General features: G+C 36.2%; 1 protein-coding gene and 1 pseudogene across 3 annotated transcripts; one reads left to right on the plus strand and one right to left on the minus strand.

Annotated features, from left to right (window-relative positions):
- Positions 1-8,370: 8,370 nt before the first annotated feature.
- On the minus strand, positions 8,371-238,651 carry COMMD10 (COMM domain containing 10). 3 transcript variants are annotated; one of them, XM_008014199.3, is made up of 7 exons: positions 238,479-238,629; positions 236,001-236,091; positions 232,097-232,207; positions 230,545-230,700; positions 162,980-163,090; positions 10,079-10,138; positions 8,371-9,210 (listed from the first exon to the last, which is right to left on the minus strand). In XM_008014199.3, the coding sequence occupies exons 1-7, from the start codon at positions 238,517-238,519 to the stop codon at positions 9,172-9,174; spliced, it is 609 nt and encodes a 202-aa protein (XP_008012390.1). In that variant the 5' UTR covers positions 238,520-238,629; the 3' UTR covers positions 8,371-9,171. The 3 variants fall into 3 exon arrangements, with proteins under 3 accessions (XP_008012390.1, XP_037864678.1, XP_072866848.1); XM_038008750.2 differs by lacking the exon at positions 238,479-238,629 and adding an exon at positions 238,013-238,031; XM_073010747.1 differs by lacking the exon at positions 162,980-163,090 and having other exon boundaries at positions 238,479-238,651.
- Positions 110,134-110,231, plus strand: LOC119618477 (U6 spliceosomal RNA; annotated as a pseudogene).
- Positions 238,652-249,524: the final 10,873 nt, after the last annotated feature.

Here is a 249,524-nt window from a genome sequence, read left to right on the forward strand (position 1 = left end):
TTGGGAGTCAAAGTCACTGATTTCAAAGCCTTCTTCTCTTACTGGAGGGTCACTTGAGAGTTGAAAGGTACGAATGATACCTTTGATATTTTTGCCTATAGCTCTCTGCACGTTTATCACTGAAAAAAAAAAAAGACAGATCTGCTAAGAAGACCTATAAAGGACAGAGGCTGAAATTGTGATTGTATTAATGGAACCTGACTAGAAAATTTTCAAATGCCCAAATCTTAACCTGCCATTCACTCCTGATGCTGACATTTCCAAAAGAGCTACACGTAGAAAGACTGATAGCAACTGGGAACCAAAATGACAATTATCTTTCAGAGCTTGGTAAGGTTGTGTTAAGAGCATATGTTCATTTTTAAGGCCTAAGAAAGACACTCCCTCCCTACCTGCCCCTCTTCCCCACACACCTCAGCTTCTCCTCAAAATCTGGACTATCTCTATTCCAACCCATGGAGTGGAAGCAAGAGATGCAAGAGGAGCACCATCCAAGGGCATGGTCTTTTTACAGTCGATCTGGTCATCAATAAACACGGCCAACCAATACTTTAAGTGACCAAACAGAATGGCAAGTCATTCTTCCCTAAAGGATGTGGGAGAACCAGAGAGGGCCAATAGGGAAGTAGGCAGAGAGGCAGAAGCATTTCTTCCTCTATAACATATTCACCTTCTTGCCATAAAAATGTTCTATTTGAAATCCTATACAGAGAAGTTTATGAAATTGATTTGGCTTCCTTTAGTAAACTCTAAAGTTAAAACCCTTACAAAAATGATGAAATAAGGTTTAAATATTTAATTATAGGAGAATTTTTAACATTTCAAAAAACACAATCTTATGGAAAGAAAATTTGACCTGTTGTGGCTCTATTTGTTCAAGTAGACTCTTGTAACCCTGGATCTCCTTACATAGACTCTAGAGCTAAATATAAACATGAATTAAAAGAATTGTCAAAGATTATCTTGGTTACAGGTTTAACTGAAAGAGTAAACTAAAGAAAAGGTATCAAAGAGTAGAAATGCATTTACAGGAATGGCATTAACTTAAGGAAAATGATCCTGGAAAATTAGAGACGGGATGGGAACCAGTACAGACCCACAGCACTGTAAAATCAGGGCATTTGGGTAAATGCTTATTGAGGGCCTAAAGAAATAATCTCACAGGTGGTGGCCACACTCTACTGGTCCATCAGTTTAGGGCACCTATCAACACGTATGAGCCTGCCAAGCAGAACTTTACAAGATCACTGACCCAACCATATAAAGGAAGTTAACGCAAAGATGGCCACCCCCAGAGTCCTCCAAGCCTGCTGTGTGAGAAATGCCTGTGCTGGATAATTTGCAAGTCCAGAAAGCCGATGCATCCAAACTCAGTTTCTTTTTTACTACTCTAGTTACTTTGTCTGGATGACATAAGGAAAGAACACACTTTGTAGTAAGAACTGAAACTCTGACAAAGAGGGCCTTGAGTTTCAAGGATTCACAGGGCATTCTGCCATAAGGTAGAAAAGTTAGATGGTATAAATCATTACTCTATCACAAGAAACTGATCCCTCACATTGGGCCCTACATCTAAGGGCACAGTCTTAGTTGCATAGGGAAATTTTAAACTAAAATTAAACTATTACTGACCAGCTTTCTGTGTGGCTCTGTTTATCTTGCCTGCATTCTGTACTATCTATGTCAACTTCTGATTTTTGTCCAGCTGGTACATTTGTCATAAGCTGGAACAATCTGTGCCATGTAAAGGGAGACTTAAAAAAACTTTGTCACAATTGTCCCACATCAGTGAGGAAAGCCTGTTTGTAGGCAGTGTGTATAGGAGTGTGTGTGTGTCTTTAATCAAGATACTCTTTTCAGCAGGAAATTAAAATCTTCTGGGTAATGAGCTCAGAAAATCTATACACACTGTACCTATATTTCAATATAAGAATGTTGTTGATGTCTCTCTGGAGCACTTCATTTTGACCCTGTCACATAAATCAACTCTGCAATTGCTAGGAATGTAACTGTTTTCAGTCTTTGCAGCATCAGTACCCAGAAGCATGTGTAGGTCAACTTCATGAATACCATAAATCTTTTCACAGCAATGGGAGAACTTGCTCTAGCCTTTTGGAGGGCAGAAATCTGGGTCTCTGGTTGGTTATAAGGCTTTTATTCTCACTTTTATCTCCTGGATGATGAATAAAAGGTTCAGTGACCTCAGGAGATACTCCCTAGAAGGGATGTGGCTATTCTCTAATGGAATTACCAAATACCAGCATATCTGGCTAAACCAGTTTGAAATCTACTTTTGCACAACTTTAAGTTTACAATTATTTTAAGAATTTAGATGCTACTGTGCAAATAAATGGACAGAGCCAAAGGTAGAGAAAAACTATTTACGTACTCTATTAATTGATTCAGTATTTCTAAAGCACCTCAATGTTGATAGAACTAGTTGCATCAGCATGGAAGAGAGTGAGAAGCTGAACTGCAAAGTGGAGCACATGTTCTAGAATACACAAGTCACCTTTTCTCTAATCAGCTGGAAATTACTGTGCTCCTCTGCCAAACCATAACCACATTCTTGGGATGGAGAGGAATGCTGGCGCTTCTAAGGCTGACGTTAAAGCAGCCTTTTCCAGGGGACAGCAGCTTTTTCCTTTGTCCCCTTATGTAGTCTGGTTGAAACTGCAGAAGAATTTGAAATGTGCACTAGAAGCAGTGCACAAAGGAAACTTAGAAATCTCAGAAGGAAGGAGAGATGAGGAAAGGCCTTGAGAAATCACTGCACTCCTTGCCTTACAGCAAGTCTATATTTATTATAGATAAAAAAAAACTTTATTATTGACTTTTCCTTTAAAGTTTTGGGTAGAATGTACAGTGTTTTTAATTTTTATTTGCCAATTAAAACATACAAACACAAGTCAGAAAAAAATAAATGCAGCTATTAAATTTACTATTAACTGCTTTCCTTTACCTAGATTTTTTAAAGGAAAAAAATCTTTAAAACTCATTAAAAAATCAGATTCTCATTAAAAGATGCTAAAAATGACTGAACTCTGGTTTCACTAAAGGAACATTATTATATATTCATTATTTTTTCTGCCTTGGAGATTAAAACAGTCTCTCTAAGCCTGAGCACCTTCTTCCTTACAGATTTATAGACTGGACTTGCTTCACCTTTCTTGTCTTTGCAAACTATTTCTTCTGAAAGAAAAATCAGTAATTTTCCATTTCAAATAAAACAGAGTAGGCTATGACAACTGCCATCACTTAGATTTGGACTGTAGGTCTCCATAACAGCTAGTACAACCTTATACTTCAGAGAAAAGCAAAAGAGCTTCAAAAAGACTTCAAGAGTGTGCATGTGGGGAGATGGAAGCAATGGTTAAAAATCCTTAAAATTCTCCAAAATTAAAAATGCCATTAAGCTTTACTATAAAATACCTCAAATTAAAGTGTTCCTAATTTTAGCATTAAATGAGGCTGGTCTATTGAGTAGGACTATTTGCATAATGATGGCAAAAAAAAAAAAATCAAAGTTTTAGGGAAGCAAAATTGATCTGAAATTTAAATTCTAGTTCCTGAGTAGCTTCTGACTAATGCATCTGAATAAATCAGAACCATCCCAGTCCTCTTACTCAACAGTAGAAAAAGAATTATGGAAAGACTTTGGGGGAAATTTACAATATACTCTTATGGTTTCTCAAAACTTTTGTCTCAAAATAACCACACTGAGGGAGGGAGGTGAATATAGGTTCCTAGTAGCACTGAGAATTTAGCCTGAAGTTGCAGGCTGCAAGCACAAAGGTTTTGTTTTGTTTTTAAAAGTTTCCCATTTCTTCTTGAACATTTATATGTATTTTGCCATAAAATGTTAGTCTCCATTTTAAAATATGTTTTACATTACTGCAATTACAATAAAATTATGTTGCCACCATATTAGTTAGGCTACAGGCAAAACTGCTGTGTATAGCCTAAACTGATTCCAAATTTAATTACTCAAACAAGATATTTTATTTCCGTCAAGGGCATGGAGACAGTTGTGTTCTATTTATAAGGATATTCAGGGACCCAGGTTCCTTCTATCTTGTTGCTCCCTACCTCTTAAAGCATTAGCATTCTTGTCTGCTCAAAGTTGACTCAGCTCCAAATTTGGGTTTCAGTCACAGAAAGGGGAAGACAACTGGAGATGAATGATCACTTCCATTCACAATTCATTAGCGACACTTAGTTCCATGGCTGCAGTAGCTGCAAAAGAGGATGGAAAATGTAATTTCTTCTACCTCTGACAAAAAGTAGAAGTGATGCTATTGAAATATATACAATGTCCATCTTATGACTTTTTGTGTTCCCTACCAACTACTTTATTCCTCTGGGGATGCTCCAGTTTAGAAAGCACAGTACAAAGCAGTGTGCTGCATCCTTTCTTTCTATAAAGGGCCAGGTTTTAGGCTTTGTGGGCCATATGATCTCTGCTGTAACTACTCAACTCTGTTGTTGTTCAAAAGTAGCTACAGACTACATGTAAACAAATGAACATGGCTGTTGTTTCAGTTATCTATTGCAGCATAACAAATTACTACAAAGTTAGAGGTTTAAAACAACAATGTTTTCATCTCACAATTACCACGGGCAGAGTTCAAGCATAGTTTATTTGGGTCCTTTGTTTAGAATCTCACAAGGCTGCAAGAAGAGTCAGTTGGACTGTGTTCTCATCTAGAAGCTTAACAGGGAAAAAACCAAAAACAAAACAACAACAACAAAAACTATTTCCAGGCTAATTCAAGGTTGTTTGCAGAATTTACTTCCTTGAGGTTATAAGGCTAAGGGCCTCAATTTCTTGGTGGCTGTTGTTCTCCCTCAGCCCCTAGAGGTCACCCTCAGTTTCTCGCCATGTAGCCCTATCCACAGTCTCTCTTATAACATGGTATTATTTCTTCAACGCAAAGAAGAGAGAAAGTCTCAAGAGTGAGTTTGGTAGCAAGACAGCTGTGTTCCAATAAAACTTTATTTACAAAGACAAGCAGTAGGTCATGTCCATCATTTGCTGAGCCTTGGTAAAATGAATGAAGTGTAGAAGACATTATTTAAGGTAAGAAGAAATCAAAGTTCATTGAGTAGAGAAAAAGTTAGATTTCTCAGAGCCAGAAGGGCCATGTGGAAAGGTACTCAGAAAAAAAATATTTTTTTCATTCTGGTCCCATAATACATGTATTACCTCATTTTTAAAATAAAAAATAAAAGCAGAATTGGCATTGTATTAGAATCTATGATTATAAAATGGAGTTGTTATTAGAATGCCAAATAAATTTAAAGTGAAGGGGCTTCATAGCAAGCTTTCTACAATTTTGACTCTAATTCAAACTTCACCTGGAAAAATTTCAACAGAAAGTCTGCTTATTTTCTTAGTGATTATAAAAATGTCAGCTAATGCTTATTATATGATTGAGATTCAAGGATTATGCTAAATGTTTAACATGAATTTCACTTAATCTTCAAAATATCTTTAAAATAATAACTCATGTAATGAGTTACAATAATAATAGGAATAGTAATCTAAATAACATGAGTTATTTATTTTGAAGATTATTATATATTATTATATAAGCCCTTACACTTAAATACTGAGTTATTGGCTCTCATATTTGCTGATTTTTTAAGAGATTTCCTTTTCAATCCTTCTATAGTTATCAACATGACATATCTCAGTATGTCCCATCACTCTTCCTAAACCAACATTGATCTCAGGTTATAAAGAATGTCGAGGGTGAAATGTATAGAAGGAAGAAGGGGCTGCTGAAGGTGGCTTGAAGCAAGTGAGTTCTCATTCATTGCTTGTGGGAGTACAAATTAATATAATCCTTTGGAGAAACAATTTAGCAATATATATCAAAGGCCTTGAAATAAACGTAAATGTATTTTTGAAAATACACAAGAGGTGTGTATATTTGTATTATAAGATGTCTGTTTTTTTGTTTGTTGAGATGGGGTTTTGCTCTGTTGCCCATGCTAAAGGGCAGTGGCATGATCATGGCTCACTACAGCCTCAACTGCCTGGGCTCAAGCAGTTCTCCCACTTCAGCCTCCCAAGTAGTTGGGACCACGTGTGTGTGCCACACCTGGCTAATTTATTACTATTATTTTTTGTAGAGACAGGACTCGCTATGTTGCCCATGCTGGTCTCAATCTCCTGGGCTCAAGCAATCTGCCCACTTCAGCCTCCCAAAGTGCTAGGATTACAGAGGTGGGCCACAGCACCCACCAAATGTTTGCAGTATTAGGTAGGTACTTCCAGGAAGTGAGATGGCAAAATGGAGTAACTTTGTTTTAATGAGCAACTATACATATATGTATGAGAAAAGGTATCATTCTGTCACCTAGGCTGAAGTACAGTGGCGTGATAGAATGACTCTGCAGCCTCAACCTTCCACGCTCAGGTGATCCTCCCGCCTCAGCCTCCTGAGTAGCTGAGACTACAGGCATGCACAACCAAGCCTGGATAATTTTTGTATTTTTTAATAGAAATAAGGCTTTGCCATGTCGCCTAGACTGTTCTTAAACTCCTGGGTTCAGGCGATCCTCCTGCCTCAGCCTCCCAAAGTGTTGGGATTACAGGCATGAACCACCAAACCTGGCCTCATTTTTTATAATGAAAATTCTATTAAAGATAAAAATAGAAAATAAATCTTCATACTTTTGACACAGCAACTCTACTTCTAGGAATCTATACTAAATATCACGAGAGATGTGGTCTAGGGTTTATGTATATTTATCAGTGAGTTCCTTATGTTAAAAAATTAGAATAACCTAAATGTGCCAAAATTTGGATAATGTAATTATTTCAAGACATATAAAGTATATAAAGTATAGATCATTAAATGATGAAATATTTAATATACATTAAAATTATGTTTGTGCAATAAGGATATGAAAAATGCTCATGCTGTAAGGGTACATAAAGCAAAGTATGAAACAGAATTTATGGCATTACTTCAATTTGTTAGGAAAGAAGAAAAAATGAACAAGAAAGATAAATGGATACGAAAAAACTGCAATAAATCTATCAAATTATCATTAATGGCCATTTTTGGATGATAGGATTCGATAAGTTTAAATTAGTTATTTATGATTTTTTGGTATTTCCTAAATAAAAATAATCGTAATAATTTATAATTAGGGAAGAATTACAAATATAATTTGTAATAGATACAAAAATTAGTTCCTCTTTCTAACAAGCAATTCTATGTCTATTCAATCCTCATGTCACACACTCGTGGAAGACATGCAGTAAATTTACTTGCCAAGATTGCAGTTCCAGGCCCCATTAATCTCCTCATTCATCTTACTTTTATAAAAAAGTAACATGCACTTAATACTCTTTAGAAATGCCACATGTTCTTTGACTTGTGCATCATAACAACAGTAATGTTTTAAGAAAGAAAGAAAGTTATCTTCAACTAAATATTTCAGAAATAATTATCTTCTTAGTTGACATTAGACCTTCTACTTGCCCTTTATTTAGTGTCTCTGAGTCAGACTTTGTTGAACCAGACTAATGGAAAGAATACTATTTCCCATATTTTTGCATAGGTTTAAAGATATTTCTTTTAGGGAGCATGTAACGAACTACTTTCAGAAAACTTCATTTCTAGCCATCATATTTAACTTGGATACCTACATCGAGAATTCAGTTTGGTCACTAAACCAATGAAAACTTCTGTTTATCTATATGGCTACTGTCAGGAAGGCCTATCAAATTTAACTTGGGATGATGTATATTTATATGTACATGAGAAAAAGTCTGAAAGAATGTTTACCAAAATGTTTATAGTACCTCTAGGACTTCAGGTGTTTACCTCTGAGAACTGGCAAAACAGAACATAAAAAAGTAGGAGAGATCCTACAAGCCACATTATGTTAAAAACATGCCTTCCAGATATTCTACCAATGAAAGTTTGAGTTTAAAAACTTTTAAAATCAATCAACTATGGAAAACTGTAATAGTTGTATTGTGAAATAATCCAAACTCTCAATTCTTCTAAGCAACAGCTTACAAATAGATACACAAACAAATGTGGGTATAAATTCCATACACTGAATATTTGAGAGATATTTAACAGTTGTATTTCCCAGATATTTCAAATAAGAAATGTGCTTCAATTTCAATGACTTTGGTTATTTAAATATAGGACATTTCTGAAATCAAATTTCTTCATGTGAAGAAAGTCATGTTTGATTCTCTCTCTTTTTGGGAACAATACAGATATTTCATTCATAAAAAATGCAAGTTTTTTTAAACAAATGTATGTAAATGTACTCATTTACAAACATTCATGGCATAAAATATACTATAAATGTATAAAATAAGTACACTTCAACCAATCCTAAGACACTAAAATTTTATTAACAGAAATCAACATATTTATAGAAAGAGAATATAAAAGGTATCTGATTTGAATAATGGTGCCCATTTAGCACTCATTACGATTATTTTATTCAAGACCTGATTCTGTCTCCCAAACTATAAAGTGAATCATTATTAACTTGCAGCATAAAGAAAAACACACAAAAACCTGGACTATTATTAAATCATTAAACTCAGAGAGAAACTGAAGTTGACAGAGAAGCTCAGACTGGAATTAACTGATACCATACTACTCACTATTTTACATTTCTTTCCTCTATTATTTCTGAAGCAAAATATACTCATCATATTCAAATAAAAATGCCATAGTGTATTTGATTGTATGTGGCTACTTTCTTAATTTTATTTATGTAATTACCAAAGCTCTGTATTCTACTAAGGTACACATCTTATCTTGTATCCATGGACCCTCCTCGATACATTATGGTATCATCAAGCAAGTTTTAAAAATTAAGCAGGACAGGCAAGAAAGCAACACTATGACAGTAAAAACAATATGGTATTCACTTTTGTTTCCTTTAAAGCGAAAGTGTTCTTAATAATTACTGTTGGCTGACAGAACTAAAGAAAGTATATTAGAACCTCAGTACTCTTAACAATGATCTCTCTTGGTTGTTATTTGTCTAAGAAGTGATAAGCCAAATAATTTACAGAAAGCAAGCCACTGAATCCTTCAGAAAACACAACCTGGCAATGTATCTTCAATGCAAAATAATGAGGTGGCAGGAGCGTGATGAAAAAAACAGTCTTCGAAAACATCATGTAAGGGAGTCCAGTTGTGCTTGTATAGTCTCTAGCTATTTACAAAGAGAGAAAAAAAAAAAAGACATTAGTGAAGGGAACGAAACTCATATCAATTGTTATTTAGACACATGCAAATAGAAAGGAAAAAATGGCATTGGTAACTATGAATATTAAATCCATTCACATAGCAATAAAATTACCAGTTAGAATATTTTTATTTTTATGTGAAGATATTAGAATTTGTGCTTGAAAATTTAAGTTTTCAAATTTTCAAAGAAAGAAGATTTCTTAATACTGTTAAGTGTCTTCAGCTGTTTCATTTTAAATTATCACTACATAATTTTGTTTTTAATGAGACATGGGGTTTTATTGGAGACTTATGTATGAGGGAGTGAGTACAGTGGTGGTGGGCTGAACAGGATAACCACATGCATGGTCCAGTGGCAGTAGGCTGGGCAGAAGAACTGCCTACTTTATAAGATTTTTAAAGTTGGGGGTGGAGGGAGTATATTTTCCTGGATTACAAAATCAGTCTTCAGAAAGAAACATGAAATATGCTCACAGATAAATCTCTAAAGGCGTGTTTCCCTTTACCTTTGGGCCCAGAAATTAAAGTATTTGACATATATATTTAAAGTGTCAGTGTGGCTAGGAATCACAAAGTTCATTACGTAATGTCTTATATTAAAGCAACAATCCTATTGCTTTAATTAAAACTATTTTCCTTTTCTTCCTGATTTAGTTTTTCAGATTCTCTTCATTTCTCCTCTACTTCCCCCTGTGAAATATAAGGTGTTTATAAGGGAAGTTTAAAGAACTTAGTTCCATAATAGGACATTTAAAAATAATAATTCATAAAATGAAAACAAAATATTATGAAAAAAACCCCACATATTAGAAAATTATTTTAAAAATATAGACCTTGTTATAGAAATCAAACAACTCCTCGTGACTGAATTCCACAAGAACTTTCTCCAGGCTCTGTAAGGAAGAAAAACAACAAAAAGAATGTAGCTGCACACAATTTACATCACATTTTTTTTCTCTCCAGATAATCTTAGAATATGACATAAGATTGTCCTGAGTGGTTTTTAAAAATGCTTACCTGCTCTACTCAACCCCATGATTCTTAGAACTCAAAAATGCACTTAATAACACTCTACTTTAGCAAAAGGTTTCAACTCTACAGAGACATCTGTCCTTCAAGTTGACTCTACGAAGGTTAATAAAACATATGCCAGTAAGAGAACAACTTCATTATCTAATTTTTTTCAAGACAGAGATAATACATGAGATTATATTTCATCTTTCTCAGCAGTCTGTTTGAAATCTAGTAAATACCATTACACAAAGACACTGGAGGCAGGATATCTGATTGAACTCATCCAGCCATTAATGCCTCACATCAGCACAGCTACTGCCTCCAAGCACTAATATAGCAGTTGTGATCTCAACATGCTGAGGGTTACCTTCTTTAATGTACAGACTCAGCAAAAGTTCACAATTAACGCAACAGTTTCAAAGCCAGGACTTAAACATTCTCTTTCCTTTTACTGCACATGCATTAGAGAATCCTTTATGGGTGCTACAGATGCTAAGTAATATTGTGTATGTATGTATGATGCTGTAGTAAAGTATGACATTAAACTAAACCCAACTCAACTCAATCCAACCTACTTTTGGTTGACTCCATACACTGAAGAAACAATTCAAACAAGTTGCTTAAGACTGCTCAAATGTATTTATTTTATTCAAGGTCCCTCGGAAGAAGTGAAAATTAATGAGGAGACAATGCCAAGAATATGCTAACTGCTCTGATCACACTGCTGCAATCACATGATATAAAATGGGCATCATGAACTAAAGAAGCAGAAATTGATGCAAAATTGAGCCACATAATTAATTGTTTATAGTCATTTCCAGCATACTATTTATTCTAGTTCCCAGTTTCTATGTTCACTTTTGTTTATCTGTTTTAATGATTTCCACTTCTATTTACAAAGCCGACATTTCAAACCAAATTATCTCTAACTAATTCCAGAAGAGTCAATGCAGCTATGTTCAGAAAATGTATCTCACTTTTCATGAAGCTAAGCGTACAGGATCAAATTTCCATACTTCTAAGTACTTAAGCTTTAAAATGAATAAAGAAGTACATCTGCTTTAAAACCTCTTCCCTTAAGAATGATATAAAATCATGAAGTTTTTATACTATATTAGAAAAATTCGTTGGCTGTCACACATCATTAAAGCTCCAAAGATTTAATCAACATCATCTAAACATACTACATGTCCTCCTAGCAGTTAAGGAAGGATTATACCCTAAATTTCTGAGAAAAGCAAGACAAGTTCATTACTCTCACCTCCACCCAAAAAGATAGGAGAGGATAAAGGCTGAATCAGTGTGTAAACAACTGATTTGATGTACCCCTAAAGGTAGCAGTCAAGCCACGTTCTTGTTTTCTGTATTTTGCTTTGCTTTGTTTTAAGGTGGTGTTTCCTAAAATGTTACATTGTTGAAACAGAATACATTTAAATTCGAAAACACACTTCTTAAAAGAACAATTGTTATAGTGGTAGACTAGGAAGCTAGAGGCCCTCTTTCCACCACTAAGATACCAAGTTAACAATATATGGATCAGAATACCCTTGTGAGAACTTTAGAGACCAGTTGAGAAGCTACAGCACCCATGCCATTATAAAACCAAGAAGAAATTCCAATGAAAGTGGTAGGAAATTAATTTCACAGTGTTCAGTGTATCCATGCGGATATCCTCTCCCATGTGGAACAGTTGGAGCAACCAAGAAGAACCCCCAAACCCCTATGCCAGAGCTCTTCCCTCAGGACAGAAACAAAAGAATGAACTATACATCCAACATTCTGGCTTTCTGGGGATTCCCAAGGAACTGGTTTCTGTATCACTTAAAGAAGGGCACTCACAGGCCCAGCACCAGCGTTTGGAAGGCACTGAAAACAGAGGTGAGAGGCATATTAGAGCCGCAGTTCCACAGGCAAGTGCCAGAGGGAGCAAGATATCAGAAAACATTTGAGAGGCGCTAGAACTCCCAGCTGGGCTGATTAGTGAAAGTCTTTCCCTGCGCAAGGTCAGTATGCAAAGACTGGAGGAAGTAGTTGCCTTTCAAAATGCCCAGCAAAAATCACAAAGCATACAAAGCAATAGGGAAATATACCCTAATCAAAGGAACAAAATAAAACTCCGGAAACTTACCCTGAAGAAACAAAGGTCTATGAGCTACCTGACAGGGAATTTAAAATAACTATTATAGGGATGTTTAATGAGCTAAAAGAGGGCTGGGAGCAGTAGCTCACATCTGTAACCCCAGTACTTTGGGATGCCAAGGTAGGTGGATCAACTGAGGTCAGCAGTTCGAGACCAGTCTGGCCAACATGGTGAAACTTCTCTACTAAAATTACAAAAATTAGCCAGGTATGGTGGCATGCACCTTTAATCCCAGCTACTCAGGAGGCTGAGGCAGGAGAATCACTTGAACCCAGGAGGCAGAGGTTGCAGTGAGCCAAGATCACGCCACTGCACTCCAACTTGGGTGGTAAAGTGAGACTGTCTCAAAACGACAGAGAGAGAACACAGACTATTGAAAACAATCAGGAAAATGATACATGAACAAAAACACAGAAACTATAAAAAGAACCAAACAGAAATCCTGGAGCTGAAAAATACAATAACTAAACGGAAAAAGTTATTAGAAGTATTCAACGACAGTCTTAGGCAGAATCAGTGAACTTGTAGACAAGTTATCTGAAATCACTGAGCAGAGAAAAAAGAAAGAAGAAATGTGAAGCGATGCTAAGGGTAATCAAGCAGGTCCATATATGCACGATGGGTATTCCAGAATGGAAAGTAAGAGAGAAAAACATAAGAGAGCTTATCTGAAGAAAAAAATGGCTGAAAACTTTCCCAATCAGTGGACAGAAATGTATATACAGATCAAGAAATTCAAAGAACTCCAACTAGGAAAATCCAAAGATAACCATACTAATACACATTATAGTCAAACTGTGTAAAGTCAAAGACAGAAACTTAAGAGCAGCAAGAGAAAAGTGATTTATCACATATGAGGGAGCTTCCATAATATTATCAGCAAATATCTCAGCAGAAACTTTGAAGGCCAGAAAGGAGTAGGATGATATACTCAAAGTGCTGAAAGGAAACAAAAACAAAAACAAAAAAACTATTAATCAGGAATACTGTATCTGGCAAAACAGTTCTTCAAAAGTAAAGAAAAAATTAATATTTTCCCAGATAAGGAAAAGCCATGGGAGTTCATTACCTGGAGCTACTCTATATAAAATGCTAAAGGAAGTCCTTTAAGTTGAAATGAAAGGACAGCAGACAAAAACACAAAGATGTATAAGAATATAAGTTTCTCTAATAAAGGTAAATACATGGAAAAATATAGTAATAGGTACTACTATAAATTTAGTATGTGAAATTTAAATGAATAAAACCCCAAAACAAAAACCCATAAATCTATGTTAAGGTATATATAATATATAGAAATGTAATTTGTAACATCAGTAACAAATGGAGAAATGGAGCAGTAAAGGAGAAAGTTTTTGTATGTGATTAAAGTTAGGTTGTTATCAGTTTGAAATAGAATGCTATAACTTTGAGATGTTTTATGGATCACAATGGTAACCACAAAGAAAATATCTATAGAATACACACAAAAGGAAGTGAGAAGGGAATGAAAGCATACCACTAGAAAAAAAATCAATGAAACGCAAAGGAAGGCAATGAGAGAGGAAGGGAACAAGACATAGACAGTAACTAACAAAATGGCAGTAAGTCCTTGCATATCAGTAATTATTTTAAATGTAAACAGATTAAACTCCCCAATCAAAAGACATAGGCTGGTTGACTGGATAAAATAACAGAATCCAACTATACACTGTCTATAAGAGACACACTTTAGATCTAACAATACGCATAGGCTGAAAGTGAAAGGATGGAAAAAGATATACCATGTAAATGGTAACAAAAGAGCAGAAGTGGCTACACTAAAATCAGACAAAATATACTTTAAATAAAAAACCATTACAAGAGACAAAGAAAGACATTATATAATGATAAAAGGGTCAATTTACCAGGAAAATATAACAATTATAAGTATTTATGTACCAAACCTCATAGCTTTGGTGCATAAATACAGTAACTTCTCACTTAATGTTGTCATAGGTTTTTGAAAACCGTAACTTTAAGTAAAATGACAAACAACAAAGTCATTTTTCCCCCACCATTACTATAAAAGGACATTGAACAAAATGACATTATTTAAAAACCTGCTGTACATTGTTTTGCTTAAAGATGCAGTTTCCATGAACCTATCACAATGTTATATGAGGACTTACTGTATTTCTATGAATCTAAATATATGGAACAAACTTCGGCAGGATTGAAAAAATTGGCAACAACACAATAAATAGCAGGAGACTTCAATATTCCACTTTCAACAATGAACAGAATTATATAGAAAATCAATAAGGAAACAAGATTTAAAAAACCCTATAGACCAATGAGACCTAACAGACATATACAGAACACTCCAATCAAAAATAGCAGAATATATATTGTTGAATACCCATGGAACATTCTCTGGGGTAAGACCATGCATTGGGCCACAAAACAAATCTTAAATTCCAGAAGTCTGAAGTCATACAAAGTATCTTTTCTGATTACAATGGAATAAAACTAGAAACTAGTAGCCCAAGGAAAACTGGGAAATCTAAAATATGTGGAAATTAAACACATTCTCATACAATCAATGAGTCAAATAAGTCATAAGGGGAACTGGAACTGGGAAATACCTTAAGACAAATGAAAGTGAAAACACAACATGCCAAAATTTTGGGATGGAATGAAACTAGTGTTAAAGGGTTAAGTTTATAGCTGTTAAATGTATAATGTAAAATATATATATATCTCTCTCAAGTTAACAACCTAACTTTACACCCAAAAGACTAGGGGAAAAAAAAAAAAAAACCAACCTAAGGTCAAAGTGAGCAGGAAGAAGAAAATAATATAGACTATAACAGATAAATGACATAGAAAATCAAAAAACAATATAAAAATTCAAAGAAATTAAGAGTTAGTTTTTTAAAAAGATCAACAAAATTTACAAACCTTTAACTAGACTAATTAAGAAAAAAAAGAAAGAAGACCCAAATAACTAACATTAAAAATAAAAGACAGGACATTGTAACAGATGCCATAGAAATAAAAAAGTGTTATAAAAGAACACTATGAACAACTGTTTGCTAACAAGTTGAATAACCTAGACAAGATGGATAAATTCCTACAACCAACCTACTAAGACTAAATCATGAATAAATAGAAAATATGAACAGATCAATAAAGAATAAGGAGACTGAATCAGTAGTTAAAAACCCCTCAACAAAGAAATGCCCAGGACCAGATGGTTTCACTGGAGAATTCTACGAAACATTTAAAGAATTAACATCCATTGTCCTGCAACTCTTCCAAAACCTTGAAAAAGAGGAGATACTCCCAACCTTACTCTAATGAGGCCAGTATTATCCTGGTTCCAAAGCCAAACAAAGACACTACAAGAAAACTACAGATCAATATCCATGATAAGTATTGATGCAAAAATCCTCAACAAAACACTAGCAAACTAAAGTCAAGAGCACATTAAAAGGCTTATACACCATGGTATAATAAATATCATTATACAAGTAGTAGTTATTTCTACATTGCAAGCATGGTTCAGTATATGAAAATGGATTGGTGTATTACACTGCATTAACAGAATAAAGGTGGAAAGACACATAATCACCTGAATTGATACAGAAAACCATCTGACTTATGTCTGTCATAATCATTGCCATTTGTCTTTCAATCCATAATGACTTACAGAAGACCATGGGGAATACAGCAGTGGTAAGTGTTTTGTCTATATTTAGACAGCATACACTCCACAGTCTTCCAAGGGGTGGCCCAGGGCAGTTGTTTTGTGGGGAAATAAGAATGGAGCTTAGATGTGCAAGATAAAAAGGAAAGGGTGGCAGGCCAAGGGCCAATTCCTCACATCATCATGTTCTGACATGGAATCCCCCAAGGAGTCCAAAATTTTTAAATTTGAATCTGTCTTTCTAAGATATCATGAAGATATCTTATCAAGTAAGGAGTGTAGAGCACATTTAAGAGTTCGGTAGCTTTTTAAATGACTTTTACATTTTTATGTATGATAAGGATCTCCATTTTTACTCTTGCTTCAGGTCTTACAAATATTAAGAGTGGGTCTGATCAAAAGCTACCCTGGAGCCACTGCATTTTTAGGAGGAAAACATATTCAGCTTTCCTTAGGACTATAACTAGGAAGTCACAAGTTTGCTTATAAAACCAGAATCAACTAACTTCATTTTTTACTTGTCATAAAATGTATGGAAGGTTTTATCCATTAATTAAGTATATTTTCAAATAATTTATCTTCAGTTTGAACACAAATCAGTGGCAGCCCCCACAGATATATGAAAAGCATTGAGTTCAATGAAAGTTCAATTACTAGTATTAAAGGGTGCTTCTCTTTGGATTGTCTAGGTTCTACATATTTCTTCCTTAATTTTATATACTTCTGGCCTTTGAGTCAACCCACAGTTCATTAGTATCTTTCTTAAGGGAAGAAGAAGAGAAAATAAAATGAAATTCAGACCTGTCATCTTAGTTATCAGTAGCAACTCTAACAGACTTCATGGAGAAAAATGTAGAAACTCCTGGTTAAAGTAGTTTTATAGGCTGAATCTGACAATGTATATAATTATCCATGTGCTTCCTGCCTATCGCTGTCATTAGATAATGGAACTTGACTATTTGGCCCTATTTTTTTCCTCAGAGTCAGAAAGACTGGATAATAAAATGTAGGAAATTATGTCATACTGAATAAGAAGAGAAATACCCTAATGGCAGAAACTACACCTGTGAGTTATGAAAATGCATCTGCATCTTGTCATCCATAAACCAAAACTATCTTGAATTAAACCAAAGAAAGTATGTCTATCTAAATACATATATACATATATATATGTACACACACACACACACACACACATACACTCCTTTAGATGATACTGTGCCTAGTTTTTAAAAATAGCTGTCTTTAGCATAAAAGTTAATGACATTACATCTCCATTCTTCCAGAAACCAGATACAAGGATATTTTCATATAATGCAAAATTGGATTCAGGTTAAAAGATTTTAAAGAAATTAAATTTGCTGATCATTCTTTTTTTTTTTTTTTTTTTCTGAGATGGAGTCTTGCTCTGTTGCCCAGGCTGGAGTGCAATGGTATAATCACAGCTCACTGTAGCCTCGTACTGACTCCTGGGTGTAAACGATCCTCCTGCCTCAGCCTGTGAGTAGCTGGGACTAGAAGTACACTACCACATCCAGTAAGTTATTTTTATTGTTTGTAGAGACAGGGTCTCACTATATTGCCCAAGCTGGTTTCAAATCCCTGAGCTCAAGTGATCCTCCCACCTTAGCCTCCCAAAGTGTTGGGATTACAGGTATGAGTCACTGCACCTGGCCTTTGCTGATAATTGCAACAGGAAGTCTTTCGAAGGAATACAGTAACTGGATATGTAATACAAATTATTTCTGGAAGGACTTTTTGTTGGTTGTTTAACAGCAGTATCAATGGATACTGCCATTACGCAGTAAGACTAATAGGAAACATTTATCAGATTTGGTTAAAAAGTTATTTTGAGGCCGGGCACAGTGGCTTACACCTGTAATACCAGCACTTTGGGAGGCCAACGTGGGCAGATCACCTGTGGTCAGCAGTTCGAGACCAGCCTGGACAACATGGTGAAACCCTGTCTCTACTAAAAATACAAAAATTAGCCAGGTGTGGTGGTGGGTGCCTGTAATCAGAGCTACTCGGGAGGATGAGGCAGGAGAATCGCTTGAACCCGGGAGGTGGAGGTTGCAGTGAGCCAAGATTGTGCCTCTGCGCTCCAGACTGGGTGACAGAGCAAGACACTGTCTTTAAAAAAAAAAAAAAAAAGGTTGTAAATTTGTGATAGCTAGATAGCCCAAGATACTGATACACATACACAGCCTTCCACACAAATGAGTAAGTTTTAAAACATAAAGATGAAGTCAGTAAATAAGGTAGGGTTTTTGTTTTATTGCTGTCATTGTTTTTGTTGTAGGTAGAATGGTTGTTTTTGTAGGAGAGGTGATGGATTTGTACTGAGTCATCTGCAGTACTGCATGATTCCTCTTGAGATAAAAGTATTTATATGTGAGATGTTTTGGAGGCTACTGCAAAATGATACCTGCTCAAGGGAGAATAAAGCAGGATAACATTTTTCTTAGTCTTCCATTCTTGGTTCTACAGAATCTTGTCTAATCTAACTTTCTTAGTTCCCACAAAACCCACCAGAAGTCTCTACTCCTGTGTGCATATGTTTATTCCTCATCTATCAACTATAAGTTTTGGCTCTATTATGGTCTGAATTGTGTGTCCTCAAAATTTGTAAGTTGAAGTCCTAACCCCTAGTACCTCAGGAGGTGACTTTATTTGGAGATAGAGCTTGGAGGTAATTAAGGTAAAATGTAGTCATGAGGATGGCCCCTAATCCAAATGAATGGTATCCTTATTAAGAGACAAGGATACAAAGGGAAGACTATGCAAAGGCACCAGAGAAAGACAACCATTTACAAGCCAAGGAGAAAGACTTTAGAAGAAACCAAATGGATTTTAGATTTCTAGCCTCCAGAATTGTGAAAAAATAATTTTCTGTTGTTTAAGCTACCTCATTTGTGTTACTTTGTTATGGCTGCCCTAGCAAGCTAATGTAAGACCAATCATCTCTTCTGGGATAGATAAAAGAGATCCTTATCATAAGAGCAATGTAAAAGCATTATAGAGTTTTAGATATACGAGTGATATAATTATGTTTACATATTTAAGAACTCACTTTGGTTTTTATTTGGAAATGAATTAGAACTGTCTGAACCATATGTGGAAAAACCAGTTTGGAGGCTACTACATTAGTCCAGGCAAGACAAATGTGATGGCAGCAACGATAGAGAAAAGTGAAAAATTTTGAGGTAGTGTTTAGAGGGAGATGAGACAGCACTTGATGACAGATTTGAATTGGGATGAAGGGTAGTGAAAAAATAAAAGGAGTCAAAAATGACTCTCAGGTTTCTGGCAGAAGCTGGAGGGATGGAACTGAGATTACAAACTCTTAGAGCTGCAGATCCGAAGAAGGGCAGGATCCAAAATACAGTTTCAGACACAATTAGCTTGATATGTCTGCAAGATTTCCTTGAAAATACATGTCTGGAGAGCCAAAAAGGAGATTTAGGTAAGGGATATACATTTGGAAGTCACTGATATATTGATGATATTTAAAACCACAAAAGTGCATGAAATTGCCCAGGAAAAGAATGTATTTTTCCAGATCATATGGGACCAAAAAAAAAAAAAAAAAAAAAAAAGTAGTATGAAAAGAGAAGTAGCCTGAGGCTGAGCCACAAGGAAATTCCAATATCCAGGGTATGCAGGTGTTCAATAAATGTTGAGTATCATCAGCTTCATTAATGTTTTCTGCACAGTATTTTGAAATGTACAGTGGACATGCATTACATGAATCAAAACAAATCAGTAAATGAGTATACAGGCAATACAACTGGATGGCTTATTTTTAAGTCTTCCATTTTCCTGTAAAACCCATTGAAGTCACTAATATTGTTAACTAAATATACAGAGACTGAAGACTTTCTCTCTTCTGCTTGTACATGTAAGATTACAACTAAGAACTTACTTAATAAATCCATTACTTATAATGTGTATGCTGATCTCATGCATTAGTACTAAACTCGGACTTTCTGCATCTAATCTAAAAACAATGCAAAGTGAAAATGAAAGTGCAAAGATTAATATTCTGTCAATTTCTTAAAAGAGAAGAAAGATGTGTTTGTTCACCCATTCCTTTTCATTTCTAATTTGTAATCCTATCTATGAGTACCTAGATAATGTTGCACATACCCATTAGCACAATTCCCATGGAAACAGAATTCAGTAAGGTCTTCAGAAAAGTCTGACTTGATGAAAGCTGACACTAAAAATACCCTCTGTTTTCCCATTAGTTAGGAATTAGGAATACATATACATTTTTCAAGAGAGAAATGCATTAACCTCTTCACAAATTACCCAAGCAAAAATATCCTCTAAATAATACAGATATAAACTAGATAAGAATTAAACCAAATTTACATTGCTTAGCTTTAAACCTTAAATTGGATATCAGAATCAGAAATGATACAATTATCTTTTCACCTAGAAAATCAGGAGATAGAATATTTCAGTAAAAGAAATAGTACTAAACTCTTGTCCAAGTTGAATGTAACAATACTTGGCTAGGTACTTAGAGATGAAGTTTTCTTTTTAGTTATAGAAATAAAAGGCAGAGATAAAATGTAAATAACATTTCAAGTCGTACTAAATGAGTTTATAAAACAAAACTCATTAGGCACCATTTATTAAATATGTCTACAGATATACTCCTATAACTATATAGAGACTGCAAACATATTCCAGTATCTCTATTATTATTTGTTGACAATATTTACTAAGTATTATTGTTTAAAAACCTAGAGATATAATTTCAGCTCCACCTTAGGCTAAATAAACCATGAAACTCTACTCATGATTACAACTGTTAGTCATTTCTGTCACACACTATATTCAGTCATTCAGTAAACAAATAGAGTAACAAGTGCTGTCCAAGAAACGTGCTCATGATACAAAGATGAATGTGCCATGGCAAGGAATAGACTCTTGACCAAAGAAAGATCCTCCTCTATGTTTGCAAGTTGCCTTTTATAACTAAGCTCCCAAATATGGGAAGAACAGTACATGAGGCAGTGAGGGAGAAAAGGATTCTCTTCCCACCTCTCCAATCCATGAAATCAATCTTGGCAACCAAAGGGGCAATCAATAATTGATGTCACAACCAGCTGTGGCTCAAAGGGCACCAGCATGAGAAGGTACAAGCAAAGCATCCTATGCAGAGTGAATGAACGAATTTCTACTTTTCTGTGAGGCAGCCTGACTACATGATCTCCCAATTCTTTCCAATTCTATGGTTCAAGAATGTTGAAAAGTACATCTACGTATGCAAGTTAAACTAGTGAATGGAAGTAGGTAGAACCACGAAATGTCATTAAGAAAACACTTAAGCAATATTCTTGCCCAATCCTCTTATTTAATAGATGAGAAAAATGGTGCCTGTAAAGGTGAAATAACTCATAAAATATATAAAATATACAAAAGTGAAACATGTCATTGTTCTTTCCATTGCATTACTATGGTAACTTGAGATTGTTACAGCACTTTCACCTGTATATCAAGATAATACTTAGAACTTAGGTCCTAATCAGTTTGCGCAATTACTTCCATTTAATAACTCATTCTACACAGAAATATTTAAAAGCTTTGCTGAGGGTAAATATTTTGATAAATATAGCTGATGGGGTGTCACACTGTCTTAAGTAATAAGAGGTAATGCTAGGTTGAAGTCTTTAATTTCTCAAAAATGGTCTGAAAAAATATAATCAAATCTCTTTGTATGTTACACCAATTAGACTAACAACATTTTCACAGCCACTGTGAATATTTTACAAATATTAATACAATACCATTGCTAAATTTAAAAAGTCAGGTTTTGTTAAAGTTAAAATTCTAATACCAAACAAATAAAAAAAGTTAGTCCAGTAAATATACTACATACTGATCATTTTCACCTGAATTTCAGCTGATCTCTGTTGCTACCTCAAGCCCTGTGATTCCAAAGACTTCATTAAAATATTATGCAGTCCAGCAGTTTCCAAAACCTCACAAGAATGTCCCCACTCTTTAAGAGGGGCACTGGGCAAACACAAACTCCCGAGCTTACATCAACGTTTGATAAAAGTTACAAAAGGACAACTGCAACAAATACATGGAATACACCACAAAAGGCATTTTCCCAGTGTTAAATCAATCAAATTATAACTTTTAATTTTTGAAAAGTACAGTTTAACAAAATGATTACCTATTTAAGAATGTAAGCAGCAAAAATTCTAAACTTGTTAGCATAGCGTTCAAGACTTCCAAACTCTGGCTCATGACTCTTACAGATGCATCCCTCAATATCCTCTTAATGCACTGCATGTGCAGGCAGTATGGAAGTGCCAGTAGGGTTTTACATACTGCTCTCTGGGTCCTTTTTCATGTTGTCTCTTGTGTTCTCCCAACAGTGCTTCCAATTGCATGCATGCACATCCTGGTGCACACATGCACACACCAGTGATTTCATTTAGCTAGATCTTTTAGTATAGTTCAGTTGACATCATGTCATTTTTCCCAAAGGAAAAAGATATCAGATATGGAAAACACCAGAATAAGTGCATTTTGTCTAAATGATTTCAATATTTTCTAATTATATTGTAGTATTTGACCCCAATGATAGTAGTCTTACAGGTCTTATGAGTCTTGTTTACTGTAATTTATTATGTGTGTGCTGATATTGCCATTACGATTTTCAGCTTTGGTACTGAAATATTTAGCTTTGGTTGCTGAATATAATCAGCAAGATAAGAGGTTTTGAATATGATTATTTGAAGCTTTTTAAACAGTGAGAAACTAGGTTGAAAAGAGCATTGGCAGCTAAAAACAATGGACCTTTTTCTGTACTAAATACTATAGGTAATGCTATATTTTTCTATTTATAAGTATTTGTAATTTATTCTAAGGATAAGTACTTATCTGATTTCTGAAACATTATCATTTGTAATAGGTACATTATTTAACTTCTCAAGACATGTGTTACTATCTTGGCTGAGGGATTCTGGGTAAATTATAAATAACAAATTGAAATTCTGTTGTTTCTAGTGTGTAGTTTTAAAGATTATGATCTCAACATTCAAGTTTAGGTTTCTCTTTTCTTTATAAAATGACCTCAATAGATTCATAAACAGAAACTTAAATGATGCATGTGTACTTTCAAAAGCTACTATGTATTTGGCATCCTAAATTAAATAACCTAATGTAATTCACAGAGTGAGAAAAAGGTAATTAAAAACATGTGCAGGCTTAATTTTTTTCTATCTTGTGTTGTCACATAAGTCTTCAAGGAAAACAGGACCAATGTGCACACCTAAATGAGTGTTGATTTGACAATTTAGTTAAATTTACACTTCTTATCGGTGAATAGAAGCTCTGTTTCAGCAAAATAAAAAGGGCGAGTTCAGCATTTACTTCAAGTTATGAAGGGCATTGAGTTTATCATACAACAGGCAACTGAAAATCCATTGTAAACTGTAGTATAATAATAGGAAACATCCTATTTTACCTCCAACACTTGTGGAATCAAATTCCTAAAGACAGGCAGGTACAATAACTAATTTTATAGGATATGTGGTTAATTTAAGGCAGTAACTATCCAGAAGAAAATTTTAACCTCTAATGATGCTCTTCCAAATATATATGACTGACAAAAACTGGGATTCATTTTTCCATGCACATTAGCTCTCTGCTAACCTAATTACCAGATTATGATTCACAAAATCTTCTTGGAATCAAGTGAACAAATGATGCATATTCTAAAAAGTACATGGTTTAAATGAGTTGATATATTTCTATAATCCTTAGTATAGCTGAAGCTCACAAATAAGGATTTCATTTTGTGTCTGAAATATAACGTCTGTTGTGTACCACTGTGAATTCAATGCAGCAACAGCTGATAGTTCAGTTTGTACAATGATATCTGAATAACGGATGGAACATGGGTTTTATTCGTAACTTCATGAAAATAACAACACTGGAGAATTTAACTTATATTTTTTGGTAACAGCTTTCTGGAAATATTCACGTCCCACACAATTCACCCACTTAAAGTGTATAATTCAATGGTTTTTAAAATGTTCATACAGTTGTGCAACTATCACCACAATTAATTTTAGAACATTTTCATCATCCCCAAAAGATACCCATGCCCTTTAGTTATTTTCCACCAACTCTCCTGTCTTACCCCCTGCTCTCTCCTCTCCAGGTCCTAGGCAACCAATAATCTACTTTATTCTAACAGATTGCTTACTCTGGAAACCCTATCAATTTTAAATGGAATCATATATGTGGTTTTTTATGACCAGTTTCATTCATGTAGTATAATATTTTCGAGATGTATCCATGTTGTATCACGTATCAGTATAAATTCTGTTTAGCAAGGTTTGTATCTCAATTGAAGCAACTGAATTGTTAAGGTTAGATTCTAAAATTTAGAATTAAAAAAGTCATGTATGACACAAACACATGCTTACACATAATATATGAAAATGCTACTAATACACTTTGATTTTCCTTTGACAATTAAGAAGATACGGCTGGGCGTGGTGGCTCACGCCTGTAATCTCAGCACTTTGGGAGGCTGAGGTGGGTGGATCACCTGAGGTCAGGAGTTTGAGACCAACCTGGTAAAATGGTAAAACCCTGTCTCTACCAAAAATACAAAAATTAGCCAGGTGTGGTGGCAGGCACCTGTAATCCCAACCACTTGGGAGGCTGGGGCAGGAAAATCGCTTGAACCTGGGAGGCGGAGGTTGCAGTAAGTTGAAATAATGCCATTGCACTACAGCCTGGGTGACAAAAGCAAAAGTCCATCTCAAAAAAGAAAAAAAAAAAGTGTATTTCTGAATCATGCTTCACATGCTTATATATATTGTATTTGAAATTAATTTTTATTTTTCTTTCTGGCAATGTCTTATTCGTATTTTAAGACTCTTCTGCAAAACCTCGCCTGATTTCCTTTCCCCCTTCTATCCACCTGTTGCTTGCTTTGATGCTGTACAGCACAGTAAGAATACCTGTGTTAGTACTTATGATCACTTTACAATGAAGGCTTCCAAAACATAGTGTGTTCCTTGAGGTCAAAGGTAGTTTATTTCTTTACTTTCCCTCTAAAAGGAGCCAGGATTAAATAACAATAGGGGATACTTATATTACTTCTAAGCACAGTGATTACTTGTATGCTCATTAACATATGGCGAAACAAATCTGGCCATTAGCAGCTTATGCCTTATGATTTAGGATCTGATGTTCTACATAAAACAAAACACCTTTGGGAAGTATGACATCTTTACTTCATTAATTTATTCAACTTTCTAATTATATACTTACTTTGATTGCAAATTAAGCCATCAGATATGTTCTGGTGCTTTGATTTGTACAGAACATGGTGTATTTTATGGATATTGAGACTAATTTCACTTGTTTTCAACACAGATTTACGAGCAACATGCTAGAGTGTTGGGGTTACAGCAATGATGAAGACAATGCATACAATCTTTGCTTTCCTTGAGCTTACGAGACTAATAGAGACAAATAAACTGAGGTTACATAATAATGTAAGTGCCATAACAGGCAAAGTATAGGGCACAGAGAACAAACACTACACCTACATTCTGGAGTCAATAAAGGATTCCTAGTAGAACTGATATCTAATCTGATACCTGAAAGATAAATTATTGGGAATAAAGTAGGGTGGAGGATATTCCTACCAGCAAAAGAGAACATGAAAGGGAAAAGCAGACCAGTCTACTAGTAATTTAAATTTGTGATGATGGTGGCTTGAACTAGCATAGAAGCAACAGAATATAACAGAAATATATAGATTTAAGAGCTATTTTGGAGGCACATCCACAAAACTCTGATTCTTTCGATGAAAGAAATGGGTGAGATGAAGAGTTAGGAATCAAAGATGAAGCACAAGTATCTGCCTTGGGCAACTGAAAGAAGGGTAGGGCCATTCACTGAGATAGAATGTGGGTTGAGGGAAGTAATCTTGGGGATGAAAAAGAGGTTGGGAATTACCAGTTCAGTTTAAGACATGTATTTCGAAGTATCTTTGGATAAGCATGCAGAAAATACCAGCAGGCCATTAGATATGCAAACTCAGTATTTAAATTAGGAATCTGATACAGATTAATACTTAAGTGTGCTCAGGAGGGAGAAAAACAGTCAGAAATTAGAGCTATAGTAACATAAAGTACTGCCTAAGGCAAATGTGTCAAGAAGATCAATAATAAATCCTTAAGGCACACCAATAATTAAGAGACTGCCTTGAGAGGTAGGTTAAAAACTAGAGGTAGTTCACGGACACTAAAGAAAGAAAAACTTCTAAGGAGAGAGTGATTAGAATGTCAGCTACTCCCAAGAATCCAAATGAGACAAGGATTAGTAAGTTTTCATTTTAATTCAACGATGAGAATGTTACTGATATTGGCAAAAGTATTTTGGTGTAGTGATGGGGAAAAGCCAAGCCCAGCTGAATAGAGGAATGAGTATATGGTAAGGAAATCAAGCAAATGTAGATCAGAGATAGATAGTCTGCAGGCCAAGTGTGACCTGCTTTCAGTTTTTGGGCAAAATCTGACCTGCTTTCAGTTTTTGTAAATAAAGGTTTATTGGAACACAGCCACACTCATTCTTTTATATACTGTCTAAGCCTACTTTTATGTTGTAACAGCAGAGCCGTATAGTCCGCAAGTTTAAAATATTTACTATTTGGCCCTTTACAGAAGAAAGTTTGCCAACCTCTATTGTAGACAAATGTCTCAAGTTATTAGTTCTATTTACCAAAAGTGACCTAATAAGCATCCATATTTCTCATGTTTACTATGAGACTTGCCAGTTAGAAAGACCTGTTGTTGATATATAAGTGGAACTAAGTAAAAATCTGCTGTACTGAATACAGTCTAATTGCTCATCTCAAGGCTGAAATTTCAGATCCTCTTCACGCTCATTTAATATATTGCTGTTTTATGGGAAAGGTTGGTGACAGTTGCAGAGGTTGTTAGAACGTATCTTTGGGTAAATAAAATACATCACTTAGCTCATATTTACATACATTTTATGACATTAGTAATGACTGATATAATCTAAAATTCTCTAAGAGAAAACAAATGCAATTTTCAGATTGATACTTTAAAAAAAGTGAATTGTACCCTCAAGTTTTCTCTGTTTTCTATAGTTTATTAATAATAAACACTTTTTTTTGAACAATGACTTTAGTTAAAGTATTTTATTTTAATGAGTCATTTATTCACATGAAGTCAATAAAAAATTTGAGTGTCAGTTTTAAAACTCCAGTTCATCTACAAAAAGAAGTCAAAGGCTTAGATCAGAAGCATTTCAATCGGGCTGTTCAGCTTTTGCTTGTTATACTGGTCTTTGCCTGGAATGACTCATAGCATAATGAAGCTTCACAATTTGGTTTAATGTTTTGTATCTGTTAATGATTAGACAGGCTACATGCCTCTGTAGTCTAGTCATTAATATTAATGAGTTTTGTGACCTAGGCCAAGTTAATAAAACAAACTTTTAAATATCCTGTTTAAAAGTTCTCAATAATAATTCTGAACTTGAAATTGTTTTATAGAATTCTTTTATAGGGCTGGAAAATATACAAAGGTTTCAAAGACATCTTCTATCTTGGATGAGGAAAAATGACAGAATGGTGAGAGCATCTATAAAACATTGCTTTTTGATTACAGGTCACATATGGCTGGTTCAAAATCATATATTTAATGGAATAGGGAATTAAGACAGATTACGAGGAGGGTTCTTCAAAAAGCTCATGGAAAATGCATATTAAGAAAAAACTATGCATGGATTTCAAAATTCTTTTGCACCAAAATACACTAACTTTTTTACAGTATGTCTGAGCAGAATCTACTTTGAGGCACCAAGAAGGATAAGACATCCATTTAAAAATAGCCCCTATCAGAGCAAAATGAATTCTTCTAAAAGTGAAGCAAGAACAAACATCACATTTATGATGAATTGTGGGTGAAATGTGGTGAAATCATTGGTGTTTATATTATAAAGACTTGATGGAGACAATGCCCAAAAGACATTAGCAGTTTCCAAATGGATAACTTGTTTTAAGAAGGGATGAGACAACGTTGAAGATGAAGCCCACAGTGACAGACCATCCACATCCATTTGGGAGGAAAAAAATAATCTTGTTCATGCCCTAAGAGAATTGAAAATTAACAGCAGAAACCAGAGCCAACACCACAGACATATCAATTGGTTCAGCTTACACAATTCTGATTGAAAAATAAGTTCAACAAACTGTCCACTAGATGGATGCCAAAACTCTTACAACACCCAGATCAACTGCAGATAAGAACAGAGCTTTCCATGAAAATTTAAATGAGTGGGGTAAAGATTCTAAAGCATTTTGTCCAAGAATGGTAACAGGATATGTAATATGGCATTACCGGTATGATCCTGAAGACAAAGCACAATCAGAACAATGGCTACCAAGAGATGAAAGTGGTCCAGTCACGAGAAAGGTTATGGCAACAGTGTTCTGGGATGTTCAAGTCATTTTGCCTACTGACTTTCTGGGAGGCCAAAGAACGATAACATATGCTTATTAGGAAAGTGTTTTGAGAGCATTAGCAAAAACTTTGGCAGAAAAACACCTAAGAAAGCTTCACTAGAGTCCTCCTCTGCCACGACAATGCTCCTGCTCATTCCTCTCATCACACAGAACAATTTTACAAGAATTTCAATAGGAAGTCATTAAGCATCCACCTTACAGACCTGATTAGGCTCCTCTGACTTTTTATTTCCTGATCTTAAAAAATTCTATAAAGAACATCCATTTTTCTTCAGTTAGTAATGTACAAAAAGACTACACTGATATGGCTAAATTCCTCAATTCCAAAAGAACTAAGGGATGGACTAAATGGCTGGTATTATTGCTTACAAAAGTGTCTTGACCTTCATGGAGGCTATGTTGAGAAATAAAATTTGTATCTTTTATTTTTATATTTTAATTCAATTTTTCCTTGACCTTTTTGAAGTACCCTCATATTCCACAGATGACTGAATACAACATGGAAACAGATTAAATTTGTAGTAGTTGAAAGTAGTTGAAAGTAAGTTTTACTTTCATGTCAGATCTGAGCTAACAAATATAAAACTGAGAGGTTGGTGGTTACGAAAAAATAACTCATTTGTATCATGGAGTTGGGAAAAAGTAAATGATTTTGTAAAAGTGGAATGTTTGTATGGAGTAATATGACTTAAAGTAGGGTGAAATAATGGCCTAAGAGTTTCCTTTTAGACATTTAAGCAGGGGCTGACTTAAATAAAAGTTTGCCAAATCTTGTAGAAGCAGCCAAGAACTATGCTGCAAATCAGAACTCTTCCAAGTAGACATAGGCTCCTTCTAATTGGTCTAGACTAATGTGAAACCATTATTTTTAGTAACAGAGATGACTAATGCCCTTCTTAAATGTTGATCTTCCATACTGGTAGCTTAAGAGTAAACTCCACATTAAAAAACATCATGCTCTCAGTCTGGTCATGGTTTAGAATGTTAATCCAATTCATGGAGAGTACTTATGTAGTAGAAACTAGATTTGAGATAGGAAATAAAAGTACACAAAGGGTACTAAGCAGAATTAGTATATATAAAGATATAGAATCTATATATCATCATAAATATACATGTGTACATATATAATTTATATATAATCTTTATTATTTTTATTTGAGACTGGGTTTCGCTCATTGCCCAGACTAGAGTGTAATGGCATGATCTCGGCTCACTGCAACCTCCGCCTCCCAGACACAAGTTATTCTCCTGTCTCAGCCTCCCAAGAAGCTCGGATTACAGGCATGCACCATCAAGCCCAGCTAATTCTTTTGTAAATTCAGTAGAGGTGGGGTTTCACCAAGTTCATCAGGCTGGTTGCAAACTCCTGACCTCAGGTGATCCATCCACCTCGGCCTCCCAAAGTGCTGGGATTACAGGTGTGAGTCACCGTGCCCAGCCTAATTTATATATAACCCTTATATAATGGGAATGATTACATAAGGCAGCAGCATCCCTTTTCTTTCTAGTCCCCATGCCACTACCTAATCTAAGCACTCATTTTTCAGAAAACAGAATGCTGAATTTGCTAAAATTCCTTTTCTTCAGTATCTCCATTCTCTAGACCATTCTAAATGCAGATGCCAAATTCAGTTTTTCGAAATGCCACTCTCTACAAAAGATAGTCAATATCTTTTCCATAACCAACTGTAAAGTTCTACCTTTTTTGCCTAGAATTTAAAGCTTTCTATAAACTGGTCCCAGTCTAATTTTTCCTTTTTCAATTATGAAATATTTAAAATGTTAAAATAACAGGAACTAATAAATGAATATAACAGATACCCTGTAACCCAACACCGAGATATAACAATGTATTAACTTTTTTGCTTTTGAAAAGCCTAAATAAAGCATCCAGTTAAAGTGTGCCATTTATCCCATCTCCTTCCATTTAGTAAAAGGATAAAACCTTGCTGTAAATAAAAATGTAAAGTAGGAAATAAGAAACAAGGAACAAAATACTTAAAAATATAAAAACATAATTCTTCATTATGTCATGATAAGAATAATTTCTAAAAATGCTATCCATTTACTAACCTTAGATTAGAAGGCTTGAAAGTCAGAAAATAACAATAAAAATGGCAATTAATACATCTTTTCCCTTCCTTTTAAGTTTGTGACAGAGGTGAAATTAACCTAGTTTCTGGAGATGGGATTAAAATACGCAGAAATGGGGTAAAAAGTATATATTAATTCTCTCATCCTCATCCCTTATTCCTCTAACAAAAAGTCGAGAAGATTGGCAAGTCAGACTAGGAAGAGTGCTTTAATAACCTATATGTATGCGAACCAAGATGGCTTACAACCTCAGCAACCAAAATAATTGGCAAAAATCATGCTTTCTTTTGTGCACTTATGGAAAAGCTGGGGGGAAAGGCAAACTTAAGAAGAGGTTAGGCCGGGCGCAGTGGCTCAAGCCTGTAATCCCAGCACTTTGGGAGGCTGAGACGGGCAGATCACGAGGTCAGGAGATCGAGACCATCCTGGCTAACATGGTGAAACTCCGTCTCTACTAAAAAATACAAAAAACTAGCCGGGCGCGGTGGCGGGCGCCTGTAGTCCCAGCTACTTGGGAGGCTGAGGCGGGAGAATGGCCTGAACCCGGGAGGCGGAGCTTGCAGTGAGCTGAGATCCCGCCACTGCACTCCAGCCTGGGCGACAGAGCGAGACTCCGTCCCAAAATAAAAAAAAAAAGAAAAAAAAAAAAAAAAGAAGAGGTTAAAATACTTGAGATGAATCAGTACACAAGATAAGGGAAAACCATACAATTTAAAACATATAATTATACAAATACCATAAAAAGTAACATTAAAATGCCTGAAAAAAATACCAGGTAAAAATATGGCTTGGACTAATCCAATTTTTCCAACTTGAACTACATAAGATTTTTTATTTTACTGCCTGAAATCTAAAAGTCAATATAACCTATAAAGTAAAATGTGAAAGTCATCAGGAGAAATCATACCGTTTAACAATCTCAGTATAACTTGGTTCATAAATTGGGGCAGGAAATCATAGGTTTGGTGGGTGGCCCAAAATTTCTCCAAGTGGATTAGCTTTCCCCTTAAAGGCTTAGGAGAAAATCTTTCCTCTAGAACTACTATGATCAGAAAACACTATTTCAGTACTTTGAAATAAAGTACATAATTAAGTGTATTTTTTTATACAAGTTTTGTTTATGTCAGTTTTTAACAAACATAAATGTGGGAAAAATTCACGACAGTAAAAACAAATTTTTATTCTGAGTGCAACTATCTTTTGTTGTACTTTAAATATTGACAGATTATGGAAAGAAATTTAAATTAAAGAGCATAATAGAAGTAGTTCCTATAGAAAGTAGGTTTACTACTGCTGCATCAACTCAGATCTATTAGATCAGCTTATAGATGTTAAGATTAGATGTAAAACATAATACCCATAAAATATTTCATAATATTTTCATATAAAATAAATGTTAATCCTTAGCATCTTTGCCAGATTTCAGTTTGGTTAACTCCTTTCCATTGAAATATATCTCTTTAGTCAAAAAGAAAAATAAAACAGCTTAACCTTTAAAAAATCTGTAATTTGAATCCGTAATACCTCAAAAATTATATAAATTTCCAATTTTAAATGAAAACATGCATTACATTCAAAGGTCTGCATAGGCATAAATATTTTTCTTTTTCATATAGTCAAATTAACTTTGGGCATTGCATTTTCTTCAAAACAATCCTTTGTTCTCATTGCTCCCTTACGGAGAAGGTCTTCCTCTATTTAATTTCACTTGACAAAATCCTGCCCATTCTTTAAGGGTCAGTTAAAACATTTCTTCCATGAGGCCTTCCCCACCTCCCAAAAGGAATGCATCTCTTTCTGAGCACCAGTGTCTTCCATATTTGAGCCAGTTAGCAGCACCTAACACATACTGCCTTACTGCTTTTTTTTTTTTTTTTTCCCCCTGAATATGTATTACCACTTTTCTAGTAGGATGAAAGCTTCTTAAGGGTAGGATCTTGTCTTCATTTTAGTATAGCACAGTGGTTAAGAGTATGATCTCTGGTGTCAAACTGCATGTGTTTAAGCCAGTCTTCCCAAATCGCTGGCTGTGTGACCTTGAGCAAATTGTGAAATATTCTATGGCTCATCTGTTTCATTTGTAATATGGGATAATAACAGCACCTACTTGACAGGGATATGAGGACTTATTGCAAGTGTTTGCAATCACAGTATCATCATTTTTTATGTTCCACATGTACGTAGCCCAGGGCCTTGAATACAACAGATGTTTAATAAATGCTTGTTAACTTGAATTTTTTTAAGTTTTCAAACTAAGTGGAAAATAAAGCCATGTGGAAAATGCTGAGTAAGGAAAACAAAAACTCTCATATGTAATGTTTTAAATAAGCAATAAGTAGATAAACTTAAGTACATAGATAGTTATGTAAATGTCCCAAAAAATTACTTTTTGGAGAGTATGTAACATCACTGCTTAAATATAACCTAAATATGATTACTATTCTGAAAGCTATTCTCATACCTATAGGTTGTCTGAGAGGCCCTTTACATAAATAATCAAGGTCAATTTCAACAGTACTACCAGAACTTAATGAAAAATCTTGACTTTTGGGGATAGTGAAAAAAAAAGCCAATATGCAGAATATTATGCTCTAGCAGAAAGAGCATGTGGAGAGCTGGCCTCCTTTCCCACATCACATTACTTATTAAGCTGCAATTTCTAGCTCTCTTTAGATGTAATGTCTCTTGAACACAGACCACCAATAATGCAAAATTGTGTTATTTTGTGAAGCAGACAAAATGCCTGTAATAGAATGAGGCTATGAAACTCATTTCACTGGTGACCACATCCAGAGATTAAGCCATAATAATATCAAAAACATTTTCCCTACCTTTTTTAAAGAACACATGAAAACAAAATGAAATGTTAGCTACTCTGAATATAGGCAGTATCTGAGATTTTTAGGACATGAACGTATTCATGATAAGCTATATGACTGCATGTCATTTACATGGAATGGACTTGCTATAAAAATCAAATAATGTCTTAGGCTAAAAGAACTGACCATACTTTGCATTTACATGACACCTATTTTTCAAGGAGCTCAAGACATTTTGCAAAATCTGACAGAAATGGTATCTCTCTCCATCAAGCGCCTAAAGAAAAAAATGTTAAGAAAAGCATGTGAGAAATTAGCAATATGGGGCAGTGCTCAGACCTATCAGTCATACAGGAGATTACAATGCTATGTCTGTTATGTAAACAGGTGGGCCTCAGGCTTCTGTTTTCAAATCAAGCCTTGACTTGACCTTTACATGACTTTGTAGTTAACGCTCTTGCATCATCTGATAACAGAAGAGAAAGAGAGTTGTAGAAAATATAATCTTTGCGTGGGTTCTATAAACTAGACACTTATTTTTTCTTTACAAAATTAAATAAATCTAAAGGTTCAATTCTATGTTATGTCCATAGTCCCACACAATCATATAGCAAGAAAAATAAGACTTAGAAGAGACCATTGTTTCCAGAAGTAGAAGGATTTCACTATGCATCAAATTATCAAATTATGTTATTTCATTTTGGTTTGTAAAATGTGCTTATTTTTATCATCCTCGATTTTTAAGGTGTATAATAATATATAATAATTTAACAATAAATCAGAGATTGTAACCAATACCAAAAAAAAAAAAAAAAAAGAAAATATAATCTTTGGATGTTAAGTGCTACAGTGAATGTAACAGTACTATCAGGTGCTGTGAAATAAATTGTCAAATTACAGACCTAGATTTTAGTGAAGCGACATCCTGATGCTGAGCTTTCACTAAGCAGTAATTTTTGTAACTACTAAAGGGAATAAATTAAAATATTAAACAATTCTATGGCTTCATACGTATATTCAAAATTTGACCTGAATTACAGCTCAACAAACCTGCAGAAGAAAACCCTCTTTCTTCCCCCAGCTCCAAGTTCTGTACTTTAATCACTAAAATTCCTCTAAGAAGAATGTACACCTGAGAAAGCAGGACCAGATGGATTCTATACAGCAAGAGGTAGTTGGGAAATAGAAGAGTTTGACTTGATTTAGGGGCCACTCCTTTAGTTAAAGCTCCCGCATTTTACATAATAGGTATATAGGTTCACATTCTGAATAAAGTCTGGCTCTCTAAAAATCTTTTCAGGAAGTACAGTTTGCTCTGTCGACAAAAAGAGTCAAACTCTGTAAAATATTTTAAGAGATTTATTCTGAGCCAAATATGAGTGACTATGGCTTGTGACATAGCCCTCAGGAGGTCCTGAGAACATGTGCCCAAGGTGGTCGGGGTACATTTTGGTTTTATATATTTTTAGGGAGGCATGAGATATCAATCAAATACCTTTAAGAAATACATTAGTTTGGTTCAGAAAGGCAGGACAAAGCCAAGTGGGCGGGGCGGGGAGGGCTTTCAGGCTATAGGTAAATTTAAACATTTTCTAGTTGACAATTGGTGGAGTTTATCTCAAGACCTGGGATCAATGGAAAGGAATGTTCAGGTTAAGATAAATGATTGTGGAGACCAAGTTTTATTGTGCAGAGGAATCTCTCAGAGAGATTCTTATCGTACCTAAAAGGGTGTCTGGCTCTTAGTTGATTATCTCCCAGATCTGGAAAGAAAGGAAGGAAAACAAACAGGAAAGGGGATTCTCTATAAGATGTGGATTTTTCCCACAAGAGACTTTGCAGGGCAATTTCAAGGTATGGCAAGGAAATATATTTTGGGGTTAAATATTTTTTCCTTGTCTCACAATGTCATGCCAGAGTCAGATTGAAAAGTAAGTCACGATACATAGAGTCAAATAAAACCCATCTGATGAGAATTTATTGTTTTAGGGCATGACTCTCTAGATCCCCTAGGTAGGAATTTGGGTAAGATTAAAAAATCAGAGCTTAGTCCTCAGCTCCAATTCAAATGTATCTTAGTGTTTCATAGATGTTTTTAAAAAGTCCTCCAACAGCAAAAATATAAACTATTCATTTTCTAAAATATATGTATGTATAAGTAAAAACTGCTTATATATTCGTGAAGAATTTCTACACAACCAAAGACATTTTAAATGATGGCAACCAATATCAAACCAAATAAGCAAACAATTAAAAAATATGTTTGGCATGAGAACCAGTACAAACCAATTTCAAACAATTTCATGTTTTCCCTTTGTAAAGTTAACTATTTATATTACAGCCACTAAAGATACAATTTCCAAAGCACTGTTTTCAAATTTTATACTTTTTTTCAAAAGGAAACAATAGTGTCTGATAATACTTACATTGGCCATTTTAAATGCCAGATTGTAACATATTTGACATAGAAATATTGCCAGATATTGTGCAAATGGGCCTAACTGGTACCTCAAATCATTTTGAGAATCAGCAATAATGAGGCTATAAAAAATGATCTTCATTTTGCTGGTACAAAATATAAAGGACAAAATGCTTAGGTATTTTATCTTCAGCTCACTTCAGAGTGAAAAGACTTGGGAATACATGACTTAATAACCAACACTTACAAAATAATTCACTTTTATAATGAGTAGAGTTATACATTTAAACATAATTAACATACTTGAAAAAACTGGCCCTAAATTCAATCTTCAACTCTAAGAAAATCATATTTTAATTGCTAATGATGAAATGCAGGCATTTGTTTTGGTATAGTATTGGTAATTAAGAAACTGAAGAATTATGGATAAAACAAAAACACGTATGCACATCACCTGTAAATCCTCTTAGGTCTAACTTTGAGCCGTTAATGACTGTTCTCTTTAAAGTTAATTTCAAAAGGCAACACGAAGAAATTGGTTCATAACATGTATTAAACTTCTATTCTGTTGAAAACTATATTATTAATTGATACTTCAGCAGTTTTGAGGGTGTAGAAATTTTAATCTAACAGGTAAGTGTAGGGCAAATGAAAATATACAAAACTAGATCCAAACAGAACAAGATGAGAGGAGACACTGATCAGAATAGCATAGCATCTGAAGAGGAAAAGTACCAGCTCTTTAGTCAGTCTGCCTGTGTCTGAATCCTGATTCTACCACTTATTAGTGTGGCCTCAAACAAAGTAATTAACCTCTCTGTGCCTTATTTTCCTTACCTGTAACTGGAAAAAATAATACAAACTTACCTCAAAGGATTGTGTTAAAGATCATATGACATGTAAAGTGCTTAGAATAGTCAAAGATACAAAGTAAGTGCTCAATAAAAATTAGCTAATTATTATTATAAGACTAAAGGGAAAAAATATTTCTGAAACCAAAACAGTTAAGAATGGCTGGCCAGTGGAACCAAAGGTTGAAGAGAGATCCAGAAGACAGAGAACAGATACAGGAGCACTGAACCTACTGGTAAGATTTCAAAAAGAACAGTTTAAGTTGATAAGTGAAGATACAAGTTAGACCACTAAAAGTCTGGTTGTTGATAGGAATGAAGAAGCCAGAAATCTGTACATATACAAAAATATGGAAAATAAAGACAACGAAATGGATAAAAAGAAAGAAGAGGCAGGAGTCGGGTGTTTTGGTCAATAATAACCAGAAAGATGTCAAATAAGTGCACTGAAATAAACATTTCTAGTCATGGTAACATGTTTTTAGAGATACCCAGCTGCAGGCTGCACTGACCAATTTGATAAAAGAGTTTTACTAAGTTATGATAAGAATATACATCTACATTACTCATAGTCTTACCAAAAAATAAATATAAAATAAGGAGGATCACCACCACCTGCAACAAGAAAATCCTCCAAATACCCACAGAACTCAGTGGTACCCTAGGCAAGATTAGTAAACCTTAAAAGGAAATAGCAATGGTCACATCTACAATTTTCATCTCCATGAGTATACCTATGATTTCTGATTGCATCCAGCTTTTCTGTTCAATAAACAGTTGTGAACATTATAATCGACTTCTTTTTAAACAAAACTAGTCATGTTGGCAAATTAGGTAGTACTGAGAAATTTAATTAGTTATAGCAGTTTTCTTTGTGAAACATGTTTTTACTCAGTTTTGGATGCAGGTGCACTTCTAAAAGTAAAGCAACAAATTTCCATAGGCTACTGATGACTCTCAAGTAGGACTTGGCTTTACTAGAAAAAAGTAAAAGAGAAAAATAAAGTCAGATTTGGCAAGTCTTCACAAGGCATACAAAACCAATTGCAAAGGTTAGTAATTTTCAACATTCACAAAGAGAACATGTTTCTTCACAACTTTTTTCTATTTTTGAATAATGACAAACATACAATACTTATTCCACAAATAAACCCTAACTATATAAATGAAACTCTTTTCTTATTCTCTTTTAAATGCCTATTAGCAAACTTTGTTTCAAAATACCATTATAAAAAATATGACAAATTCAAGCCTGGGGTCTAATATTAAATTCATTTTCCAAAAATGTAATTAATTAAAATGAAGTTATAAACAAATCTCTGTCCATTTTAGAAGACCGTTAATTTTCTTGTACAGATGAGCTACTGCTCTGCAGGACTATTAATATAACACCTAATTTTCTCTTTTTACTAAATCTTGCCTAGAGCAAGACAGTGAAGTTCTTTTATCATCTCCATTAAAGTACATGAGGGTTTACTTCTTTAATATTGGTAAGTTAAAAATTTCAAGATACTGACATGCCATGGCACTTTTGAAAATAACATGCCTACTAAATGGTTCAATATTGAATACGTCAAAACAATTCATTTGCTACCAAGAAATAAAAATATCACCTTACACAAGGTGTTCTTAAACAGGATGACTAACAATAAACATTACCCAAGAAATTTCTCCAAAGTCAGTGGTTTCCACAGGGAAAAATAATAAATTGGTGATAGAGGCTAATGCTAAATAAACGTCCTCTCTAAATTCATTAAACACCAGCAATATTCAGCACATTTTTCTCCCTTTAAAATATGTTGATAAGCCTCCATTGAAATGGTTTCATCATCTCTTAGTTCTCTTAATTTCAAAATCTGTATTTTTACGTTTTACTTTAAAAAAGAATGGATGGCAAATGAGGACACATATACTTCTTTTCTTTCCCCTCAAATTCCATATAAAATATATTTCTAAAAAGAAGACACAATGATAGTGCAGGAAAATAATACCACTGCAGACCAAAAATTCTGAGGAAGTTCTATAAACAACAACAACAACAACAACAACAAAATCAGAGGAGATGTGATTAGTTTAAAGGCAAAATTAGATTTGAGAAAATGCAGTTAAAACAAGAAAGTGTGAGTCTGATATAGAGGCTCAGAGAAACTCAAAGCTCACAGTCAATAAATAACAAAAGCAGGAGTATATTTTCCCAAATGTGATTTCTGACTGTGGAGAGTCCCAGATTAGAGAAACAGAACAAGGTGGCAGCCAATTTATACAAAGGTAGTCCCAAACCCACGTGAAAAACTTCTGCAACCAGGAATACCTTGCCCAGCCATACCCACTTCTTTTGCCCTACAGTTACTGGATGAAGGTTTCTGTAATGAGAATCTACATACCCCAAGAAGTATAAAGGGATTCTCATTTGGACTGATGAAATATATACTCTCCAGCCACCAAGACTGTTCAGTCTAGGCTCTCAACTATTCAGCAAACAACAACCAACCAAAAATCACCAAACACTTGAGGAAAAATTAGCAAGAAAGTCACCAAACTTAACATATTGAAGAAATAACACTCAGCAGAGTAAAAGAACAGAGGAAAATGTTAAATATAATTGCCATTCTCAGTGAGATTTGAAAAGATAGTACACTGACAAAAAGAACAATTAGGAAAAAGAGTGCTACAAAATTAAAAACATGACTAACAAAATAATGACAATACAAAGCCTTAAAAAAGAAACTGAAAAATTAAAGGACCTTTGAGACCAGACTGGCCAACATGGTGAGACCCCGTCTGTACTAAAAATACAAAAATTGGCCACACATGGTGGCGTGCACCTGTAATCCCAGCTACTCTGGAGGCTGAGGTGGGAGAATCACTTGAACCCAGGAAGCAGAGGTTGCTGTGAGCCAAGATTGTATCAATGCATTCCAGCCTGGGTGACACAGTGAGACTCTCAGAAAAACTAACTAACTAACTAACTAACTAACTAACTAACTAACTAACTAACTAAAGGACCTAGAGGAGCTATAAGACAAAGACAAAAGATCATTTAGAATCCACTGCAAAATGAGCAAATATAAAGTAAGAGAAAAGGAGGATAGATCTAGTTCTAGTAGCTACTCTATGAAAGAATAAAACAGAGAGAACTGAATAGAAAAAGTAATCACAGAAATAAAAGAAGAAAACTTCCCTTAGCTAAAGGTAGATTCAGGTTTCAGAAAAAAGCAGAGGTACAGGGAGAGGCAGCTAAGGAAAAACATTAATAATATGGCATCCTAGTATAATATCAAACCCCAAGGATAAAAATTCCAAAATCTTCCAAAGAGAAAGAAAGAAGACGAAGGGATGAAAAAGGATCATCTACAGTGGTACAAAAATTATATTGATATCAGAATTCTTTTTAGCAATATTAGAAAAGTCAATAGAATAGTATTTTCAAAGATCTAAGATCAAATTACTTAAACACAGAACTCTATGTCAAGTCTAATTAGCAATGAAATGAGAATAAATATACATTTTCAGTCATGCAAAGACAGGCTAGTTTAATACCTTCAGATACAATCTAAGAATTATTAAATGATCAATTCTAGTAAAACAAAAAAAATCAATCTAGAGAAAAAAAGATGTGGTGGTGTCCAAAAAGTAGTAAACTAAATTTAAATAATTATTTATGCATAATTTAAAAAGGAAATAATCTAAATTAAAATACAAAAGTATTCTAGAATAGTAACAGGGAGGAAGAGAATAAATGTGCTATAGATCTTGTCTAGGGGAGGAATAGATATGCTACAAAATTTAAGACATCGTTAGAAATGAGTATTGACATTCAGTAAAAGTGAAGGTTTCAGATGTGTTCAAAATACAATTTTTATTCTTTAAACAAGCAGATGTCCATGAATGGAAAAGAAATCCAATTTACATGCCTTTAAATTCAATATGAATTTGCTTTTCTTCAAATATACTCATATTTGTAGATCTGTATTGATATGTAAACATTATTTACCATTATACCATTCCTGGGGCTGCTGAACCCTCTTTAAAACAAACTGGACAAAAATGATTACAGATAGCCTTGAACATTCTACATCGCACAGAACCAAATAATGAAATTGAGTATATAAAACTGTGATTCAAAAAACTTCAGGATTAATTCTTGGAAAATTACTTCTCCCCAAATTCAGATGACCACAAAATCTTTATCTTCTAGGCACATTATACAAAGTGGTCCACATATTAAGAATCTTAGAATCTTCTGTTGCTGATATTTCAATTAAAATTGATCTGAACCCACCATAATATTCCTTTTGATATATTATTTCTTTCTGAAAAATTAACCTAATTTTGAAAAGAGCTGATCGCCTTAAATGTGTTTACAAAAAAGAGCATGAAGTCTTAAACTAATACCATGATTTCAGGTAAAGGGCCCCTGCTAAGAAAAATGCTGAGGGTCTAAATGAGCCTTCCATTCACTGTGTACTCCTGTGTACTCATTAAGAGCAAACCACCTGTCAAAAGCTGTTTTGTCTTATTGTTTTGCTTAAATGCCCTCCTATGCATTTTACTTTCATAAATTTCATATGAAAATAAATAAATATTTCTATACCATGGAGTATCTGGAACTGGTTAGTATAGAAGTTGAAAATATTATTAGGAGAAAAACAGAAGCAGTCCATCTTTCTACTCAGTAGACAACAAGCTATATATTTGAAAATCTCTATAAAGGCCCTTTGTCAAGGTTGAGCATCCCTAATCTGAAAATCTGAAATTCTCCAAAATCTGAAAGTTTTTGAGCACTGACATGACACTACAAGTAGAAAATTCTATAAGTGACCTCATGTGATGGGTTGCAGTCAAATGAAGGAACACAGCACATAGTTTATTCAGAATGTCTCCTCATCTCTAGAGGACCCATTTCTTGCTCCCTCAAGTGTTTCCAGTATTTCTTCTTATCTAAAAAATAAAATAAAATACAGTGTAGAGTAACCTTTTAATAAAAACAGCATTGTAGGTAAAGTCTGAAAGCCTGCCATTGTTTGTTGTTGTTATTGTTTTAACAGCTGATACAGGTATTCTGGTGATGCTATTATGCTGCTTAGTTACTCTGAACTCATTTTTTTCACTGTTAAGTACATATGTGTAAGTCTAAGAAAATGGCTGTTTATCAGTAACATACAAATTCAGAGTCAGGAATGACAATGATGCCAAACACTACAGAGTGTCCACATGGCTGGCTGAGACAGGGATACCTTTGCTTTCTGATGATTCAATGTATGCAAACTTTGTTTAACGTGCAAAATTATTTAAAAGATTACATTAAATTACCTTCAAGCTACATGTTTATGGTATACATAAAAAATAAATGAATTCACGTTGAGACTTGGGTCCCATTCCAACATATCTCATTATGTGTATAAAAACATTACAAAATACAAAAAAATCCAAAATCTGAAACATTTCTGGTTCCAAGCATTTTGGATAAGGAATACTCAACCTGTATATTGTTTCAAATGCCAAAGATGGAGATGAGAAAAATGCCCATCCTTTGATTTCTTTAAATAAAAATCCAAGAACCTTTAATCAAGATTCTTCAGATCTTAACTGTCATACACATGCAAAGGAAATTTCTATAGCACCCAAAATACAAGGTGTTACAGTCTATTATAGACTAAAACCAACACCTAAATTATACTTCACTATAATCATGTCAAAGCTACTGACTGTCAGACACAAAAAAATAATATTCTTCATATACTCAATAACCTCAAAATGAACAGAAGTTGTATACTACCATTTGAAGTTTCCACTCGTCTCCAAGATCAGTCCCATTTGGTGATTCAAAATCATTTTGGATGAAACATGGTTAACTCTCATTATATTGTAGATTCTTTTCTTCTTCTTAGATATCCATTCAGAAGACAGGTACAGCATTTTAATAAAATAAAATATTACAGACATCACTCTTGGGATATTTTTCAAATGCTTTTGGAAATTTTTTATAGAAGTTAATTTCAGTCATGCATATTTGGGCTAATTTATTTAGCTGAGATTGAATACGAAAATAGCTCAATATGCATATCCATGAAATTTAAGGAAATGAGAAAAATTAAGAGTGGATCTAACTGCAATGTTTCTGAACACTACATTCAATTCCCACTACTAAATGGTTTAAAGATAAGAATTATGTTCTTCTTTTCTACTTAATGAGACTAACATTTCTTAATGTTTTAATAAAATATTCTTTATGTCTTACAGGCAAAAAAGATACAACCCGAAAAAGTAAGCATTCATGGGTTGTATCTTTTTTGCCTGTAAGATATGAAGAATAAGTAACTGAATACATATATTCAGTTAGCATATATGCACACTATTAAATAACAGCGTTAGCTTATGCTATTATTAAATTCAAACTAAGATTATAAAATGTAAAGACTATCTAACTGTTCCTAAATTATATCTCATCAATATATCAGCAAATGTCTTCAGAGGAAACAGTAGTTTCCGTAGATGCCTAAGATTCGACTATTTCTCTTGAAAATAGAGTCTGCTTTAATTTGTGAAATATCTGTATAATGGGGAACAAATACTTAATGAATAAACTGAAGGTAAGAACATAATGGAAAAATCAAGAATTTAAAAAGTCAGCTTCAGAAAACAACAAGCATAATAATAAAAACAGGTTGCACCTATCTTCTTGCCTACTTGGTAGCATCAATTAGGAGCTCTGCGCACATGGGTAGCTTTGGACACGGGCAAGCTTCGCTTTAGGCAGGAACTTAAATGAACTGGTAGGAAAACTGCACCTCCCCCACCCACAACCCAAGCCAGAATAACGCAGGCTTAGTTGTGGCGTGCCAAGAGGTATGACAGAAACGTCACTCTTTCCCATATGGTTCGTTGCTCAGAAGAACTAAGATCAGACTGGTTTCTAATCGGGGTTGCAAAAGTGAAGTAGGGGAGCCAATTGCCCCAGTTTCAGATATGGTCCTTTAATTGAGTCTCCTGTTTTGAGCTCTATATCTTCATCCTTGCAGATTCTCAGACCAGAGACTCTCCAGGGTTCAGGCAGGCGATCATTTCCCTCCCATCTCCTCCTCTGCACTGCTTGTTCCATCAGTTAGCTCATTCCCATTTTTCCTTCCAGTAATTTCTTGAAAACATACAAGTGCTAGTAAGTCTCTCTGATTTTCTTCGCTCCATGGATGTATTCTTTTATGTATATGCCTCTATGCCTTTGTTTTAGTGAGGTGTCAGGAAGGATAAGAAGTCATCATGTATGCTCAATCCTCCATCTTCAATCAAATAGAATTTCTTTTCCTTTTTAGCCAAACTACTTCCATGTAGTATCTCCAATTGTGTATACAAATCTTGTCTGCTAACCCATAGAACAGCTACCCTTTCTAAGAACAAATAAAAATGCCACAGCATTTCAATTTAATATAAATTATGTATGAATTGAAAATTATACCTGAAAGATAACACATTATTATTACTATACCCAATGCATAATTAAGAAAACCAATTCATCTAGTGAATCTCAAAAAGATTCAGTTTCTGTTTCAGGTTCAAAAGTTTCCTTACAAACTAAAAGATAAAAATGTAATTTTTTCCAGTTATCACAGCGATTGAATTAGCTCCAAGATAATGAAAACTAGATGTTTGAAAGTAAAAAGTCAGATTTCTTTCAAAACAGGGAACGAATAAAAAAGATCAACTATGGTAATACATGGAAGTTTGAGGGAATATAAATTATCATTATTCATAAAATGAAATTTGAAAAATATAACAATATAAAACTTGAACATTCTGGAACCATATTAACTTTATGATAAACATACCACTAAACAAATATAATTGTTAAGTGACTTATGTGAATCATAGATAATTAAATCATTATGTTGACTTTATTACTTTACTGTCATTGTCAGTTCATTTCATAAAATCAGATGTGGACCTAACCTCTTGCCAAGAATTCCCCCAAAAAACACAAATATAACAAGAAGCATAAGCCATATAAAGGCAACTAAAAATCTGTACTACATTACACACTCTATTTTTAAGATTTTAATTGGCTATAGTAAGAGAAAATTATTTTATAAACTATAATACAGTTTATTTGATATAAATCCATTGACCATCACAGTCATGCCAGCATTATCTTTCAAAATTCAAATGTTTGTAACCCATAAGGTATAGATGTGAACATGGGGGAATTCACCCTGACTAGTCTCTTCTCATTTCTAAATTCTCTAGTCAATTTCAAATTCTCAATATTTTATTAATACTTTAGTACTTTACTACCATTACAAACAATAATTCCTTTTTATTTAATATCAAAGTAACTTCCAAATCATTGTGATGCAACAAATACGATTAATTAAAATCTTCCATTGAAACAAATGAGCACTACAAAACTGAATTTTGTGGTTTGCCATGGCCAGGCCATTTGATTTATCCAGATACCCAACAGATGAAAGATACAAACACAAATCCACAATAATCACTGAAATAATGTTTGAGGACATACCTCAATATTTTCATAAAACAAAAATAAAGAATATTTCAATAAAAAGTAAATACTTCTTTGTAATTATCTGTTATCTGAAACAGCCTCAATCATAGCAGTCCCAAATATACCAAGGTAATGAGAATGTATGATGAAAAATATGACTTTAAAGGAAGAATATGGATGGTAACCATGCTCTGATGTGAATATATTTTTCTTTCACTAAAAACAATAAAAATTGCTAAAGACAATATCATTAACATTTAACACAGCTTAAAACTATAATAATGGGCACAATACCATTTACTGTTACTTATTATTACTTGGTTTTAGAAATCTCCAGGATGTTCAAACAAGATGTCAGTAACTTAAATTCCTTTTGTTTCAAATAATATGCATGGTGAGAAATTGCTTTTATGTTTTTTTCTGTCTCTGGTATTCCATTTCAATTTTGTCAGTATATTTCTGGATCCAAGAGATAGCAACATACATGAGTTGCTTCACATGACAGATTTTGTTTTTATTTTAGTGTTGTTTTTAAAGTTGGTAGAAAAGGAAAACAAGAATATTTGCACAGCCAGGCCATAGTAACTCAACTTTGTCTCTAACAGAACCAATAGAGACCTGTATGAATAACTGCTACACGGAAGGCCACTCCCAGAAACTGTGCAAGTCTTTAGACCAGGACAAATGTATTAAAACAAAACAAAACAAAACAAAATTACAACAAAAACGGAACTTCACAGGCTATTTTGATGCCTTACTAGGGTCTGGCACACCTGGCATAGATCAGCATTAAGGGCTTTACTTTCTCGTATTTTCCTTTACCTTTCCCAAGTCTTCGTTGTAAATGACTTTAATTCTTTCTCTGTCAAACAGGCTACCTGCTTTACAAATGCCTCTTAACATTATACTTTTTCTAATTACCCCTCACAGGGCTGCCTTGTAGTTCCATCTGTATCTGAACTGAAACTTTCAGTGCTGTCCAAAAGCTACACTTAAGTCAATTTATGCACTCCTAAATTGTAATTAAGAGAAATTCAAGGTCATAGAAGGATGACTATTTAATAAATATTCTGATGTGAGCACATGCTGGCTTGTATAGAGCTTAAAGAAAAATGCTCAGTTACTTATTTTTTGGCTTAGCACAGTATTTTCTACTCACAGCAGTAAAAGTGGTATTTTGGTCAGTGAATATGATTCTTTTGTTTGCTTAGGTCTTGAAATTTCCATCAATAATTCTATGTACAACTTTTATTAAATTTATAGCTATTGCATAATTTTGATATTGTAAGTGTTATCTTTTTAACTTTTGAGTTCAGGGGTACATGTACATATTTGTTACACAGGTAAACTTGTGTCATGGGGGTCTGTTGTACAGATTATTTCATCACCCCGATATTAAGCCTACTACGTATTAGTTATTTTTCCTGATCCTCTCCTTCCTCCCACCCTCCACCCTCCAACAGACCCCAGTGTGTGTTGTTCCCCTCTATGTGTCCATGTGTTCTCATAATTTAGCTCCCACTTATAAGGGAGAACATAAGGTTTTTGTTTTCTGTTCCTGCGGTTAGTTTGCTAAAGATAATGGCCTCCAGCTCCATCCCTGTCCCTGCAAAGGACATGATCTTGTTCTTTTTTATGGCTGCATAGTATTCCATGGTGTATCTGTACCACATTTTCTTTATCCAGTGACAGGTGTTTAGCTTGATTCCCTGTCTTTGCTATTGTGAATAGTGCTGCAATGAACATACACATGTGTCTTTATAATAGAATGGCTTATTAATATATTCCTTTGGGTATATACACAGTAATGAGATTGCTGGCTTGAATGGTATTTCTGCTGTAGGTCTTCAAGGAATCACCACACTGTCTTCCACAATGGTTCAACCAATTTACACTTCAACAACAGTGTATAAGTGTTCTCTTTTCTCCACAACCTCACCAACAAATGTTATTTTTTTGACTTTTTAATAATAATCTTTCTGACTGAGATGGGTATCTCATTGTAGCTTTGATTTGCATTTCCCTAATGATCAGTGATGTTGAGCTTTTTTTCATATGACTGTTGACCATATGTATGTCTTCTTTTGAAAAGTATCTGTTTATATCCTTTGCCCAGTTTTTAACGAGATTGTTTTTTCTTTGGAAATTTAAGTTCCATATAGATACTGGATATTAGACTTTTATTGGATGCATAGTTTGCAAAGATTTTCTCCCATTCTTTAGGTTCTTTGTTCACTCTGTTGATAGCTTCTTTTGCTGTATTGAAGCTCTTTAAGCAGATCCCATTTATCAATTTTTGCTTTTGTTGTAATTGCTTTTGGTGTCTTCATCATGAAATCTTTGCCTGTGCCATTGTCCTGCATGGTATTGCCTAGGTTGTCTTCCAGGGGTTTTATACTTTTGTGTTTTACATTTCAGTCTTTAATCCACCTTAATTTTTGTTTATGGTGTAAGGAAAGGGTCCAGTTTCAACCTTCTGCATATGGCTAGCCAATTATCCCAAGCAATATTTATTTAATAGAAATCCTTACCCCATTGCTTGCTTTTGTCAGGTTTGTTGAAGATCAGATAGTTGTAGGTATGTGGCCTTATTTCTGGGTTCTCTATTCTGTTCCATTAGGCTATGTGTCTGTTTTTGTACTAGTACCGTGCTGTTTTGATTATTGTAGCCCTGTCATATAGTTTGAAGTCAAGTAGCGGGATACCTCCAGCTTTGTTCTTTTTGCTTAAAATTGCCATGGGTATTCAGTCTCTTTTTTGGCTGCATATGAACTGTAAGATAGTTTTTTTCTAGTTCTATGAAGAATCTCAATGGGGGTTTAATAGGAATAGCACTGAATCTATAAATTGCTTTGTGAAGTATGCCATTTTAAATATTGATTCTTCTTGTTCATGAGCATGAAATGTTTTTCCATTTGTTTGTGTCACTTCTGATTTCTTTGAGCAGTGTTTTGTAGTTTTCCTTGTAGAGATATTTTGCTTCTCTAGTTAGCTGTATTCTTAGGTATTTTAATCTTTTTGTGGCCATTGTGAGTGGTAGTGTGTTCTTGATTTGGCTCTTGGATTGACTGCTGTTGATGTGTAGAAATGCAAGTGATTTTTGCACACTGATGTTGTATCCTGAGACTCTGCTGAAGTTGTTTATCAGCTTAAGAAGCTTTTGGCTGAGACTATGTGGTTTTCTAGAAATTGGATCGTTTCATCTGCAAACAGAGATAGTCTGACTTCCTCTCTTCCTATTTGGATGCCCTTTATTTCTTTCTCTTGCCTGTTTGCCCTGGCCAGGACTTCCAATACTATGTTGAATAGGAGTGGTGAGAGAGGGCATCCTTGTTTTATGCCAATTTTTAAGGGGAATGCTTCCAGCTTTTGCTCATTCAGTATGATGTTGGCTGTGGGTTTGTCATAGAAGACTCTCATTATTTTGAAGTATGTTCCTTCCATACCTAGTTTACTGAGAGTTTTAAACACGAAGGGATGAATTTTATCAAATGCCTTTTCTGCATCTATTGAGATAATCATGTGGTTTTTGTCTTTAGTTCTGCTTATGTGATGAATCACATTTATTGATTTGCGTATATTGAACCAACCTTGCAACCCAGGGATAAAGTCTACTTGATGGTTGTGGAAAAGCTTTTTGATGTGCTGCTGGATTTCTTTTGCCAGTATTTTGTTGAGGACTTTTGTATCAATGTTCATCAAGCATAGTGACCTGAGGTTTTCTTTTTTTTTGTTTCATTTCGGCCAGGTTTTGGTATTAGGGTGATGCTGGCCTCATAGGATGAGTTAGGGAGGAGTTGCTCCTCAACTTTTGAAATGGTTTCAGTAGAAATGGTACCAGCTCTTCATACATCTGGTAGAATTCAGCTGTGAATCTGTCTGGTCCTGGACATTATTGGTTGGTAAGCTATTTATAACTATCTCGATTTCCAAGCTTGATATTGTCTGTTCAGAGATCCAGTTTCTTCCTGGTTCAGTCTTGGGAGGGAAGATGTGTTGAGGAATTTATCCATTGCTTCTAGATGTTCTAGTTTATGTGCGCAGAGGTGTCCATAACATCCTCTGATGGTTATTTGTATTTCTATGGGGTCAGTGGTAATCTCCCCTTGTCATTTCTGATTGTGTTTATTTGAATATTCTGTGTTTCTTTGAATATTCTCTCTTTTCTTCTTTATTAGTCTAGCTAGTGACCTATGTATTTTATTAATTTTTTTTTCAAAAAACCAGTTCCCAGATTTGTTGATGCTTTGAGTGATTTTTTGTATCTCAATCTCCTTCAGTTCAGCTCTGATTTTGGTTATTTCTTGTCTTCTGCTAGCTTTGGGATTTGTTTGCTCTTGGTTCGCTAGTTCTTTTAGTTGTGATGTTAAGTTGTAAGTTAACTTGAGATCTTTCTAACTTTTGATATGGGCATTTAGTGCTATACATTTCCCTCCTAATACTGCCTTAGTTGGGTTCCAGAGATTATAGTATTTTGTATCTCTGTTCTCAGTAGTTTAAAATAACTTCTTGATTTCCTGCCTTAATTTCATTATCTACCCACAAATCATTCAGGAGAAGGTATTCTATTTCCATGTAATCGTATGGCTTGTGTGTGTGTGTGTGTTTTTTTTCCATTACTTGTTAGGTGGTAATGGTGCAGTAGCATCTTAAAATACCTTACTTTTAAGATTCAGCTGGGGAACCTTCTCCTATTCTTTACCCCTCCTCAGATACTTCTCTATTGTACCCCCATAGTTCTTGTACATCTCATGACATATATCATTGTATTTTAATTTAATAAATTCATTTGTCTATTCACTAGACTGGCTTCTTTGCATTATGAACAGGACTTCACATAGATGCTGGGACCTCAAAGATTTCTAATAAATACCTACCGAATTAAGGAAACATGAATTTATGTTCTATATCACGATGCTAGTGAAAATTTGTTATTGTGTTTTATTTCTCACAATGAATAAACATAGGGTGTATCCTGTGTCCAGTGGGAATCAATTATTGATACCCAGCGATGTCGACAATTTGTTTTAAAAAAGAAAGAAATGAAGGAAAGCAGCCTCTTCTTTTACCAGTCCCCACCTCAACCATATAATTTTATTTAAGAAAAAAGCTGTGATATCAATTTCTCTGTACCATCAACAGTTCTTGAAGTTGCCTTGACAAGCACAGATTTCTTGAATCAGTCCAAATACATGACATATAGATAATAATATATGTGTATGTATAGACATCTTTAGTAGAAACAGCTTTTCAGATACTGACTTAACATTGTCTTCCTCTCAGCTTTCCATTGACTTAATGATTTCAGATACCGTTTCAAATTGCATCTTAATTGTGGGGAGTGGGGATGGTATTTAGTCTCTGGCTCCTGTTTTTTAAGGTTATTTCTGAGACTGCCTTGGAGTGGTTAAACCCAAAATAAATGCAGTTTACTGCCTATCACTCCATATTCTTAAGATGGTTTTGCCAGCTTTTAGAGCCTCTCAGATGTTCTAAAATAAGGTCAAGCTGATTCTACATCCTATTAGTGGTAGGTATTAGTGCTGTCACTTCGGCAAAATGTTTTTGACTTGAGATAGAATCATTAATCTGGGGATATCTTGTTAATAAATTTACTGAATACTCACTTGGACTTTTTGATGTAGCAGCTTTTAATACTACAGCTTTTTCAATGTAAGCTAGTTTATTTCTGGCTGAACTATATTTGTATTTAATTGTTTAAACATCAAGATACTTGGAGAATCATATTCTCCAACGTCTCCATAGTCTGACAAATAGGAATTTGTATGTTTTATAATTTCTAACTACTTTCCTCAAAGTCATTATTTCAGAAATTAAAATATCTAAGTGTTCACTTCTGGGGTGATATTTTCTGGTAGTGGATATAAGACATTCTTCAATTCAGTTTAAAAGAGTAAAATTTGAAGTTTGTTTTCCTTAACTAGGCTATCCCTGAACACGTTTGTAATGCAAATTGAGTCAGTCAGATCTTGGCTTTCCTGTAACTATAGTCTGGTGGTCTTAAAAAGAACTGAAATCATATAGAAGATGTTACATGGTACAGAATGTAGTGGTTACCACTGTACTTTTCTATATTCATAGTGCAGTCAGCATTTAATTTTGAAATATGACAAGTTGTCTATCTGTTCCATTAGTAGTACTTCTTGGACATCACAATCACTTCAGGCTGTGCTCTTAATCCTGTCCAGGGCATTATTTAATGAAGAAAAATAGGATCAAAAGAAACATTTTAAAAATAAACATTTTAATTAGCACTTGAAAACTTAAGCACTTTCATTAATGTTTCCCCAGATGGAGTCCCTCAACTAAATCAAGATTTTATCTGCTTGTCAAGGTCCATCTCAAATGCGTTTCTTTTTTGAAGCCTATCCAATGAGAATTATTATTTACTGTTCTTATATTATCTTAACACCATTTTTACGCCTTTATTCTAGTGAAGCATAATATTGTGAGATCAGGTATTTTATGCTACAGAACCCTTTCACCTCTAAAATCTTATCTGAAAAGCTCAATATATTAAAACAATGAACAGGCAACTTCTCTGGCTGAAGCAGAAGTAGGAGGGCTGGAATCCTATATACCTCTTTCTGCTCTCCCCTTTCATTCCCACTGGGTCAAAAGTACCTGTTAAGGACATAGTCCCAGAAACTGGCTGTTGTTCAAAATAATATAAGCTTTGGAAGCAGGCCACTAGCTATTCAACCTTGAGAATTCAATCTAAACTCCAGTTCCGTTACCTGTAAAATGATAATAATAATAGTGTCAAATCCTTAGGGTTGCTGAGAGGATTTCCTAAGATAACTGTTAAAATGACTCGCACAGTGCCTGGTATGTAACCCTCAATAAACATTTGTTAAAGTGATTGAAATTCTCAAAAACCACATAGCTAATTAATGGCAGAGCCAAAACTAAAACCTGACAAAGGCAATCTGTCTACTATATTATCATACTAATAGGCAACAGATATGCATACATATACCTTAACAAAACTTTTAAAACTGAAATGACTTTCCCCCTAAATCTTACTGTACAATTATCTGTTGTCTGTTATTAGATATGGTCAGAATCTTCATAATCATTGAGTCTCTCTGTGAAACCTACAGCAGCTATCGGCATTCACCTTCATAGCTGTTATCTTCAGAGTTAAGGAATGTATATTAGAGTCACCTTAGGAGATAACTCAGGGTCCTATGACTGCAGGTGACATAGGTCTGCCTTTTAGTCTAATGTAAGACAGAAACTATTAAGGATTTTTTCACAAGTTGAGGGATCTTCTGAGAGGTTAAATTTACCCAGGCTCACTAAAAGCCAAATTGGCCAGGCACAGTGGCTCATGCCTGTAATCCCAGCACTTTGGGAGCCCGAGGCGGATCACAAGGTCAGGAGATCGAGACCATCCTGGCTAACACAGTGAAACCCTGTCTCTACTAAAAAGAAAATACAAAAAATTAGCCGGGCATGGTGGCAGGTGCCTGTAGTCCCAGCTACTCGGGAGGCTGAGGCAAGAGAATGGCGAGAACCCGGGAGGGGGAGTTTGCAGTAAGCCAAGATCGCACCACTGCACTCCAGCCTGGGCGATGGAGTGAGACTCCGTTTCAAAAAAAAAAAATAAATAAACGAATAAATAAATAACAAATTAAAGCAGAGTGTGAGAAGATAGTTTTACCACATTAAGAACTAGACTGCTAATATTTTATTTCACATACAGTCTGTGGTACTTTTTAGTAAAGGTTGTGTCAGTAAGTGAAGTTTTTTACTTTGGTACAGAGTATGCAGATTTTATGGTGGCTCACAAAATTACAGATATGTAGGTATTTGCGGTTCAGTTAATTTCGCCTTAGTTCTCAGGCAAAATAAGCTGTTTTGATTTTGCTCCAGAGTCTAACCTAATCCTCTGTCTTCAGTTTTATTTTTAATGGTAGAAACCATTTCAAAGAAATGTCCACATACAGTTAAAACTACTTTTCAATATTATAAGGAAGCAACAACTAGATCCTTTTTACTAAAGATGATACTCAACTTCATGTTGTAATTTCTTTGGCTTACGTCTTTTTTCTGATGAACCTCAATTAGTAGTCCTGAAGTGACCTAGGAATGGAAACCTCTGCTTTATTCCTGTTCTACCCAAGGACCATAAACTAGTCACTTAATCTTACTGGGCTTCAGATTCCTCCTTCTTAATATGAGGAATTTGACTAAATAAATATAAAAAGTCTGTTTTAACAAAAAATGGATCTACCTCAGGTTAAAGATGTAGAGGAAAATTAATCTTGTAGCCTGGAATAATTTTTCTTTATTTACATTTTAAGGAGCCAGCAGTTTATAAACAGTACACTATGCAGAAAGTGATTACCCATCATATTAGAACAATAGCTACAAGTTTGAAATCACCACTTGGCTTTTAAAATCTTAACCACTATTTAACTTTTAAGTTGAATTACGCTAGTTGACCTAAGTAATACCCAGATTTACTGGAGTTTGATGTGTCTGTTGACACTAGTGATTCTTCTTTCTCATTCCTTTCTCCTGATTTCTTGCCTAGGACACCGAAGTGGGAGAAACTCTTAAAGTGGAACTTCTCAGGTTCTCTGTGCAAAGTTCTTATGCAACATGGCTAAAGAACAGCTGTGAAGAACTCCTATCAGCTGCATAAGGTTAGCTAGTTTTGGAGAATGATGGACCACCCACCCCTCCCCCTCCCCGCCAAATGTTTGACTAGAAAATATTTTAAATATTTGAGATATCACAATTTATAAGAATTATGTGTTTATGAAGTTTTCTCAGGGAAAGCTAATTTATAATTAAAATATTACAATTAATCTTTATGCTTGGGATAAGCAGATTTCAGGAGGAGATTGCTGTATTCTCCCCTTTCCTTTGCCTCCATTCTTTTCTCTCGTCTCCATTCTGTTTATTTTGCCCTCCTCATGTCACTTTACCTCTCTCTTCCCATATTTTTCTTCATCTTTTTTCTTTTTTGTTACTTCTTCCATTTCTCTCATTTTTCATCATCTGCCTGCCTACACTTTATGTTCTTATGTTTATGTAACCTTGCCTTCTATCTTTCCTTTGTTGAACCTGAAAGAGGACTCACTCTGGCCTCACATAGCGATCTACTATTTTCTGCCTGTCTGTCCTTGTGCTCACTTTTATGAAGCAAAGTATAGGAGAAATAAATTCAAGGGTATTGTTATGTTATGACACCTCAACTCTTCTACTCTGATACTACTACCAGCCATTCTGGACTCTATTCTCTTCGGGGGGAGTGAAAAATAAGCTAAGTTATAAGTTATAAGTAGATAGTGCCAATCAGTTGAAGAAAAGAGAAAGTTTCTGCCTTGTCAATCATTTAAACACAGCAAACCTGGAGCAGTCCTCATGTCATGTATAGCTGTAAACTCTGTGAGAACAGGAGCACCCAATGTAGCACCCTGCTCTTATTGGTAGAATTCATTAATTTATGAAAGGTAATCGTAAATCACCTTATATGCTTAAAAAGTTATGACAGGGCTTTTAATTGGTTTGCACATGGATTCTGATCAAATGACAGCTGCTATTGTTTCCATTGTTTTGACCAGCATTTTATGAATCTTCTAAATGTCGTGGAAGTTGGCATTACCTGAAAAGGCCACTCCAATACAAAGCTAAATGTTACAATAGTCAGATTTTATTTTCTTCCTGACTTTTAAAATGTATTGCTCAAAGAGAGGTAAAGCTCATATAAGGCCCATGTGAGCTGCTTTTAGCTCCAGAGTCATGAGTTTTTTAAAAATTAAAAAAAAAAAAAAAAAACCCTCCAATTTTCTCCCTTTTTCTTCAGTATCCATTGATTATGGCAATTCTAATAACTCTCACAAATGTGTGACTAAGTCTATGATGAGGCTTCTTTGAAGGGAAATCAAAGTTTTGATGGGAGAAATAGAAGCTCATTTAAAAAGTATTTGTTACTAATGCCAACAAATTTTGTGAGTTTTGCTGGTTAACCAAGAACGTATAAAAAATCCACTATGATTCTTATGTGAAAAGAGTTATTTTGGTATAGGAATTTTGGTTGAAAGCCATGGTTTAAATTGAGTATAAATTTGTGATTGGCAAAAACACAAGCTTTGTTGTTCTGTTTAATTAAAGAGACAACAGTTAAGAACTTCATTGAGCTCTTCAATAGAAGACATATACTTTAAAAAAAAATCAACTTGTTGATGCAGTATGCTGCTACTATGCTAGAATTGCTTTAATCTTGGAGAAAAACAAATTTTTGGAAACCTAAATGTAAAAGTTTCAAAGAAATTTAGGAACATCCGAATCGTTAGTCTAGACAACTGAAGACATTAAACAGATCCATATTTGTAAGTGACAGAAACAATTACTGGTTTATGTACTATCCAGTGGTACTATGTCAAAGCCCAGTCCCTCCTTCACAAACCTGTTTCTGTGCTTTGCTGGAATCATTCCCTGGGTGTTTACCCCATATAAGGAGTATGAACTGGGGGTTTCCATCTTGTTGCCAGTAGAAATAGATTTTTATGTCTTAAGTAGAATTGATATTGTTAAATTGAATATGAACTCCAGGGGAGCCTACATATTTTTTAATTTTCAAAACCAACTGTAAAATGTTGAAGTATAATATTAGTCCTTCTATGGCATATAGGGTACTTACTTATGAGGTTCTCAGAACAGAAGCCTGAGGTTTGTTGAATAAAACTTCATGGGAATTTAAGCTGGTTTCTAATTATTAACATGTAACATTTAGGGAAACATTTCAAAATTACATTAAACCAGTTAAAAGTGGTCAGGATGACATATAATAAAATCATCAAAGATTTGAGAATTACCTAATTTAAGTTCATTCAAAACTCTTGCCTTTTAACCCATTAATCATGAAAAATTCTGTTCTTAATTGTCATGCAGTCCAGTAAATATGAGCAGTTTTTCTGTCACCAATGCCATGAACAATCTGACAATTTCCTGATAATGTTTTATTATAGTGGCTACAAATAATTCTGGAAATGGTATTTTAAGACATATCTTGCTGAGAAGCATTGTTTCTTCCAGGAAGTAACCTTTCATATTGGTCTAAACAGTTCAAGGAGATGGCCTCCTATTGGAACTCTAGGGCATTACTATTTTCAGACCTTGTTTGTGTGCAACATGAGCCATACTGATTTACAGATAATATAAATTTATTCAAAACAAAATACAGTAACATTCTGGGAGCAGATTGCTTTTACTTTTATTAAATTTATCTTTATTACAACTAAGAAAATTGCTTTGAAACAATGACATTCTGACCCCTTAGCTTTGTTGTCATTTAAAATCTTTCCCAAAGTTTCTACTGTTATTCTAACTCTTCTCAGTAGGAGTTGATGATATTAGTACAGATCAGAGGATGTAAGATTTAACACCACTGCTAACTTGCAGGAAATACAAAATGTATTTATTGCATTTTATGAGCTTTGCTCATAATTTAACCATAATAAAAAGCAGATTAAAGATAATACCTGCTCATGTGATTGAAATACTTCTTAAGAGAACTTCAGGTTACAAATCTTGCCTCTTTTTTTTTTTTTTTTTTTCTAGAAGCAGGGTAGCACTATGTTGCCCAGGCTAGTCTCAAACTTTTGGGCTCTGGCAATCCTCCCAGCTCAGCCTCCCATGTAGCTGGACTACAGCATGTGCCACTGCGCCTGGCAATTTTTTTTTTCTGTAACATTTATCTACATTTTAAAATAAAAGCTTGGTGTAGTATTTTTTTTCAAGTTTATGAACTTATGATAGAACTAAATTGAAAATTATGAGATTTGTAAAACTGTAATGTTACATCTGTTTTAATAAAATGCTCAAATTTTCAGAGAAAAATGCTCAAATTTAACCATTACTATTCTACTTTGTAAACACTTCCCATCTCTCTCACACTAAGAAATCTCTACACTAGCCTACAAAGTCTAGACTAGTGATAAAGCCCATTTCAATTTACCTCTCTGATCTTATTTCCCACCATTCTCTCTCCCTCACTCAATTTACTTGAGCCACATTAACCTGCTTGCTGTTCATCAAACATACCAGAGACATGCTACTTTAGGGTCCTTGTACTAGTTATATCCTCTGCCTGTAACATTCTTCATTCAGATAGCCACAATCTTTGCTCAGTGCTCACGTCAGCTTCTCAATGAGGCCTACCTTGATCATTCTATTCAATAATCGCAATTTGCATACCCCCACCCCAATACATTAACTCCTTTGCTCTACTTCTTAAAAATAACTATCACAAGAACAGAAAACCAAACACCGCATGTTCTCACTCATAGGTGGGAACTGAACTATGAGATCACTTGGACTTGGGAAGGGGAACGTCACACACCGGGGCCTATCATGGGGAGGGGGGAAGGGGGAGGGATTGCACTGGGAGTTATACCTGATGTAAATGACGAGTTGATGGGTGCTGACGAGTTGATAGGTGCAGCACACCAACATGGCACAAGTATACATATGTAACAAACCTGCACGTTATGCACATGTACCCTAGAACTTAAAGTATAAAAAAAAAAAAATCTCTTTTAGATTGGTTTTAGTTTCACAGCAAAATTGAGAGGAAGATATAGAAATTTCCCATATAACCCCTACTATCAGTATCCCCCACCACAGTAGTACATTTATTATAGTCAATGAACCTATACTGACATCTCATAATCACCCAACGTCCATAGTTTACATTAGGGTTCACTCTTGGTGTTGTAAATTCTGTGAGTTTGGATAAACTCTAAGTATCATACATGGTATTTACTGGAGCCCTAAAAATCATCTGTGTTCCATCTACTCATCTCCCACCCCCAACCCCTGATCTTTTTTACTCTCTTCACAGTTGTGCCTCTTCCAGAATGTCATATAATTGGAATCGTGCAGCATAGAGTGTTTTCATATTGGCTTCTTTGAGTTAGTAATGTGTATTTAAGGGGTCTCCATGTCTTTCATGGCCCGATGGATCATTTCTTTTATTTTTCTTTTTTGAGATGGAGTCTTGCTCTTGCCACCCAGGCTGGAGTACAGTGGCATGATCTCGGCTCACTGCAACGTCCGCCTCCCAGGTCCAAGCTATTCTGCCTCAGCCTCCCTAGTAGCTGGGATTACAGGTGCCCGCCACCACACCCACCTAATTTTTGTATTTTTAGTAGAGACGGGGTTTCACCATGTTGGCCAGGCTGGTCTGGAACTCCTGAGCTCAGGTGATTCACCCACCTCAGCCTCCCAAAGTGCTGGGATTACAGGTGTGAGCCACCGCACCCAGCCGAATCATTTTTTAGCACCGAATAATATTCCATTGTCCTGATGTACCAAGTTTACTTATCCTCTGGAAGACATCTTGGATGCTTCCATACCCGAGGTTATCTAGGTTTTCTCCTCTGCTCTACTTCTTCTGTTACAATAACATGTATCATTTTCTAACAAACTATATAATGTTCTTATTTCTAAGGAAATATATGTGGCAAATGAAACATAGAGTGTTCAAAGATAACCAAAGATAACAGGTGGGCACAAATAATGTATGAATGCTATAGAAGAAAATCAGGGAAATAATTTTTAAAAACCACCAGACTTGAAGAAAACTATTAATCTTAAGATGCAAAGGCTCAGCAAGTTATCAAGCAGACTGAATGAATAAAATACTCGAATCCAAATATACTCTCTTGAAGTTTTATCCACCGAAGATAAAGAAGAAAATCCTAAGAAATTCCAAGGAGGGAAAAAGATGTTACCAACAAAAGAATGTGAATCAAATTGGGATTCTATTTTTCATCAGCAACCCTAAAATCCAGGACACAATGGAGGAAATATCAAGGTTCTATAGGAGAATGATTTTGAAAACAGAAGTCTACATACCCGAACTATCTATTAAATATGAAAGCAAACAGAGATAATTCAGACCTTCAAGAACTCTGAAATTGTATCTCCAGTATGCCTTTTCTGTGGAAGATCTTTGAGGATATACTCCAATTAAATGAGGGAGAAAGTTGTAATAGATGAAGAGGTGAGAGCTAAGAAACAACAAATCTAACCCAGGACTGTAATAGGAAAGTGAAATACCTGAAATGCTTAAATGACAGCTTTCCAACTGTTCAAGACAGCAACTGATTCAACCTGGAATTCAAAATGGAACAAGCAAGCAACATTCCTACAATTTGCAGCCAAATGGAATTACAGCTTTTATCATTCTGAATCCTGTAGGACCAAAAACACTCCTAAAAAGAATTAAGTATTCGTTATCAACCTGTTCTCTGTTTTTGACTATGTTTTGACTGATGAGCTTCTTATTAGTAGCCCACACTCTCTCTTCTCGATTGTATCAGTTTGTTAAAGTAGGTGCCAGCACATTTCACAAATGGAAAAAATAAGTGGTAAAAATACATATGAAAGGCACAGATCTGAAATTGTATTATACAAATGATTGATTTTTATGTCCTCTTACAAATACCTTTACATTTGAAGAAGTTCACTGGTAAGATGTAGACAGACTAGGTGGGGATTTTCCAGTAAAATGAAAGGTGTCAAGACTCTGAAGAGACTGCTTTTATCCAACTCTTTTCTAAGTGGCTGCTTAGTGGAGCTGCTGCCCTTTTCCCCCAGCACTCCTGCGGCTGCACGTGAGCTCTTCCCTGTGCTCTGCCACCATTATACTTTAAGGGATCTCTTCACAAAACGGACTCTGAGAACCCTTTAAAATCAGTACTCTTTAACTTTATAGGTGAAACTATCCAATTGGGTATGTTTTTAGAATGAGTACTATTTTTTCAGAAGTTCCTAACTCGATCTGTCTGTAAATTATTTACGGATGAATGGAGTTGCAGCCAAATTACCTTATTTAAATGCATCATTACTGGACACTTCAATCGTTTCTCCATTTGAACACTGAATTTTACTTTACTTCAAATATATTTGCATAAGCAGTCTACATCATTCATGATTTACCACTTTTACTGTATTAAAGTAATAATTTTACTCATCTTCAAAGTCATATGCATTAGATTATTGCTACCATGAGAATTTATGTAAACAATGGGTAATTCCTGTCCATGTGACCTTGTGCTAATCATTATTCTAAAATTGACATTTTTTTCTTTTCATTGCTATTCATTACTTTTTTGTTTGTTTTTAAACAGGCAGCCTTTCAATTGCCAGATTTAAGAGTGTGTTCATTAGCAAAGCCGCCCTAGTTGATTGACATAGCTGTCCAATGGCTTTCTCTGTCTTTCCTTGATAGTATTTCTATGAGGAATTTCATTGTATTACTCTGATGCTTCTGAGAATTTCCCTGCCTGCCTTTGTTACTTTGGCCTCCACTGTCACCTGACTTCCATAGCAGATGTCCACTCAAAGCCTAGTCTTTCTACCTACAATGCCAGTGAAAATTTTAGACTCCTTTCACTGTCTTTCTCCTCCTTCCCCTACTGGGGACCCTGACTCTTCAGACACTTCAGCATCACTGACTGAAGATATTCCTATGTTTGACTATTACTCTTTACCTCCTCTGTTAATGTAAAAACTTCATCTTTCCAGTTATCAAGGATTCTTCTAGAACCCTTCTTTCAACATTTTGAGGTCTGATTTTCTATGCAAATGGCTTCCCATTTGAAAACAATAGCTAAAAATCCTAACAATGGCTTTACATCATCTGTCCTACTACAATCCTCTCACCTCTCCACTTCCAATCTCCCTCTTGTTTACTGTGCTTCAGTAAAACTCTCTCCTTGTTCATGAAGATACCAAGCTCATTTTCTTCTCAGGGACTTTGCCCTTGCTGATTTCTTTACCTGGAATGTTCTACTTCAAGAACATTCCTCATGGGTTATCCTCTCACATCTTTCAAATCTTTACTCAAATGTCACCTTATCAGTGAGGGCTTCCTTGACCACCTTATGAAATTACAGTCCCCTTCATAGCTTGAAAGTAAATATTTTATTAGACAACCTAGTTGTTTTACTTTTTTGCTTATTGTCTGTAAACCTCTACTAGAATACGACTTCACAAGGGTCAAGGACTTTCATAAACTGTTATGTGTAGTTCCCCCTTATCTGTGGAAGATATATTTCAAGTCCCCCAGTGGATGCCTGAAACTGCCAGAGGCACTGAGCCTTATATATACTAAGTTTTTTCCTATTATACATTCTTATGATAAGTTTAATTTGTATATTAAGCACTGTAAAAGATTAACAATAACTAATAAAACAGAATAATTATAACTATATACTGTAATACGAGTCACGAGAATGTAGTCTTTCTCTTTTATACATACATTATCTTATTGTACTGTATTCACCTATTTTCAGACCACATTTAACCACAGGTAACTGAAACTGTGAAAAGTAAAACCATGGATAAGTGGGGGAATATTATATCCTAAATACCCAGCATAGTGCCTGGCCCAGTTATAAGCACTGAATAAATATTTGTTGAATGAATAAATATTATAAATGCTATCGTGCTCCACATTTTATTCAGGCACACCATTTAGCTGGAATTGCCCAATCCCTTTAAGGGTAAGAGCACAGAATTACAATCAGACTGCCTGGATTTAAATGTCATTTGGGTGACCTTATACATGTACTTAACTTCTCTTTGTTTATCCTGTATCTCATAGGTTGTTTGAGAATTAAACAATATATGTAAAGCAATTAAAAGAGTACCTGACAAATGTAAGTAATTTTATGTAATTCTGTAATTTTATGTCTAACGAATTATTCAACATCAAATTTATAATATTTTTCAGCTTATTGATCTTTTTTTCTTATTTATTTTTACTTTTTTGAGACAGAGTCTTGCTGTTGCCCAGGCTGGGGTGCAGTGGTGTGACCTTGGCTCACTGCAATCTCTGCCCCCCGGGGTTTAAGCAATTCTCTTGTCTCAGCCTCCAGAGTAGCTGGGATTACAGGCACCCGCTACCACATCCAGCTAATTTTTGTATTTTTAGTAGAGAAGGAGTTTCTCCATGTTGGCCAAGGTGGTTGATCTTTGTTATTTCTGAATATTTATGCCAAAGTCCTTTTTCATGTGAAGAGTACTGGTACCAACACCATGGATTGAATTTATCCTACCTCATTTGTCTACCTTTTGATTTTAATCATGATTTTGATATTTCAATTTAAAAGACCTTTTTTTTTTTTTTTTAAGGACAGTGATATTCAATCTGTGTGTCTGCAGTACTCATTATTGGGCCCCCACTTATAACATCTCAAAGTCCTCCATTTCTAATTAGAAATTCATAACCCAGTAAGCCAATGGGTAAGTTACAAAAGGCAGCTTACTTGTGGCTGGATAAACAATAAATCCAAATGTAACTTGGACTTCTGAAATTGATATAGTATGCAATCCTGGCATGCTGTTTAGCATCAGAAGCAGGGTTTCTGCCAATTAGAATGTGTTAGTAAAGTCTGTGGTTCTTTCCAGCTGCCATACAAAATTCAGTTCAGTGTAAAGTGGCTCTTCAGCTTGGTGTAGTTGACTACAACTAACTTAGATGACCTCTTTGCCATGGAGGGGGTGTGAAGTAATATCATTCAGTCCAGAAGTAGTTGTTTTAAACATATCTTAAACTGTTCTTTAAATACAAAATGACATTTGTTTTTTGTTATACACATTACATTTTATATTCTGCTTTTTTTTTCTGGATTGTCTTGAAGTAAGTACTCTTGTATTCATGTTCAATTGTTATTTCCCAATTAATTTCTTTAAAGAATTTTAAGTAGCCAATACCAGTCATATGAAAGTTAAAATAAACAATACACTTTGTAATGACAATTTTAAAAGAGCGAAAGCATTTTAGCTATCATACTAAAATAGTTTTATCTTTCCCTTTAGACTGTAGGAATCTGCAAGTCAGAAGAAAATTCTGCCCATTGTTTAAGAAATAATGTTTGTCATCAGACTAAAGCTGCTAAAGTAGCCTTTGATCTCCATAGATTTTAGTGAAGTATAGCATTCATACAGCTCAATGAGTTACCACAAAATAAACATACCCATATGACCACCTCTCGCTGAATAAATAACACATTACTTGCATCCTCAGAAGTCCTCTTACTGACCTCTTACCTCTACCATTTTTGTTCTCCAAAGTTAACTACTGCTAACTGTTCTAATATTAAACATTAGTATTGTATCCTTTTATAAATAGAACTAGTCAGAATGTACTCTTGTTGACGTGAAAAAGCTGTATTATTAAAAACTGCTACATCAAAAATTCCAAGTGAGTGGTCAGTAAATTTATTAACAAGATATCCCTGGATTAATGATTCTATCTCAAGTCAAAAACACTTTGCCAAAGTGACAGCACTAACACCTACCACCAACAGAATGTAGAATCAGCCGGACCTTACTTTAGAACATCTGAGAGTCTCTAAAAGCTGGCAAAACTATCTTAAAAGTATAGAGTGATAGGCAGTAAACTACATTTATTCTGGGTTTGAACCACTCCAAGGCAGTCTCAGAAATAACCTTAAAAAAGAGGAGCCAGAGGCTAAATAGTATCCCCACTCCCCACAATTAAGATGCAGTTTGAAACTATCTGAAATCATGAAGGCAAGGAAAGGTGGGAGGAAGACGATATGAAATCAATATCTGAAAAGCTGTTTCTACTAAAGATGTCAACACACACATATATTATATATCTATATATCATGTATTTGGACTGATTCAAGGAATCTGTGCTTGTCAAGGCAACTTCAAGAACTGTTTATAGTAAAGAGAAATGGATATCACAGCTTTTGAAATCAGTTTTCTTAAAGAAAATTATATAGTTGAGGTGACTGGTAAAAGAAGAGGCTGCCTTCCTTCCTTTTCTTTTTTCAAAACAAGGTCTACATCACTGGGTATCAATAATTGATTCCTACTGGACGCAACTACAGGATGCACCCCATGTTTTTTTATTGTGAGAAATAAATGCAGTAACAAATTTTCACTAACATCATGATGTAGAACATAAATTCATGTTTCCTTAATTCAGCAGGTATTTATTAGAAATCCACGAGGTACCAGCATCTATGTGAAATCCTGGTTATAATGCAAAGAAGCCAGTCTAGTGAATAGACAAATGAATTTATTAAATTAAAATACAATGTTATATGTCATAAGATGTTCAAGACCTATGGGGGTACAGTAGAGAAATATCCGAGGAGCAAAGAATAGGAGAAGGTTCCCCGCCTGAATCTTAATAATATGATATTTTAAGATGCTACTACACCATTACCACTTAACAAGTAATGGAGATAAAAATAAAACAAACGCAAAAACAAAAACATAGTAAGGCTGCTTTGCTACATAGCGCTTCCTTATGCAAACCTAAGGAGATTACTATGCTCTTTGAGACCTACTTTTCAATGACCATAATTCAGAATACCTAGGAAAATACTGCAAAACTGACAGAATGAACCTTTATGATATATGAGGCAAAGAATCAATAGTGAACAAAACCTAATAAAGTTTATACTCAATGGACTGTATCATTAACAGTGAGTAAGCTATTCTTGATTTTTTTTGGGGGGGTGGCTCAGGTATGAGTAATCATATATCTAATTAGTGTTTTTAGGTGGTCTAAATAAAGGACTATAAATAAAATAAAGGATATTTTAAATAAATACCATTTAAATTGCTTGGGTTTTTTCCATCTTAAATAACCAAAGATCTGAATTAACTCAGGCTATGTTCTTTATGTTGCCACACAAAATTTAATATAATAAAGATATATCTTTTCACTTGCTGGACAAATAAATTGTGCTTGTATTCTGTTGCATGAACAACTACATTCAATTACATACTGTCATAATTTATTTTCTAGCTGTTTCATATACGAACTATTTGTCTTCCAAATTAGATGATAAACTACTTTAGTGCAAAATCATACTGTCTTCTCCTTTTGTATCCTTTAGCAGCTAACACAATATTGGGCTATAGAACTGCTCAATAATTGCTTGTTGAATTGAACAGTACCCTTAATCATTGCCACTTCTTTTCTTTGAAGTACAGTTGAATAGATGTAATGCTATAGTGCTGTCAAGTCTTTATGCTTTGTCCTGCTTCTCTGCCTACCTTGCCAGAAGAAGGTAAATTCGATCTTTATATTTACTCAGTGAATGCTGATCCTGCTAGTATTATTAACAATGGCAGTCAATGCCAGTTCAGGTGGTAAGTTTTATTACATATGAATACCTGTCCCTAGAGATTCAACCCAAAATGCCTGTATATCAGACTAAGCCATTACTGTATTTGTCTGCCCCTGACTCAAAACATATCATCAATCTTAGATACAAGTTTGATGCCCCATCTTTCATTCTATGAGGAGGATTAAAAATAGTACAAAGGGAAATAATAAAAAATAATTATGTTTAAAGTGGATAAATTATAAATGCTCTCTATGTACTCCTTCTTTTATGCCTAAATGTAAAGGCAAATCAGCAGCTTTTTAATGTGAAACTCCTCTACTATAAATTGTAATGTCTATAGGCAAATATTTATTTTACATATTTTATAAAAAGATAAAATAATCTACCCTACTTAATCTTATCCTGAGCCGGAAGTCAAAAATATGATTCCCACACTAAGTTTTCAAATACAAGAATATGTCTCAATGCTTACTCAATTCAGTAATTTTTCTTTGCTCATGACAAAAGAAAAAACTGAATTAAGAAACAGTTAAAGTTTGTTTATAATCAGGGCTAAGTTACAACATAAGACTAACAAGGAGAGAGTCACAGTGATCCTAAAAGATCTTATTTTAATAAGCCTGAAAGGAAAAGGATCAGAATTCAGACTTAATTTTTACAATCCTAATATTCATGAAAAAACACAATTTATGCAACTACAAAAGCATTCATTTAAAAATCACAGCAGGACCATATTATTTCTTGAGGTTTAACTGAAAATTTGAAATAAAAAGCAGTGGTCTATTAAAGGTTCTTTGTCAAACCTATTAAAGCAAATTTTCAAACGTTTTTTAAAATCTACAATTCTGGTTATTGAAATAAAAATTACTACATATGAAAGTGATAAATGTGATATTTTCTTTAATTTGCCTATATTAATTTAATATTAACATATAGCTTGCGTCATTTGGCAAAATCAACAATGTGAATAAAATTTTATTTTTTTGAACTTTAAGTTTTAAAATTCTAGCCTAGAATACAAATGATGTTAGCTATCAAAATAATGATTTTGTGGCTGACATTGCACTATATTTCTTCTCAGTTTTTAAAGGGGAATTAGAAGTGTATTTTTCAACCAAATCACTACAATAACTGTTATTTATTTGGCTTAAAACTCTTATCTACAAGCTAATTTGACTTTTAAGGAAAGCAGGAATGAGGCCAAAGTGAATACCTTAAGAAAGAATCATAGTAACTGTATTCACATTTATCGCTGCAATGAAAAAAACCTCCTACCTCATAATCCTGTCTCCTATAAAAGATTTTAAGCTCCACTGAAATGTATGTGCATTATTCTGATGACATTTTATTCTCTCTTTTGCCTTGCTGACATTTATAACATGACCTAGTTTGGCTAAAATTACCAGTTGAAAAAAGTAGCTGCAGTGTGATAAGTGATTTTACCTAGACATGATGTCTGATTCCCACTGGTATATACACACACTGATGTCCCTGGGTGAGAGAACTAATTCCTTCTACTTGTCTTTTTCATGATTAAAGGCACTGATAGTAACTTTTTAATTTCCCTTGCATCTAAGCTGAGAAACTGAAAAGCTGTGTGAATGCTTGGCATCACCAATCAAGTCAGAAAACATGAGGAGAAAAAACATTCTGAAGCCAATACCTTGGATAATGAAGATAATAAGAATAAAATCACCTAAGTGGGCAGCCTTAGTATTTCTGGACATGTTCCATAACCCCCACAGATAATAGTGGACTGGTTATTACCTGTGTCAGAGGAGACAAAACATAAATGTGGAATTTCAAGCAGAGTACTATTTGGTGGCAGGACATATAAATTGAATGAACTTTTTTTGCAGGTCATATTAAAGATGTAGAGAAAATGAGATTCAAAGATCTTGTGAAAGACAAAAGGAAATCAGAAGAATATCTAAAATGAACTGATGGAGAATAAAGAGGATGGGTAACCACAATTAAATTACCAGAAAGTTATCAGAATTATTGGTAAGAATAATGTTTGTTCAAAGGAAACCAAGCCCTGTTGAAGGAGAATCAGATGCTTCATTAACAAGAAAAGTGGGTAAGATCTAAGGGCCTTGAAATAAGAAAAGATCACCATGAAATTTCTGTTAAAAGTGAGCTAAATCCAGTACTAAAGTAGTGATACTTTTTAAGTGATCAACTTAATTTATGGCAAGGATAGTGAACCTATAGTACAGATAGATACAGACCCTGCTTTCCTGCTTACCACTCTGTGAAACCAGAAGGCAAGAGGGGGAGAGTGAATCAGCTAAACAGTATACATTAGAGCAGTACACTTATCTACCCTTTGGGCCTGGGGCATAAAATAATATGAACTCATACGAAATGAGAGTGAAGTAGGAGAATGTCTGAAAAATATCTGAAACTGAAACTCAGCAATCTGACTATACGTAAAGTCTCTAGTAATTCATACTTCCTGCTACTTTAACAGAAAATAGGAAGATCCTTGAAATTCTACATTTCTGTTTTGTCCTCTGTCTCCCAGCTGCCAGTCCACTACTACCTGTGAGGGTTATGGAACATATTCAGAAATATTAAGGCCATCCACTTAGGTGATTTCATTTCTATTATCTTTATTTCCCAAGGTATTGGCTTCAGGAAAAATTTTTTTTTTCCTTGTGTTACTACAGGGCTTGGTTTTCTAAGTTGATTGGTGCCTTTTAGTCCCAAGTCCCCCAATATTGCTACTAAGTTCAATGACAAACTATTTTCCAATCAAATGTCTAGATACCTGCAGCAGTAAAAAATAGTGACTCTAAATGCACTACTAAATAGAGATACCCATGTAATTAACACAAACTGAGAAAAGTCCATCAGCTAAAATATAATTTGCTGATCTTAAAAAAAAAAAAAAAAAAAAAAAAACCAGGGGAAGTACAAAGTATAAACATGAACTTACAAACTTGGAAGAGTTGAGGTGTAAGTTAATGTCTAAAATATCATTTGAATTTTATTGAATGTTTAGAAGCTCTTGTTTTAAATGTACTATTTGAAATCAAGAGGGATGAAGTAGTTTAACTTCTGCTTATGAGAAAAACTGACGTGGTCATACAAAACCCCAGAGATACCAATAATAAGATACTAGATTAAAGCAAACAAACTACTTAAAGATACTTTAAATTTTCAAATGCAGACATAAGGCTGAAGAGAGTTTTATTTTGAAAACTAGAAGGGGTAAGAATTGAGAGTTCATACTGGCTCCAGGGCACTGACCAAACTCCATAGCTACAGCTACAAAAAAGGAGAAGAAAAAAATGGCATCACACTGGCTAAAGATGCTAGAACTTAAGAGTTGAGAGCTGGAAAAACAGCTGAAAATTTAAAGGAAAAATCTTAGCACCAAGCTAATCTCAGAAGGCATGAGACTCAAATTCAGAGCACAAACTACACAAATTCGTGGCTGACAACAAAAATTACACATGAGCAAGGGAGGCCTATGAAGCCTAGTGAAAAAGCAGGAAGAGAAAACAACAACAACAACAACAACTTTTTAAAATCAGTGATTCTTTTATTAACTGAGAACATTCTTCAATCATTTACAGCTTGAGTGGTAGAAAGATGAATCTAGACAGGCTTGATATGTCAGAGTACAGGGCCCAAAGCTGGCATAGCTACTGTCAATTAGGAGGAAATTCTGAGACACAAACAACAGAGAAGATGAGCATCTGCCAAAATCTTTGGGCTATCACATTATGCATGTACAAGGGGGACCTACAGGTGTTCAGGTTAACAAAGCAGCAGAGGAAAGGTGTAAGCTGAATACCTCACAGGAGACAGTTTGTGGTTTCAACCCAAGGAAGTCAACTGCCTACTAGAACAAAATGCCAAGATCCTTGAAAGAATATAACAGAACCCAGAGTCATTTCACCATGTGTTTCCCAGTGTCTAGTCTTCAACCAGAAATTTCTACATACACCAAAAAAAAAAAAAAAAAAAAAAAAAAAAAAAAAAAAAAATTCCCCCAAAACAAACAGGAAAGTCTTCAAGAAATTAGGAAAAAATACACTCAATACAAATGACTCTAACTGGGCTCAGATGTTGTATTTAGCAAGTAAAATAATTCAAAAAAGCTATTATAAATATATTCAAAGAACTGAAGAAAAATATGCTATCAGTGAGTGAACACAGAATAAATCTCAAGAGAAAAACAGAAACAAAAAAAAGAAAACTCTAGATCTAAAAAGTATAATAAGTGAAATAAAATATTCACCAAATGGGCACAGCAACAAATTGGAAATGGCAGAAGAATCAGTAAAACTGCATTATGGGTTAGGAGAAATTACCCTAGTTTATGGAGAGTCCCATAAACTAAAGATTAGCCTACAGATTGTTAAAGGATATTATATAAAATGTTAAAGTAACATTCTTATCCATCTTTTATTTAAATTTAAAAGAAAAGGTTAAACAATATTGCAATGTTTCATTCACTACAAGCCTAAATGTTATCACAGAACCATGGAACTATCAAATACTAATCAGCATTTAAAGTCAAAATAAAACGTAATGCCAACAAAAATTATGATTAATTCAATCAACAAATAAGTGCATCAACAATATCCCAGGTGATATGGTTTGAATATTTTGTCCCCTCCAAACCTCATGTTGAAATGGGATGTCTGATGCTGGAGGTGGGCCTAGGGGGAGGTGTTTGGGGCTTGGGGGAAGAGCCCTCATAATTGGCTTGGTGCTGTCCTCACAATAAATGAGTTCTCGCTGAGTTCATATGAGATCTGATTGTTTAGAAGAGTGGGCCGCCCCTTGTTCCCTTTCACCATGTGATATGCCAACTCCCCCTTTGCCTTCCACCATGATTGTAAGCTTCTTGAGGCCTTACCAGAAGCAGATGCTAGCACTATACTTCCTGTACAGTCTGCAGAACCATGAGCTAAAATAAATATCATTCCTTTGTAAATTACCCAGTCTCAGGTATTCCTTTATAGCAACAAAAATGGATTAATATACTAGGCAATGGCTGGGAACTGTAGAGACAATAAGTAAAAACAGAGATGGCTCCTATCTACATAGGGTTTCCTAATTCTAGTGAACAAGAATAAACCAATTCCCAACTGAAGTCCTCATATAGACTAATGATTTATTTGAGCAGCAAGATTTATGAACTATCTTTCACTGAAAAAATACATTGCTTCAATTTTTTAAAAGGATTAAGAGTTAAACGACCAACCTCAGAATCCTTAGAACTTGGATTGAGAAACAGAAAGATCACGGTTAAATGAATAGTCTAAGAGATGGAAGCTGAAAATGGAAGCTTTGTTCTTAAAAAATATAAAACAAAAGAGACAAACAGTAAAACTATTTCCATGGTCTTATAGTGGTGCTTCTAATACATGCTTTACTTTTTAACAAATTTCTAAAATGAATTCAGCACGTGGAAACATAAAAATACTGTTAAGCAGTTCAGCAAAGAATACCAAATGGAATAACCATCATTCTTAAGGCTATGTTCAGTGGCTTATTTTAATCAGATAATTTCAAGTGTTGCCTTTGAACCATTCCAGTCTGGTTTCACCTCTTCTCACTGACTCCACTCCTGTGATCATGAACTTCTTTCAGGGTATCTTACAATACATTATAGTCTCTTCAGAGTTTTTAAACATACGATTCCTGCATTCCAGTAACATTCTCTCCAAACCCCTTCTGTCCCTCTCTGACTCAACCCTATGGTCTCTGTCACATAAATTTTTCCCGAGCTTCTCTGGATTACGTTAAATCTCCCTAGACTATATTCCAAAAGTACCATGAGCTTTCTGCTTTCTTAGAACTTCTAAAATTTCTAATTAGAAATTTAATGTTTCATTGACCAGTATGTTTGCAAATATATTCCCAGAGCCTGAGACACTTTCTACTACATAATTTGGAGCTAAGTAAATATTTGTTTAATAAATGATATTCAAATAAAATGTAGACAATCATATCCTATTTTTTTGTGTCACATATTACATTGTAATAAAAACTTTTTTTCTCTGATCTATAAATTTAATTTACCTTATACTTCTCAATACTAAATAAAAATCCTCTGACCTTTCTAAAGTAATTCTTAGATTTGACTTCATCACATTTTATCCTATCTCCTTTTTTTTAAAAAAAATATTCAATATAGAAAATATCTGACTCCTGTTAAGACTGATATTTATAATTTATAGGTGACGGCAAAATATAGCGAAAAATAGCAACTTCAAAGAAATAAGAAGATAGACAAGTAAAATTAAAATAACACAATGCTATTACATATTTTATATACTCTAATCAAGAGGAATCTGAAGATATCAACTAAAATAACCATAATATTAAAAAGGGGGGCCAGGAGCAGTGGCTCATGCTCATAATCCCAGCACTTTGGAGGTCGAGGCAGGCAGATCACAAGGTCAGGAGCTCAAGATAAGCCAGATCAACATGGTAAAACCCTGTCTCTACTAAAAATACAAAAAATTAGCCAGGCATGGTGGTGCACACCTGTAGTCCCAGCTACTCAGGAGGCAGAGGCAGGAGAATTGCTTGAACCTGGGAGGCGGAGGTTGCAGTGAGCCGAGATCGTGCCACTGCACTCCAGCCTGGGCAACAGAGTAAGACACCGTCTCAAAAAATAATAAATAAATAAATAGGCTAAATGTTGTTTTCTTTTGAATTCTAGCTCTTTTGTGAACAAAAGGCCAAAATGAAAAACTGAGATAATTTTTTGCACGATTATCTTTCTGTCCAGCCTCATGTTCCTGAAAAGAATATTAAATTCCCTCATAAAACATTGTGTCAACTTTACAAATACAAGTAGACTTTATTCTACTTCTGAAAGCATATTCCCATTTAACTAGATGAGTCAATGAGTCAATTTAATATAATTTAAATATAAGAGTTTGATACCCTAATGGGTACAGAAACTATAATTACTGACCAAAATAATTCTAATGCATATTAAAAGATTCCATGTTTTTACTAAAAGAGATTTCAGGATGAGTAGATTTCCAAATTAAAATATTAAAATTTAATTCCAATAGTCAAAACTAAGTTTTGTTAAGGTCCATATAGATTGCCTTACTATTTTCTTCAACTCTTGAGAATATTTTCATGAGAACAGAGTAACAGACTTAAATTGGATTTAGCTATCACTGAAGAGAGTAAGAAGTTGCAATTTCATCTCAATTATGCTCTGTGCCTTTCCCTAACTTCTTAACACCCCAGATAGCATTAACATTTTTTCCCCCTCCTATGACCACATCTCTATTTGGAACATATGCACTTATCAGTATTATCTGCTGCACCAAGGCTTACCCACATCCACTCCTGCTAACTAAAGAAGATGCGCACATTGACAGATTCAGTTCATCTTCTCACAACCTGCTAAAACAGACTTTATTTTTTTCTGGTTGAACTAACTACCTGCCTATCTACCTCCCTCCCTTCCTATCTACCTATCTAAGTTATGTTTTCTCTGGTAAGAAAAAATGTTGGAAAATAAGCAAAGGACTGTAAAAATCCATCCTTACTTTCCTCTTGATTTTCTACTCATTTAAATAAAGAATGGTGGCTAGAACACCTAAAGTATGATGTTCAAAAACAGAAGCTATCCTGCATCTTTCAAAAAGTAATAATGCAACATTTCATCTGTGCATAGCTCACAGTGAGGAGATGCAGGTATCTACACTTTTCCAAAGTCAAACAAAATAATCACTACTAAGACCTAAACCGAAGATCTTTTCTTCACAGCATTTTGAAGAGATCTTGAAAACACAGGCTCTCACCAGGGTTCTGTAACTAACTAGCAATGTAACCATGAGTAACTATACAGCCAAGAATATCCTCAGTAATAAGATTAAGGGACTGGTGTTTAGATTCAAGACCAACAAATTTGTATGCCTGCTGTACAGTAGCAGATCAATATACTGAGACAGCAGGGTTTGTAACACAGAAAGAATTTAATGACTACAGGGTGGCTGAGAAAGGAGATGGGAGGAGACCCCCAAATCCATCTCCCAGAGGAGTTCTGGGCCAGGGATTTTAAGGGGATAGTAGAGGGCAAGGGGTTGAAAAATTGGGGTCATTGATTGGTTGGAGTAAGGGAGATGAAATCATGAGGATACAGAGTGTGTTCTTTGCTGAGTCAGCTCACCATCAGACCAGCTGGTGCCTATAGTTTCACTGGTATGCAGGACCTGAAAGAATATCTTAAAGGTGCCAATGTGCCTTTGGAACAGTTTAAAAAAAAAAAAGAATATCTCAAAGGGAAAACTTAACATTTCATAATGTTCAAGTTGTTATCTATGGAGCAGTTAAGGAGAACTATAATCTAAGGTCTATGTGATTCTAGGACAATAGGCACCAAACAACTGTGAAGAAGCAGATCAGAGAACAAACCTGACCTAGTGATTAATGCTGAATGTGCTGCAAGCTTGGTTTTGTTTCTCGCTATCCCTTCTTCCCTGATTATTATAGGGAGGGTTTCATTTAGAAGATGGTCCCTTTAAAATAATTATTTTAAACTCACTTTACAGATTCCCATAGGGTAACAGATATAAGCTCTTATTATTTGTTGTTTGAAAGCATTAACTAAAGGTGTCACAAATTTAGAAACATAATTTTTCCATTGATGATTTAGATTTACAAAGTAATTAAGTATATTTGAAAATCTGGAATAATAGACATGTAAGTTATATTATTTTTCCTGTGTTTATACAACACTTGGGTTACATATGTATCCATGGATCCTTGTAACTCTACTCTTCTTTCTCTCACAAAAAGTCCAAGGCTGCCAAGCTCAGAAATTCTGACCTATACAGATATGTTCCCTGCCGTACCCTAACATTCTCAAAGTTTATTATCTACGATGTTCACCTCTTTCAAATGAATAAAAAAAAGGAATAAAATAATTACAGGGAAAAGATAAACATGATCACCTCTCAGTCATCTACTGTGACACTCTCTAGGGGCTTAGAATTCCTTTACTTTCTGATTAAATCCCCCACAACTCAAGTCACGTAGTCTTCACTCCTGAAGAACATGAATGAGGCAGAATGTGTTCAAGAAACTCAGTACCTAGATTGTTTTCTAAAACTTTAATGCCTGATTTTCCTCCCTAGGTACCTATAAGCAATTTTTGGATGTACTGTTATGTCTTATTATCTTAAAAAACACACTTTAATATGGCTTCTTCTACTTAAGAGCCAAAATTTTCTCCCAATTGTCTATCATAGGAAGCTTCAGCTTTGATAACTGACTTTCAAGGTTAGAATAACCTGGGCTCCCACTATGTATCCCAAACAATTTAACATATAACCTTATGAGCCAAACCTGACAAAGACAGTATAAAAAAGAAAAAGTAGAGACTATTTAATTCCTTAATTAAAAACCTCTATCAAAATATTATCAAATCCGTCAATGTATGAAAAAAAAAAAACACTAGCATGAGGTAGAGTTTACAAAAAAATAGAAAAGTGTATCGACATAGTTAATTTCTTCACAAATTAGAAAGCAAACATGATATGATTCAAAAACCGTAAGATTACATCATTAGACACTGAAAAGTATTTGGTATTTTCAGCAGTTATTTGCATTAGTTACCTATGGCTGCTGAAGGCAAATTACTACAAACTCAATAGCTTAAACGAAAAGAAATGTATTCCTTCACAAAGTCCAAAAACAGTTTCACTGGGCAGAAAACAAGGAGTCAGGAGGGCTGCATGCCCTCTCGGGAATCTGCTTCTTGCCTCTTCCTCCTTCTAGCCGCCAGCATTTCTTGACTTGTGGCCATTATCCTAGTTTCTGCCTTAGTGATTGCACCATCTTCTTTTACATATGTCTGTGTCAAATCTCCCTCTGCCTCTCTCTTATAAGGACATTTATTATTGTGCTTATGGCCTACCTAGATAACCCAGAAGAGTCTCCCAATCCTTTTTCCTTTTAAGTTAACGCTTACATAGTCCACAGATTAGCAGTTTCTATATGCGGGGAGCTGTTATTCTGCTATAGCACTACTAGTTAAAAAAAAAAAAAAAGAAAAGAAAACTATCTGTATTGGTTTGCTAGGGCTGCCATAAGAAAACACCACAGACTGGGTGGTTTAAACAACAGCCACGAACAACAGTCTCCAGATTTTCAACAATAGTCTCCAGACTTTCCGTTCTGGAGGCTCAAAGTCCAAGATCAAGTTGTCCACAGGGCTGGTTTCTCCTGTGGCTTCTCTCCTTGGCTTTTGCATGGTCTTGTCTCATAGGTTTTCTCTATTAAAGCAGACACCTGGTAGCTAGTCTTTTTCTTACAAAGACACCAGTCATACTGGATTACAGCCCTACCTTATGACCTCATTTAACCTTAATTACCTCATTAAAGGCCCTATCTCCAAATACAGATACATTGGGAAATAGCTTCAACATACAAATTTTGAGGAAGCACAATTCAATCTATAACACACTCTAAGAATATTAATATGGGGGTAGAGTCAACGCCCTATTCAAAGCTAGCTGGGATTTTCCAGTGACAAAAGAAGGAATGTAAGTTCTTTTGAAGCCCTTACTACTCTTCTACTATTCAGAATTGTCCCTAAAATGTTCTCATAGTATGTATTCTTTCTTCTATTCTGTCTCACCAAGAGAATGCTTCCTGGGAATATGGTTCTACTTTCCTTGCTTCCAAGAAAATTTGTGTCAAACAGAGATTAGGGAAGCTCTTACAGCTAGCCCATATACCTGTCCTAAGTGAAGAACTCTTGCTTTCATCAAGTTGGATAAATTTCTTTAGAAAACTGCATTTTGCTGTCATCAGGAAGCATCCTTAGAAATTGTGTGAGGAAAAACTATTTTTAACAGTGAAAAATAATAAACAACTTAAATGTACACGGTGGTATGTATAAAGAGTTCACTATTAAGAGTGGTTGATTTGGAGCAGTGTGAAGAAGAGGCAGGAACGACCCCTAGAGACCGACTAAAGCCCGCATGCCGCTGCATCCTATGCCCAGCACCTATGTTCTGCCACCATCGCAAGAGAAAGGCTGAAGGGGATGCTAGAAGAGATAAAGCCAAGGTAAAAGACGAACCACAGAGAAGATCTGTGAGGTTGTCTGCTAAACCTGCTCCTCCAAAGCCAGAGCTCAGGCCTAAGAAGTTCCCTGCCAAGAAGGGAGAGAAGGTACCCAAAGGGAAAAAGGGAAAAGCTGATGCTGGCAAGGAGGGAAAAATGGAGATGTCAAAACAGACCAGGCACAGAAAGCTGAAGGTGCTGGATGGAGATGCCAAGTGAAGTGTGTGCATTTTTGATAACTGTGCTTCTGGTGATTGTACAGTTTGAAATACAATTTTTATCAAGTTTCATAAAAATGCAGAATTTTGTTTTACTTTTTTTTTTTTAAGCTATGTCGTTAGCACACAGAACACTTCATTGTTGTTTTGAGGAGAAGGGGCATACGTCACTAATAGAGTGTCCCGAAGCTGGATTGATGTGGGGAAAACACATTTCCCTTCTAGTTCTGAGAGACTTCCTCTTGGCTCCCAGGAGGAGGGATTCCCTGACTTTGACACACATGGCCACCTTGGCACAAAAGCCTTGTGGTACGGAAAAACAAGTTAGTTTTTATGTCCTCTTCTCCCTTTCCACCTTTCAGCACAGACTTAACTCCCTTAAACCCAGACATCTGTTGGGACCTGACCCCCACTCATTGGTTACCAGTGTGTCAGGCAATCTGGACTTTCCAGTGATGCCACTGAGATGGCACCTGTCAAAAGAGCAGTGGTTCCACTTCTAGATTGTGGATCTTCAGATAAATTCTACCATTTTCATTTCACTTCCTGAAAGTTAGGGTTGGCTTGTGAAAAGTTGTTAAACAACATGCTAAATGTGAAATGTCAACCCTCACTCTAAACTTTGCCTGTTCAGAGCATCAGATGAAGACTTCATTGGGTTTTATAGTGGCTTTCTGATTTTCGGTAGTCCATTGAAGAAGGGAGTTTGAAAGTTGTTGTATACTGTTAATGAATGTCTGCCCATGTCCTACCTGAAATACCATGACTGTTTACGGAAAGTATCTTTAATAAAGCTGGCTACAGTCTGGCTTGGAAAAAGAAAAAAAAGAGTGGTTGATTTGCACAGTGGGATTGAGGGAACTTTTTTTTCTTCTTTATACTTGTTTGTATTTTCCAAATCTTTCCTAAGGTCATTTATTACTTTTAGAATTTAAAAATCCTTTTATAAAAATATATAAAGTTCTGGTTTTTAATAACTATGAAATGACTATGTCTACTCAAAAGTATCTTCAAAATGACCTATTTAAAAATCTGGCCGGACGCGGTGGCTCAAGCCTGTAATCCCAGCACTTTGGGAGGCCGAGACGGGCGGATCACGAGGTCAGGAGATCGAAACCATCCTGGCTAACTCGGTGAAACCCCGTCTCTACTAAAAAATACAAAAAACTGGCCGGGCGAGGTGGCGGGCGCCTGTAGTCCCAGCTACTCGGGAGGCTGAGGCAGGAGAATGGCGAGAACCTGGGAGGCGGAGCTTGCAGTGAGCTGAGATCAGGCCACTGCACTCCAGCCTTGGCGACAGAGCGAGACTCCGTCTCAAAAAAAAAAAAAAAAAAAAAAATCTATCCCCTCAAAATATCCTAATAAATCCTATCGTCTTTTTTTGGACTAAAAATACAGTGTAACAACTGAAGAACAGGTTAAAAAATGTTAAGAAAATTGTAATTTAGAACTGATCTGATTAATTTATATCCACTTTAGAAATTTCTAGGCTAGGATCAGGTGCGGTGGCTCACGCCTCTAATCCCAGCACTTTGGGAGGCTAAGGCAGGTGGATCACGAGGTCAAGAGATCAAGACCATCCTGGCCAACATGGTGAAACTCCATCTCTACTAAAAATACAAAAATAAGCTGGGCGTGGTGGTGTGCACCTGTAGTTCCAGCTACTCGGGAGGCTGAGGCAGGAAAATCACTTGAACCCCAGGGAGGTGGAGGCTGTAGTGAGCAGAGATTGCGCCACTGAACTCCAGCTTGGTGACAGAGCAAGACTCCGTCTCAAACGAACAACAACAACAACAAAAGAAATTTCTATGCTAGACATGTGTAACATTTGCTGATGACTATAATGTTTGTAATAGTTCTGGTGAAAATATGGGACTTATACAAAAACATAACCTATTATGAAACTATTTCTGTGAGAACATCATATTTGTTTTATGTTTCTACTGAAAGCACAAGAACAAACTTTCCAGTCCATATAAGTACTGTATACATGCTAAGTGTGATCAGTTTTCCTACTTCCTGTTAACATACATTTAAAAACTCAATCGTCCTCAATGAGAAATCTTCTAATTTGTTGTCTGTTCTTTTTCCAATAATAAAAATTTCGTGTAAAGGTTAAAAATATAAATTTTAAAAAAGGATTTCCTTAATGTTAAAAATGCAGGCAAAAATACTGGATACTGGGGTTCTTTTAGGATTAAACCTCTAATCTGCCTAATTGGAGAAAATTATCAGTGTGGTAATGGTCTGGATTGTTTTACTTCAGAACTGTTCCCTTGATATCAAATTCTATAAATGATAAGGCCTTTCCTTTCCCACGAATGGCAACTTTAGAAATTGCTTTTCTATTTTGACCTCTATATTAAGAAGGACAAAAAAAATTATTTTCCTTCCAGGTATTCAGTATATTTTCCAATATTCATCTCCAAATTTTCTTCACAAAAGCAATGTTTTTTTAAAAGACTCCATATTAATTGCAATAAGAAATATTAAAAGTATAATTATAAACAAATGAGAATAAGAGGAAATGCTATTTTTAAATTAAGTACTATATTTATATAAATTATATATATACATGTATATATATTTTAGATGGAGTCTCGCTCTTTCGCCCAGGCTGGAGTGCAGTGGCATGATCTTGGCTCACTGCAACCTCTGCCTCCAGGTTCAAGCAATTCTTCTGCCTCAGCCTCCTGAGTAGTTGGAACTACAGGCACATGCCACCATGCTTGGCTAATTTTTGTATTTTTAGTAGAGACGGAGTTTCACCATGTTGGCCAGGATGGTCTGGATCTCCTGACCTCGTGATCCACCCGCCTTGGTCTCCCAAATTGGTAAAATATTTAATATAATCTTCAAGAATTTTTCAAATTTTATAAAAGCTAGATGTAGCAGTAATGACTCCTTCACTAAATGAATTTGACCATACTGCATCAATACTAGCTATAATACTTAAAATATTTTGAAGTATTTTCTTTAATATAAACTTTATGTACTTACATTTGTATAAAATGTTGACTATACAAGTATTCATTTCTTTTTCTTATATTGGATAACACTCAAATTTGATATCCATTTGCAGATTCAAACACTATTTAAAAATGATGCTAATACCTTAAAATGAGAAATAGCAAAAGTATAATTATTATATATCAATAAAATATATTTTCTCTCAAACTAAACCAATGTGGGTAAAAACTATATTAAGGATTACTTTTTAGGAAAAACAACACGAACTATTAAGAAAAAATGAAAATCCTTCTCTATTTGCATAGAAGACTGTGCAGAAAAGACTTCTAATATCTCAACTGATCTCCAGCCCCATAATTTGTGACTAATAAGTGGGGATGAAGGTATAGAAAATCTGTTTCACTTCACTAACAGGATTATAAAAGAGATCATATTTCTCTAAAATATTATGATAAAAGCTTGCTACACACTGCTTTGATTATAAAAAGAAGAATCACTGCAGGAAACAATGCAGTAGACATTTAACTGGGTATATTTCCTATGTTATGTATACTGAGGTCTGGAGTCCCAAAATTGAGGCCATAATTTAAGTGCAGATAAATGAGGAAATGAAAATACCAATGAAAAGATCAGAGATAAAAAGATATTTCAATGCAATTAATTTAGCAAATACTGAGCAACCATTTATTGCCTGGTTTTGAAGGTCACATACAACACCTTGAAGAAACTTCTATATGTTTTAGTTTCCTCATCAAAATGGCAATATTATTTAATTCTTATAGCGGTTAAGATCGAATAATGTAATATATAAAAGTGCCTGTAACAATTAAACATCCAATGAATGACTGTTCATTCTATTATTTTTATTTATTAACATAACCAATGTGCTTCTTTCTTTGGTGACAGAATAAAAAATTTTTGTTTTCAAAAATTTAATTTCCACATTAGCAAAACAGCTTCACATTTGCTCATTAATGTAGTTGGTAAATTTCATGAGAGTGAATACTGTAATTATGAAATTACTCATTGTCTACTTCAAAAACACTAATGAAGATAATAATTATATTTTCTATTTCTTCCCTTGCTCATTTACAACTGTATGGTTCTACTTTCCAAGAAGTTTGCATCCCTTATGCAATACAAAGGTCCAGAAAGCAATAGCTAAAGGTTTAAAGACAAAGTTTGACTCTCAAGTCCAGTTCAGAGAGAATGAAATATTCCCAAACACAATAATCAACCACTGTTTAGGCTACCCTATATAATGCACTACTATTATCTGTGAGTCACAGAGTGGGGGTTCTGTATTTTCATAAAAGCAGGTTTTTCTAAATATGATAAATAAAAATTCAAGCCAAAGTTGTTTTAAAATATTCGATTCCATGAAAAGAACTGAATGTAAAATACAAAAAAACTCATTTTTGTCCCTTTTAACAACAAATTTGGGTATGTAAGTAAAATTTCATAAATCATTCACATTTTATCAATCACATTAACATGGCATTTGTACTAAAATACGAATCACATAAAAAATAACACCATATTATGAAAAGGCCACAATTTTCTGGAAAATAAAAATAAAACTGATTTAAAAAATACATGGTATCTACATTTTTCCAGAAGTATATGCAATATAGCGAGGAGATTAGATGGCAAATGGTTACTCAGTGTAAAAGACTTCTGAAGAGGTTACAAATCCATTGGTCCTTAACCTTTCCTGGGTTATAGACTTGAAAGTACTCACACATGCTTCACAAAAAAAATGTGCGCACATATACACAAAATACGGCAGACAATTTCAGGAGTTTCACAGATCTTCTGAATATAGACCCTACACAGGTTAAGAATCTTTACATAGATCCTTAATATTCAGGGATTATTTTTACCATGATCCAGAGTCCAAGGTCTACGCTAATTTGTCATTTTGCTAAGACCCACATTTGAATCATACTAACAGAAAGCTGTAAGACTGCTGTTCAGTAACAAGAACTCAACTAGCAAGGGAGCCTAGTATTCACATCTGTGTGAGTCTGGCAACTTTACAACTCATATTAGTGGAAAAATTATTAAGAATTGCTTTAGTGGTAATCATTAATATATTCAGAAGGTCTCTGAACTTCTCATAATAAAAAAGGGAAGACTGTTTTTTCACACCTAGGACTCCTTGGCAAGTTATATCATAATGATATTCCAGCAGAAAGCAGACCAATAAAATATGACAAACCAATCAAAAAATAAAGCGTATTATCTTTATAGATAGTCATTAACATACTTATTAAATCCCTAACATATTAACTTCCTATCATTGTGTAATTTACAGAGATGAAAGATACAGACCCAATCTTCTAAGAGCATTCACTGTTATACACCAGGCTTATATCTGAAAATACTGACCCCAAAAACCACATGACATAAATTTTATTATGGATACCCCAGAACCAAGTAATTATAAGTGTCAGATATATACAGAATATTCCAGTTTCTATAAACATTAAAATTCTAACATAGATTTTCTGATAGCCTTCGATGATTGTACTGTTATATGCCACTATTATGTTGAAGCAAACCATTAAAAGTCCAGCTAGTTTTCTTAAAGTTGGTCTCATAAAATATGATGAATTCATTATTTAATTTCAACAAAATGTCAAGAGTAACTTCGTGAAATAGTGTACAGCTTACATGCTTATTTTAAAATCAGAAGTTCTGGGCCGGGCGCGGTGGCTCAAGCCTGTAATCCCAGCACTTTGGGAGGCCGAGACGGGCAGATCACAAGGTCAGGAGATCGAGACCATCCTGGCTAACACGGTGAAACCCCATCTCTACTAAAAAAATACAAAAAAAACTAGCCGGTCGAGGTGGCGGGGCCTGTAGTCCCAGCTACTCGGAGGCTGAGGCAGGAGAATGGTGTAAACCCGGGAGGCGGAACTTGCAGTGAGCTGAGATCCGGCCACTGCACTCCAGCCTGGGCGACACAGCGAGACTCCGTCTCAAAAAATAACATAACATAACATAACATAACATAACATAACATAACATAACACATAACATAACATACGAAGTTCTATACATCTATCACCCTGGCCTAGGCCTATCTCTTCACTTTACACCCACATGATCCTCTCTATCCAACTCCCCTCACATTCTACACACACACACACACACACACACACACACACACACACAGCATTTCAGTACCTTCTGTCATTGGAACCTCATTTTCATTTCTGATCTTCATTCCCCTTGCAGGCCTGCTCTGCAAAAAGCCCCAATCCAGAAGGACAAACTACTGGCTTGGATATGTAGATATATTTACTTCTATTCTTCAAAAGATAAAAGGATGCCTGGAGAGAGGATTACTATTTCTACTTTTATAACTTCAGGAGGGAAAAATACAGTTTCTGGCTTTTCAAACTGTAGTTGTGACTGTATTTTCCCATCAAACCACTGCTAGGTTTGTTTCACTCTATGGTATTATTTATACTACACTAAGTTACATTACGAACTAAACCAACTTTTGAAAGCTGGAACAGAAACCCAAAGGATATTTATCAAGTTGTGTTCAGGGGAAGGAATTTTGAATTAAAATACTGATGATAATAGTTTATTGTGTATGGTGTGTACAGGGCACCATGGCAAGCAGTTTATATATATTCTCATTTAATCAACACAAAGAAGTAGATATTATCATTACTTGACACATAAGAAAACCAAGGCTCAGAAAGTCCAGAGCTAGAAGTCAAATGTTGTTCTATCTGATCCAAGCCTGTGCTCTGAGCTATCACACTTCATTGTCTCGTATGTATGTTTCAAGTTTTAAATATCATTGTAAAATATAACCTTATTAATATTCCATGAACAGTTGACTGCCTCTGTGAGTATGTGAGTGAGTGTGCGTGTGTGTGTGTGTGTTTAATGTAGCTGCAAATAGGCATATATTAAACTTGTTTTGACCTTTGGAATCTACTTATTTAAAATTCTCCATCTATTCCAGAAGCAATTAAAAATGCATCTATGTATGTTATTTGGGCATTACTAGAAACTTCTTTATACAAATCCATATTAATGTGCTAATAAGTAACAAATATATATATACAGTCATGCACTGAATAATGATGTTTTGGTCAACGATGAACTGCACATACAATGGTGGCCCCATAAGATTAAAATAGAACCAAAATTTCCTATGGCCTCGTGATGCTGTAGCCACCATAATGTGGTAGTGCAATCCATTACCTTTTCTATGTTTAAATATACTAATACTTAACATTGTCTTGCAATTGCCTATAGTATTCAGCACAGTAACATGCTGTATAGGTTTATAGTCTTGGAGTAACAGGCTATATGATACAGCATAGGTGTGTAGTAGGCTATACCATCTAGGTTTGTGTAAGTATACTCTGTGACATTTGTACAGGGATCAGATTGCCTAAAACACATTTCTTAGAATGTATCCCTGTCATTAAGTGATGCACAACTGCATATACATACAAATATATGTACATATACATACACACACATAAACATAATTATACAGAGATATAACCATCTCTTATTGGTTCAATTTATCTGAAGAACTCTAACCTAATGAATCCATTGTAATTTTGTCCAAAATTTAGCAACATTTAAATTATTAACAAAATATACCAAGCATTGATAAAAAGCTAAAATAGTATTAAATATAATAATAATTCCAAATATTAAGTCACCTTCCTCAATTCTGTTCTTGTAACTATGTGTTATTATTATCTTTTCTAGAGGAATAATAATAATAATAGACAAAGTAAAAAAATGTTTTTAAGAAAATTACCTGCTTGCTTCTACTTTTAATGTACCATGTGAGAGGAAAAATAAGTTCTTTACCTACGATGAATGATTGTGAAAAGAAAAATCCCAACACTATAAACACTTGGATGAGATCGTATAGTAAATAAGTAAAACCTGGTTTTGAAATAAGGTGGCAGTGATAAACGTAGTAAGAAGTAGTTGCATTTAGCATATAACCCGAAAGTGGAGATGACAGGATTTGTTGACAGACTGTACGTGGAATATAAACACACAGATCACCACAGACTATTCATAAATGCTTACTAGATAAATAACAATGTCTAATGGTAAGTTTGTAATGTGATCTATTACTTGTCAACAAATACACCCTAATTTACTGAGCAGTTTTCAAAATACTTACCTTATTCTCTATATTACTTAGATTGTATTTCACAGCTTCCTCTGCTGTCATCCCTACCATTAATGACTTTTAAAATATAATTATTCATCTTCCAAGGAAAAAGATCTATAAACACACATATAAACACATTAGCATGCCTGTATATGTGTGCTTGTGTGTATATATATATGTATATATACACACATAATTTTAATAGCGTAAAATGCTTAAGTTTAACAAAATACGTAACTGCTATGGTTTGTCTCCTCAAAAACTCACGTTGAAATTTAATTGCCATTGTAAATGTATTAAGAGGTGGGACCTTGAGGAGGTGATTAGTTCATGTGAGTACTACCCTTATGAATGGATTAAGACTGTTCTTGCAGGAGTGAGTTAGTTATCAAGGAAGTGGGTTAGTTATAAAAAGAATAAGTTTGGCCCCGATTTTTTCTCTGTCTCCTAAGCACAACTCCTCTTCATGTGATGCCTTCTGCCACATAATGATACAGCAAGACGGCCCTTATCAGATGCCAGAATCCTGCTGTCAGACTTCTCAGCCTTCAGAATTATGGGTCAAATAAATCTTTTTTCTTTACAAATTACCCAGTGTGTAGTATTATTATTGCACCAGAATAAAGAGAGTAACTATATAAAATGTTTTTTAAAAATAAGATGTCACCATTTTTGTGAATGAGTAGCTAAAAATATCTTAAAGAAGACTGCTAAATAGATCTGTACAAAAAAATTTTAAATATATATAAAAACATATTTAAGTGATGCATGGAGAAAATTAACTGAAAATATTTTAACAAGCATGTTATGACTTCAGATAACACTGAATTCCTTGCTACTAACTGCTACTGAATTTTATATGTTGGCTTTTTTTTTTAGTGTTTTAAGACCATTTAACTAGGAGGCAGAAGCATGGGTTCAGTTCAGCAGTACCACACATACTAGCCATATGAATAAACAAATAAGTCTTTTTAACTCTCCCGGTCTATTACTTCCTGTACAAAACAAGACTAACAGTAATACTTGCAAGGTACTTGTTTAGAACTAAAAATCATACAGAATATTCTGAGCTTTGGGTTTATCTGCCAAGAAACACTATTTTGAAATTAGTACTAACTACAGATTTCATGCACCAAACTGGCAACTACGTTGTTAGTGGTCAGTTAAGATAATCTTTTCTGTTGTAAAACAGTGAAACTATTAAGTGCCAAATTTACAAAGCCTGATTCAGTAACTAGAAAATATTATATTTAATATCTTGTTTTTATAAAGGTCAGGGGAAAACAAAATTAAAGTTAAAATTTCCACAGAATTATAGAAAAAAATTATTAAATTAGTCAAAGTACAGCATAAAATTATTAAATTAGTCAAAGTACATACACAGATGTGCAAACCACAAACAAAAAGAAAAAAAAAAGTTGATCTAATCATATCGTTTTGAAAGGCTTTAGGGTAAGACTTGGAAAAAGTGGAATAGCCATGGAAGAGGAATCAAATTAGTACTCCAAGGACAAAGAAAAGAGAGACAGAATCTGGCAAATAAATTTTTTAAAAAGTAAAAATTTAGAAAATCACCACTAACAACAAAAGATTTTCCCAATGTTTGATCTAACAAACAAACTACAATTACAATGGATAAACAGTACCTGCATCCCATAAATACACAGTTATAACTGTGTAAAAGTTTAAGTATCACCACTCCTATTCAACATAGTGTTGGAAGTTCTGGCCAGGGCAATCAGGCAGGAGAAAGATTCAATTAGGAAAAGAGGAAGTCAAATTGTCCCTCTTTGCAGATGACATGACTGTATATTTAGAAAACCCCATCATCTCAGCCCAAAATCTCATTAAGCTGATAAGCAACTTCAGCAAATCTCAGGATACAAAATCAATGTGCAAAAATCACAAGCATTCTTATACACCAGTAACAGACAAACAGAGAGCCAAATCATGAATAAACTCCTATACACAATAACTTCAAAGAATAAAATACCTAGGAATCCGACTTACAAGAGATGTGAAGGACCTCTTCAAGGAGAACTTGGAGAACTACAAACCACTCCTCAATGATTTAAAAGAGGACACAAACAAATGGAAGAACATACCATGCTCATGGATAGGAAGAATCAATATCGTGAAAATGGCCATACTGCCCAAGGTAATTTATACATTCAATGCCATCCTCATCAAGCTACCAATGACTTTCTTCACAGAATTGGAAAAAACTACTTTAAAGTTCATATGGAACCAAAAAAGAGCCCGCACTGCCAAGACAATCCTAAGCCAAAAGAACAAAACTGGAGGCATCACACTACCTGACTTCAAACTATACTACAAGGCTACAGTAACCAAAACAGCATGGTACTGGTACCAAAACAGAGATATAGACCAATGGAACAAAACAGAGTCCTCAGAAATAATACCACATCTACAGCCATCTGATCTTTGCCAAACCTGAGAGAAACAAGAAATGGGGAAAGGATTCCCTATTTAATAAATGGTGCTGGGAAAATTGGCTAGCCATATGTAGAAAGCTGAAACTGGATCCCTTCCTTGCACCTTATACAAAAATTAATTCAAGATGGATTAAAGACTTACATGTTAGACCTAAAACCATAAAAACCCTAGAAGAAAACCTAGGCAATACCATTCAGGGTATAGGCATGGGCAAGGACTTCATGTCTAAAACACCAAAACCAATGGCAACAAACGCCAAAATGGACAAATGGGATCTAATTAAACTAAAGAACTTCTGCACAGCAAAAGAAACTATCATCAGAGTGAACAGGCAACCTATGGAATGGGAGAAAATTTTTGCAATCTACTCATCTGACAAAGGACTAATATCCAGAATCTACAAAGAACTCAAACAAATTTACAAGAAAAACAAAAACAACCCCATCAAAAAGTGAGGAAAGGATATGAATAGACACTTCTCAAAAGATATTTACGCAGCCAACAGACACCTGAAAAAATGCTCATCATCACTGGCCATCAGAGAAATGCAAACAAAACCACAATGGGATACCATCTCACACCAGTTAGAATGGCAATAATTAAAAAGTTAGGAACAACAGATGCTGGAGAGGATGTGGAGAAACAGGAACACTTTTACACTGTTGGTGGGAGGGTAAACTAGTTCAACCATTGTGAAAGACAGTGTGGCAATTCCTCAAGGATCTAGAACTAGAAATACCATTTGATCCAGCCATTCTATTACTGGGTATATATCCAAAGGATTATAAATCATGCTGCTGTAAAGACACATGCACACATATGTATACTGTGGCACTTTTCACAACAGCATAGACTTGGAACCAATCCGAATGTCCATCAATGATAGACTGGATTAAGAAAATGTGGCACATATATACAATGGAATACTATGCAGCCATAAAAATGGATGAGTTCATGTCCCTTGTAGGGACATGGATGAAGCTGGAAACCATCATTCTCAGCAAACTAAAGCAAAGACAAAAAAAAAAAAAAAAAAAAACCAAACACCACATGTTCTCACTCACAGGTGGGATTTGAACAATGAGAACACCTGGACACAGGAAGGGGAACATCACACACTGGGGCCTGTTGTGGGGTGGGGGGAGGGATAGCATTATGAGATATACCTAATGTAAATGGTGAGTTAATGGGTGCAGCACACCAACACGGTACATGTATACATATGTAACAAACCTGCACATTGTGCACATGTACCCTAGAACTTAAAGTATATATATATATATAAAAAGAATAAAAGTGGTAACCCTTACAAAGCGTTCAACAGAAATTTGTATGCTTCTACAACCAAAAGATAAAATAACAAGAAACCATTCAGACTTCCCTGTTTGTTCTCAATCAGAGAAAGCTTAGTAAAAAAGCAAAACGAGAAAAAATACGTAGTCACCTCTATCTCTACTCACACAGTGAAAAAAGAAAGCTTGTGTTCACCTCCACTGAAATTACTTTTATGTATTTCAATTATTAAATACTTACGGTGTAAATGTCACATAGACCAAGGTAGATTACTATGGTCCCTGTCGTTCTAAGAACTTAAAATTATAAACAAAGGGATTACAAAGAGTCAGAACTCAAATAAAAAATCCACATTACCAACATGGACAAGGAGGGAATAACTGTTCATTACTGCACAGTGCATAACGAGGAGTCGTGGCTGCTTCATGTATAGGAATGGCTAGCCAGGAGATATGAAATAAGAAAGCTTCCAAGAAGTGATGGACTTACAGAAGGTTTTTTGGTGTGGGGAGGTGAACAGAGGGTATTCCAAAGGCTACACAGGACTTGGAAAAGGCTCCAAAAGTGCAATAAAATGTTTATAACTGACTACGGCTGGTCAAATCACTTTTACAACATGGTTAGAGATACTAATCGGTATGTTCCCTTTTCTAACATTAGTGCTAAATGTTTTACTTGGATTGTTTAACCTATACATTCTCTTATTTAAGGTAGAGTTATATTTATTTCAGCAAGAAGAAAACTGAAACAAATAATGAAGTGACTTGTTCAACTTAACTAGTAAGCAGTACAACCACAACCAAGAATAGAACCTAGGCACTGCAATTCAGGAGCCCATGTTCTTACCTACCATCTCTACTAAACTGCAACTGCATAATAGCAGGAATATGAAGGTCTCTCATTCCCAGAGATTTACACAATGTCCCACCCATAGTAGACTCTCATTAAATAACAGCCAAAAGAAAGAATGGGAGGCAATGTTAAAGGTTGGCAGTGTGATAGAGAGAAATTACTGATTTTTGGCTGCACATGGTGGCTCACACCTGTAATCCCAGCACTTTGCGGGGCTGAGGCAGGTAGATCACTGGGAGTTAGAGACTAGCCTGGCCAATGTGGTGAAACCTCATCTCTACTAAAAATACAAAAATTGGCTGGGTGTGGTGGTGCGCGCCTGGGGTCCCAGCTACTTGGGAGGCTGAGGCATAAGAATTGCTTGAACCCGGAAGGCGGAGGTTGCAGTGAGCCCAGATCATACCACTGCACTCCAGCTTGGGTGACAGAGTGAGACTTTGTCTCAAGAAAAAAAAAAAAAATGCTGAAATACTGATTTCTTTCCCCTCTCTGATACTGCAATATTCTGAAACCAGTTGAGATAAACTGATGAATAAAAGAGAACATCAATATTATCTTTGTATAACTTCTTGAAGGACCAAAAAGAAGAATCTAGAAAGTAAGAGATCTCTCACTATACTCATGTACTTCTCTAAGACAGGGAATTGCTCATTTCAGTGGTTCACAACTTGGATATACAGATTCATCTAAACTATTAGTAATAAAACAAAATGCAATTCATATCAATACAAAACAAGCTATTGGACATTTATAACTCCTAAAACTTAAATGCCTATATGCTTATTTCAAAATCATGGAAGTAAAAAAAAGCAAGTATTCTAGATTGAATATAACACACATCGTGATATAATAATTATAATTAACAGATAAATTTACCTGATTCAAATAATTCAGTTCAAGGGAAAAAACATATGAAAAGTACTTCTGATTCTCTCAAATGTTCACTAACCTTAGTTCTTAAAAAATAAAAAAGCCTATTAAAATAGGAAAAGAAAAAAACTAGATTGTATCTTTGAAGTTTTTTTCACATAACATTTCTATTTACAATTTTTTGAGGAGATGGAGAGAGAAGAGCTGTTTCTTCCTCATGCCTACCAATCCAACAGAATGGGGTTCTCAAAGGAAATTAGACTGAATATCCCACACTGGCTGGAATATGTATCTGATTTTAAAATCTGCCAAAGAGGTTTGCTTACTGCAGTTTATCTTCCATAGAGTACATATGAATTTTATTTTTATTTCATCAATTATATTCTCCAAGAATATTCTCCCTCCTTTAAATACGTGAACGACTGTCTCCAATTTCTTTCTTTCTTCAAATACATGAACAACTGTCTCTAATTCCTTCCCTTTTCCTTTTCCTTTCACTTTCCCTTTCTTTCCTTTCCTTTCTTTCTTTCTTTTTTTTTTTTTGAGATGGAGTTTCACTCTTGTTGCCCAAGATGGAGTGTAATGGCACTATCTTGACTCACTGCAACCTCTGCCTCCTGGATTCAAGCAATTATCCTGCCTCAGCCTCCCGAGTAGCTGGGATTACAGGCATGCACCACCACACCCGGTTGATTTTTTTGCATTTTTAATAGAAACGGGGTTTCACCATGTTAGCCAGGCTGGTCTTGAACTCCTTACTTCAGGTGATCTGCCCACCTTGGCCTCCCAAAGTGCTGGGATTACAGGCATGAGTCACCGTGCCCGACCACTGTCTCCAATTTCTATGCTTTTCCCGTGCTAGAAATCAATGATAAATGTGCATATGGGTTTATCTACCCATGAGAAAAATGGAAACTGCTGTTTCAACTCTAAGGCTACTCAATGGAACAAACAGATTAGGAAATTTAAACAGTTCTACTGGCCTAAAATCCATAACAAATTTGTAGAAATTTCCTTCATGACTTTTGTGAAATACACAATCATACCCTACCATAAATTAAATATGAAGCTCCTTGGGAGCTGATGTCCCAAACGTTTGATTTGAAGATATTTCAGCAATGAGCTAATAATTTCAGAAAACAATTTTCAGAATTAAGTATGATGAAATTTTATTCAATTTTGTTTCTAAAGTGCTCTTTTACTTCCAGACACTATCATACAAATGATACATGTAAACTAACAAAGGAGGAAAAAGAATCAGTGGAAATGATTCCAAGTGTTTTAGGGAAATAAGAAACACTGAGAATAATATAAAGCAAATATGTAACTGAAAGTATCAAGAAAATAAAGTAAAAATCAAATAGATGCTAAAATATGTTTAAATTAAAAATACTCAAGTGTTCTTAACACTTATGATGTGAAGCTGAAAGGAACTGTTATAACAACTTATTTCTTAAAAGGAGCCATCTTGACCTCATTTTTAAATTTTATATTTTTCCAAGGTATGAAATATAATGCTGTTTAGAAAGGAACATACAGATACACATAAAACATATACACACAAAAACATACATGCACGTGTCTATATGTGTACATACACAGAGATCTAAAGGCATATGTGTATATATACATATGCATATACGTGTATATGTGCATATGTATATGAGGTAGTTTTCAATAAATCCTGTAACTGAAAGGAAGGCTAGAAAAGTCAGCTAATAAAACAGATTACTGGAAACTTCCTCCAGGTAAAGAATGATTACTGCTTTTAGATGACGGTAAAAATTCAGTCACACCAGACGCTAATACAGGTAGTATACTCATTAAGATTTAATGTACTTTTCTCTTTCAACAACTAAATATGGAGGGACTGCAGGGAATTGTTTTTTACTGCTAGGAAAATCATATAATGGTCATAAAAGTGAAAATAAATGTCCGTAAAAAATTCTGCTTGCTTTCATTTGTTTAAGGAATGCTTTCACTTATGAAGAGGTTCCTTCCTTTCTTTCATTTAGAATTTAAAATTTATATTTTCGATATTAGTGCTTTCAGAGTTAAGGTGGTTTTGGACAAACCAGATCATGACCATTTAGGAATCTATATTTAAAGGAATAAAACAAAGAGCGGCTGGAGCTTGGCAGTCATTTTATTAGTTTGATTTAGCAGCATCTAACAGAGATGGCAAGTTTAACTACCAAATTCACAAAACAAACAGAAGGTTTACCACGGGAGGTAGAGAGCGATCAGACTATATCCTCTAGTTACTCTTCCAGTAAAACAGCATGTGTTGTCTAAAATTGCGATGGGAACCTGGGAGCTCACCAAAAAAACTGAGCTCTAGTTAAACGTCTTCTTTAGTACCGTATACCACGACCTCCACAGTAAATAAAAGGTTCACATGCAGACATCCATTGTATGATCAAATATTAATATTAAAATGGAGTATAATGTTAAACTTGCAATTATGGTGCTGAATTTGTATTAAACTTATTAAGTTTCAATGAATGATTTTTTGTTTGCATCTTATTATTGATTTTAACATATTCTGTAAATCAAAATAAAGGTGAAAGGCAGATTGGTGCTTCAGTTATACTTCTGCCTGTAACACAGAGGAAGATTATACTATTAGATATTTCCTCCTCAAAAATGGCAGATAATCTTCTAAATATTCAGTACCATCAGGAACCAGAACTAAAAGGAAAATTATTAAAGAAGGTTAAAAAAAAAGGAGGGGGGAGGGAGAAAACATCTAAATGAATATGGTATTAGAAACAATAACTTAAGCCTCGCTCTAATATTTCACTATATGAACCCTTCATACCACCTTTCAGAAAAGTGGAATTTAGTGACATAGAAAGATAATTTAATTGGGAGTCCAAATATTTAGATTCTATTCCCACCTGTGTCACTAGCAGGATATGTAACTTTGGATAAATTAAAAACCTTACTTTGTTTCACAGACTTAAAACCTAACCACAACTAACCACAACTTATTATTCTCTTTAATGCTTCGGTGTAGTCCATGTCAGTCTGTGACATTCAGCTGGGATTTCTGGTTTCTGGTCTGGCATGTAAGAAGCTTGGAAGTCACCATTTCATCCTAACAACAAATAAAAATCTCAACAAACTGAAAAATCAATGATTCTTCTTGGATCTATGAGAGAAGTAAAGTCATAGGGTAAACCACTGCCCCCCAGATTAGAGAGATAGATATAAATACAGAGAATTATAACTTATTGGAGTAGAAACCCAGAAGCAGAAACCTCCATGGGAACTAGTGTCAGTGTAAGAAAACTTAAGCAGCAATTAACTGCTGGAGTCAGTGTAGACAACTGTAAAAACTGAAAAATGCAGGAGCCTCCATAAGGAGGCGCCTCACTTCTGTTGAGTTTAACCTCCAGAAGCCTGATCTGGTTCTCACAGTGAATACCGGAGAAAAATCCATTCATGCTTCCAGCAAAGGAAAGGACACACCATTTTTTAAATATGCCAGATCATTCTATTCTTCTTACCAAGGTCAACCCACAGAGGAAACTATTTAAACAGCGCTTAACCTATTGGAGTTCTACAGAGCCTGACTGACTTACAGGAAGGAACATATCCAACTCCAGTTGGCACTAGCCTTCCAGGTGGGAGACAGAAAACACCCAACTCCAGCTCACTCTAGCCATCTGTCCAACTGGAGAAGGGATGAAAACACTGAGAAGCACTTGTGAAGTTCACAGTCAAGAGGCACAGGCTTGCTAAAAAACTGATACTTAATCATAGGACAATAGAACACTTCTCTTCTCCCAACATAAAATCACAGTTTGAAGAGGACAGAAGGAGCATCAGAACCAAACACAGCTATGGCAGGGATGTTGGAATTATAAGACCAGGAATTTAAAACAACTGTGATTAATATGCCAAGGGCTCTAAGGGATAAAGAAGACAGCAATAACAGATGAGAAGTACAAGCAGAGAGATCTAAGAAAGAACCAAAAGAAATGCTAGAGACCAAAAACACTGTAACAGAAATCAAGAATGCCGTTGAATGGACAAAACTCAGGAAACAACCTCTGAGTTTGAAAATATCTCAACAGAAAACTTCAAAACTGAAATGCAAAGACAAAAAAAAAAAAAAAAAAAACACAAAACAACAACAACAACAACAACAAAAACAAAACCCAGGAGGAAATGTGGGACAACTACAAAAAGTATAACATATGTATGATAAAAATTCTAGAAGAAAGAGAGAAGAACAGAAAAAAATGTAAAGCAATAATGACTAAAAATGTCCTTAGGTTAATGTCAGATATGAAACCACAAATCCATGGAGCTCACAGAGCACCAAACGAGATAAATGCCAAAGAAACTACACTTAAGGATATCATATTCAAATTACAGAATATCAAAGATAAAGACCAATCCTGAAAGATGCCAGAGTAGGGGAAAAAAATCTTACAGAGGAGCAAAGATTATTACATCCAATTTTTCCTCGGAAACAGGGCAAGCAAAAAGGGTGGAGCGATGGGTACAAAAATATGTATGTAGAAAAAATGAATAAGACCTACTGTTTGATGGCATAACAAGGAGACCACAGTCAATAATAATTTAATTGTGCATTTAAAAATAACTAAAATAATATAATTGGATTATCTGTAACACAAGGGATAAATGCTTTGAGAGGAAAGATACCCCATTCTCCACGACGTGATTATTACACATTGCATGCTTGTATCAAAACATCACAAGTTCCCCATAAATATATTCACCTACTATGTATCTACAAATATTAAAAATACAAAAAGAGTAGAGTAAAATATTTAGTGTTGAGGAAAAAACCCACCAACCTAAAATTCTGTGCCTTTTGAAATCACCCTTTAAAAGTGAAGAAGAAAGCCAGGCATGGTGCCACATACCTGTAATCCCAGATACTTGGGAGGATTGCTTAAGCCCAGGAGTTGAAGACCAACCTGGGCAGCATGACGAGACCTTGTTTATTTGAAAAAGTGAAGGAGAAATAAATATCCTCTCAGGCAAATAAAAATCAAGAAAATTTTAGGCTAGTGGACCTGCCTCACAAGAAATGGTTTTTAAAGTTCTTTAGAAAGATGTTAAAGAAGATAGGTCAGAAACTCACGTCCACATAAAGAGCATTAGGGAAAGAACACATAAAGGCAAAATAACTTTTTTTCATTCTTAATTGATCTAACAGATCCAAATCATTATTATTTTGAACAAACAGACTTTTTAGATAAAATATCAAAGCTACAGTCCATAAAAGAAAGAAGTGACAAGCTGGACTTCATTAAATTAAAAACAAAAAATCTATACTGGGGAAGACACTGTTAAGAGAATAGAAAAGACAAGCCAAAGATGACTGGGAGAGAATATCTGTAAATGACATGTCCGATATAAAGGAACGTTATCCAAAATATATAAAGAACTCTCAAAACTCAACAATAAGAAAACAACACAGCTTAAAAGTGAGCCAAAGACCTAAACAGACCTCATCAAAGAAGTTACACAGATGCCAAATAAATATATAAAAAGATACTCCACACCGTATGTCAGTAGAGAAATCCAAATTAAAACAAAAATGAGAAACTACTACACACTTACTAAAACGGCCAAAATCTAGAACACTGACACTACCAAATGCTGGTGAGGATGTGGAGCAACAAGAACCCTCATTTCATTGTTATTGGAAATGCAAAATGGAAGACATGGTAGTTTCTCACAAAACTAAACATGCTGTTACCATACAATCCAGCAAACATGTTCCTTGGTATTTATCCAAAGGAGCTGAAGACTTACATGTATACAAAAATTTGCACATGGAAGGTACAGCAGCTTTATTTATACTTAGCAAAACTTGGAAGCAATCAAGATGTCCTTCAGTAGGTGAATGAATAAACTGTGGTACCTTCAGACAAGAGATTATTTAGTACTAAAAATAAATGAGCTATCAATGCATGAAAAGACACAGAGAAACCTTAAATGCATACTACTAAGTGAAAGCAGCAAATCTGAAAAGACTTCATACTGTATGATCCCAGCTATATGACATTTCTGAAAATGCAAAACAGGAGTGTAGAGGATTTTCAGTGTAGTAGAAATTACGCTATATAGTACTACAATGGTGGATATATTGTCATTATACACTTGTCCAAATCCATGAAATGTATGACACCAAAAGTGAACCCTAATATTAACTGGGGTCTTCAGTGATAATTATATAGGTTCTTCTGCTGTGACAAACATATCACTCTAATGGGGGATATTGATAATTGGATAGGCTATGCATGCATAGGGGAAAGGAATATATGGGACATCTCTATACCTTCTTACCAGTTTTACTGTTAACCTAACACTGCTCTAAAAAATAAAGTCTATTATTTTTTAATAAATAAGGTATGATCATTTTATTAAAAATGACTTCCATAACAACCAATTATGCCAATACAATGTTTGCAATTCTTTATAGTATTAGGCAAAGTCAAGAGACTGGCTTCTAAAGGTGAACACCTATAAAAGGCATACAGAAAGGGAAAAACCAAAATGTACTTAAAAATTAAGCTCTGTCTTCAGCTGTAACTAATATTAAGGTCTTTCTGCTTAAGGGTAAAAATGTACATTCCTGAGTATAACTTGATTTAAGGCTATAAACTGGGGTTTAAAAAAAAACAAATGAAAATTATGTGTGAGGTATGTATAAATGTTGTAGAAAAATTATCAAAATGATCAAGACTGCATATGTGTAAGTGAGAGGAGGCAGCCAGGAGGGGGCATCAATGGTTGTAAAGCCTTTTGGGTAATAACCACAAGGAAAGTACCCATAGCTCTGGGCTAAACTGACTTGTGAATCTGCACTTAGTATTTCTACTTCTCCTACTGACTCAATATATAACCTAGGCAAGTCATGTGATCTCCCTGTACTTCTTTATGTGATTCTACTCAAAGGGTAATTGGCTATTTCACAGGGAACTATACTTTAATCTGCACTTTACTGCACTGTCAGAAAGGTGAATAAAGTGGCAGAATCCTTCCATGAATTTTCTATTTCAAAGAAAATAAAATTCTGGGGCCAAGCATGGTGGCTGACATCTGTAATCCCAGAGTGCAGGGAGGCTGAGGCGGATGGATTGTTTGTGCTCAGTTTGAGACCAGCCTGAGCAACATAGTGAAAACCTGTCTCTACAAAAATAAAATGAAATAAAAATTAGCCAGGATTGGTGGCACTCAAGTCCCAGCTACTCAGGAGGCTGAGGTGGATGGATCACTTGAGCCCAGGAGGTGGAGGTTGCAGTGAGCCAAGATTATACCACTGCATTCCACCGTGGGCAACAGGGCAAGATCATATCTCCAAAAAATAACTCTGTTTTCAACTCCACTTATAATCTGGCAAGAAACCGAAAAAAGGTACTGTAATTTCATGTACTGTTTGGGTAAAATATTAATATAATGACATTGTGCAAAGTAATAAATGTTGTCCTAGGTGTTAATGTCTTACTAAGTCTTCAAAGCACACTACTACCAAATGGATGCTGAGTGAATGAAATGAATTTTACAGTCTCTTCCAAAACTCAAAATTCTATGATTGTAATGTAGGCTATGCAAAATTTGATAAGGCAACCCCACATTAAAAAATGCCAAAAGGGTTTACTTCAGAATAAATAAAATATTTATCTGACAGAAACACTAAACTTTCTTGATTATATACTTCTGATATAAATTCTGAAAATCTGTAAGGAGAAAATACTCACAAAGTTGTTATTTGTATGTAAGCACATATTGAAAGAGAGAAATACAGTTATAGCAATGCTCCTAAGCTTAATTTAGTAAATCATACATCACATTAACACAATATCCATTTTTTTAAGGTTTTGTTCAGTGTCTTCTTGATAAATCTGAAAATTAGTAATATGGGCCAGGCGCGGTGGCTCAAGCCTGTAATCCCAGCACTTTGGGAGGCCGAGACGGGTGGATCACGAGGTCAGGAGATCGAGACCATCCTGGCTAATACGGCGAAACCCCGTCTCTACTAAAAATACAAAAAACTAGCCGGGTGAGTTGGCGGGCGCCTGTAATCCCAGCTACTCGGGAGGCTGAGGCAGGAGAATGGCATAAACCCGGGAGGCGCAGCTTGCAGTGAGCTGAGATCTGGCCACTGCACTACAGCCTGGGCGGCAGAGCAAGACTCCGTCTCAAAAAAAAAAAAAAAAAAAAAAAAAAGAAAATTAGTAATATGATGTCCCTTATATATGATGAAGATTTATCATTTAGAATATACTATATTAGTTATTTTTCCAGTCATCATATAGACTGTGAAAAGCCATTCATACACATATTTAGTATTCCTGTGACTAATGGCAAAAGGGATGTTTGAATATAAGTACGTACGGCACACAGCCTTAAATAATAAACATTTTTCTTTTTCTTTAAAAAAAAAAAAAAAAAGCACCAGTAAAACATCAACTCCATAATCCTGACTCTTTAATATCATGTGATAATAATCTACATTAACCAAAGCAGGAATCACAGAGTTAACAGATTTGGCTATTAAGTTTTTTTTTTTTTAACATATTTATTTTTCCATAAGTTATTGAGGTAGAGGTGGTATTTGGTTACATGAGTAAGTTCTTTAGCAGAGATTTGTGAAATTTTGGTGCACCCAGCACCCAAGCTGTATACACTGCATTACATTTGTAGTCTTTTATCCCTCACCACACCCCCTTCACCCCAAGTCCTCAAAGTCCACTGTATCATTCTAATTGTCTCTGTGTCCTCATAGTTTAGCACCCACAAAACAGTAAGAACACACAATGGTTGGTTTTCCATTCTTGAGTTACTTCACTTAGAATAATAGTCTCCAATCTCATCCAGGTCACTGAAAATGCTGTTAATTCATCCCTTTTTATGACTGAGTAGTATTCCATCATATACACACACACACACACACACACACACACACACACACACACGTTTCTTTATCCACTCATTGGTTGATGGGCATTTGGGTTGGTTCCATGACTTTGCAATTGTGAATTGTGCTGCTATAAACATGTGTGTGTGCAAGTGTCTTTTTCAAATAATGACTTCTTTTCCTCTGGGTAGATACCTAGTATTGGGACTGCTGGATCAAATGGTAATTCTGCTTTTAATTCTTTAAGGAATCTCCACACTGTTTTCCACAGTGGCTGTACTAGTTTACATTCCCACCAGCAGTGTAGAAGTGTTCCCTGATCACTGCATCCATGCCAACATCTACTGTTCACTGATTTTCTGATTATGGCTGTTCTTGCGGGAGTAAGGTGGTATCGCATTGTGGTTTTGATTTATATTTCCCTGATCATTAGTGATGTTGAGCATTTTTGCATATGTTTGTTGGCCATTTGTTGTATCTTCTTTTGAGAATTGTCTATCATGTCTTTAGTCCACTTTTTGATGGGATTGTTTTTTTTTCTTACTGATTTGAGTTTCACTGTAGATACTGGATATTAGTCCTTTGTCAGAGGTGTAGACTGTGAAGATTTTCTCCCACTCTGTGGGTTGTCTGTTTACTCTGCTGACTGTTCCTTTTGCCATGCAAAAGCTCTTTAGTTTAATTAGGTCCCAGCTATTTATCTTTGTTTTTATTGCATTTGCTTTTGGGTTCCTGGTCATGAAATTCTTGCCTAGGCCAATGTCTAGAAGGGTTTTCCAATGTTATCTTCTAGAATTTTTATAGTGTCAGGTCTAAGTCCTTAATCCATCTTGAGTTGATTTTTGTATAAGGGGAGAGATAAGGATCCAGTTTCATTCTGCTACATGTGGCTAGCCAATTATGCCAGAACCATTTGTTTAAAAGGGTGTCCTTTCCCCCACTTTATGTTTTTGTTTGCTTTGTCAAAGATAAGTTGGCTGTATTTGGGTTTATTTCTAAGTTCTCTATTCTGTTCCATTGGTCTGTGTGCCTATTTTTATACCAGTACCATGCTGTTTTGGTGACTATGGCCTTACAGTATAGTTTGAAATCAGGTAGTATGATGCCTCCACATTTGTTCTTTTTGTTTAGTCTTGCTTTGGCTATGAGGGCTCTGTTTTGGTTCCATATGAATGTTAGAATTGTTTTTTCTAATTCTGTGAAGAATGCTGGTGGTATTTTGATGGCAATTCTGTTGAATCTGTAGATTGCTTTGGGCAGTATGGTCATTTCTACAATATTGATTCTGCCCAACCATGAGCATGGGATGTGTTTCCATTTGTTTGTGTCATCTACGATTTCTTTCAGTAGTGTTTTGTAATTTTTCTTGTAGAGGTCTTTGACTCCTCGGTTAGGTATATTCCTAAGTATTTTATTTATTTATTTGTTATTGTAAAAGGGGTTGAGTTCTTGATTTGAATCTCTGCTTGGTCGCTGTTGGTGTATAGAATAGCTACTGATTTGTGTACATTAATCTTGTATCCGGAAACTTTGCTGAATTCTTTTATCAGTTCTAGGAGATTTCTGGAGTAGTTCTTAGGGTTTTCAAGGTAAACAATCATATCGTCAAACACTGATGGTCTGAGGTCCTCTTTACCAATTTGGATGCTCTTTATTTCTTTCTCTTGTCTGATTGCTCTGGCCAGGACTCCCAGTACTATACTGAAAAGGAGTGGTGAGAGTAGGTATCCTTGTCTTGTGCCAGTTCTCAGAGGAAATGCTTTCAACTTTTCCCCATTCAGTATTATGTGGGCTGTGGGTTTGTCACAGATGACTTTTATTATATTATGGTACGTCCCTTGTATGCTGATTTTGCTGAGAGTTTTAACTGTAAAAAATGCTGGATTTTGCTGAATGCTTTTTCTGCATTTATGGAGACAATCATGTGATTTTTGTTTTTAATTCTGTTTACATGGTGAATCACATTTACTGACTTGTGTATGTTAAGCCATACCTGCATCCCTGGTATGAAAACCACTTGATCATAGTGGATTATCTTTTCAATATGTTGTTGGATTTGGTTAGCTGGTATTTTGTAAAGGATTTTAGCATCTGTGTTCATCAAGGATATCGGTCTGTAGTTTTCTTTTTTGGTTATGTCCTTTCCTGGTTTTGGTATTAGGGTGATGCCAGCTTCACAGAATTAATTAGGAAGGGCTCCTTCTTTATCTTGTGGAATAGTGTCAAAAGGATAGGTATCAATACCTTGAATGTCTGGTAGAATTCTGCTGTCAATCTGTCTGGTCCTGGACTTTTCTTGTTGCTAATTTTTTAACTTATCATTTCAATCTTGCTGCCTGTTATTGGTCTGTTCAGGGAATCCAATTCTTCCTGATGTAAGCAGTTAAGAGCTGTATCTTTCCAGAAATTTCTCCATCTCATCTTGGTTTTCTAGTTTATGTGCATAAACGTGTTCAAAATAGCCTTGAATGATCTTTTGCAGTTCAGGGGTGTCAGCTGTAATATCTCCTGTTTTGTTTCTTAGTGAGGTTATTTGGATTTTCTCTCTTCTTTTTTGATTAAGCTTGCTAATGGTCTATCAATTTTATTTATCTTTTCAAAGAACCAGCTTTTTCTTTCATGTATCTTTTGTACTGTTTTTGTTTCAATTTCATTTAGTTCTGCTCTGATCTTGGTTATTTCCTTTCTTTTGCTGGGTTGGGGTTTGGTTTGTTCTTGTTTCTCTAGTTCCTTGAGGTGTGACCTTGGAATGTCAGTTTTGCTCTTTCAGTCTTTTTGATTTAGGCATTTAGGGCAATGAACTTTCCTCTTAGCACTGCCTTTGCTGTATCCCAGAGGTTTTGACAGGTTGTGTCATAATTGTCATTCAGTTCAAAGAATTTCTTAATTTCCATCTTGACTTCGTTTTTACCCAGTGCTCATTCAGGAGCAAGTTATTTAATTTCCATGTATTTGCATCATTTTTAAGGTTCCTTTTGGAGTCGATTTCCAGTTTTATTCCACTGTGGTCTGAGAGGGTGGCTTGATATAATTTCAATTTTCTTAAATTTGTTGAGGCTCGTTTTATGGCCTCAATCATATGGTCTATCTTGGAGAAGTTCCATGCACTGTTAACAGAATGCATATTCTGTGGTTGTTGGATAAAATGTTCCATATGTATCTGCTAAGTCCATTTGTTCCAAGGTATAGTTTAAATTCATTGTTTCTTTGTTGACTTTCTGTCTTGATGACCTGTCTAGTGCCGTCAGCGGAGTATTGAAGTCCTCCACTATTATTGTGTTGCTGTCTATCTCATTTCTTACGTCTATTAGTAATTGTTTCATATATTTGGGAGCTCCAGTGTTAGGTGCATATGTTTAGGACTGTGATATTTTCCTGTTGGACAAGGCCTTTTACCATTATATAATGTCTCTTTAACTGCTGTTGCTTTAAAGTTTGTTTTGTCTGATATAAGAATAGCTTCCCGTTTGCTTTTGGTGTCCATTTGCATGAAATGCCTTTTTCCACCCCTTTACTTTCAGTTTATGTGAGTCCTTAGGTGAGTCTCCTGAAGGCAACAGATAGTTTGTTGAGAGTTCTTATCCCTTCTGTGGTTCTGTGTCTTTTAAGTGGAACATTTAGGCTTTACATTCAATGTCAGTATTGATATGTGAGGTATCATTGCATTCATCATGCTTTTTGTTGCCTGCGTACTTTTTTTGTTTTTGCTTTTTAATGTGTATTTTTGTTTTATAGGTCCTGTGTGATTTATTCTTTAAAGAGGTTCTGTTTTAATGTGTTTCCAGAATTTGTTTCCAGATTTAGATCTCTTTTTAGCAATTCTTGTAGTGGTGGCTTGGTGATGGTGAGTTCTCTCAGCATTTGTTTTTCCGAAAAAGACTATCTTTCCTTCATATATGATGCTTAGTTTCGCTGGATATAAAATTCTTGGCTAACTGTTTTGTGTGAGGAGGCTGAAGATAGGGCCCCAATCCCTTCTAGCTTATAGGGTTTCTGCTGAGAAATCTGCTGTTAATCCGATAGGCTTTCCTTTATAAGTTAGTTACCTGGTGCTTCTGTTGCACAGTTCTTAAGATTCTTTCTTTTGTCTTAACTTTGGATAACCTGATGATAGTGTGTCATGATCTTTTTGTGATGAATTTCCCAGGTGTTCTTTGTGCTTCTTGTATTTGGATGTCTACGTTTCTAGCAAGGCTGGGGAAGTTTTCCCAGATTATTCCATCAAATAAGTCCAAGCTTTCAGAATTCTCTGCTTCCTCAGGAACACTGATTATTCTTAGGTTTGGTTGTTTAACGTAATCCCAGATTTTTGGAAACTTTGTTCATATTTTCTTTTTTCTTTGTCTTTGTTGGATTGGATTAATTTGAAGACCTTATCTTTGAGCTCTGAATTTCTTTCTTATAATTGTTCAATTCTATTGCTGAGACTTTCCAGAGCATTTTGCATTTCTATAAGTTTGTACAAAGTTTCCTGAATTTTTTATTGTTTTTTCTTTAAAGTATCTATTTCCTTGAATATTTCTCCCTTCACTTCTTGTATTGTGTTTTGGATTTCCTTGCATTGGGCTTCATTTTTCTCTGGTGCCTCCCTGATTACCTAAATAACTCACCTCCTGAATTCTTCTTCAGGTAAACCAGGGATTTCTTCTTGGTTTGAATCCATTGCTGGTGAACTAGTGTGATTTTGGGGGGGCCTGTTAAAGAACCTTGTTTTGTCATATTACCAGAGTTGGTTTTCTGGTTCCTTCTCATTTAGGTAGACTATGTCAGAGGGATGGTCTAGGGCTGAAGGCTGTTGTTCAGATTCTTTTGTCCCACGGAGTGTTTCCTTGATGTAGTACTCTCTCCATTTTCTTATGGATGTGGTTTCCTGTGAGCCGAACTGCAGTGATTATTGTCTTCTGGGTCTAGCCACCCAGCAAGTCTACCCAGCTCCTGGCTGGTACTGGGGGTTGTCTGCACAATATCACATCCTGCGATGTGAACCATCTATGGGTCTCTTCTCTGTGGATACCGGCGCCTGTTCCAGTGGAGGTAGTGGGGGGGGGGGGGATTGGGGGGGGTGTGCAATGGACTCTGTGAGGGTTCTTAGCTTTGGTGGTTTAATGCTCTATTTTAGTGCTGGCTGACCTCCTGCCAAGAGGTGGCGTTTTCCAGAGACCATCAACTATAGTTGTATGGAGAGGGACCAGCGGTAGACAGGAGCTTAGAACTCCCAAGATTATATGCCCTTTGTCTTCCACTACTAGGCTAGGTAGGGAAAGACCATCAGGTGGGGGCAGGGCTAGGTAAGTCTGAGCTCAGACTCTCCTTGGGTGGGTCATTGCTGCGGTTGCTGTTGGGGAAGGGGGTGAGATTCCCAGGTCACTGGAGCTGTGTACCTAGGAGGATTATGGATGCCTCTGCTGAGTCATGCAGGTTGTCAGGGAAGTGGGGGAAAGTTGGCAGTCACAGGCGTCACCCAGCTCTTATGCAAACCAAAGGGCCAGTCTCACTCCCACGGAGCCCCCCAACAGCCCCAAGTGTGTTTCAAGGTGGTGGGCGAGACAGGCTTGAAAACTTGCCCCAGGCTATCTGCCTCCCAGCTGTAAAAGAAAAGGGCTTGGTTCCCTCACCTGTTGAGTGTGCACACCAGATTTGTGTCCTCGTCTGAGTTCTGGCCAGGAGGCTTCTCACCCTGTTCAAATTGTTACAAAGTTCAGCTAGAGATTTCCTTCTCTCTGTGGAGTTTTATCCCCTGCTCCCCTGGCCACTCTCCTGATGGATCCCTGTGGTGTCATGCAGGAATGGCCTGCTAGGGGACCCAGCGAGCTCCAGGGCCTTTCTGCTGCTTCCTTTACCCCTATATTTCGTTCAGTTCTCTAAATGGACTCAGCTCTAATTAAGGTCAGAAACTTCTCCCACAAAAAGACCTTCAACTTCTCCAGTAGGGGTGTGTGTTTGGGAGAAGAGGGTCTCCCTTTCCCACTTCCGCAGTTGGGGCACTCGCAGTATTTGGGGTGTCTCCTGGGTCCTGCAGGAGCAGTCTGCTTCCATCAGAGGGTCTGTGGGTCCTCCGGGATTGCTGGTTTGTTCTTGTAGTCAATCTGGAGCTAAAATTCACAATGCAAGCCACCACACGCTGCTCTGTCCAGAGCTGCAATCTAGTCCTGCCTCCCATCTGCCATGATCTGGCAAGAGCAAGTTTTTTAATATAGAAAGTAGTATTACAGCTCTGTATGTCTAAGATTATTTATCCATGAACTTATTCTCCTTGATAACAGTGGCAAGTGGTAAATATTTTTTTCAAATATGTATCAATTATTCTAAAGTCTCTGAATATGAATAGCTTTTAAAATGTTCCTCTGTACTGCACATTATTAATAAAAACAAGGACAATAGGCTGACTTGCCCACCATCTATGTGGCTATGTACATTTATCCTGGCATATCTGTGTAGCTTTCATTGAGATCGGTTTTCGTAATGCACAGTCTCAAATTAAGAGGAATTCTTTGCTTATTATAACATTTCCTAATATTGACTCAATCAGCCTACCACTCTAAAGGGCCACAAGTTATGATAGGACTTTTAAAGTGAAGTGCTAAATATCTGAATACAAAAACAAAATGAAAATGCTTGAAATTTTATTTGTAGCTTAATTAGTCCAAGTTGAGCAGACCCCCCAAGCAAGCCATAATATCATGATGTAACTTTGTATAGCAGTTAGCAGCCCCTGCAAATATACTTTATTCTGATAGAATCTACTTTGACTCTGTTTATTTTTAAACAGATTCTGACCCTCACTTACTTGACTGGCTGCCCCTCACAAGAAGAACTATACATGATTTTTAACACACACATAAGTACATCTCATTGAAAAATGCATTACATTACAAAAACATATTTTCTTTAAGTTGAAAAAAATTTAAACCAATTTCCCCACAGAAATAATGTTATGAGTAGTAGTTAGACTTCCAGACTAGTTTATAAAATTTAATGTGAGATTTTATTTAACGTGTTCTTAGTTGAACAACAGAACACTTTTGACCTCTTAATTCTAGCTAGCTGGGGACCATCAGGAACAGGCGTAGCAAAAGGGCAGTGTTTATTAGTACCATTAATAGTACCGGTGGTAATAATATCAGCCGCCATAATAATATTATGGAACACCCACCATGTCTAAGGATCGTAATAAATGCTTTACCTAGTTGATTTCATTTAATTTCCATAACTACTCTATGAGATAGGTATTATTATTTTCATTTTACAGGTTAAAAAATGGGCTTTTGAAAAACTAAGTGACTTGGCTAAGGTCACATAGATTAGAAGTGGTAGGGTCCCAGGACTCACACTTAGGTCCACATAATTTCTAAAGTCCATGCCATCTACCACTTTCCTACATTGCCAGGCTTCAAAATACCCACCTTCCTTCCCACGGACAAAATCCCCAATCCTTCAATAAAAGTGATCCCAGCTACATAATAGGAGAGACCATTCTGATCTAATTTACACTGGATATAAATGACTCAATCTTGCCAGAAGTAGTGTTTTCATCATCTAAAAAAGAAGGCAAATTAACCCAACTGAATTCAATTATGGTATATTAGGTAGTGAAACAAAAGTAAGGAGGGCAGTTTTCAACGGGAAACTTAAGCCCTACTTAAGAAGACATCTACACCTGTCTGAGTGCATCTTTTCTTTTTCAGAAATACCACTACACCATTCAGTGTGATACTGAGAGACTCATCAATCATGTGTCCTTCCTTACACAAACCCTGGTAGTCATGAGGACCAAGCAGGGCCAGTACATTTTTCCCCGTGCAAATTACTAATCGCCATTGGGGAAAACAACAGTCAGTCATATTTATTTGAAATGCAGAACTGTAAGAATGATACACATGTGCACATAGGCAGTCCATGGAGAAGCCCTGTCAGAGAATAAAGCCAACACAGAGGAAAGCAAAACCGAAGAATGCAGAAACAAAACTGTGTGGTGCTGGAACCCCTGGATTCTGCCATGGCTGAGGCTAGAGATTCACCTCTTGTTTCAATGTAGCTGTTTGAGCCAATCAGTTTCCTATATTTGATTACGTTAATCTGTGTTAGGTCTCCGGTGCCAGCACTCAAAAGAGACCTCACTTAGAAGACTCTTGAGGTCGTGTTTTCTAGGCAGTGCTTTTGGAAGTTCTTTTCTTTACCCATTTCAACACCCACAGATATGGTACAAGCAAGAAGGAAAATGAAGAAAATTTCAATTTCAGATCAGGAATGACAAGTAAATGCTAAATACAGGCATTTATGAATGGTGTTGGGAAAGTTAAAGAAAGTATTGATAAATATATTTGCCTACTTAGAATATATACCAAAATCCAGAAATAGCATGCTTCTGTCATTCATAAACTCGTATTTTCACTCATGATGTTTGACAGAAAATCACAATATTATAATGTCAAAACTGTGGAAAGTTATATAAGGCAACAGGGCGTAAAATGTAGCAAAGTGCTTATTATAAATAGAATATTTAGTTCTAGCAAATTTGGTAATATGTTTGACTTTTAAAAATACATATTTTACATAACTTAAATATTCACTTAAAGTGTTTGTTTCCCAACTTGTACTCTATCAATTTAAATTATCCTGAAAGTAAACATGTAGCTATCTCAAAGTTTTATAGAACTTAAGGTCTGAGTTTTCATTCTTATCTTTCAGGATTAGTATTTCAGCTTAAAGTTATTAGTTACTTTCCTTGTCAATAATATTTCAGGTACAAAAGTTACATGTAACTAAAATATAAATAAGAGGTATTCCTCAAAACATGGTAGCAATACTTTACAATTCCAACTCAGGATGATTTAGCACTTATATTCCAAAGAAACAGAGAACCCTTGGGTTGCCAATGACAGAAAATCTAACTCAAACTGGCATAGGCAAAAAGGCAGTGTAAATGGGTCACGTAACTGAAACTGTAGGATTGGAAATCGTTTTGGAAATAGCTGGATATTTATCAAACTATAAAATATGGTAGCAATTTCTGTACATATGTGTACCACTTAGTTGTATTTAAATGCACATAAAATTATTTTGTATATAAATAGAATTCCACAACATAAATACACTGTCACTATTATCTGTTCCTCCATATATTAATCATATATTTTAGCTGCATATTTAACTTTCAAACAGTTCCTAATTATAAAAGTTTCATAACACTTTCTACTAGGTATATATTTAGACCTCAAAATACACCATCGGGACTCAGTTTCTCTCCCTCCATCCTCTCAGTTCTACTTTCTGATATTTTGGTCTTCTTCTCAGCTCCATGTGATGTGTGAGGCTGTGGTGCTTGATGCGCAACAGCTATCGTTCAGTGGAGGTATCCTGATATATACTCATCCAATCTCAACCAATCACTGTGTTGAAGGAGATAAAGCGTGCTGACTGCTTAGGCATAGGTCACATACATCACCTCTGAGTTGGTGGAGGTAGCCTTACTCTAACAGCAGGAAAGGGAAAGATTCTTCAAAGAAAAATCAAGCGATGTTTTTCAGAAGGTCAGGAGTACGTGCCTAGTACAAATTATTTCCTTTCATAATAAAGATAATATTAATAAACAGTAACAACTAAAAACATGCTTTAAGTTGTTTTCATCTTGCTAAAATATATGAACAACTTCTTGAAGATAGTACTGCTCATTAGATTTTCACTATTGTTTTCCTCTGATGCCATGACTTAAATGATGTAAACTTTTATTTCCTCTCTTAAATTCCCTTTACAGTGTTAACTGAAATTTAGGATTTTGGCAGCTGTGGCTATAAAAAAGTGTTAAGATATTTCCAAACAGCTAGGGATTAAGACCCTAGCTTTTTCCAAGAGAATTGTACTAGTCTAGTTGTTGGTCACAAAGAATGGAAGTGATTTCTGGTTAAGTTAAGCAGGAAAGAATTCAGATGGCACACAAAATGATGAAGCTGAAGAACAGACTTGGGAAACAAGATGGCACTAAAGAAGGTTAGGAAGCCAGAACTGCAACCAAAATCATGCCGGAAAAAAAGACAGCCTAGGAAGCCTCTGTTGAGAATATGGCACCACCACCACTGCTGGAACCAGTATCTCCACTGGTATAAGATACTGGATGCTGCTCTAGCCACTAGAGGCTGAGGTGGGAGGACTGTTTGAGCCCGGGAATTGGAAACCACTAGAAGAATGAAGTCTCAACTGTCCCTACTTCTTTGCATCACTTTTCCTAGATGTGAAGTCTCATGCAGAGATTTCCAACTGGTTGATGGAAACTCTAGCTGTCACAGGAGGTCATATGCCCCAAACTCTAGCTGTCACAGGAGTTATGAGAGGAACTATCTGCCCTACTTTGGCTCCCGCAGAGGGAGGTGGAACCTAAGGCACTCAGAATAAACCCTAACATACAATGAGGCATCAATAAAATTTTTATTCTTATAAAACACTTTAAGGAATTATGTGGCAAATGTTGTTTTCACAATGATATTATGTGACTGATAGCACAATCTTCATTAATAACAAACACATGGGCTGGGTGCAGTGGCTCACGCCTGTAATCCCAGAACTCTGGAAGTCCAAGGTGGGTGAATTTCTTGAGCTCACAAGTTCACAACTAGCCTGGGCAACATGGAGAAATTCCCTCTCTACAAAAAAATACAAAGATTAGTCAAGTGTAGTGGTGCACAGATGTAGTCTCAGCTACTCAGGAGGCTGAGGTGGAAGGATTGCTTGAGCAGAGAGGTGGAAGTTGAGCCGAGATTGTGCCACTGCACTCCAACCTGGAGGATGACAGAGCCAGACCTTGTCAGAAAGAAAAGAAAGAAAAGGAAAAGAAAAAAGAAAAGAAAAGAAAGATTAACATGTGCTCACTTACTTCAGTAGCATATATACTAAAATTGGAAAGGTACAGGTGAGATTAACATGGCCCCTGCACAAATTTATGAAGTGTTCCATTTTTAAAAAAATAAAATAAAAACTATTAAAAAGAAACACAAGAAAGATATTCCTAATATCACACAATTGTTGGTAGAACAGAGGCAAAAACTGATTACTTAAATCAACCTTATTGGCTCTAATTATAGCAAAAGAAAATTCCATGCCCGCCACCCCCAGTGTATTCTGCCTGTAGAACACACTTGAAGTCAAGTGGACTTGATAAGGCAAAAACAACAAACTTAACAGGTAATCAAAGCTTGTCCCTTAGGAGTTAATCATGACAGGTCATGGACAACTTATTCTCCTCTCCCTCATGAGTGCTAATTGGTCAAATAAAATCAGTCACTAACTGCAAAGTAGGTACCAATGTTCATCTAGGTTAGTTCCATTATAGCTACTGGAAACTAACAGAGTAAGCCTTCTGCTGTAAACTGACATAATGATGTTTTAGGTCACCCCTAAAGATTCCTGTCCAGATCTGAATCTATATACTTGAAAAAGAAAAGCTGTCACTTGGTTCCTATATTACCAAACTGCTTCTGTGATTACAGGGTAAAGTCCCTTATTATTCTCTCAGAATTCTACCCAAGACACATGACTATAACTTAAATAAAATAAAGTATAAGATATAAAGAAAGTATTTTTAAAAACACTGTTTACAACATAAAGTTATTTAAGTGTAAATACTTGGAATCCAGCAATTTTATTTATAAAAATGTTTGGTTGAAAAAAAGAATTTAATTATTATACTACGCTTTCTCATCACAGTTGAATACAAACTATATTCATTTCCAAATTTCTGTTGCATATTTAAATTAGAATATACTACAAATATATTATATGTAAATATGAATATATGAAGTAATTTAGAGAATGTTAATACATGAAGAAATTTAGAGATCATTTAATCTACTTTGTAGCAGTAGTCCAAATCACTCTTCCTTGTTACAGTCATAGATAGGTTGCTGGATATTTTTTTTACATCAATATCTTTACACTAAAATTTCTTCAGAAATTAATTCTAATACTATTTACCAATCCATCAAATATGGCAGCAATCTCTATACATATGTATACCATTCAATTATATTTAAATGCATATACAATTATTATTTTGCATGTAAATAAAACTTACAAAACAAATACACTGCCACTGCTATCTGTTCCTTTGTATGTTCATTAATTTATCATACATTTTAGCTAAACATTTAGCTTTCAGATAGTTCCTAAGTTTCATAATATTTCATTTATTCTACAGCATTAGGAGCTGAAAAGGGTCTAATATATTCAGGAAGAAAACAGACTTTCTGGGGTCTCTTTTGAACACATGTATTCCTATGCTTTTTTAAAGTGTTTTGTTTTGGTTTTTAGAAACCTCTTTTTTTTTTTTTTTTTTTTTTAACTTTAGGATATACACTGAGTAGTACTCAATAAATGAGATTTGATTAAAAGTGCCATAAGAAACAAAATACTCAGCTTCCTAATATTTGATATTATTACATATTTATGGTTATTTTTAAAGCAAAAAGGAAAGGACAATAACGGAAAAGTATATAGTTGTGCACCTATGATGCATTACTGGCTACAGTGCTTAATAACTCTAGTGGAAACACTAATAGTTTTTATCCACTTAAAATTCATTATGCTGCTAAGGAAAAGACACTCTAATAAGGCCAAGGACACAACTGATGCACTGACCTGGGAAAAGCAACAGTTGTTAATTTATTCAGTCATTTCTTCAACAAATATTTCTTGAGCTACCTTCTGGTATCCAGTCCTATAACCAGTGGGATCTCTACTCTCTAGAAGCCAACATTAAAAGGCACAGGGAGAATGATAAATACATTATTACAAATGTGACAAGTGCTGTGAAGAGAAGTATAAAGTAGGAGAACTCAGCCAGTTCAGGTCACGGTAAACCTCCTTCAGAAGACGACATCTGATAACTGAACAGTTAGGTGGGAGGAGTTGAGGAAGGCAGAGAGTGTTCACCAGTTAAAGGATAGAACCTGAAAAAACCCAGAGGAGGAGGAGAATATTAACTATATTTCATGAAATGAGAAAAGTGCTTATAGCTAGAAAGGAGAGATAGAATTGTGTAAATATAATGTTAGGGATATGAGACTATCAGAAGGTAATGGGAAAGCTGTTAAATGCTAAGTAGGGAAGTGAAACAAATTTACAAAAGCAGTTTGGCTTATGGGAGCAGAAGCTGTATTGGAATGGGCTAAAGACAATGAAAATAAACAATTCGTTTAAAAAGTTTGACTGCGGGGTGAGAAACAGAGTTGCAGCTGAACAAACAAGTTGATTATTTGTTACCTTCATTTGATGCTTGGATTTATTTGAACATGTTTAAATGCTGACAGTAAAAATCCTACAAGGAGAAAGATAATGAAGATGGAGGAAAGAAAAATTCCTCAGATGATTAAAAGGGGTGGAACCCAGACCTCAGGAAATTATAGATAACCATTAGCCCAATGTGTTATTTTCTCCAAAAACGCTTGATGGCAGTAAAGTCAGGTAAGATTCATCCAGGGTCAGAGTTCTTGCAGGTTGTTACAGAGAAGACTAATGAGAAAAGAACTTGCAGACACTGAAATGAGAGTAAAGTGATTAGAGTCTAAGATAAGAAAATAATGAAAATAGTAAGGATCTACTAAAGAGATCTCAATGTAGTCAGAGGAGGAAGTAATCAGAGGCAAGATATCTGTATTTGTTATTTAACAGTTGTAAAATTTGTAATGAAGGCTCAAAACATGGCTCTTTGTGGGTAGAGTTCAATGCAAGAGCTAAGGAGGTCAAGGAATTTTTCCACCAGGAATGCCCCCTTTGCACAGGACCCTTGTCCTTTTGCTATGTTTTGTTCTCTGAGAACTCCACGCAGTAAGACAGAATGGAATTCCTCCCTACTTCCCCACTCTAACTCCCACCCATTCTCACAAACTTTAAAACGCCAAGGAGAAAGCAGGGTGGGATCTGAGAAAAAGGAAAGCCAAGAAATAGACTGCTTGACCTTGCTTGTATTTTTTCAAGCTTTTTTGTAATACACAGACCCCTTTGTTCAATCAATATCTTACATAGAAATAAAAATGGTAAAACAGAAACGTATAGCTGCTCTGCTAGAAGTAGGACCTAAGGTTCTGTTAAATGCCCCTTGTCTTTGTCCTTCCCACATACTTATATCTAGAAGACACCTAGGACTCAGAGCACAACTGACCATTTTTGTTCAAACTGAACAAAAGCGTAAAAATTCTATGCTTTCTTTAAGACACACATTCTAGTATGGGTCATTGTAGACCACACAGGTTAAGACAATATAAAGATCTATGGGCACAAACCTTTAAGAAATAACAAAGAAACTTTACTTGTATCTCCCTTTCTATACTTAGCAGTAGGACTTGTTCATCTTTGGGAAGAAACCTGTATGTGCCAAAACTTTTGTCACACATTTTGTATAAGTGCCTTCTATTCTTGCAAAATTCTTTTCAGGAAGTTATATTATAGGAAGTTAAGGCCCAGAGAGGTCAAGTAACTTGCCTACAGTCACAAAGTTAGTAAGTGAAGTGGTCAGGATTCAAAGCTGATTTCAAAGCCCCAAAATCGATTATATCACATTGCCTCCAAGACTCATCAATTTAACAATGTTCCTCTACTACCATTTATATATAAAATCTTCTGGCTAAAAGCCCATAAAATGTTTTCTCATACATACTATTAAAAACAGCTCAACCCTAGAGAATTATCATGTAACTATTTTAGATTAATGGGGCATAACATAGGCATTTCTAACAGATCACTGCTGAAACTGTTTTCTTTTGATAAATAACAACTCCACTGCTACCAGAGTAAAAGTTGACATTGATTTTTTAGGTTTGGTGTTCATTATATCTTAATTCTAAACCAACACTGATGAGATTGTACCCTAGGAGTCAGTGTTAACCAATATTATCAACCCAGAAAGGCTGGGTGGAGGTGAAATTGCAACTACTAAAAATATGTCTATGAAGAAGTAACAAAAGTCACGGAAACAAATATTTGAAGAAAACAGTCACTAAATAATAGGCTCATGAGAAAAAGAAGCCCAAATCAATTCAACGTATTGTAGAGTAAAGCTGATTTCAATCAAGACCTTCAGAAAAAAAAAATAAAGGTCAGATATATAGTTAAGAAAAATAAAGAAAACGTAAATACATAATTAGGGAGTGAATACAAAAGGAATGACATGCTGGATTTAAAAAAAAAAAGAGAGAGCGAGAACTAAGGACCACATAGAAATGTCTGTCCTTTTTCTAAGTGTTATTATGGTAATAAATACATCTATTGGTCTTCCAGAAACGACGTGAGATCCATAAAACTTATTTTACTAGTCATTAATAGTATTTGTTCCCAAAAGCACCATGACCTCAGTAATTTAGTATTTGGAATTTGAGAACAACATAGTTAACTGTGATTATTAACCCTTAACAGGAGACTGATTAAAATAATTAAAATCCACACAACATCTAAAAGTTATATTTTGTTTAAAATAACACCAGTATGCTCTGCAGTGCATGGAAACATAAATCTCAAAAACATCCTACCACATTTCTAATAAGCACTAGTTCTATTCACGTATAGCCTGCCACCAAATATACTTGAGTATGATCACAGTAGAGACATTTCCTAAGGGCAACAAAGGAACTGCTTCGTTAATTATCAGCTATCCAGGTAACCCAAAACTAAATGTAAAATTTATATTTCTACATTCATTCAAAAAGTATTTATTAAATGGTTACTCTGTGGCAGGCAGTGTGCTAAGTGCAGTGAATATATTGGTGAACAAAACAGAAATGGTCTATTTCTTTAAAATATACAGAAACAGCATTCTCTCAGAACACAAAGAAAGTTACAAGTTTAAATTAAATACTACTTTGAAGATTTTTATTAATTTCAAGGAGGCTTATAACTCACTTTCATAAGGATATGGGTTATTTAAGTCCCCCTAATAGTCCCTTGGATAACTGAAAGATATGTTAAAAATAAAAAAAAGATTGACTTTCATTTTAATGAGTCTATGTAGTCACTGAAATTCTAGGGCATGAGCTAGCTAAAACCAGATTTTCAAAACTACTTCGGTCATTTACATTTTTCTCAAGGAGTCTGCTAAGATCTTTAGGTTTTAGATCTTCTAGGAACATTTTTCTTTCGGTTCTTGCATCATCCTTAGTCTCTCCTATAAATATTAACATTTCATATTTTGACTAACTCAATATAATGTTAGATATTATATGCCCATGGTAATTTATTTCTAGGTTCTCTGGTGAGTCAATGGCCTCTCTCATCAACAATCTCTTTATGATCATCATATTAGTCTGTTCTTACACTGCTATGAAGAAATACCCAAGACTGGGTACTTTGCAAAGGAAAGCGGTTTCACTGACTCACAGTTCTGCATTGCTGGGGAGGCCTCAGGAAACTTACAATCATGGGCGAAGGCAAAGGAGAAGCAGGCACCTTCTTCACAGGGTGGCAGGATGGAGTGAGTGCAAGCAGGGGAAATGCCAGATGCTTAAAAAAACCATCAGATCTCGTGAGACTCACTATCATAAGGAGAGCATAGGAGAAACTACCCTCATGATTCAATTACATCTACTTGATCCCGCCCTTGACATGTGAGGATTACGGGGATTACAATTAAAGATGAGATTTTGGTTGGGGAGACACAGTCAAACCGTATCAATCATTTATTATTTTCTGGACAATCTGATTTTTTCCACTCGGAGATAGAATTTTAATCCCTTTTTACTTGGCTTTCTAACTTTTTAAGATTTGTATATGTCAACATTCCCTTAAACCTCCTCAAATAGAATGTTTTCCTCTTAATTGACAATCTTTGTGTTTTCTCTAGAATGCTGTTTTCTCTAAATTTTATTAATATCTGAGAAATATTCTAAATTTCTCAGCAACAAAGTTTCTTTCTCACTTTAATGTATCAATTTTTAATCACCTCAACTGACTGTTTTTTGCTCAAACTCTCTCAAAACACAGCTGAGATCCCCGACATCCATCCCCCACACCTCTTCCCCATTTCAGTAAACAATACTACCATTCGTTAATTTACATAAACCAGAAACCTATTGTTCTTAATTTCTCTCCTTTCTCTTTCACCTCCCTCCCTGCCTTCCATCCATAACCTTAATATTAAATGGTAGCCTAGAGCTAGAGTACTATCAGTTCTTAGACTAAATAAACTTTGTTTTTTCCTCAGAGCCTGCATACATTCAATTGTCTACTCGAATATTGCGCCTCCCTCCTAATAGACCTAGTTGCTTCTCTTCTGTGGGTCTCAATTGCAATGCCACCTCCTTAGAGATCACCACACCTAAAATAGTTTGCTAATAGTATCAATTATCACCTTGTTCTTGTCCTTCACATGACATATTTCAACTGGCAACTACATAATTTGCCTGTTTACCTGTTTTTGTCCATATATATGTCCCCTAAGAGAATATAAACTCCATGAGGGCAGGAGCTATGTCTATCCTACTCTATCTCCAGTTCTAAATATGCCTGGCATATATTAGATGTTTAGTAAATATTTACTGATTTCTGCTAATTTCTTTCATATTAGTTGTAAAACACTAGTTCAGCTTTAATTTACACTGTATCACTGTTTCACACAACTTCAGAAGACAGAAGATATAAAGCATAATCTTGGTCAATAATATGAATGCTGGTAAACAAACATCCCAAAAGCATAAATGTCAGCATTTAGAATTCACATATTGAATATCAACTGACCATACATTCACATACCACTTCCAGAGATCTCAATGTAATCCAACAGAGAAGTACATTAGAGAAATAAAATAGATTTCTAATTAAAATGAAAGTGCAGCAAGAATAATAAACACTTTTTTTAAATTTTATTTTATATTTTTTGGAGACAGGGTCTCACTCTGTCGCCCAGGCTGGAGTACAGCGGCACAGTCTCAGCTCACTGTAGCTTCAACCTCCCGAGCTCAAGTGATCCTCCCACCTTAGCCCACCAAGTAGCTGGAACTACAAGTGTGTGTCATCATGCCCAGGTAATTTTTGTAGAAACAGGGTTTCACCATGTTGTCCAGGCTGGTCTCAAACTACTGAGCTCAAGCAATCTGCCCACCTCAGCCTCCCAAAGTGCTGGGATGAGAGACAGGAGCCACCACATATGGATAATTAAGACTTTCAAAATAAGCATTTCCTCATTTTCTCCTAAAAATTACAACAAAAAATTCATTAAAATGATAAGAATTAAAATGTAGTCAACAGCTGATATACTACAATATATACAATCCCCCTAAATGATCCCAAGTCAAAAAAAAAATTGATTTTTATAAAAATAGCTTTAAAAATACATTTTTTTAGCCAGGGTTTTTTTTGTTTTTTTTAAATTTTAGTTTCACTAAAATTGTTTTTCAAACAAACTTTTAAGAATGAAGGTCACAAAAAGAGAAAATGTATAATTTCTTAAACAGTTAGAATGAATTGCTAATAGAAAATTTCACAATAAATTGTATTCTCTGGGCAACTATTATTAAAAATATGAGGCACTAAAATTATGTATAAAAATCAAATCCATTATTCCAAGACTAATACAGGAAAAAAATCAAATTAGAAAAAATATACACTTCTCTCGTACTCCATTTCAGTGGCTTAGGATCTAAACAAAAGATAAATGAATAACTGAAAACATAATTTAGTGAACACATTTTAAAATATATCCTAAGCAATAGATCAGTCACAATTACAAATTTAGATATACTATTGCTAATTTGTATTAAACCATATCCATCAAGGTTTCTATAAACCTGAATGTATTATTCCATTCAAAAATGTTTTATACATATAACTGAAAATGTACAGAGATAACCTAAGTGCCTCTAAGTGTATACAACAGATATAATCAATTATTAACCCTAAAACCTCAATTCATCCCAGTCCTCCTTCCAAGTTATTTTATTTCTGTCCATGGAAATAGCATTCTGCTTGCTACACTCTTCTTCCCTTTATTTTCTATAGAAAACTGCCATCTTGTTCAATCATTTTCCTCCAAGAAACATCTTATAGATTTCAGTTTTCTATTTCAGGAACTACTACTACCTTTTCCTGCCTCAATATTACTTCAGTCTTTCATGGTTACCATCACACTGACCTTCCAGTTGATAAAACTGATATAATTTTTATCAAGTCATTCTGCTCAAAGAAATCTATAAAAGCATTCTGATGCCTATCCCATAAAAACTACCTGGTTTGCAAGGACCTCTTCAATCCAGGCCCAGGTTACTAACTGAAATTAATTCCTATTGTGTACCTTCTACTCTCATTAGGCCATCCCCTATGCTCTGTGCCAGGTCTTTTAAGCTTCCTTCTTGCTCCTTCCATTGTGGAAGAGCTCTTCTCCCCACCACCTACCCATATCTTCAATGTCTCATTTCTTCTGTATGCTTTGAATCAAGCTCATTCCACACAGGCTCATGGGTATTTACAAATGGAAAGAGTACCAGGCCAAAGTCAGGAAACCTGTGTTCTCACTCTGGTTCTGACATTATCCAGTAGTGTAACTCTGGGCGGATTTTTGAGTTAAACAGCTAGTCTAGACTTTTGTTTCCTCATCAAAAAAATGAGGTATTAGATTGTTTCTAAAATCTGTTTTAAAATTATTTAACTCCTAGAACACTTATAGTCTTAATACTTTATCACTTAATCGTACTTTAAAGGTTTTATGTGTATTGAATCTTATTTACTAGGTTATAAACTTCCCGAAGATAAAAGTTACGTATTGTATGTTTTATATTTTTGCAAACTCAGCAAGCATGACACAGTGTTTGATAACATAATGGTTCTCTTTCAGCTATTTTATCTATGGAATCATAAAATTACATGGGTAAACATGGGGCCAGAAGCATGATGTGTTACATTTTAAAACAAGCTTATTTTGTATTCCTTTAACAAAGAGCATCTGAAATCCCTAAGTCTCTGGTTCAGGTATATTATTAAATAACATGTATCTAATGTAATTGAATAATTAAAGTATACAATGTTATATTTTTTTAACACTTTGGAATGGAAGATATTTATATGAATATATCCTAATGACCATCTGCATCAACTACAGCTAACCACTTCTGAGAATAAATCAGGGCATTAACCTTTGTGCTAAAACTTTACTATAAACCAACTTTCCTTAATGCTACTAAGAAAAGCAGAGTTGGGGCCAGGCGTGGTGGCTCACGCTTGTAATCCCAGCCCTGTGGGAGGCTGAGGCGGGTGGATCACAAGGTCAGGAATTCAAGACCAGCCTGACCAACATGGTGAAACCCTGTCTCTACTAAAAATACAAAAAAAAAAAAAATTAGCCGGGCAGGGTGGCACATGCCTGTAATCCCAGCTACTTAGGAGGCTAAGGCAGGAGAATTGCTTGAACTTGGGAGGCGGAGGTTGCAGTGGGCCAAGATCGTACTATTGCACTCCAGCCTGGGGAAAAGAGCAAGATTCCATCTCAAAAAAAGAAAAAAAAAAAAAAAAAAAAAGCAAAGCAAAGCAGAGTCAACTAACTGCAAAAGGCCCATCTAGGCTAGAAAGTAAACTTGGCCTGAGATGATATATGTCTCCTGGTGCTATATACAATATTAAGTGCTTCTTAGGAATTATTAGAATAGTGAATATTTTTAGGAACAGGAACTCAAACAGGGGGCATCATCCCCATTATTATAGTTATGCACAAATTTTTAAAATTATAAATATTTACATATGTACATTTGCAAACCCAAGGTACATTTTTGGTGTCTTCAGGGGTTTTACTGTACTTTAATATGTGTTAATTTTATAGTAATTGTATAATAACTCCAAATACGTAATGTAATTATCTACTTTAGAACAATTTTATAAAGTAAGTTTTGTTTAAGGCTTAAATCTTACTAATTAATCACAGAATCTTAGAGGTGGGAAAGAACCTAGAATCACAGGTCTAATACAATGTTCGTTACATAGTAGAGGCTCAATAAATAAATATTTATCTAAGCGATCTTGTAATACTAGTGCAAATAAAGGAAGACAATCCAAAATGAAGTGGTTTCTATTTCAACTCCATCATTCATTTCAGCAGATGGCTCATTTTCACCTTACTTTCCTTATCTCTAACTTGCTTTATCTATCATACAGCTATATACCTAAACATTAGGAAAATGAAGTAATTATAGAAATAGGGTTTTATTTCTTTTACAGGCACAAAACACACAAGAGTCCAAATAACTCTCAAGTATAATGTGTACCATTCTGAACCCTATCTTTTTAAGTTAGGGTACACGCTCATATCATCTGAGTAAAAGAATATTAAAGCCAAGAATGCAGGTTTATTTGTTCAGATAATAAACGTTTATCAAGCACCCACTATGTGCTGTGTAAATTCCAAAAGGAAAAATATGAATAAGGAAACAAAACTCAGTATGAAGTGGGATGAGAGATACATATACAAATGAAAGCATGTTCAAAGTAAAATGGCCACTTAGCACTGAGGAAGGTTTGGGCAAACAAGGAAACACTAGGTGGCATATAAGTTTTAAAGGACTGATAGATTTTTCCAGATGCAAAGGTAAGGGAGAAGAGAAGAGATAAAATATGCAGAGAAGAAAATGATGCTTGAAAATCTTTGAAAAATTGAATGCAGAAGGTTCCCAGGATGACTATGGGAAAGTGGGATGAAAAGAAACAGAGTAGGCAGAGATCTGATCCTACAAAGTCTCATTATTCTGCAGTTGGTGGGGGAAGGGTCACTTAGACATTTTAAGCAGGAAAGTATCATATCAGAACTTTGTTTCAGAAAAACGACACTAGGTTGGAAGAGGAAGATTCTGAAGGCAGGAAGATAAATGAGGAGAATAATGCAGTCCCTTAGGATGGAGACAATAAAAGCTTCAGTTAAAGCAATGAAGATGAAAACATATTAATGGAAAGAGCATTTACATTTACGTGTATTTTAAATATAAGATGAGAGGAGGAAGAAAAATACAGTCTTCTCTTTCTTTCCTTTCTCAAAAACCATTCCAAATGTCCCAGCTTATTTCTGGTCCACCCAATACCATCAATCCCTCCCGTTTCCATCTCCATTCAGACCCTTTGTCCATTGGATCCCTGTCTTAATCACCTAAGGCTCTTCCAACACAATACGTGTTCTAGAACATGCTACCAGTCAGTGGCACTGTGACTACCTTTGCAAGCCCATGCAGGAGCCTCAGCTTGACTGTAACCCCAAAAAGATTGTTTCCTGCTTGTCCAGCAACTATAGACCAACTCTGGCCCCAGCAGATTGTACCTTCTCTAACAAGGTCTGAACTCTTAACTTTGGGGAAGGACCCTCTTCCAAGTTGTTCTTTCCTTAAAGACTCTCCTCCTTCAGGCCTAGTATGTTTGTTCCAGTTCTCTTTACACTTTTACAGTTACTCACATATCACAGCTTCATAATGCTTTATATTAAACTTCCCCTGTTTAAAATTACTTTGTGATTTCTGTCTCCTTATAAGATTTAGGGAGATACTGACAACAATCATAAGAAATAAATAACATAACACAGAATAACAACATGAGAATCAGTAACTAGGAAATTTTTTTAAAATAATAATTAAATGAGAAAATTATTTAATTATTATTATACCCATTAAGAGTACAACCTTATAGGACCTCAATATCAGAAAACAGAATTTAAGACTTTAAAATACGAATTTTATATACAAGATAAAGTAAAACATATAGGAAAATAACAATTAATAACATGAGCTTTAGGGACCTTAAAATGAAGACATACAAAATTAAAGGACTTGGAATAATAGTGGCAAAACCACATCTCAGATGTTAGGTTAAATGTTTCAGATTCTATTTGTAAAAGCCTAAAGCAGAACAGTGAGTAAGTCTAGGCTGGGCACGGTGGCTCACACCTGTAATTCGAACACTTTGGGAGGTCGAGGAGGGCGGATCACTTGAAGCCAGGAATTTAAGTCCAGCCTGGTCAGCCTGGCAAACCCTGTCTCTACTAAAAACAAAAAAATCAGCAGGGCGTGGTGGCACAAGCCTGTATCCCAGCTACTCTGGAGGCTGACGCATGAGAATTGCTTGAATCTTGTAGGTGGAGGTTGCAGAGAACCAAGATCGCGCCACTTTCCTCCAGCCTGGGAGACAGAGACGATCTGTCTCAACAAACAAACAGTGAGTAAGTCCAAAAAGTCAACAAAGTGAACGTGAGATTCAAGCTTAGAACATTTTTCTTATCTTTCTCTAAATTGTGGTAAAATATACGTAACATAAAATTTACCAAATTAGCCATTTTAAGTATACAGTTCTGTGGCATCAAGTACATTCATATTGTGCAACCATCACCACCATCCATCTCCGGACTTTTTCATCTTCTTTAACTGAAGCTCTGCACCCAGTAAACAATAACTCCCTACTCTTCATTCCCCCGGCCTCTAGCAACTACCATTCTACTTTCTGCCTCTATGAATTTGACTGCTCTATGTACCTCATAAAATAAAATCATACAACATTTGTCCTTTTGTGACTGGTTTGTTTTACATGGCGTAATGTCTTCAAGTTTCATCCATGTTGCAGCATATGGCAGAATTTCATTCCTTTTTAAGACCGAACAATATCCCATTGCATGTATATACCATATTTTGTGTATCCATGCATCTGCCAATGAATACCTGCGGTGCCTCCGCCTTTTGGCTATTGTGAATTCTGCTGCACAAACATGGGTGATCTGAGTCCTTGCTATTCTTTTGAATGTACACCCAGAAGTAGCAATGCTGGGTCATATGGTAATTCTATGTTTAATTTTTTTATGAACTGCCATATTGTTTTCCAGAGTGGCTCTATACTTTTATATTCATTCACACTGGCAATGCACAAGGATGCCCATTATTCTTTTCATGCTGCCATTTAATAAACACCCATTATGTGACATAAGGACATCTACTTAAAACCAACTATTCATTCATTTACAGTAAGTTACTAACTACCTAGCCCACTGAGCTGCAGCATTTTTTTTTTAAGCCACTGCCCTTATGAAATTTGTATTTTAGTGAGGTGATACAGACACACACAAAAAAAACAAATATATATATATCATGTATTAAATACAACTGAGACAAATAAAACAAGGTAAGGAGATAGAAAGTAATGCGAGAGTGTTTGAAATGTGGTGGTGAGAAAAGTCACTCTGAATGTGGCATTTAGAAAGACCTTTAGGAAGGAAATAATTATGAGAGATCACAAAGAGCTCTGTTTCCCAGCAAACTGGTTCTCCACATCTCTTAATCGGCAAGCTATATTATATCTGCCATAAGGTACCATTATTTAAAAGAAAGAAAAGTTAATCTGATGTTTTAAATTGCTTAAAGGAGTTTCAAACTTAAGTAAACATTTAGAAATTGACCATTTCTTTATAGAGAAGTTATGGGACACATTAACAGATTTCAAAGGCAACTGTTAGCTTTGATTAAAAATGGAGTAAGAGTGGCTACTACCTAGAGAAAATCCAAAATGGTTAGGAGAGGATTCCTGTAAAGACAACTATAGGCAAGTAAGAGAGACACAAGTTATCCAGGTAAATTTTGAAGTTATCTTTAATGACTCACTTTGTCCTACACTTTGTATCTAACCAACAAATCCTATCATCTTCACCTTCAAAGTATTTTGGAATTCCCCTTTCACTACCTCCACCATCATCATTCTGGACAAAACCACTACCATCTCCTGACTGAATGGTTATTCCATTAATTGATTATCCATCAGTTATATCACTGCTCCCTTGCAATCTGTTTTCTGTGCAGTAGTTATAGTGATCCTTATAGACTACACTTCAGAACATGTATCTTTTCTGCTCAACATCCTCCATTTTGGGGAAAATTCAAAGTCTTTACCAAGGCCTATAAGGCAATACAGAATTCCATGTCCTCCCATACCCATTATTACTCTCACCTTATCATCTGAACCTCTCTTCCAACACACGCTGCTCCTGCCACAAGAGCCTCCTTCTGGGAGTTTAGCAAGCACACTTCCACCTCAGGGTCTTTGCATCTGGTGTTCCTACTTACTGGATAGTTTTTCCTTAAGACACGCACATCTCTTTTGGGTATCCAGTTAGATATTATCTTACCAGGAAGAAAAGCCTTCCCTAACTACCCAGTCTAAATAGTACATTTATTGGTCTCCATCTCCATACCCCACTTAATTTTTCTTCATAGTGTTTATCACAACCTGATGGGGTATACACTTACTCAATCTACGTTCTTTTTCCACTTACTAGAATGAATGCTCTAAGAGAAAAGGACTTTGCTTTGGTTACTGCTGTATCTTCAATACCTGGAAGTATAAGGCACATGGCACATTTTCAATAGATGTTTGTTGAATAAAAGAATTAAGGAATGAATTCATATTACTATATTATGACTGTCCTTGTTCCAAAAAATAAAAACAAAACAAAACAAAAACCCCAAAACAGTTGGAGAAAAAAATGGATTAACAAGGAAGGTGATACTCAATGCTTTGGCTTCTGCAGTTAGTATATGCAATTCTATTTGTATCTCTACAATGCATCTAGAGTAGGTGGATACTTTATGAAACTATAATTCCTCTACTGAAAACAAAGAACCGACCATAACTTTTGGAATGACTTCAGATCATAGCTGGAGAGGTAAAAATTAAAAGCTACCAAAAGTGAAGGGCAAACACTAAGTACTTCATTATAGAGGATGAAATAGTCTTTTTTTTTTTTTTTTAAAGCTATTCATAATGTGATGGCTGAAAAAATTTAGCTCTTTGTAAGTATTTTCATACTAACTGTATAAATTAAGTTGGATGATCTAGTTCACCAAAATAACATAGAAAGTAAAATGTTAAAAATCAGGAAATTCCAAAGTTTACACTTCTACTCTAATATTAACTTGCTTAAATTGGCTTATATAACATTTTAAAGGTGTATATATAACAGGAAAATTGAATATAACTAAATTCATAGAAATAATGTTGATATATCGCTGCTAGAGGAAGTATAACTTAGGAATTTCCTGATTTCTAAGAACTGCTGTTCAATGCCAAGGCATTAATACAATTTTTTTTTTCATTTGTAACTACTTCAAAAATAGAATAAATATGAAACAAGAGGCAGCTGTTAGATGAATTAAGATTATACGACTTTGCCTTAACCTTAATATTTACTACCTAAATATTTTCATTATATATTAAAAGATAATATACAAACAAAAGAAAGGATTGTATGTATTAATTTACATTATTATGAATCTCAGTACTCTAATACTGCCACTATTTTAAGCAGTTTAAATTTTACAAACTTTACATGAGCAAAAGTTGAAGATTTGATTGTGTTACATAAAATTATTAAAGACATCCTTTCATATTGTCAATTCTTGTATTACTCAAATTTTTGCAAGAATAGCAACACTGAAATTTCATCGTATTTTTTTGTAATTAAAAAGCATGAAGAGTTTAAGCTCCAAAATCTTACTATCTCAGATGAGTAAAGGTTAGTAATATTTCAATTTTAAACTACATCTATGCACAGCCAGGATTCATAAGCCCTATGCTCCTCTTCTCCATGCCTCCTAGCTTGGTTCAGGGCTGTGGCTCTAAAAGATACCCTGGAGTATGACTTCATAACACAAAACACTGAGTAAATCTTTTCAAATAGGAACTCAGCTCTGTTTCCTAAAGTATCAGACTAAAACTCTGTAGGACTGAAGAAAAAACACTTAAATATTTCCTACCTAGGGTAGATAACATAAAGCAATAGTTAGTCTGAGCAAATGTTGAGGGACCTCCTATGATTTTGTAGAATCAAAAAGCTAAAGGTAACTTGTAATTCAGGGTAGCACATTTAGAGACAAAGAGGAAGCGTCAATATTCCTACAGAACACAATTAGCATCATCACAGTATTTTTCTTTATATAATCGCTCACTCCCTCTGAGTACTCCTTTCCTCCTGTTTATCCCTGAAGCAGTGTAAGTGACAGCCTTCGCACACCTTTAATAATCCAAAGCTTTTCTTTACTTTCCTCTCCCACCTCCCTTCAGCCTTACATATTAAAATCCTCTTGCTATAAAAATAGCAGCTGTTAAGCCAATATGGGATGTTTCCTTAACATTCAACACAGTTTACCATATGTACTATAAAAAGTTGCTGGGCTGAAAAATGTATTTTTCTAATCTTTAGGTTATTCTTTTGTAACCTGTGGACATACCACTAAGCAAAATCTTATTTTGGACATCAACCAGCAGCAACTGAGTTTAAATATGATAATTCACAAAATAATGGGCAGATTTTATTATAATTTAAGTTCTGGGATACATGCGCAGAACGTGCAGGTTTGTTACATAAGTATACACGTGCCATGGTGCTTTGCTGCACCCATCAACCCATCATCTTCATTAGGTATTTCACCTAACGCTATCCCTCCCCTACCTAGCCCCACACACGCTGACAGGCCCTGGTGTGTGATATCCCCCTCTCACGGTTCAACTCCTCCTTATGAGTGAGAACATGCAGTCTTTGGTTTTCTGTTCCTGTGTTAGTTTGCTGAGAATGATGGTTTCCAGCTTCATCCATGATGCTGCAAAGGACATAAATTCATCCTTTTTTATGGCTGCATAGTATTCCATGGTGTATACATGGACATTTTCTTTATCCAGTGTATCATTGATGGGCATTTGGGTTGGATGCAAGTTTTTGCTATTGTAAATTGTGCTGCAATAAACATACATGTGCATGTGTCTTTACAGGAGAATGATTTATAATCCTTTGAGTATATACCCAGTAATGGGACTGCTGGATAAAATGGTATTTCTGGTTCTAGATCCTTGAGGAATCGCCACACTGTCTTCCACAATGGTTGAATTAATTTACACTCCCACCAACAATGTAAAAGCATTCCTATTTATCCACATCCTCTCCAGCATCTGGTGTTTCCTGACCTTTTAATGATCGCCATTCCAACTGGCGTGAGATGGTATCTCAATGTGGTGTTGATTTGCAATTCTCTAATGACCACTGATGATGAGCTTTTTTTCGTATGTCTGTTGGCTGCATAAATGTCTTCTTTTAAGAATTGTCTGTTCATATCCTTTGCCCACTTTCTGATGGGGTTGTTTTCTTCTTGTAAATTTATTTAAGTTCTTTGTAGATTCTGGATATTAGACCTTTATCAGATGTACAGATTGCAAAATTTTTCTCTCATTCTGCAGGTTGCCTGTTCAGTCTGATGATGGTTTCTTTTGCTGTGCAGAAGCTCTTTAGTTTAATTAGATCCCATTTGTCAATTGCTTTTGGTGTTTTAGCCATGAAATCTTTGCCCATGCCTATGTCCTGAATGGCACTGCCAAGGTTTTTTTCTAGGGTTTTTATGGTTTTAGGTCTAACATTTAAGTCTTTAATCCATCTTGAGTTAATTTTTATATAAGGTGTAAGGAAGGGGTCCAGTTTCAGTTTTCTGCATATGGCTAGCCAGTTTTCCTAACATCATTTATTAAACAGAATACCCTTTCCCCATTCCTTGTTTTTGTCAGGTTTGTCAAAGATCAGATGGTTGTAGATGTGTGGCATTATTTCTGAGGCCTCTGTTCTGTTCCACTGGGGTGTGTGTGTATATATATATCTGTTTTGGTACCAGTACCATGCTGTTTTGGTTACTGTAGCCTTGTAGTATAGTTTGAAGTTAGGTAATGTGATACCTCCAGCTTTGTTCTTTTTGCTTAGGATTGTCTTGGCTGTACGGGTTCTTTTTTTTGGTTCCATATGAAATTTAAAGTAGTTTTCTCTAATTCTGTGAAGAAGTTCAATGGTAGCTTGATGGGGATGGCATTGAATCTATAAAATACTTTCAGCAGTATTACCATTATCATGATACTGATTCTTCCTATCCATGAGCATGGAATGTTTTTCATTTGTTTGTGTCCTCTCTTATTTCCTTGAGCAGTCATTTGCAGTTTCCCTTGAAGAGGTCTTTCACTTCCCTTGTAAGCTGTATTCCTAGGTATTTTGTTCTCTTTGTAGCAATTGTGAATGGAAATTCGCTCACGATTTGGCTCTCTATTATCGGTGTATAGGAATGCTTACACATTGATTTTGTATCCTGAGACTTTGCTGAAGTTGCTTATCAGTTTAAGGAGATTTTGGGCTGAGACAATGTGGTTTCTAAATATACAATCATGTCATGTGCAAAAAGAGAATTTGACTTCCTCTGTTCCTATTTGAATACCTTTATTTCTTTCTCTTCCCTGATTGCCCTGACCAGGGTTTCCTATGCTATGATGAATAGGGGTGGTGAGAGAGGACATCCTTGTCTTTTGCCAGTCTTCAAAGAAAATACTTCCAGCTTTTGCCCATTCAGTACGATATTGGCTGTGGGTCTGTCATAAATAGCTCTTATAATTTTGAGATACGTTCCAGCAATACCTAGTTTATTGAGTGTTTTTAGCATGAAGAGGTGCTGAATTTTATCGAAGGCCTTTTCTACACCTATTGAGATAATCGTGTGGGTTTTGTCATTGTTTCTGTTTATGTGATGGATTACATTTATTGATTTGCATAGGTTGAGCCAGCCTTGCATCCCAGGGATGAAGCTGACTTGATCATGGTGAATAAGCTATTTGATGTGCTGCTGGATTCAGTTTGCCAGTATTTTATAGGGATTTTTGCATCAATGTTCATCAGGGATACTGGCCTGACATTTTATTTTATTTAATTAATTTATTTATTTTTGAGAGTCTGTCACCCAGGCTGGAGTGCAAGCTCGGCTCACTGCAAGCTCCGCCTCCTGGGTTAACGTCATTCTCCTGCCTCAGCCTCCCAAATAGCTAGGACTACAGGCGCCTACGACCACACCCGGCTAATTTTTTTTGTATTTTTTAGTAGACACAGGGTTTCACCATGTTAGCCAGGATGGTCTCGATCTCCTGACCTCATGATCCACCCACCTTGGGCCTCCCAAAGTGCTGGAATTACAGGCATGAGCCACTGCGCCCAGCCAACATTTTCTTTTTTTGTTTGTCTCTGCCAGGTTTTGATATCGGGATAATGCTAGGCTCATAAAATGAGTTAGGGAGGAGTCCCTCTTTTTCTATTGTTCGGAATACTTTCAGAAGGAATGGTACCAGCTCCTCTTTGTACCTCTGGTAGAATTCGGCCATGAAGCTGTCTGGTCCTGGGCTTTTTTTGGTTGGTAGGTCATTAATTACTGACTCAATTTCAGAACTTGTTATTGGTCTATTCAGAGATTCAACTTCTTCCTGGTTTAGTCTTGGGAGGTGTATGCGTCCAGGAATGTATCCATTTCTTCTGGATTTTCTACTTTATTTGTGTAGAGGTGTTTATAGTATTCTCTGATGGTAGTTTGTATTTCTGTGAGATCAGTGGTGATATACCCTTTATCATTTTTTATTGTGTCTATTTAATTCTTCTCTCTTTTCTTCTTTCTTAGTGTGGCTAGAAGCCTATCTATTTTGTTAAATCTTTTCAGAAAAACAGCTCCTGGATTCACTGATTTTTTTGAATGAATTTATTTTTTGAATTGGTTTTTCATGTCTCTGTCTTCTTCACTTCTGCTCTGATCTTAGTTATTTCTTGTCTTCTGCTAGCTTTTGAATTTGTTTGCTCCTGCTTCTCTTAATTGTGATGGTCTTTTCATTGTGATGGTCGGGTGTCAATTTTAGATCTTTCCTGCTTCCTCCTGTGGACAGTTAGTGCTATAAATTTCCTTCAAAACACTGCTTTAGCTGTGTTCCAGAGATTCTGGTAGGTTGTGTCTTTGTTCTCATTGGTTTCAAAGAACTTTTTATTTCCGCCTTCATTTCATTATTTACCCACTAGCCATTCAACAGAGGTTGTTCAGTTTCCATATAGTTGTGTGGTTTTGAGTGAGTTTTTAAATCCTGAGTTCTAATTTGATTGCACTGTGGTCTGAGAGTCTGTTTCTTATGATTTCCATTCTTTTGCATTTGCTGAGGAGTATTTTACTTCCAATTATGTGGTCAATTTCAGAGTAAGTGTGGGATGTGGTGCTGAGAAGAATATATATTTTGTTGACTGGAGTGGAGAGTTCTGCAGATGTCTATTAGGTCCGCTTGGTCCAGCACTGAGTTTAAGTCCTGAATATCCTTATTAATTTTCTGTCTCATTGATCTAGTATCAAAAGTGTGGTGTTACAGTCTCCCACTATTATTGTGTGGGAGTCTAAGTCTCTTCATAGGTCTCTAAGAACTTGCTTTATGAATCTGGGTGCTCCTGTATTGGGTGCACATATATTTAGGAAAGTTAGCTCTTCTTGTGTTGCATTGATCCCTTTTCATTATGTAATGCCCTTTGTCTTTTTTTATCTGTTGCTTTAAAGTCTGTTTTATCAGACACTAGAACTGCAACCCCTGCTTTTTTTTTCTTTCCAGTTTGTTGCTAAATATTCCTCCATCCCTTTATTTTGAGCCTATGTGTGTCTTTGCACGTGAGATGGGTCTCCTGAATACAGCACACCAATGGGTCTTGACTATATCCAATTTGCCAGTGTGTGTCTTTTAATTGGGGCATTTAGCCCATTTACATTTAAGGTTAATATTGTTACATGTGAATTTGATCCTGTTATTATGATGGTAACTGGTTATTTTGCCTGTTAGTTGATGTGGTTTCTTCATAGTGTCGACGGTCTTTGCAATTTTGTATGTTTCTGCAGTGGCTGGTACCAGTTTTTCCTTTCCATATTTAGTGCTTCCTTCAGGAGCTCTTGTAAGGCAGCCCTGGTGGTGACAAAATCCCTTAGCATCTGGTTGTCTGTAAAGGATTTTATTTCTCCTTCGCTTATGGAGCTTAGTTTGGCTCGATATGAAATTCTGGGTTGAAAATTCTTTTCTTTAAGAGTGTTGAATTTTGGTCCCCACTCTCTTCTGGCTTGTAGGGTTTCTTTTGAGACATCTGCTGTTAGTCTGATGGGCTTCCTTGACCTGTCTCTCTGGCTGCCCTTAACATTTTTTCCTTCATGTCCACCTTGGTGAATCTGATGATTATGTGTTTTGGGGTTGCTCTTCACGAGCAGTATCTTTGTGGTGGTGTCTGTATTTCCTGAATTTGAATGTTGTCCTGTCTTGCTAGGTTGGGGAAGTTCTCCTGGATAACATCCTGAAGAGTGTTTTCCAACTTGGTTCCATTCTCCCCGCCACTTTCAGGTACACCAATCAAACATAGGTTTGGTCTTTTCGCATAGCCCCGTATTTCTTGGAGTTTTTGTTCATTCCTTTTCATTCTTTTTTCTCTATTCTTGTCTTCACGCTTTATTTCATTAAGTTCATATTCAATCTGATATCCTTACTTCCGCTTGATTGATTCAGCTATTGATACTTGTGTATGCTTCACGAAGTTGTCATGCTCTGTTTTTCAGCTCCATCAAGTCATTTATGTTCTTCTCTAAACTGGTTATTTTAGTTAGCAATTCCTGTAACCTTTTTTCAAGGTTCTTAGCTTCCTTGCATTGGGTTAGAACATGCTCCTTTAGCTCGGAGAAGTTTGTTATAATGCATTTCTTCTGAAACCTACTTCTGTCAATTCGTCAAACTCACCCTCCATCCAGTTTTGTTCCCTTGCTGGTGAGGAACTGTGATCCTTTGGAAGAGGAGGGCATTCTGGTTTGGGGAATTTTCAGTCTTTCAGCATTGGTTTTTCCTCATCTTCATGGATTTATCTACCTTTGGTCTTTGATGTTGGTGACCTTTGGATGGGGTTTTTGTGTGGATGTCCTTTTTGTTGATGTTGATTCTATTCCTTTCTGTTTGTTAGTTTTCATTCTAACAGTCAGGCCCCTCTGCTGCAAATCTGCTGGAGTTTGGTGGAGGTCCACTCCAGACTCTGTTTGCCTGGGTATCACCAGAGGAGGCTGTAGAACAGCAAAGGTTGCTGCCTGTTCCTTCCTCTGGAAGCTTTGTCTCAGAGCAGCACCCGCCAGATGTCAGCTGGATCTCTCCTGTCTGAGGTGCCTGTCAATCCCTGCTGGGAGGTATCTCCCCATCAGGAGGCACGGGGGCCAGAGACCCACTTGAAGAGGTTGTCTGTCCCTTAACAGAGCTCAAGTGCTAGAAGCACAACATATCAATTTATTAGATGGTGCAATTTATTTCAATGCATTAGACGTTGCAAATAAAAACTTGCTAGAACTTCCCTTAGAGTGCTTGTCTATGGAAAATTCCAATTATCCTGGAAAAAATGGTTATGTTTGGCTACTTAGAGTCTTATACTTGTAATTAGAAGATCTGGATTCAAGTCCTTAAGCTCTGCAAATAATAGGAAAAGGAACATTGTACATTTTTATAAAAAATAATCTTTGCATCTTATAATTCAAAATATATACTCCCTTAAACAACTATGACAATAACAACTTTAAGGAACAACTATTATCATCACCATTTTGCAGACAAAGGGACTCAAGTCCATGTGCCAAGGAATAAAACTATAGAATTATTTAAATGTGCTAGCTTATTCAGCCATACAATGTCTAGGCATGCCACAAGCGATGCAGGATAGTTCAGGACGACACTCTTAGTGAGTTTGCCACCATAGTTGACCCACCTCAATGCATGTCACCAAATGTGATTAGACTAAAAAAGGGTAAGATGAACCACCTCTCCAGGGCAGATACAGGGTAATCAAGTATTATTAACTGAATTCTTATATACTCCAAAATTCATTTTACAGCCATAAACACCAGTGTGGTTGCATTTGGAGATGGGGCCTCTAAGGAAGTATTTAAGGTTAAATAAGGTCACAAGGGTACAGCACTGATCTGTTAGAATGAGTGCCTTTATAAGAAGAGACACCATCTCTCTGAAGACTAGATTAGAAAATAAGAAGATAAAAGAAAAAGAAACAAGTAAATAAAAGACACCTGAGAGCTCACTCTCTATCAACCCCGCGCATGCGTGTGTGCACACACACACACCCCCCAGGAAAGATTATGTGAGGACAAGGCAGGCAGGCATCTACAAGCTAGAAAGACAGCCCTCACCAGAAACCAAATTTCCCAAGACCTTGATTTTAAACTTTCTTCCAGAACTGTGAGAAATAAATGCCTGTTTTTCAAACTATCCACCCTGTGATATTTTGGCAGCCCTAGCCAACTAATACTCCAAGTACATAAGAAGCATGTGAGTGGCTATTAATTTGTAATAAGAAATTACAATTACCAAAAATACTCCTTAAATACAATTACCAACAATATGCATTATCAGAGCTGTGTTTCAAGCAAAGCATGAAAGCCAGGAGAACCTGATTAAGAGGATATTTAAAATAGCCTGAGGTATGCTTTTCACCATAGGCACTCCCTCATCAATGCAACCAGATAATTCAGACTTTTCTCATTTTAATTCCTTTTCATTGTTCATTGCCAATTCTCATCTTAGTCTCAGGGATTCTCTTCGGTCCTCAACAGCATAAGGACATGTCAGAAACTTGAGAGGGATACACACTTTCTTTAAATAAGTTTAAAAAATTAGAAAAGCTGTAAGCAATAGACTGAGATTAATACTGACTTTATCACTGACTTTTCATGTCTTGGCCATGGTTCATTCTGTGTAGATCCAAGTCTTCATGGGTGCTTTAGTCTCCAAGAACTTTGGACAAATTCCAGGACTCAGGCTACCTCCTCTTCATCCTCCTTTGCCAAGGGCACATTACAGCTTATTAAGTGAAAGTACATAAAATATCGTCTTTGGGCTGTACAACACAACCCACCTAAGAGCATTATAAATTTTCCCCCGAAATTTTGCAACTAACTCTTAAGTAGTGGTGAAACCCAGATCCACACGCTTTTTACTATTTCAGGTATTATTATGAGTAAATACATGAAGTAACCCAGCATTCCTTGAAATAAAGATATATGTGGTCATTTGTAAACCACAAGTTAGCTTTTATAATTAGTGTTTTAAAAGCTAACTGAAAATAGACAGTTACTAAAATACACAGTTACTATTTTTGCTTAACATTTTTATTTCATTAGCAGTAACGGCATGAACATTTGACAACACAGGCATGCTCACTGAGACACTTTTCTAAACCAATGAAAAATTAATCATAGAATTATCTAAACCTTTGTGTGAACAACTGTCAATTACCCCCACTTATTTGGAGGTAGGGGAAAAATTAACCAGAAATACAAAACAGAAATTAATCCAGAGTGGTTTTTTATTTTTATTTTTTTTGAGACCAAGTCTCACTGTGTTGCCCAGGCTGGAACGGCTCACTGCAACCTCCGCCTCCTGGGTTCAAGCAGTTCTCCTGCCTCAGCCTCCTGCGTAGCTGGGATTACAGGCATGTGCCACCATACCCAGAAAAAAAATACAATTTTTTGTTTTTTGTATTTTTAGTAGAGGCGGGGTTTTACCATGTTTGCAGAGCTGATCTCGAACTCCTGACATCAGGTGATCTGCCCTTCTTAGCCTCCCAAAGTGCTGGGATTACAGACGTGAGCCACCAGGCCTGGTCTCAGAGTGTTATATTGACTAAGGAACATAGTTACACAAAGTATTTCCATCACCCCTTTGTACATAAACCTGTAACTTCTAATGGTAAAGGGTAGAAACTATGTTTATTTACTTATATACAAGACAACACCAAAAACATACATAAATTTCACACAAATGGAAACTGGGAGGGTTTTCCCTTGAACATCATTAAATTTAAAAAATTAAAAGAGACACATAATTTCATCTTTTCTCAAAAGCATAGAAAGCATTCTAAACAAAAAATGGTTTAAGACATTATAACTTAGTGCTTTATATTATAATAATAAAATAATAATCTCTACTAATTCAAGAATGCCATACCATAAAATTAATCCTATATACTATAAACTATTCACGAAATCATCAAGATAGTTTCCTTGTGTTGATTTTTTTGTTTATCTTTGGCTTTGTGTTGATTTTTTTATCTTTTTTTTTTTTTTTTTTTTTTTTTTTTGGAGACAGTATTGCTATTGTTGCCCAGGCTGGAGTGCAGTGACACGATCTTGGCTCACTGCAACGTCCAACTCCTGGGTGCAAGGGATTCCCTGCCTCAGCCTCCCGAGTAGCTGGGATTACAGGCATCTGCCACCATGCCTGGTTCATTTTTTGTATTTTTTTTTTTTTTTTTTACTAGAGGTGGGGTTTCACCATGTTGACCAGGCTAGTCTCCAACTCCTGACCGCGGGTGGTCCGCCTGCCTCAGCCTCCCAAAGTGCTGGGATTACAGGAGTCAGTTACCGTGCCTGGCCCTGGTTTATCTTTTTTTAAATTATAAGACATTTTTAAGAAGAAAGGCCAATTTTTTTTTTAATTACAAAGATGCTTTTAAAAATCTAAGATCCAGCTAGTAGAGAAATATATTTTACCTTTTGATATTAAAAGTTACTTGTATATGTCTAATGCTGAATTATCTAAAAATTCCTCACTCCAGTAAAATAATTATTTATTCCTTTAGCTTAGTCTTTAAGTCAAGACTCTTCTTATCTGAACCTCTAAAGAAGTGGTAAAGAAGCCCCACGGGTGGCAGAGAGGTTTCTAGAAACTGACAGAGGAGTATAAGCAGGACAAATTCTTAACAATGCCTGGCTCCTTCACTCCCATTCACCCAAGAGTTGCTCCACTTTTGTCAGATAAATATTAAGACTCTGAATATCTGATAAATTTTTTGAAAAGGTGTTATATCTAAAATAGTTCCAAAACTACTACTCTGAAGTAGACCCTATAAGGTGTTCTGTGCGATAACCAAACACTGATGGAGACATTTACCACTATGTCTCTAAAACACTTAGATTTCTCAACTTAATCTCACAAAATTGACCAAACAGTATACAAACTGTCCCTTTGGATAGCAAAGTACACACTTTTGTTGCTAATTACAGTGTTATCTACAATTTGATGTTTTCAACCAAATTAGTTCTAAATTGGCAAATTCAATTATAGAGAATGATAAACAAAAAAAGAAAATCTATATATGTACATATGTAGATATATCACTTATCTGTATGTGCTATTATGTAGTAGCAGTCTTATTAAACAGTCACTACCATGCCAATCTAAAATACCTGAGTGGGTGACTATTATGCAACTTCTGTATAACTGGAAACAAAATACCTACACTCACAAAGCTATCTACAAATTATTGTACTCATCTGTTTATAGCAAAAAAGATTTCATAAATTTCAATAGGTCAATGAAACTACTTAAGGTGCATGCTTATAATTTTCGTATTTTCTTGTACTTCAGAATCAAATGAAGTCAACATATATTACAATCAGTCAAAAAGTGGCAAAAATAACCAAATTTAAATGGGGATAAAAATTGGACCATCATTAACATGAGGGAGAAAAACTTCTGATTTCTCAGTTTAAAAAAGACCACGCTGTAACTAGCAGCATATTTTCAAAAGATGATTTAAAAGCCCACAGAACACAGGTGTGCACTGCAGGGGTCCACTTGTACATGAGGTTTTTTTTTTCCCATAAAAGTTACATGAAGTGCACCTGCCTCTCCTGCCTCCCTTTCCACCTTCTCCATCTATTCTGCCTCTGCCACCCCTGAGATGGCAAGACCAACTCTTTCTCTTCCTCCTACTATTCAACATGAAGATGACAAGCAGGAAGATCTTTATGAAGATCTGCTTCCACTTTCACTTTATGAAGAAATAATACATTTTCTCTTCCTTACAATTTTCTTAATAACATTTTCCTTTCCCTAACTTACTTTATTGCTAAAATACAGTACATAATACAGATAATATATAAAATATATGTTGACTGTTATTGGTAAGGCTTCTGGTCAACAGTAGGCAACTAGTAATAAAGGTCTTGGGGAGTCAAAAGTCACATGCTGATTTTTCACTGCACAGGGGCTGGTGCCCCTAGCCCCGGCATTGTTCAAGGGTCAACTGTACTTGTAACTTCCCCTGAGATTCTATTCCCAACCACTTATAAGAAAAAGGAAGAAATACATTTATTCAGCTTCTATTGTACACCTGACACTACACCATTATATATACGTTATCTTCGTCAATTCTCACAACCACCCTAGGAGATAAGTATTCACATCCCAATTTTAAAGATGACAAAGATAAGAACATAGCAGAGAAAGAATTTAAACCAGGTATGCTGAATCCAAAGCCCGTGATCTTTCTACGTAATCAGTAGTTTCCAGACATTTAGATTTCACAGACCAAAACAATACACAGATACACATGCACATACACATTTACCAAAAACAAACCAACCAACTGGCAGACTTCATGGCGCCATCAATATTTTATTTCCCAAGAAATATTTTTTCAAAGCCCTACTATTTACCATCAGTATTATTTTAAAAACTGATATTAACATGAACAAAAAGCATCTGAAATTAAGAAACAAGCCTCCTGGGGAAAAAAAGCCTTATACCAATATTTTCAACACAGAATAGCACAGGTTCACCAACTGGCAAATGAGAACAATTGTACTGAATCACACTGCTTCCCGTAAGAGAGGCAGAACACAGAACCTGAAACATTCTCCTACATCCTCTTCCTACTTTCATTACAAAGGTGATGAGAATGCATGTTGTCTTAACTAAAGCCACGGGATTTCTTAAATTGTTATATGCCAAGGTTCTGATGACCAAGAAAATTATAGAGGCTTTACAAATAAAGAAGTTTCTGGTATCAGCAGATTGTTCATTTCAATACAGGTATTACTTTGTACTTTCAGAGACAGCAGTTCTTCCTTAGGCTTTTTCTTCAAATAAAATCTTTAGATGTGATGGAATCAAAACAGCTGTTAAAGAGTATAAATCTATTACCTTGTACCTAAGAGACTCATCCATCTTCAGTTGCATTCCTGTCTTTCTAGCTTTATCTATCACATTTAATTAAAAAGAGCACCTTGTCTTCCTCATGTTTTAATACAGCATCTGATATTAGGATGCTAAGTTACTATGAGAAGGTCAAAATACAATGGATTCAGCTCATTGCCAAATGCAGGAACAAATTCATTAACAAATGAATTTGAGCTAAATTTTCAGAGTAAATTTATATTTTTTAAAAATTCATAGTTTGTCCTCAAAACAGTAACCTGTAGCAAAAGTCGTAACAATTCTGCAACACGTATATCCAAATACTCATTACAGTCTCTCCCATCTCTCTATTTCTAGTCTCATTTACTTGTTAGGCAGAAAATAAGTTCAAGGGTCTAGTAAAGGAGGCAAATGGGCAGAAAACAACCTCTTGTTTGCTATCTCACTGCACTTGAAACGGAACTCTATAATTCACTACCATTTATAAGTGTCTAGCATATCAACATCACATTAGGTACTTTACTGCCTCCAATTCCTGGTCCATAACTCTTCCATCCTGAAAAGTCATAATACAGTGTTACTGGAACAATCTATTCATATTGTAAATGACATGTTTTCTAACTATTTTTTAGCCACTAGGGAGGTGAATTAAACATTTTTCCAGGTAATACATTTAAGTTTCAATCTTAATAAATTTAGTCATTGTGTATACTCTTCCTTTTACCCAGACCATGCATTCCTTTTTTCACTTTCTGTTTGAGGCCTAATTCAAATGTGTTTTCCTCTGTGGAGTCTTCTCTATGGATCTAGACAATATCAACCCCATGCATCTTGCACTCAGCCTGTACTTGGAATAAACCTCCATAGTTCATTATCATGTATAAGCATCCAGTGTTTGGGGCACCACTTTAGGTGCTTGACACATTTCCCAATTAACTGCACCGCATAAAGCCTTTTTCTCTCACATTACTGAGTTTGTTCAGAGCAGGAACCTTAATATCCTTTTTATCTCCTCAGCACCTACCTCAGAACTTGGATAAAGAGTGACAGGAGGGACACTGCAATTATTTGCAATGTATGCTCAGGGAAGGCCTCTCTGATGATACTCGAGTAGAGACCTAACAGAAGGGAAACAGCAATCCATGTGGATATCCAGGGAAGAAGCATTCTAGAGGAGAAAATGAAAAGTGCAAAGGCCATGAGGCAAGAGCATTTTGGAGTGTCAGGAAACACAAGGCAACTTCTATGGTCATAACAGAGTGGAGGGGCTGGCAGAACAAGGTAAGAGGTGAAATCAAATAGGCAGCATAGTTTAGATCATGTAGGTTCTTACAGGCCTTTGGGTTTTACTCCGAGATACAAGGAAAGCCTGTAAAATATACAGAGCAAAGAAATTATCTGAATTATATTTTAAAAGTATGACTATTATGAGAGCAACACACTATAGAAGACAAAGGTAGAAGGAGACAGACTAGAGGCACAGATGAGAGATTCATGTCAAACGTAAATGATTAGCCACAGGAGAAATAAAATTTCCTGGACTTCATTAATGAACATGGTGACCTAGACCCTCTAGTCCCTGTGACAAGACTGCAAAAGATGTTAGCACCTGTTACTTGTCAAGTACAACAAAACTGTCAATAAATTAGTCTGATCTCAGAAAAAAAAAAAAAAAAAACTATTTGCAAGGCAAATGACACTTCATTTACAAAGGTCTTTACATAATGTACATTAATTCTTAAAGCTTTAGATATGGATCCTCAAATCCATCAGATTAATGAAAGTCAAAACTACAAAGACAGGAACGAATTAGTCTTTCAGTAATAGGAGATTTTCACACTAAGGATTAAGTAAAAATACTTAAGAAAATATAATTTAAAATGTAAATTTTAAAACTTTTGCTGTCCAGGCATGGTGTCCCATTCCTATAATCCCAGCACTTTGAGAGGCTTAGGCCAGAGGACTGCTTGAGCCCAGGAGATCAAGGTTCCAGTTAGTTATGATCATGCCATTGCACTTCCGTCTGGGGGAGAAAGAGAAAGAGGAAGAGGAAGAAGAAGGGAAAGAGAGAGAGAGGAGGGTGAGAGAGGATGGAGGGAGGGGAAGGGGGAAGGGAGGGAAGGAGGGGAAGGGGGAAGGGAGGGAGGAGAAGGGGGAAAGGAGGGAGGGAAAGGGGGAAGGGAGGGAGGGGAAGGGGGAAGGGAAAGGGAAAGAGGAAGGAAGGAAGGAATCTGCAGGCAGGCAGGTGGGCAAGGATCTGCTTGAAAGCCTTGGAGAGTTAACAACAAAGTAATGATTTACAGGCCAGGATCTAGAAGAAATGGCAGCCCAAGAAGGTAACACAGACTTTGGAGGCACACCTCCCCTCCCCTTTCACAAAAGTAGATATTCAAATGGTTGACTAAAAAAAAAAGTAAAGGCAAGCCATCTTAGCAATTAAGAGACTATTAGAACCACAATAAAATACCACCAGACACCCACCAAAATAGCTAAAACTAAAAAGACTATTACTAGCAAGTTCTGGAAATGATGTAGAACCACAACTTGTATTCACTGCTGGTGGGAGTATAAACCGTACAACTACTTTAAAATTAAACACATATATTTTGGTAAATTGCAGAAATGACTTCAAATCTACACCTCTCACTATAAACATAACCTCTGAAGTATGACTTTGCAGCATGTTACATCAACAATTAGAATCTATTTCCCTATTCCTTAAATCTGGCTTATTCTTTCAAATTCCTTTGGCCAACAGAATATGATGAAAATAACAGTGTGCAGCCTATCCTATGTCCTTTGTCTCTCTCTGAACGAAGTGAACAGCCCAGGGTAACCTGCTAAATGATAAGAGATATAAAGTCCAGTCATCCCACTGATTAAAATCATCCCAAACTAGACTTGGCAAACTGCTGAAACATGAGCAAGTCAGCCTTAGATCAGCCAAGCCCAGCCAGCCAACTACCTTGCCCACCTACAGACTTGTGAACAATAATAAATGGTTATTGTTTTAAACCACTAAATTTTGAAATGGTATGTTATTAGCAATAGCTAACTGATGTTACTAAAGGTAAGGTCCTGCCATAATTTAAAAAAAATAAAATATGTAGTATTGGCTTTGGAATTAAACAGTGGCCTTCGGCTTGAAAAACAGTGAGCGATCTATTCGGAAAAACTAGAAATTCATTAAAAAATTGTTATCAGAGGCTGAAAAAATAGGAACTTGTGATATGCAGTAACAAAAAAAATGGCAAAATTGTGTTCCCTATAAAACTCAGAGGATGAAATATTTACTTAATAAACACTTGGATTTGCCTGAGATCTCTAGGCAGAATATTGAAAATAAACTGGTTGTTCCTAACTATACACCATAAGGCAATATGGCAACAAAGAAATGAGCTAAACAGAAAACTCATCAGTTACAAGGAGAATTTAGAAAAAATAAAGGGGGGCAAGGACCGTGCGGGGTTGCAAAACACAACTGCTTCTCATCACCAGTGTATAAGCTGGCAAAATAGTCTCCAAATACAATATAGTCTGGGATAGTAGATCAAAGCAGAAGAGTAACTGTAAAACTCTTTGTTAATGTCTCTAAAAGAATTATAAAGAACTTATTCCAACTTGAGGGGGTTATGGAATTAGATTAAAGAAGGCCTACAAAAATCTTAAGAGTTGTACTGGCCAAAGTGATACCACTTAGACTAAAAGAGATGGAAAGTATTCAAAATTCAAAAGGCCTCCAGGCTCCCAACTTTCTATAGATATGAAGTACGATGAAAACGTTGCTTAAAGGGCATATTTTCCAGCTCAAATAATGGTGGTGTAAGAAGCTGGGCATTTTAATTCTCCAGCCCTAATCTGGAAAGACATCTTCAAGGAAATGAAGATATCAATGAATGAAACTGTACTGTAATAGATGCTTTTATATTTGTTATCACATTTAATTTCCAGAACAACCTTGTGAGGTAGCTATTGTCCCAATTTTCAGATCAGAAATTGAGCCTCAATCAGGTAAGTAATCTGCTTGACAACCTCCAGCAACTTCCGAAGTGTCAGACAGTGTGATAACAAAGCTTGTGCTGTTTTTACTACATACCAGTGCCACCACTGGTCCTTCACCTTATTCTCTATTATTTGTCAAAAATACAATACAGAGTTATTTTGGAATTGGATAGTAGGACAGCTTAACCCTTTATTTCGTACATAAATGCAGGAAGGTCAGGGAGGTGAAATGCTTTGGTCTCAGGGCACACAGCTATTTAGTAACAAAATGTAAGCACTCTCTACATTATTATTAACATGAAGAAAAAAGAAACCACAAATAGTAATCCTCAGCTAGACTTTTTAAAATATAATAAACTTATACTTCTCAAAAATTGTAGGACCTCAATTTAAGATAATTGACTTCTATAATTTCTTCTTATACTAATAAATGTGATATATTAAATTTAATGGTTTTAAATGAAGAAAAATTAATGGATAATTAATGCTACTAATATAAAGGTAAACCCCTATTATCTAAAGCAGTGTAAGTAAAGCCTACAAGAGTAGAAACTGTGAGAGGCAGTCATACCTGAATGTAAATCTCATTAAAATAATTTGGCTGAAAGCAAAAGAATCACAATCAATGTATGTGGAGAGGAAAAAACAATCATGTCAGAATTCTTCAAATTAGGCACTCACTAAAACAATATAGTCACATTCCTCCCTTTGTCAATTTAAAAATTAGCACCTATCATCTATACTAACCTCTTTTTCTCACCAGAATACACAGGATGTCTATTTATCTACAAAATTTTTACAAACATATACCTAACAAATATAGAACATATATTTAAGAACCTTTTCTCTCTCCTAACAGGCTCTGATGCTATAAATCAGTAGAAAATGGAAATAGGAGGCTTTCTTAATGAAAATAGTAGTGTTTTTAAATTCAAAGAAATGAGAATCCGAAGATTCTGATGGCATATGTAAGTAAAACGTAACGACAACGCACAAACAACCCAAGTCACCAGTTAATAGAAACTTCAAATTTATGTGAATTTAACTACGATTCATGTGTATTAATTCAACTATAAACTCTGCAACCACAAATAGAATAACTAAATAATGCAGACAATTAAGTCCACACTTCCCCTGAAAAGCGTAAGCTCTGGAGTGAGTGTAAGATGGAAAAGATGAATCTGCTGTTTACTCAGTCAACGCATGCCAAGGTCTTGTGTGTTTCCAGGATTTCATGTGTGCTAAAGATGACACCAATGTTAAAAGATACATACATAGGCTGGGCGCGGTGGCTCAAGCCTGTAATCCCAGCACTTTGGGAGGCCGAGGCGGGTGGATCACGAGGTCAGGAGATCGAGACTATCCTGGCTAACATGGTGAAACCCCGTCTCTACTAAAAATACAAAAAACTAGCTGGGCGAGGTGGCGGGCGCCTGTAATCCCAGCTACTTGGGAGGCTGAGGCAGGAGAATGGCGGGTACCCGGGAGGCGGAGCTTGCAGTGAGCAGAGATCATGCCACTGCACTCCAGCCTGGGAGACACAGCGAGACTCCGTCTAAAAAAAAAAAAAAAAAAAAAAAAAAAAAGATACATACATGTATTCTGAGTGCTTAACTAAAGAAATAGCAACAGTTCCAACAAAACTGCTGAAGAAAAATAACACAGCTGCCACAGACTTATTTAGAAATGTTATACTGGGATTCAAAGTGGTACTTTCCCAAGGCACTCCCTCTCCCTCTCAAGAACAGCCTTGTCGCTGAGATTATCACCTTTTGCACTAAAGTGAGACCCTAAATTCCATCCCTCCCTACAATGAGATCCCACTGTATATTTAAAAAAAAAAAAAAAAAAAGGGCTATCACTCATTTTAAAATTATGTGCAAAAAGAAAAAGAAAAGTAAGTTCTGTGGTCAAGGCTGGCAGAGATGAGGATTAAGGAAAACTATGTGTGACGAAAAAAGGTGGCCTTTATATATGGCTTTGGGCCAACTTGCCACATAAATCCCTTAATGTATAAGTCTTACCTAAACTATCTGAAAGAATTTTTATATCACAGCTCCAAAGATTACCTGAAACTATTAGTAAACCAAACTTCTCCAAAAGGAGTATCAAAAATGAAAAGCACCCAGGTGAACAGTACTCTCAGAAAACAGGTCATGCTTGCCCTCTGTCAACTAACACAACTGATTGGTGGCCACATATTGTGTTGCTCAGGAAATGTTTACATTTTTATGCAAGTCGCTGCTATTAACTTTTGAGATCACTAACAATAAACTACCCAGTATAAATTTCAAGTTATAAATCCAATATGAAAAGTTTATGTATCTGATCAGCAATTAAACAATGGGAGAGAGAACTAGGTTAAAAATAAAAGTAACAAAATAAAATTTCTTCTTCTTTCCATTTCTAAGTGAAATTATGCTTCCCAAACCTAACTCACATTCTGGCACTGGCACAAAATGATAATGTTTACACTCTACAAAGCAGTTAAGTAACAACGCAGCTTGAAGCTGAGTGGCTGGGAACTCAGGTCCCCTCAGACACTGCTTGGCTGCCCCACGGGCATATGAAGTCAATCAGTATCTCAGCTGACCTCCTGCCTACTTGTATTGCCGTTGAGTAGCTAAGCTCTAAAAAAATCCACTACGGATTCTATTTTATGCCCCCAAATTCTCTGATTCTCTAGTACTGTAAGTGCTCCATCACCCAGAAAGCCCCACCAGAAAAAAAAAACAGGAACAATTCTCAACCCAACTCTTTATCAAGGTCATTCTCTCACTCTTCACATTTGGCAAATGGAAATAAATCATTCACCCTGAGGAGGGTTTCATGGGTATCAAAACAAAACGTTTAAGAGCAAGATAAACATTATGAGAATAGGGTTTATTAGAGAAGCCATGGACCACACTTAAACAGGTGGCAAAGCAATCACTATGGAAGCAAAGTGGCTACTTTATTAAGCTGCAAATTATTTTCAGCCCTCTGGGCCAGTAAAAGAAGTAACTCATTGCTTATTAATTGCAAAGGCCCAATGAGGAAAAAAAACATAAAAGCCCACAGAACAATACCTGGCACATATTAATTGGTCAATAAATGCTTATCTATTATCATTATTGTCTTTGAATATGGTGGTATCAGGCATAGTGATTACTGTGTGCTCTGCAGCTATCAAGACCCTCAGCTTTGATCAGCCCCACCCATCCAGGCTGACTAGAATTCAAGGCAGCAGGCCCTTATCCACAGAAGAAACAATAAGGTAGCTCAGCCACTTGCAAATTTTATATAATATTATGAAGAAATCAGATATCCCCTCAGCCTCCAAAGGGGAGCCCTGACCCACACTTACCTCTTGACAGAAAATGTCCTCATAAGAAATGCTTATACTTTTTCAGGAATGACTATTAATTAGATTCCACTTCAATCTGTATTTTTAAACTTATCTTGTATCTTAACCTATATAAGATCTGTCAGTCTCCAAAGATTATCGCTTTTAGGAAACATACAGCCAAAATATATAGAATTAGGTAGCACTATTTTATTCATAAAGGTCATTCATGTGTACTGTTGAAAAGATGCACAAATATGCTATTATGTGTTAGCAGTCTTATTATTAAATAGTCACTACCATGTCAATCTAAAATACCTTAGTGGGTAGCTATTATGCAACTTCTGTATAGCTGGAAACAAAATACCCACTCACAAAGCTATCTACAAATTATTGTACTCATCTGTTTATAGCAAAAAAAGATTTCACAAATTAAAATAGATCAATGAAACTACTTAAGGTGTATGCTTATAATTTTCATACTTTCTTGTACTTTAGAATCAAATGAGGTCAACACATAATTACAATCAGTAAAAAGGTGGCAAAAATAACCAAATTAAAATGGGGATGAAAACTGGACCATCATTAACATGATGGAGAAAAACTTCTGGTTTCTCATTTTTAAAAAAGATCATGCTGTAACTAGCAGCATATTTTTAAAAGATGATTTATTCTCTTAGTCTAAAATTGAAAATTAAATAATACCATTCACTTCTTCTTTTAACAAAAAATAATGATTACTTTATGCTTGTCTCAGTGCAGTGTTTTGAGTATTTTGAGGCTATGTGTAGACTTTTGAGTCCTATAGCTGAAAGCTACTAAGTAAATACAAAGTATTAAAATTGAGGATGATGACATAGAAGCCAAAGTTTTGATCTACATTTACAGTTGGCACATTGCCATACTATCCCTGTGGATTTCTTCTTTCACAGCTCATACTCTCTGAAAGGTCACTGTGAAAAAAAATCCCACAGGGAGGGAGTTCAAGCAGCCTACAATAGAATATTAGTAATTAAGGAAGTGGTATTCTTCCTCTGTATTCATTTAAGAATCATTTCTACTAAAGAGAAAAGGAACAGTAATTTGTTAAAAATGATGGCTACAGACAACTCAGTCTCAATTCTAACAGCCAGGTTAAAAAACAGATTACTGTACAGGTTTTTTTTTTTTTCCCCCCCCAAAGAGCAAATTATTGTACAACCCACCAAGCCAGTATTCAGCTATTCTTCAAGATAATATATTCATTATAAAAATTATTTTCCAGAGCAACTCATGTTCCTAATAATAAACTATAGCACTGCAAATTCAAATTCAACTAACATTAACTTTAGTCACTTACGATGTAAGAGCCATAATAGGCATTTCACAAACATTATTTCATTTAACTCTATCAACCCTACAAGGCAAGTATTACCAACACATTTTCAAACTGGGGTATTTACCACAGAAAATTTCCCACAGTCTAAAAATTTAAATTCAGTTTTCTCACTTCAAGTCCAATGTTCTCTCCATTGTATCAGATTAGGTTCTTATCTAGCTGTGCCAATAATCAACTTACACATCATTTAACCTCACTGGGACTGAATTTTCTCATCAGTAAACTTAAAGGGTTGATTTATTTCTAAGAGGGATATGTGTGTGTGTGCCTTTTTATAAAATTTACTATTTTAATCATTTTAAAGTGTACAATTTAGTAGCTTCCAATACAACCACAATGCTTTCTAATTACAGAACACTTTTACCACACCAAGAAGAAACTCATACCCATTAAGGTCAACTCTCCATTCTTTCCTCCTCCCAGACCCTGCAACTACAAATCTGCTATTTCTATGGATTTACCTAACCTGGATTTTTCATATAAATAGATTCATACAATAAGTGATCTTTTGTGTCTGGCTTCTATTACACAGTATAACATTTTCAAGGTTCATCCACATTATAGCACATTATCAGTACATCAACCCTTTTCACAGCTCAGTAATATCCCATTCTATGTATATAACACAGTTTATCTTTCACTGAGAGACACTTGGGTTTGCTATGATCTGAATGCATTCCTTAAAATTTATATGTTGAAACAAAATCACAAACATAATAGTATTAAAAGGTGGGGCCTTTCAGAGGTGATACAGTTATGAGGGCAAAGCCCTCATGGAAGGGATTAAGGCATTTAAAAAAGCTTGAAGGAAAGGGTGTGTTCACTCCCTCTTGCTCTTCTGCTATGTAAAGACACAGCAAGAAGGCCCTCACCAGACACTGGATGCCAGTCCCTACATCTTGAACTTTTCAGCCTCCAGTATCGTAAGAGATAAATTTCTGTTTCTTATAAATTACCTAATCTCAGGTATTTTGTTATAGCAGCACAAATGGACTGAGACAGGGTTATTGCTACCTTTTGGCTATGAATAGTGCTGCTATAAATATCTGTGTAAATGTTCATGTTTGAGCCTTTGTTTTTAATTCTTTTGAGTATATACCTAGGAGTGGAATTGCAGGGTCCTAGAGTAATTCTATATTTAAATTTTGGAGGAACCACCAAACTGTTTTCCACAGAAGCTGCTATATTTTATGTTCCCACTAGCAATTTATGAGAGTCCCAATTTCTCCACATACTTTCCAACACTTATTTTCCTTATCAAAAAAAAAAAAAATTATAGCCATTCTAGTGGGTATGAAATGATATATTGCTGTGGTTTTGATTTCCATTGCCATAACGACTAATGATGTTGAGCATCTTTTCATGTTTATTGGCCATTTGCATATCTTCTTTGGAGAAATGTCTATTCAAGTCCTTTGCCCATTTTAAAAATTAGGTTGCTGGCCAGCCACAGTGGCTCACACCTCTAATCCTAGCACTTAGAGAGGCCTAGGTGGGAAGATAGCTTGAGCCCAGGAGTTCAAGACCAGCCTGGGCAACAAAGTGAGCTCCTGTCTTTACCAAAAAAATTTTATTTATTTAGCCAGGCATGGTGACAGGTGCCTGTAGTCTCAGCTACCTGGGAATACTGAAGCAGGAGGGTCACTTAAGTCCAGAAGGCTGAGGCTGAAGTGAGGTATGACCATGCCACTACACTCCAGACTGGGTGACAGGGCAACCCTATCTGAAAAAATATTAATAAATAAAATAAATAAAATTAGGGTTTCGTGTTTTTTTGTTATTGAGTTGTAAGAGTTCTTTATTCATTCTAAATACAAATCCCATAATATAATTTATGTAACTTTAAAACGTTTTCTCCCATTCTCCAGGTTGTCCTTTCAATTTCTTGACAATGTTCTTTGATACACAAAAGTTTTCCATTTTAATGAAGTCCAATTTATCTTTTCTCTTTAGTTGCTCATGCTTTTGGTGTCATATTAAGAATCCATTGGCAGGAAAAAAAAAAAAAGAATCCATTGACAAATCCACTTAAGATCCCTTTCGGCTAGAAAATTCCACAAGCCTTTGCTAATTCCATAAATAAAGTTGTACCTGGACAATTCTGGTCATTTTACTGTTGAGAACAACAAAGATGTTATGCTGGGATATTTATGGTACTGCTCTCACCAAGGAAGTAGCAGCACATTAAATATGGGTAAAATTACCCCTTTATAATGGATAGGGTAGAACTTCTTTATGTCTGAAAGAGACTTCTTATCTACTTTAATATAAAGAAGAAACCAAGAAGGGGAAAGAGAAAGAGAGGAGGAAAGGGAAGGAGCAAAATCTCATGGTTTAGAAACGTCATGAATTAATAAACACACACATAGTTTTAAAAGACATTCTAAACTATATGTTTAACATGTTAATCCTTGAAAAAGGAAGTCTCCCAGCAATAAAAATCTGATATTTTAGCAATTACTAGAATTCCAACAGAATTTACATGAATAGAATTTCTAAAATCTTCCATCACTTTAGTCAACATGTTAGTATACAGTATTTTAAATATGGCTTTAAAGGCAAATGCACTGCTGAAGGACTATTTGAATAAATAAATCATATTTACCAAAAAAAGAAATAAGAAATGGAACATACAAACAACAGAATCCTATGTAGTCATTTAAAATGATGTTGCTGAGTAGAAGCTCATTTACTGACAATAAAAGATGTTGTTTACAATATAATGCTTTATGGGGAAAGACAACTAGTTTACAATAGACAGATTTGGAAAGATACATGCCAATTAAATATGTCACTCAAAGTGATTACCTCTAGGTAGGATTGTAGGTGAATTTTATTTTCTTACATTTTCTGATTTTTCCTCAATGTAAATTACTTGTGTAATTTTTTAAAAGTACAAAAGAATTTTTAAAAAGATAAAATCAAGGTTCTTTAAACATGAAATTTATAAACAAGAATTTCTTTCTACACATTCATTTACTATTACATTTCATCTTCACCCAGTATATGTAATTTGTGAAACACATGTTTTAGTTAACCAGCCACAACAATCACAACATATAGTTTCACTGATGTCGTAATAGCAGTTATTGATTATAAGCAAAATTTATATAAATTCCAGATAGCCAACCAATTTTTAAAAGCTTAAAATATGATATTTTTAAAAATATTGTATAATTTGCTATTTCATTGATTATACTTAGGAATCAAACATTTATGAAACAAGCAAGTTAAAAGGGTTTATAAAAATTAGATATTAATCCTGTCTGTTTCTCCTTTGTGCTGTTAGCAAAGGGTAGGATAATTGATGAGATAAAGGATAATACTGCTTCATCAACCCTATTTCTATCCCTTTATTCATCTATGGCCCTAGTTATGGTATATTCCCACTGCCTTATGAATATCATTCTCCAGCATATGATAAAGTAATAAAATTGACTGTTCCTTGTGCACTAACCAAACAGCTGTCTTCAGCAGATCCTCAAATATATCATCCAGATACAGTCCAAAAACACAGAACTGAAGGTGCTAGGTTGATGCTAAATACCCAAAAGGAAAACACCCAAACCAGACTCATAATCATTAGGTATCTTAGGATGGCCACATTTCCAAATAAGTCCTGTGATGTAAGACTTGAGGATCTGATTAAATCCTTAAAGTATTTTAGTTTTTTAAAATATGGACATGGCATTTCTGAAAGATTGCAGCTTTGGATCATAAATATTAAGGACAGCTGAGAAACTTTGAAAAACAAAAATATTTTATATGAAAACTTAATAGAAGAATCTTCGCTTTTCCCAATACCATCAAAACGGCCAAAAGTGCCCAATAATTTGTTCTGAGAAATATATAGTTACAATTATTCTTCCTCTTCATATAAGTTTAACTTCCTCTAAATAATTCTCAAACAAAGGAAAGAAAAAATCTGAAAAGACTATAATCCACACAATCCATTAAAGACATATTTAAGTAGTCACATAGTAACTAACATTGTAAACATGCTTAAAATCTTATTTAAACTATGCCAGGAAAAAAGAGTGTTTCTCAACCCCTTTTACTGCCAAAATAATTGGGACTGGATTCAATATCCAATAATGCAAATTACTTATAAGAAAACAATCTAGACATCTTTGTCTTGAAGTAAAATTTACAATAATACCCTCAAAATTATAATACCAGATTCAGAAAAGCAATTCAAAACAGCACCACTGATGTTCAAAAGCTAATATAATTCAAACAACATACAAAATTCTCACATTTTAATTGATTTCTGGATATAGTATCACTGACGTAGTGGGCTCATTATGAAATTAATACTCTACTATTTCCAGCAGATGCTGGGTATATTATCAACCAAGGAAGCAAGAGATCAAGGAGTAGCCACTGAACACACATTGTGAATTCCTAGGATACAGAATAAATCTTCATATAATTAGACCACTTCAGTTTCCAAGCTGATGCAGGGTAAAGGTTCGGAAAAGACTAGCTTTCAAGTTTTACATGTATCCACTTCTCTCTCTTAACAGATAAACTATACACCTGATCAAGCCACAGACATCTCAAGACTCAAATTAAGAGTCACTGAGTGATCCTGGAAAATAATGCATCTACATGAGGCTCTTCTATAAACCTCAAGGGAAGCTGTATTACTGCATTTTCATACTGCTATTAAGAACTGCCCAAGAAAGGGTAATTTATAAAAGAAAGAGGTTTAATTGACTCACAGCTCAGCATGGCTGGGGAAGCCTCAAGAAACTTACAATCATAGCAGAAGGCAAAGGGCAAGCAAGACACCTTCTTCTCAAGTTGGCAGGAAGGAGAAGTGCCAAGGCAAGGGGTAAAAACTCCTCATAAAACTATCACATCTCGTGAGAACTCACTCACTATCAGGAGAACAGCATGGGGGAACCACCCTCATGATTCAGTTACCTCCACCTGGTCTCTCCCTTGACACACAGGGATTATGGGGATTGTGAGGATTACAATTCAAGATGAGATCTGGGTGCGGACACAAAGCCTAATCGTATCAGAGACTATGGCTAGGTTTCAGCATATTTCTAGATAGCTTCTGCCTCTCATCACTTACCACCCTATCCCTGAACACACATACACAATATCCTCACTTTCCACCTGGCCCAATTTAGACTCCAGGGTCAGTTACTAAAATTTACTCTTTCGTAGACATAGGCACACCCTTTGTCCTTTTCACCCTTCACTAAAAACACCTGGCAAAGATAAAAGCATGATTAAACCCAATTATCCACCTACTCCACATGTGCACCTGAGCAATTAAAAATAGATTAAGAAAAATACACAACCTGCCAACAGTTCTCATCTCAAATTCACGATCACAAATCACAATTGGGCAATCAGCACTGTGTAGTAACGGTAAAATACCCTAAAATTACCTACTTTGTTCAATTGTCCAATATCCAAAATAACTATTTCACACTTTGTCCTCTGTTTTCAAACCTACTAGGACCACCCCATTCTCCCAACCTCATGACAGCAGCACTGAGAAAACAGAAGCAATCAGATCATTACAACTTTCTCTTTCCACCATCAAAACCACCTCCCTGACCCATCCTCTTTTTTCCCTATGAAGACAAAAGAAATGTTCCCACTCTGATTGAATCCAACCTTTCCGTTTGTGCTCTGAATCTCACATCTCACTTTCTCAAGAAATGTATTAATATATCCCTCTCTATTCTGCATCATTTTCTCCCCCAGTGGATCTGTGGCATCTGCATACAAACCTCCTCTAATATCTCCAGTCACTGAATCCACATTCCCCGACATGAACTGTCCTATTTCCGAAACAGTTACCTGTATCACTACTTCCACTCTCACCTCATATTCTTTAGTCAGTTTATCCCAATCAAGTTTCTTTCTCCTCCTCTCAATTGTTACTGAAATCATAATTGTCTAGGTCATCAGAGAAGTCCATTTTGCGAAATCCAACAGTCACATGTCTGTTCTTCTCTTTTCTGACCTCTCAAATAGCATTCAGTACTGCCCTCCATCTTGAAATATTTCCTTCTCCTGTCCCACAAAGTGATCACCAATGATCTCCATGTCACTAAATTCATTTTTTAACACTATGAAGTGATTATAAGCTCAGGCTATGGAGTCAGACAGACCTGGGTTCAAATTATGGCACCATCACTTTCTTTCTAGTATCCAATTTAGAGAAAGACACTTAACCACTGAGTCTGGGTTTCTTGATCTACTTAATAGGAAAATACTAGCACCTACTTCATGACTGTCAGAATTATTATCTTCTCTCTCTGCCCCCGCTTCCCTCTAACTTTACTTAGTCGCAACATGCGACATGATTCACCCCTAAGATGCTCTCTTCCTTTGGTATTTGGCTGTTCCTTCCCAATCACTGTCATAATCTCTTTCAATTCTACTTGTCATTTAAATGTTAGTTCTACTGTATCCTCTAAGTGATCTCTTCCATTCCCAAGACTGAAATTATAATCGCAATGATTTCCAAACCTCAACTTCTAGTTTACAATTTTCTCCCATGTCTCAGACTACAAACCTGACAATCTCCACCTGGATATCTCAAGTGCCTCCATATTTGAAATGCTCAAAAAATAAACCTCTGTCCTCTTTCAGGTGCTTTTTCCTCCATCTGAAAGCTTCTCTGCCTGTCGCAGTTTCTAATTTCTTGCTATTGGTTTCCATGTTTCCTCCTTTGTACTAGTCATCAAACTTACACATTTACTGGCTTAATGTATGTATTTCCTGCTAGCCCATAAGCTCCATGACAGAAAATAAAACCTGCCTATATCACAAATACCTTGCCTAGTAACTCACATGTAGTAAATGTTTAAAAAATATTTCTTGAACTGAATTCAAGATGTTTAAAAAGTTAGTGCATACTTTATTGAATTTAGCATTTTATTCGTCCAGATGTCTAATTCATTGTTAATACTTTTGTATCAAAATATTTATATCATTCATTTACATTATTGTCATTTCTAATACATGAAAAGGTATCTAATGAAATTTAAAGGTACTTCTAAAACATATTCTGTTTTAAAAATTCTGTATTTATCAACTGCCTCTGGGTTTCAGAGACTACAGGAATCAGAAGTTAGAAAAGATAAGTGAAGATAGTATTTGTTTCCTTACTACGCAATCCCACAAAATTTTTAAAAAGAATTTTAGTAAAACAATGATATTTTAATTCTAAATTGCCTAAAATGTTTGGAGTATTTTTAACAGAGATTTTTCTACTCCAAGTCTCTATTATCATTTTCTCCACATAAATACTAACCTCTAATGGTGTATTAATACCGTGTATTTTCACTCATCAAAGACAAGTAGCATCTGAAACAATATTTTTTGTTAGCTTATAAAGCCTTATTATGGATAAATGCAGACTCTCTACTTGACAGCCTGAAACATGAAAAAAAAAAAAACCTTACACACACACCCACATATATGGAGGGGGTTTCCATTGCGTTATGCAGAAGTTATACACATATGATTTGTATCAATATACTTAACTACGTAATATTGTCTTTTAAAAAGTCATGTTGACCACAAAACCAAAAAAACAAAAAAAAAATACATTAAATTGAGGGAAAACATTTCTGTATTGCTGTTATTTAGAAAACATAAAACCTTGAAGGATAATTTCATTGAGAAATTGATCACAACGGAAAAGGATACAAAACAAAGAATCAGAAAACCAGAGTCACAAAGCCTTAAAAACATTTAAACACATTTCATTCCAAAGAAGTAGATTTTGTTTTCAAAGTATCTTGGCAATTATCTAACAAACAAGAGTTATTTCTATTTTTTCTAACTGCTTGAGTATTTGATCAGATTGCTTCTACATGTTCTATAATAAAACAAAATATACATAACAAAAGCTTGTTTAATGTGTGCACTAATGTAATACAAAAGTTTAAAAGAGGGGGCGCTATAGTATTACAAAAATATCTGGGCTTTTTACTGGCCTCCTAAAATCCAAAGTAATTAATTACCCACTTATTAAAGAACCTATTTTTGAAATAGTGTTACATCTTTCTCTAGAAGCTATGAAATCTTCTGAATGCAACGTTTGCGTTTCTGTGTGTATTCCCCAAAATGATTTCAGAAAGTCATTTATCAAACTAAATAAGATGTTTTGTTTTATTTTGGTTTATACCCTTTCACCTAGTAATCATCCTCTTGAGGAATAACCCTAAATCCTAAGAAGGCTTCATTAATTCATTCATAACGGATAAAGATTTACTGAGCATCTAAGTATATATACACAAAGATGTTTATTACAATGTAAGAGGAAAATATTAGAAACAAACCCAGTATTTGACAGGGTAAGAATTATTAAGAAATCCTAATATGTCTGTCATAGCCATAATATAACGCAGTAATTTAAAATATATTAATGATGAGTTTGAGATAATATAAAAAATGATTTGTCACAGCATTAAGTAAAAAAAGGCAGAATATAAAATCAAACAAGTCCTACAATCAGACTCTGGAGAAGAAGTTTGTATCGAATAAACACTGAAAAAAATAAAATAAAACAAATAGACTGCCTGCATCTTCGTGGTAAGTCTAACAGCTTTTCCTTTCATGTTTCTATAATTTCTAAGTTTTCTACAGTAAGCACATACAGATTTGGTAACAGAAAAATGAATCATGATTTTTTTTTAAAAGGCAGGCAATATTAAAAAATCATTTCACTTGAGAGAGGACAAGAAAATTATTCCTGTTTGCAGATGACATTATCCTATATGTTCTTTTTTTAAAAAAAAAGAACCCTTAAAATGCCACAAAAAAAGTTAAAATGAACAAATAAATTCAGTAAAGTAGCATACACCTTACAAAATCACCATACAAAAATCAGATGGATTTCTTCACAAAAATAATGATCTAGCTGGGAAAAAAAAAAAAAAAAAACAAGAAACAATCTTATTTATGTGCCCCCACTTTCCCAGCCACCGCCACTCTTTCCAGACCCTGCTACTATAACATTGTTAGGAGAGCAAAAAGAATAAAATGCCTATAAATAAATATAGCCAAAGAAGTGAAAGATCTGAAAACTATAACACACTGATTAAAGAAATTGAAGATGACCTAATTAAATAGCAAGATAGCCCATGTTCATGAATTGGAAGAATTAATACTGTTAAAATGTCCATACTACCCAAAGCAATATATGGATTCACTGCAATCCTATGAAAATTCCAATGGCATTTTTTACAGAAATAGAGAAAAAAATCATAAAATTCACATGGAATCACGAAAGACCCTGAAAAACCAAAATAATCTTGAGAAAGTAAAACAAAGTTAGAGGTATCACACTTCCTAATTTTAAATTACATTATAAAGTTATAGTAACCAAAACAGTAAGGTACTGGCATAAAGCCAGACACACAGACAAAAGAAATACTACAGACAGCCCAGAAATAACCCAAGCATACATGTTCAATTAATTTTTGTCAAGACCACCAAGAAGATGCAATAAAGAAAGAATTGTCTCTTTAATAAATGGTGCTGGGAAAACTGAATATCCACGTGCAAAACAATGAAACTGGACCTTTACACCATACACAAAAACCAAACTCAAAAGAGATAAAAGACCTAAACATAAGATCTGAAACCATAAAACTCCTAGAAGAAAGCACAGAGAAAAAGCTCCTTGATGTTCATCCTAGTCACGATATCTTGAATTATCACACCAAAAGCTTGAGGAACAAAAGCAAAAAATAAGTAGAACTACATCAAACTAAAAGCTCCTGTACAGAAAAGGAAACCATCAACAAAAAATACAGTCTATGGATTGGAAGAAAAATTTGCAAACCACGTATCTGATAATGGGTTAATATCCAACATGTAAAAGGAACTCACACAATTCAATAGCAAAATAATAACAATGTACTAAGATTAATTGATTTTAAAAGGGACAAAGGACCTAAATAGAAATTCTCCAAAGACGACATAAAAATGGCCAACAGATAAATGAAAAGATGTTCAATATCACTAACCATTAGGGAAATGCAAACAAAACCAAAATGAAATATTATCTCACAACTGTTAGAATGACTATTATCAAAAAGACAAGAGATAACAAACACTGGTGAGAATGTGGAGAAAAGGGAACCCCTGTACACTGATGGTAGAAATGTAAATTGGTATAGCCATTAAGGACAACAGTTTGAAGGTTCCTCAAAAAATTCAAATTAGAACTACCAGGAATCTCCTGCTTGGTATATATCCAAAGAAGATGAATCCAGTATGTTAAAGAGACATCTGCACCCCCATGTTTGCTGCAGCATTATTCATAATAGCCAAGATATGGAAACAATGTAAGTATCTATCAATGGATAAATTGTGATATGTATATGTGTCCATATATATATGCATACATATACATACATATAAACAGACACAGACACATATACACACACATAGGAATATGAGTCAGCCTTGAAAAAAGGATATAGTGCCATTTGCAACAAAATAGATGAATCTGGAGGACATTATGGTAAGTGAAATAAGCCAGACATAGAAAGAAAAATACTGAAATACTGCATGATCTCACTTATATGTGGAATTTTAAAAAAATGCCTAGTAGAACAGTGATTATCAGAGACAAGGAAAGGGAGAAAATGGGAAGCAGGTCAAAGCATATGAACTTGCAGTTATGTAGGATAAATAAGTCTGGAGATCTGATGTACAGCATGAGGACTATAGTTAGTAATATTGTATCATAAACTGAAATTTTTCTAGGAAAATAGATTTTAGGTGCTTTTACCAAACACAAAAGAAACGTAATTATGGAAGGTGATGGATGGATTAATTTTCTTAATAGTAGCAATCATTTTACTATGTATACTTATATCAAAACAGCATGTTGTATACCTTAAATATATACAATTTAAAAAGCCACTCAACAATGTTAAATATGTGAGAGAATGATTTTATTTATATTTGAATCATGTCCTATCAGTTGAATTATCTCGTTTGTATGTGTAATCAAGGGTGAGAAAGCATTCTTTAGTGTGATTTATTCTAATAAAGATATGATACGGGATACCTCAAGAAAAAAAAAAGGAAAACGCAGACCAACTCACATAAGGCTAAAAAATGTGAAGGTCCTTCCAAATCAGTTAATACTACCACCACCTTTAAGATGAAAAGATGTAAATTTCTATAACAAGAATTCATGATTTGAATAGCATACATATTTTTCTCTGAGAAATCTGTCCTAAATAGATCTGAGGGCATCTTTTCTTTTAACTGATATAGCTTATTTGCTCGCAAGACATCAACATCATTGATGTCATGTAGCCCTTACAATAATATTTGTTAATAAAAGGCAGCCTCTGTTGAACTGACATCATTTATAACTTTACTTACTACATGAGAGTAAATGGTGTTTCTAATGGACTAAAAATGTAAAATTGTTTCAACTTAGTCAAATAAAGGGGAAAGAGAAAAATTAAATCTAGAATCCGTGTAACTATAACCCTATGAACAACCCTACATTTTAGAATAGCTTTCAACACCTTGAAACATATACATATATTACAAGATCAACTGCTAAGTTATTATATTAACAAGATGATACAGCATCCTACTGATAAACTGGAACTCAAATAAAATTGCCTGGATTCAAACCCTAGGTCTACTGTTTACTATCTGTATAACATGGGAATATTATTTAACTTCTCTGTGCTTCTACATCTCTACTTATCAATAAAATAAGAATAATAAGAAATCATGCCTGGAAGAGATGTGTATAGCACAGAGTAAACACTTAAAAAAGAAGTTTTGCCCATTTTTTCACACTAAACAGAATTTGTCACATATTTTGGAAATAAGAATGAAGAGCTCTAAGTCAGAAAACTAGTATTGAGTCCCAAATTCATTCAAAATCATAATTACTTTTACATAAAGTACTTTCTGCAACCTGATTATAATCTAATTTAACATTAAGATAAACAAAAGTTCTCTCAGGGTGATTTTACCACAGTTATTACAAAAGAAAAAAAAAATGAAACACAAGGATCCTTCCTCAAAGATGTACAAATAAAATTTGGAATCCCTGTATTAACAAAACAGGTTTGTCTTTAACAGGAAATTTACTGGGGAAAAAAGTGTACAAAGATAAATAGCAAAATTAAAGTATTTTAAGAAATTCAAAGTTAAAGTGTTGGTGTCAGACAATATTACCAACATTTGTTACAAATGACATTACTCTCTCTAAATAAAGAACTTTCAGCTGACTACAATGGGCCTAGAACTAGTTACATCATAACCTAATAGTGCCATTCAATTATCTTATGGACTATTTTATGCTTTTTTCTCATGAAGAAATTAATATAAGTGACATAATGTAACAAAAAAGTCAATACTGTAGAAAGCTTTTAATATATTTCATTTTGGCAAATGATCTTATACAAATTTCAAAAGTCAAATCATGATGATTTCATTTATTTGTTCTATACATAAATGATTAATAAGCATTAATTTTGTTGATGGAAATAAATAAGGGAACTCTATTGTTCTATACAGATTAGAAATGTAAACACTTAGCATTTCCTTCAACTACTGACTTCACAAATTATTTTGAATGTTATTTCAAATAACACTGTGAATGCCAGAAAAGGCTCAGTAAGCAAAGCACTCTACTGCCCCCTAATGAAAAAAACTTTAAGTCAGAAAACTCAATTTGAGGTATCTGTGGAACAGGAAAATAATCTCACTTTCCTAAACACAGTAGACAAACACTAAGACAATTAACCAAAAACAACTAGAATACATATCAAAATACTGCAGGAAAGCTACAATCACCCAGTTTTTGTGATAAAATTAGTAGCAAAACAGGAAAGCCTCGAGACAGAAGTGTTCTAAGAAAGGAGACTACAGTCAAACAGTGTTATCCAGTGTGATAGCAATTAAAACTTCACTGCAGGCTACATTTTTCATGTGTATGTTAGAAGTGAAAAAGAAGACAAGGAGCTCCTCATAAACCACACTCTTCAGTGAATTACAGTAAGTTTTCAGTTCAAAGTAAACACCACCAAAATACTCCCTCACAATTTACAGTCACTTTAATCCTCCCAATAGTTTAATATATGTATATTTTCAGGATAACTACCCTGTAAAATACACATTTGTGAGAACTGTACTCAATGCTTCCTGTTTTAAACAAACACCAACTTCATAAGTATGACAGTTTTGTACTTTAAGATACTGTATATCCTAAACTAAGCAGTGATAACATTTAATCTCCCTTTTGGTAAAAGTTTTCCTTTCCTTTAACAAACTTGTTTTTTAAAACATGCTCTATACCCTCATTCCTTTTACTTAATATTCCAACCTGTGAAGAATTCTCATTTCATAACAGAGTAAATATTTGAGAGAAAAGTAGTTAGTGGTCCTTAATAACAGGAGTCACATAAAAATTAACATAAGGAACAAGATGAAGAGTACAAAGAACAGAATACAAAATCCTAAAATCAAGGAAGGTAAACAAAAGAAAGAGCAGTAATTCCAGCCAGCAGTACATTGAGGAAAACAGGTATAGTAGTTAACCGGTCCTTTATAGCTAGGGCACACCGTATCACTTGAAGATGGTATGTTTCTGCCTAGGTGATGGTAGCTCTATACCTCATTATGTGTCTATTGTTTAGGAGATAAAAGACACAGGCACAAAATGTGTACAACGCCATAAAAGAGAAAGGCAATGCAAAGAAGTCACTTAAGTCTACATACAAGATGAAAGGGAAATATCTTTTACGTATGTGTGCTTCTGCTCTTCTTCCTCAGCATATTTGTTAATGAAAATGGTGCTCTAGAACTGCAAGTTATAAGATTAATCAAGGTGCATATATACATTTATTCAAAATTTCAAAATACAAACACACAGAAAAACATAAATGTACTCAAGCTCATATTTCAAATGAGTTAGATTTCACATCTAGATATTCACATCTTCCTGAATAATCTGAATGTCTTATTAACATGGCTGTCTTACAAGAAGCATTATTCTTTTATTCCTACTGCCTAAAAATATAATAGACACATAGGCATACTTTGAAGATGTAACAAAGAAGTTAGGGGGACTTGAGAATCCCAAAGACAAGCATTGCTGAACTCATGATGCTTAAAGCATATCCAATGTATGTGGTCAAAATAGTATACTTCCAACATATAAAATGCTTTTAGCTACGTAGACTTAACATTAGGTAGTCATGAAAAGTAAACCAGAGGAAGTATATAGCTACTTGGAATGTGCATGTATGCATGGATTTTCACTCATGGAATAGTTCCAGCCTATACTAGTAAGTTCCAGATCATCATCCTACACCTAAAGGAATACCTTACTCAGTTCACAGAAGAAATAAAAGGGACTTTCCAGGCTCTTTTTCCCCTCCCTAATTTCCAGTAAGGACATATATGAAAAATATAATCAAAAAAAAAAAAAAAAAAAAAAGGGAGAGGGAATGCAAGGAACAAGGGAAGAGGTAATAATTTCATCAGGAAATAGTGAGAACTTTGAATTAAAACACATGGATTGATTTCTTTATTTTAGCTAGAAACAAAACAGTTTTACTGATGATGATGGCAGCAGCCAGCATTTATTGAGCACATGCTGTACTACTGGGCACTGGACTAAACACTTTACATATACTAGGTATTTAGTCTTCATAAAAATTGTGTGGATAGATAATGCTACCTATATTTTACAGATAAAGAAACTGAGAATCAAGGATTAAGTAATTTGCCTAAGGTTACACTACACTAAACTGCAGAGCACACAGTAGTCTCTCTGCCCACGGTGGGAGGATACATTCCAAAACTCCCAGTGGAGGCCTGAAACCATGGATAATACTGAACTCAATATATACTGTTTTTTCCCATATACACAAACTTATGATAAAGTCAATTTATAAATTAGGCAGTGTAAGAGATTAACAACAGTCATAATGAAACAGAACAACCATTAACAACATAGTGTAATAAAGTTATGTGGACGTAGTCTCTTTCTCTCATCTTACTGTACTGTACTCACCTATTTCAAACAGCAGTGGGTAACTGAAACTACGGAAAGTGAAACTGCAGATAAAGGGAAACCACTAGACATACTCTAACAGCTTGACTCTAACCACTAAGTTCATATTACTTTCCAGCGAAAATCTGTGAAATAAAATGATACTTCTGAAACACTGTAATAAACTAATACATTATATATAAGACTCAAGTCAATTCCACAGAATTTTATTGCCATATAACCTGGGCTAGGTACTTCTGAAAGAAGCCAGAAACGTGCATAATAGAATGAATAGTGAAAGTTTTAACAAAAAAGTAATAATATTCCCATTCTTCAATTCCTGTTATTAATAATAACATTTCTTCCATTATTCTATTATCACATTCAGTCACTGTAATCTACTTCCTCAGATATTCTCTAATACCTCATTCTCAATTCTATTTTGTCTGAAGATGAGATAGTCTTATCTACTTAGGAGGAAAAAGTCACTCCCCCTTTTCTATCTTAAAAGATAATCAATTACAATATAAAATACGATAAAAAGCTCTTGTCATATCTGAAAGACGTATTTCCCTATATGTTGCAGTAACAAAAACTATTTCATAGCAATGCTCTGATCTTTAATAATCATGTTCAAGTTGTTCTGAAATTAATAATAAAGTAAAAATCACCCTGTGGTATAAAAAAAAAAATTCTATTTCTCAAAAGCTGGGATTTAAACACATGGAAGCATACTATACTACTACACACACAAAAATACAATTCAGGTCTCCATCATATTTATTGTTCCAGGCACTAGCTGGACAACAAACAATATTCCCTCTACCACATATATTCAGCTTAAAACATGAAACACTCAGGAATATTCGCAAATACCTAAAACATTAAAATCATGATTTTATGTGGTCTTTACCATTTTTTTTTTCACTGCAGAATTTAAAAGAAGACATTATGAAATGTTTTTTATGAAAGGTACTTTGCAAGATAAGCTATTTCTTGAGATAAATAACAGTGATATTTAAATCTGACATCAAAATCTGTCAAAAAAGATCCACTTATTAATAATTGTTTAACTGAATTATGTTTAAAATTTAAAACCAGAGAGCAAAGACTGCTAAGAATAAAGTTTAAGTCCCAACAAACAAAATACATCCTTTCAATGGGATACCATTTCTTACCTTTGAATCTTCATTGTTCACTCCGAGTTGTAACACAGCTTGAGGAGATTTTAGTTTTGCTTGAGCAGAGTGAGCCATCTGAAGGTTAAGCTGCCATCCAACCGTCTCTAGCTTTAAAAGACAGGTGCAGATTTGAATCAGATGGTACAGAAGGAAGAAAACAGTCAACTTTAAGCAAATCTCCACTCTGCAGGAATGTGTATGGGTAGGCTGGGCTTCATAGAAAGTCAGATCCGGGGCTCCTTTAACCTACATACTCTGCGAATTCTCCCTTTGGGCTTACTAGATTGGCCTCCTGCCACGCCTGTCAAATTTAACAGCAAAAGTCATCTTTAAATATACTCTATTCTAAAAATAAAAAATTCTAATACCAAGCAATGAAATATATTAAAAGAGCCAATGGTTTTTAAATATTAAATAGTAAATTACTATTTTAAAATAATATTTTTTAAAACTAATGGTTTTTAAATAGTTAAAAATTTCAACTAGTAAATAGCATAAATTGTTAAAAAGCACTTTAATGACTTCCCATCATCTTTCAAAAACCTTTGCATTAGGTACTATACAGGTAAGATTTGCTTTTTTTCTTTTTAATTTAGAGGGAAACTAAAGTATCCAGATGGTAAGAGGTTCACACCTTTAGATACAATGAGATTGAAATAGTCAGGCAGAGAATTCATATCTACTACCTAGCAAGTGTTACACAACAGACTATCATACTTTCCAAGGTACTCTTACTATCGTTCCCAGTTATGACAGAAACTAATCAGAACATTTCCTTTGAATTTATTAGTTAATACAACAGCAAAATTTTAATCAAGTAAGACAAAAATAGTAAAGGAAGACTAAGGCAGAGAAACTTTTCTTATAAAGTATTAAGGAGCACAGATGTGGCTTTATACTGAACTTCAGCAGCTTATTGGTGCCTCCAGCTTCAAAAGTGTAAGGTTTTAGATTTAATTTCCTGTAAATCTCAAGTATCAATATTTAGGGAAGTTTTATGAAACCCAATAGTCATATGCCTCTGAGAACACGACCCTAATAATAGATTTAGTAAAACTATCTTAACAATACTGGGTAAGAATGGTAGGCTCACAACAATTTTTCCTTGACTAGAATACTAATCACTTAATTTGAAAGACTGTTCAACAGCTAGAATCACAGCAGTGACTCAAAGCCAAGTTGGAAAGAGAGCAATGAAAGTATTATCTATTTGAGAGAGGATGTGATGAGAAAATAAAGATACAGTTCTGTTCCTTCTGGCACTAAACCTTTTAGAGGTTATGGGTAAAAAGAAGGAAGATGTTGTAGAGATATAATCTATAATATCTCTATAATACCTAATACAAAATCAATTTAATGGTACATGTTAAGTAAGGATTCTTCATATACTGATCTTTAACACTGATTACAGTAAGCACAGTCTCTGATACCAGCCTGACACTATTATCAAGTGCAACAGACTCTCCAATAAAATAGGAATAAATGTCATAACCATTCTCATATATTAAAAAAGCACTGGCATACATGTCGTCTTAATTGAAAAGCACATTCTAGGTATTTACATTGACCTGTAAAATGTTGCATTTACCTTATTTAATTGATCCTATCCCTCTCCATTAGGCACTTAACATAACTAATGAAGAGAGATATTAAGTGAATAAATTAAAACACACACCCCACCATGATCAGGCCTTGATATTAACTAATGTATGCTTAAGCACTGCATAGAGATGATGTAGACAAATTAAAAAGAACCCTGAATTTGAAGCTTATGATTTGGTTCACGCTTAAACTATCACTAGCTATGTGACCGTGGCTAAGCCACATCTTTTAAGATCTCAATTTCCTCATACAAAATGGAAATCAATCCATCTGAACTACCTACTTTTCTGGGTTACTGATAATATCCAATAACATGCACACTTACAGGATTTTGGCAACTATAAAGTAGTATAAATATAAGACATTTTGGTCACCTAATCTGTTCTATAGTATCTTCTAAATATTTTTCAAATATTTTCCAAAATTCATGACTGATTTCAGACTCTCATCATCCACATATTCCCAGACTATCACAATAGTCTTCTAACTGGGCTACCTGCCTCCTATAGAACCTCATCCCATCATCCCCCTTCCCTTCTTAAAAGTCTCCAATAGCTCCTTACTACCTACAAAATAAAATCCAAACTTTTAAGTCCTAAGTCTAGTATACAAAACCCCTCAGGACGTGAAAACAACCTTTCCAGTCCTATGTTCTAAAACATATTCCTAATTATCTATAATTTAGCCACAGTGAACCAAATAAGATTCCCAAAACACACTACGCTGTTTCACATATCTCTTCTTTGGCTCCAATGTCACCTCCTCTGTTATTTTTTCCTTTCCCTTCCCTCTGTAGTCTGCTACTCTGTTCCCTCAGCACTCTACATCTTTCTCTATTAACATTTAGATTGGTTTATTGCAATAATTTGTCTACATGTCTATCTCCTCAGAGTAGAGTGTAATCTCCATTAGGAGACAGCTGGAGTCTTATTCACCTTTATATCCTTGTGACCTACAACAGCCTCTGACAGAGTCAACATTAAAGATTCCTCTCAGACAAGTGATCAATCACATAACATACACAAACTTTCAAGGAGAAGTATTCACATGAAAATGAATGTATGAAAGAGGAAGAAAAAAAAGTTGTATTTCCACTTGGCTATGGCTTTGGTAGGAGGCAGGATTGCAACCTATAGAGCTAATATTTGGTCGGTTCTTCACATACACATACATACATACACACACACACACACACACACACCCCCCACCTGTCACACATACAATATTATCTGCAGGCCAAAGCATGCCCAGAAATCCTTTTTATAATGAGTAAACATTACCCTAGCTTTCATTTGGTTTGCTAAGTGGCAGTTGAGTGTGGGCTGTGAAGTTCCATACTAATTGACCTTAAGCAAGTTACATATTCTATTCACCTCTTTGAGCCTCAGTTTTCTCATCTGCAAAATAGAGACAATAATACCTGCCTCACTAAGTTGTAAAGGGTTAAATGGTACATTTTCAAATATTGAGTTAGTGGCACCTCCTTTACCAATTTCTCCAATTAGGTGTTCTGTCCAATCTGTATATTCTTTACCCAACTAGATATGTGTGTATTTATAATATGGCCATGAGTTAGCCTTCCTTGTTGATATTATAAATTGTCTTTGGAAAATACAACTTAAAATATATATCATCACACAAGAAACTATCAAGTATTTTGATTTTAAAAGTATAAACAAAATTGCATATTTTAAACACATTTAGAATGTTATTATATTCATTTTAGAAGATTATTAAAAAGCCATCTGACAAAAAGATACAACTCTAATTTTAAAAGTTACTAACCAGAGATAGGTACACAAAGGCTAGCCTGCAAACCTCATATTAATCAAGACTGTGTTACTCATTCACAAAACTACTTAGCCATGTGGCTAGAAGAAAGGATAAATTAGAGTCACCACTTAAATATTTTGGGTCACAGACTATTTGATAACTGAATGAAAAGTACAGAAATTTATCTCAGAAAAGTACATACACATTCAATAATTTTGGATAATTGCATCAAATTTTGAAAGACTTATTTACTACCCACTCCCTAAGTAGAACCAAGTAAACAATTTCTAGATTAGAGTTTCTTTGACTTCAACTAACAGTAAGAATGACTGACATAACAAATGTCTAGAAGACAGGGAAGCAGGGTCAATAAATTAACAAACTGTATTCTCAGTCCCTAGATAACAGAGAACTTATTAATAAGTGAACTGTGTCAGTACTTGCCTTGCTTTATTTTCTTAGGGCTTTTTACCATCTATCATAATATATAGTATTTATTTGTTTGTTGACTACCACTTAAGATTCTAAACTCCTTGAGAATAAAGGTTTTTGTCCTTTTTATCAGTGCTATATCGGAGCACTTAGCATAATGCCCAGCACACAGTAGGCACATTCTACATCCATCTGTAGAATTGAATTGAAATAGAGTATGCACAAAGAAGGTAATTTTTAAAAGTCATGATTTTAGGTGTTCATGGATTGGCTTTCTTAATTTCCAGAGCCTTTTCTACTAAATTTTGTCATTGAAAAATATTTGTTCCATGGCCACATGACAGAGTAATAAAAAAAGTAAATAAAATTGCTGACCTCGTATGTGTTTGTGCATGCATACACCCACACATAAAGTTTCACAGAAGAGGCTGAGATCTGAGAACGGACAGGCTGCCTGCTCAAGTTGGTCCCTGACCCCTGAGTCGCCTAACTGGGAGACATTCCCCACTAGGTGCAGACTGACATCCCACACCTCACATGGCGGGGTACACCCCTGAGACGAAGCTTCCAGAGCAACAATCAGACAGGAACACTCGCTGTTCAGCAATATTCTATCTTCTGCAGCCTCTGCTGCTGATAACCAGGCAAACAGGGTCTGGAGTGGACCTCAAGCTATCTCCAACAGACCTACAGCTGAGGGTCCTGACTGTCAGAAGGAAAACTAACAAAGAGAAAGGACACCCACACCAAAACCCCATCAGTATATCACCATCATCAAAGACCAAAGGCAGATAAAACCACAAAGATGGGGAAAAAGCAGGGCAGAAAAGCTGGAAATTCAAAACGTAAGAGCGCATCTCTCCCTCAAAAGGAACGCAGCTCATCACCAGCAACGGATCAAAGGTGGACGGAGAATGATTTTGTCGAGTTGAGAGAAGAAGGCTTCAGTCCATCAAACTTCTCAGAGCTAAAGGAGGAATTATGTACCCAGCACAAAGAAACTAAAAATCTTGAAAAAAGAATAGAAGAATAGATGACTAGAACAATCAATGCAAAGAAGGCCATAAACGAACTGACAGAGATAAAAACGATGACACGAGAAATACGTGACAAATGCACAAGCTTCAGTAACCGACTCGATCAACTGGAAGAAAGAGTATCAGCGATTGAGGATCAAATCAAGGAAATGAAGCGAGAAGAGAAGTCTAAAGAAAAAAGAGGAAAAAGATATGAACAAAGCCTGCAAGAAGTATGGGATTATGTGAAAACACCAAATCTATGTCTGATTGGGGTGCCTGAAAGTGAGGAGGAAAATGGAACTAAGTTGGAAAAATTCTTCAGGATATCATCCAGGAGAACTTGTCCAACCTAGTAAGGCAGGCCAACATTCAAATTCAGGAAATACAGAGAACGCCACAAAGATACTCCTCGAAAAGAGCAACTCCAAGACACATAATTGTCAGATTCACCAAAGTTGAAATGAAGGAAAAAATGTTAAGGGCAGCCAGAGAGAAAGGTCGGGTTACCCACAAAGGGAAGCCCATCACACTAACAGCAGCTCTCTCGGCAGAAACTCTACAAGCCAAAAGAGAGTGGGGGCCAATATTCAACATTCTTAAAGAAAAGAATTTTAAACCCAGAATTTCATATCCAGCCAAACTAAGTTTCATAAGTGAAGGAGAAATAAAATCCTTTACAGACAAGCAAATGCTGAGAGATTTTGTCACCACCAGACCTGCCCTGCAAGAGATCCTGAAGGAAGCACTAAACATGGAAAGGAACAACGGGTACCAGCCATTGCAAAAACATGCCAAAATGTAAAGACCATCGAGGCTAGGAAGAAACTGCATCAACTAACGAGCAAAATAACCAGCTAATATCACAATGACAGGATCAAGTTCACACATAACTATATTAACCTTAAATGTAAATGGACTAGATGGTCCAATTAAAAGACACAGACTGGCAAACGCGATAAAGAGTCAAGACTCATCAGTTTGCTATATTCAGAAGACCCATCTCACATGCAGAGACACAAATAGGCTCAAAATAAAGGGATGGGGGAAGATCTACCAAGCAAATGGAGAACAAAAAAAAAGCAGGGGTTGCAATCCTAGTCTCTGATGAAACAGACTTTAAACCATCAAAGATCAAAAGAGACAAAGAAGGCCATTACATAATGGTACAGGGATCAATTCAACAGGAAGAGCTAACTATCTTAAATATATATGCACCCAATACAGGAGCACCCAGATTTATAAAGCAAGTCCTTAGAGACTTACAAAGAGACTTAGACTCCCATACAATAATAATGGGAGACTTCAACACCCCACTGTCAACATTAGACAGATGAATGAGACAGAAAGTTAACAAGGATATCCAGGAATTGAACTCAACTCTGCACCTAGCGGACCTAATAGATATCTACAGAACTCTCCACCCCAAATCAACAGAATATAATTCTGCTCAGCACTACATGGCACTTATTCCAAAATTGACCACGTAATTGGAAGTAAAGCACTTCTCAGCAAATGTACAAGAACAGAAATTACAACAAACTGTCTCTCAGACCACAGTGCAATCAAACTAGAACTCCAGACTAAGAAACTCAATCAAAACTGCTCAACTACTTGGAAACTGAACAACTTGGTCCTGAATGACTACTGGGTACATAACAAAACGAAGGTAGAAATAAAGATGTTCTTTGAAACCAATGAGAACAAAGATACAACATACCAGAATCTCTGGGACACATTTAAAGCAGTGTGTAGAGGGAAATTTATAGCACTAAATGCCCACAAGACAAAGCTGGAAAGATCTAAAATTGACACTCTAACATCACAATTAAAAGAACTAGAGAAGCAAGAGCAAACACATTCAAAAGCTAGCAAAAGGCAAGAACTAACTAAGATCAGAGCAGAACTGAAGGAGATAGAGATACAAAAAAACCCTCCAAAAAATCAATGACTCCAGGAGCTGGTTTTTTGAAAAGATAAGCTAAATTGATAGACAGCTAGCAAGACTAATAAAGAAGAAAAGAGAGAAGAATCAAATAGACGCAATAAAAAATGATAAAGGGGATATCACCACCGACCCCACAGAAATACAAACTACCATTAGAGAATACTATAAACATCTCTACGCAAATAAACTAGAAAATCTAGAAGAAATGGATAATTTCCTGGACACTTACACTCTCCCAAGACTAAACCAGGAAGAAGTTGAATTCCTGAATAGACCAACAGCAGGCTCTGAAATTGAGGCAATAATTAACAGCCTACCAACCAAAAAAAGTCCAGGACCAGACAGATTCACAGCTGAATTCTACCAGAGGTACAAGGAGGAGCTGGTACCATTCCTTCTGAAACTATTCCAATCAATAGAAAAAGAGAGAATCCTCCCTAACTCATTTTATGAGGCCAACATCATCCTGATACCAAAGCCTGGCAGAGACACAACAAAAAAAGAGAATTTTAGACCAATATCCCTGATGAACATTGATGCAAAAATCCTCAATAAAATACTGGCAAACTGAATCCAGCAGCACATCAAAAACTTATCCACCATGATCAAGTGGGCTTCATCCCTGGGATGCAAAGCTGGTTCAACATACGCAAATCAATAAACATAATCCAGCATATCAACAGAACCAAAGACAAAAACCACATCATTATCTCAATAGATGCAGAAAAGGCCTTTGACAAAACTCAACAGTCCTTCATGCTAAAAACTCTCAATAAATTTGGTATTGATGGAATGTATCTCAAAATAATAAGAGCTATTTATGACAAACCCACAGCCAATATAATACTGAATGAGCAAAAACTGGAAGCATTCCCTATGAAAACTGGCACAAGACAGGGATGCCCTCTCTCACCACTCCTACTCAACATAGTGTTGGAAGTTCTGGCTAGGGCAATCAGGCAAGAGAAAGAAATAAAGCGTATTCAGTTAGGAAAAGAAGAAGTCAAATTGTCCCTGTTTGCAGATGTTTGCAGATGACATGATTGTACATTTAGAAAACCCCATTGTCTCAGCCCAAAATCTCCTTAAGCTGATAAGCAACTTCAGCAAAGTCTCAGGATACAAAATTAATGTGCAAAAATCACAAGCATTCTTATACACCAGTAACAGACAAACAGAGAGCCAAATCAGGAATGAACTTCCATCCACAATTGCTTCAAAGAGAAAAAAATACCTAGGAATCCAACTTACAAGGGATGTAAAGGACCTCTTCAAGGAGAACTACAAAACACTGCTCAGTGAAATAAAAGAGGATACAAACAAATGGAAGAACATACCATACTCACGGATAGGAAGAACCAATATTGTGAAAATGGCCATACTGCCCAAGGTAATTTATACATTCAATGCCATCCTCATCCAGTTACCAATGACTTTCTTCACAGAATTGGAAAATACTACTTTAAAGTTCATATGGAACCAACAAAGAGCCCGCATTGCCAAGACAATCCTAAGTCAAAAGAACAAAGCTGGAGGCATCACACTACCTGATGTCAAACTATACTACAAAGCTATAGTAACCACAACAGCATGGTACTGGTACCAAAACAGAGATATAGACCAATGGAACAGAACAGAGTCCTCAGACACAATATCACACATCTACAGTCATCTGATCTTTGAGAAACCTGAGAAAAACAAGAAATGGGGAAAAGATTCCCTATTTAATAAATGGTGCTGGGAAAATTGGCTAGCCATAAGTAGAAAGCTGAAACTGGATCCTTTCCTTACTCCTTATACGAAAATTAATTCAAGATGGATTAGAGACTTAAATGTTAGACCTAATACCATAAAAATCTTAGAAGAAAACCTAGGTAATACCATTCAGGACATAGGCATGGGCAAGGACTTCATGTCTAAAACACCAAAAGCAACGGCAACAAAAGCCAAAATTGACAAATGGGAACTAATTAAACTAAAGAGCTTCTGCACAGCAAAAGAAACTACCATCAGAGTGAACAGGCATCCTACAGAATGGGAGAAAATTTTTGCAATCTACTCATCTGACAAAGGGCTAATATCCAGAACCTACAAAGAACTCAAACAAATTTACAAGAAAAGAACAAACAACCCCATCAAAAAGTGGGCAAAGGATATGAACATACATTTCTCAAAAGAAGATGTGCATACAGCCAACAGACACATGAAAAAATGCTCATCATCACCGGCCATCAGAGAAATGCAAATCAAAACCACAATGAGATACCATCTCACACCAGTTAGAATGGCAATCACTAAAAAGTCAGGAAACAACAGGTGCTGGAGAGGATTTGGAGAAATAGGAACACTTTTACACTGTTGGTGGGATTGTAAACTAGTTCAATCATTGTGGAAAACAGCATGGCGATTCCTCAAGGATCTAGAACTGGAAATACCATATGACCCAGCCATCCCATTACTGGGTATATACTCAAAGGATTATAAATCATGCTGCTATAAAGACACATGCACACATATGTTTATTGCAGCACAATTCACAATAGCAAAGACTTGGAATCAACCCAAATGTCCATCAGTGACCGACTGGATTAAGAAAATGTGGCACATATACACCATGGAATACTATGCAGTCATAAAAAGGGATGAGTTTGTGTCCTTTGTAGGGACATGGATGCAGCTGGAAACCATCATTCTCAGTAAACGATTGCAAGAACAGAAAACCAAACACCGCATGTTCTCACTCATAGGTGGGAATTGAACAATGAGATCACTTGGACTCGGGAAGGGGAAGATCACACACCGGGGCCTATTATGGGGAGGGGTGGGGGAGGGATGGCACTGGGAGTTATACCTGATGTAAATGACGAGTTGATGGGTGCTGACGAGTTGATGGGTGCAGCACACCAACATGGCACAAGTATACATATGTAACAAACCTGCACGTTGTGCACATGTACCCTAGAACTTAAAGAATAATTTAAAAAAAAAAAAAGAAATACTCTATAGGTACAAATTAGATATAACATGACAACAGTTGTAAAATTTTTTAAGTGAAAATGATTTCATCCTTTTGATGCATAATATGTACACATACATAGCCATAATAATGCAATATAAAATATTTCCTGAACATGAATCTTATTTCTTATTCTTTGCAAATTTACAATTACTAAAAAAAAAAAAAAAAAGGTTTCACAGAAAATACAGAAAATAATCAGTATTCAGAAAGCTTAAATGAAGAGAAAATATAGAAAGGATAACTAGTATTACAACCTACTACTTTATAGCTACATAATGCAATTTAAAAACCTCTCTTTTCAATGAAAAAAGAAGACAAAGAAAACTAACAACCCTGTGAGATAGGTAACACTTATTATCCCCATTTCACAGATTAAAAAGGTAAAACAAATGTAAACAATTGGTGAATCGGGATAAAGAATATATGGGGCTTCCTTACATCATTATTGCAACTTTTCTGTAAGTTTAAAATTCTATCAAAATCAAAAGTTACAAGTTCAGTCAAGTGAGAATCATCAGAAGATACTGAATCAAAGTGGAGAAAGTCTCATGTGGAATTTTATGTTTACATAGTCACAAAGTATCTACCTGCGATTGCTCTTTATTTATAAAACAAAAGAGTAGTAATAGAGTGGAGAACCTCACCTTACCCAAGGGATCAAAATTAACATTACCAAAAAGTAGCTAATGAACATCTAGTACCTGTAGGTGTGATATTCTGCAAAAGTCACAATGTCACTTACACAGTATTCTAACCAAAAAATCAGAATCTACATCTGATCATGAAGAAACAACAGACAAATTAAAATTGAGGGATACCCCATAAAATAAGTGGCATGTATACTTCAGAAATATCAATGTCCTAAAAGCTAAGGGAATAAGTAATTCCTTACATTGCTTACAATATATTATTATACATTCTATTTGTCAGGTCTATAGTAGGCATTGGTGATATAAACACGATACAGTTACTCTGCTAAGGTGAAAAATCTTATACCATTTAATTATTCCCGAGACTCATAACTAAGCAAATAAGACAATCACCAATATTTTAGTTACATGTGAAATAAAATTCAGTATAGAGTTTTGCCTTCAGTTAGCTAATTATATTTGTTTCTTTTTAAAATAAAACTCTACCTTGTGTATATCATACCAGTGAACTACATTAATGTAATTTGTTTTATTATTTCATATTCAAATTTAAATCTGAGGGTCCTTACACTTTAATGTCCTAGGTTTAAATATGATCAAAATAATATAAAACACAGGAAAGAGAGCCACTAATATTTATAATGGTTTTCAACCCATGCCAAAACTGTTAACACAATAGTTAGGCATCTCACTTAAATTACCTTTTACCTGAGAATGTTACTAAAACGTCAGCTCAAAATATTAAAATTTCAATAAAATCTTAAATTCTTACAATTGCTCTGTAAATCAAAATTCTAAGCACATCTCAAATTAGCCAAAATTACTACATTAACTCTTTTTTTCTGAGAGTCTCGCCCTGTCACCCAGGCTGGAATGCAGTGGCGTGATCTCAGCTCACTGCCACCTCTGCCTCCAGGGTTCAAAAGATTCTCCTGCCTCAGCCTCCCCAGTAGCTAGGATTACAGGCACACGTCACAACACCCGGGTAATTTTTGTATCTTTAAGTAGAGATAGGGGTTTCCCCATGTTAGTCAGGCTGGTCTTGAACTCCTGATCTTGTGATCCGCCCACCTCGGCCTCCCAAAGTGCTGGGATTACAGGCATCAGCCACCGCACCTGGTCACATTAACTCTTTAAAATAGGAAAAGAAAATGTAAAGTTACCAGCCAAATTTTTACTAGTAGCTCTCTAAAAACAGCAGCATTAAAGTTTTTTGGACTATGTCCCACAGCAAGAATACTTTTTATGCTGCAAACTGATACACATACACAAAAGTTTCACAAAACAATTTTTATCCAGAGCAGTGTTCTCTGATAGTCTCTGTTATGTTTCTCTTCTTTTTTTTAAAATGCTATTTCAGAAACCTTTAAATTGATTTCATTACCCACTAATAGAACTGGTCATCTACAGTTTGAAAAACAATGCTTAGAAATACTGAATGAGTTGTAAAAACTATGTATGTGTGAATATTCATGAAACAGTTATTATTTATTATAATAAATCATAAAAACATAAAGTTAGAGCCAAAACTACTAAATCTGAAAACATCATCTATGTTATTTTGTTATAATCCACCATTTATTTTATAACTGCCAAATGCCATAATCGGAAATTCTATATATGTATAGTTCATTACACAAACTACAGCCATACCTCAGAGATATCACAGGTTCAGTTTTCTGACCACAGCAATAAAGCCAAAATAAAATGAGTCACATAATTTTTTTGGTTTACACTATGCTGTAGTCTATTAAATGCACAAGAGCATTATGTCTTTAAAAATACACTCCTGAATTTAAAAACTTTATTGCTAAAAAACACTAACAATCATCTAAGCCCTCAGTGAGTCATAATCTTTTTGCTGGCTGAGGGTCTTGTCTCAAGGTTGATGGCTGCTGACTGATCAGGGTGGTGGCTACTGAATATTGGGGTGGCTGTGACAACTTCTTAAAAGAAGACAGCAATGATGTTTCCTCACATCAAGTGACACTTTCATGAAAGATTTCTCTGTAGTATGCCATGCTGCTTGACAGCATTTTATCCACAGAACTTCTTTCAAAATTGAAGTCAATCCTCTCAAAACATGCCACTGTATTATCGACTACATTTATTAATATTCTATATCTTTCTTGTCATTTCAACAATGTTTATAGCATCTTCACCAGGAGTAGATTCCATCTCAACCAATTTCATTGCTTATCCAACAAGAAGCAACTCCTCATCCATTCAAGCTTTATCATGAGACTATAGCAAATCAGTCCCAGCTTCAGGCTCCACCTCTAATTCTAATTCTCTTGCTATTTCCATCACGTTTGCAATGACTTCCTCCACGAAATCTTGAACCTCTCAAAGTCATCCATGAAGGCTGGATCAACTTCTTCAAAACTTCTATTCTTGTTGATATTTTGACCTCCTCCCATGAATCACAAATGTTCTTAATGACATCTAGATAGAGAATCCTTTACAGAAGGTTTTCAACTTACTTTGCCAAGATCCATCACCATCCATAAGTAATCACTGTCTATGGTAGCTATAGCCTTACGAAGTGTTATTTCTTAGGTAATAGACTTGAAATTCAAAATTTTTCTTTGATCCATGGGCTGAAGAATGAATGTTGTGTTAAAAGGCTGGGAGAACAAAACAAAACAAAACATTAATCTCCCTGTACATCCTCATCAGAGCACATAGGTGACCAAATGCACTGTCAATGAGCAGTCATATTTTGAAAGGAATCTTTTTTTTTTCTGAGGAGTAGGTCACAAAAGTAGTCTTAAAATATTCTGTGAACCATGCCGTAAACAGATATGTCATCCAGGCTTTGTTGTTCCATTTATAGGAAGAATAGATTTAGTATAATTCTCACTCTGGGATTTTTGAAATGGCAAATGAGCACTGGGTTCAACTTAAAGTCAATGGCCACATTAGCCCCTAACAAGGCAGTCAGTCTGTCCTTTGAAACTTTGAAGTCAGGTATTGACCTCTGTAGCTGCGAAAGTCTTAGAGAGCATCTTCTCCCAATAGAAGACTGTTTTGTCTCCATTGAAAATTTGCTCTTTAATGTAGCCACCTTCATCAGTGATCTCTGCTAGGCCTTCTAACTTGCTGTAGTTTCCACATCAGCACTTGCTGCTTCACCTTACACTTTTATGCTCTGGAGATGGCTTCTTTCCTTAAGCCTCATGAACCAACTTCTGCTAGCTTCTAATTTTTCTTCTGCAGCTTCCTCACCTCTCTGAGCCTTCATGGAATTGAAGAAAATTAGGGCTTTCCTTTGAATTAGGCTTTGGATTAAGAAAATATTGTGGCTAGTCTGATCTTCTATCCAGACCACTCAAATATTCCTCTTATCAGCAAAAGGCTGTTTCATTTGCTTATTATTCATGTGTTCACTGAAGTAGCATTTTAATGTCCCTCAATAACTTTTACTTTGCATTTACAACTTGGCTAACCATTGGCACAAGAGGCCTGACTTTCGGCCTATCTCAGGTTTCAACGCTCTTTCCTCACTAAGCTTAATCATTTCTAGCTTTTCATTTAAACTGAGAGATATGCAACTCTTTCTTTCACTTGCACACTTAAAGGCCATTGTAGGATTATTAACTGTCCTAATTTCAAAACTGTGTCTCAGGGAACAGGGAAGTCCAAAGAAAGGGAGAGAGACTGAGGAATGGCTGGTTAGTGGAGCAGTCAGAACATACCCATTTATCAAGTAAGTTTACCATCTTATATGGGCATGGTTTGTGGCATCCCAAAACAATCACAACAGAAACATCAGAGATCACTGATCATAGATCACCATAACAGATATAACCATAGTAAAAAAAAAGTCTGAAATATTGCAAGAAATACCAAAATGTGACACAGAGACACGAAGTGAGGTGGTCACAGGCCTTCAATTTGTGAAAAATGCAATATCGGGCCGGGCGCAGTGGCTCATGCCTGTAATGCCAGCATTTTGGGAGGCTGAGGTGGGCAGATCACCTGAACTCAGGAGTTCAAGACCAGCCTGGTTAACATGGTAAAAGCCCATCTCTACTAAAAATACAAAAAAAAAATTGATTGGGCATGGTGGCGCATGCCTGTAATCCCAGCTACTCTGGAAGCTGAGGCAGGTGAATCACTTGAACCTGGGAAGCAGAGGTTACAGCAAACTGGGAAGGCGCCACTGCACTCCAGTCTGGGCGACAGAGCGGCAGGACTCTTGTCTCAAAACAAAAACAAAAAAAACCCAATATCAGCAAAGTGAAATAAAATGAGGTATGCTTGTATATGCTACTATTTCTAAGAAATGTAAAAATTACAAAGTTGATTAAATGTTTAATATAAGAACATGAATATTTATAAGGCTAAGCTAAATCTTACTCCAAACATTTTTTCCTGACCTCATTAACTTCTTCCTATTCAATCTATTGATTATAGAAAATTCTCAACTTATAAAACAGTGTGTTCTGGTATCAAGTTTGCATCTAAAAAAAAAAAAATTCCTTCCACTAACATCTAAAAACTCCTAACAAATACAATAAAAAAAAATAAATAAAAAAAAATAAAAAAAAAAAAAAAACCTATCTGAGAGCTCTATAAGGCAAACTGATTTTGGAGAATCAAAACATAATGTAAGATAGCAAGATACCAAGAATTGAAACAAAATACCATGAAACCAAGTTACTCATGTTTTATGACTCTGCCTTGAGGTAGTCACAGTCACTGGTCACTAAGGCAGTGGTTTGGGAGACAACCACAAATATGAGCTCGCCATCTTTGTGGGTGAAGGAACCAGATAAAGGAGCACAGGACAACAAGAACCTCCAGAGAGTAAGAGGGGAATCTCAGTAAGAGATGAAGGAACCCTCAAATTCTGTTTTTAATTTCAGCCCAGGTGTCTGGATGACTCCTACATTAACAAAGACAAGTGGGAAACAGAAAGCAGCTTGCAGCTAAGACTTAAAGTACTGAAGGGAGATATAAGAAACCACTCACAAAGGAATGGCAGATTGCAATTTGAGACACACCAAGTTTACTGCCCTAAAAGAAAAATATCAGAGCAAAATAATAAAATCAAGAAAAGGGCTGGGCACAGGTGTTACGGGTAGTTAGGCATGAACAGGGTAGGAGAGGACTCTCTTCCACCCACTAGGAATGCCAGGTAAGGGTTTGGCAAATATCACGTTGCCTCTCTAAAAGTAGTAAATTGGCAGCTGGCCCCAGGGAGAGGCCATTTCCTAATGGTCCTCACCTGTTGCACTGAAGTGTTAATTGAATGCAGAGACACCAAGGAGAAGCAACTTCCTAGGCATGAGCATTAAGAAACAAAATGGCAGAGTATGATCTGCCAGGGGCACACCACCGGAAAAGGGGAAAAAAGCCTCAGATGAGCATGCATACAACTTCCTAAAAACACTACACACGCTCACCTCCCAAGTGTAGGGAGGGCACTGCATATACAGGCAGCCCACTCTAAGGGAGGATTCACAGGAAAGGGGTCAGCCTATAAAGTCCTAGGATGACAGTTAACCACCACACTCGTTCTTCAAATTGCCCACTTGGATCTCTTCCAAGTGAAAATTTCCTTCCCCCCCTTCTCTAAAGCTTTTTAAATAAACTTCTACTCCTGCTCTGAAACTTGCCCTGGTATCTTTTTCTGCCTTATGCCCCTCGGTCAAATTCTTTCTTCTGAAGGGGCAAGAACTGAGGTTACAGCAGACCCATACAGATTCACTACAAATAACATGGTGAGTAATTTCCAACTATAACTTAGTGGCTCATGCCTGTAGTCCCAGCATTTTGGGAGGCTGAGGTGAGAGGATCGCTTGAGCCCGGGAATTCAAGACCAGCCCGAACAACATACTGTGATTCCATCTCCACAAAAAAAAATAGAAAAAATTAGCCAGGCACAATGGGGTATGCCTGTAGTCCCAGCTACTCAGGAGGCTGAAGTGGAAGGATCACTTGAGCCCAAGAGGTGGAGGCTGCGGTCAGCTATGATCAAACCACTGCACTCCAAGCTGAATAAGAGAGAGAGGCCCTGTCTCAGGAAAAAAAAAAAAAAAAAAAAAAAAAAAATCAAGAACATAATATTCATATTGTTTAGAATATAATGCAAAATTAATCAATACAAGAAGAGCCAGACAAATGTGATCTAGCCTCAAAAGAAAACATAATCAATAAGTGCCAACCCCAATACAATCTACTGAAGTTTTCAGACAAGGATTATAAAGTAGCTACTATAACTACATCCACTCAAGTAAATGAAATTGTTCATAAAAGAAGAAAGATAGAAAATTCTGTCAGTAAAATAAAAATTACAGAAGAAAAGTAAAAACTTTAGAATTGAAAAATACAATACCTTAAATGTATAATTCACCAGGTTAGTTTAATAGCAAAATAAGATGACAGAAGAAAGACTCAATAAACTTGAAAATAGATAAAATGAAGTCCTTCAAGAAAAAAATGGAGAAAAAGTTTTTCGTTTTTTGTTTTAAGAATCTCAAGAAACTTTGGGACAATTTTCAAAGATAAAAAACATGGGCAAACATAGTCCCAGAATGAGAGAAAAGAAAGAGTGGAGGAGAAAAATATTTCAGGAAAAAATAATGACAGAAAACATCCCAAATACAGTGAAAAATATAAATTTACACATTTAAGAAGCTCAGAAAACCCCAATCATAGTAAACTGAAAGAAACTCCACACTCAGGTACCCCAGAGACAAGCGATTAGAAACCAAAAGTAAAGAAAAATACTTAAAAACACCAAGAGAAAAATGACATATAACACACAAAACTCATGTGAAGGACTATGAAGTTCCCATCAGAAACAACAGAATAAGAAAGACAATAGAAGGATTACCTTTAGAGTTCTACAAAAAAAAAAAAATCAAACCAGATTTCAATATTCCATATAAATATGTTCAAAAATGAAAGTGAAATACATACACTTTTAGGTAAATAATAACTTAAGAGAATTTTGCTGCCATTAGACAATACAAAGAGATACATCAAAAAAGGTTTTTCAAGTTTACAGGAAATAACGCCAAAGGGAAACTCAGATCTTCAGGAATGAATAAAGACCATTCAAAGTGCTAAATACATGGGCAAATACAAAAATTTATTTTTCCTTTTAATTTCATTAAAACAGACATGGCGTAAAATTTAAAAAATCCTCACCATGTCTTATGAGATTTACAATGTATGCATATATAACACACACATTATAGTGTGTATACATATACACACATATGTACATATGTATATACACATATGCATGATACAACACATTGTATAGTGTAACTACATATGTACAAACGTGACAACAGAATCACAAGATTGTGCAAAGGAAGTACTCTCTGAAACAATCACTAAAATATAATGCATAGAGATACAAATTAAAAGCCAATAGATAAAATTCTTTTTGTAAAAAAAACAACCCCAAAGAAGACAAAAATGGGGGAGGGAAAGAGCAGAACAAAACACTGAGGAAGACAAACAGAAAACAAATAATGAAACTGTATACCTAAATCTACCCACATCAATAATCACATTAAACATTAATAGGGTCTAAATGTCCCAAATAAAGACAGAAATTGCTAGACTGGATTTAAAAACACAGGATACAACAACACACAGCCAAAGATTTATTTTAAATAAAATGACATAGTGTCAAAGTAAACAGATGGGAAAAAAATATACCATGCAAACAAGCATAAGAATGCTGTACTGACTATATCACATATATATACACACACACACACATATACATATATACATTTACTTATATGTGATAAAACAGACTTCAAGTCAAAAAGCATTCCTAAAGATAGTTTATAGGTAAGGCATAATAATCAAACACATGTATGTGCCTTACAACACACAAAGAAAAAATTGATAGAATTATAAAACAGGGTATGCTTCAAATGTCAGTATATAGGCTATCTGGGTCCATAATACAACTTACCCTGGTGGGTGGATGTAAGGAAAATGGATGTGCTTCAGTCAAGAATAGGCCAAAGCAGACATCCAGTCCAGCATGACTCAGCGAGTTTGGAGTGCAGGCATACAACTCTTCTCATCATGTAACCTGTTTGTATAAGCTCATACCTGGCTCTGAGTCACTACTGTCTGTAAGGAGTGTAACTGTTCTGCTGCCACTGGACAGTGGGGGCGGGGGGGGACAAAGAGAGAGAGAGCAAAACAGCTGATGCTGTGAATAGTGCTGCTGCTGCTACTGCATGCATAATAGAGCCAGAACTATCCACCTTGCAAGCGGACAGTGGGGAGCCAGGAAGAGGCAGACACAACAGGAAGTGTGGCTGTAGGTGTGGGGGCAGCAGGAGTCACAGAGTTGGCTGCTGAGAAGGGGTGCGGCCACAGCAGGCAGCCAAGACAAAGGTTGACGGAGAGAGAGAGCATAATAAAGCCATATATTTCACCTGCCTACAGCCCCCAAAGTGTTCTTTCAGCTACCCACTACCCATCTACCCACTCCCCTTGGACCTCAGCTTGGGCTGGAACCTGACACTTCATATAACAGAAGAGAAATGGTAAAAAGTAGAACTTATTTTTTTCATGTATACAAATTTTGAAAGAAATATCTATTATTTTCTTCAATACTGATAATTGATGGGAGAGGAAGATTATTTAAAGAAGGGAAAGGGGCCGACCCCAATGGCTCATACATGTAATCTCAGCACTTTGGGATTCCAAGGCAGGAGGATCACTTCACGCTAGAGTTCAAGATCAGCCTGGGCAATGCAGCAAGACACCATTTCTTCAAAAAACAATAATAATTAGCTGGGTGTGGAGGCATGTACCTGTAATCCCAGCTACTCAGGAGGCTGAAGCAGGGCGATTGCATCAGCTGAGGTGGCTGAAGCTGTAATGAGCCATGATCACCAGCCTGGGCAACACAGTAAGATCCTGTCTCTTAAAAAAGAAGAGGAAGGGGGCCAGACACAGTGGGTCACACTAGCACTTTTGTAGACGGAGGTGGAAGGATCACCTGAGGCCAGGAGTCCAAGGCCAGCCCAGGCAATACAGCACGACCCCATTTCCACAGATTTAAAAAATAAGCCAGGCATAGTGATAGGCACCCATAGTCCCAGCAAGTTGGGAGGCAGAGGTGGGAAGACTGATTGGGCCCAGGGATTCAAGGCTGCAATGAGCTACAATTGTGCCACCACACTCCAGCCTGGGTAACAGAGCAAGATCCCGTCTCAAAACAAGAACAAAAAAAAAAAAAAAAAAAGAAGGAAGGAAGGGGTATGTCAGGAAGAATAAAGATTTTCAAAGAACACTGCAAAGATAGAGGTTAACAAGACTTGCTGCATTAGGGCACATTTCTTTAAACATGTTTTTGGGCAAACCTAAACTACCTTTTTTAAATGACAGCTTGAGAGATGGAGGCAAACATCAGGGAATAGGAATCATAATCTCAAGTATTGTATAACCTCTTTTTTAATCATCTTAAGGGCTGATTTTTTTAATCTAAGTTTTAAATTCTGAATGTGAACTTACCCAACATTTTTTAGTTTTTGGTGAAATCTCTGAGCCTCCATCATAACATCATTGTTTTTAACCAGTTAAACCTGTATTTAAATTTCTGGCCCACTACTCCTAGTTTCATGTTTTTGGGCAAACTAATCCTTCTAATCCTGAGTTTCGTGACACTGGATAAAATAGAGGAATGCCAATTTAATGACTGCATTGAGTTTTTGTGGGTATAAGCAAGAGAATAATATGTAAAAGTACCAGCACATCATCTGACAAACAGATTCATAATACAAGTTACTTCACAGTTTCCCCTTTCCTTTTAAAATCAATATCAATTATTCCCATAGTAATACTGTGCAGTCTCTTTAAGACTTTTAAAAAATTGTAAACAAGTGAAGCAATACCTCTTCATGTTTGCCTAATTTATTTCATGGCAGGTTTTCCTTTTCTGTGCAAAACTGTAATCAAAATGATCTCTTCAAAAGTACTTTAGGGTAGAAACTTCTCCCCCTCCTGTGTATTTAATTTCAGGATTCACTTCTAAACATAAAGAATGCTTTATATGGCTTTATTTCTCTTAAATGCCATTGCTACAACATCTCTTAAATGCCATTGCTAAAACAAATCTCTGATAATCTGTAACTATGTTCCAGCCTTATTCTTTCAATGTATTAGCATACTCTCTGATTCTTGGCATGGAACCCCAGTTTTCCTTCTTCACATGTGTTTCCTTTGACCTTTAAATAACACACCTGTTTGTCTGCAAATGTGCTATATAAGTTTGTTTTGGATATATCTCTTGTGTAAAGCCCATAAAGTTGTTCTTTATGATTCACTGTCCAAGGAATTTTCTTTAAGTAGGTGATTTGCTCATTTCTATTCATTGTTATAAACATGTCTGATCTCTATTCTGAATGATTTTATACTACATTTTCTGCTTTTATTGCTATTTAAATCTCATTGTGTGATCTATTCGCTATATATGTATGTTATTTCTGTATACACATACAGAGTCTGTTCTCTGACCACATAGTATCAAACTATAAATCAATAACAGAAAGATAATGGGAAAATCTCCAAACATCTGAAAGATAAACAACACATTTTTTAATAATCCATTTGTCAAGGGGTCTTAAAGGAAATAAAAATATATATTGAACTAATTGAAAATGAAAACACACTGTATCAAAATTTGTGGGTTACAGCTAAAAGCAATGCTGAAAGGGAAACTAAAAGCACCAAATACTTACATTTGATAAAATGGGAGAGAAAGATTGTTTAAAGAAGGGAAAGGGATTGGGCACAGTAGCTCACACATGTAATCTTAGCACTTTGGGAGCTCAAGTTAATGATCCAAGTTTCTACTTCAAGAACCACAGCAAAAAAATCAGCCTCAACTGAACTCACATACTTATATAAAAACTCAAAAGGGATCATGAACATAAATAAAAACATAAAATTAGACAATTTCATTTTTTTTAAAAAGTAAAGAGTTACAGAAAATCTAGGGATAGGCAAAAGAATTCTTAGACAACACCAAAAGCATAACCTATAAAAGTAATAATTAACAGGTCTTCACCAAAATGAAAAAATTCTGCTTCGCAAAAGACCCTATTAAGAAGATGAAAGTCAACCTACAGACTAGGAGAAAATGTTTCCAAACCAAATATCCAACAAAGGATTAGTATCTAAAATATATAACGAACTCCAAAACTCAACATCAAAAAACCAATTAACCCAATTAGCAAATGTGCAAGACATAAAGAGGCATTTCACTGAAGAGGACATGCAAACTGTAAATGAGCACAAGAAAAAGTGTTCACTGTCATTAGTCATCTGAGAAACACTAATTAAAACCACAATGAGATAATACTATACACCTTATCAGAACGGTTAAAATAAAAAATAGTGACAACACAAATGCTGGCAAGCATACAGAGAAAGTGGATCCCTAAAATAGTGCTGGTGAGATTTCAAAATGATACAGCCACTCTGGAAAACGGTACTTTCTTATCAAACTAAATTTACAACTACCACACGATGCAGCAATTTGTACTCCTGAGCATCTGTTCCACAGATATAAAAACTTATGCTCACATAAAAACCTATATACAAATGTTGATAGCAACTTTATTTGTAACAGCCAACAATAATTCAAATGTCCTTCCAGGTTAAATGCTTATGCAAACTATTTTTATATGTACTTTTTATTTTTGCATTGTTGATTTTTAAAAAATGTTTTATTTCTATAGGTTTTTGGGGAACAGGTGGCATTTGGTTACATGAGTTCTTTAATGGTGATTTGATTTTGTGATTTTGGTGCACCCATCACACAAGCAGTATACCCTGAACCCAATTCGTGGTTTGTAGACTTTTATCCTCGCCCCCCACCCTTTCCTTCTTAGTCCCCAAAGTCCATTGTATCATTCTTATGCCTTTGCATCCTCATAGCTTAGCTCCCACTTATGAGTTAGAACATATAATGTTTGATTTTCCATTCTTGAGTTACTTCACTTGGAATAACAGTCTCCAAACCCATGGAGGTTGCCACGAATGCCAGTAATTCATTCCTTTTTATGGCTGAGTAGTATTCCACCATATATGTATACAACAGTTTCTTTATCTACTGGTTGATTCATGGACATTTGGGCTGGTTCCACATTTTTGCAATTGAAAATTGTGCTTCTATAAACATGCATGTGCAAGTATCATTTTCGTATAATGACTTCTTTTCTTCTGGGTAGATACTCAGTAGTGGGACTGCTGGATCAAATGGTAGTTCTATTTTTACTTCTTTAAGGAATCTCCACAGTGTTTTCCGTAAAGGCTATACTAGTTTACATTCCCACCAGCAGTGTAGAAGTGTTCCCTTTTCACTACACCCATGCTAATTTTTTTTTTTTTTTTTTTTTATAAGAGCCATTCTTACAAGAGTAAGGTGGTATTGCATTGTGGTTTTGATGTGCATTTCCCTGATCATTAGTAATGTTTAGCACTTTTTCATGTTTGTTGGCTATTTGCATTATCTTCTTCTGAGAATTGTCTATTCATGTCCTTAGCCTACATTTTGATGAGATTGTTAGGTTTTTTTCTTACTAATTTGTTTGAGTTCCTTGTAGATTCTGGATAATAGTCCTTTGTCAGATGTATAGATTGTGAAGATTTTCTCCCACTCTGTGGGTTGTCTGTTTATTCCGTTGACTGTTCCTTTTGTTGTGCAAAACCTCCTTAGCTTAATTAAGTCTCACCTATTTATCTTTGTTTTTGTTGCATTTGCTTTTGGGTTCTTGGTCATGAAGTCTTCACCGAAGATAATGTCTAGAAGGGTTTTTCCAATGTTATCTTCTAGAACGTTCATAGTTTCAGGTTTTAGATTTAAGTTCTTAACCCATCTTGAGTTGATTTTTGTATAAGGTAAGAGATGAGGATCCAGTTTCATTCTCCCACATGTGGCTTACCAATTATCCCAGCAACATTTGTTGAAGAGAGTATCCTTTCCTCACTTTATGTTTTTGTTTACCCTGTCAAAGATTAGTTGGCTGTACGTATTTGGGTTTATTTCTGGGTTCTCTATTCTGTTCCACTGGTCTATATGCCTATTTTTATACCAGTACCGTGCTGTTTTGGTGATTGCCTTACAGTATAGTTTGAAATCAGGTAACATGATGCCTCCAGATTTGTTCTTTTTGCTTAGTCTTGCTTTGGTTATGCAGGCTCTTTATTCATTCCAGGTGAATTTTAGGATTGTTTTTTCTAATTCTAAAGAATGAGGGTGTTATTTTGATGGGAACTGTATTCAATTTGTAGACTGCTTTTGTGAGTACGGTCATTTTCACAATATTGATTCTACCAATCCATCAGCATGGGACGTGTTTCCATTTGTTTGTGTTTTCTGTGATTTATTTCAGCAGTGTTTTGTAACTTTCCTTGTAGAGTTCTTTCACCTCCATGGTTAGGTATATTCCTAAGTTATTTTATTTTATTGTAGCTATTGTAAAAGAGTTTGAGTTCTTGATTTGATTCTCAGCTTGGTCACTGTTGGTGTACAACAGAGCTACTGATTTGTGTACATTAATTTTGCTGAATTCATTATCAGTTCTGGAGGAGTCTTTAGGGTTTTCTAGGTATACAACCATATCATCCGCAAACAGTGACAGTTTGACTTCCTCTTTACTGATTTGGATGCCCTTTGTTTCTTTCTGTTGTTTGACTGCTCTGGCTAGGACTTCCAGCACTATGTTGAATAGAAGTGGTGAGAGTGGGCATCTTTGTCTTGTTCCAGTTCTCAGAAGAAATGCTTGCAACTTTTCCCCATTCAGTATTCTGTTGCCTGTGGGTTGGTCATAGATGGCTTTTACTACATTGAGGTATGTCCCTTGTATGCCAAATTTTGCTAATGGTTTTAATCATAAAAAGATATTGGATTTTGTCAAATGCTTTTTCTGCAGCTTTTGAGATGGTCACGTGGTTTTTTATTTTAATTCTGTTTATGTGGTATATCTCATTTACTGACATGCATATGTTAAACCATCCCTGCATTCCTGGTATGAAACCCACTTGATCATGGTGAGTTATCTCTTTTTGATATGCTGCTGGATTTGGGTAGCTAGTATTTTGTTAAGTATTTCTGCATCTACGTTCATCAGGAATATTGGTCTGTAGTTTTTTGTTTTGTTTTGTTTTTGTTACATCACTTCCTGGTTTTATCATATGGTCCATCTTGGAGAAAGTTCCACATGCTGATGAATAGAATGTATATTCTGCAGTTGTTGGCTAGAATGTTCTGTAAATATCTGTTAAGTCCATTTGTCCCAGGGTATAGTTTAAATTCATTTTTTACTTGTTGACTGTCTTGATGACTTGTCTCGTACTATCAGTAGAGCATTAAAGTCCCCCACTATTACTGTGTTGCTGTCTATCTCATATCTTAGGTATAATAGTAATTGTTTTATAAATTTGGAAGCTCCAGTGTTAGGTGCATATATATTAAGGATTCTGGTATTTTCCTGTTAAACAAGGCCTTTTATCATTATATAATGTCCCTCTTTGTCTTTTTTAACTGCTGCTGCTTTAAAGTTTGCTTTGTCTGATGTAAGAATAGCTACTTCTGTTTGCTTTTGGTGTCCATCTGCATAGAATGTCTTTTTTCACCCCTTTACTTTAAGTTCATGTGAGTCCTTATGTGTTAGGTGAGTCTCTTGAAGGCAGCAGACACTTAGATAGTGAATTCTTACTCATTCTGCAATGTTGTATTTTTTAAGTGGAGCATTTAGGCAATTTACATTCAACGTTAGTAATGAGATATGAGGTACTATTCCATTCATTGTGCTATTTGTTGCATGCATACTTTTTTTAATTGTATTTTTGTTTTGTAGGTCCTGTGAGATCCATGCTTTGAAGTGGTTCTATTTTGATGTGTTTCCAGGATTTGTTGTAAGATTTAGAGCTCCTTTTAGCAGTTCTTGTAATGCTGGCTTGGTAGTGACAAATTTTCTCAGCATTTGTTTGTCTGCAAATGACTGTATCTTTCCTTCATTTTTGAAGCTTAGCTTCACTGGTACAAAATTCTTGGCTGAATATTGCTGTGTTTAAGGAGGTTTAAGATAGGGCCCCAATCCCCTCTGGCTTGTAGGGTTTCTGTTGAGAAATCTGCTGTTAATCTGATAGGTTTCCCCTCGTAGGTTACCTGGTGCTTTTGCCTCACAGCGCTTAAGATTCTTTCTTTCGTCTTGACTTTAGATAACTTGATGACAATATGCCTAGGTGAGTATATTTTGTGATGAATCTCCCAGGTGTTCTTTGAGCTTCTTGTATTTGGATGTTTATGTCTCTAACAATGCTGGGGAAGTTTTCCTTGATTATTTCCCCAAATATATTTCCCAAATTTTAGATTTCTCTTCTTTCTCAGGAACACCAATTATTTTTAGGTTTGGTCGTTCAACATAATCCCAAACTTCCTGGATGCTTTGTTCATTTTTATTAATTCTTTTTTCACTGCCTTTTTTGGATTGGGTTAAATTGAAAACCTTGTCTGTGGGCTGTGAAGTTCTTTCTTCTGCTTGTTCAATCCTATTGCTGAGACTTTCCAGAACATTTTGTTTTTTGTTAAGTGTGTCCTTTATTTCCTAAAGTTGTGATTTTTTTTTTTTTTTATGCTATCTATTTCACTGAAGATTTCTCCCCTCATCTCTTGTACAATTTTTTTTTCCTTAAATTGGACTTCACCTTGCTCTGGTGCCTCCTTGATTGGCTTAATAATTGACCTTCTGAGTTCTTTATCAGGTAAATCAGAGATTTCTTCTTGGCTGGATCCATTGCTGGTGAGCTAGAGTAATTTTTTCAGGGGACTTAAAGAACCTTATTGGTAATATTACCAGAATTATTTTTCTGGTTCCTTCTCATTTGGGTAGACTATGTCAGAAGGAAGATCTGGGGCTCAAGGATGCTGTTCAGATTCTTTTGTCCCATGGGGTGTTCTCTTCATCTAGTACTCTCCCCCTTTTCCTAGGGATGTGGCTTCCTGAGAGCTGAGCTAGAGTGATTGTTGTATCCCTTCTGGATTTGGCCACCCAGCAGAACTCCCAGGCTCAGGGCTGGTACTGGGGGTTTTCTGCACAGAGTCCTGTGATGTGAACCATTTTTAGGTCTCTCAGCTGTGGATACCAGCACCTGCTCCTGTGGAGGTGGCAGGGTAGTGAAAGATACTCTGAGGGTGCTTAGTTTGGGTTGTATAATGTATTATTTTTGTGCTGGTTGGCTTCCTGCCAGGAGGCGTTGCTTTCAAGAGAGCATCAGCTATGATAGTTTAGGGAGGATGATGCAGTGGGCTGAGCCCTAGAACTCCCAAGAGAATATGCCCTTTCTCTTCAGCTACCAGGGTAGGTGGGGAAGGACCATGAGGTGGGGACAGAGTTAGGCGTCTCTGAGCTCAGACTCTCCTTGAGCAGGGCTTGTGTTCGCTGCTGTGGGGGACGGGGGTGTGGTTCTCGGGTCAATGGAGTTATGCTCCCAGGAGGATTATGGCTGCCTCTTTTGTGTCATTCAGGTTGTCAAGGAAGTGGGGAAAAGCTGGCAGTTACAGGCCTCTCCAATCTCCCACACAAACCAAAAGGCTGGTCTCACTCCCACCATGCCTCATCAACAAGATGAAGTTTGTTTCCAGGCAGTGGGCAATCAGGGCTGAGAATCTGCCCCAAGTTACTAGCCTTCCAGCTGAGAAAGCAAGCAGGGCATTTGCACCTCGCTGTCTCTCAAGTCTGCACACTGGATTACCACCCTTCCCTGAGATCTGGCCAGGAGACTCTGTATTGGGATGAAATTGTCACAAAGTTCAGTCGGAGGTTTCCTTCTGCCTGTGGTCTTTAACAGTTCTTCTGGCAGCCCTCCCAAGGACCCCTGTGAGACAAATCAGAATGGCTTCCCTAGGGACCCAGAGAGCCCACAGGGCTTTTCCCACTGCTTCCTCTACCCCTGTATTTCACTCAACTCTCTAATTTGACTCAGCTCCAGGTAAGATCAAATCCTTCCAGACCTTCTGGTTCCCCAGTGAGGGTGTGTGTTTGGGGGCAGATGATTCCCTTCTTTCCCAGCTTGGGCATTCGCAGTATTTGGGCTATCGCCTGGGTCCTGAAGGAGCACTCGGTTTCCTTCAGAGGGTGTGTGGATTCGCTCAGCTTTCCTGGTATATTACTGGAGCGGTAGTTCTGGAGCGAAAGACAATGCAAGTCTTCACACAATGCTCTGTCCATCTGTGTGGGAGGTGCAATCTAGTCCTGACTCCAGACTGCCATTTTCCCTAAATCTCTAAGCAAACTATTTATAACCATGCTCCACAATACTACTTAGCAATAAAAATGAATGAACTACTGATATACACAACAACCAAAATAAAGCTCCAGAGAATTACTGAGTGAAAAAAGTCAATCCCAGAACATTACACATTGTATGATTCCATTTATATAACATATTTAAAATGACAAAATTATAGATATGAAGATTAGATTAGTGGTTGCCTGAGGGACATGGAGTAGGCAGGGAGGCAAGTAGGTGTGGCCATAAAAAGGCAAAATAAGAGACCCTTGTGGTGTTGTAAATGTTCTGTATCTTGACTGTATGAATGTCAATGTCCTGGTTGTGATATTTTACTATAGTGAGATAAGATATAACCACCGGGGTAAACTGGGTAAAGGGTAAATGGAATCTCTGTATTAATTCCTACAACTGTGTGTAAATCTATAATCATATTCCCAATAAAAAAGGCTAAATTTTTTAAAGGGGGAGCATGAAGAAAAGGAGAAAGTAGAACATTAATAAATATAAATAATTACAAAGAAAACTTGGTAAGTTCATATTTACATCCCATTCTTAGGTGTATGACTATAGCATTTAAAGCAAATTCACTCCTCTACAAAGTCCCTATAATTCTAGCTGTCTTTTCCATATTCTTTGTTTCCTAAAATTGTACATACAGAATGAAGCATAATAACTTTTTCTAAATCTTTCAGGGGAGAAGGACATATTTCAAGTCAATATAATCTGCTTTGTACAGTTAGTTTTTTAAGTATTTCTTATTATAAACCTCTATCACCAAGAAAATAATACCTGCTGGGAATATCAATTTAGAATCTGTTAGAAATCATACTTATAATTTCTCAATAATTTGTATACATATGTATATGTTAATTAAACCTTTGTTTAAAATAATAGATTGAGAGTAACTTTATATTTGTCTAAAATAAAGAATTTTCCATTCTTTCCACCATACTATATGAAGACTAATTTCCTCAGGAAATGAAAGTTTGCCAAAGGAAACAAGAAGACACCACCAATTTAGGAATACAGGTTGTTGGAAACAACATTCTGTATACCAGAGCAAAATATTACAGCACAGATGATCACACCTCAGTTTTGTATCTTATTTTCTTTGGAAAACAAATACTATAGAATATAAGGAAGATATTTACAATCAGCTAAAATAGGTTCACTAATCAAGTGAGCAAAGTTTTAAAAATGTTACTTGGAAGCCCTCCAGGGAATCCCAAATTTTATCCCCATTTTTAGGCTGACAAGGCTCAACTTACAAAGTTGCATTCTAAAAGCATACTTGTTTGAAAGTCAGAACAAATTTGCAAACAGAGTAACATTGTAAGTGGTTATTAAATTACCAATGAATTTAATAGAAAGGACTCAAGTAGTTCCCTGCTTTTGTATATAGTAGATTCCTAACCAGAGGAATGTCTAAAACTCAAAAAATAATAAAAGAGGTTCCACTACCCCTCACTCAATAGCTAAAAACAAATTACACCATGACGTTAAGACAAATCTTCAATTTTCAGCATTTTATATATGTGGTTTTCTTAAATATTATATACACATACATCAATCTTAAAGCCACAAGCATTCAATTTGAGAAAAAGCCTGGTGTTTTCAGGATACTAATGATTCTTACATCTATGTAAATTGTATTAAGTTTATGAAACCTATACTTATCAGTAGAATCAGACTTTCATCTTAGTTTTCTATCAATTTTTTCAAAGATGGCAAAATGATTTAAAGATTACATCAACCATCACTGCAGTATAAAGTGGGCAATGCTGTTAATGTTTATGTTTTAACTGCAAGAAACAGACAAGGACATACTTAAAAACGTTTATTAGTTAGCTGATGAATGGAAGCTTGCATTTAGCAAACTAAAATAATTTTAGTGGTATGGATGAACAATAACCACCTGTGTAAATAAATTCACTCTCGGTTCATGGCCTCTACCTCTTTTCACCTTTGGGAGAAATGAAGGTATTGAAATAAAGGTGCTACCTACCCTATCCATCAAGGGACTTAAAAGAGTGAGAGAATAGACGCTTAACACTGAGATTCGCCCAAAAGCCAATGAGATACCAGTAGCTGAAAAGTTGGTCACATTAAAGCCAAAGGCCTGACATCTATAACCTAAACACCCCTACCAGTTCAGAAACCCCTTTCACCCTTGTCATAGCTATAAGCAATGATGTTCATCATAGAGCTATCAATATATTCTGGACTGACCATTGTTTGTTAGATACCAAAACTCTTTGGCATTGCCTTCTCCATGCTGTTATTCTTCTAAGAATTAATTCAATAAGGATTTACTGAGTACCTACTCAATCCTAAGTACTATTTTAGGCTGGAGGTTATAGCAGTGTAAAAAAAATCAGCAGAAATAACTACCTTCATACAGCTTACATTTAAGCAGGCCAAAAGAGACATTAAAGATAAATGAGTAAACAATATAGTTGGCATCAACAGCTACAGAGGAAAACAAAAACAGAGTGGGATTAAAAAGTCATGAAGAGGGTTTGTAATTTTTTTTTTAAGTGGCCAGAAATGATCTCATTGAGAAGCCAGCAAAGTTGAATAAAAACCTAAAAAAGATAAGAGGGTAAACATTAGCTTTCTAGGGTGAAACCATCCCAGCTGGAGGAAACACCAAATGCAAAGTCCTTAAATCAAGCTGGCATGACAATAAAAGGGCAGTAAGACTAGAACAGAGTGATCAAGAGGCAGAGTAGTAAAAGACAAGTTAATAAGCTCTTATAGGCCACATAAGGCCATATAAGACTTTATAGGCCACTGAAAAAAACTTTGGGATATTAAAAGTGCAATGAGAAGTCATCAAAACACTGTGGGCAGAAAAATGACATCATTTCACTTAGGTCTTGACAGGACCAGTTTGACTACTACGATGACAGCAAGGATAGAAGCAGAGAGGATCATCTAGGAAGTGACTGCAAAAATCTAGGGAAGAAATAGTCTGATCCAAGGGCAGATATCACTGGAAGTGCTGAGAAAATGTCAGATTATCTCAGGACACTTTAAGAAGTATTTGAATGAATTGGATATATACTGTAACCGAAACAAAGCATCAATAATTACTGCAAAGGCTTTTGGCCTCAGCAAACGAAAAAATAAAATTTTTTTAAAAACCTGAGTTACCATTAACTGAGATAGAAAAGCTACAAGAAGAACAGTTTTACGGAGAAAGATTCAAAGCTCAGTTTATTTTATTTTATTTTTTTTGAGATGGACTCTCACTCTGTCACCAGGCTGGAGTGCAGTGGCACGATCATGGCTCACTGCAACCTCTGCCTCCCAGGTTCAAGCGATTCTCCGGCCTCAGTCTCCCGAGTAGCTGTGATAACAGGCACGCACCACCATGCCCAGCTAATTTTTGTATTTTCAGTAGAGATAGGATTTCACCATGTTGCCCAGGATGGTCTCGATCTCTTGACCTCATGATCAGCCCACCTCAGCCTCCCAAAGTGCTGGGAATGCAGGCATGAACCATTGCACCCGGTCTCAATTTATTTTTCTAGTGTTGTTTGAGATGCCTATTAGACATCCAATGAAGTTATCAAGTAGGCAGGCCCAGGATACAGAAAAAAAGAAATAATTTAAAGACTAAAGGAGGCCTACATGAGATTACCAAGGAAGTACATATAGACGGGGGGAAAAAAAGGAAGAAAAAAGACCAGGGATTGAGTCCTGGCATACTGCAAAACTTAGAGACTGTGGAAATGAGGAGAAAGTAGCAAATGTGATTGAAAGAAGTTCCCAGAAAGGAGAAAAAACCCATAAGAGTATGGACTTGACTTTTATACTATCATGAATGTTGGGGAGACAAAAACAAACCTAGAATTTCTGTCCAAAAAGCTCCAAGTCTAATGGCAAAGATAAACAGGTAAGAAAATGACTTTGATATAATATGCCACCATATAGATAGAAAGCTGCACAAAAGTTACTTACACTAATAGGTGATTTTAGGAAGCTTATGGCAAAAAGTTTAATATGAAAAATCAATAGTATTTCAATACACTAGAAACAAACTGGAGAACATACAAAATGCAATTTCATTTATAGTAGCAACCAAAATCATACAAATACATAAGGATAAATTTGACAAAATTTATGCAAGTCATTATCATGAAAAAACTACACTATGCTGCAATAAATTAAAGAAGAAACCAATAAATTGAGAGATATACCATGTTCATAAATTTGAAGGCTCAACTGACATATTATAAGATGTCAATTCTTCCTAAAGTGATCAACAGATGTAGGGCAATCCCAATTAAATTCCCAACAACGATTTTTTAAAAAATAGAAACTGACAGGCTGATTTTAACATTTAAACAGAAATGGAATAACATAAAAGAGCCAAAGCAATTTAAAAAAAAAGGTTGGAGGAGTTACACTACCTAACTTCAATACTTACAACAATTAAGATAATGTGGCATTGGCTAGGACAGACACAGATATGCTAATTGATTTCTGACAAAGGTGACAAAGTAAATAATGCTCAAACTGTAAATATGTACAGAAAAGAGAACAACCTCTAGCTCACAGCAAACATAAAAACTAACTCAAAATGTATCACAGACCTAAACATAAATGCTATAAAACTATCAAACTTCTACACAAAAGAAAATCTTTGTGATCTTGGAATAAGCAGAGATTTCAGTTAGGTCACTATAAGTATATATCATAAAACAAAGAAAAAACATAAACTGAAATTCATCATTTAAAATTCTGTTCTTCAAAAGTAACCATGAAGGAAAAGAAAAGGCATACCACAAACTGATAAAATATTCACTATAAATATTCACTGACAAAATATTCACTACAAAGGACTTGTACATAAAATAAAGAATTATTACCAGTCAATAAGAAAACAGAAATCTGTACAAAAATGGGCAAAAATATGAACAGAATTCACAAAAGAAGCTATACAGTGGCCAATAAACACATAAAAGATATTCAACACCCTTAGCATAATGAAAATGAAAAAAATCATCACATACCACTATACACCCACTATACCACCGAAATGTTAGCCAGAAAAACAGCAAGTGCAGGTTACAATATAAAATGGTATAATCACCTTGGAAAACTGTTGGGCAGTTTCTTATAAAGTTAAACCTATCTCTACTCTGTAACTCAGCCAATCAACTCCTAGGTATACACCTTAGAGGAATGAAAATATAGGCCCATATGAGGATTCCATTCCAAGATGGCCAAATAAGAACAGCTCCAGTCTGCAGCGCCCAGTGTGATCGACACAGAAGATGGTGATTGAAGCATTTCCAACTGAGTAACTTGGTTCATCTCATTGGAACTGCTTGCACAGTGGGTGCAGCCCACAGAGGGCGAGCCAAAGCAGGGCAGGTCATCACCTCATCTGGGAAGTACAACGCATCAGGAGTTTTCCCTTTCCTAGCCAAGGGAAGCCATGACAGACTGCACCTGGAAAATCGGGACACTCCAGCCCAAATACTGCACTTTTCCAAATGTCTTAGGAAACAACACACAAGCAGATTATGTTCTGCACCTGACTCAGGGGGGTCCCACACCCACAGAGCCTTGCTCCCTGCTAGTGCAGCAGTCTGAGATTGACCTGTGAGGCAGCAGCCTGGCAGGAGGAAGGGCGTCTGCTGCTGCTGATGCCTGAGTAGGTAAACAAAGCAGCCAGGGAAGCTGGAACTGGGCAGATCCCACCACAGCTCTGCAAGGCCTGCTGCCTCTGTAGACCCCACCTCTGGCGGCAGGGCATAGCTGAACTAAAGGCAGCAGACAGTTCTGCAGACTTAAACGTCCCTGTCTGACAGCTCTGAAGAGAGCAGTGCTTCTCCCAGCACAGTGTTTGAGCTCTGAGGATGGACAGACTGCCTCCTCAAGTGGGACCCTGACTCCCACATAGCCAAACTGGGAGACACATCCCAGTGGGGGCTGACTGACTCCTTCATACAGGTGGGTGCCCCTCTGGGCTGAAGCTTCCAGGGGAAGGACCAGGCAGCAATATTTGCTGTTCTACAATATTTGCTGTTGTGCAGCCTCTGCTGGTGATACCCAGGCAAACGGGATCTGTAGTGGACCTCCAGCAAACTGCAACAGACCTGCAGCTGAGGGACCTGACTCTTAGAAGGAAAACTAACAAACAGAAAGGTATAGCATCAATATCAACAAAAAGGACATCCATACCAAAACTCCATCTGTAGGTCACCAGCATCAAAGACCAAAGGTAGATAAAACCACAAAGACGGGGAGAAACCAGCGCGGAAAAGCTGAAAATTCTAAAAACCAGAGCTCCTCTTCTACTCCAAAGGAACTTACCTTCTTGCCAGCAATGGAACAAAGCTGGACGAAGAATGACTTTGATGATTTGACAAAAGGAGGTTTCAGAAGGTCGATAATTACAAACTTCTCTAAGCTAACGGATGATGTTCACACCCATTGCAAGGAAGCTAAAAACCTTGAGAAAAGATTAGATGAATGGCTAACTAGAATAAACAGTGTAGACCTTAAATGACCTGATGGAGCTAAAAACCATGGCACAAGAACCACGTGACATGTGCACAACATTCAATAGCCAATTCAATCAAGTGGAAGAAAGAGTATCAGTGATTGAAGATCAAATTAATGATACAAAGCTAGAAGAGAAGTTTAGAGAAAAAAAGTAAAAACAAACAAACAAAGCTTCCAAGAAATATAGGACTATGTGAACAGACCAAATCTACATTTGATTGGTGTACCTGAAAGTGATGGGGAGAATGGAACCAAGTTGGAAAACACTCTTCAGGATATTATCCAGAAGAACTTTTCCAACCTGGCAAGGCAGGCCAACATTCAAATTCAGGAAATACAGCAAACACCACAAAGATACTCCTAAAGAAGAGCAACCCCAAGACACATAACTGTCAAATTTACCAAGGTCAAAGTGAAGGAAAACATGTTAAGGGCAGTCAGAGAGAAAGGTCGGGTTACCCACAAAGGGAAGTCCAACAGACTAACAGCAGATCTCTCAGCAGAAACTCTAGAAGCCAGAAGAGAGTGGAGACCGATATTCAACATTCTTAAAGAAAAGAATTTTCAACCCAGAATTTCATATCCAGTCAAACTAAGCTTCAGAAGTGAAGGAGAAATAAAATCCTTTACAGACAAGCAAATGCTGAGAGATTATGTCACCACCAGGCCTGCCTTACAAGAGCTCCTGAAGGAAGCACTGAACATGGAAAGGTACAACCAGTACCAGTCATTGCAAAAACATGTCAAAATGTAAAGACCATCCATGCTAGGAAGAAACTGCATCAACTAACGGGCAAAATAACCAGGTAACATCATAATGACAGGATCAAATTCACACATAACAATATTAATCTTAAAAGTAAATGCGCTAAATGCCCCAATTAAAAGACACAGACTGGCAAATTGGATAAAGAGTCAAGATCCAACAGTGAGCTATATTCAGGAGAACCATCTGACATGCAGAGACACACATAGGCTCAAAATAAAGGGATGGAGGAAGGTCTACCAAGCAAATGAAAAACAAAAATAAGGAGGGGTTGCAATCCTAGTCTCTGATAAAACAGATTTTATACCAACAAAGATCAAAAGAGACTAAGAAGGCCATTACATAATAGTAAAGGGATCAATTCAACAAGAAGAGCTAACTATCCTAAATATATATACATACCCTATACAGGAGCACCCAGATTCATAAAGCAAGTCCTTAGAGACCTACAAAGAGACTTAAGACTCCCACATAACAATAATGGGAGACTTTAACACCCCACTATTAATATCAGACGGATCAACGAGACAAAAGTTAAGAACAATATCCAGGACTTGAAGTCAGCTCTGCACCAGCGGACTTAACAGACATATCTACAGAACTCTCTACCCCAAATCAACTGAATACACATTCTTCTCAGCGCCACATCGCACTTATTCCAAAACTGACCACATAGTTGGAAGTAAAGCACTCCTTAGCAAATGGAAAAGAACAGAAATCACAAAAACTGTCTCTCAGACTACAGTGCAATCAAACTAGAACTCAGGATTAAGAAACTCACTCAAAACTGCACAACTACATGGAAACTGAACAACCTGGTCCTGAATGACTATTGGGTAAAAAACGAAATGAAGGAAGAAATAAAGATGTTCTTTGAAACTAATGAGAACAAAGACACAACGTACTAGAATCTCTGGGACACAATTAAAGCAGTATGTAGAAGGAAACTTATAGCACTAAATGCCCACAAGAGAAAGCAGGAAAGATCTAAAATCAAAACCCTAACATCACAATTAAAAGAACTAGAGAAGCAAGAGCAAACAAATTCAAAAGCTAGCAGAAGGCAAGAAATAACTAAGATCAGAGCAGAACTGAAGGAGACAGAGACAGAAAAAACCCTTCAAAAAAAAATCAATGAATCCAGAAACCGGTTTTTTGAAAAGATGAACAAAATTGATAGACTGCTAGCAAGACTAATACAGAAGAAAAGAGAGAAGAATCAAATAGACACAGAAAAAAATGATAAAGGGGATATCACCACTGATCCCACAGAAATACAAACTACCATCAGAGTACTACAAACACCTCTAGGGGATATCACCAGTGATCCCACAGAAATACAAACTACCATCAGAGTACTATAAACACCTCTAGGGGATATCACCACTGATCCCACAGAAATACAAACTACCATCAGAGAATACTATAAACACCTCTATGCAAATAAACTAGACAATCTAGAAGAAATGGATACATTCCTGGACACATACACCCTCCCAAGACTACACCAGAAAGAAGCTGAATCTCTGAATAGACCAATAACAGGTTCTGAACTTCAGGCAATAATTAACAGCCTACCAACCAAAAAAGGAACAGACGGATTAATAGCTGAAATCTACCAGAGGTACAAAGAGCAGCTGGTACCATTCCTTCCGAAACTATTCCAAACAACAGAAAAAGATGGAATCCTCCCTAACTCATTTTATGAGGCCAACATCATCCTGATATCAAAGCCTGGCACAGACACAACAAAAATAGAGAATTTTAGATCAATGTCCGTGACGAACATCGATGCAAAAATTCTCAATAAAATTCTGGCAGGCCGAATTCACCATCAAAAAAGTTATCCGCCACGATTAAGTCGGCTTCATCCCTGGGATGCAAGGCTGGTTCAACATACACAAATCAATAAACGTAATCCATCACATAAACAGAACCAACGACAGAAACCACAATTATCTCAGCAGATGCAGAAAAGGCCTTTGACAAAATTCAACAGCGCTTCATGCTAAAAACTCTCACTAAACTAGGTATTGATGGAAAGTATCTCTAAATAATAAGAGCTATTTATGACAATATCATACTGAATGGGCAAAAATTGGAAGCATTCCCTTTGAAAACTGGTACAAGACAGGGATGCCCTCTCTCACCACTCCTATTCAACACAGCATTGGAAGTTCTGGCCAGGGCAATCAGGCAAGAGAAAGAAATAAAGCATATTCAATTAGGAAAAGAGGAAGTCAAATTGTCCCTGTTTGCAGATGATATGATCGTATATTTAGAAAACCCACTTGTCTCAGCTCAAAATCTGCTTAAGCTGATAAGCAACTTGAGCAAAGTCTCGGGATACAAAATCAATGTGCAAAAATCACAAGCATTCCTATACACCAGTAACAGACAAAAAGAGAGACAAATCATGAGTGAACTCCCATTCACAATTGCTACAAAGAGAATAAAATACCAAGGAATCCAACTTACAAGGGATGTGAAGAACCTCTTCAAGGAGAACTACAAACCACTACTCAATGAAATAAAAGAGGACACAAACAAATAGAAGAACATGCCATGCTCATGTATAGGAACAATCAATATTGTGAAAATGGCCATACTGCCCAAGGTAATTTATACATTCAATGCCATCCTCATCAAGCTACCAATGACTTTCTTTACAAAATTGGAAAATACTACTTTAAAGTTCATATGGAACCAAAAGGGAGCCCGCATAGTCAAGACAATCCTAAGTCAAAAGAACAAAGCTGGAAGTATCATGCTACCTGACTTCAAACTATACTACAAGGCTACAGTAACCAAAACAGCATGGTACTGGTACCAAAACAGAGATATAGACCAATGGAACAGAACAGAGGCCTCAGAAATAACACCACATATCTAAAACCATCTGATCTTTGACAAACCCAACAAAAACAAGAAATAGGGAAAGGATTCCCTGTTTAATAAACGGTGCTGGGAAAACTGGCTAGCCATATGTAGAAAGCTAAGACTGGATCCCTTCCTTACACCTTATACAAAAAATAATTCAAGATGGATTAAAGACCGAAATATTAGACCTAAAACCATAAAAACCCTAGAAGAAAACCTAGGCAATACCATTCAGGACACAGACATGGACAAGGACTTCATGACTAAAGCAACAAAAGCAGTGGCAACAAAAGCCAAAGTAGACAAATGGAATCTAATTAAAGTAAAGAACTTCTGCACAGGAAAAGAAACTACCAGCAGAGTGAACAGGCAACCTACAGAATGGAAGAAAATTTGTGCAATCTACCCATCTGACAAAGGGCTAATATCCAGAATCTACAAAGAACTCAAACAAATTTACAAAAAAAAAAAAAAAAAAAAAACCATCAAAGAGTAGGCAAAGGATATGAACAGACGCTCCTCAAGGGAAGACATCTATGCAGTCAACAGACACATGAAAAAATGTTCATCATCACAGGTCTTCAGCAAAATGCAAATCAAAACCACAATGATACCATCTCACACTAGTTAGAATGGTGATCGTTAAAAAGTCAGGAAAAAAAAAGATGCTGGAGAGGATGTGGAGAAACCGGAACACTATTACACTGTTGGTGGGAGTGTAAACCAGTTCAACCATTGTGGAAGACAGTGTGGCGATTCTTCAAGGATCTAGAACTAGAAATACCATTTGATCCAGCCATTCCATTATTGTGTATATACCCAAAGGATTATAATCATGCTACTATAAAGACACATGCACATGTATGATTATTGCGGCACTATTCACAATAGCAAAAACTTGGAACCAACCCAAATGTCCATCAATGATAGACCGGATTAAGAAAATGTGGCAGATATACACCATGGAATACTATGCAGCCATAAAAAAGGATGAGTTCATGTCCTTTGCAGGAGCATAGATGAAGTCAGAAACTATCATTCTCAACAAACTACCACAAGGACAGAAAATCAAACACCATATGTTATCACTCATAGGTGGGAACTGAACAATGAGAACACTTGGACACAGGGCGGGGAACATCACACACGGGGTCCTGTTGTCGGGTGGGGGCCAGGGGGAGAGATAGCATTAGGAGAAATATCTAATGTAAATGATGAGTTAATGGGTGCAGCACACCAACATGGCACACATATATCTATGTAACAAGCCTGCATGTTGTGCACATGTACCCTAGAACTTAAAGTATAATTTTAAAAAAGAAAATAAGGGCCCATACAAAAACATATACATAAACATATACAAAACATATACAAAAACATACAAAACATATACGTAAATGTTAATCACAGATAAACATTAATTAGGTTTATTCATAATAGCCAAAACCTAGAAATAGCCCAGATATCCACAAACAGGTGAACGGATAAGCAGATATATCCATATGGTAGAATACTACTCTGTAATAAAAAAAGAACAAAGTACTAAGACAAGTAACAAAATGGATCAGTCTCAAAATCATTATAATCAGTGAACGAAGCCAGACACATACAAAAAGTATATCTGTAAGTCTATTTACATAAAATACTAGAGAATGCCATCTATAGTGACAGAATGTAGATCTGGGGTTGCTTTGGGCCAGATTAGGGCAGGAACAGACTGCAAAGGAAAATGAAACTTTTGAGGGTAATGAAAATAATCTGTATCTTTTAAAAAAAAATTTTTAAATTTTATTTCAATCGTTTGGGGGTACAGGTGGTATTTGTTTATATGGATAAGTTCTTTAGCAGTAATTTCTGAGATTTTAGTGCAACCGTCACCCAAGCAGTGTGCACTGTATCCAATGTGTAGTCTTTTATCCCTCATCCTCCTCCCAATCTTGCCCCCCAAATCCCCAAAGTCCATTATATCATTCTCATGCCCTCATAACCTCATAGCTTAGCTCCCAATAAGGGAGAATATAAGATACTTGGTTTTCCATTCCTGAATTACTTCATCTAGAATAATGGCCTCCAGTTCCACCCAAGTTGTTGCAAAAAATGCTACTTCATTCCTTTTTTATGGCTGAGTAGTTCTCCATAGTGTATATATACCGTATTTTCTTTATTCACTTGTTGGGCACTTAGGTTGGTTCCATTCATTGCAATTGCAAATCGTGCCACTATAAACATAATGCCCTGTATCTTGATTACCATGGTGATCTCATGGACATACATCAATCAAAATTCATGGAACCATACAATTCAAAAGAATACAGTGTATACCATGCAAATTATAATTTTAGAACATTATTTTTTAAAGATACAAGGCAGGCATAGTGACTCACACCTGTAATCCTAGCACTTTGGGAGGCTGAGGCAGGAGGACCAATTGCTTGAGGCCAAGAGTTCAAGACCAGCTTGGGCAAAATGGCAAGACACTCTCTCTGTGAAAATGTTTTTTAAAAATTATCTAGGCGTGATAGCATACACCTGTAGTCCTGGTTACTTGAGAAGCCAAGGCAAGAGGATCCCTTGAGCCCAGGAGTTTAAGGCTACAGTGAGCTATGATCACACCACAAGCCACCACACACTCCAGCCTGAGTAACTGAGCAAAACGCTGTCTCTGGAAAAAAATAAAACAATAAGATGCCAGGGCCAGGATATCAGAGATGACTGATATACAATATATAACCTATATTACACAGATGTGAATCTATTACCATATCTTACACCCAAGTGACTGCCTACTTTCATAAGACATATTGCACAAATCTCCAACAGAGATTAGGCAGCCTCCAGAAGACCTCAGGAATCTGTTGCCCCCTGCAAAACTCCAACAGTGACTAAGCCAACACATTCATTTTGGCACTCTGTACTTTTAATTTGGCTGCTACATCAAATCATAATAAGAAGTGCAAACACTTTATTACAAACACAATTCACGGATATTCCCGAACCAATATCCTTAAGTTTAGACACCACAAAAGTCAGCCTAGTCCCACTGTTAGGGTGACAAGGAACTTAACTATATCAATTGACCAAAGTACCAAATCATAAGACTGGCCTTCACATTCAAGATGGAAGAAATTGAGGGGAACCATCAATGTATTTTTTTTTTTCAAATTGTTTGTCACCTCTGCATACCAAGAATATACAAAGATAATAGCACAAGTTTGAGGACACTGAGATGTCATTCAACAAATGTTCTCACAATTGGCAACACTCTGAAAAAGTACATCAATTCTATTTAACAAATGCACACCTTTGAATACTGTGACATAATAAGAGTAATTTTGCTAACAGCACAGTTCCCTGGCATTAACGAAATCTTTATTCAATTTGTTAATGGTTCTGGTTTCAGCCAATTACTTATGAAGCGGAGAAATACATTCTGTTTCAAATAAGAATGATTAAGAGTTTCTTAGATCTAAAGTTTTTTAGATTGATTTCTGCATCAACAGCTAAGTGCATCACTTTTTTTTTCTGGAGAATTTCCATCTGTTTCAAGCTAAAGCAATTCTTTCTATATTTTCACTTTTAAAGAGAAAATTTTTTAAATGACTAGAATCTAGTACTCTAGCAAAATTCAAGAGCCATAAAATAAATTAACCACAAAAAGGCTTAAAGTACAATCAAAAATGAAAACACAAAAGAATATTAGGAAATACAAAATGCAGTTCATAGTCTCCTCCTTTAATTGTCCTTTTCTCTATCAATAAACAAAAATACCCCTCTTCATAAGAAAACTGAATAAAGTGAACTTAAAAATAGCACAGTTTGTAAGGCAGGGATATTGTGCATGTACTCATTGAACAAATATTTATTGACACTCTACTATCTCCCAAAGACCAAAAATAGTGAAAATAACAGCAGTAAACAAACAGACAAAAATTCCTGCCCTTGAGGAGTTTATATCCTGGTGGTAGAGACAGACAAAAAAGTAAATAAGCAAAATATATAGTGGGCCACAAAAAAAAAAATATTATGGAGAAAAATAAGATAATAAAATGCCACAGAGGAGGTGGCACTATCAGGGAAAGATTCACTGATAAATGTTGCATTTAAACAAACACCTGGAGAAAGGAAGCAAGCCAGCCCGATGAACATCCAGTAGAACTTTTGAAGTAAGGAGATTAGAGGTATTCAATAAGCCAGATAGAGGATGTTAAAAGGAGATGGTCAACAATGTAGGTTGTGGGCTGAGGAGACAACAGATCATGCAGTCCTTAAAGACAATTGTAAGAACTCCAATTTCTACAATTAGTAACATGGAAACCCTAAAATGGAAATGGAATGGGGTGGATAAAATAAGACACATTTTTAAAAAATCACTTTTGGAGTTCTTAGTCTAGTAATGGTTGGGAAATAGCTTATATCCTCCTTGAAGATAAAAATGTATAATCTCTATACAAAATGCTTTTTTAAAACAACAATTTGAATGCATTAAGAATGACTAAAATCAGGCTGGGTGTGGTGGCTCACACCTGTAATCCCAGCACTTTGGGAGGCCAAGGCAGGCAGATCACTTAAGTTCAGGAGGTCAAGACCAGCCTGGCCAACATGGCGAAACCCCACCTCTACTAAAATACAAAAAAATTAGCCAGGCATGGTGGTGCATGCCTGTAATCCCAACTACTCAGGAGGCTGAGACACAGAATCGCTTGAACCCAGGAGGTAGAGGTTGCAGTGAGCCGAAATTGTGCCACTGCACACTCCAGCCTGGGCAACAGAGCGAGACCCCATCTCAAAAACAACAAAAAAAGAATGACTAAAGTTAGGCAAAAGTTAAAGGAAATTTGACTCTTAAAGGAAACTACTCAAGGTGAGATTCACATATATATGACTTTTCCCAATCCATGTAGCATGGGGAGACTAAAACTCAAATAGAAAGTCTCAAACTTTTTGGCTCGAGGGGTCAGCAATCCCCATCACTAGATATTTACCCAAGGGAAAAAAACATAATATCCATAAAATGATTGGAACACAAACATTCATAGCAATCTTATTCATATTAGCCAGAAACAGTAAACAACCCAAACATACATGAACAGAAATACGGATAAACAAATTGTGGTATTTTCATATAATGGAATGACACTTAGCAATAAAAGAATTACTAATAAATGTAATAATATGAATGAATCGAAAAAATTATTTTGAGTGACAGTCAAATACATATTATATGAGTTCATTACATTAAATCCAAGAGCAGACAAAACTAATCTGTGGTGACAGAAAGAAAAAAGTGAGGATGATGTTGAAAGGAATTGACTAAAACTGGGCACTTTCCTGCTGATGAAGATTTTCTATACTTTGTTATGTATCATAATTAAATGTGTGTATATAACTTCTGAAACCCATCAAACTGAACACTTAAAATCTCTGCATTTTACTGCAGAAAAACATTTCAGTAAAAAGTAGTGAAGAGTATACATAGCAGCATTTAAAGTTCACAACCACATATAGTCAGTTAATTTAAGCATACAGAAAAACTATGCCTTTTACATAACACACCGACGCTAAAGTAACAAAAACAGCAGAAATTTGAATTGTATGTGAACATAATTATAACAAAATACCCTTGCGATAAACAAAGACAATAATGTTCAGAAGCATTTAAATCTTGAAGAAGCTCTCAGATATGTATTCACAGTTACATATTGTGCTTCAAGCTTTAGCTACATAAAGTATGCTTTTTCTGTCCTCTTTAGGATGAAGCCATTCGACCATCCATAGAATGCCAAAAGAAATGAAATCAAATTAAAGAAAATAATAAAACAAGAGAACATGTTTTTAAAGTAACAATTTCTAATTTCTTATACTCCATATAAAAGATAGGTATTCAATAATTAATGAAACAACTAGTTGTTAACAATAAAGTAAATCTTACAATGGCTTAATGGGGATTTTTTAATGTTACAGGAACATTATTATCTTAGGACTATTGTCTATCCATTTTTTTAATGTAGACTTCTCAAGAATCTGTAAGAATAAAATACAAAGTTTCACTATATAATAGTTTATATTATGGAAAAATCTGCCATGTACTCGGCGAAGTAAAGAACATTCTTAACAGAAGAAAATCACATTAAACACATTTTAAACATTCAAACTAGATACAACTGTTAAATTTATATTTTAAAACTCCCTAACAAAACCATAAGTGCATTTTAAGAAAAGGAGTCAATAAATGCATGCTTTAAAGAGCAAGATACTCAGAAGTGCTTAAAATATGACTTACATATATGTCTCATAATCTTATTTGTAAAAATATTTTAGAAAATATATGTAAAAGAACTCAAGTTGTTTCCTTTAGGTATCTCCCAAAAAAGAAATATTGACATCAAAAACATTTGACATGTCAGTTTTTACATTTAGTATGGTAGAAATATAGGTAAAAGAGCTCTGAACAGAATTTTAGGAATAAAATTAAACATAGCATTCAATTTCTGTCTGAAAAGAATTCATGATTTAATAGATGTTATGAACACACAGGTATTATAACAACAAAATCAAACAGAAAACTCTGTTAGAAGAACATTGCTAACAGTCAACATGGATTCAAGAGGAAAGAATACAAATTCTAATAAGTTATAGTGACATTTCAGTCTCAAGTCTCCAAAGAGGTTAAGATAAAGTGTTAAAGTCATGCTTATAATGTAAGGGTTCCAAGAGAGAATACAGGCGTTCAACAGAAAAGCAAATAGAAACTCCAAAATCAAGAGAGGAGGAGAACAAACAGCTAATGTAGACGGGACAGGCTGGCAACCAAAAGGGAGTCTGCAACGTGGGAGAAGGCAACTGAGTGTCTTTCTGTGGTCCACTTTCCTACTGGAGAATCAATTGTATAATCCAGGCCATGGGAGTGTATCTCGACCCTTCCAAACCTTGAATTTGACTTGGGAAGCAATCAGGTGACTGTATAAAGGAACTGCTACAGGGAAATAACACACCCTGGATTCCATGCCTTCCCTGAGCAGCTACAGTAAGATGCCATTCTCAATCCTAGGGCTTAACACATTGTGTGACCTGGGAACCTATGGCACCAGTCCTGAGCATTAGAGTAACTCAGCCTGTGCTTTGCTGAACTGGGGCCTGTGTAGGAAATGGGATTCTACAACCAGGACTGAAAAGCAAGCATGACATAAACTCCAGCTCCCAGCTTGGGAGCTAGGCAATCCCCAAGATGTGAGCAGAATAAGAACCGTCAAAGCAGTCTGGACCTGACGTGGGCAGGGCTGAGTTATGAGATAAGTGAGAACTGCCCAGTCTGACTAAACTACAGGATCAGCTGCAAGAGCGGGGATAGGGAAGGAAGCCCCACCAGGACTGGAACATGAGAGGGACACAGATTCCCAACTTGCCAGCCAAGGCTGCAACCACTGGGACCAGTAGCCCCACTCTCCCATCACGGCAGTACTTTAGCAAAGGTGTTGTCACCCCTCATGCAAGCATTTCATAGGACAAGTCCAGGCTTTCCCAATCCAGATATACCCAGCTTTGCCCTACTCTCTGAGACACAATGCACGATCTGGGCTTCCGGAGGTTCCACAGTCCAGCCCACTGCCTGAGACACCCACGTACTTCTCCAAGGAGACAGTGTTTGGCATAAAAACCCTGCCATTACTACCTCAGTTGGTTTCTACCTGCAAGTGTCATATGGCCTGGAGGTCAGCCCACACGCCAATTACAATCACTCCCAACACAAGCGCACTGGGGAGAGGATCTCACCACCACTGCAACCACCATCACTGAGGCCACCCAGCTGCCCAAGAGCTCATGAGCCCATTCACTTGCCCAGTACACTGCTACCAAAACTGGTATCCAAGACAGCCACCCAGAGCCCCAATAATCAGTCTGCATAGAACTGCCAACACATGTGCCAGCACACACTGCCTCATATATAGACCTACTTAGACAACCACTGCTACCACTGAAACCTGAAGAAGGACCTATCAAGCATTCCAGTCCCTGTCAAAATTTCACCATATCCTCCATCAAAACCCACACCCTACCTAACACACAAAGGAATCCACAGATACCAATAACAATATTTACAGCCAAGAAAATCATAAAATATTCACCAATGCACACACCCAGAAATAAAAACAAGTGGCCCTCCCTAACCAACATCAAAGTCACATATACAGCAGCAAAGTCTACTCCCAACAAAAGTTAAATTAAAAAAAGAAAAGCAATTGTTGTTCCAGATGTACTGGAATGAACATAAAAACACAAGAAACATGAAAATGCACAGCAATATGACACTATCAAAGGAACACAATAATTCTCCAACAATAGAGCAGAACCAATTAAATTAAGTTCAATGAGATGCAAGAGAAATCTGAAAACTAATACAAAGAAATCAGAAAATCAATTCAGGATACGAATGAGAAATTTACCAAGGTGACAGATGTCTTTTAAAAAATTCTGGAACTAAAAAATTCACTGAAGGAGATATAAAATACATGGAAGCTCCAATAATAGACCTGGCTAAGCAGAAGAAAAGATTTCAGAACATGAAGACAGGCCTTTTCAAACAGTGCAGTCTGATGAAAATTTTAAAAATAAGAAAAAATGAACAAAGCTTTCTAAGTGTTTTTGGACTACATAAAGCAATTGAACTTACGAATTACTGGTATTCTCAAAGGGACAGAAACATCAAAAATCTCTGACAAAATAATACATTAAAAACTCCCAACAATCTTGGCTGTAAACATTGTTATTGGTATCTGTGGATTCCTTTGTGTGTTAGGTAGGGTGTGAGTTTTGATGGAAGATGTGGTGAAATTTTGCCAGGGACTGCAATGCTTGATAAGTCCTTCTCCAGGTTTCAGTGGTAGCAGTGGTTGTCTAAGTAGGTCTATATATAGGGCAGCATGTGCTGGCACATGTGTTGGCAGTTCTATGCAGGCTGATTATTGGGGCTCTGGGTGGCTGTCTTGGATACCAGTTTTGGTAGTAGCGTACTGGGCAAGTGAGTGGGCTCATGAGCTCTTGGGCAGCTGGGTGGCCCAAGGCTAGCAAGAGATATAGACATAATAGATACAGGAGGCTCCATGATCTGCAGGCAAATACAGTGTAAAAGGGACTTCAATACAGCATATTATAATGAGTGTCTAATGTCAAAGTGAAAGAACAAATTCTAAAATCAAGAGAAAAGTGTCATCTATAAAGGAAAGTCCATCAAACCAACAGCAGACTACTCAGCAGAAACCTTACAAGGCAGAAAAAAATGGGATGACACAATCAAGGTGTGAAAGAAAACAACTATCAGCCATGAATTGTATATCCAGGTAGTATTAAGCTTCATAAGTAAAGGAGAAATAGTCTTTCCCACACAATCAAATACTGAGGGAATTCATGAAAACTAGACCAGTCCTACAGGAAATGCTCAAAGGAGTCCTAAACTTGGAAGAAATAGGACAATATTTATCACTGTGAAAATACACAAAAATATAAAATACACTAGTAAATATATCATACAAACAAGGAAAAGCAGCAAATGAAACCACTACAGAATTCCAACAAACCATAAAGACAGACAAAAAAACCCAAAAGTTTACAAAATGATGAAAAAAACAATATGACAGGAACAAAATCTCAAATACCACCTCAAATGTAAATGGATTAAAAGTTCTACTGAAAAATATACATTGGCTGAATGAATTAAAAAATCAACTATAGGGCAGGCGTGATGGCTCACGCCTGTAATCCCAGCACTTTGGGAGGCTGAGGCAGGTGGATCATGAGGTCAAGAGATCAAGACCATTCTGGCCAACATGGTGAAACCCCGTCTCTACTAAAAGTACAAAAATTAGCTGTGCGTGGTGGCGTGCACCTGTAGTCACTGCTACTCGGGAGACTGAGGCAGGGGTATTGCTTGAACCTGGAAGACGGAGCCTGCAGTGAGCTGAGATTGCACCACTGCACTCCAGCCTAGCAACAGCGTGAGACTCCATCTCAAAAAAAAAGAAAAAGTCAAGGCCGGGCGCGGTGGCTCACGCCTGTAATCCCAGCACTTTGGGAGGCCGAGGCGGGCGGATCACAAGGTCAGGAGATCGAGACCATGGTGAAACCCCGTCTCTACTAAAAAATAGAAAAAAAATTAGCCGGGCGCAGTGGCGGGCGCCTGTAGTCCCAGCTACTCGGGAGGCTGAGGTAGGAGAATGGCGTGAACCCGGGAGGCGGAGCTTGCAGTGAGCCGAGATTGCGCCACTGCACTCCAGCCTGGGGCACAGAGCGAGACTCCGCCTCAAAAAAAAAAAAAAAAGTCAGCTATACGCTACTTACAAGAAACCCACCTTATCTGCAAAGACACACAGACTAAAAGTAAAGGGGTGGAAAAAGACATTGATTGATATTATGGGTCAATGAAAATCCAAAGCAAGCAGAGGTAGCTATATTTGTATCAGATAAAACATACTTTAAAATAAAAATGTAAAAAATAATAAAGGAAGTCATTATCAGCCAAGTTCTATATCCAGAAATATCAAACTCCATAAATGAAGTAGAAATAATCTTCTTTCCCAGACAACAGAACACTAAAACAATTTGTCAAAACTAGACCAGTTCTATAAGAAATATTCAAAGGAATCATAAACTTGGAAGAGACAGGGCAACCCCATCAGGAAAACACAAAAGTATTAAAGGTATCAGTTCTATGAGAGGATATAACAATTCTAAACATACATGCATCCAACATTTGAGTACCCAAATTCATATATTACTAGACCTAAAGAGAGATACACAGAAAAACAATAATAATAGGGGACGTCAACATCCCACTCACAGCATTAGACAGATCACTGAGATACAAAATCAACAAACATCGGACTTAAATTGGACTTCAGACAAAATGTACCTAACACACATTTACAGAATATTCTATCCAACAACTGCATAATAAATATTCTTCTCATCAACACACGGGATATTCTCCAATATAGACCACATGTTATGCCACAAAACAAGCCTCCACAAATTTTTAAAAATCAAGTGACATCAAGTATCTTCTCAGACCACAGCAGAATAAAACCAATACCAAGAAATCAATATCAAGAAAAACTCTGGAAACTATATAAATACAGAAAAATTAAACAATATGCTCCTGAATGACCTTTGGATCAATGAAAAAATTAAGAAGAGAATTTAAAAATTTTATGAAACAAATGAAATTGGAAACACAACAAACAAAAACCTGCAGGACACAGCAAAACCAGTGCTAAGAAGGAAGTTTGCAGCAACAAATACCTACATCGAAAAAGTAGAAAGATTGTAAATTAACAATCTAACAACACACCTAAAGGAACAAGAAAAGCAAGAACAAACCAAACACAAAATTGGCAGAAGTAAAGAAGTAACAGGGATCAGAGCAAAACTAAATGAAATAGAGACCAAAAATAAAAATTAAAAAAATTAATTAAACAAAAAACTAGTTCTTTAAAAAGATAAACAAAATTGATCAACTGCTAGCAAAACTAACCAGAAGATCCCAATAAAATAAGAAATCAAAATGGAGATGTTACAAATGATATGAGAAAAATTCAAAAGATTATCAGAGACTATTATGAACAACTATATGTTCATAAACTAGAAAACTTGGAGAAAATAGATAAATTCCTGGAGACATATAACCTGATATAGTTTGGATCTATGTTCCAATCCAAATCTCATATTGAAATGTAATATCCAATGTTAGAGGTGGGGCCTGATGGGAGGTGGTTGGATCATAGAGGCAGGTTTCTCATGAATGATTTAGCACCATCCCTCTTGGTATTGCCCTCACAATAGTGAATTCTCTCGAGATCTGGTGGTTTAAAAGTGTGTAGCACCTCCCCCTTCTCTCTCTTGTTCCTGCTCTGGCCATGTGATGGGTTTGCTCCCCCTTCACCTTTTGCCATGATTGTTCATTTCTCAAGGCCTCCCCAGATGCTACTAGCATCATGCTTCCAGCACAGCCTGCAGAACCATAAGCCTATTAAACCTCTTTTCTTTATAAATTACCCAGTCGCAGGTATTTCTGTGTAGCAATGTAAGAATGGACTAATACATAGCCTCCAAAGATTGAACAAAGAAGAAATAGCTTGAACAGACCAATAACGGGTAGTGAGATTAAATCAGTAACAAAATCCTACCCCAAAAGACGTAGGACCAGATGGATTCACACCTGAATTCTGCCAAACATACAAAGAACTAATACCAATTCTTGTAAAACTGTTCCAAAAAGTTGGAACGGGGGAAGGGAATTCTCCCTAACTCATTCTCCAGTATCATCCCAAAACTAAAACCAAACAAGGACTCAAAAATAAAGAAAACTAAAGACCAATATCCCTGATGAACACAGACACAAAAATCGTAAATAAAATACTAGGAAACAGAGTCCAACAGCATATTAAAAAGATAATACACCACAATCAAGTGTGTTTTATTCAAGAGATGTAAGAGTGGTTCAAAATACACAAGTCAATAAATGTGATTCATCAAATAAAAAGAATGAAGGAGAAAAACTATATGCTCAAATCAATAGCCTGAGAAATAGCATTTGACAAAATTCAGTACCCCTTCATGATACAAACTCTCAACAAAGTGGGCATAGAAGAAATATGCATCATAACAATAAATGCCATATATGACAAGCCCACAGCCAACATCATACTCAACAGGGAAAAGTTGAAAATATTTCCTCTAAAACCTTGGACAAGACAAGGATGCCCATTTTCACTACTCCTATTTAACAGAGTACTGGAAGTCCTAGCCACAGCCATCAGGCAAGAGATAAAAGGCTTCTAAATTGGAAAAGAGAAAGGAAAATTATTGCTGTTTGCTTAAGATATAATATATCTAGGAAAAGCTAAAGATTCATGAAAAACTCTCATACTTAATAGATGAATGTAGTAAAGTTGCAAAACACAAAATCAAAATAAAAAGTCAGTAGCATTTCTTACACCAGTAACAATCTAGTTGAGAACAAAATCAAGAAAACAATCCCATTTACAATGGCTACAAGAAAAATACAATACACAGAAATTTTTTGTTTGTTTTTGAGACAGAGTCTCATTCTGTCATCCAGGCTGGAGTGCAGTGGCACAATCTCGGCTCACTGCAACCTCTCCCTCCCAGGTTCAAGCAATTCTCAGGCCTCAGCCTCCCAAGTAGGTGGGATTACAGACATGCACCAGCACACCAGGCTAATTTTTGTATTTTTAGTATAGATGGTGTTTCACCATGTTGGCCAGGCTGGTCTTAAACTCCTGGTGATCACCCAGGAGTGGTGATCCACCCACCTCAGTCTCTCAAAGTGCTGAAATTACAGGCATGAACCACAGTGCTCAAATACACAGGAATATTTTTTAACCAAGGAGCTGAATGATCTTATTAGGAGAACTACAAAACACTGATGAAAGAAAATTGAACAGGACATAAACAAATGGAAAAACATCCCATACTCATGTGTCAAAAGAATTACTGATGATTTGTTGACAAGATGGCCGAATAGGAACAGTTCCGGTCTGCAGCTCCCAGCGAGATCGACACAAAAGGCAAAAGATTTCTGCATTTCCAACTGAGGTACCTGATTCATCTCATTGGGACTAGATGGATAGTGGGCGCAGCCCACGGAGGTTGAGCAGATGCAGGATGGGGCATCGCCTCACCTGGGAAGCACAAGGGGTCAGGGGATCTCCCTCTCCCAGCTAAGGGAAGATGTGAGAGGCTGTACCCAGAGGAACGGTGCACTCCGGTTCAGATACTGCACTTTTCTGATGGTCTTAACAACCTGCAGACCAGGAGATTCGATGCCTGCGCCACCTAGGCCCTGGGTTTCAAGCATAAAACTGGGTGGCTGTTTGGGCAGACACAAAGCCAGCTGCAGGAGTTTTTTTTGTGTGCGTGTTTTTTTTCATACCCCAATGGCACCTAGAATGCCAGTGAAAAAGAACTGTTCACTCTCCTGGAAAGGGGGATGAAGCCAGGGAGCCAAGTGATCTGGTTTGGTGGGTCCCACCCCTACAGAGGCTAGCAAGCTAAGATCCACTGGCTTGAAATTCTCACTGCTATTACAGCAGTCTGAGGTGGACCTGGGAAACTCAAGCTTGGTGGGCGGACGGACGTCCGCCATTGCTAAGGCCTGAGTAAGTGCTTTTACCCTCACAGTGTAACAAACCCACCAGGAGGTTTGAACTGGGCAGAGCCTACCACAGCTCAAAAAGGCCACTGTAGCCAGACTGCCTCTCTAGATTCCTCCTTTCTGGGCAGGACATCTCTGAAAAAAAGGCAGCAGCCTCAGTCAGGAACCTATAGATAAAACCTCCATCTCCCTGGGACAGAGCACCTGGGAAAAGGGGTGGCTGTGGGTGCAGCTCCAGCAGACTTAAACGTCCCTGCCTGATAGCTCTGGAAAGAGCAGTAGATCTCCCAGCACAGCATTCGAGCTCTGATCCAGGGACAGACTGCCTCCTCAAGGAGGAGTCACTGGAAGAAACCTCACATTAGGGGTCAAAAGACACCTCATACAGGAGAGCTCTGACTGGCATCTGGTGGATGCCCCTCTGGGAAGAAGCTTCAGGAGGAAGGAACAGGCAGCAATCTTTGCTGTTCTGCAGCCTCCACTGGTGATACCCAGGCAAACAGGGTCTGGAGTGGACATCCAGCAAACTCCAGCAGACCTGCAGCAGAAAGGCCTAACAGAAGAAAAACTAACAAACAAAAAACAATAGCATCAACATCAACAAAAAGGATATCCACTCAGAGAGCTCATCCAAAGGTCACCAACATCAAAGAACAAAGGTAGATAAATCCACAGAGATGGGGAGAAACCAGAGTAGAAAGGCTGAAAATTCCAGAAACCAGATGGCTCTTCTCCTCCAAAGGATCACAACTCCTGGCCAGCAAGAGAACAAAACTGTATAGAGAATGAGTTTGGCAAATTGACAGAAGAAGGCTTCAGAAGGTGGGGAATAACAAACTCCTCCGAGCTAAAGCAGCATGTTCTAACCAAATGCAGGAAAGCTAAGAACGTTGAAAAAAGGTAAGACAAATTGTTAACGAGAACAACCAGACTAGAGAAGAACATAAATGGCCTGATGGAGCTGAAAAACACAGCACGAGAACTTCGTGAAGCATACACAAGTATCAACAGCTGAATCGATTAAGCAAAAGAAAGGATATCGGACACTGAAGATCAACTCAATGAAATAAAGTAAGAAAGCAAGATTAGAGAAGAGTGAAAAGAAACAAACAAAGCCACCAATAAATATGGGACTATGTGAAAAGACCAAATCTATGTTTCATTGGTGTACCTGAAAGTGATGGGGAGAATGGAATGAAGATGGAAAACACACATCAGGGTATTATCCAGGAGAACTTCCCCAACCTGGAAAGGCAGGCCAACATTCAAATTCAAGAAATACAGAGAACACCACAAAGGTACTCCTTGAGAAGAGCAACCCCAAGAAACATAATCATCAGATTCACCAAGGTGGAAATGAAGGAAAAAATGTTAAGGGCAGCCAGAGAGAAAGGTCAGCTTACCCACAAAGGGAAGTCCATCAGACTACAAGTGGATCTCTCAACAGAAACCTTAACAGGCAAAATAAACAGCTTACCATCATAATGACAGGATCAAATTCACACATAACAATATTAACCTTTAATGTGAACGAGCTAAATGCCACAATTAAAAGACACAGACTGGCAAATTGGATAAAGAGTCAAGACCCATTGGTGTGCTGTATTCACGAGACCCATCTCGCATGCAAAGACACACCTAGGCTCAAAATAAAGGGATGGAGGAATATTTACAAAGCAAATGGAAAGCTAAAAAAAGGAGGGGTTGCAATCCTAGTCTCTGATAAAACAGACTTTAAACCAACTAAGATCAAAAGAGACAAAGAAGGGCATTAAATAATGCTAAAGGGATCAATGCAACAAGAGTTATCAATCCTAAACATATATGCACCCAATACAGGACGACCTAGGTTCATAAAGCAAGTTTTTAGAGACCTACAAGGAGACTTAGACTATCACACAACAATCGTGAGAGACTTTAACACTCCACTGTCAATGTTAGACAGATCAAAAAGACAGAAAATTAACAAAGATATCCAGGACATGAACTCAGCTCCGGACCAAGCGGACATAACAGACATCTACAGACCTCTCCACCCCAAATCAACTGAATATACATTCTACTCAGCACCACATCGCACTTATTCTAAAACTGACCACATAATTGGAAGTTAAACACTCCTCAGCAAATGCAAAAGAACAGAAATCAAAATGAACAGTCTCTCAGACCACAGTGCAATCAAATTAGAACTCAGGATTAAAAACTCACTCAAAACCACACAACTACGTGGAAACTGAAAAACATGCTGCTGAATGACTAATGGGTAAAAAAAGAAATTAAGGAAAACTAAATATTTTCTTTGAAACCAATGAGAACGAAGACACAACGTACCAGAATCTCCAGGACATATTTAAAGCAGTGTGTAGAGGGAAATTTATAGCACTAAATGCCCACAAGAAAAAACAGGAAAGATCTAAAATCAACACCCCAACATCACAATTAAAAGAACTAGAGAAGCAAGAGCAAACAAATTGAAAATCTAGCATAAGACAAGAAATAACTAAGATCAGAGCAAAATTGAAGGAGATAGAGACATGAAAAGCCGTCCAAAAAAATCAATGAATCCAGGAGCTGGTTTTTTGAAAAGCTCAACAAAATAAATAGACAAATTAATAAAGAAGAAAAGAGAGAATAATCAAATAGATGCAATAAAAAATGATAAAAAGGGATATCACCACTGATCCTACAGAAATACAAACTACCATCAGAAAGTACTATAAACACCTCTATGCAAATAAACTAGAAAATCTAGAAGAAATTGATAAATTCCTGGACACATACACCCTCCCAACACTAAACTAGGAAAAATTCGAATCCCTGAATACACCAAAAACACGTTCTGAAATTGAGGCAGTAGTTAATAGCCTACCAACCAAAAAAAGTCCAGGACCAGATGGAATGACAGCCAAATTCTACCAGAGGTACAAAGAGAAGCTGGTACCATTCCTTCTGAAACTATTCCAAACAATAGAAAAAGAGGGAATCCTCCCTAATTCATTTTGTGAGGCCAGCATCATCCTAATACTGAAACCTGGCAGAGACACAACAAAAAAAAGAAAATTTCAGGCCAATATCCCTGATGAACATCAATGTGAAAATCCTCAATAAAATCCTGGCAAACCAAATCCACCATCACATCAAATAGCTTATCCACCATGATCAAGTTGGCTTCATCCCTGGGATGCAAGGCTGGTTCAAGATATACAAATCAATAAACGTAATCAATCACATAAACAGAACCAATGAAAAAACCACAAGATTATTGCAATAGATGCAGTAAAGCGCTTTGATGAAATTCAACAGCCCTTCAAGCTAAAAAAAACTCTCAATAAACTAGATATTGATGGAACGTATCTCAGAATAATAAGAGCTATTCAATGACAACCCACAGCCAATATCATACTGAATGGGCAAAAACTGGAAGCATTCCCTTTGAAAACTGGCACAAGACAGCGATGCCCTCTCTCACCACTCCTATTCAACATGGTGTTGGAAGTTCTGGCCAGGGCAATCAGACAAGAGAAAGAAATAAAGGGTATTCATTTAGGAAAACAGGAAGCCAAATTGTCCCTGTTTACAGATAACACGACTGTACATTTAGAAAATCCCATCGTCTCAACCCAAAATCTCCTTAAGCAACTTCAGCAAAGTCTCAGGATACAAAATCAAGGTGCAAAACTCACAAGCATTCCTATACACCAATAACAGACAAACAGGGAGACAAATCATGAGTGAACTCCCATTCACAACTGCTACAAAGAGGATACAATGCCTAGTAATACAACTTACAATGGATTTGAAGGGCCTCTTCAAGGAGAATTACAAACCACTGCTCAAGGAAATGAGAGAGGACACAAACAAATGGAAAAACATTCCAGGCTCATGGATAGGAAGAATCAATATCGTGAAAATGGTCATACTGCCCAAAGTAATTTATAGATTCAACGCTATCCCCATCAAGCTACCAATGACTTTCTTCACAGCATTGGAAAATACTACTTTAAAGTTCATATGGAACCAAAAAGGAGCCCGCATAGTCAAGACAATCCTAAGCAAAAAGAACAAAGATGGAGGCATCATGCTACCTGACTTCAAACTATACTACAAAGCTACAGTAACCAAAACAGCATGGTACTGGTATCATACAGATATATAGACCAATGGAACAGAACAGAGGCCTCAGAAATAACACCACACATCTAAAACCATCGGATCTTTGACAAACCTGACAAAAACAAGAAATGGGGAAAGGATTCCCTATTTAATAAATGGTATTGAGAAAACTGGCTAACCATATGCAGAAAACTGAAAATGGATCCCTTCCTTACACCGATACAAAAATTAACTCAAGATGGATTAAAGACTTAAACTTAAGACCTAAAACCATAAAAACTCTAGAAAAAAAACCTACACAATACTATTCAGGACATAGCCATGGGCAAGGACTTCATGACTAAAACACCAAAAGCAATGGCAACAAAAGCCAAAATTGACAAATGGGATCTAACTAAACTGAAGAGTTTCTGCACAGCAAAAGAAACTATCATCAGAGTGAACAGGCAACCCACAGAATGGGAGAAAATTTTTGCAATCCATGCATCTGACAAAGGGCTAATATGCAGAATCTACGAGGAACTTAAACAAATTTACAAGGAAAAAAAAAAAAAAACAACAAAAAGTCGGCGAAGAATATGAACAGACCCTTCTCAAAAGAAGACATTTATGCAGCCAACAGACACATGAAAAAATGCTCATCATCACTAGCCATCAGAGAAATGCAAATCAAAACCACAATGAGATACCATCTCCCTCCAGTTAGAATGGCGATCATTAAAAACTCAGGAAACACCAGATGCTGGAGAGGATGTGGAGAAACAGGAATGCTTTTACACTGTTGGCAGGAGTGTAAATTAGTTCAACCACTGTGGAAGACAGTGTGGCTATTCCTCAAGGATCTAGAACTAGAAATACCATTTGACCCAGCCATCCCATTACCGGGTATATACCCAAAGGATTATAAATCATTCTACTATAAAGACACATGCAGATGTATCTTTATTGCAGCACTGTCCACAATAGTAAAGACTTGGAATCAACCCAAATGCCCATCAATGATAGACTAGATTAAAAAAATGTGGCACATATACACCATGGAGTACTATGCAGCCATAAAAAAGAATGAGTTCATGTCCTTTGCAGGGACATGGATGAAGCTGGAAACCAGCATTCTCAGCAAACTAACACAAGAACAGAAAACCAAACACCACATGTTCTCACTCATAAGGGGCAGCTGAACAATGAGAACAGATGGACATAAGGGGTGGGGGCATCACACAATGGGGCCTGTCAGGGGGTCAGGGGCTGAGGGAGGGACAGCATTAGGAGAAATACCTAATGTAGATGACAGGTTGATGGGTGCAGCAAACCACCATGGCACGTGTATACCTATGTAACAAACCTGCACATTCTGCACATGTACTCCCAGAACTAGAAATATAATAAAGGAATTATTATTATTAAAACTGACTACACTGCCCAAAGCAATCTACAGATTCAATGCAGTCCTTATCAAAAAACCATTGTCATTTTTCACTAAATTAGGAAAAACAAGCCTAAAATTCATATGGAACCAATGAAGAACCTGAATGGCCAAAGCAGTCCTAAGCAAAAAGAACAAACTTGGAGGCCTTACGCTGTCTGACTTCAAATTAAACTGCAAGGCTATAATAACCAAAACAGCATGGTACTAGTATAAAGATAGACACATAGATCAACAGAACGGAATAGAAAACCCAGAAATGAAGCTACATATTAACATTTAAGTGTTCTTTGACAAAGTCAACAAGAACCTATATTGAGGAAATGACAACTTTTTCAATAAATGGTGCTGAGAAAATTGGCTTGCCATAGGCAGAAGAATGAGACTAGACCCCTGTCTCTGATCATATAAAAAAAATCTCAAGATGAATTAGAGACTTCAATGGAAGACTTGAAACTTAAAATACTAGAAGAAAACCTAGCGAAAACTCTTTTGGGCATTGTTCTAGGTAAAGAATTCATGACTAAGATCTTAAAAGCACAGAAAACAATAATAAAAATAGACAAATGGAACTTAGTTAAACTAAGAAGATTTTCCCAGGAAAAGAAATAATCAACATAGTACAAAGACAACCTGCAAAATGGGAGAAAATATTTGCAAAAATATTTGTACCTGACAGAGGACCAATATCCAGAATATACAAAGAACCCAAACGACTCAACAACAACAACAAAAATAATCTCGTTAGAAAGTGGACACAGGGCAAAGGACATGAATAGACATTTTTCAAAAGAAGACATAAAAATGGCCAACAGATACATTTAAAAATGCTCAACATCATTAATCAGAGAAATGTAAATCAAAACCACAATGAGATACCATCTTACCCTAGTCAGAGTGGCTATCAAAAAGTGAAAAAAAGGCCGGGCACGGTGGCTCACGCCTGTAATCCCATGCTTTGGAAGGCCGAGGCAAGTGGATCACGAGGTCAGGAGTTTAAGACCAGCCTGACCAACATGGTGAAACCCCGTCTCTACTAAAAATACAAAAAATTAGCCAGGCATGGTGGTATGCGCCTGTAATCCCAGCTACTCAGGAGACTGAGGCAGGAGAATTGCTTGAATCTGGGAGCAGTGAGCCAAGATCGCACCACTGCACTCCAGCCTGGGTGACAGAGCAAGACTCCGTCTCAAAAACAAACAAAAACAAGTGAAAAAACAATAAATATTAACAAGAATGTGGAGAAAAGAGAAAACTTTTATGGAAAATAGCATAGAAAAGGGAACTCTATGGAAAATAGTACAGCAATTTCTCAAATAACTAAAACTATAAGTTACATTCAATCCAGCAATCCCTCAATGGGGCATCTCCCCAAAGGAAAAGAAATCAGTATATCAAAAAGGTACCTACACTCCTGTTTATCACAGTATTCACAATAATAACAATATGGGATCAACCTAAATGTCCATCAATGGATGACAGGATAAAGAAAATATGGTGTGTATATATAGACAATGGAACACTATTTAGCCATAAAAAAGAACAGAATCATATCTTTTGCAGCAACACGGATGAAACTGGAGGCCATTATCGTAAGTGAAACAAGTCAGACACAGAAAGACAAATACTGCATATTCTTACTCATAAGTGGGAGCTAAATAATGTGTACACATGGATGTAAAGAGTAGAATGATAGACAATGGAAACTCAGAAGGGAGAGGAGGTGCTGTGAGGGTGATAATGAGAAATTACCTAAAAGTCCTGAATTCACCACTATGAAATTTATGCATGTAACAAAATTTCAACTGGACACCATAAATTTACCCAAATAAAAATAAATAAATGGCAAAAAACAGATGTATTAAAAAGCGAGATGAGATGAAATTTTAAAATCCCTTCAATCATACTTTGCAAAAACCTATTAATATCAAGTTTTTTTTCACTTGGCCATCTCCTTTATTAAATCTGAACAACAAAAGATAACAGAGGGGCCTTCCAAGTAATCTTTGATAAGGGCACCAAGAATAGACCATGGGAAAAAGCCTTTTCAAGTAATGGTACTGAGAAAATTGGAAACCTACATGTAAAAAAAATGGAACTGGACCTTTATCTTATACCATGTACAAAAATTAACTAAAAATGAATTAAAGACTTAAATGAAAGATCTGAGACTATAAAACTTCCGGAAAAAAATACAGGAAAAAAGCTCCTTAACACTGGCCTTGGCAATGATTTTCTGGATATGACACCAAAAGCGTATCACTTTTTGGATATGAAATACGTAACAAAAGCAAAAACAAACAGGCGTGATTACATCAAACTAAAAAGCTTCTACACAACAAAGGAAACTTAACAAAATGAAAAGGCAACCTATAGAACGTCAGAAAACAGAGGTTCGGTATCCCTAATACAAAAATCCAAAATCTAAAATGCTCCAAAATCTGAAACTCTTTGAACTCCAACATAACACCGTAAACAGAAAATTTCCACCTGATCTCATGAGACAGATCATAGTCAAAACTTTGTTTCATACACAAAATTATTTAAAATATTGTACAAGATTACCTTTAGGCTATGTATATAAGGTATATTTGAAACATAATTGAATTCAGTGTTTAGACTTGCTTACCATCCCCAAGACATCTCATTATGTATATGCAAATATTCCAAAATCCAAAAAATCCAAAACCCAAAACACTTCTGGTCCCAAGCATTTCAGATATGTGATACCCAACCTGTATTTGTAAACCATGTATAAGGGGTTAATATACAAAATATATAAGGAACTCACAAGCTCAATAGCAGAAAAACTAATAACCCATTTAAAAACTGGGCAAAGGAACTGAATAGACATTCTCCCCTATCCCCCCAAAAAAGGCATAAAAATGATCAGCAGGTATATAAAAAAATGGTCAATATCACTAATCATCAAAGAAAGGCAAATCAAAAGCATAATACAAGATGACCTTACATCTGTTAAAATAGCTATTATCAAAAAGACAAGAGATAACAAGTGATAGCAAGAGAGCAGAGAAAAAGAAACCCTTGTACAGTGTTTGTGGGAATGTTAATTGGTACAGCATTTATGAAAAACAGTATGGAGGTTCCTCAAAATGTTAAAAATAAAACTATCATACAATCCAACAATCCCACTTCTGGTATATATCCAAAGGAAATGAAATCAGTATCTTGAAGAGATACCTGCACCCACATGTTCACTGCAGTATTATTCACAATGGCCAACATATGGAAACAACCTAAGTGTCTGTCAACAAATGAATAGATAATTAATGGAATATTACTCAACCTTTAAAAAGGAAACACTGCCATTTGTGACAAAATGGATGAACCTGGAGGGCATTATACTAAGTGAAATAAGCCAGGATCAGAAAGACAAAACATTGTATGAGCTAATTTATATGCATACTCCAAAAGTTTAACTCATTGAAGCAGAGAACAGAATGGTAGTTGCCAGGGGATGGGGTATGGGTGAAACGAGGAGATGCTGGTCAAAGGGTACAACTTTTAGCTTAAAACAAATTAAGTTCTGGGAATCTAATGTACATTATGGTGACAACAGTTAAAAATACCACGTTGTTTAAAGTTTTCAAAGATAGCAGATCTTAAATGTCCTCACGCGCACACATACCACACATAAAAGGGGGTAACTGTGTGGTGATGGATATGTTGATTAATTTGATTATGGTAATCATTACACAATGTATAAAGCTATCAAATCATCACATTGCACACCCTGAATACACACAATTTTTGTTTATCAATTATACCTTGATAAAGCTTTAAATATAAGCATTTTTTAAAATGGAATAAAAATAAACACCTTTTGATTTTTTTAACATTATTTCATTGAATCTTACCTCTTTGAATTCAGAATTACAGTCTTTCCTCAGTATCTAGGGAGGACTGGTTCCAGGACCCCCTACAGATACCCAAAACTGCAGATACTCAAGTCCCTCATATAAAATGACATAGTATTTGAATATAACCTCCACATATCCTCCTTTATACTTTAAATCATCTCTAGATTATTTATAATAACTAATACAATGACAACACATCACGTCATTTGTGGGGATTTAACATAGTACTCGACATATGGCAAATGCAAGTTTCACTTTTTGGAATTTTTTGTTTCCCAAATATTCTTGATCTGCTGCAAGTTTAATCCATGAATACGAAATCCAGGGATACAGAGGGTTGACTGTACTACCAACATGTGTTCTGCTGCAAGCACCACACAGTTAACACAGCTTATGTGGGTAAGACCCTAAGTTACCATAAAACAGTTAAAATCATTGCATGTACACCTTTTTTCATCATATAAGTCAGTGTTATATATTTTTGTTACAATTTAAATGGCATGATCTGTTTTCACATCTGGCTATTTTGGCCACAGTATCCTAAACAGTTCTCAGAATAAAAAAGAAAGATAGTATTATAGCTGCCAGAGGTAGCAAGATATAAAAAGAGTAAGACTTAGAGATAGACAGATCCAATACTCACCTCAGTTTCATCATGGACCACTTGGGATAACATGATAAAGTGACTAATATTTTCTAAAGTTTTATTTCCTCGCTTTCAAAGATATGTGACACGGTTTGGATCTGTGATCACAACAAATCTCATGTGCAACTGTAATCGCCAGTGTTGGAGGTGGGGCCTGGTAGGAGGTGACTGGATCATGGGATGGGGGCAGGCTTTTCATGAATGGTTTAGCACCATCCCTTTAGTGCTATTCTTGTGGTAGCTGAGTTCTCGCAAGATCTGCTTATTTAAAAGTATGTAGCACCTCCCTCCTCCCTCTCTCTCTTGTTCCTGCTCCTGCCATGAAAGACATCTGCTCCCCATTCACCTTCCACGATGATATAAGTTTCCTGAGGCCTCCCCAGAAGCCAAGCAGACACCAGCACATCATGTTTCCTGTACAGCCTTGAGAACCATGGGCAAATTACACCTCTTTTCTTTATATAATTACCCTTTTTCAGGTATTTATAGCAATGCGAGAATGGACTAATATGAAGTACATACAAACAACTATATAAATCACCCTGCATAATGCCTGATGCAGAAAAATTTCACAGCTAACATCTATGTGTCAGGATAGTATAATAGCTTAGGAGTGTGACTATTCTTGTCAAATCCCAACTCGGCTACTTATTTAGCTGTACAACCAGGAGCAACTTTTTAAACCTCTCTAAGCCTCAATTTTATAAGTGCATGTATAAACTAGAACTATGAATGGGTTTTGTATGATACAAAGAATTCATTATAACATCTGACCCACAATAAGCACAATAAATGTCTGTTACTATTACATTATCTTATTTAAGCATTCCAGACTTTAAAAGAGTATATTAGCTATCCTATGATATACCCAGAATTACCAAAAGATAATGTCCAGCATTCTCAATGGGACAATGTACAATTAATCAAGGCCTTCCAACCTCTTTATTTGCATATTTTATATAACAAATGATTAATTGATTTCTTAAACAGAAGCTTCTGTAATGCAGCTATGGGAAAAATACTACTTTTAAAAAAGCAAACTGTCATAATGAAGACACTAAAAAGTAACTTACTATTAGAAGCAGAAAACAAAAATATTTTTAACTGTTATGACGACTAATGTGCAAGGAAAAAAATGGACTGTATAAAATATAGGAAAAATATAAAGAGAGAATAGGCTATTATTAAAAAACAAGAATTTTTTAAAAATGAAAATGGCTTAAAAAAAGAATTGCAGGGAAAAAAATGGAAAGCTTAAAATCTATACAGGATATAGGAAAAAGTAGAATTTAAAATGATAAAAAATGAGGCAATGACATAGAAGACACTTGAGAGCAGTAAGAATACAGAATGTTTAAAAAGGGAAGTAGAGAAGTGAAAAGAATAAAGGGGTATTTTCTAACATCCTACTTAGTAAGAGCCTGAATGCTTTCACCCTAAAATTGGGAACAAGGCAAGGATATTCAGACTTACCACTCCTATTTAGCATCATGTTGGAAGCCCTTGTCAGTAAAATAAAGCAAGAAAAATAAAAGCTGTACAGATTGAAAAGGAAGAAATGAAACTGTCTTTATTCGCAGAGAATGTGACTGTCTACAAAGGAAATCACAAAAAACCTGTAAGAAAGCTGCTAAAAGTAATTAGTGAATTTACCAAGGTTATAGGATAGAGATCAGTATAGAAAATCTATTGTATTTCCATATACTAGCAATAAGCCACTGGAAAACAAAATTTGAAAAACACTACCAATAGTTCAACAACAACAACAACAACAAAAAAAAAAGAAAGAAAGAAAAAGTACTTAAGGTACAAACCTAAGAAAATATGTACAGGATTGATACGCTGAAAACAAAAGACACTGATAAAAGAAATCAAAGAAGATCCAAATAAATAGATATACTCAATACTTGTTAAAAAGTCATTTCTCAATAAAGTTATTTACAAATTAAACACAACCCCAATCAATACTCCAGCAGGATTTTTTATAGACATACAAAAGCTGATTTTCAAATGTATACGAAAAGGCAAAGAAACTAGGATTGCCCAAACAATTACAAAAAAGAAGAAAAAAGTCAGTGGGTTCACAATACCTGATTTTAAGACTTACTATTAAGCTATAATAATTAAGGCACTGTGATATTGGCATAGACAAATAGGTCAATGAAATCAAAGAGAGATTCCAGAAAAAGACTCACACAAAAATATCAAATGTTAGACAAACACATTGTAATTCAACGACAAAATGATAATTTTAACAACAAATCACATTGGATCAAATGAACATGTACACGTAGAAAAAATGAACTTTGACCTGCACTTTATGTGTCACACAAAATTAACGTTAAATAGATTTTAGATCTAAACATAAAATATATATATGTAAAACATTTAGAAGAAAACAAAAGAGAAAATATTTGTGTCACGATTAGGCTGCAAATTCTTAGAAAACCAAAAGTAGGATCATGAAAAGAGAAAAAAAAAAAACAACAGATTTCATCAAAGATAATGGTTTTGTTCTGGGATACTGTTAAAGAGAATGAAAACGAAAACTATAAATTAGGAGAAAATATGTGCAAATCATATATCTCACAGAAGACTTCTAGAGAATATACAGATGCTCCTTGACTGACAATGGGCTTATGCCTCAATTAATCTACTGTAAGTTAAAACATAATAATTGACAAATGCATTTAATACACTTAATCTACCAAACATCACAGTTTAGCCTAGCTGACCTGGGACATGTTCAGTATACTTACATTAGCCTATGGTTGAGCCAAATCATCTAATACAAAGCCTATCTGTTCATCAATACATAACATTTTTGCATATTTATGAGATATGTGTGATATTTTCTTGTATGCATGGACTGTGTAAGATCATGTCAGGGTATTTAATATATTCACCACCATGAGCATTTATCATTTGTGTATGTTCAGAACATTTCACTTCCTCAATTCAAGCTATTTTGAAATGACCAATATATTGATGTCAACTATAAGCACCATACTAAATGATCAAACATTAAACTTATTACTTCTGATTTTATGTTTGTACCCATTAACCAACTTCCATTCATCCACCCTCCGGCCCTACATCCCATGCATCCTTCTCGGCCTCTGGTGACTACCATTGTACTCTCTATCTTCATGACATCAACTTGTTTAGCTCCCACATAGGAGTGAGTGCCTGTTATATTTGTCTGTGTCTAGCTTATTTCATGTAACACAATGATCTCTAGTTCTATCCATGTTGCTACAAACAACACTTCATTCTCTTCTATGGTTGAATATTATTCTCGTGTGTAATTGTACCAAATTCCCTTTATTCATCCATCCACTGATGGACACTTAGGTTGATTTCTTATTGTTGCAATAAACACAGGGGTACACATATTTCTTTAATATACTGATTTCCTTTCCTTTGAATATATACCAAATAGTGGAATTACTGGACTGTGTGGTAGTTCTAATTTTAGTTTTTTGAGAAATCTCCATACTGCTTTTGCATAATGGCTGTACTAATATACATTGTCACCAAAAGCATATGAGAGTTCCCTTTTCTCCACATCCTCACCTGCATCCATTATTTTTTTCTCTTTTTAATAGCCATTCTACCTGGGGTAAGATGATACGGCATGTTTGGTTCTGACTTGCATTTCTCTGATAATTAGTGATGTTAAGCATTTTTTCATATACCTATAAGCCATTTATATATCGTCTTTCAAGAAGCATTTGTTTAGATCCTTTGTCCACATTAAATGGGATTAGTTCCTTTGCAGTTGAGGTGTTTAAGTTTCTTGCATATTCTGGATATTGGTTATTTGCTAAGTCAATAGTTTGTAAAATCATCTCCCATTTGTCAGGTTGGGTCTTCATTTTGTTGATTGTTTCCTCGAATGTACAGAAGATTTTTAGTTTAATATACTTCCATTTGTCTATTTTGGGTTTTTTTGGTCCATGTTTTAGGAATGTCAGCCATAAAACTTTTGCCTAGACAAACGTCCTGGAGTGTTTCTCCTATTTTCTTCTAGTATTTTAATAGTTGTGGGTCTTATGTTTAAGTCTTTAGGTCTTTAATCGATTTTGAGTTGATTTTTTTATATGGTGAGAGAGAAGGGCCATTTCATTCTTTTGCATAGTTATCCAGTTTTCCTAGCACCATTTATTAAAGGTGGTGTCCTTTCCCCAGTGTATGCTCTTGGCACCTTTGTAATAAATCAGTTGGCTATAAATCCATGGGTTTACTTCTGGGTATTTTATGCTGTTCCATCGGTATATATGTCTGCTTTCATATCAACACCATGCTGTTTTGGTTACTATAGCCTTGTAATAAATGTTGAAACCAGGGAAGATGATGCCTCCAGCTTTGTTCTTTTTGCTTAGGATTGCTTTGGCTATTTGGGTTGTTTTTTGGTTTCATACAAATTTTAAGATTATTCTGTTTCTGACAGGGACTAGACTCTTAAAATGGAGCCATGCTCCAGCTGCCTAAGACTCAGGGGGTGCATAGAATCCAGCAAGAGCACCCTTTCTAGAGCAATGCCATTGCATGAACTTCAGGGAGCTCCCTGTGCCAGTCTTGGGGCCCATGGGGTTCAAGAACTCTCCCACAGTTAGGATTACAGGAGTCTGCAGCAAGAATGTGGACACCTAGGGATCTCTCACTTACCCCAACTCTACACTGAGGAGCCTCTCCAGGCTTCTGGTTGATCCTAGCAAGGCTGTCCACCTCTCCTCCCTCTCCTCAGGTGTTTCCAGTCACTTCTCTGCCAAACTCTAGCATTCTCTTTTAGATGTTTTATTTAAAGTGTGATTACCTACTCACTATTTTGGTTCTTCTTTGTGGAGAAGTGTCCTGTGCCTCTAGTCAGCCATCTTCAAAAGCCTCCAAAAAATGGAGTATCTTATGTACCACACATCACTAGCCCAGGAAGAGATCAAAAGTAAAAGTATGTCAAAATTGCAATAGTTTTGCACCACTGTAAAATCTAAACTTAAGTCAGGGACCATATCAGACAATTTTCTGACTTTATAACAGTGTGAAAGCAATATGTATTCAGTAAAAACTATACTTCAGATTTTGAATTCTTGGGCTAGCAATTCTATTTTCCTGGGCTAGCAATATGTACGATATTCTCTCATGACGCTGGGCAATGGCAGTGAGCTACAGCTTCCAGTCAGTCATGTGATCACAAGGTTCTGATCACTGATTCTCTAGAGTGTACCCTATTTTTGACCTAGGATATTTTCAATTTGCAACAGGTTTATCAGGATGTAAGGCCATTGTAAGTAGAGGAGCATTTGTGTTTCTTTCGCCTGACTCTACCTCTCAAATCAAAATATTATCACTTTAAAAACTCTTCAGGTGTAATAATTCATGCCATACATTATTGAAAAACATATTTAAGATAGTATGTTCTATACCTTATAGGGAGCCAGAATTCTCTGCCTGAACTTTTCAACTGTTTCTTGACCCATAGAAGACCACGTATTGACAAATGCTTCAGCTTTGTCTTGTCTAAGATGAATGTTCTCTAATTGCTGCTGCAAAGCTGCTGGCTTCACATTGTGATACACTGCCTATTAAAAAGAAAAAAAAATTATATATGTCCCTCATCTTCATACAGAAACCTTAAACTATAATAAATACAAAATTATTTTTAAATGACTTAAGTCAAAAAAAAAACACCTCATACTCCTATAACAGACATTTTTGGTTATTTTACAAATAATAAAATACATGACCAAGAGCTGGAAGATTCAGGATTAAATGGCCTAAATTATTCAAGATGATTTTTTTTTTTTCATTTTTGCCTATGCTTTAAGTAATCCTAAATTCACTTAATAACCAAAAAACTTCTTCTTTGCTTTGGCTATGTAAATAGTACCCTAATTAAAATTTCATTTATTTCACTTAATCATTTCAAATAAGTATACAACAGTTTTGTTTCCCAACTAACAATTTTTTTCCAAGAAGCATTTTCCCAAAATTACCTTACCTATCAATTTCCTACATGATATATAATTAAAAGTTGTAAAAAATTTTAACAGTGATACCAGTTCTGTTTCTTACATTATTCTGGAACACCATGCTATGCTGTCCTACTCAATGATCCTTTTCTTCTACTGAACACCCACCAAAAATCAGAACCGCATTTATCTTTGTGATCTATAATGTATGTAAGGCTGCAGTAGATAACTGGCAGCTTGTCTTCCTAATATGTTCATTAAAAAGCTCATGAAGTTACAAAACTATTTAAACTTTTATTACAAAACTATTTAAACTATTAAAATAAAATAAAATATTATTTTTAATCAACCAACAAGAATTTATGAGGATCTATTTTAAGCCCACCAATGTGTTAGGCTTATATAAGATACACAAAAAATATGATCCTGCTCCCCACAAATTAGAATCTGGTGAAGGAGGCATAACTAACATATATGAACTGCTGAAAGACTAACAATGTGCTCTACTGTGATGAGCCAAGGATTTTTAAAAATCCAAATAAAGGAAGACTGAAAGTATAAGGGGTCACAGCTCAAGTAAAGGAGATGAGCCTTGAATAGGAGCTTAAATCATGAAGTGAATTTAGATGAGAAAAAGGGATGCAGAAGGCAGCTTAGTAGCACATAACATGACAATACTTCTTTTCTAAATGTTTTACTTACCAGCCTAGTCAATACATCCCCCAAATCACTTAATATCTTAAGTAAAATACGTCCATTTTTCCATTATACCAAGTACCAACAAATTAAAATCTTTTATAACTGTCTCAAATCAATGAAGTCTCAATTCATTTTTTCAAATACTTTATAATATTCAGGTATTTTTACATTGAAATTGTTAACTAAAATATATTCACAGCTTCCATCTTGCATACTTTTTAATTAAAATGGAATGCTAAAGATATCATAACAATACAAATATGTAGTAAACATATCATGGTTAGAAAATTTGAGGCAACAAAAATACCTGTTCTAAAATAAATGATATTGTTTCAAGAACAAGGTGAAGATCTTGTTTCTCTAGAGAAAATGCCACTTGAAGTTTTTCTTCCTCTTCTTCACTGAAACTGCTCTCAGCCTATAATACAAATAGCAATCTATTATATTAGCACATATTCAGACATTCAAAATTCATACTTGACAGAAGATTCATTTATTTGTATATGAGATGAGAACTTTAAAGGAAAATACATGGTGAAAAGAAATTGATGTGCATATAAATTTATAAAATGTATGATGCTCATTTCTAGACCTTTGTAAACAAAATAAATTAGATTAAACAAATATCTTTCGGTGACTCAGGTCATAATTACGAGCATCAGAGCCCTGTGCTAAGTGGCTCATGTATCCTAAAGAACTGCTGAGATACATGGATGATTTTTTAACTAGAGCAAAAACAAATCTAAGACTTCTATCCTTTTATGTTTCTTGGGTCTGATTTTCATAACTCTTCCATTTCATCTCATGATCAGCAGTCATTTCTTAAAGCTGCCTACATGCCCCATGACAGCATCTTCAACCCCCAGTTTGCTATTTTTAGTGTGCCATGGTCAGGAACCCAGAGAACTGACCTCTCAAAACTAGATATACAGCCCTGTTACCTCAACAGGCTTCGTGTGAGGGCCTCAAAGTCTCTCCTATGAAGCCAAGTACATGAGTTTTTTTATTGCGTGAGCTGTGACAGTTATTTTTGAAGTGCAAAGGTCACAAATGTTTATTTCTAAGTTCCCAGCTATGGAAGTTCATCTGACTTCCATCAGTATTTCCTAATGCAAACTGCTGGCACGCTGAATGAGACAATTCTTTGTGCAGGACTGCCCTAAACACTGCAAAATATATACATTTTTTGAGACGGAGTCTCGCTCTGTCGCCTAGGCTAGAGTGCAGTGGCGCAATCTCAGCTCACTGCAAGCTCCACCTCCCGGGTTCACGCCATTCTCCTGCCTCAGCCTCCCAAGTAGCTGGGACTACAGGCGCCTGCCACCACACTCAGCTAATTTTTTGTATTTTTAGTAGAGATGGGGTTTCACCATGTTAGCCAGGATGGTCTCGATCTCCTCACCTCGTGATCCGCCTGTCTCGGCCTCCCAAAGTGCTAGAATTACAGGCGTGAGCCACTGCGCCCGGCCGACACTGCAAAATATTTCTAAAGTCCCTGGACATTAAATACCAGCAGCAGCCTCCACACATTGTAACAAAAAAAGAAACAAAATCTCCATATATTTGTATATGCCAGGATGAGCCAGGAAGATGGCCAAAGAGGACTCCCGGATCCATAATCTGGCATGCCCACATTCTATACCTGAGTTGTCTTTGTTCCCTCATACTGATTCCTACTCGGGATTCCAAGGAATCAGTCTGGACAAAAACATATCTTCTGCCCATAAACAGATCAAACTTGGTAAAATAAAAGTACCAGTAGAGGGGCAACAAAATCCCAAAACCTCTTCACCAATCTGCCTGCCTCAGTTTCACTATTCTAAGAATTCTGCCTCAAGGCAAAGGCCAACTTGATGGAGTCGGGGCACATAAAAGAAAGTTGGCAGATCCTGAAATGCAGTGCAAACTTGACTGAAGAGCCCTTATCAAAATAGGAGCCCCTCTAAAAGATGATCCCCTGAAACTGTACAGGAAAAAAACAATTACACCTTTCCTGATATTTTCTTAGCAGGTAAGTATTTACATACATATGTTTCTTTATTTAAAAGTACCTGGACATTAAATGCCAGCAGGACTGGTAACTTCAGTTTTCAACAAGCACCTCTATTCCTCTCCACTCCCCTACCTCTGATGACAAAGCATTCAAGCTCCTCCATGGAATTCTTTAGCCACTCAGTTAACCCTAAGATAGATACTAACTTATTCTCAACTCCACACACGACTGAGAATGTCAAAGACAAACATCACAATTTTCTGTGCAAGTGTTCCACTCTCCCTCAGTGTGAAGAACAAAAGATGTGTGCAAGAGTTTCTTGTCCCATATTGTTACAAACAAGCAAGCACCCACCAGCTCAAGAAACAAAGCAGAATATCTGTATCGCCCACATCATTCGCTTTTGGGCCAATTTATGAAATGTTCCATACCCTTTCTTGAGGTTTTGTGTAATAAGGGATAGATTTACGGAGCCAAGCTGCCTTACTAGCTAGCTGTGTGACCTTGGGAAAGTTACTTAACTGATCTCTGTCTCTATCTTGGTTACCTCATAGAAAAAATGAAGATGACCAGAGATGACCACAGTACCTACTTTTTCAAGTTGCCGTAAGGATTAGATGAGCTAGTAACACAAAGCCATTAGCACCACACCAGTGAAAAAGAAAACAATATAACTTTATGAATAGCAAATACCACAGAATGCTGCTGCTATCATTGCAGTTTCTCCTTTCTCTCCATCCGCATCACAAATTCCTTAGAAAAAGGAATACATTATAGAAGACTGAGGTTTGTTTTGTGTTTTCCACAGCAAGGAAAATAATTAACTCCAAGAATATTTACTGAGTGCCAACTATACTAGTAGCAATATATGAGGAATGGGAACTATAAAGATGAGTAAGACATAATCCTCAAGATATTTAAAACCAGAGGAAGACACATTAATAGGTTTAAGGGATTTGGTTGCCTTCTAATCATGAAATAAATACTTATAATGCAGTACTAAAATCAAGTGAGAATGAATTAAAGCACAGAAGAAAGAACAAACTGCTGAGACTGAGACTGTGAAATCCTTGAAGGATGAACAGGTTACTCAGTAAAGAGCAGAAGAAGGCCATTTATAGGCAAGGGAAAGAATATATGCATAGATACATTGCTGAAAAAGTTCATGGCATGTTGTAGTAAATAGGCACCATCCAGTGTAACTGGAGCACTTACAAAATGAGAATGTAGACTGCAGCCCTATTATAATGGGACTTGTACACAATGTTAAGCATTTTAAACTTTTCTCCATGGGGCAATGGATAGTCACTGATGGCTTTGAACACTGTGAAAATTATAATCCATCTTTGTTATAGGAAAAAAAAAATTAGAAAGTAATTACATAGTATTATGAAGCAGTAGAAAACAAGAAGACTACAGGCAGGGAAATCAGTTTGAAGGTAACTATTGTCATCTAAAAAACAGGTAATAAGGATTTGACCTAGAATTGTGAGAACTTGGATTTGAAAGACACTTCGAAGGGGAAAGGCATGGTTTTGAGGCTGGCTCTTGGCCAGGAAAAAGAAGAGGAAAGAGTAAGAGTCTTGGTTCTCACTGGATGATGATACCTGGCACTGCACAGAGCAGTTAGTGGGTGCTCCATAAATATGTCAGATGGAATCAAATTTTTATAACTTGATAAAGAAATTAACTTGGATTGGGCCAGGTAGAGAATTACAAAGCATTCGCATGTCCAAAACAACCATACCCTTAAAATAAAAGTGAAAGAAGAACAAAATTAACTGAAAGATTAAACACTAGTTGATAGAAAAAACCACAGAATTATTTTTAAGGGGAAAAATCAAACCAAGACATCAGAATTTTTCCCTAAAGTATATTTTATAGAACATTAGTCCCAAAATACATACCAAAATAAAACAGATCCAAGGTCAAAACACATTTGGAAAATGTTACCTGCCATAATCACCCTCACATACGTACCACAAACACTAGCATCTAAAATACTCTGAAAAGTTCCATAATTTAAAAAAATTTAACTTTATTGAAGACAGTGTTTCTCAAACTTTTGACCACGAAACATTACCAAATCTTCCACAGAACCAGTATCCCTAAGAACATACTAGAGAAGCTATAGCTTTGCAAAAAGTTCTCCAAATAATCAGACTTTCAATTAAATCAGAAGGAAGATTACAAGGTGTGGAAACACAAAAATACAAACCTTCAGGTGAAGTTTTTGAAGAATCCGAGTGAGCAACCGTGGAAATCTTCCTATATCTATTGCATTGATCAGTGACACTGCTTTCTTCATGCTAAAGAAAATTATAAAACAAAGTTTTAAAATGAGCTTTACAAGTTGAACTGTACTTTCCATAGTTGTCTATAAGTTTTCATTCTAACAACTCTGATTGCTATATGGTAAATCTGAGTGAAATAAAGAAAAACAGATGACAGCCAGCAAAAAGGGCAGGGCAACCTGAACATTTCCAAAAAGATGCCCCCAAAATTACTTCTGCTGAAAAGGTCCATTTGGCAAATTTTCTCTTGCTTTTGGGCAAATCAAACTACTAGGGAAAGCTTGTACTCTGCAGGGAAAGAGCATTAATCTAGTAGTGTTTATATAACCACTTAACCCAAAAATGGAACTCTGAAAGTGGTGGGAGGAGAGGAATAGCAATTATGGCAATTACACCAAAAACATAAAGAATACTGCAAGGCAAGTAACTTTTCAAATACTATGTACAAAATCATTTGGGGTCACTAAGGACATAGTTATTTTAAAACCCTCTTTTGATTGTAATAATCAACTTCATTATTACAATAATAATCAATTTTGAGATAGGGTCTCGCTCTGTCACCCAGGCCAGAGTGCAGTGGCATGATCTCAGTTCACTACAGCCTCTCAGTCTCCTGGGTTCTAGGAATCCTCGTGCCTCAGCCTCCCAAGTAGCTAGAACTACATGCACAGGCCACAACGCTGGCTAATTTTTGTCTTTTTTGTAGAAATGGGTTTCGCCCTGTTGCCCAGGCTGGTCTCTAACTCCTGAGCTCAATCAGTCTTGCGGTGGCTCACGCCTATAATCCCAGCACTTTGCAAGGCCAGGGAGGACGTATCACCTGAAGCCAGGAGTTCCAGATCAGCCTAGCCAACATAGTGAAACCCCATCTTTACTAAAAATACAAAAAAATTAGCTGGGCAAGGCAGTGGGCGCCTGTAATCCCAGCTACTTGGGAGGCTGAGGGAGGAGAATCGCTTGAACACAAGAGGGGGAGGCTGCAGTGAGCCAAGATGGCGCCATTACCCTCCAGCCTGCACAATAAGACGGAAACGCCTTCTCAGGGGAAAAAAAAAAAAAAAAAAAGACATCTGCCCACCTCAGTCTCCCAAAGTGCTGGGATTACAGGCATGAGCTACAACACCTGTCCTGTAATAATCAACTTTTAATGATGTGATGAGAACAATTCTTTACTGCACCATATTGGATACTGTTTACTGATGTAGCAGTGTTCCCCAAGACATTGGTATGAGGAAAGAAACTGGCATTCAGAACCAAAATGAGGCAGGAAAATAGGGTCGGGAGGCTGGGAACATAAGGCTGATTCACACTTCAGCTATGACAGGAAATGTCGTCTATATAGGGCATAGGTGGAGTAAATGACTTTGTAACTTTACTTTATCCTCTTCATTTACATAGGGAGTACACCAAGTAACCAATGGAATCATCTAGAGGTTATTTAAATTTCCAAAAATTCTGTAGGGGCTCTTCAGCCCCTATGCTCAGGCAATTTCCACACTGTAGAGTGTAGTTCCATTTTCAATAAATTTCTGCATTCTTTCCTTGCTTTGTTTGTGCGTCTTCTCCAGTTCTTTGTCTAAGACGCCAAGAACCTGGACACCCTCCACTGGTAACAAAAGGAATCCAGGAAGAAGGAAAAACTTTAAAATAACTCTTTTCTTCTGGAAGATTCCTGCCCAATCCAAGCACAAAGAAATTATTTCCGAACACTATTTGCCTATATACGTCAGTACTTTTTCTGTATCCACACACCACCTGTACTATTACTTGTTTTTTCACAAATTAAGTCTGTTTTTACTTAAATAATGTTAAAGGGGAACTTTATGTCACCACCATGGGCAACCAGCTTTATCTACCATAAGTACAAATTAACTAAAAATTTGTTTAAAATGCAAACAAAAGCAAATGCTACCAAAGCCAGGCTAGATTCTGTTACCAATCAAAAATTCGGTCCCATATTCGATCCTGATTTAAAAGGGGTATTAACACATGTTGGTCCAGCACCAGCGTGAGCCTTTCTCACCCCAGGGTCCGAACGGGAACTGAAATCGGAAACGGAATACCGTCCCTCGTGATTCAGCAGCACTCAAGGCAGCGCCCGGGAACTTCTGATACCAAACTCCGCAAACACTGACGCAGACCCCATGCTTGCAGACCACACGCTTCCATACAGACCTCAGCTGCCAAGCGCACTGTGAGCCCCACAGGCGGACCACCGTGAAGGTAGAGGCGCTACACGGCCCCACGCACTCCGCGGACCCAGCGTCGCGACCTCGGCAGCCCACCCCATCCAACCGGGTCCGCCGCGGCGGCCAGGCGGCAGGCAGCAAGGTCAGCCTTGTGCGAGCCCGACCCGCGCCTTCCTGGGCACGGCTACCGCAGGAGCTTAGCGGATCACCTACCTGGGGCTCTCCCGTAGGATCAGCGCCGCCGGCACCGCCATCCTCGACTTTCTCGCACTGCCGCCGTCTGTCAACTGCGCCGAAGCCAGCCAATGGCGGCCGCGGCGGACGGAAAGCCGGAAGGCCCAAGCCGCGCAGGAGCCGCTTTAGAGCTCTGGGGCTCCTGCGACCCCGGCGACCGGAGACCTGTCCCGCAGTCCTGGAGGGCAGAGAGGGCGGCCCAGTTGTCCTCCCGACACTACAATCGTGTTGGACTTAAGTCTGTGCATATATATGTCTTTATATTTATGTATTATATATGTATGTACATACGTGGACAGGGGTGTGTGTGTGTGTGTATTTAATAGGGCAGGTTTAAGCAAGTCCATATACAGACCTGGATAGATATGTGTGTGTATGTATGTGCATATATATATATTATTTTTAATAGGGCAGGTTTAAGCAAGCCCATGTGTACATACTTGGATACGTGGTGTGTGCGTGTGTGGGTATGTTTTTTTAATAGGGCAGGTTTAAGTGAGCCTGTGTGTACATACTTGAATAGGTAATGTGTGGGGGGTTTTTTTCCAGCGTTTGGCCTGCAGAGAGGCAGGCGGTTGAGCCAGCTCCCCTGAGCCTGCCCAGGAAGCTGCGCATCACCCCTCAGGAGAGGTGGTGCCTACAGTTCCACCCTAAGCACTCTGCCATCAACCCCTTCTGTATCTGCATCTGCAGGGCTTGTAGTATGTACGTTCAATTCCTTCAGCAACGTTCAATGAATGAGCGCCTACTGTGTACCAAGCGCTGTTCTAGGCATGGGAGATACAAAAGGCCAAAATTCCTGCTCTCAGGGTTTGCCAGCAGTCTAAATGGACAAGTATTTGTTGCACCCTTCTTTAGAGTCTGACACTGCAGAGTAGGGGAGATGAATCGCTGCAGTGAGTGATGTCAAGGACCTCATCCAAGACTAGGGAGACACCATGTTTGCATAAAGACCTTGGTCTGCCTTTGAGAAAAACATGGAGTGAGTTAAAGGAATTCAGATGTGGGAGCAGTGAAAGGCATGGGAGGTAAGATCAGGAAAAGCTTCCTAGGGCAGGTGGCAAATGCGGTGGGTCTGCAGAGATGTGGAGGTGTGGAGGGTGAGGCAGTGTGTTTCAGGTCAGTAGAGTAGAAGGACGGTTTGACGTTTGAAGAACAGGAATTTAGACTAGAAAAAAGCCTTTAATGACTGGTTGTGGCATGTGCACTTAATCTGGTGAGAAATGGGTAGCCATTAAGTTGTTTTTTCTATCCATCAAATGTTTTGAAGCAAAGAAATTTTGCAGTGGGAGTTGGTTTTTTGAAGGTTGCTGTCAGCAGAATGATGATTGGAGTGGAAAGAGGTAAGCAGGAGGGCTACCTGGAAACTACTGCAATAATCTATGGAAAGCAATAAAATCCTGTGGTACTAAAAAGGCATTGGTGAATTAAAAGATAGTGGATGGATTAGTTACATTTCCGCAGTAGAATATTCAAGAGCTGCCAAAAAATTGAATTTAATTTTCCTTCCTAATTATGTTTTACTTAAATTATTATTTAAATTAGTTGGCATTCCTGGAGCAGCCCAAGAACAACCTAACTGAAAGGAGAAACCAGATTGCAAATTAAATGTGAATAATCTCCACATGGATAATTGAGTCAATTATACAATGTGTTAAACACATACAAATACATTTAGTTCCACAACACTCTACGGTCCCCAATGTATGCATATCTGGAAAAGATGTATGTGAATCTACATAAATTATAGGTCTCTGATCCAAACACAGATTACCTCATCTGCAACTTAAAAGGGTCCCAGTTCCCTCATTCTTTGAATCATTTCCCTTCTGTCTTGATTCCTTTCCTGAAGTAGAACCACTAACCAACTAAAACTGTTTCAAATCCCTAATGAAGTTCACCCTCTGATTGCCTTAAAAATATACAGCCAGAATTTTGAGCAAAAGAGCATCAAGATAGCTCAAATCCCAAATCCATGTAACCTTGGACAAAGTACTTAACTTCAACAAGTTTCTTATTCTCAATCTGTAATGGGGATGAGAATAATGTCTGTTCCTCTGGATCTTAATGCGATTTAAATAATGTGATACGTATGTAAAAGAAATACTCTACCCTCCTTAGAACACAAAACCCAGACCTCTAAGGTTTTCACAAAAGCAAGTCTCCAGTAGACACAGAGGCCACATACTCTAATTCTCTTCATTTTCAATGATGGACTGATTACTTCTTATTACCACGTGTTTCTATAAAGGCGTGATGCTGTGAATAGTTTCACACCTCAAATGAGAACCTCACCCAAGACATTTCTGCATTCTCTGGAGTATAGGCATCTATGTCGATGAAAAGTCCTTTTAGTTGTCTGCTATTATTGTGTGGGAGTCTTAAGTCTCTTCGTAGGCTCTTCAGGAACTTGCTTTAGAATGTGGGTGCTCCTATATTGGGTGCATATATATTTAGGATAGTTAGCTCTTCTTGTTGCCTTGATCCCTTTACTATTATGTAATGCCCTTCTTTGTCTTTTTTGATCTTTGTTGGTTTAAAGTCTGTTTTATTAGAGACTAGGATTGCAACCCTGGCTTCTTTTTGCTTTCCATTTGCTTGGTAAATATTTTTCCATCCCTTTATTTTGAGCCTATGTGTGTCTTTGCACGTGAGATGGGTCTCCTGAATACAGTACACCGATAGATCTTGATTCTTTACCCAATTTGCCAGTCTGTGTGTTTTAATTGGGGCATTTAGTCCATTTACATTTAAGGTTAATATTGTTATGTCTAAATTTGATCCTATCTTATGATACTAGCTGGCTATTTTGCCCATTAGTTGATGCAGTTGCTTCATAGTGTCGATGGTCTTTACAATTTGGCATGTTTTTGCAATGGCTGGTACTGGTTGTTCCTTTCCATGTTTAGTGCTTCCTTCAGGAGCTCTTATGAGGCAAGCTGGTGGTGACAAAATCCCTCAGCATTTGCTTGTCTGTAAAGGATTTTATTTCTCCTTCGCTTATGAGGCTTAGTGTGGCTGGATATGAAATTCTGGATTGAAATTCTTTTCTTTAAGAATGTTGAATATTGGCCCCCACTGTCTTCTGGTTTGTAGGGTTTCTGCAGAGAGATGTGCTGTTAGTCTGATGGGCTTCCCTTTGTGGGTAAGCTGACCTTTCTCTCTGGCTGCCCTTAAAATGTTTTCCTTCATTTCAGCCTTGGTGAATCTGACAACTATGTGTCTTGGGGTTGCTCTTCTCGAGGAGTATCTTTGTGGTGTTCTATGTGTTTCCTGAACTTGAATGTTGGCCTGCCTTGCTAGGATGGAGAAGTTCTCCTGGATAATATCCTGAAGAGTGTTTTCCAACTTGGTTACATTCTCCCCATCACTTGCAGGTACACCAATCAAACATAGGTTTGGTCTTTTCACATAGTCCCATATTTCTTGGAGGCTTTGTTCGTTCCTTTTCACTCTTTTTTCTCTAATCTTGTCTTAATGCTTTATTTCATTAAGTTATTCTCCAATCTCGGATATCCTTTCTCCCACTTGATTGATACAGCTACTGATACTTGTGTATGCTTCACAAAGTTATCTTGCTGTGTTTTTCAGTTCCATCAGGTCATTTATGTTCTTTTCTAAACTTGTTATTCTAGTTAACAGTTCCTGTAACATTTTATCAACGTTCTTCGCTTCCTTGCATTGGGTTAGAACATGCTCCTTTAGCTCAGAGGAGTTTGTTATTACCCACCTTCTGAAGCCTACTTCTATCAATTTGTCAAACTCATTCTCCATCCAGTTTTGTTCCCTTGCTGGTGAGGACTTGCGATCCTTTGAATGAGAAGAGGCATTCTGGTTTTTGGAATTTTCAGCCTTTCTGCACTCTTTTTTTCTCACCTTCGTGGATTTATCTACCTTTGGTCTTTGATGTTGTTGACCTTCAGATGGGGTTTTTGCGTGGGTGTCCTTTTTGTTGATGTTGATGCCATTGTTTTCTGTTTGTTAGTTTTCCTTCTAACAGACCCCTCTTCTGCAGATCTGCTGGAGTTTTCTGGAGGTCCACTTCAGATGCTGTTTGCCTGGGTATCACCAGCAGAAGCTGCAGAACAGCAAAGATTGCTGCCTGCCCCTTCCTGTGGAGACTTTGTCCCAGAGGGTACCCACCAGATGACAGCTGGAGGTGTCTGTCTACCCCTGCTGGGAGGTGTCTCCCAGTCAGGAGGCACGGGGGTCAGGGACCCACTTGAGGAGGCAGTCTGTCCCTTAGCAGAGCTCAAGTGCTGTGCTGGGAGATCCACTTCTCTCTTCAGAGCCAGTAGGCAGGAATCTTTTAAGTCAGCTGAAGCTGCACCTACAGCCACCCTTTTCCCCAGGTGCTCTGTCCCAGGGAGATGGGGGTTTTATCTATAAGCCCCTGGCTGGGGCTGCTACCTTTCTTTGGGAGATGCCCTGCCCAGAAAAGAGGAACCTAGAGGGGCAGTCTGGCTACAGTGGCTTTGCCAAGCTGTGGTGGGTTTGCACCCAGTTGGAACTTCCCGGTGGCTTTGTTTACACTGAGGGGAAAAAATGCCTACTCAAGTCTCAGTAATGGTGGACGCCCCTCTGCCCACCAAGCTCAAGCATCCCAGGTCAACTTCAGACTGCTGTGCTAGTAGTGAGAATTTCAAGTCAGTGGACCTTAGCTTGCTGGACTCCATGGGGGTAGGATCCACTGAGCTAGACCACTTGGCTCCCTGGCTTCAGCCCCCTTTCCAGGGGAGTAAACAGTTCTGTCTCTCTGGCATTCCAGGCGCCACTGGAGTACAAAAAAAACTCCTGCAGCTAGCGAGGTATCTGCCCAAATAGCCTCCCAATTTTGTGCTTGAAACCCAGGGACCTGGTGGTGTAGGTACCCAAGGGAATCTCCTAGTCTGCAGGTTGCGATGACCCCAGGAAAAGAGTAGTATCTGGGCCGGATGGCACATCCGTCATGGCACTGTCCCTCACGGCTTCCCTTGGCTAGGGAAGGGAGTTCCCTGGCCCCTTATGCTTCCGGGATGAGACAATGCCCCACCCTGCTCCCACTCACCTTCTGTGGGCTGCACCCACTGTCTAACTAGTCCCAATGAGATGAACCAGGTACCTCAGTTGGAAATGCAGAAACCACCACTTTCTGCATTGGTCTGGCTGGGAGCTGCATACTGGAGCTGTTATTCGGCCATCTTGCCAGCCAAGTAAAATATCCATTGCAAACTTTTTTGAAGTCCACCTTTTATTACATTCTGTATTAGCCTGACTTTTCTAGAAAATAAGCCTAGTTATTATACATGCTCAATTGGGAACTATAATTGCAAGGGAGTAGGAATGCAGGCAAAAGGAAACTAAGGAAAGGTAGAGAGAAAGCAAATACAGGGTGGCATGTTATCGAACTGGTTACAGCTTCAAAACCTAGCTTATTTCTCAGTACTCTGGGATATTTCCAGAGAGGCTATTCGGAATCACTGTGTCTTAGAACAACATGGGGTTGGAGTGGAAGAAAGAAATTGAACTCTTTCCAATTTTTTCTTTCTTCATCAAAATCTGTCCTATAACTCATGCTCCTGCATTTCTAGGATATGTCATCTGGTGCCTCTAGGCAGCCCCACTGGAAAATTCAGAGCTTCTGTGGGCCCAGTAGAATAGGAACTGAGTCCTGAAGCTATAGCAGAAGAGGAACCCATGGTTCAATCCCTGCCCATAGCCCCTTCTCGATCCCCCTCCCTCTGCCCTGCCAAGGGTGGCAGTGAGTGACAGGGGCTTTAAACCATGGGACTATCAAGCGTTTCCAGGGGCCATTTTGTCAGGAAAGTAGAACAACATGCTGAAGCCTTGGAAACAAGTGGGGTGAACTTACCTGAGGAGGGACATAACTTAGAGACAGTTATAGCCTTTAGTGGAGTCTCAAAACAAGAGTTGCTTGGGCCCTAACTGCTTCAGTCTTTATTATGCAGCTTTTTCAATTCATATTCACATAATTTTCCCAAAGTACATCATGGCACAACTTGGAGTAAGGTCTGGTGTAGGTCTGGTGTCAGCCCTCCCTGTATCCTAGAAGCTAACGCTTCCTCTGAGTGTGAGCTTTGTCCTGTTTGGAAGGGCTCCTTTGTGGCCTCTACCTACAGCCCCACTGTGTTCTCCCCCTCCCCCCATTAGGCATGATTTATATTTTTGACACCAAGTGAAGTAAAGCCAAGATCTGAGATGTTTTTCTCCCAGAAGTCTCCCCCAACCCTAAGGGAACTCTGAAGACACCAGGGAGCCTCACCCAAATCTATCCTTCGACATTCCAGTCCCAAATGCAAATGATTATCTTTGGAGGAAGAGTAACACCTATTCACCCACCAGAATCGTGTCCCCAGAAACCTAGTCCAGCTGAAATGATCTTTTAAGTAAGCTTTTGATATATGTTCTCAAATAGGGGGATGCAGGCATTTTATTATGTACCTCAGATTGTTCTGGCAAAGGATTGGCCAACTATGTGACCCAGTTCTTTAACATTTTGAAAGCCTGAAGTCCTACAACTTATCCTGAGTTCATCAGATGCATCTAGCAAATAGACATATAAAGGCAGGAGACTAAAACTATCTGCTACCCATGCCTGACTGCCGGACTGACTATAAAACACAAACTTCATATTCAACAGCTTTGTCACATTCACCTGCAGACACTGTTGGCCCAGTTTTCCTCTTTCCCACCCTGCACTGCACACGGTCTTTCTCTCCTTACCGTCACACACGTGCAGTTTCTAGCCCTGTTTTTAGCTCTGCAGTCAGCACTTGCCTCATAGGTGTGAGAGAATCAATTGAAGTGGAGCTGAAGAACAGCCTTCTAGATGGTAAACATGTAATTGTTCATTTCACATTGCCTCCCCAGAGTCCTAGGGGGAGAAAGTTTTTAAATTACATAATCTTTATTTTTGAGTTACGTATGTAAATATTCCTGTTTAACGTGATACACATAGGGGATAAAGAACGCTTGAACATAATCTATTCTCTGAATATTTGCACAACAGGCTGTACTGTAGAAAGAAGCAAGAAATGGCCAGGCGCAGTGGTTCACGCCTGTAATCCCAGCACTTTGGGAGACCGAGGAGGGCAGATCATGAGATCAAGAGATCGAGACCATCCCGGCCAACATGGTGAAACCTCGTCTCTACAAAAATACAAAAATTAGCTGGGCATGGTGGTACGCGCCTGTAATCCCAGCTACTCAGGAGGCTAAGGCAGGAGAATCGCTTGAATCTGGGAGGAGGAGTTTGCAGTGAGCTGAGATCGTGCCACTGCACTCCAGCCTGGTGACAGAGTGAGACTCTGTCTCAAAAAAAAAAAAAAAAAAAAAAAAACAGAAGCAAGAAACAGAAAGAGAATAGTATCCAGGTTGTAGGCCACATTTTCCCATAAAAAACAATATTTATGTTCTCCCACCCTTAACCAAATGGAGGGTGGGGAAGAGGATGAGAGGGAAACATTTATTAAAATGTAGCAAAAATACACTTTGTAATATATGAACAGATCCCCTCATAATGTGTTCTCAAACTTAAAGTTGAAAACCATCTCAAATTATCACTCATCCATTTTCATTTGCACCTAGTTTTCCCCGTCCTACCTCCCAGAGGCCTGTGCCATTAACAGGACTGATATTTACACATAGGATGTGTGAAAGACAAAGTGCTTTCTTCAGTAATTTTCACCTGTGAGCACCATTTGAAAAGAATCGGTGGACATGTCAGAGCAAGGCAAGATTACAGACTGCCTTTTACCCCACGGCTAGTAAAAAACAATAAAGAGTAAACACCATAAATAGACAACAGGAAAAAGAAGTCAAATCATTAACAGCAAACAAAGAAGCATAAGTTAATACTACACTTGAAAAATGATCTGATGAGAAAAGAAACAGAACTTCTGCCTTAGCTAAGCTGGATCCTAAAGGTGGTTCGCAACTTTCTGAAACTGTGCTAGGAAAATAAGGTTTCCACAAAACCATGAGAGTTATCTTTATATCCCCAGACTTGGAGAGGAGCAGAATTGGAGGTATATAGTCAGCCAAGAAGAAATCATGGAAAATCCCTGAAGAATATAGATGCCTGAGGCTGACACAGGACTAGCGGAGTCCAGAGGAAGCTCCAGGGGTCACTCTTTTGATGTATCTGAGTGAGGGAAAAAGTAGAGCAAAAAGGCAGAAAAAAAAAATACATCTAATTATCTCAAATGATGAATAGGAAGCTATGAAATTTGAAGATAAAAGAAAAAATTTTTAAAAAGACACCCATGCAAAAAGCCAGTGGAAAAGATTACATTGAAGCTACAGTGAAAATAGCCTTCCCTAACCCTCCCTGCCTTAATGTTAACACTGGCTGAAACCCACAGGTGCTCTGATTCTTTCTCTATATTAAGTGGAAATGAAAGAATGAAATGGGGAAGCAAAAACCAGGGCTAACTCAGGAAGAATCAGAGGTTCCGGTACTCCACAATTAAAGGAGGACTGATCTGAAGCCTGGGGGATACCCCCTCAGCTATTGGATATGCCCGTACCAGTCAAGTGAATCTTGATACAGGACAGTTGACAAAATCTCAGAGCTAAGAAAGTAAAAACTAAATCCACTAACAAATGCTACCCTCAACCCCAAGCTTTTATTAAATAGTAGAATGGAATATTGAGCCATCAAGCTAGCATAGATGAAAAGACAAATCTCACCTTAAAAAGAACAAAGAAGACATATCAAAGAAAATAGAGGTCTGGGCAGAGCTGTTCATGCTAAACGCAAGTAGGATAGGAAGAAATGCCATGACAGTTGTGTAATAATTTTACAGGAACATATATAAAGGAAAGCTGTAGAGTATGCAAAAAACAAAAATTCCACCTGAATGCTCTTGAGATAGAACTTAAGAAAGAAATTAATTCAGTGAAACAAGAGCTAAAAGACAACTTGACAAAATATCAAAATTAGATGTAAAGCACAGAAACCACAGAAAGAAAGTCAGGACTAAAAACACCATTTCTTGTGATGTAAATTAGAAACTGCAAGGAAAAGACTACACACAATTTTAAACTAAATTATAAACAGAGCAGAGGGGCTATTCATAGTGAATGCAAAGAATGAGACAAACACAAAGTAGATACTAATAACAAAAACCAACCTAAAGATTACTGTGTCCCCAAGGCAAATAACCCGACAAATAGACACAAAAATACTTTCAAATATGATAATAAAGAGTCTGACTCCATTTTTGATGTTTGCTGGCAGATTTCAAGCCCCACCACTCCCTCTTCACCTTCTCCCCCACATCTGGGCAAAGTGTTAAAGAAGCCCAGCTGTTTCCTTCTCTGGCACTGATGGCAAATTCAAACCACATAAGCCCCTGACTGCCTCAGGGAACCCTCATCCTGGCCCACACCCCAACCACCATAAAGCCCCAGGCCAGTTGACCTTCCCTGCTGTCTTAAGCCTTTTTTGGTTTTGCTTGAGAGTCTGCTCTGCTCTCCCCAGAAAGCCTCATTATGTAAGTAATAAATCTTGTTACATACCTCCCTGCTGCGTGAATGGTATCATCAGTCTAGACACCTGTATCAGACTGTTTTCACACTGCTTATAAAGACATACCCAAGACTGGGCAATTTACAAAAGAAGGTTTAATGGACTCATAGTTCCACATGGCTGGGGAGGCCTCACAATCATGGCAGAAGGCGGAAGGCAAAAGTCATGTCTCACGTGGCAGCAGACAAGAATGTGCCAAGTGAAAGTGGTTTTCCCTTATAAAACCATCAGATCTCATGAGACTTATTCACTACCCCGAGAACAGTATGGGGGTACCGCCCCCATGATTTAATTATCTCCCACTGGGTCCCTCCCACAACACGAGGGAATTATGGGAGCTACAATTCAAGGTGAGACTTGGGTGGGGACACAGCCAAACCATATCAACACCTAACCAAATTTGGGGTACAAAATCCATTTTGCCTCTGTAGGATGATCAAAACAAGTTAATAGAAGACGATTTCTCTGCAATGTTAGAAAAACTGAATATACAGTCTAATGAAAGAGCAAATTATTTTTTGGAAAAACTGATAGAATATGATGATTCTGGGACAGATTCTGGTAAAATTATCAAATTCCAAGGATAAAGAAAAATTTCTTCAAGCGGCGTGGTGAAAAAAAGCATGTCACTTACAAGAGTAAAATAATCAACAACTTTCAGACTTCTTCATAGCAATGTCTACAAAGTGTTGAGAAAAGTGTATCATGTCCTGCCAACATGCTATTCAATATTAAAGCAAAAGTCAGATCTTACTAAATATGATTGCATTCATAGTTTTCATGGGCTCTTTTTATAAAAACTAATAGTTGAGAACAAGCCAACCAAGAGATTAATGAAAATAAGGAACTCAGGAGCAGAGATACTGTGACATGTAGTGAACATTAAATCCATATAAAACTAAAATGTAGTTAATTTATGAAGTTAAGTAGAAATGTTGTAATGTTTGATAATATGGAATCAACATATAGCTTAGAGAACTAATTTTTAAATGGACAAAATTGGGTGGAATAAAGTTTTAAGAGTACTTATTTCTTTATCTTTCAAAGCAAATGCTATGAATCAAACGTTCTCTTAAAGAAATACAACAGTACCCAATAAATATCTATACCTACTATGTCCCAACAAAATTTTAAAAAATTAAAATGAAATACATTATTTAAAAAATGAATTGATCATAACTTCTTAAAATGTTTCCATAATCTTTTTTTTTTTTTGAGTCAGAGTCTCACTCTGTTGCCCACTGCAGCTCTGCCTCCCGGGTTCACGCCGTTCTCCTGCCTCAGCCTCCCGAATAGCTGGGACTACAGGCGCCCACCACCAAGCCTGGCTAATTTTTTGTATTTTTAGTAGAGACAGGGTTTCACCATGTTAGCCAGGATGGTCTCGATCTCCTGACCTCGTGATCTGCCTGCCTCGGCCTCCCAAAGTGCTGGGATTATAGGCGTGAACCACCATGCCCGGCCCCAAATGTTTCCATGATCTTTTTAAACAT

Source organism: Chlorocebus sabaeus, chromosome 23 (assembly GCF_047675955.1).
Source record: "Chlorocebus sabaeus isolate Y175 chromosome 23, mChlSab1.0.hap1, whole genome shotgun sequence".
In the NCBI taxonomy this organism is placed as follows: domain Eukaryota; kingdom Metazoa; phylum Chordata; class Mammalia; order Primates; family Cercopithecidae; genus Chlorocebus; species Chlorocebus sabaeus.

What these genes read in the sequence shown, in the direction of transcription:
- COMMD10 (XM_008014199.3), bottom strand. Translation starts at nt 238,519, where the DNA reads ATGGCGGTGCCGGCGGCGCTGATCCTACGGGAGAGCCCCAG. An exon ending in TATCATTTATTTTAGAACAG is followed by an intron (nt 230,701 to 232,096) that starts GTATTTTTGTTG and finishes TCTTTTTAATAG; the next exon opens with GCAGTGTATCACAATGTGAA. An exon ending in GAATTCTGGCTCCCTATAAG is followed by an intron (nt 163,091 to 230,544) that starts GTATAGAACATA and finishes TGTCTTTTAAAG; the next exon opens with CTAGAGACGGTTGGATGGCA.